We start from the raw sequence: 265,890 nt of genomic DNA on the forward strand, positions 1-265,890 counted from the left end.
GTAAACCAGCAACTTCTGGATTATGTACAATAATTTTTCTTTTTATCTGAAGTAATCTTAAACTTAGTCATCTGTGTAGTCTCTGGGTAAAACCTTTCTAAATGAAAGGTGATGAAACACAAAACAAACAAACATTAACATGCAGACAAAACCTTATAAATGGAAATGATGACTAACAGCTTTTTTCTTGTAAATATGCTGATTTCATATGTAATTACAGGAATAATCTATATTTTAGAGATATTTTATCATATGTCTTACCTATTTACATTTTAAATGTGTTTTGTTATGATATTCACTCCTTCCTAAAACTGCCTTTTACCTTTTTTTTTCCTGATAGGAAATGGGGGGAATAGCTTTAAGTTGAAGGAGGGTAGATTTAGATGAGATTTGGAAAGAAGTTCTCCCCTGTGAGGGTGCTGAGGCCCTGGCACAGGTTGCCCAGAGAAGCTGTCCCTGCCCTACCCCTGGAAGTGCTCCAGACCAGGTTGGACGGGGCTTGGAGCAACCTGGGATAGTGGAAGGTGTCCCTGCCCATGGAAGGGGGTGGAATGAGGTTTAAGGTCCCTTCCAGCCCAAACCATTCTGTGGTTCTGTGATGCTGTTCCACTGCTACTGAGTGGTGACAAACCTTCACGCTGGCAAGAAAATGCCCGATTGTCTGCCAGCACTCTGTACCTCAGCAGTGCTTTTGAAGTGGGTCCAGGTGAGGATCACCTTACTGATTTAAAAGTTATATTTCTTAAATCATTTTGAAATCGAATTTCTTTGTGTATAAATAAAAGGGCATTGCCAGCAGGACTCCTGTTTTCAACTGAGAATCCCTTCTTATAAATTATCCCAAGTCTGCATAGCAATGAGGCCATTTCTATGGAAATAAGTGAGTTGCTATTCTTCTGCTGGCTCTCCAGCAACTCATGAACTGTGTTTCACATTGTGAGAAATGCTTAGTGAATTAGATCAGAAGCACAACTGGGACACTGGTAATTTCCAACTTCCTTTGACAAATATGACTCTAAACTTGAGGGTGGTGGAAGAGCCAAGAGGTGTAAGATGGAGGAGATGCAAATGATGATAATGTCAGGGGAATTGAATGTTATTGTAGATAATGGTCTCCTCCTTCTCTGGTCATAAACACAGGGGGAAAGCAGAGACCCTTATCAAGGTGATTGAGTGAGCTCAAATGTCTTTACTTTAAGGAAGGGAGATGCCTTTTTACTTTTGGATGATGTATTAGCGAGTCTTATCAATTAAACCCAAGTATCTCCAGTACATTAGCAGGTACTTACCAAGCTAAGAAAGCTATGTGTTCTAATTTCCCTAGATAATGAAAATTTCTGAGAGACAGGCAACGTGCTGATTTATAAAGAAATACGGTTGGCTTAGATTTTATTCTAAAGCAACTTTCTTAGCAAATGCAAGTAAGTTCAGGTAGAAATAGCAAGTATTTCTGGTGTGTGGTCTCCAGTGAATAGTAATAATTGCAACAAAGTCATGGTAGAACTTTAGCTTGTATTAATCCATTTTGAGCTTCACCATCTAGTGAGTAGAGGCTACAATTTGGGTAGGGATGTCCTAGAGTAATAAGTCTGTAAACTGGTAATTTGAAACTCATTTCTAATAAAGGAGCTACTGAACTCCTAGGAGTTTGTGACACTGTACTCCCAGCTACCAGTCACTGAATAACATAACTGATTTTAGTAATTTGTCCCATCACAAACTGATGGAAAATTATAAGTTATATGAAACATTTCATATAGCAAAAAAATGCTGTTGTCGGTATATACACCCCCCCCCCTTCTATGTGTGACAGCTTTTGTTATTTTATTTTGAACGCTCAGTACTGCGTTTGGATCTTAAAATCACTATTCTTGCAGTCTTGTAAATTATGAAAAATTTCCTCATGATTAGAGGGAACACATTTGAAAAGCAAATTTGTGAGAATAAGAAGAAATAAATATAAAGAACTTTTTTTGAACCTCTGCAAGGGTGAAGGGATTTTTTTTTTGTGTGGACTGAATTACAGCACATTATAACTCAGGTTTTTGTTATAAGATCTTGCACACATTTACATATTTTTAAGTGAGTGAGGATTGGGGGAGGGGAAAAATATAAAACGAAAAATAGAAGTGGATTAATATATCTTGATTTATCTTGAGTAGTTGTAATTTGATAGTAAAAAGCTGTTTGATTGGCTACCTTTGCTGGCTACGGTTGAACAAAAATTTACCATAATATAGAAAACTTTCAGCTCTGCTCTCCTTTGTAATTAGGGACACTTGAAGATATAGAAAGGATTCAGGGTAATTTTGTTTCTTGGGTAGGAATTTAGGTTTTTGAACTGCTGGTGTGTGGAGGGTTCCTCACACTCTCTTTTCCATAAATGAATAGCATTGTTTAGGATATTACAGATTTTCCTTTGCCAGTGAAAGAGCTGCTTGAACTCTCACACCTGATATTCTAGGGAAAAACAGTAAATTGTGGGCTGGAGGGGCAAGGGAGAGGGAAAAAAAGAAGAGAGAATGGTATTCTGATCATTCCCTGGTAAAACTGATGCTATATTTATCCCACGGAGTTCCCTACCTCCAGGGAGGAGAAGGCATGCTACTTGCCTGTATACAGAGAACTGTCAGAGGTACTCATCTCGAACTTTGCTCACCTGGTTATTACTGCATCAGAATGAAATATGGGGCAGTGGCTTTCCTTCTGAACAAGAGGAAAATGAAAAAAACCAAAGGAAGGGACAGAAATAAAATACAAGTGGAGATTTTTCTTACTACGTAAGCTGTGTCTGATGTCTCCCATCTCTCCCCCAGAAAATGCAATTTGGAATGGAGTGTATAAAAGAGATGCTTTAAAGAGCCTTCACAAATTGTGCAGTGCATTTATTTATACACATTTCACCCTGACTCATTAAACATCATCATGAGGCTCCCCAGGCTACGCATAAAAAGAAGAGCAGGCATAAATCAAACTGGATGCAACACTTCCCTTCAACAACTTTCAGATTCCACCCTACCCACCCCCACCCCATAATGGACACAGAGAACATATTTTTTCCTTATCACTCACAGAAGGAATACCGTTTCTTATATTGTCATTTTTGTTACCCAATAATAATGATAATCCTCATTGCATATGTATTTTAAAACAGGATATCATTGTGGTGATATAAGTCATTATTTTTGCCATTTTTCATCAAATCTCTTGAGAATTTATCTTTCTAGCAAGTAGTTGATATTAAACTTTTCTGTCAACTTTTAAGATTAAAAGTTTCTGCTACATAATTCTTGAGTGCTTTATCCCTCTGATTTTCAGTCTATGTACGGAAAAAAATCCAACCTTTAAAGCATGGGACCCAAATGTATCTTTTTTTCCTTTCCTGTGGGGAGAGTATATAAAGAATAAATTCTCTTTGAATAGTCTATTGAAATCAGAATTGAATTCAAAGTCTTCTGAGGAGCTTTTTGCAATCTGTACCTTCAGTAATTTTAACAAATTCCCTGTAGGCAGTATTCTTTCTGCCTCATTTTAGGCTTGTCTCCTGAAACAATCTGTCTAGACTCTTTTATGTTCAATGAAGTGAGAAAGGTTTCCCTGGAGGATGAAGCACATGGAACCTAAGTGAGGGTTCTACTCTGAATTTCTCCTCAGAGAAACAAGACTTGTCCTGTCTCTTGTCAACACAAGAACATGTCATCAGCTCCCTATTGCAAATTGACGACTGAGTACCTTTTAGTCAAATTTTGTTGTCCTCTTGTGCTGAGATTGGTTGCTTTGTTTGGTTTTATTTCCTAATAGAGATGCTGATCTTTTGGGTATTCAAAATATATCGTGGAAGGGCTCTGCCTCTGCAAGCCAAGAAGTCAGGGTCCCCCACAATCTGCATAGTTTCACCAGATACGTGACAATACGCTTTCAAAGGGCTGAAAAAGCCAGGGTGGGGTGTTCCTGGCCAAAATTTGAGTAAGAAAGCAGTTTTTGGAAAGTGACAAAGTAAATAGTTTTGATATGAGAGAGAAACGTCTACCAAGGGCATGAAAGGGAACTCTTGATAGACCGATAAGCAGGATGCTGCTGCTGGGCTTCATCCAAGGCAGATTGAAGTTAATTATATCTTTTTTGTCCTTTTTTTTTTTTTCTTTCTGATGTTGCTCAGTCTCAGTGTGGAAGAAAGTGAAGATTTAGTGAGAATGACAGGCAAGGCTGAGGGGAGGTAAGGTCCCCTCTCAGATCCACTAACTGATGAGTTGAGTCAACATGAGTTAAGATTCAGCTTTATCATTTAAAAGGAATTATGTGAGCAGAGAGGAGGGGGCAGAAACGATAAGAGACACTGTTTCCCCCAAAACCATTGTAATTGTCCTTTGATGGAAGAAAGATGGTTCTTTCCTGCATAGACATCTCTCAGGACTTGTCTCAGGGCATGTTTGTTCAACAGCTTATGGATTATGCCAGAATGCTCCCAGCACACATTTTAGATGTCAGTGGAGGTAAAAATTGAATCTCACTGTTGTTCAGGTTGGTAAAAATCATCCAGAATTGTAAGTATTAATTAACATTGTTCTTCACCCAGTGGATCCTCAGCCTGAAAAGATCAGGAGGATTTTCTTTTCTTATTTCTGAAGACTACTACCAGAAGGGTTCTTTTTTAAACCATTTTGTGGTGGTACTTTGAAAATTTGTTTAATTCTACTCGATCAATACTGATCTCAGAACTGAGAGTTTTGCAATTTTCCATCTTTTTTTTTTTTTTTTTAAGGTAAAAATAAGTAAGCACTCTTTCCAAATGGAATGTTGCATTTATTTAAAGTTTTTGGGTAAAAAATGAGCCTTTTTAATATAAAAATCTGTACATTGCTACATCTAGCAATTTTGAACAAGGTCAGGATAAATTACGACTCTAGAAATTTAACTTGTTACAGCAGAATATAAAACAAAAGCAGGTGATCAAAACCTGTAGTTGTAAGGACTTTAATCTTCTTACCAGTAAAAACCATCAGCTTAGGGAATGATAAAAAGAGATTCTTCAGGTTTTATGCAATACACTTGCCTCTCCTTTAATTTTTTCTTCCTATGATAGCATGATTAAAAAAAAAAATTAAAGTATGCTGTATACGAAGTTGGAATAATGGTTAACAAACACCTATTTCAGTTGTCCTGCACCACTGAATAACTGAAAAATTTTGGAGGAGGGTTCAAAACCCAGGCTTTTTCTTTTGCTCACAACTTTCCCAGCTATTGAGACAGATTGCTTCTTTTTGCAGCTCTGCAATATACTGGCTGTCTCTTTGGTGTCTTTTTTGAAAGACTAAATGCACTCCAAAAGGAATTACTGCCAGGAGGGAGAGTGCTTCTCTCGACAGCTCCTTGAGCCTTCATCTGGGGGAAAGTTGCTGATCCTGATGTTAATTCAGCTCATAGAGGTTCAGTGAGCTACCACTGAGTTTCCAGGCTCACATGAATGTTTAGACAGTAAAGGCCACACAAATAGATTTCTTCATCTAAATTTGGTGAGTTGAAGATTGTACAGGAAAACTTCCATGAGAATTATTTGGTGATTATTTCCAGTTTGACTTGCAGCTGTTCATTGATTCAGGTCACCCTTCTTGGAGAGGCACCATCTCATTTCTCAACACTGTTCCCACACTTGAACAGGACGGAGCCTCAGTTTATAATAAATCTGTGTAATTTAAATAATAACTTTGATTGCTTTAGTAGAAGGACACTGTTTTTTAATTACACATTATATATAAATACAAAAAATATTACTTATATGGAAAAAAAAAAAGGAATAAACAGATATTATAAAGAGTCAAACCTATCAGTCTGAGGATTCAGACCAGTTTTGCTGGAGAAGGCTTTCACTGGAGAGATCTCTTACAGCATCCAGTTCTTGTCTTATGTTAGATCAGGTACCACCAGTTATAGTCATCTACTCTACCATTCACTGTGTTGGTCACTGCTGCTCTGCTTCACAAATCTGTAAGGTCTTAACCATGATGGATACACAATATACTTTATGTTCAGTTAAAACAAAAAAGCACCTCACCCCCCAACGCTTTGAAGTAAATGTAATGTTTTTAAGTATAATTTAGCATACTTTTGTATGATAAAAACAGTAGAACTAATTTCTTCATAAAAGTACTGTTTCTGGAGATCAGCATGTGTAGGAAGAATAATTAGGTAATTTTTAAAGGCTGAAGGCAGGTACTATTAATCTACTGAATTTAGGTTTAATAAACTCAGGTACAATACGTGGGTGAACTCATGCTTCTTGTGTTAAAGTGAGAAATATAAGAGTATTGCAGTTACTAGACATATTGTTTGCATTATATATGTTGTTCTCTACATGCCATAATTCTACAATTCTCTCTATTTTATTTAAGTAATAACAAATTCTCTCAAGTTCAGGATACCAAATACTTCATTTCAGCAATTTAAACTGAACAATGTATAAATCCTCACATCTATCTGTAATTTGCTTTGGCCTAGGCACTGTACAAAGTATTAACCTTCCAGTGTACTAAATTTTCTTTGAAAACCTGCAGCCCAGTCACGTAAAGAAGTTATTCAGATGGCATTAAATATTTTTTTTTCTTTGCAAGATTAGGTACTAGTTTTCTTCTGTTGTCTTGACAGTATCTTTGAAGGAAACCATTTTTGACAGAGGTTTATGTCTCATCTTCCCATCAATACTTGCATAACAAAGCCATGTATCTCTTTATAGTATTTAAAAGCCAATGAGTTTGTTTCCTCCCTCTGTGTGATCTGCTCTGTTGCAATGAAGAATAAATAATTGACATTTCCCTAATTTTTCAGTGATAAATCATGATCTATATTGACCAGTAGCCACTCAGGTGTAAGTCCAACAGTGAAGTTTTTCATTTTAGTCTGGTGCAAAGAAGGGAAAAATCTTCCAAATATTTGGTGTTTCTTTAGACACATTTGGAAATCTGCTTGGGAAGTTGGCACCTAATTTAGTTTGCTAACATTACAGGTAAAGGAAAAAATTGTGCTTGAAAGTGTAAAGAAAACAGAGGTTTAATTACTCCCTTTTTGTGGCTGTTGAAATTTAACTTATTGAAACAGCCTATCATTGCTGGAAGTAATAGTGCCTGGAAGTGATTTTCTGTTTTCTTTCCATCAGTAACTGCTGCAAAGCTGACTGGAAGTGAAAAACAGAGATTTTATTTATGTGGGTTGAAATTCCAAAGAGCTGTATTTCAAGTGTGAGGGTATTCATCTTTTCCTTCCTTAAAAATACTCTTTAAAGGTGCCACTGGGAATGGTATCTACATATGGATATTATGTGTTTTTAGAGTATTGTTTTTGAGCTGCATCCCATGGTAAGAAGTCACTAATTTTCTCAAAATTCATACCTCATAGAAGTTCTGAGAGTGAATCATGTGGGCTGGAGATCTCTTGATCCAACATCTCTCCAACAGGTTTTTTTGGCAGAGTCTGGTATAAATGCAAGTCATTAAGATTAACTATTATTTAACTTTGTTGTCCTCTACAAGTAGCTCATTCAAACAGCAGGAACAATATTATATGAATTGTCAAAAAGTTATAAATAAGCAAAGGTTTAAATTACATAAAGTTTGAAAAATAGCAGTAATCCAAGTTATTAGCCAATAATAAAAAAATAGCAAACATCAGTATAACTGAATTATCGGCTAAAATCTTACTGTGTTTATCCATGCCTATGACAAAGAAGTGAATAAGAAAGAATAAATAAATTTAAAAACCCCAGACATGCATTTCGGGAAACCAGAAATACATGTTCCAGTAGGTTTTCCTAGCACAGACCCCCAGTGCAACAAGATGGTTTTTCCCTTTAATTGAATTCCTCTTTCAATATGGTTGGTGTTTTGAACTGCTATTTAAAAGACTTGTCTCCAGGGAAACAAGATCTATGTGGGACTGAGAGACTCTGACTGACAAATTACAGTGTGGTTGCAGTCAGAAAAAGTGACTCTGGAAAAATGAGACTGTGGGCTTCCATATTTTTCCTTCTCTGGGAAGGAGTCTCTGGGACTTCCAGCTGCAACTGGCTCAGCTGACAAGTCAGGCAGTGATTTTTCCAGCTGCCAGTGTTTTGGCTCAGTGTGGGAACAGAGAACTGAGCTCTGCCGTGGTTCTTCCTCTCATTGCCATGCCAGCAGTGCTCGCTGTCAGACCTGAGGTGGTGGTGTTACCTATGGTGTGCAAGGCAAAATTCATCTGGGTTTCCCTAATTTTTAAACAGGGAAAGGATACTTGCTTGTTTGTGGGCTCTGTATAGTTCGTACCAGCCTAATTCATACTGATCCTTGGTTAGAGCAGTGCATCGTTTTCACCTTCTGGGACTATAACTTGCTGCAAGTCTCACACTTAGAAAAGGTTAAGTATGTAACATCTTTCTTTACAGATAGTTCAGCTACTTTAAATAGATTGTTCACCGTTTGACAGTGACACAGGGATATTTCTCCCATGTGTGTGCATATATATGAACTAGTTCATATATAAGCTAATTTTTTCAAGGAAAACTATTGGTAGTGTTTCAAAATCACATAAACCTCATGAGTGGGAGTGTTGCTCAATAATCAACAGCACAAAAGTCTGGTTTGTTCACGCTCTCTCATGATTACCCCTCTGGGAGAACCATATATGTATCTCAGCAAATGATTTTACCATTTTTAGTTTTACTTTTGTATTTCTAGCGGTCTTGCGGACTTTTATAAAAATAAATGTGTAGGCCACATACATTACATTTGGACTGGAATGGCTTGAGACTTTTCATGGTCAAGTAGGATCTCGTTCCCCTGCCTTGGATCAGTCAGAAGCTAATTGAAAATGGCATTGAGAGCTGGATGGGTGAGCTTCACCTTCGTGGTTGAAGAGTAGGCAGAGGAACTTGACCTTTGGTGTGGAGCACTGCTGGATATTTTTCACACTGACCTTAGCTCAATAAGTGTGCTGGGCCAGAGGATCAAGAGACTGAATTAATATTAAACTAGTCTTGATTTTCTGCAGAAACAAATGGAAGAAGTTGAGAACTTACCCTCTGTGTTGTGGGCAGCTTCGGGCATTAGCTGAGTTCTCCTCATGCACAGAGGCTGGTACCCTGAATGCCTGTGCAGTGACAGTTGTCTTCTGGAAAACATAATACCTATTTAATAGAGCACTTTTTAATGCTCAGGTTGGGTGAAACTTAATTGTACTTAACCATTCCAAGCCAGGAAGCAGAGATTTTAATCAAATTGAATGGGCTTTCTTTGTTCTATAAACCAGTGGCAACGTATTAATGAAAGCAATTCTGTGTCTCTGTTTCTTTTACTCATTTTGAAATCTATTAACATAAACCCCTTGTTTTATTTTTCAATCAACCATCATCAGAGATTTTATATTTTAAATTTCTTCACACAAGGATACCGTTATTCTAAAATGATCCTTTCTGCAGATGAGTGTTGCACTAAAATTTCCCCTGATTATTACTTTTGACATCAGTACTTTATTGAATTAGCTGTTTCCAATTTAATTATACTTGCTTCATTGTCTAGGTCACCTTTTAAACAAATTCATATCAGTATGAAATTGCTGTTATTACTGTTTTGGACTGTGATGGCTCTATGCTCATGAAGGGAATTTCTCTTTTGTTCACATTTGGAAAAGTTGTTTATAGTAATTTATTAAAATGGTTTAGACATGTATTATTTCTGCTAGTAAAAGTGGATATAAATAATGTTTGCTTGTTTAGTTTTTAGAAAAACATATGGGAAACAGTATTCTTATTAAGACCTCCTTAGTTTAATTACTGTTCATTCCAGAAAATGAAACAGTAAAGTCATAACTTTTTCTATTATTTTTATTTCTGAGACATACAATATGTGTGAGCGCTTCATAGAATCAAGCAAAGACATTGGTCTTTACTCTGAAGGGCATAAGGTGTTGAGCACTTATCCTGTTGATGCTTAAGCCTCCAAACCTTCCTGCTAGACTAGGATGAAAATATCTAGTCACAGTTGTTTTAAGGTTAGTTTTTAAACTCAAATCTGGCATAACAAACACTGGCCATAAATAACTGAACCAAATGTAGGCACACAGGTTCAATGATATATTACATAGAACTGTAATGACAAAATAAATGCTAATTTTAATAACATATTGGTAAATCAGATCCTTTATAAACATCTTTACAATCCCATTATCCTCTCCAATTAAAACATGCTTTTAAATAAGGTTGTATACAAGATGTTAGCAACTTGTATTAATGAAACTAGTGCCATTTATATTAACTAAACCAACTATTGCTACCACCAGGTGGTCTAGTAAATGTTTATTTTTTTTTTCTTTCCATTGTAGATGTCATAGCTGCAGAGCTTTGGTGCAAACAAAATACAGGTTTGTATTAACATCCATTTTTTGCTTGCATGAGTTTGCTCAAATACCACTGTTTATATGTGACTTTTTCTTTCAATACATTTCATTGTAATGTTCCTAAAGTCAGTGTTAAAATTTTAAAGGCTTGGATTTTTTTCATGGCACAAATATATATATGAACGAGTTTATACGTACACATATTTATGTGGTGATGTACATGTGAGAGGGACCAATCTGATTTTTATTTATGTCTCAACATACGTTATACACGAGGTGCAAAATTACTCTGGGGCCCGTGCACGTGCTGGGAGCCCCGTCCCGGGGAGGTTTCGCCTGGCAGCCAGTCAGGGCAGAGAAGACTTCCACAAGCCGAGTGCAAGGGAGCAGCCCTTGCCAGCGGGGCAGAGCCCCGGATGCCCGGGAAATGTACCCAGGAAACCGGGCAATGGGAGGAGCCCTAGCACAGAAACGCAGTGGACTGCGATACAACGGGGCCAGTTTCTTTGAGCTTCTTGGAGGGACCAGGGGCTCGCCTGGAGGGTCAGCTTGGCCCCCCTCCCCCGCTTTTTCCTCCCTGCGGTCGTGCTTCCCTGTCCGCGCCCGTCGTGCCCTGCCTCGCCGCTCCCGCGGGGCGGCCTGTCACCGCAGCAACGCCGGCCCCACGGAGCAGCCGCCCCGGCCCTCACAGCCCGCGGCTGCTGCAGGAGCGCGCCTGCGGCCACGGAAGCCTGTTCTTCGCCGAGGGAAGGGACACGCAGCCCGCTGGTGGTTGGAAATCGCGCCCAGCCCGCCCGGGCAGCCACACAGCCGCATCGCAGCTCGCAGCACACAAGCTCCGTCTGGCGAGCAGACGTCGGCAGCGCGCCCCGGGGTACAGCGGGGTACACCGGGCTGTCCCGGCTCTCTGTTTCTCGGTCCATCTCTCTTTTCCCCTCTTTGCTCCCATTTCTATCTCCTTTCGGTTGGAACACTTATCTTCCTTTATCAATAAACAGTTCTCAGATATAATATTGCCGCGTTTGAGCTTTATTTTCGTCCGAGAAATCTATCAAAAAGAATCCTCCCCGATTCCCCCCTTTACAGCTGGATGGCACAACATGTAATATCAATTTTGAGAGTGCTGAAGTCCAGAAAGTGCTGGCTTTCAGCTGAGCCTAATTTAGAAGCCAGAAAGATAAAGCGGTAAAAATCTATTATACAAGAGATTAAAAATGAAAGCCAAGCCAATGAAGATGGGATGTCACATTACAAGGACCTGGAGTGACAGGACAGGGGGGAATGGCTTTCCACTGCCACAGGGCAGGGTTAGATTGGATATTGGGAAGGAATTCTTCCCTGTGAGGGTGGTGAGGCCCTGGCACAGGTTGCCCAGAGAAGCTGTGGCTGCCCCATCCCTAGAAGTGTCCAAGGCCAGGTTGGACGGGGCTTGGAGCAACCTGGGATAGTGGAAGGTGTCCCTGCCCATGGCATGAGATGGTCATTATGGTCCCTTCCAACCCAGGTAATTCTATGATTTTATTATTACTGAGATGCTTCTGCATAGTTTTATCCCTCTCAAAGATGTTGTTTTAAACAGTGTTTGTGTACATTTATGAGGTATAAAATATTGTCTAGCTCATGCTATGTCATTTAGCTCTATGCAGTGGCATTTCAGAGCAGCTGCAAAATGATGACATGTTAATAACCAAAGTGAGTGGCAGAGTCTGACTGTCCTCCCATGTGACTGAACTTCAGCATTTTGAAGTCCCAACCTCTTAGGTTTCCTTTCACTTCTTCCCACATTTATCTGTGTGCAGGAGGATGTGAGCAAGGCCTGCACTGCTTTAAGAGACTCTGTCAAATGGATTTGGTGGCACCTGGAGTGTTGACTCCTGTACCAGCATTCCTAGGGATGAGTGCTTCTGTGAAAGTAGACAGAACACTTGTTCTTGGTCTCTGGACATGGATCACACAAACCCAGTCCAGGCTGGGGTTTTTGAACATGTTCATCTCCACGGGAGATGCAGAATAATCTGGCTGCACTATACTGACCTTCAGTCAAAGGGATAAGTGCTTACTCTCATTTAGATAAAGCCATATGGGGCCTGGCAGAAATTTTCATATGTACCTATGTTTGATTGCCAAGTCTACTCAAAAATCACTTGGGACTGATGGGCACATTATTGCCCACTTGATCTTTGGTATTTGCTGTATATCCAATGAGCTGGAAAAGCACTTGTTTCTTATGGAGCCATTCTCCATGCTGTCAGAGAGATGAATCTGAGATAATAGAACCAGGACCTCAGCAGTATTTCTTGTGCTCAGCTTGAAAAAGATGTTGGAAAAATGTCACAGAGTTTTGCAGGAAACTTTGACGTTTCATAAACAATAACAACAATGTCTTTGAAAATGTCTCTTCTGAATTCATGAGAAAGTTTGAAGATGGGTGGAAATTTCTTCTAAGGGAAAATAATATAAACCCAGCATTGAATTTACATTGACACAATTCATTTGACAATTCAGCCTTAATAATAGACTAGGGTATGCTGTTAGGTTATGTTATGCCAAATCATATTTTAAGGAACAAAGCCTTTACAGTCAGCAGCTGCTGAGGTTTGAGGGAACAAATTAATTTTGGAAACTGTGTGTTAATATTTGTCCAAACAGAAAGTTGTACAGATCATCTGTTTTCTGGGACATGTTAAAATGTTATATGTTATGAATTAGAAGTAAATTTCAAAATGTCAAAATCTCGTGTAGACCAAAAATTCTTGTCAAACAGCTCTGTTCAGTACATAACTTCTGACATTTTTGCAGCCAAAGAAAAGACCCTTTATCACCATCGTGAGTCCTCATGCTAACAGGACTCACATCATCAGCGTCAAGCGGGAGCTGGCCAGGTAAGAGACAGGAGAGATCCTGCACTTAAAAACTGCAATAGGGACATCTGCAGGCGCTTCAGAATCTAAAAGTCCTGTGCTGGGGTTAAGAAGTGTAAACTTCACATTTTGTGTAAATAGAGAACCTTCCAGCTGATGTGGCTTCTGCTTAATATAGTCTCTGGTCTTTATGGGAACAAAGGGACTGGTCTGCCCAGAAAGGCAGAGAATGCACCTGAAGCAGCACTGACCTCACAAGCTGAGTGTGGGGGTTGCTATGGGAAATGGTCTTGGGTCAGTGATACCGCCTGAAGCAAGCTGGAGCACACAGATCATGGGATACTTCCTTTTGGACAAGTTTATTTTCTTCCTCTAACTTTACTCTGAGAGTGCAAAAATGCTTTAGTAAAAGGCAGACAATAAAGGAAATAACACACAAGAGACAACTTGCCAGAAAGTTTGCTAAAATAATGGATATTGAGAATGAAAATAATGTAATAATGTGCTTTGGACAATCACACAAGGGTCAGCACTACTAACCTGACTTAACACTGTCACCAATGAATAAGCTGGTTTATGCTGGATTTCCTCATGTTTGTTTGGATAAATACTCCATTTTCACTGATGAAAATATTTAATAAAAACATATCCTTGACTAGATGCCCAGTGTTTCCAGTCCTAGGGAGAGATTTAATAAATGAGGCCCTGCAACTTTTATTTAGTGTCTTCAAGTGGTAAATTAACTACAAGTGGGCTTCCCTGTTGTTCAATGAAAGCAATAAAAGCTGAGGGAGGATTAAAAGCAAGACACTAATTTACATCTAAGTAAACGGGCTAAAGAGTCAAAGACCCTATCCTTGGTATATAATAATATTCATATGAAGGCAGACTTGATAGAAATTAAATTTAAATATAGAGTGTATATTTGAATATATGAACAAACTCCTTTATAAATCTGTTTGCCATGCCACTAAAACCAACATTATTTAATTGCTTTACTTTTAGAACATTCTTTGCCACTGAAAATAAATTTGAGGGGTTTAGGGCCCTTCATCTGACTACCAGATCACCAGCTGATGCAGAGAGACGCCTGTCTGCTGAAGTCAGCCCTCGCTGGCAGTTAAAGCATAGTTTTATGTGGGTTTTCTTTTCATGATTCATGCTGGACAAGAGCAAAGAGAAAGAAATTGCCTTTGCCTTTTGTTCTTGGCAGATGTGTGAGAAGGGGCTGCTTTGCAGGCGGGGATCAGCAGCTACAGTGAGAGACAAGATCCAGCCTGGCTGGGAAATGGGCAGGCAAGAGTAGGGAAAAGGTGGAGGGTAAAAGCTGTGCAAAACCACTTTCAAAGTGCTTAGGGGATGATCACAAGCTCCTTCAGGGCTATTTCTGTGTACCTTCAGTGTCTGTGGGCAGCGGTGGGACCTCTGCACAGGCCCCAGCTGTGGGGCCTCACATGGCAACTCAGCACAGAGTTTTCCCTTACTAGGAAGCAGTCTTGGGAAATCTCTCCTCTCCTCAGGCATATTGTCATAAAATCTAGAGGAGTCCCATCCCTTTGTCCAACGTGGCCACCTTGTTCTGTCTGCTGAGTTCACTGCGAGGAACATGACAGCATAAGCATCTCTTCCTGGGGAAGCTGAACTGAAAAACAATGTGACAGACATGGAGAAAGAGGAAGGTGCAGATGGGACTGAGAGGGGTGGGAGAAGATAAAAATACCAAAGTTACAGAAAGAGACACAATGCCAAGGCTTGGGAGAGTTGGACCATCTGGTCCTGTTGCAGCATCTCTCCACGATCGTCTCCTCTCTTCGCTTCTCTTTGTTAGCAAGAGGAGATAAACTAAGCGAGGTGTAACATGAAGGCTTTGGTGTAAAACAGATGATGAAGTAGCCTGCATTAAGTAAAGCTTGTTTTATTCCCTATGATTTGCACAAGCTCTCTTGGCAGTGCAGGCTGTGACAGTGTTTTGCTGCATGTAGATTTTTCACTGCAGCAGTCGCTGTTTGCAGCCCCTTCCACGTGTAGAAGGTGATGCTGATGCCTCATGGATAAACTCTGAATCCCTGGAGCAAAGCTGAGCCTGCTGATGCTTTACATGCCTGTGTCTAGTTAAAGCCGACTTGCGTGACAATAAATGACCTCCTGAGCTGTGTGATGCAGGAAAGCTGAACCAAGGGGTGCTCTCAGGGACCAGGCTAGTTCAGGGAGTAATGGAATACAAGGCCTTTCACTGCTCTGTTGCCTGTCTTGGTCCAAAATGACAGCAAGAGCTGTATTTGTATGGCCTGTGTGCTAAAAATGGTTTCTTTTCCTCTGGTCTGCAGTACAGCTGTTGCAAAATGATCGATGACTTAGGTGAGGAGAGACATTGCAGGCAACTGATACAATTGATATAAGCAAGCTCCGTTTATTAGCAATACAAAGGCACTTATATAGAGTATTGAATACAAGCTTATCAGTTCTTTAATTAGTTGAAACTTATAAAAGCGCATTCTGACCTCTACATAATTGGGTTAGATAAAAGACTACATTTGGCAAGCTTCTTATTATTTATGTTTTGTCTTAAGAGATCAAAGATCTTCCTCCCTTCTTAGGGATAGTCCATCTTATCAGCACAGCTGCACCTTCTCAAAAACTCCCTTCTGGTTCCCAGCCTGGTTTCTCACACAGGGATTTGTCTCATGTAGAATTTTTCTCACACAGGCCTTTTTACTTATACAGTTGGATTATTGATCCAATAATTCTATCAATGAGCCATGTCCCTGCTCCTCTAACCATTCTCCAACATACAGCTAACACATCGTAGCTGTGGCTGCAGGAACAGTAATGATCCTGTGTTCATGCCACATAAACCACCCTGAGTGACTTCCTTAGTTTCCACCAGATCGTGATGGACATGGTTTGGCACCTCTAGGTAGGAGTTTGCAATGCCATTGCCTCTTCTGGAGCTCCTGGGGAATAAAGAGCAACCCTAAGTCTCAGTCAATCTGGCATGTTTAATGGGCACTAAATTGACTTAGGAGAGATGGTGAGAAAAGCATTTGGGAAGCATATAATAGATCCAAAATGATTTTCATGCCTGGAACTGGAGTTTCAGTGTTTACAAGAGAACAGAAATTTTACATGAAGACAAATTTCAAGCAAAACAACCGTGGGGAGAATTTAACAATTCAGCAAAGCTGCTGCCAGGCTGGTAGGAGAGGGGAGTGCAGACATAGAGCTGAGTGCAAGTTCTGCATGCAACTAAAAGGGAAGTCTGCGTGGAAGTCATGCCATCTCTGTAAGAAGCCCTGCATTATTTAGTATTTGACATGCAGCATTATAAGTAGGACAATGGTTGAATGACAGTCACAATAGCATGTTACATTGTTCATGACAGTCAGATGTCAGCAAAATGGATTGATATCCAATAGGGATCACTATTGGATTCAAGTGAATGTAGTAAATATTCTGTTATATCTCTCTGAAGTTTCTTGCATTTTTCTGAAGTGAAGGAAATACTTCCTGAGAGAAGTAAAAATATATGTGCTAATATTAAAGATATTAAAGAATTAGCAGAGTACAGATACTGAAAAATTCCTGTCTAGGAAGCCCTGTGGGAGTCATATTCTTGTTTACAGGTTCCAACCCTTCTTGATAGGATGTGAATTTTGACACTTATGGTCAAAGTGGTATTTTCAAAAATGCTTAAGGAAAGATGCAGCTGCCACAGAGAATGCAGTTCTTTGTTAGACTGACCATAACCATGTCAAGGTACTAGGAACAAATGGAATTTCTTCAGCCTAAGTCAGCAAAGTTAACAGAAACTTCATCTATTTTATAGGGTTACTAATGTGAATTTGCCTTAATAGAACAGGAAAGAAATCTTTGGCCTCTTATTCAAGACTTCTAAAATAGCAAGGCCTGTATTACCTCGAGGATAAGAGCTATGCAGAAAACTCCTTTTCCCCATAAGAACAGTTTGCTGCTGCCATCAAATTCTGCTGCTGATAAAGACCCAGATAAGCTGCCCTTGCTTTGGTATTTAGTTCATATATGTTTAAAAATTTTGCCAAACTGTCAGTGAAGGTTTTTGTTCAGGCTTTGTGATAGTGCAGTGGCACCTTCTTAGTTTAAATCTAAGCAGAAATCTAAACAAACCCCTCCCAGTTACACAGACTCCCTGTCTTGTATGTGAAAGTTAGTTAAGTGGTATGAGAAATTTTAAGTACCTTTTAAACATATCCATTTGATCCTGTAACTTGCACATATTACGGGTGAAATAAAATCTCTGTGTGCTCTGGCACTCCAGGACTATGATTTGGTTTGTTTTCTGGTGTGACTTGATCTTACCAAGAGTTCTTTCCTTATACAGCACTGGCATTTGAATAGGTTTTTTCTGGATTGACTTTGTTCCATGTCATCTCTATTGTTATTCAAAGGTATCATTAGTTAAAACAATTATCCTACAGATACTTTCATTTGGGCACTGCTCCTGGTAAGGTCTCAGTTTGCACCAGTGTGATGTACTGTCTTGGTTTGAAAGACAGGTGTCTGCTAAGGAAGGCAGGAGCCCCCCTTGGAATGGCAGATGCAACCCGCCTTCCTTCCGAGTTATTATAATATTTGAAATCAAGGGGGCTTTTTAGGCAAAGATGTGGGAAATAGGAATAACAGTTCTTTACTATTATATATATAACCAGTCAAACAAACAACAACAACTCTGGCAGTAACAGCAAACAATCACAAACCCAGTCCCAGCCTTCTCGGCTGTCAGGTCCTTTACCCTCGGGTGCAATTCCTGTCATAGCCAGCAGGGGCGCTGGCGGCTCCCGGTGAGCAGGGCAGGTGCGATGGTTCCCCCGCGGCTGCAGGGGGCGCTCCGGAGCGAGCTCGGGGAGCACGCAGCACTGGTGCCCTGGGATCCGGGAAGGGATGGAACAAAGAAGCTTCACAAACCCCTGGGCAGCCGATCCCAGTGTCCCGCCGTACCCTCGGGAACAGCAGGCTGGAACGGCAGGGACGAGCACAAATCCCGGATGGCAGACGAGATGTATCCAAATGGGGAACCCCCTGGAGGCCTGGGCAGGCAGGGCGAGCACAGCTACAACGCAGCAAAGGCTCAAAGCAACGGTGGGGGCAGGGTGGCCCCAGCCCAGCTCCCAGTGGGGCAGGGAAGGCGGGCTTTGGGATCCCAGGGCTTTTCCAGCAGAAGGAAAAAGTAGCCGAAGAAAGCAGACTCTCTCTCTGTCCAAACTCCAGAGACCAATTGACCGCACACCCGCATGAAACAAAAGAGTAGCCAGATGCGGCCCACCTCTAGTGGTTAGGTCTTTGTTTTTCTTAAGTATCCAGCAATTTGTCCCCCTAGCAACACGTATGGGGAAAATTCCTTTAACAGAAAGAAAACTAGGAGAACTGCTGAAGCCCCAACATGTACATAAAAGGTTAGTCTTGAATACAAACTTGCAATCTTTGGAATTCAATGAGTTGATGGAAACACACCCCAAGAAAATTCTGCAATCAGTGGTGATAGCACAATCTGAATTTCACCTGCAGTTGGTTTGGTCTTGAAATCAATAGCAGAGAACTTTCTGTCCTTGCAGGCATCCATTGATGGACAAAGGATTAGGACAATAAATTATTGAAAGTATTGCCTTATATAATCTCCTTGGATATGCTCTAGGAATAAGCAACTGCAGAATACTGTAATGTTTGCTACAGCAGCACAAAAAGCAGAGCCAGAGCCATGCAAAGGAGTAAAAGTAATGAAAACTATTGGGTTTGCACGTCTTGGACAGAGCAGTAAATTTGCTTTTTCTGATGCATATTTGAGGTAATTAGCAATCAGCAGTGAGCTATGACAAGAGCTGAAAATCAGTACTCCCTGGGGAAACTGTTGGATGTATTTTGACCCATGTACAGATGCACAGACCTGAATGTTGGGGATAGAGCTTGTTCAATTTTAACTGCTGGGCACAGCTACTTACCTTGAGCTGGTGCTTTTGCTGGGGTGGTTTGCAATGCATTTCTGTTTCAGAAGCAAAGCCTTGATTACTATTGACAGACTGGGCCTTGCTAAATAAACAAGACCTTTTATTATGTTTGACAGCTGAGATATTTTTATTGCTGGTTTCTGAATTCTGTCAGTCTGGAAGATGAAAGGAAAATAAAAACTGTCTCTTGATTTTGCTTCTCTTACTGGTTTTAAGAATTTGAATATGCTGCTCTTAGTGTTATCTGTGATCCTACCTGTGTCCTGAATAGAAGAAATAGATATTTGAGGTGATTATTGTATTTTGTGATTCTTACTGTGCTTTTGTAGCAGACCAACTCACTTGGGTTGAGATATTTCTGCTTTACAGGCTGAGAGTTAGGGTTAGTCAGCCTTGAGAAGAGAAGGCTCTGGGAAGACCTTAGAGTGCCGTCCAGTGCCTGAAGAGGCTCCAAGAGAGCTGGAGAGAGACTTTGGGCAAGGGCCTGGAGTGGCAAGAGAAGGAGGAACAGTTTTAAACTGAAAGTGAGTAGATTTATATCAGGTATTAGGAAGAAATTCTCCCATGTTGGGGTGGTTTAGGCTTCCTGGAGAAGCTGTGGCTGCCCCATCCCTGGAAGTGTCCAAGACCAGGTTGGACAGGGCTTGGAGCAACCTTGGATAGTGGAAGGTGTCCCTCTCCACAGCAAGGGGTTTGGGACTAGGTGATCTTTAAGGTTCCTTCCAACCCATACCATTCTATGATCATGAAAAAAGGGGAGATTGAGAGAGTCTAAGCTGGATGTGATGTTTTAGTAATGATATCTGTATCAGATGATAGTGGTCCACAAAGCAAACTGGCTAGATACAAGATATTAAACCAGAGGAACCAATATCACCCTTTTTTGAACTCTTTTGAACTTTGAAATTTTCTTTTATCACTGTTATGAAGAAGAAATACTGTAAGTTCATGGGAGGAAACAGAACTGTTTGTATATAATGAACACAAATGTGGTTTGAGATTTATATTTTTCCCTCATAGGGACAGTGAGAGGCCTTACAGATGCATCTTTAAAAGCTCAGAAGTTGAGTTACATGCATCCTAAATAGCAGAAAATTATAGAAACAGTAGTGTTATGATTTTGTGGCTTTTCCTGAATCAGCTCCAAGCTGACACTGCAGATGCCAGAAGAGACTGATTAGTATGAATATCAACACTGTAGCTGAGATACTCAAAATAGGGAACCAAGGAATAGGGCTGGACAAAATAATGGTGAGATTAAAACAATCATTAATACTGAAATGCTCAAGTGGGATAAAAGGGGCCATGACCATTAGGGTGCAGCTTCCCATGAAGCCTAAATACCCTTTTGTAATTAAGAAGCCATTAGCAAGCTAAATGCTGGGCAGTGTTACTGTAACTCCCACATCATGTCAGTTAAAACACCATTAACATGTTTGTTGCACTTTGAGGTAAATCAGAGATAAACTGCTGAGGTCTAAAAACATACATTTATCATTTATCCTTTTACAGAATCAGTGTGTGTATGTGTGTGTGTGTGTGTGTTTATTTTCAGGTACAGTGCTCCATGGAAACACCATGTTTTTCCCTGAGTTTCCAGTTCACAGAGGTTTGGACTGAAACTGGGAGGAAAAGGTTCAGCTCTGGGTTCTACTGTAAGCTTACTGTGTGATCCTGTCTGTCATTTTTTTCCTCCAATAAGTCTGTGGTTTTTATGTGTGGAAAAGGAAAAAAAAATAGTGATTACTATATAAAGAAATTGGAGTATTAGAGGTTAAAAATGTTGTTATTCAGTTATATCTAGAGATATATATATATATGTGCATATGCATATGTTATCACCCAAATCATTGGGCTTCACACTTTGACAAAGTGTCCATCTGTTTCCTACTGCTTTCAACAAGATACTCTCATTTATTAACATAAGTGGAAATGGAAGTAATTGCACTGCTAGTTTTAGCTTAAAATGTTAATCTGATTCCAAGTTTTCCATAAAATGTTACTGGTCAAAATATTGAGGGAGTTTAAAATATGTATGTACCCACTGGATATCACAGAGCAGTTGGAACAAACATTAACAGAAGTTAAACATGGATCTAGAGATCTGAGTCCCATAGGTACAGATCAATAGCGAATTCATGAAATAGTTCAAAAGCATGCACAGGAATAGTTCTTAAATTGATCTTAAAAAGCAAATCAAGGATTTCATGTAGAAAGCAAGAGGAAAAGGGGGCTCAGACCGGGACAGCTGTATTTTGTAAAGTACTACATGTATTTTAATACAATAAATGCAATGGTTGTTCAGCATGATCGAATAGGGATTAAATGGTCCATGTTTCACATGTGTAAAAGGCTTTCAAAATGCAGCAGTATTTCTTAAGTGTAAGCCATTCTGGTGGCTTTGGATGGGAAAGGACGACAACAGTTCAGTAGTCTTGAGCTTGAGATTTATTTCTCCATTTAACTTCTTTGTTAATTAGTTCATTTCAGTAACTAGCCATTTATGTGATGGATGATTCCTTAAGCAAATGCAACAACAGGCATGCCAGCTTGGAAATAGTTTTTAAGAAGATCTGCCAATATTGTAGTTAGAGGTTTCAGGGATTAGTGATTAGCTGATTAATATGTACATCTATGTTCAAAATTATAACAGCCTGTGGTATTGAGATGTTTTGAGTTCACTGTTAGCACTTGGTTTTTCAAGCTGGAGAATTGCCTAAAAGGTACCTAACTTAGTCTGTTGTCAATAAATAGGTATAAGGCTTTATATATTACTTGAAATAATACATCAATCACAAAATAGTCAATAGTCAAGGGAAGTAGAGGAGACTGTAATTGATTCTAAGAAAATATATATAGAACAGTGCCCAGAATTACTGTAAAAAAAGGCCAAATAAATTATTTTTGCTTTTCTCTGTATGCCAAAAAGTGTTTTAAAGCCCCTGTGGCTTTAGGGAGTGAAAACCTGGACCCACCGAAGTCAATGGGAGTGTTGCTATTAAATTCAGTACAACCAGGATTTCACCTCAGATTCAGGCTCTGGGAGTTCAGCAGGCAGCAGAAATGAAGGCATTTAGCTCCTGATTTATGAAATACATCTTGCCATGTCAGATTACTGGATTATTGATGGTTTATGTTAACAAAGTCAGGATCAAATCTTTCTGCTGAAAGCCCCCTGATTGCTGTCATTTGAGCCAAACCAAATCTCTGTTCCTTACAAGGAACATGGGTGTTACAGAATGGATCAGAGCAGTTGTGAAGTGCATTGGTATGAAAAAAGGCATTACATGGCAGCACTGATAAAGTTCAAGCCTGTAACTGCTGATAGCCAGAAAAAAAGGTGAGTGCATTAGGGAAGAAAGGAGATTGTGTCCTGTTTTCTCTTGTACTCTTTTCTTCAGCATTCCTTGTTGGACATGTGGGAAGTAGTTTAGGCAAATGTGTTTGGACACTGTGTGGCACTTCCTGTCACTATAAGCTTTTGAGAACAATATTCTCCTTTCCTTCCCCTTTTATTGAAAGTATGAAGCAAAAGAGCAAATATATAAGTTTTGAGTAAGGGAGATAGACAGCCCAGTTCTCAACAGACCTGGTTTGGGGATGATGTGGAAGTTTACATGCCGGCAAGATATCAGCATGCCTGAGATATTCCAGCAGGACAAGCTGCAGAAAGTCATGGTGGTTGATCACTTATTTCTAACAGTCTTGAGTTTCTAAAACACAGCCCTGTGTCAGCCAGGTGAGGGTCAGGGCTCTTGTAGCACTTGTGCCTACACCTGCCTGTCAGACATGCAATTTGAGTCACATACCCGCAATCCCTAGCATCTGTCTAATTTAAACCATTCCCTTCCCAAACCAGTGTCCCTCCTTTTCTGACCCTTTGCTTGAAACCTGCAATTCCTCTCCAAATTAGGGGCAAGAGCAGCTAAATGTGAGGCTTGCCCTGTATTCTTCCTGTCCAAGGTTGCAGTTGCAGTGCTCTGTTATAGTCTTGGAGTGGTTTGCCTTGGAAGGGACTGTAAAGCTCATTCTGTTCCAACCCCCTGCCATGGACACCTCTCACTAGACCAGGTTGCTCAGAGCTCCAGTCAACCTTTTGTAGCTTTTTGGTATCAGCATGTGCTGCTTCCCTGGTATTTCCCAATACTGCCTTATCCTTAACTTCAGGAGCACTTACCTACTCTAGCTGTAAGACAAATTGGAGAGATGGAAGGAAGCAGGGAAGGGCTGTGTTGTGAGCACTTTGCTGGTGAAAGAAGTCTGCACATCCTCTTGGTCCACTGCCTTTCTAGTGAGTGTTAGCTGCTGTTAACCAAAGTGGTGGTTCCTGGTTGTCTGGGAACATCTTTGATTTAATTTCATGTAAGTCACGAAATACACAAATAATAAAGCTGTATGAACTCTATAAATACAAATTAGTGCTTTGAGTGAAATGTCCCACAAATAACAAAACAACCAGGGAATCGATAGAGTCCTGCTTCAGTTATGGAATGAGACATTTATTATTAAGTAATGGAAAATAACCATGCAAATAGGATTATCCCTGTTGTGATTAGGGTGAGCATGAAACCTGAGTGAATTTGGTGCTTGGAAAGGGAGTGAAGGTATGCAGAATAGTGAGTTCAGTCCCTGCTTTGCCGTGTGCCCTAAGGGTACCCTACCTGTTTTCAAATGTTGTGGGGGAAAGAAAAAAGGAACCCAGAAGGACTATCTGTGTTTGTAATGGGGAAAACCAGAATTTTGGATTTTTCAGTTTGTTAGTTTGCAACTGCCTTGCACCATAAACCCTAGAGTTAGCATTTCTGCTCTTTAAGCTAAACTATGGTAGAAGAAATACCTTCTTTTCCTCGACCTTTCTAGAATTACTGAGATGATTTTCTTTTAAGAACATGCAGAAAGAAAGGCTATAAATACAGAAATATTCTTATGAACTAAACATATGTTTTTTGTATCTAAAATAAATCAAAAATTATTTGAGCTCCTTATTGCTTCTGTTGAAAATATCAGATTATTTTGGTCCAGACAAAAACTGAACTTAAGGAATTAAATTAAATTAGCATCTCCAAAGTGCCAGATGTCCTATTCATGTATTTTCTTTAAGATATGAATCAAAATTGCAAGTGGATCAGAAAACAGTTGTTATACTAAAGTCTAACTCAATAAACAGATGCTGAAGGTTTTAAAAAATGATGTTTTTTTTCCCCCATTGTGGAGCAAAATTGAAATGAGGAAAATGTAAAGTAGTCCCAGACATTTTTATGTGCTCCTGCAGTTGCAATATTTCTGATTTTTTCAAAATAATAAGTGACAATGAAGATCTTTTCTTATAGCAAAGTAAATTTGTGAATTGCAGAGAATACCAGAAAGAACTTCTAGTGCAAGTACTGCAATACTAGTATGCTGTTTATGGCTATCTATATTTCTCTTTTTATATTCTTATGAGATTTACTATTCTCCTTTTTTTTAATCAAGACTTCTTGTTTGCTTGTGGAAAAAATGAATGCAGATTTTTCAAGTTTGAAAGATTTTTTTTTTATTTCTATCTACAGATAGCCTTATCTCTTTCTGTTGTCAGAAATACTGTCTAGAAGAAGAGTCTTGTGTTATTGTCCTATAGAGATAGAACATGGGATAGGAAATAAAGAAGATATGGAGCAAAAATTTTAAAGCTGATTTGTAAAATAAGCCTCAAGGGATTTGCAAACACTTTTTACATATTATTTGCTCAGAACTATTTGTTCTGGACTGTTTCATCACTTTACAGTCTTATCAGTGAAACCTTGGTCCTGATGTAGCTTCTTGGAACACTTACACTGTTGTCACTCCGTAAGTTTACCGAACATTTAATCTCGTGTCATTCTCAGCATGATGGACAGTATTTGACAACATCAGGGTTTTCTAGATGTAAGAAAGGGCTGACTGATTTATATGATAAAGCCACTTTGTTTGTTGTATGAATTAATAACTGTTCAAAAGCTCAGTCTGAAGCTGATATATTGAGAAATTAACAGATATACAATCTATAATCCCACTGCATTTGCACTTATTAAAGGTCTGTATGTTGTAGATAGTGCATCTGCCCCTAGAAATCAGTATGTAGTGAGGGATACCCCAGAGCTGGTGGCAGAGATTCTGAAAGTACCTGAGAGGAAAGCTGTCCTCCTAATTGCAAAGTCACTCCAGCCTCCTGGCAATATGGATTAGAAAAAATAAATCAGGAAATAAAGTACCAGTTGAAAACCAACATTCAGAAAGAAGACAAGGTATCACACAAACAAACTTTGCAAACCTACAGAGTCCTTGATCTCTAATTATTAATAAGGAGCTGTGGAGGTTAATTTACTTTCTCAGTGGTAGTTTTATGTGTTTTCCTACACACACAAGCTCTTTCCTCTTTACTCTCATTTTGATGGTCTGAACAAGAGTGACAAATCCTTTTTATTCAAGAGTTAAAAGAGAAATACTGTTAAATTTCATTAAAATCTCTGCAGAACCTTTCCTTGGCTTAAGTTCCAAGAAAGGCTTTTGTCCTTTCAGTAACCTGAAAACAACACCCACCTCACTTAGCTAATTGGGAAGACCCCCCAACAAACCAACATTATGTGGCCTGTTTTCAGAAATGGTTCCTGAATTTCGTTTGTTGTGGTGCATTAAAGAAAGGTTCACTGTCAAAATGATTGGCAGAAACTAATCATAAAAAAACCCCAATGTTTTTTCCACTGTAGCAAAATCCCATGAAGAGGAGCCTTGATCTACCTCACCTCAAATACCTCAGGTTGTAGTAGGTACATAAGCTCATGACAGCTGATCTAACAGTAGAAAGGAATTAAATATCTGTAACAACACAGACCAGGAGTTCTAGCTGTGTGAGAGGAATTTCAAAGTAGGTTCTCCTCACTTACTTTTACAAGACTTAAAGGAATATTGCTCCACAAGATTAAAATACAGTGGTGTGGGTGTGATAGTGGTGGTGGGGATCCAAACCAAACCCACAAAACCCACATAATTAAGAAACCCTAGCCAATAAATGATTGGATAATTTAAACAAAATGGCAACTACTAAGAGAAGCTAATTAATTGCAGTGGGTGTAAAGATTGTTAGTTTTAAAAAAATGTGGTGGTTTAGGTAAAATTGTTGTATTTCATTTTTATCTCTGAGCTTCCAAAAAAGGTGTCTTGCTGTGGGACACGTTAGAGGTAGATCTTGCTGTGTCAGCTGTGACCTGACATCATAAACATCAAAACCATCCCATGTAAAATCAGAACAACTGCTCTTTTGGCAGTTTCAGACCTGACACAACATGGGGTTTACTCTAATAAAAGGATATGTGGTTGTTCCTTTTTAAGGTAAAGTTAGTTCACATTCAGCTGTTTTACATGGATAAATGGGAATACAGGCACCGAAAAATGCCATGTTTAGTGTTTAAGGGTACTTTTCTTGCGCTACATAACTGTGAGAAGGAGAGAATATTCCCCATGTGTAGTCTCAGTTTTGTGCTGTTTACAGTCTATAGAACCTCATACACTGTCAGATGGCATCATTGTGCTCTCTCTCTCCATACCCAGTTGCCACATGCTTGGGAAGAGTAGAAGGAGAATTTTAACATTATGCTTTCTTAGACAGATTTTATCCCTGCCATTGGTGGAATGAAAATTCAAGACCTTTCCAGAAGTACTAAAGAGGGAGGGATACTAAGAGCAAAGTCTTTTTTTCCCTGTCTTGGAAAGAAAAAAATAAGATAAACAGTAAGTGATTATCCTCTCTGTTTGCATTTTCCCTCATTCTTGGTAAAGGTAATAAAATCATAAAAGCTTAAAAATGGAGGCCAGCTCTTTAAATTTATCCTTCTCTAGTGGCTCCTTACTTCTAATTTCCATGTTTTGAACTTGCTTAATTAAATCCTGGGCAGGTTATGTTATTACACATAGCCATCATAGATTGTTAGCTAAATGATACTGTAATTTATATATCCTGGGCTGTTTAGGGACATGTATAGGAAATTAGAACAAAATATGACTACAAGGCTTTTATTTGTATGCAAATTTCTGCTATTCTGCATGCAAACACTAGACTATATAACCAGACCAATAATAAAAAATAATTAATGTCAGAGTTATAGCAGGGAATGAGGAATGATCTTGCCTTTATAGAGTTTTATGTACATGTTGATAGAATGTGGGTCTTTATAAATCACTACTTTTGCAAGTTTGCCGTATTTATATATACACATGTATATGTATCTGGTTTTTAAATTGGGTGATCTTATTCCCCCAATAAACATAAAAATCAAAGACTTCTTTGCCATTCTTTCAACATTATGTTTTACATGCAATTTTTCATAGCCCAAACCAAAGTGAAAATGCAGATTTAAACTGTGAATTTAGTACAAATTATGAATTTTGCACATAATTTTTCCATTCTAATTCTGCCCCAGAACACACATCTTTGTACTTGTTAAAGAAGAGCTACAGTTTGAGCCCTAAATAGCCTCAAAAAGGTCCAAAGAACTTTAAAGAACATGTTCTTTAGAATTCCAAATTAAAACCTGGACTTCTGTGCACTACCCTGTGAAATGTTCCTCGCAGTTCTCTACAAAAATATCTAAAATGGAGCTACTGAGCATGCAACAATTCTAAAAAAGCTGTTGCAGCCACGTAGAAGCATGAAGAATTAGGTTAATATGGAGAGGGACATTAAAAAAGCCTTTGGTTAATGTATATTTCTGAGTATTAAAAACTTGGCTAGCTTAGTATAAAAAAGAAGCATTAGATGAAAAACGTGTTTTAAAATTGCTGTTTTAACAGAGGGTTTTAAATTGCTCTATCTTTAACAAACATCTTTCTCTTTATAGAGGTGACTTCAAAATAACAGCAGAGTGATTGGTTTGGACATCCCGAAGTCAGACAAGTTAAAAGTGCGGCAACTTTCAAACTCTTTGTAACTCAAATGCAACCAAGAGCTTTTAGGGAAAGTTATGCCTTTAGATGCAGGGAATCTGTAATGGGTGGTTAGTATTAGCCAGACTGTAGTGATATAAAAAGATTCCTGTAAAACAATTTGTCATCCCCCTTGGAAATACAGTTTAGGGGCAAAAAGAAGATTCTCATTTGTGTCTGGATTGTAGCTATGGGAACTTTATATATTCCCTTTAGAAAGACCAGGAAAGTCCTGCGTCATGTGGGCTTAGGGCAGGTGATCCACTGAACTAATAGGATTGAAATTTTCTCAATCAATCAGTAGGGTAGTTGTGGTCCCAGAAACAAACACCAGTATAAGAAATTAAAACCAATTAGATGTAATTACTTTCCTTAAAGAATCATGTATGTAGCTTGTGTTTGAGTGCTCCTGAAAAGAGGACATTTGAAATGGCATGGATGATGTTTACAGAACTGCCCAATAAAAATTTTAAATTTCCTAGGTAGAAAGTACAACTTTGGTAAATATATGTCTCTGGATCTTGCCAAGCTGTTTAAAATGGGTGATAGGTTCTTAAACACACACACATTATATATACACATATATGTGTGTATCTATGGAATATGCTCGTGGAAGTGTTTTAGCTTCTGGGTTTGGAGAGATTTGCTGCTAGTGATGGAAATTGTCCTCTTCCTCTTGATCCTCATCAATTCAAAGAACACTTTCAAGCTGTAGTTATAATTTCCAGATCTGTCTTAATATTCAGTCTAAACTGCGGCAAAAATGGGTCATTTTAATGCCATTGGGTTACGAACATGCCAAGTAAAGTGCTGTATAAGTAGAAAGGGGATATCAAAATGTGGTCTGGAGTAAAATGCTTGCAGAGACACTATTTGGTAATCTTGGAGGTCTTTTCCACCCTTATGTTTCCATGTTAATCATCCAGGGCTTTACTCACTTGTTCCAGGTGAGTGCACTATTCTATCTGTGCATATAGAACTACTTTCTTCAGTAAATCTACATGACACATAAACGGTATGAAGGTCCTGAGACTTAGTATAACAAAACACAGCAGGTAGGTATGAAAACCTTCTTGGTCATAATGCATATGGATATTTTATTGGTCTATGAATGTCTAAAAATCTTATTTTAAGCCTTCATTTTTGTTTTTAAATGTCAAAATTAAGTGATGATTAAATTGCAATATCTAATGGGTGCCTTGGTTATTTAGAAAGTTCTTTTCAAATAGATTAATTAAAATAATATAGCTATATATATATAAAATCTAGAAATTGATTTCATAGTAAAATTTCATGTCCCTTTTAAAAACAAGCAGTATATGATTTAATGCAATTATCATATCTATTTGCCTGCAAGCATTTCATTTCAAATTAATCTTTAGACCTGATAGCTTTTATTTTCCTTGTTGTTTCAGAAAACCAGAAAGATATGAACTAGTGTATTTTATTGAATTTCTTGTTATTCCATCTGGCTTTCAAGGTCCCTGAAGCACTAATGAAGGTCAAGGAGTTTTAGAGTGAAATGCAATCCCTTCACCTGGAGTACAGGACCTGCTAGTACAATAGTAACAGAAAATATCACTTTCTTTCTAGAGAATATTAGATTGTTTCATAGCTCAAGATCAGAACAAGGATGCTGAAAATAGAAATGCCTCTTGGAGTGGGTTCTGGTACTTGAGATTCTAGTGGCTGGTACCTGATGGCTAAAGCTTATTGTTATTTTACTCAGGAGAAACAAAATGATCATAGCAATAGTTAAATGCTGACAGTAAAAATAAAAATAGTTAAATGTCTTTCTGTTGTGGTCCAAGTCTAGCACAGGGAGCTTAAAAGTACCTCTGGTACAATAAAAACCAGATGTAACACGAATTCAAGATGAGTATTTATGCACGTCCTAACTTTAGACTTGCATAAGCATTCAGTGGGATTGCTTGAGTGCCTGAAGAACAGGAATATGTTTGCTTTAATGACCTGCTGGAGCAAAGAAGCATTGCCATCTCTTTTATAGGATTCATTCTCAAGATTCTGCCCAGCAGGTCAGTTGTTGCAACTGTGCAGTGCAGATTGTGGTTAGTTCTTCAGTTTCCTGCATCTAGGAAAACAAAGTTTCTGTGGAATACTCAAACGTACACAATTGTCCCTCAGATTTACAGTAATGAATATTAGTTCAATTTCTTTGCAAGAAAGCTTATAGTCATGGATGAGTTAAAGTTCTTTAAAGCAGAAGTTTTTCACTTATTTTTATTAGACAATGTCGTGAAGACACCCTCAAATTTAGAATGTTGCTCCATCAGGGTTCTTAGTTTTCATGTTTATTTACTTCACTACTTCCACTGGCTGCAGTTGTTTCACAGTGCAATAACACTTTCCTTTGGGGGGAGCATATATGTATAAGTAAAGGGGGAATAAAGAAAACTACATTTGAGTCAAAAGATAATTATTTAGAGAAAAGAAAGAATGTAATTACAAGAAGTCTCAGAGGTCTGCCTCATGTTAAGACTCAAATTCTGTAATGGCTAGAGAATAAAATACCTTATTTTGGTGCTTATCTACTCCGTGTTGTGCTTCCCCTACACAGTGCTCATCACTATTGACCTTGCATGTGTTTTATAATTGTGATGATCCTTTTAGGCGTGAAATGAAATCTCCTTCGGGGAGATGGAATGCCTTGCCCATGCTCTGAAATGCATGTTTCTCACAGTAAAGAGAAAGGACTGATAAACTTTGAAGTGTCTGAGTCCTCCTTTCTCCAACAGCGTACAGAGGCTGGGCATACTGTGCTTGCTGGCTACGAGCTCATTTCTCTGTGCTTAGCAAAACCTTAACCAAATCTTCAAATTTTGAAGTTGTACAATAGGCAGATGCTGTTATACTACTTGAGGAGGAAATTTTCAGTCTTTGTTTTAAAGGCTGTTCCTGTGGTTCCCCTAAATTACATAGAGCTACACAAGAATTAAAAGCGTATTTATATTGCACTGATACTATTCTGTCATGTTCATTTATAAGAAAATATCTAAAACCCAGGAAATAAGGGCTTTGAACAGCATCATTATAAGAAATGCTGTTCTGTTCTTCTTTCTTTGTTGCCTTTCCCTTTGTGGCATTTGCTCTGTACATCCTGGGAACACAATTGTATGATGTCAGAGCACAGATCCATTTCTCTCAGTAATACCCTGTTTCTTGCACTCTCCAGTAATGGATGCCAGGGAATGATGGAAGCTGGAGATAAGCAGTGCTGTTCTGTCAGAGGAACCTGGCCTGCAGCACGCCCTGGGCTCAGAGCTTTCCTGCACTAATGGTGGCTCTTTAAGATTTAATAGTGTTTAATGGGAGGTATATCCCTTTCTGGTGGATCCTGGTGCTCCCAGCTATAAGGATAAGCACCTTCCCAATAGTACAAGCTCCCCCTCCATGTCCTTCCTTCCTTACCTCTGCTTTCCTGTACTCCTGCTTTTTAGAAAGCATTATAGTATTTTAGGAAGTTTCCACATCTTTGGATGTTTATCTTTGGTTCTTCTTACTTTAAGTCATGAAATTACTCCCTGGCACCTCATGTTGATGAAATCTGTTGTCCCAGGGAAGAGGGCCCAGGGGGAAGGCTGTGAAAAATCAAGCCTTTATATCCCCACTGAGTGCTTATAAAAGTGAGTGGATAGGATCTCAATAGCTTTTATATACTGACCATCTGGTATGCAGCCTTTGCTTTTACCTTCTGAGCTGGAGAGCTGATGGCAAGAAATAGAGTTCTGATTTACTATATTTAATTCAGAAAAAATTATGAAGAAGTTTTCAGAGGGTAAAGCATTTACAGAAAAGCTACTGCTTCAGAAGTGTGGGTGCTTATCTATACTAATTAGATACAGAAATGGAGGTGTAAATCTGAAGGGATCAGGATTTGTTCCAATGGTGTATTGCCCATTTCCATACAACCCAGAAATTGCACTTACACATTTCCCTCAGGCAAATTTTCTACCCTCAGCACACTCATATAATGTAATAAACTGTAGATAAACTTCTGTGATACTGGGTTCAAAAGGAAAGAGGAGATATTAGGTCAGATACTGGGAAGAAATTCTTCTCTGTGAGCGTGCTGAGGCCCTGGCACAGGGTGCCCAGAGAAGCTGTGTCTGCCCTGTCCGTGGAAGTGTCCAAGGCCAGGTTGGACGGGGCTTGGAACAACCTGGGATAATGGAAGGTGACCCTGCCTATGGCAGGGGGCAGAACAAGATGATCTTTAACATGTCTTCCAACCCAAACCATTCTGTGATTCTAATGAGGTGTAATTTTAATGTCTTGTGTAAAATTAAATATCACCTTTGTTTTAGAAATGCTTATGTTTGTATGTTGCCACTTGTATCCTCAAAACTGAAAACATAGAAAAACATTTTTATAAAGATCTTTTTCACACACTAGTGAAAAACCTAAAACTCCAATCCAACTGACTTATCTGAACATAAACTTGCAGGTTTTAATCAGACCAATTTTATATTTTCATCTGCTAAAGAATTTTGAACTTGGATTACTCTATTTTTGCAGAAAGATAATATTGGTTTCCCATTACTTTATTCCCTATATTTTTATCAACACAAACACTACAGCTCCTAATGTTTTTGTGGAATTCAGTGAAATGTGCAAGTCTTCTATATACCGGAGTAAAAAACAATGCAGGGTTCATCCCTGAGCTTAGGGAAAGAAAAATGTTGCTCAGTGTATACACTTCAGTCCTGATCTTGAAAATTTTCAGAAGAATCTAGTTCAATTTATTACTGTTCTTAGTGGTTCTTTAGTAGTGATGGTCTAATTTCAGTATTGTGAAATTTTAGGATTTATTTTTCAAGCAAGCTGGAACTTGAAGCTCCCATTAGACTTATGATAATATTCCCACACTGAAATGCTTCTGTTTCGGACTGGGGGGTGAAGAGGAAGAGGAGGAAGCTGCTCAAAAGGGTTGGTCAAGAACCCCGAGTAACTAGTTAGATGTATTTATATTGATGTGTTTTGGGACTTAGTGAATAAATTTAATCCACTCTTTTTCAGATGAGAGGATGAATATCCTGCTGTCCTCAGCCAGCACACTCCGGTAGGGTTGAGTGTCGAATTTACCTAGCTGAGGTGATGAGCAGAACTTGAAGGAACTGACATTGTAAATCTTGAGGATCTGTAATTGCTAATAAAAAGGTAAACCACAATTTTGCCATAGGTAAGTTTTTTATACTTTGTCTCAAAATGTGTGGATTTTCTGGGTGTTGTTTGTTTGTGCTTTTTGTTGTTGTCTATTTTTTAAGGTTTAGTAGACGGTTAAGTAGAACTAAAAGACCAGCAAGTTGTGATTTTTATTTTTTTTTCTGTATATACTTTTCCCAAATCAGTATTTAAGTGCCAGGTGCCACATACTCCTTAAGGTGATCTTCTAGAATAGAAACTGTGTGCCATGAAGGAGTTTTAACTTTCCAGAAGCTTTTGGAGTCGTCCCTATAGTTGCCCCAAAAAATCCATCCACCTTCCTTCTCCCCAGAAGACAACTGTATTTCACTGTTTGCATTATTGGGAAACAACACAGGAAAGCTGTACACCTTATAAAGAGACAGAGAAGCTGTGCATTGAAAAAATCACCTCGCTGGATTTTACAGTAGTTCTCAAATAACTTCACACAAGCTGATCTGTAAAATAAAGAAAGAGGAAGAATTGGGTAATGCTTCCAGAGGGCAGCTTTGTTATGCTGGTGTTACCATGCCTTTGGCTGTAGTTTCACTAAAAATGGCCGTTCAGTCTGTCCTTGTCCCTAAAGGAAATTGGGCTAGTTTGAAAACAAACCAGTGGGAGGCACCAAGTCAGAATAACAATTTAATGGAAAGTAAAGGAAAGGAAAAGAAAGTAAAAGAAAACACTGACAGAGTCAAGATACAACCTGAGTCCCTGTTAGGCAGGGTGGTGGTAGCAGTCTGGTAGAAGGGGTCTGCTCTTCCTCAGAAGGTCCAGTGGTGGCTGTGTAGCTCCTGTCCTCCGGAAATCCAGTGGAAAGAGTGTCTCTGGTGTTCAGAGTCCTAGATTATATCCAGGATGGAATGCTTGGTTCCTCCCTCTGGGTGGAGCATCTCACAATAGGGTAATGAGTCACGAGGCCAGGTGTTGATTAGGCTCGTTAACAGAAGATAGTCCGGAGGGAGTTATCTCTGAGTCATGCAGCAGGACAATGATGGGCCATTAACAGAAAGATAGTCTGGGGGGAGGAGGCAAGGAAACACTGCTCCTCCTGATTTCCACAGCTCATGAGGATGGTAATAGAATATACCTCAACCCAGGACAGAAATGGCAGAGCTAAAATGGGTGGGAGGAGAGTCACCGCAGTGTGATACTGGCAGTGGAATCAGCTGCCTCTGCTAAAACACAGGACATTTGTGTATTGCTCACCAGGATTAAAGTATCATTTTTTAGTGTTAAAACTCATATCTCATTTTTTAGTGTTAAAACTCATATCTAAATTTACGCACAATAGTAAAAATAAATAATAAATAAATAATATCCTAAACTACACACAGCATTGTACAAAGCATCTCAATCCCAATAACAGCTTTAAAATGCCCCTATTAATCCCGTAATTGCAAATGGCTTCTGTTTGAATTTAGTATAAAAACTATCAAAAAGTTAGTGAAGCAAACAAGCTGGTGAAGTAGTTGGTTCATGGAGAAGGTGCAAGGTAAGGATGGATTCGCTCCAACTCTGCCCCGGAGAATCTCTGCCCAGTAAAGGAGGTTAACAGCTCCCTGTCGTACCTTGGCCCGATGGCATAGTGCTTGTGCAAAACACAGTGTGGGGGATGTGGCTTTTTGATAGTCTGAGTGTGTCTGACTCTACAGCTGTTCCTTGTGGTGATGCTCCATTGGTGTGCAGACTGTAGAGCCGCACCCAAGGGAAATTCCCTCCATCCTTCTTGTTGAATGTATGTATTTCAGGAATTCAAGACCTGTGAGACTAAAAAAAAAAGAGCAAACAGGAAAGTATCTATTTTGTGGATTAACTGGTAGAAAATACTCCTCAAAGAAAGGTGGAAGTTTTGGGAAATTTCTCTTGTTAATATGGTTTTATTCCACTGGGTGTAATGGTTTTGAGGACATCAGGTTACTCATTTTTTAGGCTTATTGGGCTTTTTTCCCCTCAAATAAAATGAAAATAGCTGATCACTGTGATCTTCAGCCTTGTCTCACAAATCATTGTTCAGGGTGTGGATTCCAGTGGTGAATTCCTGGATTTATTTGGGCAAATGCCATACTTGGCACTCTAGTCACTACTAGAGCAGGGATTTAAGCACTGGGTGCTTCTCAGGTGAGATACCTGTGATAATGTGAATATCTCTGTTGGGTATGGCAGGAAAGGTTTCATCAATAAATGGATCTCTGGCAATGTGGTGTAAACTTTACTCTCTTTGGTATACTAACAGCAAATAGCAACAGCAGCTTTTAATACCTTTTAGTAGTTTCCCAAGGAATAAATGAAATGCTTGCTTTCTGTGGTTCAATTAAGACTTGATAGAGACAGAATTTCTTCATTCCTTTATTATCTTATATGTTTGATATTAAAGCACTTTGTTTGAAAAATCTATTTTTATTCAGGCGTAGATTCAAAAAACTTTCAAACTGAAACATTATTCTCCCTTGGAGAAAATTACTCTTATTGTCATTAGTCTCTTATTGTAAGAATAATAGGGAACATTTTTAGAAAAAGAAAGCAGAGAAAATATACATTCCAGAAAGCACTTCAAAAAAGACCATTGTCTTTTCAGATCAGAGTACTTAATATTACTGTTGTGTTTGCAACACTGACCCCTGAATTTATCACTTTCTGCCTCATCCCAGAGGACCTAGCTTCATTCAGTGAGCAGGACAGATGTTTCTGAGGTTGGCATATCTTTTATTCTTGAAAACTCAGTTTGTGTATATCTACTTTCTCTAATTATGGATAGAAAGTGAAATTTAATATTTAAACAATATACAAATGTCAACATTGCTACTTCAAAAAAATATTAGGAAATAAGGAGTAAATTAATAGCTGTAGGAGGACCTCCAAGAAGGCTAGAGGTGCCAACATACACTCTCAGGGTGTCTTGAATTCTTCTCTGCAGTTTGTGCAGGTATTTCAAGTGCAGAGATATTTAAATTAGTGACATCAAGTTCTCTTTTAAGGAATCAAGTAATGCAATTAACATTATCAACAGATTGCTCTTATATACAGGAAACCATCTGTAAGAGCATTTTTGCTGCAGTGTATCATTTGGTATTTAAAATGCTATGAAATTTAAGTGTGAGACTTGCACATTATACCTATAAATGACATGTCAGTGTCCCTCTGTCTCAGCTCTGTCTCCGCACAGAAGTATGAGTGCATTTAAAAGGACCCAGAAATTCTGAATTTCCTTACCTTTTATTATTTTAAATGAAGAAAATTGTAATTGTGCTTGCAGTTCACACCTTTGCCTGTCTTCATTCTTTGAGTGGCATTGAGCGCAAAGAGGGAATATAAGCATCCTACTTTTTCATAAACATGTCAAAGGAAAGAGTAACCTAAAATGGTGTTTTGCAAACATAAAAATCTGCAATAACTACAAATAAAAATTGTATCTCTCACTAAAAATGTCAGAGAAAGATTACCCTAAAACAGCAACAGCTGATAGGTTGCCATTGGCATTTGATAGCTTAATGAAGGAAAAGGAAACAGAGTAGTTTGAACCACTGGCATCCTCCATTGTATCTTTCTTGCTGAACTTGAGGCAGTGAGCAATTTCTAGATCCTCTATTTTGACACCTTTTCATGCTGGGGTGTGTTCTAGGAGAGACAGCCTCTGTTGGAGGCTGTGGTGGTAGGCTGGGCTTTCCTTCTCTCTTGGTAAAGCTCTGCTCTGCTCACCCAAAGGGATGCTGATGGTTGGGCGTAACCCTGCCTTGTGCCTTGTAGACCCACTATGGGAGCTCCTAGGACAATAGTTGGCACTGGAAATACTTTCCTGGCTTGTCACAAGTGTAGCGAAGAGGATAAAGTAGATTTGGGCTCCTTTTAGGCATACTGGATCATTTCAAGTTTGATGGCCTTGGGAAATAGTTCACCCAAAGTATCTCTTCACTACATTTAGAACAAGATTCTTGGATACTACTGCAATGATCATTTAGAAAGGAAGCTTCTTTTTTACCTGCTAGGAGTGAGCCGGTCACTGCTTGCCTACTCTAACCCAAGAGCCACTCAAGTGCTCTGTGGGACTGTTCTTCATTTCAGTGGTCATGTTGTGCTGAAATTTAGAAAACTGTTCAAATGAAGTGTCTGCTTTCAAACACTCCCACTGCTGATTGCACCATTTGATATCACCATTACTTTTGGAACCAGAGTTCCAAGCAGGGCCGAGATGTAACCTGTGATGTAAAATTGTGTCTAAACCTGGAGTGCATCAGAGTAAATTCCCATAAAGCATGGGAATTGGGAGCCTAGGTGTGTTAGCATCCGCAGTCTTGTCTTACTGAAGAGTCTTGCCTCTCTACAAATTGCTTTAAAGTTTTTGGAATTGCTGCTGTTATACTTGAGAGGACAGGGCATTTCTTTCTTAAAAGACATTAGTTTTCTAAAAGCCTCTGCTTAGTTATAAATATTGTAATAATAAAGTATTTTTTAAGATAGAAGAAAGATAGTTGATCATTTTCCACACTTTAGCTGCTTGCTCCCCTCTCCCCTTGCTTTTCCTTGTAGTGAGGCTCATCAGCTTTCTGGCTGTATGGTAGCAGTATATAGATTTAGGGTTTATTCCATATTTTTTCTCTTTTTTGCTTTTTCTCCAGAGACACCTGGAAAGTACCTGTTAATAGCGTTGGGCTGAACTTTGCTGTCATGGTATTTGCAGTTAGACCCTTGGGGCAAGGGAATGGAGCGGAGTGAGCCACTGCCCAGGGCACGTTCTCTGCAGGAGTGTTTTACAGCTGGCTTAAGCCTTTTGGCAACAGACTAGAAAAGAATAAGTAAAGAGCAACCAGCTACTGTGGCCGTAAATTTTAAGACAAGTTGGCTTAACAGATCTGTCGTGAGTCAAGGCAGTGCAGCAGCACTGGCAGCTGAGTGCCTGTTCTGCAGGACCTGTGTGGTCTGAACAGAAATACAACTCAGAATCTGGATCTAACAAGGTCAGTGGAGCTGGGAAGTAGTGATTTAAGTAGGAGACACTCTTGTGCCTGAACACCAAAGACAGCAGCAAAGCCAAACCTCCTGGGGACAATTGGGTAGGAAAAGCACAGGAGCCAGGAAAGAGCAGTGTCATCACACCAGGGATGGCTGATCTGTTTCAGGGTCAGCTGCAGTAGTCTGGCAGTGAGACAGAAGAGATGCTGTGTGTGAGTGACGCTGTTGGGAATGCTGTGCAGGCAGCAGGGCCAGCCCAGGGACAGTGCTGATGGAGGGGATGGGGAGCGGGTTCAGGGGCACAGCAGAGGACGAGAAGAGGTGGTGGGAGCACTCCTGTGCACTGAGGGCTGAACTCTGAGCTGTCAGAGCCATTAGGTCACAGAAAACAGGGCAGGCTTTGCGGGTCTGGGGGGCTTATGTGTTTATTTCCTTGTAGTGAAATTAGGAACTGCTCTGAGGGATTTGATCCAGGTAGGCATTGCAATGGTAGCAACGTTCATGCTGATGGATCAAATGTGGGTTAGATCTGGCAAATCCACTCAGATCCAGTGCAGCTTCTGCCCTCCAGCATCGAGACACTCCTGAAAAGCACCAAAACAAGTGGCAAAACTTCTGAAGTGCTAGACAGTCTTAAGTCTCTGAAGTTTTGTAAGAAATCTTGCAAAGATCTTCTTCAGTCTCTTCTGCTTCCAGCTGTGCCCACAAATACCCTGAGCTGTCCCTCTCCAGGATATTCTACATCCCATAGCTCCAGTCCCCATCAGAGCTGAAATACAGAAGTATCTGTTTGTGTGCTATAAAAATTCAATGTATACATTCAGCAAACAACACACCCCCAGTTTTTTAAAGACTATAAAATCTGTTTAAAATAATGAAGAAAACTTCTCTTATTTTCCTTTTCCACAGATGTCCATTTAGTACAAAATTATTTTTTCAGTATATCAACTGAAACCTGACACATTTTACTCAGTTTTTTAAGAGAATACAAATATTTAACTGTTTAACGATGTGTAGCTTTTGTCTTTTAAAACATAACTTCTATTTATAACTTTTTTTAAAAGAAAATTATATGTAGAATTAGTTCTGGACCTCATTTTTTACTTTGAGGAATGTAAAATTACTCCTAATTTTACATTTTAAAATTTGCCAATAGGTTACATATTTTTGATCCAGTTAATTATTTGCTGATAATATATTTTGCATTAGGATATTAAAGCATAAATGATAAAGGAAAATATCACTGGAACATAATGCAAAATGTTGATGTAAAAAATGGTTATCAAGTTCTATCTTTAATTAAAAAGTTACTTTATTTTCTCATTTCTGGAAGGTTAAAACATTCAATGATCTTTTAACTTCTAATGTGGAAGCTCATAATTGTATTATGGAGTTTAGGAAGGTATTAGAGAGGTCAGCTGATAAAAATAAATGCAGCACATAAATTTTCTTAGGAAGGTTTATTATTCTTTTGAGTAAAAAGGCTTTTCTTTTCTGCTCAAATTTTTTAGACCCAATCCCTTTGGTTTAGGATATAGATTCAAAATCAGTTGGTTGTTTTTTTGGTTTTTTGGTTTTTTTGGCAGGTATACATTGACATTCATTTTCTTATGGTGCACTGCATTTTATTGTGATATATTTTCATCAGATAACCCCTTAAAAGTCCGAGTACAATAGTTACAGTCCTGCCTTTTACAACTTAACTGGTATTTTCAAAACTTCCATATACTGTGTTTTCCTGCAAAGCCAAATGTAAGTCTGATAATCCTCACTTATCTGCACTTCAGTGTTTTGCACAAGAACATCAGTTGATCTTTTATCTCTGCATTTTCTCATAGGAACTTCAAAAGGAAGTTGATGCAAATATGACAGCAACATGAAAATGCTGCAGAAATCTCTTGTGCTTGCTTAGTGAGATCTGAAAATTTAATGTGTCTAGGTATAGAATTTTTTTCCAGTTCTTGAGATAACATGACACAAGCTGGCACAGAGTTTGATTTTGTGTTTGTGTATACCTGGCAATTGTGGCGGTGGATTTGGTTGCTTTTTGCTTGCTGTTTGGAGGGGGTTTTTTGTTTGTTGGTTTCTTTTGGTGGCACTGCTATAATAAAAAATCTAATGGAAAGAAGTTAAAGTAATAATAATGAATATTAAATATTTTTTTGTTTTCTTGGCAAAAGTGGTTTCTGTTTCCGATGATCTGCTCCCCTGGTGGTATTTCCTCTGCTTGAAGCAGGCCCCATGTTCTGCATACACTTCACTTCCCTGGCAGGAGTGGGAATGTTTCACCAGCCCAGAGCTGCCCTTAAATCCAGAGTTGTGCAGAAAGTTGTCGAGTGTTGGGCACAGATCAGCCGTTCTCTAGTGAATTCTGGTAGTGGATCAACCCTTGGCTTGCCCAGACACAAGGGCTGCTGAGTTACCAGTGGAAAGGTTCTGGATGAGTGCCCTTGCTCCTTCAGGAGTGGGAATACAGCAGCAATAATTCTTGCAGGGCCAAGGTGGGGGGTGGTGCTGAAGGGGGTCAGCATCCCAAAGGCTGCACATTTCTGTGCATAGGCATTAAATAAGCAGTGAACAGGACAAAAAAAAAGTCTATAAAGAAAGTGATTTATCAGTTTTGAGGAGAGGTGCCCTTGTAAATACTACACTTGGTACATTGCTTGGAGTCTGTTTGTCTTCTAACTGCCTGCTTCTCTTGACTTTTCCTTGAGTTTAGCCAGCTGTTTTTCTTTCTGGCACTAATTTTGGCTGGATGTTCAGATGCCTTAGTAACTTTGCCATTTCAAATATTCGTCCCTGTACCACTTGTGCTTCATCTCATGCTGTGTAAAAAGCTTTCAGAATGGCTTCCTACAGGTGTTGAATAATTTAGCTGAAAAATGAAACTTGCTGAATGCCACAATCAGTTTTAAGTATATAGAAGAGTTGCTGATAAGAATGACCTTTTCAGAGAAGGACTTTTGAGGAAGGTTCTCTTCATCCCTACAGCTCATTAGAGATTTCATTATCCCTTTAAAATTAATAATAAACATTAAGATTATCTTCTTGCTGCAGTAATAATAAGCCTTTATAAAGATTGATAATGTTGTTAACAACAAGATTAATAAAAGAATGAGCACTTGATCATCAAATAAAGAAGTATTTAAAAATAGTTTGGACACCAGCACAACTAAAGTTGTCTTGAATTCCATTTTCTCAGGATTTGGCAACTCAGGTTAATAAAACTGTAGAATATACTGCAGGAAATTCAGCATTTCTCCTTAGGCTCTGTGTTTCAGGAGGTTTATGATACTCTATGGCAAAAGTTCACTGTGAGTTAAAGACACAGTTTCTCTGTTCTAATTATTAAAATATTAATTTTAAGGAGGAGGGGGTAAATAGTCTCTTAAAATACAGTTTATAAAGCGTGATGTAGCAATTTTATTATTATGTTTTGAAAGTTTTAGCCAAATATGACTTGAAACCAGCCTCCATTAAAAAAAAATTAAAATACTTGGGGCTACAAATGTAAGTTCACAACCTGACATAATTTCTTCTGTTACTTCAGTTTGGAAACAGGGGTGCCACCCACCTGTTTTTAATTACATATAGTATTTATTCTTCATAAATATTCCTGATACGTTGCAGGTTTTGTTTTGGGGCTTTTTTTTATGTCTCACTCATCCATATTTAGAAAGCAGACTTACAGTTTCTTCAGAGCTGTGCATGACAACAGCGCTCATTTTAAAAACATCTACTTTTAACTCACTTTGGTATAAAGCTTGCTGCTGTGTGCTTCACTTAGGGAATAAAACAGAAATTAATCTGGAGGAGAAGCTATTCATCGTGAACCTGTCAGCTTCCATAGTATCTTATGGATTTTAAAGAGGTATTTTGAGCTACATTATAAAACAAATAATACCCTTCTTCTGAAGGAGGGCAAAGAAAAAAATGTTCTTTAAATAGTGCTGTGTTGTCATGAAATATGTGCTTAGTCTCAGACAAATCCACTTACTTTTAATAACACCCATGTTTTTATAATATGCTGCCTTCATAAAATTTCTCTGCAGTTGATGAAGCTCCACTGAGGCCTGTTCTCTTGGATGGCATTGTGAGGCCAGAGCCAGTTTTACCGAATTTATCTGCCAGATTCCCACAGCATCCATGCAATGTGATGAAAGGGGCACCTGGAAAATCCTCTGCTACCTTTCTTTGTTGAAAGGTGGGTAGAGCATCATGTATCCAACTCAGCCTTTAAACTGTTGAATGGGTCATTCCCTGTCTGGGCGACAGCTTTTCTGTCAATAGAACAGGGAGGAAAAATGTCAGTGATGGTCTTCCCTGTGGATGCTTTGGATCTAGGGATGAAAATCAGAACTGGAAGTGATAGGCGTGCAGACATCCTTCTGTATGTCAGCCTCCCACAGGGGATATACAAATTCTGGCTTTTGCCAGCATCCATGGAAAGTGAATACCCTTAACTAGAAAGCTGAACATGCTCTCTTTAGTCTGGGGTAGGAGCTTGTGTGGAGACAGCTGGGACAGCGATATCTTACACTGCCACAGCCGTATGGTGGCTTTGGGGAGCACACAGCTTTACCTCTCCCCAAGCTGAGACAGCCACATGGTGGTATTGTGAGGGTATGTAGTGCCAGTGGAGGCAGATCAGCTGGTGTTTAGATTAATGTTAAATTAAAGATGGTGTGAAATCAGTCAACTGACCCTTGAGTCAGGAAAGGGAAAAGGAGAGCAGATGAGTTTGTTGCCTTGCCGGAGGGAAGGAAGTTGCTGTAACTACAGATGTAATTATTGGTATTTAAAATTTTCATTTCTACCCTATTTTTTTTTTTCTTAAAGGTTTTATTTTCATACCTTTGATTTAGGACTGAGTATGAGCAAATAGTAACACCTGGAGACAAGTGCAGGTAGGAGCAGCCTTGGCTGAGGGTGCCATTCAGGCAGCTGGATGTGGGTTAAATATTTGTCAGGCCATTTTTATGATGTCTTATCTTCATCTATCAGTATAAAGAATGGATAAATGCCCTTGCTGGCTTCATTCTCCTGGGCCACCTAATCTTATTTTACAGTGACTTGTGACAGATAGTTATGAGATGAAGAAGGGGAGGTCCTGCTTGTAGCTGTGCTCTTTTCCTGGCAGATGCTTGGAGAGCTCAGGGACAGCAGTGCCAGCTGTGCTGGGTGCTGGGAAGGGATCTTTGCTCAAGCACCATAATGCACGGGAAGATCTCATTTGTCAGAATCATTCTGGGTTATTAACTGGGTAATTAATTAATTGGTATGTGTTTTCTCCTCTCATTTGCAACCAGAGCTTCTTTCAATGAAGAACTGTGGTGTTAACCCCATGGCTCGATCAGGCTGTTTGTAACCACTGAAGTAAACTATTAACTGCAGTCAAAACAAAGTCTAAATCTCTGCTGAAGCTACACAAGGCAGTGATATTTCCATGTGCAGCGCATGAGTTACACTGCAGATCTCTGTAGGTAGTTAGGGAGGAAGATGTTAAGAAGTAAGAATGTGGTATTTCTTACAACTTTTAAAAACTTTTAGTTTAGTGCCTCTTCTATTGGCAATTGTGTGATTAACATGAACACAGTCCTGCAATTCATTTGCAAACTATAACAGTGTCCTGGGTTCAGCAGGGATAGAGTTAATTTTCTTCCTAGTAGCCAATACAGTGTGTGCTTTGGATTTAGGATGAGAACAGTGTTGATAACAAAAGGATGTTTTAGTTGTTACTGATCAGTGCTTACACTAAGTCAAGGATTTTTCAGCTTTTCACCCCACCCCACCAGTGCAGAGGCTGGGGGGTACAGGAAGCTGGGAGAGGACAGAGCTGAGGAAGCTGATCCCAACTGACCCAAGGGATATCCCAAACCATGCTGAGTCATGCTGAGCATATAAATTAGTGGGAAAGCTGTCCAGGGGCTGCTGCACAGAGACTGAGCATCAGTAAAATATATAAAATAAAATACAAAATATAAAATATAAAATAGAATATATGAATCATTTTCTTTGCACTGTAGCTGCATAAAAGGTTTATGAAATTGCCTGTGACAGTTCCTTGACAGGAAAAACCAGAGATATTACTATAGTAACATTCAAAGGTGATTGCAACAAAAATAAAATAATGCAAACTAGGGTAATATTTACTCACATGGTGAGCGATTGTTTTTGTTTGCATCACTTTTCTTTGAATTTTTTGATATTTTTGCTTTTTTTATTGCAATTATGATTATTTTTTATTAATAATAATAACTTTATGTAAGTTATCAAGCTGCTTTTAATTCGATCCACAAGTTTTCTTTATTTTGCCTTTCCAAGTCTCTTCCCAGCCCAATGGGGGAAGTGAGTGATTGGCTGTGTGGGGATTTGCTGTCTTGGATTAAACCATGACAAGTGGGAGCATTGGCCAGTGGTCAAGTGTAAAAGGATGGTTGAATCTGCACTGAAATGGATGAGAGCACCCACCCGTGGCTACCAGACATACAGACACTGCTCCTCTTGAATGTTTTCCTCTGAGCTTTGGGCAGCAAATCCTCTTGTGCCAGGGACTACTCTCGCTCGGTTGTGGAGCCCAGTGGAAGCATTAGTGGGATTAGGCCCCTGGTGAGATCTGGCTGGCTCACGGGGTTGAGCTGCCAAGTGCCAGTACAGGTTTGGGGGGCAGGTGGAACAAAGCTAGACTGGGAAAAAGAGGTGGAAAACATGGAAAAAGTCCTTAGCACTCCCAGCTCCAGGAGTACACCTGCTGCCTTTGGCTGCAGTGTCACATGTGGATACCTGTGTATGCCTTGAGAATGCTCAGGTGTGGCACTGGCCAGCAGTGCTTGTCTCCATTTGAATCTGGCTGGAAGGACAAACAATTTTCCTTCCAGTCTGGAGCCTGTTGTCACTACTGGGTGCTTATGCTGGCATTAAACCCTGCTGCTATAACATGGGATGTGGCTCAGAGGGTTTGCACATAAGGCACGTGGCTTGGGAACTAATTCCTACACTGTTGCATCCCTTTCTTGAAATCAAGATGTATCTTTCTTAAGAGAGCTCCAAAGCCTGGATGTGGCTGACCTTCCAGTGACAGCATCTGAGAAGTAAAAGGTTTCTTGGTGTTTCCTTTTGCAGAAACTTCCCCTCCAGCAGTTTCTCTCCTTTCAGCACTCTCTGTGCTGAAGTCCAGTCCCTTTCCACCCTGACCTTCCTTGTGAGCCTGAAGCTACAGCTCTGGAGAGCCCCATGTGCCCGCATGATGGGAAGTTTTTTTTCTTTCTTATCTTAAATGGTCATAAGACCAAACTTCATCTGGTATTAAAGAGATGATGTCAAATAAATTAAGACTAATATTGAAAGACAGTGGCTTTGTCCATGTGCCTGCTATTTTTATTGCTTCCTTTAGTACAACAGATGAAGCTAGTAACTAAAGAATCTATTGCTTGTATTTTAGCTCTAAGACTTTGGCTATAAAATGTCTCATAGAAATTTTACAACACAATTGAAAAAGGATACAGTTCTCTTAATAAGAATTTTAGAGACAGTTGCATCTCTAATGTATCTGTCTTTCAACTGCTGCTTAATATCACATAAATCAAGTAGCATTAAGAGAGTGACAGTAATATCATGGGAGGGACTATGTGCCCAAGTTGTTAGCATACAGTATTAGAAATAGATTAATTTGATTAAATTTTAATATAAAATAAATTGCAATTGCAATTTATTAAGATTATCTTTCTGGGCTAATACTCTTCATCTGTAGCATCCTTCATAACTGATCTTTATGCACAGCTTTATTGAATCAACAACGTGGCCAACTGGAAGAAAAGAAAGGGAAAGATTCGTGTTTGTAACTGTGTATCTCTGAATATTATTTTCATAGATTTATTTGCTCATTTTTTCTGCTTCTAATGCCCTTGACCTCCTGAATTCACAGTTTTCACAATATACGCAATCTTTGAATCATCGATGTGAGTAACAGAGCCTCACCTTGAGCTAGGAAAATGCAAATCAAGTAAAAAGGCATCAGCTGGTCCCAATCTGGCCATCCTGCACTACACATTGTCCCACACTTGGGACATGGGGGTTTGTGAAGAAGATGCTTTTTAGAAGCAGCTTTTCAACCAAAACTCCTCAAGTGTGGCAACAACAGCCCCAGTAAAAAGAACTTCCCAAGTGATTCTCATGTGAAGACTTTTAACCTAGAAATGGCAGTCAATAATTTCTAACCTGTGATCCTTTTGACTGAGGTTCCTGCTGTCTTAACAGGAATTTGGTGGAATACAAGTTTTAAGGTAGGCAAAATCCAGGAACTGTCTACTCAGCATGTGGCTAAAGCTGAAACAGAGCTGATGTGCCCTGTGGACTTCCTGCTTTTTGCCCTGACAAAAGCAGGTTCCTTCATAACTGGTAGGGCCATGTAAATGGATCCTCTGGAAATCCCCCTGCCTACACTGATCAATGCAACGGAAAATTTTACCATCTCAGCAGCACTGAGGTAAGTGGTAAAAGTGAACCAGGCACCACTTCTTTTCCTAGCTGTAATTAGAAAGACTTTGCACTGTGAGGAAGCAGAGTTTATCTGTTATGGGAATTTTCAGGCAGTTGCAACTATTTAAAAAATGTACTTTTGACTTTTAGTTATAGACTGTACAGAGGACACATTGGTAGGGATGGCTGGATTCAGAGAGTTCCAGTCAGAGCTAAATCTAATTATAAATATTGAAACTCTGTTTCAATACCAGTAAATTACTTTAGCCAGTAAAGCTAAAATCTATCAATACATGTTTCTTGAAGAACAGTTTTTGAAGGTTTGTATCGGTTAATAGCCTCTTCTTTTTATCATCATCATAGTTTTTTTTTCCAGATGCCCATTTTGTCAACTCCATCACACCCTGTTTATTTTAACTTATCATATCTCAGGTTAAATCTACCACATCAGCTGCAGAGATCACAAACTGTAGTGCCTGAAGCCAGTTTTGAATGCCACTGTAGCAGAGCTGTCACCACTGCTTATACAGACTAGGGGGACGGAAAGCTTGCTTGAGATGTGCAGCTCAGACTGTCTAAGTTGTCTTTTTGGCTTTAATCTATTTAGGTTTTCACAGTCAAAATATACAGTAGTCATGATCTCATATTTGAGTAGAAGAAACACGTGAGTGTGTTTTCAGTCCATTAAAGTAAAGGTATGCATGAAGTACAGCAGTTGAATATCAATGTGTAGATCAGACACATTTTTTGTGAACTTTAGGTAACAGTTTATGTTCAAGACAAAAAAAAAGCCCATGGCTGCTTATGTCACCCATCTACACTGAAATGTCGTATCTTAAGCATTCTCTTGAAGAGCTTAAAAAAAATACTTAATTGCAAAAGTGTAACAGCTACTAAAATTGCCTTCTTGATGTGACTGCAAAAATCCCTGTTTATTTACTACTGGATCATCTATCCATCCAAAACCAGCTTATGCCAGTAAAATTTGATGTGGATACACACTCCTCCTGTTGCTAAGTGCCTTTCAGTTGGGATGGTGGAAGGCAGCAGCTCTGTGAGTGCCAGCAACCACATCAATTTTACTTTGCTTAAATTGGAAAACAAGAAAGAAAAGATCTGAGTAACCAAACAATTCAGAGAAACCTTAATGTTGTCTTCAAATACAGTATTGGTTGATAACTGCATACTTTCCTGGTTTTCTTCAGCATTTTGGTTTGGTTTTCTTTATAGAAATGACCTCCTACAATGAAAGTTGCCCGGCATAAAAATATGAACCCTGCTTTTATTGGAGTAACACTTGTTTTGGCCTGGTGCTTAACACCTTATTTTAAAAAAGGATAAAACCCTCAAAGAACAACAACAACAAGAAGAAAAAGGATTCTCCTGGTTTACTTGCAGGAAACAGAACAGCCTGACTTGACAACATGCTATCTGACTTCCTTCCTAAAAACAGTGATCAGTGTTTTCAGTACAGCTATAAATGTTTGCTAGTGCTGCCTCAACATCTACTTTTGGCAGTTTACTTTTTACGTCTCAGTTTCATTGACTTATGCAAGAAAACAATATCACCTGACAATGTAAAATTATTTTCGGATATTAGCACCTGGTGACAGAATATAAACACAGAGTACTTGGTCCAGTGTTTATCAGAGTAAAGTTCTCCTTAGAATGGAAACCTACAGCTTTTTCTCTTGAGAGAAGAAAACGGTTCTGACATACTGAAGCAATCAGTTGAACAGCCATGTAGAAATTGTCCAGATCATTCTCCTCACCTTCTTCCCAGCTAAATGTAAGTGCTTACATTGTAGATCTCTACACATGAAGCTATCCATGATTTTGATAATTTTAAAGGAAGAAAAAGGCAGCCAAATCACTACTGGATCTGTAATTTTATGCCTAGATTCTTGGATTTAATGTGCTCTGCTTTTTTTTTTTTTTTTCATTCTTCAACTGTAAAAATATCCTCTCCTCCTCTGTCCTCTATTTCCATTATTTTATCTGCATTTTTTTTTCCTGAGGTTAACATTGTCTTCCTATTGATATTTGAAGCAAATTATTTGTCTTATTTTCACAATGTGATTTATCCTATGTCTAACAGGGAAAATAAATGATTCTTTCTTCGATGTCTGCCTTGCCAAAGTATTCGGCTGAAGAACCTTTCCCTCCCTCTTCTTCTATAAACCACCCATCTCAGTGTGACTCTGTGCTTTTGTTATCTCTGCAAGACATAATTTATGTGGCTTCATTCCACTTCTGGTGACTAATGGTTTCTATTACTAGCTGTTTCTTATTGGTCCCTTATTTCTTTCTTGGTGTAGTTATTCAGTTCTGTCTGAAACATCTTTCCCTACCATAAATGACGATCTTCTGAGAAGGTGAGGGATGGGAAAGCAGATACCTCCTTCTTCTTTACCTCTTCCACAGTCTGAATTCCCAAGTCTGGTTGCCTTTTGTTGACTAAGGTAACTAGCTAAAGACCTACTTTGCTTTCAATGTAGCATCCTAAGCCTTAGTTGTCCTGGACAGAACGTGCTGCCTCCTGTCCCAGTCCATGCTGCCACTCTATCCCTCAGCAGCTCAGGTCTGGGAGCCTCATATCTGGTTTCAGTTGCAGTGCACCAAATCCAATCAGTCGCAGTAGATCTAATTAGTTTGCACAAGACGACTGCATGATGTGGTTATATCCTTTTCCTTGGTCCCAGGCTGATTAGACCACATGTAGATTTTGTTGTCTTGGAGTTCAGGGCACTCTCTGCACCAGTTCTTAATAAACAGAAGTATTTAAGGATTAAATGCTGCTGTTTAAATTCCTGTCAGTATTTCATTTTTATTGTAAGTCTGTCTAACAAAGACACTCATTACTTCTGCAAATGGAAGCAGCCATGAATTTGTCGGAGGCATCTGTGCAGATCCATCCAGTGCAGCCTGTAACTGTAGCAGAAGCCCAGCCTTGACAGCGAGGCATGAATGCTTGGATAAGAATAGGAAGTCTGTGGGGAAGGATCAGTAAAATATTGATTTAATTAGTACTGCTAATTTCTTAAACAAGCATGCAAACTTTTTAATGAAAAAGTGTACAGCTTTTCAGACTGCTTTTGGTATAGTCTGAATAAGACCAAACTACTGGCATTCCCAGCTTTACAATTTATCTGCAGAACACATGAACTAATGGTTTGAAAGCAAACAAGGTGTTGGGTACTACAGAAAAAGAGTAGTCTGAAGACGAGCTTTGTAAAATCAAAAAATCTAAAGAATATTCACAAAGTCTATTAATTATAAGTTATGAAGTGTGTTTTCAAGAAATGATTTGCTGTATTAGGTGATGCTGTGGTTATTGACAGCCTTGATAATGCAATTAGGCAGCCAGTGAAACACTGAAACTGAACAATCAAGTGAAGTCACATTAAAAACCAGAATAAACAGCCCACATGGTTTTCACCTATGGTTCATTCTGTGGATTGTGGTAATGCTAAGCAGATATGGGTCATTATTGAAGAGCTGAAGAGAAAATAGTCCACCTTTACATTTGCAGGTCAGCTCAATTATGACTGTGAAACCAACGGGAACTCTTAAGCCCTGCTTAAGCCAAAAGGGTGACACGAAATCCTAACAGGGATAAAAGTAGGACTGTATTGGAGTTGGTTGACAGCTGTAGCTTTGTCCTCCTTAGTTTGGTAGTTTAGATTGTTCACATATTTTTGTTAAACTTAATATTTGACATTAATCAGGTTTCTTGCATTCAAAATTAATATATGATTTTTGAGGGTTGATTGTAATGTGACCCCAGAAAATTTATGTGGGAAGTTAACATAGCTCAGGAGAAATTTATTTTTAAACTTGAATGAATACTCCCTTCCCTTTCCCTCCATTCCCTATTAAAATGATTTTTGTCAATTCTTCAGCTGTATTCATGCATTTATCAGAGTATCCAAAGAATTTGTTATTATACAAGACCATGGAGACCATGTGAAAAGTACTCCATCAATTTCCCTGTTACATTACACAGATGCACTCTAGCTACTCAGGTTTTTTTTTTTTTTTTTGCTAGTGTTCTTGATTTGCCAATGTCTTTATTGGTTATTTTGTGAACAGGAAAAAGGATATTGTCATCTGAAAAATTTCACTCATTTAATTTCTTTACAGTGTACCACATTAGACAAAATGCTTTCCATCTAAAAATGACCAAACATAATTAGAAACTGAGAAAGCTTTATTTTTTTTCCAGGAAATAAAAACTTGGCATTTTTTAGTGTTATATCTTTAAAAACCATCTGCTCTATCTGCATAGCTGTGTTCTTCAGTTTAGGTACAATTGATGTGTTCTCATTCATTTTTCAAAGTTTGCAAATATCTGGCGGTCTCCTTGAAGTATCTGTCTTAGTGGAGACAGATATTTATCACCAGACATGGCACATGAGAAACCCCATGGAAGTACATTGACTGAGGCTGCTTTGCAAAGTAGCTTGCTGGCTCTTCCATCGAAAGTGCAGGAAGGAGATGTTATCAAGTTTTTCCGTGGAACAACTCATTAATAAAATATGTTTAAAATGGAATGAGCCCTTCAGTGTTTTTGTAAAGGAACAACTGTAACTATTTGGGAAAGGGGTGCAACAGTATTATTGCTTCTAAGGTATGTTGCTTGCTAAGGATGTTGACAATTCTAATTTATTTCTGTTCTCTGGAGCATATTCCTTGAGCCAGCAAGACAAGCAGGGGAAGCTCTGGTTTCCTGCAGGATGAATGATTACTTTAAAACATTTTGATTCTTTGTCACTTGTCACCCACATATCACATTCTGCAGATGTATGGGAACAAACTAGGGAAGAATTAGGCAATCTTTCATCATTTACAAGCAATGTGAGGCTACTGTTTGCTGTAAGTGCTGGCAGAGAACTGACAGCTTTGAATTGAAGCACTACCCAGGGAGACCTTAGTGCTCTCTTCACTGTTATTAAAACAGGAATATCAAATGAAGTCCTTGATTTCCTGACCTTGAGGGGCTTGGGACTTAGCCCAGCAGTGATGGGACAGCAGCTGGTGATCTCCTGGGCTGCTGCAGAAGTGATATTCCAGAGGTACAGTGCTGAGGATGGTCCTAATGTACAGACTGGAGCAGGCTGACACAGTGTGAATGTTCAGAGCATTCACCAGAGTTGTTGGGTATTGCTTGTCTTGGAGTGCAAAACTACCATTTCAACGTGAAAAATATGTAAGGAGGTGTTGTCCTTGACTGAGTTATTTAGAAGGGACTGTTGTCTTAGTGGGAGGCCAGACTTTTTCCTTGTTTTCCTTTTTCCTGTTCTGTGACTATTTTTTTCTTAGTCTTAGCTCAAAGGGAAGTTGGGAGATAAAGGCAGCTCTTAAGTATTGAAGAAGTGGGTTTTTTTCCCTTACACATTACTGTAATTTCCTTCTGCTGAAGCCAGTGGAGATTTCTTGGAGTTATTCCCATGCTGAGCACCTTTCCCGTATGTCCTATGCCATCTCTAGCTTCTAAGTAAGAAAAAAAGAAAACAATCTATATTTCTCCTCAGAATGTTTTACTGCCCATTTTCTTTCTTTTAATATTCCCACTTTAAACCTTTATTGGCTGAGCAGTATGACCTTAGTTTTTCAGTGAATTTAAACTACGTGATCCCATTAGATTTTGTGATGGTAATGTGAATTTTTATTTTACAGTGTAGATAATCTAAATGTTAAAGGTGGTGTGGGTTTTTTTAAAAGTAGGAATGTAAAATGAGTCGAACTGAAGGGTTTTCCTTAAGAAGAAGGTCTGCCTAGGTGCAAACCAGATAAATATACAACTGCAAGAGGACTGAAATCTATTATAGAGGATGTCAGAGTGGTTAAAGTAATCTTGGAAGTTATTAGCAAAATCATCATTACAAATATATTTTAATTTTAATTTGGCCTGTTTAAGTCTTGCGTTAGAAAAGGTTACACAATGCAAAAATAGCAAGACGTGTCTGTTTGTATAGTGTGATTATTGCCGTCTGCCTTTAAACTCTCCTTCTTCACCAAAACTATAAGATAAAGAAATAAGGCCATTCAGACGATCACTCAGTGTTTTGTTGTATTTTGTGAAGCACAGAGGATAGACACCCTCTTCTGTTGGTATCAGAAACTGTTGGGTGTTTCTGGTGCAGCAGACCAAGCACTGAAATTAGAGTAGAATTCTGAAAAACATTGCAAATTTTGTCCTTGTGGATAATGTGTAAACTGCTGTCCCTGTTGGTGTCAGCTAGTCTGTAACATTGGAATTGTTGCCTCCAAGAGTGCTTTTCCCTGTTTCTGTTCACATTTTCCTTTTGAATTCCTGATCATGAAAGGCCTTAGAGACATGCATGAAGTATTCAATTTTGGATACACATCTCCAAGCCATAGGAAAAAAAAGGAAATTATTGAATAAAAAAAGCAGTTGAAGATTTTTACATCAATGTATAGGAAAAAGAATGTGGGCATATGACAGGGAGAGGGGATTAATAATCTCTTGTTTCTGCAACCCTTGTGTACTTTGTTCTCTGTTAAAAATTCCTTGTTTGTTAGCAGGGAGAATACCCTCTCACAGACACAATGCCCAAAAATCTGTGGAAGTATCACACTAGATGCTGTTCTACCAGCAACTTTGGGAGGAGATGGATCATAAAGCATCCTATTTTAAAATATAAGGTACTTAGATTCTCAATGGAGTGCAATATTATAGATAAATGTGAATTTTTCCCTGGCATAAATTTTCATTTCTGAATGTGCTGGGATACTACATAGGAGAGCTTTCATATCTGGAAATGCAATGACATTTAACTCTGCAGGGGGTGGGGAAGGTGAACTAGTAAAGGGCACTTAATGTTCAGATGAATGGGGAATAAATACTTTTGTAGATTTATAGTAACTTTTCTGGGTATTTTTAGTATAAAAATTATTTGGCTGGGTTTTCATCAGGATGGTGAAATTTCATAAAGTTATTGAATAGAACATTTCACAATGAGGAATGTGGGAGTGTGTTTGCTTTGGTTCAGTCCGGGTCTCCCCTCTATGTTCCTTAAGTTTGGTGTACCCCAGTTGGTGCCCCCCCTATTTTATTAAAATCACCCTATGTGTCAGTTTTGTCTCCTCCCAGGGCTCTGTCTGTCACTCTGCCACCCCTCCCAGGCTTCTGGAAAGTTCTAGCCAGGGGGCCAGGTGATTAGTCCTGGGAAAGGAGTCCCTCCCTTCCCCTGTTACAGTTGGTTCCCTTATGTGTCCCTCGTTCTGTTTGCCGCACCCTTCCCTTCCCTGGTTGGTTGTTCTGTACCCCCCCCCATGCCCCCCCCCCATGCAATCCCCTGCACGAGATCTGCAGGTGCTCTGGGTTGGGCACCCCTGGTGGTTGAGGTCCCCCCCGTTCAGAGGACCAATAAACTTTCTGGATTTAACCCAACTCTGAGCCTGCCCCCTTTCCTCCGCTGTCTGCCTTCATCGCCGCGGTCCCTTGGAAGGACCCACGAGCCAGACCTCCGATCCCTCCGATATCAGAGGCTGGCCCCCGTTGCCTGCTGTGTCCCGAGCTGACCGGGCTGAGTGGGAACTGTTCCCAGAGGACACAAAGGCAAAGGAATTACTCTCTGTTGACCAATACATTAATGTAAAACCATCACAGGGAAGCTGCCCACTACTGGAACTACTCCCATTATCTCTGTAAAAATGGTGCATAATGTTATTCTCCCTTCATATCAGGATTCAAAAGACTGAATAAGCTATGAGAAAAGAATTCAAATATATATTTTTTGTCAGTATAGGAGAAAAGGAGGATACTCAGAAAACATTCTCAGGGAAAGTGATAAGAATGACAGCTATTATTACAAGTGCAATTGAATTTGCATCAGTATAGTTTGATGCTGCATTTTCCCCTCCCCTGACTTTGACAGAAGAAGAAGCAGGGATGTGCTCAGTACTGTACCAAAGATGCCTGGCAAAGCAACAACAGCCAGCAGTGTTACTGCTTATAAAACTGCTCCAGCCACAGTGATTTTAACTCTTAGTGGTCTATCCTGAGCATTGAACTGACTTTGTGAAGTGGAAGACACGGAAATACTTCAGTAAAATTGTTATGTTCTCAGTAACAGCACTACAGAGGGAGAGAGACTAAAGGCTTTTGGAAAAAAACCCTGGCTCCCTCAGAAGGGATGGATGCTGCAGAAGGTGCTCTGGCCTGTGGGCTGCTGCTCTGGAGCAGTGGTGGGGCTCAGATTTAGTTACATTTTCAGAACTCTGCATGGGAGGTCGTGTTGTGCTGGGGCACTGTTGTGTTTGTGCTCTCTGTCCTTGGTTTATGATGATAATATTGACTAAACTCCAGTGCTTCTCCTCTGCTTCAGCTGACACTTAGAGAACTCACTCCAAAGTGCCCTGCAGATCTTGACTAGCATCCTCAAATCTGGGAACTGAGGCTGAGAATTGAGTACTTGTCTCTTTTTTATTGCTTTGTGACTGTAAGGATATTCCAAGCCAGGATGAATGTATCCTTATGAAATGCTTCCTAAGATGTGGAAATCTCAGGTTCTTTGACGTTGTTTTTCCTTGTGTGAAACGATAGTGAAAGATGCCTGGTGGCCGCAGATGTTGGTGTAGCTCTGTTGATGGCAAACTTTCAGGGATGGGAAGAAGCCAAAATTTTATTTAACTTCTGTGGTAATGGTGCAGGAACCTTGGGTGTCTGTGTTGGCTGGACCTCCTCACCATGTGGAACCACATCCAACAGAAATTTTATTTCTCCAGTTTTACTGTTTTTGAGGAGGAAACAGTCATCTTTTGGGTACAGTTCATGCTGTATGGCTTCTACTGCTTTTTTTCCTTTACCACGTATTTGTTTGTCTCATAGTCAAAATTCGTGGACGGTTGTCCTCATACAATATGTAAATCTTCCCAAAATTTCAGAGACAATTCTCATTTTCTAACAAAGTTCTTCAAGGACATAGCTGAACTTAATCTGCTGTTGGCTTGTCATCCTTTAATCATGAAAATAAAAAACTGCTTTCACTGCTGCAAAAATTACCTGTTGTATATAGAGACATAAGCAAATACCTCAGCACAGAACAAATGCTACAATTTCGGTCATCTTTCCTACTTGCTAAAGTACAAACATTTTTAAAGTAGGTATGTGCATCTATCCCCAGACAATGAATTGACTTAACAATTTTGTTGCTGCAGTATCTCGAGTTTACAGCATGAGATAATTATGTTTGAGTCTCTAGGAAAATGGATTTATAGTAATATGGGAAAATTTGGTTATCAGGCAGAAGATTATAAGACTTTTGGTAACACAGAAGAAAGTCACTGACTGCTTGGCAATGTCTTGGAGTAGCAAACTGGGAGAAACATAAATACTGGACTAAAAGAAAAATTTTGAAAATGTTTATGAATAATATCGTTTCTGATATTTCCTGAAATATTCTTGTAAGTGAAGAAGCAGGTTCTGTAATGCATTGAGTTACTCCTGGTTTTATTTTTCCATTTCTGAGTCTATAGGCACAGGCAGGACTCTGTCAGTGGGAATAACAAGAGGGCAAGAGGTGCAAGTAATTTCACATCCTAAGATTGAGGAGGTGCATTGTCTAGCCAGTATGCTGGTGTCAAGTGAGGTTACCCTGCTGCTAGACCATTCCAGAGAGATGGCTGTCTTCTCCAATTTAGAAATCTAATAGAAGGGATTATTTCATAACCTCTGAGTAACCTTTTCCAGAGTATGTCAATGGATGCAAAGGGGTACACAGCACACGTTTTCATCACTGTAAGGGTCTATCTGTTATTTTCTGGTGTTCTCTGAATTAAAAGTTGCAGGCATTTAGATATTTCCTTTCTCCCTCTTATCTTACACACTTGATGTGTGTCATTGTCTCATATTCCTTGTTGGTAGTAACAAAGTTGCCATGGGAATATTGACTTGAAAAAATTAGCACTTGCCTTTGGTGATAGAAATATCTGGATGTTAACATTTCTGTGCTTATCTTATGCTATGAAATTTAAATGTCTACAGTAATTAATTCAATTATCAGTTTAAAAATGTGATCACTGCTATTACAGCTCAGCACTGCATTTCTCTGGCTAGGAAATGCTTCAGAGAAGTTAATTGGTTGAATGTTTTACAGTCTGATCACTTAAACTGACATTGGTTAAGTATGGCATCAGTGGAGAAAATTTTGGTATATGCATCTTCAGGTAAAACATTAAAGTTTTTCTCTGTATCATCTTAATCTGATTGTAGTTTTACCTTAGCCTGAGACTTTAAATCTACAGCAACTCCACTTTCATTATAAATTGCTTTCCCCAAAATACTCCATGTCTTTTCTTTTTACATTGTACCAGTCCTTGTTTTCTTCCTGGGTTTAATGACAAGCCTCATTTATGGAAGACAGTAATAAAATGGCAGCATCTGTCTCCTCCCAGGCTCGTGGAGCATTTGTGCTGGCAGTGCTCGAGTTGCCACAGAGCAGTCGCTTGTTTGGGCTGCTGAAGGCTGCCCAGACCACCATAGCAATCTGGACTCTTCATTTTCTGTGTCAGACTCATTAAAGGTCTAAGAGAAAAAGAGAAATTAATCACTCTGAAGATGAGAGAGCAAAAAAACCTTGGACCCTAAAAGAGCACAATGATAAACTGTGACATTGTTGCATGGAAGACTCTTGAGAAGAGGGACAGAAAAAAGGTAAATATTTAATTCTTGGGTCTGATTGAAATCAGACCTTTTGGAAAACACCATCTCTTCTGAGGAATGGGTGAAATCTAGGGAATGTTCAGGGAACAGAGGCATTTTGTTCTGTTGAACTCTTTCTTAAATCTGGACTGGTGTCTGTGATAGTTCTCTATTTTGTTTTCTGATCCCCAAACTTCACTGAAAGAAAAGATTAATGATTTGTTTAAAGCAAGCTGCCTACATTAAAAAAACCCAATTGTGGACCATATTTGCTGCTGAAGGCTAAAGAAATCTTTCAGACACCTTTGGGAGTAGTTTCCCACTTCAGTCCACAAATACAATTTCTTTCCGCTTGCATGGCTTGCTCTGAAAGCCTGGGCTACAGGATCTCAAGTGGAAAACCTCGGTGGTGCGGACTAGCATTTGGCTGTGACCAGAACTGAGGCTAAATTGCTTTAATTAAAGGCTAGTCCAGACTAAGCTGCCATTAGTATCCATTACTGCAAGATTAAAGTCCGTTTATTAGGTTGTTATTGATGGAATTAAGCTGACTGATCGGGAGCAATTCAGAGCTGAAATAACTGTCATGCAAAGAATGAAACCATTTACTGGTAATATCAGAAAACCTATGGATTGGAATACTAAGATAATTCCACTTTTAGTTAAAGTGGACAGCAAAGATCTATTGCAAAGCCAAACTTTTAATCTGATGTAGTCTTACAGCCCCTGGGGATGGACAGCTGCTCTTGTAAGGTCCGCTGTGGCCATGGGATGCTCCAGAATCTTACCAGCTCTGCTGGTGCGTTGGGGATCGTTTCTGGATCAGCTGTGGCATGCACTTTTCAAGCCACTGCCTTTGCACCAAAATCATTTCTTTGGTCATAGTGGAGGATGATGTAGAGTCCAGCGAGTTGCTGAAGCAAATGCCAAAACTTTAGAACGTAAGTGCCAGCTGGAGCCCTGAGCTGGCTCAGTGAGGGTGTGGGAGATGCTTTTCCTCCGATGGAAGATGCCATAGGACACAAAGGAGATGCCAGGAGAATGCGATCTGGGCTCGGTGCCAGCACCACCCAGGCCAGAAGAACAACTTTAATTGGCCTGTCATATGGTCTGTTCCCTGCTCCTGTTTCCCACTGTGCCATCTGAAGAGACAGAAAATTAGAAACCAGCCTATCCTTTTTTCTTTAATTGTTCTCCCATATTCTTCAGAGTGGCTGCTCCTGGTCTAACTGCAGGTGATCTATAATTAAAATGTCACATTCCACACATTTTTTAAGCCATCTGGCTATGTCTCCAGGACAGAGAAAGGTGGGGCTGGGGGTGGGGAATGAGTGGATATGTTGCCTTTAAGGGCTGTTTTCTGCCTGGGCCTAAATCGGGCCGTGTGTTACCTCTGGTGATGCAGGGATGCTGTGTGCTTACAAAGATTTCTGAAAAGCCTTTGCTGGGTCTGACTGCACTGTGCTGACTTTGGTTAGCAGGCCTTCTGGTATGCTTTAGAAAGATAAAATGCGAAAAAAAACCCCCACCCCAAGAAGTATACTTCCGTTTTACTGTTCACGGTGATTAATGTGAGTGGCTTTTCACAATCCATTTCCAATTAATTTTAGTGAAGAGAGCTCTGCTGGCCTGTATATGAACTAAACTTCATATTAAAAGATTATTGAAGGGATTGCAAGCTAAGGATTGAACGCAGGGTTTAAGCTCCAAACTAGCCATCATGTGAGTCACCAAAAACCACAGTTCTTCCTCAGTATGAGTCATCCTAATGACACACTTGGAGCCAGTGGAGCTCAGAGCCTAATCCCCTCTGCCACCAGCCTCAGCCGTGCCTGGAAGAAAACAAGGAGAGATCACAGAGTGTAACATGCTTCCAGCTCCCAGGTGATGTAGCTGGAAGGGAAATAAATGGGTATTTCAGTGCTTTCCATTTCAGGGTTGGGACTGGGTGAACAGCAGTCATGCTGCATTCCACCTCAATCGCCTAAAATCAGAGGCACATATTTTCTTTTTGGGAGAAAGAGAAGAAATATTTTGCTCCTCCTTTTTCAAGCTCCTTTGAATACCTATGGTACAACTATATCTCATTGTTAGCATGGCAAATAAAACTCTTAACTGCTTATGACTATGCAGTTATTTGCTTTCCTTGCTGTTACAGATTTATTATTATTTTCCCTTTTCCCTGAGCTATAATGTCCTCTCCAAATACAGTTGATGGTGAAGAGCAAGAAAACATTTTTTGAATTGCATTTTGATAATTATATCATAGGAAACCCCATGGATGCTGGGAAGAACAGGAGTTGACAGACAAGCCTTTGCAAGATTAACTGAGAAGCAGAAAGAGGAGGAATGCATTAATCAGCACTGTCTCCTGTAGTTTTTTCTGCTAATGGCCAAGATATGCTATAACTCTAAAATACCTGATTCATTCTTCCCCTTTTATTCTTAGGATGTGCTAAGAGCTGCAGGATGTGATGCCAAGTGCTGGCTGCTGCCTGTCCTGGAGCTGGAGTTGCTGTGGGGAGCTGTTAGGATGGTGCTGACTTTAATCCAGAAAGCAGTGGCAGAAGGGGAAAAGCAGAAAACTTTGGCTTCTGAGGGTGTGTGTGGGCACATGCGGTAGACGAAACCCTTGGGATGGAAAGAATCTGATCTGAGAAGGGTTTCTGTTGGTTGGGGTTTTTTTCTTTAACCTAAGTGTAGCTTGATTTATGATGCTCTCAGGCCCTTAGTCTCTTCTCCCTAGTGCCTTATCCCTGGCAAGTGGTGATGGACACTTCTTCCCTCCTGCATTACCCGTATCACATTTGAGAGTCTTTTATGCAGAGAGATGACTATAGGGTAAAAAAGTGGGAAAACATTGTAAGTGGTGCAAAAGTTATATTTGTCTAAGGGAAAACAAATGCTGTTGTTATTTGTTCTGAAGCAGCTGGTACCACTTTATTTTCAAGATTTATGAGAGACGGGGAGAACAGGTTGTACTTTCATGGCCCTCAGATACAGCTCAATGGGAGAGAAAGCACATTTGCGTCTGCTGGCTGTAGAGGTTTACAGATGATGTGTTGTGATCCATTCACTGACTGGAAGGAAAAACTGTCACTTTCAACACAAAATATGGTATATGTGCTTTTGATGCAAATAAAATGCAGAAGCTATTGGTTATCACTAAAGATCCCCATTTGAGTCTATAGGTGCTTTGCAGCGGGGCAGCACTTCCACATGATATTAGCCCGGCACTGCATAAACATGGATTTAAGGTATTGGGTTACTGTGGGCATCTGCGTTACTTGAAGTCTTCTTTGGGCTAAGAAAGAGTGAAAAGATAAAGGGATGCTTCTTGTATAACATAGGGTACTTGTGACAGCAGTAGAAATGAGATGTTACAGAGGTTGGGCAACAGTAAGCCTCAGATGTTGGAGAAAACTCTCTCCTGAGAATTTCTTCCCTGATAATTCTGCAGGTGAATCTCTCTTTGTAAAGCATGTACATTTGGACTACTGTAGTGAGAAGAAAGGGAATAGGAAGAGGAAATTGTTGTAACTTCTGGTGTTAGACATTGTATAGTCAAAGCAATCACTATGTAAGCCTTGCTTTGTAGATTATTACTGAATATTATTCTATTGGAAGTCAAAGAGAGAGTACCTGTATTAGCAAAGAGAGCCGTGATCAGATGGAGAAAATGAAGACAAAAAGCCAGAGAGTAACTATACTGAAATATATAATCCCACAAGTGGAAAAGCATGTTTCACTGAAATTCGCCTGCCTGCCAGTCATGTAGTAGCTTAGCAGCTCTGTGGGCCTGGGCCATCATGAGTTGAAGAGTTTAGGCTCAGCCTGCCAATCTGGCCTCTGTCTTGTTAGGATAGGCAAAAACTGCACATACTGATCCAATTCACCAGCTGATTCCAGAAACACTATACAGGGATTAATGTATACGGACCTTTATAGCAGCTTTCTGTATTCCAAACCTCTTAAACCATATTTTGGTCTTGCTCAGATTTCCCTGTTTGAGAGAAGGGCTGCAAATCTGTCAGTAATCTGTCCATGTTTCACTAGTTCCTTTTACACTGAAAGGAGGAGGAAGATTTGAGTTGAAATTTACAAGTCAGAAATTGGGGCTTGGATTGTTTCTGCAGCTCCTTTATGTGGCATTAATTCTTGTAAAAAAGCGTGTCATCTGACTCCATGTCCTATTTGTAACCTTGGATTATTCATTCTGGATGCACATGAATTTTTCAGTGAAATTACTGGAAAAAAATGAAGGCAGATATGAAAATGAATTGCCTGCAAAAATTGTATGTAAGGCTTTGGCTTTTACAGCTGCCATTTTTTAGAGTATTCACCTGGCTATGGAACAAAACCCAAAAAGCGTTTAATGCCTCCCCACACTTCTTGTTTCTCATCCTTGCCATCAGGTGGCATTTCTCTACTCTAGCACTAGATAGTACATTCTCTTCTGTAGCAATTCCATCCAGAGTGTATGAAATTGGTGCAGATACATTTGCCCCTCCAGCTATCTCTGTTCTCCCCCTAAATACCTCTTGCATGAAAGAATTGTGATGCAGACTTAGTGTGCACAAGTGCTAAACTCTTTGCAATGTGTGGACCAGCAAGGGGTGAAAACAGAGATGCTGTGAGATTGGGAAATAGGTTGGTATGTCCAAAGGAAGAGAGAAGGGAATTACATTAATAGGACATAAAGGCATTGTTTATTTCGGCATTAGTGTTGTACGACTTTTTAGGCACGTGGCAAATTGGCTTTGATTTTTAGCTTTCTTTATATGTTGTGTTACTCCAACAGCACCGTGTATTGCAAATGTTGGGAATATGTTTGCTTGTAAATACATTTATAAGTCTTATTGTAATGGCAATTATTGCAATAACGCTGAGCTGAAGTGTCGTGTTTAGATGCCCACTGGGATATTGTTCATCCATTCTCCATTAAGTCTAACTATTTACTATTAGCAAACTTTCCATACTTGAACATCAGGAGATAATCTTGGAGGGGCTTTCTTTGTTTCTAGGTACCATGAAGGAGAACAGTGCAAGTTATCACTGTGGACCACAGAATTCAGAACAGTACCTTCCTCTTTACAGTTGTTCTGCAATTCTAAGTATTGACTAGCCAGCCAGTTTAATTTTAAATGGAAAGTAGCCTTGTGATAACTAAGAAGGCTCTTCATTAAAATAAAGTACAGAGAAGTGGTAGCTAGAAACAGCTTATTCAGAGGGACCAGGACCATTTACTAATAGGCAAAAGGCAGCCCTGAGCAAGATGTGAACAATAAACTGTCAGAAAGTGGTGAAAGGAAAAGGAGTGGTGAATGTCACCCATTAAATTTCCTTTCAGATGTGTTTGTAACCTATTTGCCTTTCCTTTTCCCTTTCATTTAATTTCAATAGTGCACAAAGCAGCACTTTTCTGTCACTCAGACCTATTGTTCCAGAAGCTTTGGGGAGGGGGGTTAAGTTGATACAGCATTAACTTATGTCATTAGGCTGTACCAGCACTCCCAGCCTGGCACTATTTGCCATTAAAAACACATTTTGTCAGCAGTAACTGCTTTTCTTTAAGAATGAGGTTCCTGAGTAGATTCTCCTGCTCTTTGGCAAGGCGACCTAAGCTGTATCGTGGTCCTGATGATATTGCTGTTTGACTCATTTTGTCAGCTGAATTCAAAGATTTATTTTCTAGGCAGTGTCCCAGTTTGCATGATTCTGTTTTACTCCTACTTGTGAAAATCAATCACAGGGAACATGGCAGAGGAAATTACCAGCATGAGCAGGGAGTTCCTTGAGCAGCAACTTATCCCTGTGCCAGTCAAAAGGTTTTGCTCTTTTCCTGCCTGTGTTTGCAGGGGTCTATGTATTCTTTTGGGTATTTTATACTGTGTGGTATAAAACAAGAGCTCACCCATAAGAGCTTGACTATGCTTTTTATATGCCTCAGATTCTCTTGTCTATAAATTATTAGTATGATAATCATAATAAGATCCTTTATAAGATTATACATTGCAATCCAGCAATACATTATGAAAGTATGAATATTTCATGCATTCCCTGGAGGTGAGAGTGCTGCAATAGTTACAGATATCTATCTATCTGTCCTGTATGGATAAAATATATATGTGTGTATCTATGTTTCTCAGCAGAACAATGAAGGCTCCTCTCTTGTGGAAACATGTTGTAGTCCTGATTAACTCCAAGAGCAGGAGGCACCAACAAATGTGTTGCCGTGTGCTTGAGCAAGAGGCTTTTTGTGGGTTGTAGGATGCCAGCACAAACTGTAAGAAATTTTATGTCTTTGTGTGTGGCCTGCAGGAATATCTGAGCTGGAGGGTGATGGAATAGCAGAAGTGGTGCTTTCAAGCATGTCAAGAGCTTGAATGGAACTTATCTACATCTAAAGGCTCTGGTTAGAGAGAAGTGAGGATGCTGCACACTGTTCCAGAGCCACAAGTCAGTCCTTGTAAGGTCAGTGTTTAGCAGGGCTTGGAGGAATCCTGTAGTAATTAAGCTGAAATCTTTAGTGGAGTTTGCAGCTGCTGCATTACTGTTGGCAGAAAGCTCATTTCTGAAAATACAGCAGAGAGAGTTGTTATTGTTGTGGGCAGCAGGCACGACTGAATCCCTAAATAACTGATGCCTGTGCTTAGCTGTCTTCCTACTGCAGTGTATTTCCTAATCTTTGCTGGTTCATTTTTCTTGCCCAACAGTGACACTGCTTGCTTGCTATTTAAATACTGTTATTGGTCAATGGCTGGTACTGACTGCAACTCAAACAGAAACAAATGCTAAGGCTGCTGATTTAATTGCTTTCTGATGTACCACACTCTGTCTGTGAAGCAGGTCGCCTTGTTTGTAGACAACCTCTGGTTTAATCTTGATTTTAAAACAGTCAGCAAAGCCATCCAGCTCTCCAGTTTCTGATTCTGTTTATTACCAACAGATTTGCATTTATATATCTTGGTTTCAGCGAACTGCTTTTTGAGGTTTTAAGGCTTACTCTCCTCAGCTGCTGTAGATCGGTGCTCACTGGCTTCATTAGGGCCCCCCAGTGGCCTGTATTTAAGGATGTGAGTGTCCTTTCCAGTAGTATGGCCTCACCATTTTCATGGATCCCTAAATTGCAATGTTGTTGAAGGCAAAACCAGCAACAGCAAAACTATCCCTAGTGCAATATTCAACATGTTGTGGATCTTTAAAGGAAATGGGGAAAAGAACTGGTTTCTGTTAGACCTTACAGGATAAAATGACCCAAAAAACCAAAATCACTCATATCTGGACACTTCATCAAAACTATGGTGAAACTAAGTTGGCAGAGGGAAAGTAAAGGCTGTAGCCAAATCACTGTAATCTTTCCAGTGGAAAGATATCTTCTGTTGCTGAGTTGTATCTTATGTTTTGGGTGGTGATATAGGATACTGATGGACATCAGTAAATGCTGCATGTTGCTTACATTAGGTTTTAAATATAATTTAAAGCACTTGAGAGAATACATGGCTACCAAATGGAAGAGGACTGTTCACTGATAGGATTTGAAAGTGGATTTAAAATCCATGACAAAAATTAACGTATATGCTCTTTATGCTCTTTATGCTTTGTTTTCTACACTGGTTGTGAATGCTCTTGCAAAGCTGCGCAAGGACCTCACTATATAAGTTAGGGGTTAAATAACTTTCTTCTTATTGTTAATCTAATTTCCATTTGAACTTAAGCCCTTTCAGCTGCCCATTCCTGGGGGAATGAAATTTATTTACCATAGTTGAACTGTGGCTTGGTTTCTTTAGGTACACAGTAAGCCAATGATCTCTGGAGAATGTGCTTCTATTCTAAGAGGCTTATGAACAGAGGAAAGCATTAAATAATAACGCAGTTTCCAGATATTTATGACTGCAGTGAGATCACCTGATATTTCAGGCTTTATTTTTTTAATCTGAAATTGAATTAATTCTGGAGGTCTTTGGTGTTCTTAAAGTATTCCATGCTTTTTAAAATTATCTATTATCTTTTCTCACCTTGTAGCAAAGAGGCTTATATAGTGCTCCACCAAATAAAAGCTATTAGTAAAGTACCTAAAGTGTATGTGATTTTCTAGAACTGATAAGATTTTGGATAGTAAAGGATTTTACATAACACATACTGGAATTGTTTTTATTGTACCGACATCAGCGTAAGTTACCCTTCTTTACATATAAATCTACATCTGCCCCTCCCTGATGTTGTCACTGGTGTTTCTGATGGTCACTGGTATTTACATGTTTATATGTCAGAAGGCAGCTGAGGAGCTTTTTTGAGATGTTGTGTGCTCATTGTCAGGCTGTGGCAGCCACGGAAGAGCCAGCTAGGGCCCAAGGGCACCCTGGACATCTGAGTGGTTGCTTTTCAGCTGGGCCTTGAGGAGCAGGACAGACCTTGGCTGTGTGATGGAAACGCTTGTGCTGTCCACTGGCTGCAACCTGTGGCACTGTCCCAGCATGACTCCTCCCAGGGATGTTGCGTCTCCCACCACCCAGCAAGGGCTGGGAACACAAGCACCTCCTGCAGCCTTCCCAGTCGCTTTGTGCCACCTCAGGCAACTCTTCACCTGTGAAATGGGGAAAAGTGGTTGTATATAGATCCTGCATAGGTAATAATCTGCCTTGTCATGAGATTGCTCCCATGACATTGCACCTTGGTGTGATGCCATAGAACATCTATGTTCTTGCCTCATCAGAGCATCCTTTTGAGCTCGGAGTCTGGCAGAAGCTTTATCAGTGTGTTGCAGACAGAGAAGTGCAGGCGTTGAGGACAGGAGCTGGAGCAGCTGAAGCAGAGGGTGCTTGAGCTCAGCCAGTTGTCTTTGTGGAGTTTTTTGACCTTGTGTTTGTGATGTGATGGTGACGGGAATCCTATTCCTCATCCTATGAAGGTCTGTGCAGAGCATGTTTGCTCTGAAATGGCTGGAGGGATTGTAAAAACCAGGGGTGCCACCTTGTATGTATCAGCACGTACTGCAGAGACGTGTGGGTGAAGACAGGGTTGTCCTATTCAAGGGCCCAGAATTCCCCCTGCTGTGTAGGGCTGTGCTCCAGGGACCTCTTCCCAAGACATCAGATGTATAGGCGTGTCATGTAAACATGACTCAGACAAGCAAAAGCTGGGCTTGCTGCTCATTAAGCATCTTTATTACCGTGTGTCTTAGTAGTGATAAAATCCAAGTGCTCTGTACAGGACTGTATATCAGAACAAGGACTGTATGAAGAAAGAAATGCTTTTTAATTCTGGTCATCTTAAAAGCCAAATAAATAAGGTGATTAAAAAAATGGCTTTTACTGTCTACTCTCAGAAAAAGGGGAAGCAACATATATAATGTACCCCAAAAGAAAGGAAGACTAGATATAAAGTTATTTAGGAATAATTTTCACAAAACCTTTTCTGAAAAGGTTTTCGCAAAACCTTTCCCAGGAAAAAACAAATCACAGCTATATTCATAGCTGGATTTTATTTAGTTCCTCACTATCCCAGCATGACTATAGTTCTGGCTGCTCTTAGTAAAGTTAGGAAATGAGGTAGCTTCAATATTAATATAGTGAGCTACATTTGCAAAGGCAATCAGGAGCTTTACATGGTGTTCCGAGATACCGGAATTCAATTCACAGGATTTGCCAAAGCTCTATTTTTATTTTGTCTTCATCTGATGTTATCAAGGTTGTTCATGTTCCAAAAATGGATGATTTTAGTAATAGTTAGCAGTTGGTAATGGGAGTCAAGAAGACCGAGGCTTTTAACACATTCAGAATGTTTAATTTCCCCTCCATCTGATGATAATAACTTAATATGTAAAAAGAAAATAACACAAAATTATGTGGATTTAAAATGCCTCCCACGCACCTTATGGAATTAAAATACTGTGTGGGCTTGGAACCACGAGTATGTTCACTAAGTATGATCTCCAGAAGCATGTTATATTTGAGAAAAAAATGAAAAATTAATCATTGCTATTTTATCCAAACACTTCATTTTCCTAACATTTTGGTATGCCCATTAGGTAATCACGCCATTTATGTTTAACTAAAATTTTTCCTTAGGGTGGTATCTGTAAAATTTAAATATTTTCTTATTCATTTGGGGCATTTCTATAACTGGAACATAACATTGCAGTAAGTGTTGAAGCATGTCCAAGGAAAGGTCAGGTTTTGCTGAAATTTTTACTTATCTGAAGCTTTTTCACACCAAAATGTATTTAAGAATATAGTCAGCTGTGTATTTCTGTAAGGTGTATTTCTGGGTGATTTTGGTTGTGGCATGAGGAGCTGGTTGAAAGTCTGGCTTCTCAGGCAGACTTGGCACAGCACCAAGATGTGCAGTGCTTTGCAGAGTCACAGAACAGCCTGACGCAGGAGACATACTGGAGATAAGTGTGGGAAATCCTATCTGCTTCATCATCCCAATAGTTGTGGAGAGTGGGGAAGAATGAGCCAAACCCTTCTCAGAGATGCTTCTAGGAAGCAGTGTCATAAATATATACTATAAATGCTTCCTGTGAGCTTTTTTCTTTTTAAGCATAGGGGATGGGACTCAGAAATTGTTAAAACAAGGTAGGATGGCCACAGCTGTAGTCTGTTCAGGGGTACATATGTTAGTGTGTTTTATTAATAATTAGCCTTTTCTAATTTACCTAACAAAAATTCAAGATGGCCATGGAAAACTATTCCTTTTAATGGCACTAGTAGTGCTGTAAAATGAGAGCAGCACGTGTTATGGTATAGCATAGCCGCAGTAGCAAATAATCCTGTTCTGACTGTTGTGACAGGTATTTTAGGTTCTAAGAATTAGATTAAGTTAGAAACATGAGGAGGAGAAACTGCAAAACCTGCAGAGCAGGAAAAAGATGAAGCTGAGGGAGGGAGCCCTCATTTCCTACGGCCACTCGCCTTAAAATGCTGCCCATTACCCAGCAGAGCAAGTACTCCCAATCCGGAGAACTGCTTGTCTCTGCTCTTCCCAGAGGTCCTACAGGGATGCTGAACATGCCTGCATTGTTTGTAAATGCTTTCTTTAGTGCCCCTGCTGTAAATATATCACAATATGAAAAGTATAACATTTGTGTTAAAACGTACCCGTTTTCTTGATCAAAAGGGCAACATTGCTCACAGTGAATCCTTTGGAAATTTGAGTTTATCTGGAAATAACATTGTAGTTAGCAGAGATTAGAAATAGAATAGAATGGGGGGAGTCAGTAAATATAATTTAGGATACAAGAGTCAGTAAGGGGATGCAGAATGACATGGCAAAGATATATGTACAAAATACAAATACATACAAACAATATTTTTCACACAGTGGTGGTGGCTTGCAGTATAGAACATTTAGACTATAGCTAAGAATTAAATTTCAAAGGAATTTAGCAATCATTTTTGTGCTACATATACTTTGACAGGTTTCATTCATAAACTTCATACTAAGAGCAAGGTATTATTACAGAAGCACTAAAAAGATACAGTAACTGTGAGGAGGTTTTTGCCAGAAAACATTCCCTGAAGAAGACAGTCATGCACAGGAAACCAGAAATATGCTATTTTTAAAAGGATTTGTATATAGAAAGCATCTTCAGGAAGAAGTGATGGAATGTAATCTTCCTTAGGTATACGCCCGTTAAGATATTTTTATCATATACTGAAATCTAGTGCTAGATCATGTAAGAGGGGCTTTGCACATTCCTTTCTCATTTCTGTTAGGAAATTAAATCCTGATAAGGTTCTATATGATGCCTCTTATCACTCTGTAGAGTAGCAATTTAAAGACCAGAAACACATATGGTTTTTCATCTTTATGATCCAATTTTGACCACTGGAGTTTGTTTCCTGCTGCTGTTTTCATGAGGGCAGAAAATGCTTTGTCCAAAATCCACTTACTTCTCTGCTGGTCTTCAGGTTTGAGGAATGTTCTGCTGGTTTGAGGAATGTTCTGTTAAATCCAAAATACATGGTTGCAATATTGAGCAAAAATTGGCTTCCTTCTAATAAATTAATACAAATAGTATTTGGGTTTCTTTCGGCTTTCTCATTAGTTCCTTATGTGAAGGGTGAGTAAATTGAAGATGAGAAATGATAATAAAACATACTTTGCAAAATGAAGCATCAGTTACAGTTGAAGAATTGACTATGCTGGAATTTAAGCAATGAGAAGAGCAAATTGTGGGTGTGAGGAGTCTGTGGTAACTATAGAAAGACAGGATGGGCTTTCCAGCCATGAGGGGAGAGTGCAAGGACAGCCTGGAGTGCCAAGGTCAGCCCACACCAGAGAACCTCCATGAGTGGAAAGCCAGAAAGATGAAGGAGCAACAGCATAGAGGTAGACGTGTGCACTGCATCCTTATATTCAATCTCATTTTGCAGTGGCACTCCCTGAACATTATTTTTATTTTCAAAGTCCCTCTGTGAGACAATTTTGTTACAGCTCCTGATTTTCAGCATTTATGGTGTTATTCCAAAACTAATCCATGTTTTGCTTTCTGAAAATAACATGGAGGACATAATGGAGATGAATATCCAATCAAAAAACTTAAATTGCTTTCTTTAAGGGTTGATCTTTAAATATAATCTGCCTGCAAGATTACACTCATGGTCTTTTGGATACAAATACACTTTTATAAGAGAATTACTTGCTCTGGAAAGTAAGCAGAGGGAATTTAGAGAAGATGCACAAAAATAACTAGGAAGCTCAAGGAATCAATTTATGTTTGAGCATGAAAGTAATGACAATAAAGCTTTACCAGCAGAAGCTATAGAGACTTCAGTGTCTTGCAGTAAAGCATGAGTATTTATGAAAAAGGGAGAGGAAAGCTGAAGATTATTTTATTTCAGTGTTAGGTCAAATAATTGATGGTAATTTGCAGCTGAAAAAAGGGTAGCAGCAAAGACATTTGAAAGTGGCAAGTTTAGGTGTCATGAGGGGGCAAGGGATCGTCCTGGCAGTGGCTGAGTCTACCAGGCTCAGGCTTAATAAATACAAGGTACAAATTCCAAGATGGGCTTCAAAGCAAGTAGGGTGGAGGTATTTTTGATGGTTTAGACAATGGCTTGTTTGTTTGGTTGTTGTTTTGTTGGGTTTTTTTTCTTGTTTTCAAACTAACTCAAGATCAGCAAGTTTAAACATAATCTTATTTCTTCCAGAGTGGTGAGAATTTGAGTATAGATATTTTTTCTTTCTGCATGTTTTTTTGGTTTGGCTGTTCTTTTACAGTAAATGCATTTTCCTGTAAAGACTGCAGCACATGGGTTCCCAGGGAATAGTTCAGAGCTGTGTTTTGACTTTTAAAACATCTTCTACTTTCTTTTCCTCTTAACTTCAGGCTTTTAGAATGCATTAGGGTCACTAGTTCTAGTGGGAATGCTGATGTTAAGGTTAGTTCAAGGGTAATTTAATATATTTAGGAGGTGTCAGTATTGAAATTCTCTAAAAGAAAATATGCATTTTTTTGAGTGTAGATCAAGATAATAGATATCTTGTATTAAATTTAGGTTTGGGTGGAGAAAAGGTGAGGTGCAGTTACAGAAGTATGTCAAGTGACACTGGAATGTACATAGCAATAATGAAAGTAGAAAATTAAGCTCCTATCTAAATATATATATATATATGCATACATACATTGTATCATGATTATGGAGAGAAGGAAGTGGAAGATAGTCTTTTAAGAGAAGGTTTTTGAGGAAGGTTTATCTTTGATGACCCTTCTTCCCATGTAACTATCATGAGGAACTGTTCATTGAAAAGACCATGCGAACATAGCTGTAGAGCAGAAAAATCATGGAACTAGCTTTTTCCACTCTAATAATAAATAAACTATGTCAGACTGCTCGTTATTTTAATTAAATTAATGTGTAGTCATTAATAGTTATGATACTTCATCCCTCCCTCTTGTAGACAAGAAAGATTGTTACTTCAGGGCTCACCAATACAAGAGCAAGATACCTCCAAGGCACCTCAGAAATTGGATGAAGAAACAACTGCTCTTGTTGCTTTCAGACACAGATTTGTAGCTTACCCATGGCAGTTGTCCTGATACTGCTGTTAATAGCATGCCTTGTCTTCTGATCACACAGGTCTTACAGATACTCAAGGAAATGTATGTTTGGTAAAACTTGGGATGATTTATATAGCTTGGGGTAATGAGTAAGTTCTTACTTAATTAAATGAATTATGTAGATATTTTTTAATTGTCCAATTGCCAAACCAGATATACTGGGCTTTGGAAATCCTCCCTATTTTTAGAGCAATACTGACCTTTTTTCTTACCATGACTTTTTTCAGGCTAGTAATCTATGATGTACTCAAGCTATTTTGATATGGTTATCTTTAATTGAGCACATAACTTATTTTGAAAGTTGGATTAAATTCTTTTGATAGCATTTTAACATGCCTATTTATAATTATATTCTTTTGCTACAGCAGACAGATTGGTAAGTCATTAGTTATTAAGGAAAAGAATTGTTCCAATGAATAAACAGGGCTTTCAGACAGTAAGCTGCTAGTGTCAAGCATCACTCAGGAGGGCCAAAACAAGCACTTCAAGACTATTACTGGACTGCATGTATCTACCAGTATTTAAATTGTAATTCATAAAAACTGTGTAGTTTTAAAAGTATGGCAGTGCGTCATGTTACATAATATTAGAAATATCCTTCCCCAGCATGTGCTTAATACTGTAGTGTGCTTTGGTACTGTTACAACAAGTGCCCTGTGAAAGTGAACCAGTTAATGCCTGATGTGATTTATGGTATCTTAAGCTGGGAGGTCGTAACCATAAATATTGTAAAGGGCTTTGATTTTCAGATGATGCCAAACATTCCCATTTTGAAAAATGAATCTCACTGAAATGTGTAAGGTTGGGAAGGTAAACACAACAATTTTAATTTAGTTTCCATTCTTTTCTGTGACAATTACAGATCACATGAAAAAGGAAGCCATCATAGCATGTCATATATTGAACTCGATGAAATGTATTACAATATGAATCTCTGGAGGGTTTTTTTCTCCAGTGGGTCTCTAATTTATACTTGCTCATTCAGGAATAAATATTGCTATTTTCTGACCTGTCATCTGTCTCACCTCAACTCTCTTCAGCTTTTACATGGAGAAAATGATCTTGTTCAACTGAATGCTAACGCAGGAAACTGTGTTAAGATTAATTTTACAGTCCAGCCCTCAAAAATTTTAGAAACTGTTCTGTTCATTCTGTCATTACTGTGGCACTAGATTTCCAGTGTGGCATATGTACACATAGGGTAGGTGTGTGTGTGTACAGAGGGAGAGACAGAATGATTGAATGAATACATACATGAGTGAATACTGGTGCTGTTCTGAGTTCTGCTACCAGTTCTCCTGAACTTCCTGATCTCATTACCACCACCCAGTGGAAAAGCTTGGAGCTAATGCCAATTCCTGGTGTGAACTTCAGGACTTCTTGCCATGGAAATACCTACTGCTTCAATAAATGAGCCCAAGCTCACTGACGTGAACAAAACCATTCCTAACTGACTGTGGAATACTTTTGATCAATTTTTTGGACTCCAGATTTTTAATTCTGGAAAAAAATTGCGTGGACATTGGCAGGGAAAATAATCTGTTTGTAATAAATGACCACAAATCATCCACTATGCTAGATCTTAAAATTTACTATTTTCCTATTTATTTGTGAATTTCCTTTTACCAGGTTTTCCCTTTATGCCTCGTTTATTTTCATTAAAAGCTTTTCACTTCTTAAGCATCTTGGAAGTATTGTATTTTTTAACATAGCAAGTTTTAACTGGATAAAATTAATTTAAAAAATTTAATTGGCAAAAATGAAAACTTGGTGCTCGTTTTGTAGTCATCTCCATCTCCAGAAAAGTACCAGACACAGAATGGCTGCTTGAAATCTCTGTGGATATTGTTTATGATGTCAATGTGTTGTTTGCTTTAATGTAGTGCTAGTTATGTACCTTGCCTGCTGGATTTTAGTGAGCTTTGGCTGCTGGCTTGGTGGAACTGCACCCATTCTGTGGTCTTTCAACTTTTCATTTTTGATTTATGAAAGAGTATTTTTTTTAATTGAGTATTTTTTGTGTTGTCACAAAAACAAGAAAGATTGTTCCTTGCACTGTTGTGCTAGATTGTTAGAAAAGTGAAACTGAAATAGCAGTCAGTTGGGAGAAGTCATGGAATGGTTTGGGTTGGAAGGGACCTTAAAGACCATTTGAAAAAGACCATCTAAAAAAAAAAAAACCTACCTAAAGACTCCCCTGCACATGCAGGTACACCTTCCACTGGAGATGGAATCATTGCCTTTGAGATAAATCCAATTTTTTTCTTATGATTTTTGATAATTTAATTTCATTTATTCTGTTTGAGTTTGACTTGGATGTTTGGTTTGAATGGATATTGGGAAACTATAATTCCATGACAGACTGCTTTGGGGATTCATTTTCCAGTTGCTGGCTCCATTTGCTTTTCACATAGAGACATTTTATTTGACAGAGGATTTGCTTCTAAGTCAATGTTTAACATAGCAGAATGCATTTCATCTTCAGTGTTTGAAATGGGCAAGAGTGGTTTTTGCAGAGGGACCTTCACCTTGGCTTGGGCCATCAGGTGTTTTCTGGCCTTTGCAAAAATATCCTGCTGTTTAATACTATTACAGTACATCAGTTACTTGTTGGTGTCACCTCATATTCAGTGCATCATTTGCAATTTTATTGTAAATTTTTATTTGTCTGGTTTGGCTTTTTTGCTAGGAAGGGATTAGGGAAGAAAACAAAAAGATGCAGTGTGAACATGCTGTTAGGGAAATTCTGCAGCATAAATATTAAGAAGGGAAGATACAGAGAATGGTGTATTATATCCAGTAACAACAAAGATTTTTCCAATAGTATCCTAAAGCAGGCAGTGGTAACAGCGGTAACTGGGGAGAGCAGGGGCAGAAAAGTGTTTGCATTTCTGAACACAGGAATGTGGTGCTAGATACAGATGCTACATGGATACGTGAGAAGAAGGAGGGGGTAATTCTTGCTGGACAAGGTTTTTCCTGAAGCTGTCCTGAATAAGCAGTGCTATGAAATTATGTGCTTTGGAGGGCTGAAGGAGCAAAGCAAAGAAAACAGGGTATATTTTAATAAATCTTTGCTGTACTTTTGAGATTGAGCAGAAATACTAGTTTAAGCCTTCACAGTCCTCTTACTGTGACAAAACTTTGGGGGCTGCAGGCTACAGCCCATGATTTGACTGCATGCTGCAGGGCTTTAAGGCACTACTGCCTTTCCTTAGCTTTGTGATACCAGCACTCCACTCAGCTCAAGTGTTGGAATAGGGAGCCCACTCTGATACTCTCCACACATCATGAAGGATGTGCTGGGAACTAGGCTACCAGAGTGTCCCAGTTTCCTCTTTTTCCTGCTGTACCACCCCCACAGCTGATGAATGAATGCAGTTGTAATACAGTGTATAATGTGCATTACCCCATAATGGCCTTTAAAAGGTACACGGGATACTCCTGGTTTTCCTTCCACTTAATGCAAGGATGATGGACATCTGAAATAGGGAGAAACATCCAAGGCTAAGTGAAAAGGGGAAAAAAAAAAAAGGACCAATACAAGAACACTGAAGGTGCAGGAGATGGTAAAAAGGTGTGTCTCAGACAGAAGATTACTTAGAGGGAGATATTCTTAGGATAAAGTGAATTTTGATGAATTCAATAAGAATTGCTATGGGAGCTTAATTGAGTTTCTTGAGACTTGAATACAGATATTCCTTTCTATCCTTGATGGATATGTTTTGGGAAAGAGTGAATGATTTCTCAGGATATGTTAGTAACACATACGCTGTGCCATGCTTTAAAAACTGTTAACCAAAAGAGGATTGTTTACACTCTTGAATATTTTGTTCTGGGTTATGCCGGGACTATTTCCTGAATAATGAATATTATTAAATATTTGAATGCAGAATATTGAGTATTCTCACTGGCAGAAAAACAGTAGAATGCACATGAATTAGTTTAATTTGTTCACTGGCTTCTAGTTCAGAAGTGTTCCAGAAAGTCTCTCAAATCCATAGCCTCTTTCTTGAGTTGATATTTGCCATTTTATACCGGAACAATTCCTTGGAGATCTTTCCCAAACAGAAGAATAAGAGAATGAGTAAATAAGCAGCACTGGTTATTATTATATGGCAGAGATTTGAATAAATAGCAATATAAACATCTGAAACCCCAGATACTTACCCAGGAGAACAGGACAGAGATGGAAATATGGAAGACTGATGGTAGGTAGGAGCCATAGGGTTAGGGATTGATGAAATTAGCAATTTATTAAAAATAAAAAATTTGGTAAGGAAGCAGCATCTTGAGCCTGTGTGATCATAATAAACAGAATGAGGCAAGAAAACTTAGGTGAAGGGTTAAGTTAACAAAGTATCAGAGATCATCTAGAAAGAAAAAAAAAAGATGAACCAGAGTAAGTAGGACTAGAAAATGTATATTTTGCTTGTTAGGTGTTATTTAGTACTACTTGTCCTTTGTTTATTGAGTGCCGTGGAGGAATCAAGTAATCTTTAATTGTTTGTTGTTTTTTTCCCTCCCTTAACAGAGGAGGACAGTGATCTTCATGAGCAGAAGCTACAGCAGCTTTAATGCTGTTGGTCACTCCTGTTTGGTACAAAGCAGGTTGAGCCTTTGAAACTTGAGCTGTGACAATAGATTATTTCTCTGTTACTACAAGAAGATGTTCCCAAGTCCTTGGACTCTTAACAAGAGCATGCAAGCAGTGCCTGCACATCTCTGAAAGGCCTGAGAGCAGCTGTACAACCCTGAAAGGACCCAGGTATGGCTGTAGCAGCTGTGAGCAAACATGTCCGCAATGTCTGTGCAAGGATTTCAGAGAAAAATATTCCAATTCTTTGAGATGGTGGATGTGTGGAGTTTCACTCCCAGGCAGAAGGGTTCTCACGTATCAGTAACGCTCTATTTAGAAGGTGGAAAAAGTAGTTCTAGTCCAAGTTGGAATATAGTTATTCCCAGGAAAGAGTTGACTCATTTTATTTCTTGCATAATTTTGATGTCTTTTCATTGCTCTATCCTACCTAAACTTCTGACATTTTTGAGAGACAACCACACCTGTGATTGTGTCTGAAGTGGGAACCAGGCTTTAAGCGTGCTGTGTTGTTAAATTTATCAGGTATTTATAATATTGACTTGATTTTCACATGGCAACGAACTTGCTGGTTATTTCTAGATGTACACGTACACCCTCATAACCAGAAAAATTGTGTTACTGTGTGTGTACATTATCACACTCTTTTTTGGCTGTAACAAGAAGCAGCGAATTCTGATCTTTCACCTGTGTTTCAGCTGTCAAAACTTTCCACTTCTGCCATTTCTGTAATTCCTTCCTAAGTATTGAAAATGCTAAGAATGAGTGACAGCTGTCAAAATTTACTATTCACTGTGTACGAATTGAGGTAATGATAGAAAATGCTTATCTGAAGGAGGCACATCTCAAAAACTGGGGCTTCCTTCACCAAGGATGCAAACACCTGACACAATAATTTCTGCCAGGGAAGTGTTTGTATGTGTCCCCATCCTGAATCTTCTGGCAGCAGCTCATCTATTTTGGAGGACAAGATGATAGGACAGTGGTATTATGTTGCCAGCAGTAAATGCTGACTAAGAGACAGGTTCAGCTGTTACATCATGTTTCTGGGCTTCTTTTCTAAGGTGTTCCCTCTTTTGGCACTGGAATTTCACCCCATCAATCTTGATTTTTACAATCCAGAATGAAGGTAAAGCAGGTTGGAAGATGAGCCAGCTAAGAGTGTTTCACACCTCACATGAGAAATCTGCAAATTACAGATATCTTATGGAGGGAAAAAACCCCAACAGAACAACAAACCACACTTAAACATCTTTCTTGTGCACGTCTTACACTGTGATAAATTCTGGTCCTGGAAGCCAGCTCCGATTTGCGTGCTGCAAAAAGAAAGGAACATTTATGCTGGTGAAGGAGCAGGGTATGCTATAGCTACCTCATGCTGATGTACATAATGGTTTTTAGTCCAGTTTGCTGAGGGCTTTGTAGAACTGAGCGAGTGCATTATACGGGCGTTGAGGTTGAGGATCGCAGAGGCTGCACCAGAGCCTGCAAGAAACCATGGTTGTTGTCCATTTCTTTGCAGACGCCCAAGCCCTGCGAGGCCGGGTGGGCAGAGCCGCCTCCGCCGGCGGCCCTGGGCCGGGAGAACCGTGAGTAACCGCGGGGGAGAGGCGGGGGCCCCGGGAAGGGAGGATGCGGCCCCAGCGCTTCCCGACACCGTGACCCAGAAGTTTTGCCAGCCCTCTCCTGATCCTGCAGGTTGCCGGGCGGGATGCGGCGGGGATGGGCTGCGGCGGCCGCAGTCCAGCAAAGGGCAGAATGGAGCTTATCCCGAGCGGGGATGAGAAATGACCGATTTCCCCCAATTACGCCGTCACGGGCCAGAGCAGCCGAGAGCGGCGGGCGGGGGCGGCGACCGATGGAGGCCGGGGAGCGGGGGGCTGCTCCGGCCCGGGCAGGTGGAGGTGCCTGTGAGAGTTGGGTGTTAGAGAAATATGTAACAAAAAAGAAAAGGGCGCGGTGGAGGGCGCGGAGGCTGCTCGGAGGAGGGGGAGGGCAGGAGCGTTGGGCTGGGGGCGTCGCACCCCGGGCATCTCTCCATGCCCACCCCCCACCCCCCCAAAATCCCGGAGGAACCACACTCGTCGTCGTCCCCACCCCCGGAAAAAGGAGGGCACACCCCACCTGCGGGGCTCGCTGCGGTTGGGGTGCCGGCTCTGCCCTCTCCCCCCGCCCGTCCCCCTTTACCTGCCGCCGGCCCGTCCGCGGCGGGGGCAGCGGGGCGTGGGGCGGTGGGTGGCGGTGGAGGCGGCGTGTGACAGATGTCCTCCTCTGACAGCGCTCGGTACCAGCCCAGTGGCTCCCTGCCATTGGCTCAGTGCAGCCGACCGGCAAGGCTGCTCGCTATAATAGCACTATGCCTGCCAGCGGCAGCGGCAGCTCGCTCGGCTCCGCCGCGGCCACCCCGCCGCGCATCCTCCTCCCGCGGCCGCGCCGCGCCTGAGGGGCCGCACCCCCGGCCCCCGCCGGCCCCGGCGCCGCCAGCCCCGGCCCTCCCCGCCCAGCCCCGCCGAGCCCGGCCTGAGGAGGCGGCCCCGGCCCCATGGAGTGCTACTACATTGTCATCAGCTCCGCGCACCTCAGCAACGGGCACTTTCGCAACATCAAGGGAGTTTTCCGTGGCCCCCTCAGCAAGAACGGGAACAAAACTCTGGTAATGGCTTCTTCCCTTGCCTCCCCCTTCCTCCTTCTCCTCCTCCGGCTCACAGCGGCGGCTCTGGGCTGCGGGAGCCGGGGGCCGCCCGCCCCTCCTTTGCCGCCGCGGAGACGCGGTGCCCTCGGCTCCCTCCCGGGGCAGGCGCTGCCGTGTCCCCGCAGAGATGCTGGCGCAGCGGCTGCGGGCGGAGGGGCAGCCCAGGGACCCTTCTGGGCGGGGAGCTGCAGGGCCAGGTCTCCGAAGCCCGGGGGAGGTCGAGGAGAGGCGGCCGCCGTTCGGCTGTGCGCGTCCCCCGGCGCGGGGGCTCCCCGGTGACCGCCTGCCCTGTCCTCCCGTGCGGGGACAGCCGCAGGTCCTGCCTGGGGAGGTGCAGGAAGGGACCCGAAACTTGTCTTATGCTTGTCCGAACCATTTGGGTAGAGAGATGCATTTGTTCGAGCACAGCTTGAGAAACGATCTGCGTTTTGGTTTGTTGGCTGCCAAGTTCTTTTTAAAAGCAAAACTCAGGGTTTGACAGGACTTAGTGGGTTTAGGCAATTTGGCTCAGATGCTCCGGAAAGTGTGCACAGGCTATCCGGACTGTTTCTGAATTCATCCTCCATACTTAGATGTCTTTACATCTATTGGGTTTCCTTTGGTTTTGCTGACTTGCTTGGACTCACTTCGTGCTGTTACTGAACTTTAATGGAAGAGTGACGACGCAATAGCCTTGGCAATACATGTGCTCTCCTGCCTGCTCAGATAAAAGGGATGTAGGATAACAGCAGGCTGGGTGAGCTGCATCATGTAACATCTCAATCACGGCACAATACAGTGTGGACAGATGTCTGGAGAGGAGGATGGAGCTGAAAGAGGGGCTTAGCCACTTATCTCTCTCTCCCATCACTGCCTTATTCTGAAATCCCCTTTGGAGGAGATGGAGCAGAACTTACTCACCACATTCTTGTTCCCTCGAATGCACGACCTATATTGATGGGGAATTTACTGAAGTACTTAACATTTGCTGAAGTTGGCAAGCTTGCAATTTCTCCCTAAATAAAGAGATTAAAGCAAGTCTGAGCCAAGTCATAAAAATAGTAACTACTACGAGAGAATCTGAGGCAGATTTTTGGACTGTTTCAAACATGAAGTTCCTGCTTTCATGTTGTAAATCTTTACAATTTTATTTGCTGTGGATTCTGCATATTTTTCTGTTAGGGATTGCGTTCTTGGAATTTTTAAGAAGTATTTGTAGTATCCATGAGATGGCAATATGTGTGTAATATTTCACTGGTACAGTTGTAAACCCGAGACCTACTGCAGAATTGTTTGGTACCTTTCAAATAATGGCATGATACATCACCTTCTTCCTACTAAACAATTTCAGTAAAGATGCATTTGGCAGGACTGAGAATACTCTGATGTAACTTTTGGACTGTGTATTATCTTGCAGTTCATAATGGATTGTGCTTCAACAGCATTTTATAATTTTTTTAATTTTTTTCCCTTGGCAAAAAAAGGCAGCCCTGTATTCCCAATATTCCTGATTACTTTATTTACTGATAAAATTATTAGTGACCAAAATATTTTGGGGAAGACCAGTGCTAAATTCAAATTCAAATGAAAAAGAATTGTGTGGACTTTGAAGTGGTCATATTCTGAAAACAAAAAGTACTCTGAGAAGAAATTTAACTCAACTCTGCTCTTCAGTGAGGTAGAATAGATGTGAGGGGAGACAAGGCAGTGTTGACTGTGGGACTGCCATGAGAGCCCTTAGTTTAACAGCTTCCATGTGGGCAGTGAGCACTGGCAAAGTTTTTGCTGGGTTGAAAAGGAAGAGCTCTTGATGTTGGCCCTGTGGACAGCAAAATGAAATCCTTCCTTATGAAGAAATGGTATAGATGCAGGCATCAAGGCTTGTGTTTCTGTTTGGGCTATTTTTTAATTTATAGGAGGTAAAGATGCCATTGGGTTGCGATACAGGACATTCCTAGCTCAGACTAATAGTTCTGAGGTGCTGAAGTACATTTAACTCTGTTTCAGTGGGAAAATCAGATGTTTCATTGTTTCAGAGGATTGCTCACTTTCACTGTAAACAAGCTTTTCAGATTTAGAAGGATGAAAATATTTATTAGTGTAAGCTAGAATAAGTTTTTAGAAATTCCAATAAGAACACAGCCTTTCAGTATGCTCTTGGTGTCTTCCATCATAGAATAAGACTAGGAGAAACAACAATCTGTAAAGCTAAAAATCAGAAATTTTGAAGCTGCTCTGACTCAGACATATCTTCCTATTTTTCTGTAAAGCATTCCCTGTCTCTTCATCTGGGCTCCAAGCTTTTTAAAATCACTGCTTCCTTGTGAACCAAGGGGAACCTGAAAACAACCTCTCTTTGTACAGCGTAGAACTGCTTCTGTGCAAAACTTGAATTTGTTAAGTTTTGATTCTCCTTTAGAGTTCTGTCACCACACTCTCTCTAGAAATAAAGATGACTGTACGTGTTTCAGTAGAATTTCACAGCAAGTAAAAAAATGCTGGATTTAGTCAGATGATGAAGTTGTGGTTTCAAGATGATTTTATGTGGTGTATCTTCAAACCTGAGCTGGTTAGGTTTCAGGAGAGAAAGCTCCTTGGACCTTTTGGCTACTGTCCCATTCTGGAGTGACCTGGTATTCCCCTGAAACTCTTTGTCTTTTTTCCCTGATCTCCAGGAGAGGACACTGAGAGATTTTTTCCCTGATTGTTTGTCTCTCTGGGTGATCGTTACATGTTTGTCCTCTGCCTGCATCCTGTTTCACACAGAATTAGTCATTTAAAGTTTTATGAAGTTTTGGTTCAAAACTCCCAGGATGTAGCAGGAAGAAAGAGCTACAAGCCTTTGGTCAGCTGGTAGGGAACATGAAGCACAAAGCTTTGTCCTTCTATAAAAACCTTTTGGTGGAGAACATCAGAGAATTACTTTTGGGTAGAAAAGATAGAATGCCAGTGTTTCTATTGCCTTGGCCTTTCTAAGGCACACCTATCTGTAAAGCCTGCTGAGTGCAGGGCTTTGAGATGGGGTTATTTGGTAGGGGGAGAGAAGATGCAAAGTAGGAGAAAGGTGGGGAAGGACACAGTTCTATTCCTCAAGAGAAGGCATCAGAAAAACCTGAGCTCAGAGAGAAGTGAAAGGCCCAAGAGGGAACAAAGGAAAGGGTGGATGTAGGTAACTGAGAAAACAGGTTACTGTAAAAACTCTTTTAATTAAATAAAATAAGAAAAAATTGCTTGTGAATGAACCTTTAGTCAGGTGGTGGTGGGAAATGGAGGAATGTGTATCTGCATGGAGTTTTGGGTATCTGATAGCACAGCTTTGCCCAGTACTATTGTCAGGAAAATAAATCTGAATAATAAATTGATGGGAAATGGGCTCCTGTGGAAGAATAGCCTCCAAACTCTTATTAAAAAGTAACTTCAGAAAATGGAGCAATGTGGTTAAAAGCAATCTGTGTTTGGGCTGTTGGATAAGGCTTTATCCTCTCCCACTGCAGTTTCTATTGCCTGAAATACCCTTCAAATATGCAGTCTGCTAACAACAGCTCATCTGCCACTGGAGTGCTCCATGGCAGCTCTTTGGAAGGGTTTGTTTTTTGTTGCTGGAGTACTAAGTGAACCAACTGCTATCTGGTCTTTGTGTGGCAGATGGTTTCTGAACAAGAAACTCAAAACTTACCATGTGGGTCAGTACTATGCAAGAATGTTTCAAATTTCTAGTGCACTTTCTGCATTTTCATGCTTTTTTGTGTTTTAATTGATGAATATTGGCCTGACTGCTTGGCCATTTCATGTCAGAGTTCATACTTAGTGACTACGAAGTTTTCCCAAGGCTGTTCTTTTTAGCTGTAGCATAGCTGTAGCTGTAGTATATAAAAATTTGTTTGCTACAAACTCTTTGTTTTGCCTATGATCCTGAACTTTTAATGCACTTACTCTGTTATTTTTTTAGGCCTTATCTTATTGATGCCAAATTATAGTAGTCTGTCTTTGTAATTCATCTTCCTTGCTGTGGCTGCTGTCTTGCAGTTTATAATCTCAGAAAGTATTGAAACTTGTATGAAGAAAATAGTTCTCTGGAGAGAGAAATCAGTTATTTGAAGTTGCAACCACAGGTGATTTTTTAAATCCTTAAAATGTCTTTCAGGATGTGAACCCCAAACCATTTTAAGGGCTTTATACTAGTTAATATATACAATTTTTGGTTGGTCAGAAAGAGAACTGATCCTTTGTTTGGTCTTCTGAGTAGCTGGTATGTGGCTGGTGACCGAATATCTGCTATTTCACCTTAAGATATTGCTCTGGTGTAAATGGCTCTGTTTCTTTGAGATTTACAGTGGTGGAGGACTGGACATGTGGGGCTCCTTCACTTCTTTTAATTGGACAAATACATTCTCTGTGGTGGTAATCAGAATGATCAAGGTGCTGTCACTTGTCTGAGGAGCTCAGGGAAAAGTTTAGACCACTGTGTGGTGTAAATTGCTACTGTAATTCTAATTTCAGGTGTCTTGTTGATACAGATGGAAAGTAGGTAAGATTAGAAATGTCCTGATAAGCGAGTGGTTGGTTAAAGGAGCAAATACACCAAACACAAGAATCTGTTATTGTGGCTGACAGTGACCTCTATGTATGTACGTTTATACTTTGGTTAAAAGTATGTACACAGGGGGTTCCAGGGGTAGAATGGAAACAGTGGTCCCCAGGTCCAAGAAAGGCAGTCACAAATTATTTAAAACTGGAATCAAACTCTGAGCTCCATGCCATAAGCCTTGTGGAGAAGATGATCTCATGAACTTCAGGTCGCTACCATGTAGCACAGCTTTGTGCCTCCCAGACAGCTTGGTTATGGCTGCAGGGATATTAATTAATTAATTAATTAATTAATTTGTTTAGAACTCCTTTTAGAAGTCCTAGGGCACACTTCTACTTTTATGAACACTCCACAGAGTTCATGTACTGTCACACTAGCGCCCTCTGAAAGTGCCATCTGTTGCTCAGGCTGTCTGTTGTCTTTAGCCCTTTTACACTTTGTAGAATATCTTTGTATTCCCACATCAATTAAAGCAGATAGGTTGTGGTGGACATAAAAATGTATTTTATGAGAATTTCTGTTACAAATATCCATTCTCTACTACAGGAAGAAAGTATTAAACGAAAACATTTCCTGATGAATTACAGCTGCAGTTGTAATTCTGCATGATCAGGGTAAATGTCCATTGATTTCAACCTATCTAGTACACATATAAAATAAACAATTCTTAGCATAGGTTTATTTTAAATAATGGTAAAAAGACATCCTGCAGTTCTGTTTGCCATATTGTATGTTACCAGTAGCTGGAGGGTAACTTTTCAGTTCTATCTTATACATGCAGAATTTAATAGAACTATTGCAATACATTGTTTTTAATTTTTAATGTTGCAGAATATGTAGGGTTGACTTGCATTAGTTAAGGGAGAAAAATCACCTGTTACTTTCTTCAGTGGTTGTGTTGTTCCCTGTGGATCTGCTATTGTCTTTCTTGACCTAGGTTCGGAACTTGAAAACATTCACATATTTTCTGTGAGAGAAGCTGAACAGCCCTAACTCATTAAAATACTAAAGTGGAAAAATAAATTGCGCCCAATTTAATTTTAATAATTAATAAACATTACTTAAATCATGATTGAAAACCAGCCACTCAGAAGACAACAGAATGAATGGGTAAATCGTAACGAACAATAAAATCATAACTGTGTTCTTCTTCTAGAGTCCATTTGTTAGAACTCAGGTGACTTGGTTTATTTGAATGAGGCAGGCTGTAACAGTACAGGTTCAAAGCATTATCAGCAGGCATGTTTTGGTGAGTTAACAGGAAGCTATCATAATTTAAGTGCATTTCCAATGTAATTCAGAGAGGTCTCAAGCCTTGTGCAGCGAGATGCAGCACTCCTATGTCCATCAGACTCTGTGTGAGTACATCATCTGGTCCAGGAAATAGCAGGAGCTGGAGTCCAACGTGCAGGAGATTTAAACTGGGGCAGCTCCTGCTTCAGAGCTATTACTGAGCAGACTTTTGTACTGTAAAAGCTTATTAAATGCATGGTAAGCTTCAAACATATCGGTATTCTGTTGAATGTAATTAGACTATTACCATGGTTAAATTAGTACACTTGTTTAGTTTTTTCAGATCGAGGCCTCAAGTGTAAGTCTGAGGAGAGCCTTTGCCTTGAATATCTTCTGATACAAATATCCGTAGCAATCTCTTAGCTCTGAGATACACAACATTAATTTTAACATGTTGCTCACACTTGGAAAACAGTGTTGCTGATGTTGTTTTACCATGTTGCTAACTGGAAAACGGCAGGTTGGCTCCTGTATTTTCAAAACCACAGGTATTTTTGAAGTCTTTAAACTACTTACACCTTTCCAAGGCGCAGGTTGCAATCCTAAGTCTTGCTTTTCCTGTGGGCCCTGGAAAAATTAATGTTTCTTGACCTTCCTATCAGCAGGGAAATCTTTGAGAAAAGGACTTAACTGAGTTGTGGATCTAGAGGACACTGAGTAGTGAGTGGCCTCTTAGTTTAGCATGGTGGGGTTTTGTGCAGGACTTGACTAAGTAGCTGCAAGATCTCTGATGCCCCTAACTGGTGACAACTGCAATATTCCCTTTTTTGAATGGCATTTAGGCACATCAACAGGAACAATTATTCTCTGCAAAAATCAAAGCCATTGAATAGATGCATTTTAAAATGTAGGTAGGAATGAGCTTAAAGAATCCTACAAAATCAATCCAAAGCATTTTCTATTATTTAATATCTTAATGCAGTTAATAATTATTTATAAGACAGATTCTTTAATACTGCCTGGTGGTGGTGGAAAGTGGGTTGATTTTTTTGTTTGCTCACTTGTGATTCAATTGGAAAATTGTAAACATCTCGGGAGAGGGAATGAGCCTTCCTAATTTTGCTATATCTGGCCAGTTCTTTAAAAACAAATACTAGTCCGACCCTTTTATTTTTCCACGCATTTTTGGAGCGAGAAGAAATGCTTTTCTGCCAGAATTCTTGAGAGACTGTTACATGATGAGCTGTGACTTACTGTTGTTTAAAAAACCCCAAAGTAAATAAAACAACATTTACTCACAAGGAGGCACAATATTTGTCATGTTTAACCTTGTTTGTTCAATGGAGATAAGAAACTGTCTGAAGGCATCAGGAACCAGGAGATTTTAACTCATAGTGTAATTAATTTATTTTGTTAAAATATGTTTACAATTCCTTTCCTCTGAGGACTGGCCAAGGCAGGGGTACAGATGGGGCAGACGGTTTTGTTTCTCCCTTGGCAGAGGATGTTTGTTCTGAACCCTCTAAGTTGTGTGCAAGCATGAATTTCTGTGAGAACTATTTTTCTTTTTAATTAATTAAAGTGGGTAAATTTCCAAATATTTTTAATATGGAATTTTAAATGGTGGTAGTTATACAGATAGTGGTGTAAGAAAGGAAATGCAGACTCTTTATTCACAGCTGTAAGAGCAAATCCAGAAGTAATGCCTGGAGAGTGACCTCCATATCTCCCACCTGGCATTGCTTCCCTGATTGCACATGTTAAAGAACAGGGTTTTGTTTTAAAATTATGCAAATGGCTTGGAGGATGTTGAGAATTGTTTTGAGGAACTGAGATATTTTTTTGTTTGCTTGTGTTTAGAAGCTCATCAACATTCTTGGTTTGTACCAATGACTTAGGACTTGTCAGGATTTGTGTCTGACTGTAGTGATTTGCATTTTTTAAATGATTTTTTTATGTGTGTGAAAATGATATTTTTAGAGAGGCTTCTTTCCCCAAATAGCAAGTGATCAGGCTGCCTCCTCTGGGATCCAGCTGAACTCAAATATTCATGTTGCAAGATTTCTCACAGCCAGCATATAGCTTGATTGCCTGCACTGGCCAAATCTTGGTCAGATTGTTTTCTTTCGAACTTAGCACTACACAGCATCTGTTAGAATTTGCCTCTTTCCCTTATAGAAATGGGTTTCTGGACTAAGAAAAAGTGCTTCCTTTCCTTCTGACTGATAGCATGCTTCCACAACGAATACAAATCAGTGTAGGTGTCTCTGCCCATGGCCGTGAGGTTGGAACTAAATGATCTTTGAGGTCCATTCCAGCCCACATTGTTCCATGATTCTGTGATCTGACACCTGTGAGACTATAACTGGGGAGGGGACGGGGGGGGGGTGGAAAGGCAGTATTTTCTATGTGTAGGTGTCCATAAAGTTTGTGAATTGTTCTTTTTTCTTGATAAGCACAGCTTGATTTACATGGTAGAATAAAATTGTTTAAATAGTAGCAATTTTTAAGTATTTAATTTCTGCTGCAAGTGTTTTTGACAGGAAACCACAATACCCATTACAGAACATCAGCTACTCCTTCATCAAATGAATTTTGATAAAATGTCTGGAGTTTAAACCTTGGGGCACACTTGGATCTGTAAAGGATGTTTTGTCTGGGGGTCTGGCCAATCTGGTATGTTTTTGCATAGGGGGTCTGGCCAAGCAGTCCATGAAACAACCTGAGCCTCAATTTATAAAGCAAAAGCAAAATTCATTTTTTTTTCTTTTTTTTAAGCTAGTCATTATTTAAATGTGTAATTATTTAGGGAAATTTGCTAAAGATGTATAATTGTATAGGATGTTTTGTCTTCCTCTGTTGGAAACAGTAGACTTTATCATGAGAGAGTACAGCACAGACAAAGATGTTGTCAAACTTTGCTACCCCCCCAAATCTGCCTGTACCAGTCTTGGCACTTAGTTCTGAGCCTGTTTATCTGAGTGTTGAATACTCATTTGGGTTGGTTTCTGAATTTAAAAAAAAAAAGGGCAAAGTAAAGAAGTGGTATAAATGTATTTGTACCAGAAGTCTTGGGCTTCTTATGTACTTGCAGCACAGTACTCTGTGGCTGTAGTCTCCTATTTTGGTTTTTGGGGTTTTTTTGGAGTTTTTTGTAAGTATTCTATTTACAAAATATTATTTATTGTCAGAAAAAAGTTTTTAGGTTTTAGGTTTGCTTAAAAGTGAGACTGGAAACTTAATGTAATTGTATAAAGAACATTATGCTCTTTTACATGAACAGTAAACAACTGTTTCTACAAATAAATCAGGGTTATTAGTAGTCTCTTTTTAAAGCAAAATACCTTTTATGCTGCTAGTTTACAAAACATTCTTAAAATATAGTTAATGCTTCAGAATACTCTGAGGGTAGCAGTGGAATATACTGCCAAATTAATGGGTTTTCTGTTTTCTTTGCATTGATGTTTCTAATAGCAATGCTAATTTTTTCTGATAGTTTTATGGAAATATTTCATGAGGGAGAAAAATCAAGATAATATTTGCTTGTCCTTCTGCTGTGCAGATGAGCCGGTAAATCATCTGACACCTGTTTGTTTGGCAAATAAGTGAATTTGCATGAACTAGCACATGGAATTAAGGATTAGAAAGACATGAAAGCAGTTTTAAAGGACTTCTTCCAGAGGTTTGTGGAGTTGTAGCACTAATGGCCTGTTGTATTACTAACGCTGAGCAGAGAGAAAAGCTTCCCACCAACAGGTTGTCAGAAATACTTGAGGTTTTCTTTATGAAACACCTCGGAGTGCTCATGGGTATGAAAGTGTCATGGCAATGTAATTAGAAAAGTCCAGCGAAACCCGGTGGCTGCAGCATTTTGCTAGTAACTCCCTGTGGTGATTGAGTGTGCCCAGAGTGGACCTGCTTTATAAATAATGGAGAGTTAAAGAAGGAAAAGTGGAGCTTTCCAGTGTGCTGGTGTCTGAAAGGAAACTGCAGCGAGCTGTGTGAAGGAAACCAAAACAGCCAAGGTATTTAATACAGAGAAGGTGTGGAGCTGGCAAATGATAACACATTATTAGGGAATAATGTTGTGATAGAATTGGAGAAAACCAGGACAAAGGTTTGCCTGTCCTTGTCAACATATCCATGGGAGCAGCAGCACTATCTGCCTTGTTTGTTCAGGTTCTTGCATTGGGAAACCAGACAGACTTCGAAAATTTTTGGTCAGTCAGGCTTGTCTTGGAGGTGCATGATAGAAGCCAACAAGTTCAAGTTAAGAGATGGGAAATTGTCATCAGATACAAGGGAAAAAAATAAAATTGAGGGTGGTCAAGCACTGGAAGGAGGTGCTGGAAGGAGAGGCTGTGGCATCTCCATCCTTGGAGATGCCCAAAAGTTGACTGAGCGGCACTGATTTAATTGTCTGTGCTTTTAAGCAAAGTGTAGGACTAAATGTCCCTCCATCCTCAGTCAAGGTTACAATTTCACATTTGATCTGTACGAGAGTAGCTTTTAATTTAATTTTCTGTAGTGAGGTTCCTTGGGGAGCAGGGCATGTCACTGTTGTGCCCTGCTCCCAACCTTTTGGGGCTCCTGGGTGCTTCTGGCTTCCCTCGTACCAGATGACGTCTGGCTGGCAGGAGCAGTGCCTGCACTGACATTCTCTGGGGAGTTCCTGATCTGTCAGAGGTCTGAAACACAGGGCTTGTTTCAGCTCTGAGGAACAAATAAATCAAAAGCAACTATTAAATCTACTTAGGATTTCTTTGTAGGGATTCCCGAGCTGAGTCATGCTATTCGTAGTCAATGACCCAACTTGTAATTAAGAAAGATGATAGACTCGGAACTTGTCCAAAACTAATTCATATTTAGCTCTCACTCTCCACAAGTCGTATGCATTATCAGCAGTATTTTATTGATTACACTTTTCATATTAAAAATTGCTGGAGTATATAATCTTAATTTTGGAAAGGCTTTTAGAAGGTACTCAGGAGCACAACTGATAGAGAAATTAAATTGTTGTCATTATAACAGCTTTATGCAGAGGCAAGGAAAACTCAAGCCAAGCATTTTCTAAAGCATTATATGCTGCAGTCCTTCATTATAGATTGTTTCAAAGAGGGGAAAAATGAGAAACAAACTACCAGCCTTACTGTGTTCAGCCTACAGAGCCTTTGCACTGTGGGATGGGCAGTGTATACTTCCACAGTTTGAGTATTTCCAGGAAATTGGTCAGATATTTTGCATCTTTTCATATAGTGGGTGTGGTGTGCTTATGGGTCTTGATATATTTATATACTTAGTTCACATTATATATTTACATTTTACATGTATTTTTATGTTATCATCCAAATACAATATTATTAATATGTATTCTGCGTATTCAAACGCGTTGTTTAACACAGTGGCGTGGCACCATACTAAATTCTTATAGCTCTTGATTGTCATACAAGAAACATGATCCTGAAGGAAGGAAGTGCCAAAGTTCTTTATGAGTGGCTGAAACTCTGTTTTCTGTAAGAGGGGCTTTGTTGATTCAAAGAGTTTCCACTTATTTGACTGGGGCTGAGCAGAGGACTAACCTTGGAGAAGTTCCCATAGAGCAAATCAGTGCCTGTGAGGATTGTGGATGTTCTGCCTCCTCCCCATAAGAGGTAGCAGAAATTTTGAGCTTACCTTAAAGAGCTCTGGTCACTGCAGGTCAGGTAGGTAGTGGCTAATGCTATGTTGTAGCCATGAGATGAATGTTGGATTTATTTTCAAACCAGTCAGTAGAGTAACTAGAGCCATATATAATCACCTTAAAAAAAAAAATCTGTCAGAAGTTTTACACATAGCAAATGTGAAAGCTACAATATGGAATAAATTATCAAATGGCTCAAGTTCAGTGTCTCTTTGAAAGCTATTGGGGGGGGGCTGTAGAGGAAATTGCACTTGTATTTTACACCTGACAAATTGAATTACAGCAACAAATCTGTATAATTACAATTCAGAGACCAGGATTTCTTCTTGGAGTTGGGTAATTAGAATCAGGACTACACTTGAAGGTTCAAATTGGATTCTTAGAAAGAGTCCCTTACACGAATATGACCTGTACAGAAATCAGTGTTTTCATCTTTTCTATTTTAAGAATTTTGAATCATAATGTAAAGTGACTCATCTATTATTTCCTCATCTTTTTATCAGCAAGATGCACAAGAAATTGTTCCTTTGATTGTTTCCCTGCGAATGGGAAATCTTTAAGGTTTCTTCTCTTTTCAGTAGGCATTCATAAATCCAATTAACATTAATGAGTCTCACATGTGTGCGTCAAGAGAGAAAAAAAATGAACCTTTTGTCTCCCCAAGTATGTGTTTAACTGCAGAAAATGAAATTAAGAAAAAGCTTTTGGTGAGTCATGGGTTACAAAGTCAGTAGCTCCTGTCTCATTTTGCAGTAGCTAACACATTCCCCTGGTTCTCTCTCCCCTGTAAAGGATCCTTGTAGGAGCTGTAAATGCAGGATGAGCAGTGCTGTTGGTGAGGTGGAGAGTGCTATTATTACCTCCAGTTCTAAGATTAATTACTTTTAGGTCACGTTTTCAATGGGATGGCAGGATTGCAGTAGGGTTAATGTGACTGTGCTTCTGTCTCATGACATAACTCCATGGGAACAGAGTTAGAAAAAGTAAAATATATTAATAGCTCAGTGACCTATAAAGAAGAAATACTTAGTGCCCTTCTTCAGAGGTTCTGTTGCCTCTCTGAAGAACAGGATTGATGTTGCAAGAAGTTAGTGACATTTTGTGTTATTCAGCAACATTTCTTGTTTACTTATGGGCACTCAGAGCAGCTACGACTTTCTCAATGACACAGGAGGTCTTGATCAAGCTCAGTGCTGTTAGCAAGTGAATGGGGTCTTAGAAAATTAAATACTGCCTCTAGGAAAGCATCTGCTGCTGTTTCTGGCAAAACAGTCTGAACATAGGGTATTTTGCTTAATTTAATTCGTTGCCAATTAACACCAACATTTGATTACTGATTTGGATATTGGGGTTGGGAAAGAAGACTTCAGTTGAGGAAACATTTCCTTGAATTTGGCAGTGCTGAAGTTTGGGGTGGGGTGGGTGGTTCACAGCAGTGTGACAACCCACCAGAAGTCCCACTAAGGTCCCCCTGCAGTCTCCCACCACCCAAACCTGCTGTGTGTCCCCAGAACACCCCTTCAGTCACAGCTGACATGTGAAAAGGCTTCAAAGAACTCAGTACAGTATAAATACACTGAAACCATATGGTCTATCAGAATCATAATATCACTTCAGAGGTTTAGAAATAGTGTGTTTATTAGCTGTAATCACTTCAAAATTTTCATTGAAGTGAATAGCTGTAAGTACTCAATATAGTTGTATTTCCATATGAACTTTTCTGCAGTTTGGTTTGGAATAAAAGTGGCCATCATTCACCTCAAAAGAAGAACAGTAAAAAGCTCTTTGGGTATCCCCTGTGTCAAACAGCCATCTAGTAGGATCATGATTATGCTTTGACAGAACTATAAACTGTGACTGACTCCATATGAGATGATCTAATGTGTACATCTCTATCGGATGCTCTATCCTTTAAAATAACTGTTGCACTTTTCTGCCAGGAAGAATTTCCTGAAACTATTTTGCAACTGTGCTTCCTTTGTGTTATTTGAAATTAAGCCCATTTTGTCCTGAATAACTGCTGTCTCCCCGACGACTACATCCTTCAGATATTTGTAAGCTGTAAGGTGATCCTCTTTACCTGCGCCTTTTCCAAGCTTGGCATGCTTAGCTGTTTTCCTTTCTTCGTATATCAATTCCTCTAATTTTGATGATGGTGTGGCTTTTATTTGAACTAGCTCCAGCATTTCAACATAAATCTATCAAAATGGCTCCCAGTAGTCCATTTAAAAGGTGAAATTAGAAGAATTCCATGGATGTTGCTAGTGGTTCCTTGATATGTAGATACCTGGGGGTGGATTGTGCAGTCTGCATTTATTGTGGCATGTGCTTATTCTATACATAGTCTCACTAGCATCATTGGGACCACTCACTTCATTCTATTCTTATCACTTCCCTATTCCCTCCTCCACTCCTCAGATTCCTTGCCACAAATGCAGTGTTTGGCTGTGGGCAGAGTTTTTGGTTGTCTGGAGTCTCTACTTGTGCTATGACTTCTCTGTTGCCTCTGATGCATCCATTAGAATTTTCAACTTCTCAAGGAGGTGCTTTGATAAATTCTGGGTTAAAACACTTGTAAGATAGGCTTGTTCATATTTTGTAAGAATAATGTGATCCTTGTCAGGAGCTGACAGATTATTTCCTTCTGCACTATTAATTGCTCCAAGTTGTGTATGTGTGTGGATATATTTGTTCTTTCTCTTGTGACAGAAGAGAATTAAACATGAATTACTCCTACACAGAGACATGAGTTTTATTTCTGACCTCTTTGTCTTTTAATCTTTGTCTTCTTTTCCCCCAGTGTGTTTTTTCCTCTTGTCTGTGGAAAATCTCCCTAGCTTGGTGAGCACTTTGTGTTGTCCTGCTCGGTGCAAACCTCACCTTGGTGGTTCCATTCATTTTGTAGCGGAACTCTTTGACCGCCCAGTCCACTTTAGCTGACTCTCCTACTGTGATTTTTCTGGTTAGTGGGATGATCTGAATCCACTGAAGGTTTCTTCTTTGGGGAAAAAAAACCCAACTCAAATTTGCTACTTTTATGGCAAATATTTAGAAATACATTCGTTTTGTTGAACTTAGATTTCACTGTTGATTCTTATGCAGTTGTACAGTTTAATTTCTCAAATTTGCCACCCTGACTAGATTGTCATTCTCATCACTTACCTACTGCAACCATAATTTCTTCATAGACTGAATTTTTAAAATGATAGACATAAATTGAATGAAGTTGAGCTTCACAGCAGACAAATGCTAGTCACCCGAAATGCATTTTTACTTCTAAAAAAATATGAGAGCAGTCAAAATGTGTGGTTATTTAATCTGAAGAAGCATCTTGCTTTTGCAACATCCATTTCCCAGGGATGCTGTAGACTTCCAGGCTGCAGAAATACAAATTATTGTCAACTTTTTCATAACAGGATTAGCTCTTACATCTGCCTGTTCTCTTTCACCCTTCATAGCTGCAGGGAAGCACAGGACACAACTTGCTGCAATTTTGTGTTGGTTTGCTTTGGGGTGACCCTGCTGTTTTCTTCTTTCCCCCCTTCTCTGTGCTGGGGGTGAGGTCTCTGTGGGGTGGCACGGCCATGGTGCTTTCACTCCAGCTAAAGTGCCAACCTTGGGCATGAAAGGAAGGAAAGAAAACATCATCAAACTTTAAAAGGCAGTGCTGATGAATTGTTATGCATGCTTGCACACTTTAAAAAATGAAATAAAATCCTGGGGTACCAGGATTGCCTGCTGGGTGATCGTTTTCATGGCAGAGCTCTGTATTTGAGAATTACTTGGAAGAAAATAAACAGATTTAGTGATTTCTTTCCTTGAAGTAACCAAACACTTGTTTAAAAAAAAAAAAGTTAAACTTTCATATTTTATGTTTCTTGCTCCTTTATTTTGCTGTTCCATTTCTTTTACACCCATGATTTGGAGGACTAGGGGCTGCCTATGACTGTGTTACTTGTAATTGAAAAGTTGATTTGTTAAATGCAGTTCTGTTATGGTCCCTGTCCTGCTTTATGTCTGTCTGTCCTGGGATTCTGCTTTGCTTTTCTTTTTCATATACCTTTTTCCTATTTTTATATTTTTTCTTTCTTCCTATACCTCCCTAATTCTTTCTTTTTTTTTTTTTCTTTTTTTTTTGAGCTTTATGCCATTTTATATCCCAGATCTTTGCAAGCTACTTTTCAAAACTGGATGTCATTTTAGAAGTGGATTAACTGTCTTTGCTCAGTCTGAAAATGAGAATTCGAGCTTTGAGCTTTTGTTTTGACATTTATGTTGTTTTTGTCAGAAGTAAAGAAGCATTTTTGATTATGTTGTAAGCATAAGGTTTCTAATACAGTCTTACTTGCTTTGCTTGTTAATTTGTTAGACCTGGTACAGATTTAATGATACTGTTACAGCTGGCATTTCGTTGATTGAAAAAACATGACAATTTTTGTATCTAGGTGTTGCAAATGAGAGAATGGTAAAACTGGTTTATACCACTCTTATTTTGCTGCTTGTAATACTCCCCATTTGTTCTTATCTTCAGGATGACTTGAACAAGCAGGGTGTGATCACATGACAGTGAAGATACCTCTTCTAGAATTTTCTTGAAATAATGTGGGGTTTTTTTGTTGTGTGGGTTTTTTTTTTTTGCTGGACAAGGAGATAATGGCAAAATTGAAGTCTGTTCAATCGTCTGTTCAAGACAGTGAAACTGTCCTTCATCATGATGGTGAACACTTAACCTGATTTGAATTCACTTTCAGGTCTGTAAGATAAAGACCTGAGCTTTTGTTCTAAACACAAAGATGCAAAGAAGTTATGAAAAAGGGATTTTGAAGAAATATGTTGGGGGGGGGGGGTGAGGAAGCAGAGTAGGACTTGGCTGGTAACAGAGAGTATGGATTGCGTCAATTGGATTGCAAGAAATGCTGAGGTGGGTCCAAGGGCTGGTAGTTGGAAGAGGGCAGTGTCTATATTGGAAGAAAGATGGACTCTCCAGAGAAGTCTGTGACTCTCTGGCCATTTCTTGAACAAATCTTAAAGACTTGTGGCAGGATGTAGCTTTGCTGAAGTAAGTTGGGAATTGCTCCTTGTATTGTACTTGTGAGCTACAAAAAGTCAAAAAATGAAGGAGATACTTTAAAGTATATACCGAAAATTTAAAATTGATTAAACTTTGTGTTTCCTGGAAGGTACAGAGGAAAAACAAGATTGTGAAACTTTGGACTCTCCCTTTCAAATCTCTTTAAAGCTTTCTTGAACAGTGTCCTTCTGCATTTCCTAGCTTCTCTCCCACAGGGACAGTATTCCAGATGACAGTTACAATCCAGTGCTCTAATGAACATACATGTGTGGTATTCCATACACTGAGTGTATACACACTCAGTTTGTGCTGTCCTGTGTACGTGCATGGAAAATGGTCAGCTGTGAGGAGCCTGGCACCGTGTGTACTCCATTCATCAAGCTGATGTTCGAGTGTATAGAAAAGCTATATGGCTGGAAAGCAGCTGCCTTATTCAAAAAAGCTGCTTAGTGAGACATTTACTGAGGAGGTAACATCTTTAAAAATATTTAGTGCCACTTGAAAAAGCAACTGTATGAAATATTTAAGAAACAGCTTCTTTGAGGGGAAAATCTAGCAGGTTTTGTGCAGTAATGTTCCTATCTTCTAATGTTGCAATCACTCAACTGATAGGAAGAACATCTCTTCATTATTTAATACTTAGATCCACTTACCACCTATAAATACAGTTTGTACTGAAATATGTAAATTGTTTAAAAGTGTCAGCTATCAGAAGAGAACGGGCTTCCTTACACTATATTAAATGTTAGAATGCTAGTTGAATATGTTCAAATTGCTAGGCAGACAGGGATCATGGGCCTTTCTAGCACTTGAACACAGCACTCCCAACTCTCTTCATGTAACCAAAAAGTGGGGTTTTTGGAAAGATTCCTGCTTACATAGTGCACATTTTGCCTGCTTAAGCTGAATTAAATGCCAATTTTCACTGTTATATTTCATTTTTTTAATGAACGCAATGGATTTTCTGTTTCCTTCAATGTTGCCTACATGTAAATTGAATTAATCCCCTCGTAAATTCATACATGCACTCAATCCTCCAACTTGCAAGCTTTTGTTGTTAGTCTTGCAAACATTTCTTTATCATCAGACATGTTAAGTCTTATGTTTTGAGACCAAGACACATACCAGCCATTCCCATCTCATCCTTCCTGAAGCAAAGTGTCTGTTTCACTCATTTTCAGTGTTTGTAACAACATATTACAAGTTGTCAGTAAGTGACAGCTTTTAAAATACAGTCCTGTCTTGCTTTTCCACTAATAAAATGCGCCATAAATGAGATTTCTTGTATGGTCTGCTCTAACTGTGCAGTGGTGAGTGAGTTGCATGCTTATTTGGATGTTAGTGCTTAATATGTATTTATATGTGTCTGCCTTTGGATACTTGAGGTGTATCTGACCCATTGAAGAGCCCAAAGATTGCTCCAGTTTCTACCCACGTGGCCTTCGCTGATCCATGCCAGTGAGTTGGAGTCAGAAGAGAGATCCTATTGCCTCCTCCATTGGTTATTGAATGTTTAAGTGAGTTGTGGGGCTGTAGGAATGAACCCACTGCCTTGGCTTAGCAGTGTTAGCCTGTGTTATCTAGCATGCTTTCAGCCTGAGAAGTGATGTGCAGATCGATCCAGCTTTGCTTGATTTCCTTCTCAGCCAGGGGGATGTGAATGGCCTTGCACTGCCTCCAGTTCAGGGCAGGCATGAGGACAGCTGGTGTGTGTAACCTTCTGAGAAGTTGGGGCTGCCCATCTGAGCTGTAGGAGCTGCACTGACGTGGCTTAAATGGTGTAGAATTATTTCAAAGAAAGGTTGTAGTTTGGAAGTGAATCACCTTTCCACCTTTAGCACATGGTGTGATTTGTGTGGCAGTGCTGTCACAGGGGAACTGGATAAAATTAAGCTCCTCTCTTTGATTCTACCAAAGTGTAAATTAGGCCACCAGTAAAGGTCCAGACCAAAGGCTGCCCTTTGGATAGCTTTGGAACACATGCATTGGGTCTAGGAAATTGGAATGAATCTAATTTGAAGTCAAGTCCCTGATCTGCTTATGGTACATGTTTATTTACAGGAACTGCATCAAGCTAGAGATTAATCCTCTTGTGCAATTTCTTTATAATGTAGATGTGGCCATATGTCTACATATAATGTAGGCTGAGCTATTTCCAGAATCAGCATTTTACTCTATAAGACAGAAGTGCAATTAGATATTATGCTTATAAGAGTTATACTGTATGTTTCCTTTGCAGTGTATCAGGTGATAAATCAAGACGAAAATAAAACATCTAACATTTTTTATTATGTGCTTGCATGCAAACATTCCCTTTTGCACAGACACATACAAAGCACAGAAAATTTTATTCCCTATGTTGTTGGCAGTGTCTGTTTTAGCAAGTAAGGAGGCACAAGACAAGCAAGACTGCAGAGCAAGAGCAGCAAACCCCCAATGTGCGTGCAATGATGGGCCTGAGTGTGTTTCCTTCCTGCTGGCTCTGATCTGCTCCAGGGGGCTGAGAGGCCAGCAGCAGGTGTAATGTGCCAGGGGAGTCCTGGAGTACATCTTCCAGTTTCACTTGTGTGCTCCAGGACTTCTCCACGGTGTGAAGCAACACATGGTAAATGAGAACAGTTGGGATGTCCCGAGGCACCCGCTGTGGAAAATAAAGCACTAATGCAGACACATCTGCTCGTGTGCTCACTTCTGCCAAACAGCGTTTACTAGGAGCAGGTTTTTTCTTTCAGGTGAGAGATGAAAGTATGGGAGAGGTGATGGTATGAAAGCCTGTAATGTTTTTATTAATTTATATTTGCAGTTGGGTTTGCTTTTTCTCCAGTAGAATATTCATGTGTCCTTTGAAATTAATTGGTCTGCTCATCATTAAAACCAGTGGGGATCTCATTTAAGTAAATACCCAAGAATTAAGCTTGCAAGAAAATTTCAAGCTCTTCCAAGCATTTGAGAGCAGAATTAGTGTCATGTCTGTCTGTCTGTGTTTCCCTTGGATTGTGTCTTTCTAGCTTCATTTAGGGCTAATTGCATAAGTAGGAAGAACTACACCTTCGCTATCCATCCCCGCAGTCTCCATATCTCCTCTCAGTGATTGCATCTTTAAGTAGTTTATCCTTTCCACTTCACTTTATTGAGCTAAGTTCACAAAACAAACCTTGTGATTTTCACACTGCATATATTTAATTCCTAATCTCTTTCCATTTAGGATTGCATAAACCAGGTCAGAAAAACAAGGCACAATCTTTGGAAATGTTATTTTAAGATAGTTAAACCATTAATGCTTTTCCATCTGACACTAGGCAGAATTCATTGTAGAAGTTCAGTAATTAAGTCAAATCACATGCTGTGCTTCAGGGCCAGGAGAGGAGCTTGGCACCAACAGAGCAGAGCTGCCCTCTTGCATTTCCTTAGCAGCTGTTCCCACATCACTGCGTCAGAATAACTTTGTGCTTCTATCCAGCCTTCTCTAATCACCTACCTGATCCCAGGCATCTGCAACAGCATGGGGAAAAAATGGACCTAGCTTAAGGACTTAAAAATAAATAACTAAATAAATCCAAGGTGCCTCTGCTCTGTCTCTGGGACAGGAGCTCTGGCAGACAGCTTGGGATGTCTGAAAGGTTTGACTGCTCTCGCTCTGCCTCGTGCTGATGGGACAAGGCCAAGGTATCTCCTGACTGCAGAGCTCCTTGTGTGGCCAGAATGAGTGTTACTGCTCCCGATGTATGTTCTTGTTTTGGAGAGTCTCCTCCTCGCTTTGCCAGCCTGAGCAGCAAAGGTGTTTCATCAAAGCTGGTGACAAAATGCCTGTTGACTTTTAATGCTCGGGCTCCTTCCTTGTTGACTGTTTGTGTGGCACTTTTTTCCCTGATTATGTAAAATATGTGCAAATGCTTGCTTTAGATGATGAAATGTGTACAACATGAACTTCTGGGACATTACCGCTCACCATTGCTGCAGCAAAATGCTGAGATATGTATAAAAGACTGCAGTAATTGTTAGAATATTGATGATTTCATGGATTAAGAGACTTATATTTGTGAAATTAAGGAAGACAATGTATCTGTAGACTCCTGACTTTTTGAAAGAAAACCACTAAGTGGCCAAGCATAGTTTGCGTATAAAAGTACTTTACACATAGTTTAAAAGATAGCATTTTCCTGTGGAAGGAGGTACTGGTCACTTGTATATATTTTGAGTTACAAGGTAACAAGGTTGGTAGGGAGGCACTTACCTGTTGTTACTGATGTATAACCTGGGCTGGCAGCTCCCCCTAACAACTGGACATAACAGCCCTAAATGGGGTGACTGTTGCCTGCCTGCGCCGGCTCCTTCTGTTCAGCTGGCTTTTTGCCCACCTAGAAATTGCTCAATAAAAACTGAGTGAAATATGTGAGCCTGGAGTGATCTTTATAAAATCCCTCCCAAAGTACCTTCCTTATTGTACCTCCAACATTTCCTGTTGTTCATTGGCTCACTAATATTATCTGTGTAGTTAAAGTTAGGGAAAAAATGACAGGCTTTTCTCAGTTGTAAAGAAGCTGATCAACCTAATTTTCAAATAGATGTGTAAGATGAAAGAATAATACACAAATTCTGATATGAACTTGAAGTTTAATAGTGGCATAGCTAGAAACAGTCATTTATGAACCAATAATGTTGATTGGGGGGGGGGGGAATGTTGAGTTGTGAGAATAAGCAAGACCTGAAATTACAGCTCCTGTGACATTCTTTTAAAAGAAAAAACAAACCAAACCCAAACAACTCTTAATTTCTTTTGGCTTTAGTAAATATTGTGTGGGTTGTAAATGCACCCTTCTAGTGCAAAGCCATCTGTAATGCTGTATATTTCAGAATATTTTGGTAAAAGTGTCACCATTGTGACTATTTGCTGCCACTTGATATCAATGTGCTGAAAACCTGGGTTTGGTGGCTTTTGTTGTTTGGTTGGTTTTTTGTTTGTGTTTTTGTTTCGTTGTTTTTTTCCATTTTCTTTTTCTAGCTTTAGATTTTGATGGAGAAAGGCTCATGACTGGGCTCACTTTTTCCAGGTACCTCTGAAGAAGATTGGTTGGCTCTGACTCAAAGCAAGCATAAGGACAAGAGCAGTTCAGCACAGCTGGGTGCGGGAGTGGGAAGCCAAAGCCTGGAAATAGCCCTTGGCCATGTCCTGGCAGGCAGGAGCATGAATCTGATGACTCCCAGGCAGGGTGGGAGGGTGCTGCAGCATCTTTGTTGTATGACATTGGAGAAACCTTGAGCTGATCTCATTTTCTTTGCCAAAAAGTGGTTTATTAAAAGCACTTTTGTATTGCAGCTTCTTGTGATTCCAATAGAAAAGTCCTGTGATTGAAATGAAACAACTTTGGTCTGTATCCTGAATACATCTGTTTGATACTGTTTGAAAAAAAGTGGGGGGAGGGGGAAGAAGTGTTAGGGGAGATAATTAGAGAAAAACTAATTAAATGCATTGCTTTGTATTTTTTTATGATCTTACTTTGGAAAAAATGTATATTAAATACTTTTCATTACTGCCCTCTTCTCTCCTGCTCTGCTCTATTTCATTTCAAAGATGCAAGTATTTTATGAGAGAAGATTTAAAATTTTTTTCAATGCTTTGAGATAATTCTAAATATTCATCTTTTCTACCAGTTGACTGGACTCTAATCTTCTTGAATGCAAATTCTGATGAGGGCATTCAGATATATGAAAGGCCTGAGATGCATTTAAGCAACAGACTCCAGCTTAATTTTATTTGCCTCTCAACCTCTTATAAATTTCCAGTATTTGTTACATACTGGGAATTTCTTTGAGGGAACAGAAATTCCCAGTACCTGATCAGCATTTCTGGATACATCTCAGCAGCCTGATGCCTGGGGTTCAAGCAGCCAAATGTTTGGCAAAGGAGACAGATCCCTCTTGCTCTGTCCAGTACTTCTTAATACTTGTGTCTTTTTGGTCTCGTGGAAAAGCAACAGAGTACACATGCAGGCAGTTCAACGTGGAAAGCAAATGTGGAGAAATTTGCCATTTTCCATGATGATTTAAAATCTGCAAAGCTGTGATAAAGTCATTATTACTGTTCTTTGCATGTAATGTTTTTTGACAGGGAAACTCCTGACACACCTTTAGCCCAGATGCTCTTATCTGTAGTCCCACAGGAACACAGGTCTCAGAGTTTTTAAGGGGTTGAGAATAAAAAGGAATAATAGTAAAAAACTGAAACAACACCACCCCCCCCCAAAAGAAAAACCCCAAACAACCCAATCCCCCCAAATTCAACAGGATGTTTATCTAGGAAACACAGTGAGAAGCACAAGAGCCCATCAGCTCCTTTATTATTGTCTTGTTGGGCTGGAGAAGTGGAGAATTTGTCCTTTTCCATGAGAGTGGGATGTGAGTGGATTCTCATCTCAGGGTGAGCCCTGCTCTGCTGTGGAGAATTTCTTTTGCTTTGACCAGTTCTGCTCTTTGCAGGTTGCTCACATGGCCTTGAGTTTTTGCTTGGTTTTGGTTTTCCTTCTCTTTTATTTAATCTGTTTCTGCTTTTAATTCAAAATCTACCTGTGGACTTTAGGGCATGTAGAATTTATATAAGGTAGTTTAAAATTATAGCACTTTCTTTTTTTTCCCTTCCCCCAGATCCCTCAGTAATTATAAGAAGGATAGATTATTTTATCTACAGGTTTTCCAGGCATAGTAATTTAGTCAAGAAGGTCACCTCTTTGACGTATTCAAAAATCTGGTTTTGCAACTTTTAACATTGTATATTTCTGTGGGTATTAGCCTAGTAAGAGAAATATAGGTAAAACTGCAATGATTTTGTGCAGGTCTGCTAAGGATGGAAGAGTTTAATTGTTAACGGTTGTTAAGATAATAACTGTTTTTCATTAATATACCTTATTGACAATTTACAAATAAATCAGCCTGGAAGTAAGACCTGAGCAGGCTACATAGCAGGTTTAAAGTAAATATTCCTGGAAATGCACTGTGTGAGCACAGTCCCACTAATCCCTGACACAGAACTTTAAAACAGATGCTGATGTTTTACATTGCTGTCTTTTATTACTAAATAATGAACACATAGACACAGTGCACCTCATAAGATTTTTAGAGATCTAGAGAATCACTGATGATTCTGGCTGGATTAAATACACAGACTTTTTATCTGACTTTTTTATTTTTCATGTCTATCTGAATGCAGTTACTTCAGAGCACAGTTGGGATGAATTCTAGACTGGATGACAGACATTTTCAGTTCAGAAGATAGGTATTAGTCAATTTTGGGCAAATAAACCAAGAACAGAATTTTGCTGTCGGGTGGAGGACGGCACAGTTTTCTTGCTCTAGTTTATGCACACTTCCTTTGAGTTCGCTGCCAAGCTTAGAAACAGGTTTGGATGTAGCACAGATCTCACTCTTCATTGGAATGTGAAAGGATAGCTTTGGGCTGTAGACTTTGTATCGAATAACACACAGCCTGTCTGTGTCAGCAATAAACTACAGCTGCTATTTTCTGTCCTGCCAACAGCACAAATCCAGCATAAAATCCATTTCATCTATGTCTTCATATCTGAGCTAGCCCAGGCTTGAACTCCAGCAGTGATTTGGTAGCATGCAAATTTGGCATCCATAAACGTGGATGAATGTGTCTTGGGCATCCACTTTGGATGGCTGGGATCTGTGGTGCTATCCTTGGCTTAAGAGTGTGCAAGGCAATAAAGTAGAGGGCTGATTTCTGAGAAGCAGAGAAGGAGGGCTGGAAATACAAGCTTTGTCCTTAAAAGGCTCTGGCCTTCATGAATTGTAGCTCACCTTTGTCTGTGCTGTGGCCAACTATCCAATGTGATGAAATCATAGATGGTGGGTTTTTTTTCTGGGAGTCGGGAAAGGGTTTTGTGTTAGAGATCCATAATTACACGATTTTATGCTCATATCTTACATGCTTTCAATTTTAATAAATTTTGGAGGCTATATCAGTGAGTTCTTAAGAAGGCTGGGTACTGTCAAACTGTTGGACGAGAGGCAAGTGCAATGGGAAATAATCAGTATGAGCTACTGAGGTAAGATGGGGTGGGTGAGAATGGATTGGGGGAGTTGACGGTGTTAACTGTCATCAGCAAGTTGGGAAATTACAAGAAAACATGCAACCATTTGTGTGTTTTTTCAATCTTTGTTATTGTTTCACTGGAATAGAAGAGGGCTGGTGTATTCTTTAGGGCTCTTGTAAAGGGGAATTAAAAAGACTACAGCAGGTATTTTTACAGAGTGTAGAGATGCCAGGAAAGAGCCAGCTGTGAACTGGCTGAGGATTAAGCAGAGTTACAGCACCTCAAGGGAGACAGGAGGTAAAGGTCTGGTCATCGGTTTATCCAGAGGGATGCTTTCCCCGGAGAGGGAAGTGCACCTGGGAACACCCTGACAACTTAGCTGGCTGATACCAGTGCAGTGTACTAATGGGCTCATGCTTTAAATCCCAAGGAATTTAAATTTCACTGTACTTAATTTTTAGTTGCTGTTGATGCCATAATTTGAAGCAGCCTAAACTGGCTATTTTATAGTATAGTTTCATCTATCTGATTTAGATTATTATTTAAAGTTTAATGTATCTCTTGTAGTCTCTCACAGTATAAACCAACATTTAAGAAAGGATGCAGTTCAAGGAGAAGCTTGTAGTTCCTAGTCACTCATGGCTCAAGTATCTGTTCTTACAGCTACTAAATACTGCTTCATCCCTCTGACTGGTGAAGACATTTTGGACTTTGCCTTAGACCTATGTTCTCTTTTCCTCTCCAATGTTTATTTGTTCCTCTAAGCTTTCTACTTTTAATATTTTTTCTTCTATTGTGTAAGTCAGCTTTTCCCAAATCCTGGATTTGTGGGGATGGGCAGACATGTAAAGCTGGCTGTGTATCTGGCTTGACCAAACCAAAAAGGAAAAATTACTGAGCAGTTCAGCTGGGAAATAAAAGAAATGTATGTTTGGGCGGTTCTTTTCCAGTTCAGGGGAAATCTGACATGTAACAATATTCAGTAACCACACTATTCCCTATTGCTTCCCATATTGCTTATTTAGAGATTTAAAGGAAAACCCAGAAGAATGAAGAAATATGAGAAAAGTATGAAAGCAGGATCATTTTGTTTTTCTCTGTAATCCTGGGTCTGTTAAAACATCCACCACACTGGGGCAGCAGTCAGCAAGCATAGGTTGTCTGAGCTCCTGCTCCTGTCTCCAGCGTGGAATATTTGGCATTCTGGAGGAGACCAGCAATTGATTTTGATTGTCTGTGTGGTTTCTTTTGAGGCACATTCATCTTCTGATCTGGATTAAGTAGCAGTTGCTAACTGCCTGGGTTGGTGTGTATGAAGAGGAAAAAAGATAAAGAAATGTGTTATGAGCTGGTGCTCCTGTCAGCATCTGTGTCTCCAGTGTTCTCATACAGGTTGTGAGAAGTATTTCATGAATATGCACGTGGTAAATTAGACATGTCTACTTATCGGCCAATGGGAGCTCTATGTTTTAAGTTCTCCTATTTCCTCCTCCTTTGGATTGCTGATGTACAAAAGGTAATTTTCCCACTGTAACCTGTGGTTAGAAGGGAGTTTATTGGTATTACAGGCTAGATTCATTTTCACTCCCCCAAGGTTCATATTGAATGTAAAATCCCTCTCTTGGTGACAGCTGTGAGATTTTGTGCTATTGACTGTTTAGAGTACATGGTAGGAACCTGGAAGATGGTTAATGCACTACAGGCTCCAGAGGCTCCTTCAATTGCTTTTGCTCTTCATCAAGTCCCAAACCTCAATGAGGATGGGCCAGGGTATGAGCAAGAGAGTTTGTGTATTATTTTGTATTGGTTTTAAACGGTGTTAGCATTCTGATAGCCTAACTGAGATAGTGTTGGTTTTTTTGAGATTAATCAATTATTTTGATCTTTTTAGAACTGATTTTAATGGACTAAAGGAAATTTTGTTTCCAAAAAAAAGAACCAACAATAGAAAATCCAGCTTGTCACAGTGTAGTAGATGCCTTAATACAAGAATGGCTGCTGTAATATTTTTTAATGACTTAAAATAAATAAGTGCACGAGAAAAGCAAAAGTCTTAGGTGAAGTATTTTGCAGCATGTGCTTTGTGGCTTAATCATGCCTATCCAGGCTCTTGAGCAGGCTGCTGGGATTTACATGTGAATTGAGGGAGTTCATTATGTACCTAATGACTCTTTCAGGTTTGGGTCCTTATATTTTAAAGCAGTCATTATCTCCTGTAGATCTATAGAGTTGATTTAAACTATTGTGTGAAAAATCCCATTAAGGTGATGAGTTTGTTATAATCTGTAATAAATCCTTTTGGAAACGTCATGATTATCCCTGATGTTTTCTCAGCCGATAGATTCTATCATGCAGTGAAAGTAAATTAGTCTGATGAGGGAGGGAAAGTGAGTAAGAATCTGAAAGTCACATGTACAGTTAAACATGCTTGGAGTGTCTAAAGAAGGAATACAAGTATCTTTTGAAAGATAAAATTCCATCAAGGTTATTAATAACCAGAGGGAAAGTGACTTATTCTTCTTTTTGCTGTTTTGGAAAGGCAGCACTAGATGTGCTCCTGGTTTTAGTCCCTGTGCACATCCTCCTAATGTGGATGGCTGTGTATATCACTGACCTGAAGTGGTCACATATGGTCCAGACCCCTCACGTTGACAAGATGGACAATTGAATATCTACATATAAAAAAACCCTGATTTTTGTACATACACATTGTGTATGTGGCAAGGAGCCAGTAAAAAATCTGACCGAGGAGAACTGAAGCATCTGGCTACAACATTATTGAGAAAAATGCAGTGCAGACATGGAAAAAAATGTAGTAATTTAGATAAATTAATTAATCTCTGCATGTCTTGGTAAGAGGCCCAACTTACTTATAATAAATCTTGGAGCTTTTTCAGGGTGGAAGTTCTTTTGAACTGTCAGCTTGTATGTATGTCTGACAAAACCTATAATTATATTGGCATACTGAGTAGGTTCTGGCCTCACGATATTGAGGATGCACAGTGGTTTCACCAGACTGAGGATGGAATAATGGTTCTATTGAAGTCAATAAAATGTATATAAAGGTTGGTAGGGTTAGTATTTTATCTAAAAGTATGTAACAGAATTGGCTACTAGTAGCTGGCTCTGTATATTAAAATTAATTTAAATATTACATTATTTTTTAAGTGACTTACAAATCTTGTAATAAGTAGGGATGAGTTATCCATTCCTATTTTAGCTTCCTAAAATAATTACGGGGAGAATGTTTTCTCCAAAAAACCGAGTCCAGTGTTTGCACACATTGGCACTGATTATTATTCATCTGTGTGTACTTTACGTGCAGGTAAAATATATGTAGGCCCATATGTATGTGTATGCTTTTTAAATATGTACAGGTCTCCTGCTCAACTTTTAACCTTCAGCTTCATAGTTTAGGTTACATGTCCCTGAACTATTTGCACAAATGTTTTATAGTTACCTGCGTTGTTCTGCATGTGTCAAACCCTTAAACGCTATGTTTTATTAATGCTGCTTTAAGTAGTCCTCACTGCTTTGAAGCCAGAACTGTCAGCAAACTGCAGGTACATCCCGATGTCCAAAGTGTTTATTCTTTCCACTAAGGCACAGAGTCCTGAAATGGTTTGGGTTGGAAAGGATCATCTTGTTCCACCCACTGCCATGGGTGGGGGCACCTTCCACTAGATCAGGTTGCTCAGAGCCCGGTCCAAGGTGGCCTTCAACACTTCCAGGGATGGGGCATCCATAAAATAAAATACATATAAAATAAATAAAATGGATTTTTTTTTCCAATGAGAATAAATCAGACAGAAAAATGTCTCTGCCATGCAAAGATTATACAACATTTTAGTCTTTAATTTTCTTCTGCTTTAAGTCTTAAGCAGTGACCTCCAGACTGTGTGATGAGCAATGAACAGGGCATAGAATAGTCATTGTACTGTAAAATTTTTTTTCCTTTGAATTTTATGTATTGGAAGCAGGGCTGTATGTAGAGGGATGTGGGCTTAATGTGTGTTTTCCAGGATGGCAGTGGTTTAAAGGAGGGAGTGGGAGAGAAGAGTGAGGAAAGGCTGAAGAGGTGCATGGATGGCTTAATGTTATTTTTAAAGCTGAGTCGTGAAGGGAAAGTCTGTTGTTTCTGTAATCTGCCAATTAATTGTTTTCATTGTTTTTTTGGAGCTTTACCAGCAGTAGGTGGGAAATGCCAAATAATGAAAACATCGTCTTGAAATAATGCTATTTCTAGTGGGGCTCTGGCCAAAGTCTTCTACCCAGCTCCTGTTCCACACCCTCACCTAGTGCTCTGGAACTGGGAAGTCCTTAGAAACTTGTGTTGTGCAGAGAAGCATTCCAAAGTCCAGCTGGTTCTAAGATCGAAGCAAAGGCTGCTATTTAAACCAGTAAAAGAATATTCTTACTGAATGTCCTCCTGTTCGTTGCATTACTCTTAAGTGTCTTAGATATAGATCCAAAGCTCCAGAAAATTCCTCTGTGTAGTTCCTTCAGGTTTTTTGAGGACTTTGTCAGAGGATCTTTACTGTCTGTTTTTGAAATTTGGTGTCTATTACCACTGATGTTTTAATTTAATTTTTTTATTAGTTTTTCCTTTTGACAAGGTAGCAGTTCTGTGCCTGGGACTCTCTAGACATTTTCATAGCTTGCTTTCTCCAGCATAACTCAGCAGATACCAGCAACTTTTGATACAGCTAGTTCTTTTTAAAAAATTATTAGGTTTGTGTGTATTAGAATGTATTTTGCCAAACAAAACCTCCAGGATTTTGTGCATATTGAAGTGATGCTAACTATTGATAATTTGGGAGGGGCTGTCATTCTGCTGCATTGTTATATTGCAGCTTCTTAAAAAAAAAAAAAATTCTTAACTATGTTCACAATACTTAGTCAAGCATTTTTCCTCCTAATTTTAGGAGGTGATATCTTTCATGTACCCTCTCTCCTTCTCTCTTAGGTTCTCACTGTCTCTCTCACATAGTATTTAATTTCTGTAGCCTTCCCTTTGCAGTTCTTGGGAATCTCCTAGAGAAAGAAATTGCCAAGATTACCAGAGCAATAGGCAGCACTTTCCCAAGATTCTTTATGTTTCCCAAATTTGCTGATTATTGCAGCAGTTTCTTAAGTCATCTAACCAAAATTTCCCCGTCCTTTGAGAGGAGGAGGCAAGATATTAGGAGAAAAACTGCTCTGTCCTTGAAGATGCCTCTTTGGAGGCCTTTGAAACTTTTTTTACTTTTTTACTTTTACTCATCAGGCTTTCAATTTATCAATTAAAAACTCCCAAATTGACTTCTGAGGGTTTCAAAACTAATCTCAAAACACCCAAAATTTCTAAGCATCTTCAAGACTGCCCCATGGAAGGGCAGGTGGTTCATCATCACTGCTCTCTAGGAGATTTCTGCCACTCAATCCGTGTTTGTGTCACTGCTAATTACCAGCAACCCTCACACCCACTCAAGGCTGACTGGTGTGCTGAGGATGCTTCTTACAGCAGTGAGCTGATGGGAGCACCTCTTTAATGGGGGGTTATTTCCTTTGGTGCCATTATGTTTCATTAAAAGACTTCAGATAATCTGAAATGCAGAAATATGCTCCATTAGGTAAATGGTGCGTTTGTGACCTTTGTGTCTCTCGGTTCTCCAGTGTTGTTTATTCCAGCCACGTTAATAGGTTTGCAGGCCTTTATGCCCTGAATTGCATTTGAAAATTTTCATGTTAATAAATTTGGCTTGTGTGTGAGGACAAACTTTAGGCATTTAGGTGTTTACTTATTTCCAGGTTTAGATGACTTGTGTGATTGTTATGAGTCTGGCCCATGGCAAAATTACTGTCAATCTTTACAACTTCCAAAATGTTTGGATTCATAAGTGTGAGTTTATGGATTGTCTCTTGATATTTACCTATTAATTTTTAAGGAAGTGCTTCTTTTTTTACCATCTGTCCATAAAACATAACCGCGCAATGCGAGTTTCAGGCAGCTTGAACATGTCCCTATTTTAAGTTAAATAATAAATGTGATGGTCTATTTACTTGTGTCAATATGGATTTGGCAGGGGGACAGATGGTCCTCCAGGGACGTCTTATATTGTGTGAGGTTCTCCAGCTCACGGTTTGAGGCTCATCCTAGGCCTTGGCTGCTGATGACTCTGCCTTGTTCTATGAGTCAGTGACTGGGTGCTGTTCTTGGATCTGATCCAGCTGGGGTGGAATCCCTGGAGAATAAATACTGCTTGGGAGAGCAGAGAGTGCTCAGAGACCTATGAGATGTGACAGCATTCTGCTTAGCTGATAAATTGCAATGTAGCAGGAAGGATGCTACAATGAGTATTGATTTCTTTTGTGCATAGAACTCATTTTGCTCCAGCTTGTGAATTGCCTTCATGAGCTGACAATCCATTAAAGATCACTTTGTGTGTCTCTTCCTTCATTATTGCTTCTTTTACTGCTTTCTGCTTTACTGCCTTTAAAATACATTGTCAAGGCAAAAATAAAATAGGTACAGGAGAAACTCTAATAGGAGCAAAGCCATTTGGCTCTTGGTAAATTACTTTATTGCAAAAAATATTTTACTAGGGGACAATCTGCAAAGACAATTTCAAGGAACTAAACATACTATATTAAAATTATTTTATAGTAGGGTAACTCACCTAATGATCGCAATTTTGTGTCATGAAATGCACCTTTTTTGTAAGATTTTACTTTTTTTCTAAGACTGAAGACCTAAAATACCAGTTTTATGTGAACATAATTTAGTCTTGTCCATTCTGCATGGCCAGTTGGTGCCTCAAATTTTGAATATCTGCCAGTAATACCTTCACAGATGCAATGCCTGTTTTTTTTCATGTCCTGGAGGGTTGCTGCTTTTTATTCAGAGTAAACAGGGAAACAGTATGTTCCCCTACATAATTTTTTTGCTATTTCAAGAAGTAAACAGGGAAGCAGTATGTTCCTCTTCATTTAATTTTTTTCTGTTTCAAGGAAGTAGACAAGTTTTGTGACACAAATGCATTAATAGTAAAATCATATTTTTTTGCTCGAAAATGTGATCTTTTCCTTGATCATGTAAACACATTGATTAAGTTTTGTCATTATAGGAAGGGTTGGAATTAAGAATGTCTAGATAAGGCTATCAAATGTAGGACTAGCAAATTAAGAGGACCAGTGCATTGTGCTCCATTGTGGAAGAAAGTGTATTATTTTGTCACCAACATAATTTTTCCTTAACTTATAATAATTTCCCACTTGCATTTGTTTTATATCCTTTTTGGGCTGTTTTGTTTGGTATTGGGCAAGTCTTACCCTCGACCAGGTCTCCTGGTGTTACCAGTGGCTGAGTCTCAGGGATGGATATTGCCTCTCTGCAGAGTGATTTGTGATCTAGTGTGGAGAGCTCCACTGAGAAGCTGGACTCTGCATTTTTAGGAAACAGATGTTGCGCTTGAAAGCTGCTTTAAAAAAACAGAACTAACATGTCCTGCGGCTATTAAAATTTAGTTTAATGTAGTTAGTCACACAAGCAGGGTGGCTTTCACATTGCAGGATTTTTCTGTTTTTCCATTTTTGTCCCCCGGCTTGGACATTTGCATGAAGGTCTGATTCATCTGTCTCCTGCAGCTTCTGGCAGGTCCTGAGTTCTCCTGCCAGGAACCTTGGCCTCAGTTCCTGCCCGGAGTTCTCTGGTAAGCAGTGACCTCATTAATTGCATCTCCTGGCTCTCAGTGCAGCACTGCTCAGTGATTTCTACCCAAGAGTGACTCTGAGTACATTAGGCTGAGTTGTTTTGTGCAAGTGCTTGGCCAGACTCTTGATACTTCCTTCCTTTCCACCCATCTCTTCTTCCTTGCACTTAGAATTTTAGTGTTGGTTAAATATATGTATCTTCTCATTGCCTCTGGTTAGTGACCTGAGGAGTAATGTTCTAGTCTCTATTTATTTTAAAAGAATAATAGTAATTGAAGCCAATAAACACCATTTGGAAATTTGACTGTTGGTTTGCTTGGAAGACCATGGCAAGGGTACAGAGATAAAATGAATGTCTGCTTTCTTTAAAACACATGGTGGCATGGGGTGCACTACAAGCCTTCAGCCCCATCTCAAGAGAGGAGAAATAATGAATTAGATAAGGATTTCCAAGGTGAAATTTTCTGGATAGACTTAGATCTGCCTTTCCAGTATGTCATACAGATTAATTTGGGATTATTAGTAGATGTACAAGTGAATAAAATTGGTAACCCCTGCCCTCCCTGCACATGCCAAATCAGGAAGGTTTTAGTTTGGTAAATTAGTTCTAGTGCTAATTACAGTTCTATAATTTCCCAACTTCTTTTCCAAGCTCTTTTTTGTAGTAAACCATGCTCTCCAGCTGATAGGATTAAACATTTTAACTACTGGACTATGGAAGTGTCTCTAACTACACCAGCATGGATCCTTTGAAAACATAATATATTTTTTAAAAATATGTAGAAGAGAGCTTGGATGCTGTTTATAAACTCAGCAGCACATTTTTTGTTCTGTATTTACATTGACCTGACTTTATTGTCTGGATTTCAGTTGGTTTTGTTTTTCCTTAATCACAGCTTTTTGTTCCCTCTGTTTTTTTAAATTTTACTAATGGGAAGAGCTTTTTGTTTTGGGATATTTTAGCTTTTGGTTGGTGGTTGTTTTTGGTTGGTTGGTTTTTTCTGTTGTTGTTTTTTGGTGTGTTGTTTTTTTTTTTTTGCGGGGGGATTTGACTTTTATTGGTGTGTACTACTACAGCATTCACTTTTTTTTATTTGTTTAGGGTCAAATCCTTGGCCATGTACATGGAGCATCAAGAGACACAGAAATAAGAGGTTTGTGCCATTTCTGCATCCCATTGAGTGTCAGGGGGGCTGGAGGCACCTGCTCCGTGCTCAGGTCCTGTGTCAGCAGACACCTCATAAATCTATTCTCCTCCCTTCTGGTGGTCACTCAGGCAGTTAGACGGGGAGCTGGGATCGGAGTGGGCTGTAATTTGCTTGCAGTCCTCTCAAGACTCCTGTGCAGGATGGTTATGGAGCATCTTCTCATTCTCTCTTTCGCTGTCTGCATCTTCCCTCAGCCTGAACCCTCTGGTGTTTTCCCCTGACGTGTTGGATGTTGTGGGCCAAACTGTGGTCACTTTTTTTTTTAGCATCATCACTATGAGCTCAGAGCTGTGGAAGTCAGTTTTCACTTCTGTTCTTCTGCTGGTGCGTGTTAAATGTGGTAGTTTGTGCTGTGTAAGTGTGTGTATGTCTTTTGTAACACCTCAGCAATGACTCACTTGGTGTGACTGGGGTAAGGGATAATCTCAATGTCCCTATTGTGAGCCAAATGAAGTTAAATCCCTGATTTTGTGCTAAAGTCATACAACTGCCATGGGTACACTGGTTTCTTGGTTTAAAATATGGGATACCTTGAATTTGATACATCCAGTATGCAACTGTTTTAAATAAAAACTAAGAACTGTAAGCTCAACATGTGAGTAAAACTCTACAGTAAGTATAATGCCCCCCTTTACCCTCCCTCCCCCCCAAAAAAAAGTCTGTAGTGTGGAATGTATGTTGCAAGATGCTCAGAAAAATGTAGCAGTCCATCTTAGTTTTACGAAAATATTTGGTAATAAGAAAAGCAGTAGTTGTGTATTTCTTCACGATGAATAAGAGCTTTCTCAAGTAAAAAAGGCAAACAACCTTGTGAGGCCTTTCAGTGGGCTCTCACAAGCCATATCCAGAAGTTGATGGAGCAGTGATGGGCAGTATGGAAAAAAAAAGTCTTATTTTAATTGAAAAATTATTTTATCTTTGGTACTTACCACTTGTCCCACAGACAATCTCCCTATGCCTTTTCCATTTGTATTGATGTGCTGGGTACTAATGTTTCTATTTTTGATTGTGCAGTAGTTTTAATATTCAAAACATTAGTACACTGTCAGTTTAATTCAGCAGTACTTTGGGTTTTCTCCTAATGCCATCACTGATTGTTAGACCAGTGCCTCAGTCAGAATCAACATATTTTTGTAAAATCTGGTATGGTTTATGATTTAGAAGATTGAACTTGGTAACTCCTCAAACTCTTAGGTTAGTTCTTCTGCATTCACAGTGCATTAGTATAATAGTTTCTCTGTCAGATAATTAAAACAAACTCTTTAGAAGTGTTTTTTTCTAAAAAGTCATTCATCTTCCAATTTTTACTGTTACCAGCTGTAAGGTTACAAGGATTATGCAAAGAGAACAAATTACTAATGGAGTATTCGGTGATGTATTTTTTCCTTACAGACATTAAAGCTCCTGTAAGTCTGGGATTGGCCACTTTTGTTTTTAATATCCCTTTGCCTAAGGAAAGTCACTGCTGAAAGATAAAAAAATAGCTTTAGTACCATGCTTGGATGAAGCAGGTCTGCTTTTGATTTATATTTAGTGGAAATCTTTTTGAATGTTAGCTTGTTCTTACAATTCCTAGCAGGCACTTTTTAAGCTGGGATAGACTGTGATAGCTGAGTGTGCCAGTGAGTTGGACATGCAGAACCACCATGTGTAGTATTTTGTGGCACTTGTGAAAGGGTTTTGGAGAAAGATCACCACAGCAGTTTGTTCTGTACGAAACTAAACCCAACACAAAGCATGACTTTCTCCAGGCTTAGCTTTATACACACAGCAGATAAGAAACAATGTGAGCTTGAACTCCACACAATTCCCATCGCGAAACAAAGGTGGGAGGTCTAAAGGAAGCAGAGAAATCATATAAAATAACCTTTCCAAGGGGAAAAGTACTAATTTCCCTCTAATTTTAATGAAAAGAACACAGCAGATGTTTGCAAGGTGAGGCAGGTAATGTGTGTCATTGTGTGAACCTGGTGCTTGGCCAAGGTACGAGGATGCCAGAGGAAGGCAAATGCCTGAAGTTGTGTATGCTGGGTCCAGCCAGGACAATCTCCTTGGTCCCTGTGCTTGGAGAGTGCCCTGTGATGCAGCCTGGCAGCAGATGGTTGGGACAGGATGTTCTCTGGCACCATACAGCTGTGGCCTGACTATTTTAGGGGATATTGACACATTTCAGTAAAATTCCTGTAAATTCCCCTTGTGAAGTTTTGATCTGTTAGATCTGTTTTTGTGAGGTATGCTGTTTGAGATGCATCTAACTGGTTTGAATAAATAAAATCATTAGCATGAAATACACCCATTAATTCAATTTGAATGTGATTTAGTTTGCCTTGAATTCAGGTTTCATTACTAGTAGTAAGCTGATAGCTGTAATTGTTTTATACACCAGTAATTTAAAATACTTTGAAGTATAAGTTTCCTTTAGTGTCATGATACTGAAAAGGAATGCAAGAAATGCATAACTAAGAAAAACTTGAAATAATATGAAAACAATAAAAAGGGCAGAGGAATTTTAGGGAGAAATTATTTAAGTAACTTTCAGTAACACAGGTTTTAAATATGTAACTCTTTGAACCATGGTGTTTGGACTGATTTAACTGGATAACAGCTAAGTTAATGGCAGTTAATCTTACATGTTTGCAGTATTTATAGCAAAATACTTGCTCTTTGTTCTGAAGTTCTTCCAAGTTTTTTAGGGCTACATAGATAATTAAATCCCTTTTACCCATATGTCAGTTTAGTCTGTAAGAAGATGATTGAAAGTTGGGGATTAAGAAAATATTCAGTGTTACCTGTTCACAATTGCAATACCCTTCTCAACAGAAAAAGCACCTATAATATTTTAATGCTGATTCCATGGTAAGATGTTACTGAACTTACCAGGTCTTTTAAGCTTTATTACTCAGTCTTTGAACTAAAATATGTAGTTGGTCATTAAGGCACGTGGTTTTATTCTGATATCCTTCTGATAGCTGTTTTTAAAGTGACAAATCTGTGGGGGGACTGTGTTGTGATAGCCCAGAATGAAAGAACATGCAAATATTTGAAGAGACCCCTGGGGCTTTTGGCCACATGAGGCTGCTTTGTGCTTCAGTGAGGATGTTTGCTTTGATTTCTGTGGCTTAGCGACTTAACCTGGATGCTGGAGATTTGAATGCACCTCATTAATTGATCCTTCACCTTGAACAGGGAAGTGAAAAAAAAAAAATTTAGCTGTGAACACAATCAGTAACTATCAAACCCTCTGAGTTACTTGCATCTTCAGTTATCTGTGGTGCAAAAACCAAACAAACAAAGCAAAAAAAGATAAACATATTTATTTATTTATTTTACGTATTTTTGTTTTGTTATATATGTCCTTGGGAAAGTTAACTGTCTGGCATGCTGATTAGTGGAACAGGACCACAGTTTTTGTCTATTGGCTAAAGGAGCTAGCCCTATCCTATCTGCTGAATATACTAAATATAACAGTGCAGTGATAATATTTGCATAGTAGAGCTATGCATATTGAAAATACATTATGTATGCTGTTAAATAAATGAAAAAGAAATCATAAAGTTATATAGCTATTTTTGGTAAACCAGAAGATAGCCTTAATCTGAAGTATGACTTCTGTTAGTTTTCACTTTCTGAACATCTATAACAGAAAAACCCTTGTGATTGCACATAAATATATACTGATAAGCATGAAACATTTTTTTCCCTCTCTAATCATTTTAATTTCAAAGCTTTAAAAAATGATTTATAAATTAAGAATAAATGTGCTAAATTTATCTTAAAAAACAGGACTTGAATTGTAAGCATCTGAAAAATGATCTTTTTTGAGTGGAAATGAGCTGTGGTATAGACAGCTGTCATTGCTTTTGCTGTAAATTTATTTTCCTAGTGTTGTGGCAATAAATTTACTGTGGAGAATATACTGTCATGGAGGAGTTTCTTCTGGGCAGCCTGAGTAGAGACCTCCATTTCTGCCACCTGTTCCATACCCCTCCCACCTCCTGGCCCCCCTTTTTGTGGTAAGAGCAAAGGCAAGAGTTGCCATTCACCCTTCTCTGCAAATTCTTTATCCTCATGTGCCACTCACCTGCTCTTCTCCCTCTGGCTCTCCCTCACAGCTGAGCTACTGGGCAGCAGGGCTTCCCTCCCTTGCCCATCCCTGCTGTTCCAAGGTGAGCCCTCACCTTTCCCAAGGAGGTGGAATGGAGGGGTGGGTTGGCCCTGGGTGTCCAGGGGACCACTGTAAAACCAGTCAGAACTCCCGGGGATAAGGTTCACAAGTCATAATAAATCTGTTGGGTTTCTGTGAAGTTGTAGAGCTGATGAAAATTCATGTATCATATTGGACAAAGGTAGGTGAGCCAGTCTCACTTTCTTATCATGGACCTTGGAGAAGTTTGAAATGTCACTTTTTCCCCTTTTTCCAAATGTTTTTTTTAAAACAGCTTTGATGAGCCTGTTGAGGGTGGGAATTATGTATTTTGATATTTTCAAAATACTAATGTGTTGCAAAACAGCTGGTACAATTCTACGTAGTGAGCTATGCTTTCTTCCCAAGGTGTGTTTCCCTGCTCGGTACTACATAGCCCACTTCCAATCTGGACAAACTCATTGCCACTAATATATCCAGACCTGCATGTCCTTTGCATGTAATCCATTGGATGTATCTAATGTATAACTCAGAGGAGTTATCTGGACAGCTGGAGCTGTCTGATGGCAGCAACATTTCTCCAGAGAGAGCCACTCACAAAGAAGGACAGGGATAGACAGTTGTGGGAGACAGGAAGGTGCTTCGCCATGTTTTGTTAAATTATTTTAAAATCAAATGCTTTAGTTCTTTTAAAATCAAATGCTTTAATTATTTTTGTAGGCATTTCAGATCAATAGAAAGAAGATAAAATATCATGGTTTGGGTTATCTCATAGATCTTAGAGTGTTCATTTTCTGCCAGAAGACTTGACTGATCGAGAAGTCATCAATGGTTTTGCTATAATCCATATTCTCCTAAGGGAGAATCTGGATTTGAGTCAATTATCCCATAGGTGCATTGCACTGAGAGTTTTAGTTTGTATTTAGCCAAATGTTTTGATCTTCTCAGGCTATGGCTTTCAGTGAAGTGATTGTATTGGTAAAAGAATACAAAATTTACTTACCACAGGTGTTTGTATATCCTTGTTCAAGCAGCCCAGATAATTTACTGAAGAACAAAATCCTTGATAGAATATTTTATAGGGTTTAAAGCATCATATCAATAATGAACAGCCTCCCCAACATGTATTTAAGTTCTAATGAAACAACCCAAAAAGTATTAATTATTAAATTATAAAGCTGTGTTTTCACAGTTTTAATCTGTTTGCCTTTGGTTTTAGATAAAGACTCCCTGCTGGTTTGGGGTTGTTCTGTTCTGCTTGAGATAATAATCAAAAAATGGCTAATTCAATACAATTATCAATTCAGTTGCAGATTAGTGTAGCATTCAGCAGTAAAAATAAACTTCCCAAAACTGTACATACCCAAAGAAGTGTTTAATTCTAATACAAATTACGCTGGATGTTTTACAAATTTGCATGGCTTGTTTGCAGTCTCATGGTCAAACTGAGATAATGAGATCTAAACACAGGATTTGGGCTTAGACACAAATAACAAAGTGTCTCTAAAGGCTTTAGGCTGCCTTACTTTAACATATGCAGCTCTTAAATTTTGCAACTTCGATTCCTGATAAACGGGATTTTTAAAGTATGAAAAGAGCTTATCATGAAAGAAAGAACACTCTGTTTATTGTTCCAGGTAAAGTCTTTTGGAGGTGATTACTTTCTCATGAAAACATTGTGTTCATTACTCTTGTGGCACAGGCATCTGTCACTCAAACAGATGTCACCCCATAAACCTGAAAGTACAACTTTTTTTTCTATTCTCTGTGGATAAGTGAAGCCTTCAGGTTGATATACTCAGTGACATTTGTTTAAGTGACAGATGTTCACGTCTAGTAGTCCTCAATGGGGAGGTGACCTTGTTGTCTTAGTGGGAGTTCTGTGTCAAGTACTGTAATTATTTGTATGCAGAGAATATGCGCCTTTATGGAGGATGAAATTCCTAAGGATGTTTTTTACACTCCAGCCTGCTGTGTGTGTAATGGAGAGGCTTGAAATTAGACAGTAAGGTTTCAGCATTTGGTTCTAACCTGCCCTAAATAGAACAAGATTAACTCAATGAACTCTGTAGATGTAAAAAAACACTGAACACCAGAGTTGAAGAGAATGAGTGATATAAGAACAGGCCCAAGACTCAATTTTTTGCACTTTTTCCTTTCTCCTGAATGGTCTAAATGTTATGATCAATCCAGTGTGGAGCATTCATTTGCTGAGGAATGTAAATAGCTGCATGTACAGAGCTGCAGGCAGAAGGCTTTTGGTCTGAAGAAATGGAATCTCCAAACATTTCTGGTCAGTTTTAACTCCTAGTGCCTGGTGCTGTCCTCACCAGGCAGATGTTTAAGCATTGTTTTCACAGAGCATTGTCCAGGAGAGGTGATGGGAGCTTTTTCAGCATGCTGGATTCTGCTCGAATTAGCTTTTGGATTGGTGCATTTACTCAGGGAAAAATAACAGTTCAGATAGTCCTGTCTCCACTGCTGTTGTCTTTGGTAATCATATCACTTTCTGTGCATACATTCTGAATTTAATGTTTGTTATTTGTCATTAAGATATGCTGAGTCTCCAATATTTCCTCTTTGGACCGGCAATCTCTACCTAACCTTTCCTCTTGGGGCATGACTCATCCTCATTCAGTTTCCCCGTGATTTATTTCTGCCTCCCCTCAGCCCCTTTATTTTCTAGCTGTTTTTAAACCAGTACCCAAAAAGTTCTGTGACAAACAGTTTAGAGCATACCTGCCTACGGTCTCAAAACTGCCACCTCAGGCTTCCAACTTGATTTCATGCTTATTAATTTTTCATAGTGGAAGAGACTAAACATTCACTTCCTTTTCACCTTGTCTATGTCATTTGTTAATATGCAAATCCTAAAGAAGATCCCCACATATATTCAGGATTACTGAGGTGGGTTTTCAAGTGAAAATTCAGAGACAGTGCCTTGAACACCTTGATCTTTATATATGAACTTCTTGCAGCTGTTATTCCCAAGAGTCTCTGTGAAGTAGTACAAAAGACTAAACCTTCTGGTTTACGTTTGGCAATGACATTTGGTTTGTTGGCTTTTATTTTAAAAGTGAATTCTTAGTTCTTAGAACTCCTTAGTTCAGGAGTTTTACAGATGAGTTGGAAGTGCAGTACTGGGGTCAATATACCTCTGGCATGTTCCTTGTGTACAGCATGGATCTTTGGCTCTTCCTTCCAGGGATTACATTGTGTCAGGGAGAATCCTGGGTTTGGTAATAGGCTGGGTGAGTGACTGCAGCAAGAATTCAGTGACTGCATGATAGGTACCTAAGCATAAAAGCAAACAGAATTTTTAATTAAAAAAGGTCAACAAACGTCTCTGTAGGAATATGCTGGTATTTACTACATGAATGTGTACAAAAATGTGGTAGTCATGACTGCCGTAAGAAGATTACACTTCCAAGAGGTAAAAAATGAAAATCAATGTTTAAGCATCTGTGTTTGGGTCCTCAAATAAGCAGTGGCTTTTTTTTTTGCTTGTTTGGTTGGTGTTTTGCTTATTTATTTGTGGGGCTTTTTTCTGTGTTTTTGGTTTTTATTCTGCTGGACTTAATATTTCTGTGCTTTAATTTCTCGTCAGCAAACTGGGATTAACAGAACACTTCTGAGGAATGAAGTGAAGTTTAATATATTAGCATTAAGCACTACAGAAAGGCTATTGAGAAAACTAATAACACACTCTTCAACTCTCAATTTGCCTTGTGTGCAGTTCCAGGTTTGGTTTGCTTCCCTTTTTGCTGCAGCTCACTTGAAGTCTGGGTTACAAGTCTCAGGCTGTTTGTACATAAAGATTTTGCCTGCAAAAAGTTTTGTTGACTTAACAAGTCAGTTTTCTTAAGTTAAATTTTAGCCAGTTGTTTTTATAAACAGTTTATAGGCCCCAACATAATTTGTGGCATTGCTTTAATCATGTGGGAGTAGACTGCAAAGTCCAACTGAGCTCTTGTATATGTATTTTTCACACCGATTCTTCTATTTAGCTTATAAAAATTAATTTGGTATAGTATGTTCTCATAATGCATGTTTTCATTAAGTGCTTGTTTGTAGATTACACTGAGGAGCTTCCTAAACAGACAAATAAACCCCCAAACATCCTTTCTTTGGTAACAAGACTGTGTCTCAGAAATGTTTATTTGCTTGGGGATGCAAAGTTTCTTTTGGTATTCTTGAGGAATTTGCCCCACTCTCCAAGGATAGACCATTAAGAACAATTAAACAACTAAAAGTAAACCCAAGTATCTGTATATTTACTAGGGATGCTTATGAAGTTTTGCCATGTAAGATTCCTTACAGTTTTTTAACATTTAATTGAAAGTGAGCGAACCTTTTGTTGTGAGAACAAAAATTATTAAAGCTAGTCTGAAAATAGGCCGCTGGCACAACAGATTTTGAAGATACAGATTTTTGATTGCTCCAGTATTTTCTTAAGGTATGTTTTCACTGCAATACTTGACAAAAATAAAGCATATGGTGTAAACTCAACACTATTTTTAAACACTTTTTAGTCCAGACTTATTTTGGTGGATCCTTATCCTTTTAGTTAAGAGGCTGCATTTGTCAAGTATAATATCTTAATGAATTTTCTTCACTATGGGAAAAGTACTCAAATTAGTGACCTGCAAATTTTTATATTAGCAGGGAAATTGGCAATTTTTTCACATCCTTGCATGTTTTATGTTACTGCAGGGACCTGATCTGTGTAGAAGGCTGTGTATAAATTTCAACCCAAAGTACTTTCTCAGGGGAGGATTTTTATCTTTTGGCTGGGTATATTCTCATTGCACGAGTCATCAGCCAGGTGCTGAGTTTTCTGACTGTTGTAAATGCATCCTGTTACTTGATTTCTAGTAGGATGGAGAGAGGCAACCTCTGTCCTTCTGCACAACTTCACAGAGAAAGAAAACCTAATTGACAAGTCCTGAAAATCTCTGATATGGTTCTGCTACTCAAGTTTCTCTACTTTTCTAGACAGCCTGACCCCCTTATTTTCCATCTCTTGTTTCTTTTCCTTTAAAGAGGTACAATGTCTGCATTTCCAGAGCATTCTTTACCCTAATTTCCAATCTCTGCATTCACTGTTCCCTGTCTTGTTTTGATATAATGCTGCCTCTAACATTTTTGTGTTAGAAACATCTCTTTAGCAACTAAGGGAAGACTAGCATTGCAAGGTATCAGAAAGCCTTTACATAAACAGCCCTTTTGGACTTGATGCTGTTCCATGTTTGGTTATCCTTTTTGTGTTTCTGCACTTTTTCTGGATTTGACACTTTTAAGTAAGGGGATTCTTCTTGGTACTAATATGTCAGGTATTTGAAAGCTGTTTTTTATGACAGACAACTGTGCAGAGCCCAAAGAATTTTGAAAGCTTGTCAACTTCTGTGGATGTTAAATATCAAGATGTAAATGCTGATAAGAATGATGGTAAGACAGCTCACAGAAAGAAGATTGCATACACTGTGTTGTCTAGAGGTTTGATTCTGGTAGGCTTTTAATGATATGTATATGATTGAACATTTGGATACTTCAGTTTCTTGTACTTCACATATGGAATTCTGGTTTAGCTACAGGCTTTTTTATATGTAGGAATAAAAGTAGAAAGTACAGTGTAGATAATCCACCAAAAAGACATGTCTAAGTTTCCCTGAGTATTTTTTATCTGTCCGTGATCTGCAAAGGCCAAATCCCTGAGCTGTATGTGTCAGCCCCTGGCCAGAGCTGTGTGGCCCTGTGGGGAGGGGAAGGATATTATTGCTGGCATTTAAGTAGCAAACCTTCAAAATAACCATCCTCAGCAACAGTGCGACCAGCAGAACCAGGGCAGTGATTGTCCCCTTGTACTTGGCACTTCTGAGGCTGCATCCCAAATCCCGTGTTCAGGTCTGGGCTCCTCAATGGGAGAAAGACACTGAGGTGCTGGAGTGTGTCCAGGGAAGGGAATGGAGCTGGGAAAGGGTCTGGAGCACCAGGAGTGGCTGAGAGAGCTGGGGGGGCTCAGCATGGGGAAAAGGAGGCTCAGGGGGGACCTTCTTGCTTTCTGTAACTCCCTGACAGGAGGGTGGAGCCAGGTGGGTGCTGGTCTCTTTTCCCAGGCAAAAGTGACAGGATGAGACGAAATGGGCTCAGGCTGTGCCTGGAGAAGTTTGATTTTAGGAAAAACTTCTCCAAAAGGATTGTCAAACAGTGGAACAGGCTGCCCAAGGAAATGGCGGAGCCGCCATCCCTGGAGGGCTTTAAAAGATGCAAAGCTGTGGCACTTAGGGACATGGGTTAGTGATGGACTTGGCAGAGTGAGGTTACTGACTGGACATGATAGTCTTAGACGTCTTTTCCAACCTAAATAACTCTATGATATTTTCTGAAAATGGTTCTCTTTTCCATCAAATATTTGTATTTGGATTATTTTCAAATGGTACTTAGAATCTTTTGGGATGATGCCATTTGTTCACTCTTGCAATTTTTAATTTCTTCCCATTTTCTCTTAAAACAGCATGACTTTTCTAACCTGACTCCCCTCCCCCAGCTATGACCAGCTGTGACAAATTATTTTTCATCAGCCCTGTGGGGCTTTTGGCAGACCTTTTCTGCAGTCAGTGTGTCCGAAAGGATTGCTGCTACATCTGTCATGGGATTGCACAGCTCATGGCATACACGAGTACTTATCTCTCAGGGCATTATTTTTTCACTTTGAATGACAATACAGATCTTTGTGATGATTTTAAGATGTGTTTGAGCCTTTAACAGCATTACAAAGCAATGCCAAGGTGACTGTTTTACCGCTCACCCTGACAAAACAGACTGCAAACATTTCCCAAGTTACGTCTTCAAGCTGCTGCCAGAGCAGTGTCTCTGGTGGGTGCTGTGCTGCAGCAATGCTGTTGGTGTGGAATGATTACAAATATGGTAACATAATATAGTATAAATTGATATATAATGTAATATGGAAACTCAGGGTACAAAAACGTACCCCTCATCCCACTCTGTAGTGTGCTGCCTTCAGGATGAAGAATGATGCAGGGTCTCAAAAAGGGGTACACCCTTGACATCCCACCTTTCCTGTATGCATCCTGTCCTTCTGCTCACTGTGCTCACTCAGTCATGAGGGAGCTCCTCAAGCTTCTCCCCCAAAAAGGTCTTGCCATTTTTACTGTGACTTCACATCCCTTTTTCTGAATGCTTTTGGACCAGTTCTAGTTTGACAGCCTGTGGATACAATATTGCTGCTAGCAAGAATTTTCTTGCTTCTTTCTAAGCCCCGTGGGATACTTTTATCTCTAACAAAGAGATTAGCAGAAGGTCTGTAAACTATGAACACCTGTGACCTAGTAGAACTATGTTTATGGTACAGTAGAAAAATATTTTGACAATGGATGTTTAGGATTTCTAGCCAATACACCCAGGGGGTGGCTAATCCTTTGTCCAATTAGACTATGAAGAAAAAAAGTCTATAAAAGAGTTTGTAAAATAATTAAATAAATCAATCTTGCTGCACAGTTCCTGCCTGCTGGATCTTCTCTCCTCTCCTCCCTACAGCTGGGATAAAGTAATAAAAGCCTTTTTGGGGTAACCACCTAGTAGTGTCTAGCAAGTGCTGGATGTTGTGGATTAGATGGAACATTTACAACCCACCCTCCAGTATTTTGCGAAGTGGTGTCAGAGCCCAGTGGGTTTCTGCCACACGGGTGGGTGCCAGCTCATCTCTAAAGGGGATGATGGACACTGCATATGGAAAGGGAACACGGAGCTTTAGGGAGACAGCCCTGAGTGAGTGCACGTAGCTAAAACCTCTTCACCATCATCCTCTGTACACAGGCTCAAATTATCCTGCTTTGCTGCTAAATCCCATTCGGTTAAAAACCTCAGTGTGGGAATGGTGAAAGTAGATTAGGATAATTATTAACCATGAGTCCTCTGTCCACCTTGCTTCCTCATCTGGAAGAAATTATCCCCTGCTTAAGTTCAAGTGTGTTAATTGCTCTGCAGCATAACAAGCCCTTAATCTTCAGGCTTCTAAAGAAGTGTCCTCTTGTGTCTTCAGATTTTCATCATCTTTAGGCTGCTTTGTCTGCTTTGCGTTGCTTAAAAAAAGAATGAATTTAAACTCTTGCCAATCTTTCATATTAAAGCGTCAGAAAAAATTCATTATAGGTTTTTTTGTAGGTGACTTGTGAAATAAATATTTACTGAGGGCTGTTCCATTTTAGCGCAGTGCGGGTGCTATGTTGAAATTCAGTCTTTGGGTATGGGAATATTCCAGTTCTTTCCATAGATACTTTAATGAGGCACCAACATTTCCTCTCTAAAATACTTTTTCTGACCTGTCCAACTCCCCTTTGTTTTGCAGTGTGTGCACATAGATTTCTGTATTATTTAATATTTATATAGGTAATCTTCTAAAATTCAAGTTACCTACTGCAGGCTGTCATGCCAGATAGCACTTAGAGTATCAGAAAAAAATGCATTACGCTCCAGTAATCATTGGGATGTGTTCTTAATCTGCTAGATTAGGAGAACAGACTGTGACCATTGACTTTATGTAGCCCTTGGGCCCAACCATCTAACACAGCCAGCATGCCCAGGGGTGGGTCTGGTGTGAAATGCTGTAGTGTAAAAGCTGGTGTTGTTAGTGTCCTCCTCCAAGTGCTGCTGTGCCTTGGCAGTGTCTTCCTGGGACACCACCAGGAATTTGGCTTGTCCAGTGTGTTAACTTGCATTTGGTGCTAAAGCTGGAATTCAACACCAGTTTAGTTTAACAACATGGCATCAAATTATCTGTGCATTTGCTGCTTGTTTTGTCAAGTGTGTTAGTGTTCTTAAAAAATAAGTGCATCATGTTTTAATGTGCCTTTTTTTAGCAGTAAGTACAGAAATTACATTTAAAGAGAATATTTCTGTAAACAGAATGTCTTGGTTTGAGACAAATTTGGAGGGAAACATCCAAAATGAATGTCCCTCTGTTAGAAGGCAAATTTCAGCAGCCCCTCCCCCACCAGGCTCGGAAAGAAAATTCTTCGGAGGAAAGTGAAAAAAACCTATTCATTTAACAAGCACAGTGCATGCAGGCACGGAAAAAAAAGAATTAATAATGTTAAATAATAAAACCTCTCGTTGTGAAGAAAACCTGGGTAGTTTCAGCGTTCTTTGTAGGTGATGGCTCTGCTCTCTCTCCGGAGCTGGGGTGTGGCTTGGGCCCCCCAGGCCAGGGTGTAAGGCCAGGGGTGTGAGGGGTGTAACAAGTAAATGTTTTTTTGTGGGTGCCTGGCGCTTAGCCAGCGTCAAACTGTAACACAGACATAATTCCTGAAACTCACAGTCAATTAAATGTTCCAAGCTTATTGTTTGTAAGATGTCGAGCCAAATTTCTCGTGGTGCATTGAATTAGAGATGTCTAGTAGTGTTTATGCCTGGGAAGAGCTCAGTCTGCTGGGACATGCTCAGCCAACCTACAGACGTGTTTCCAGGCAGGGCTGTAAACACTGCAGTGTTTTACTGCTGCCTGCCAGGATGTGAGGGCCATGCTGGGGCTAGGCAGACTGTTAGTCTGCATCTCTCATATCCCTGCGTTTGACTCTATTAGAACCTGTCTTACGATTTTTTTAATGATTCAGTAGTTAAATAACAAAATATATCATTTGTGATGGGGAGGGATTAAAGGAGTTAATGGCTGTGTTTGCTTTCTGAGGCATGTGTGCCTTCCATCAAAATAAATTAGTCTCTCAGGCTTCTGAGGAGAGTATTAGACCTAACATCTTAATATATTCTAAAGCTGTGTGTCTGAGAGAAGTGAATTAAAGGATTTTAAATTTCTAATTACTTGAGATGTAATTAATTTCCTCCTTTTTCTTAAATAAAGTTAGATGAGAAAGTGTGGTTTAAAAAGGCAGAGAGAATGTGAGGAGGAATAACTGTTATCCTGTGAGAACTGCTGCAAAGCACCAAATTAATTTTATTTTGTGCATGACAGATAGTCATAGCAGGACTTTACAGATACCAAGTCGGTGCTTCATTTCTGTTTGAGAAACATTTTTTCCTTTTGCTGTGGTGAGATGTGTAACATCCTGAGGACCAGCACCTTGCACAGGATGCCTGGAAAGCTCCGTCCCAGGTGCAAGCCAGGCCTGAGCCCCCTGTGCCTGCAGGGAGGTGAAACTCTGAAGTGGAAATAATTCCTGACAGTGCAACTAACACCAGAAAGAATTATTCTGAGTTGCCCTCTCTGTAAGGTTATAGCCCGTGACATCTGACTGGGGTTTTGTGGCAGCCCTCAAGATTTATCAGCGCTACCTGATCTCCCTTTTATATCCTGCAGTAAATTTAAGGAATTCACAGCTTCTGACTTCTGTCTGCATTTCTGGACCAAATGTTAATTTTACTGAATTTCTCAGAGACGCATTTAACTACGCACAGTTGGGTGAGGAATCCACCCAACAATCACTTCTGCTTTGACCAATTAAGAGCACTCTAAAACTAACGAATATAAATTTTGTAAGAAGAGATGCTGCATTGCCTTTAGATATTCTCAGAGCACTGTCAGTATTATCTCTGGATTGCAGAGTAGCTCAGTGCTGAGTAAGGGCTGGAAACCCTTAGTTGCTGCACTCTACTGCCGCAGTAGTAATTGAAGATCTGTCTGCTAGAATTCTACCACATCTCAGTGCTTTGTTTTTGAAAAAAGGAAGGTGAATGAAACTGGATTATGGGGACTGGGCAAATTTTACAGCAGTAGCTTGACGTAAACACAAAGCCTAGTCATAAAGTCTTTTACCTTGGAACATTAAAAGAATGTGCTCAAATTAGAGTGAATTCCTTGCTTCCACATTTTTGTGCCAAGAGTATTAACTATGCCCAGGTAGCCAGAAAGTGGAGGTTGGCAGAATCAGATTTGCAGCACAGCCTTTACTATCATCCAGAAATACAAAAGCCTCTTTCTTCTCATGGCTCTGGATGCTCAGGAAAATCCATGCTGATCACAGAGGAGATCCTCTCACAAACCCAAGTCCTTTTCATCAGCATCCTCATACACGGGTAGCCACATCTGCTGGGTAGGATAGTGGTTTTCAGCTCTAAGACAAATAAACCCTGAGTATTGACAGCACCTTCCAGGCCAGTGACACCTGCAGTGACCTCAGACCTCTGCGTGTCAGGCTCAGACTTTCAGCGTGTGAGTGTTCTGCTGGAGGGTGCTCATGCAGAACCACTCCTTCCCAGCCCTTGCTCAGACACAACAGTGAGGCAGTATTGCAATCAGTCATTCTTCCGTCAGTTCTTCAGCAGTGTGTTTTATGCTTTACTGGAATTAAGGGCCAAGATGCTGAATTCTTCCTTGCTGTTTTTGTGTTCTCTTTAGTGCTCTTTTACAAATAAGAGTTTTTTCCCCTCCCTCTTGCCACTTTTATGTATATCCTGTACAAGGAATCTTCAGAGAATTAGCTGCTGATACCAATCAGCATGTGAGAGATGCATGTGAAATGGGATGCTTTTTTGGGTGTCTTTTGGTTTGATTTTTTCTGTGGCTTTCATTTTTTTAAAATCTCATGGGATGGCAAAAACCTCATCTTAACACCAGGGTAAAGTCCTTGTAAAGGTTCAGTTGCCATCCTAAAATGCAAAATGATTAAAGTTATCCACTGAAAGAAATCTAATATATTTCTGTTTTGAGTGGACAAAGTAACTTACTTTCCTTTCACTTTGTTTGCAAGAACAATTTTAAACAGTTCTCAGAACCTTTTCTGCTGTGGCTTTCCATAAGGTTTCCTCTGTCCAAAGCATTACCAGGAAAAAATGCGTTTTGAGAAAAAAAATGAAAAGTGTTGGGGAAATTAAATAGTAGTTTACAACAGAAACTTAATAATAGTTTGCAACCACCTTTTATCCTATTAGCTGGTTTTCAGTTGGCTTACCTGGTATTCAGCTGGATTCACATATACAGAGCCTATAGATCAGGAATGACAGGGTGCTTCTTGCTCCAGACTCATTCTTTGGGAAATAATTTATCCAAAAGAAAGTGTTGTGCTATATTGAAATGGAGAATTCTAGCTGGTGTTCTGTACTATAATATTTATTTTCTCCCCAGTGTGTTCAGCTCTCATTTCTTGCTAAAAACTTCGGTCCTTTCAAAAATCTTTGTTCTTACTTGTGTTTGTGCTGCTCTCCACAGCTACTGGGAAACAAGCTATTTGGAAACTTGCAAGTCACTGGAATAAAGCAAGGTTAATCTCTGGTGTTTTTCAATAGCTCCATGTCAGTGACAGTGTTTATAACCTGCTCCCAGGAAAAGAGCTAAAGCTTTAAAGAAGTGAGGATGAAAGTATAACATACCAAACTAATAAATGTTGCATAAGGGTGGGGGTTTTTTACCTCTTTGCAATGCTACGTCTGCAGTCTCAGCTCACTCCAGCAAAATGGCAAAAGGGAAAATGTGCATTTAACAACCTTCCTGCCACCACAAATCTATATTTGGAAGCATTTCCTTACACAGTATGAAGTGGTAAAATGATTGTCAGAGCTGTTTAGGTCAATATGTCCTCTGCTGGGATGAATAATGATTCCTCCTGAGAGGAATTGTGCTAGCAGGCTGAGAATCTAGCCAGAAGATCCTGGTGCTTCTGGTCATAGAAAGTATTAACTTATATTTTGGAATAAGGAGTCACTTTGTCTAAAAGAACTGGAATTGGGTAGGTTTTTCCATAGCCTGGTGCTGCAGTGCTGTGCTCTACAAAGCATCAGTTTTACAGTGTGGCTGGGAGCTGTGGCAGTGGTTTGCCTCTTACAGAGGAGAATGGAGGCACCAAGATTAAATCCCAGGGAAAAGGTGATCAGCAGCAGGAACAGCACTGCAGACACTGGGCTTGTGCTGCATTCTCCTCTGTTTTTCACCTGAGGGGGGCCTGGCATCTCCAATGTCACAGATAGGCAGTGAGGTTCCTCAGAGCAGGATCTCGATGAGCCAGAGGAGTGCTTAACTGATTCCTTATGAAGCACAGACACCTGGAGCTTTAGGGTCAGGTCCCCTCCAGGAGAAAGAGCAAAGATGATCCAAAGCCTCTCATGTCCTGCTGCATCATGTGAGCAAAGAGGGATGGGGTTTGTGACACCTGAGACGTGACTGCATACCAAAATACCTCCTGGCATGAGTCTTCTTGGTGAGAAGGGCAGAGGGGAGTTGAATTTGTTACTTCTCAAATACTTTTGGGATAATAGAGAAAAGAAGTTGTGCAAAGCTACCAGGGCTAAATAATGGTTGAATAAGTGTGCCTGGAGAGCATACTTGAAGCACCTGGGAAGCATTATCGATGGAAGCTGGGAAGTGGTTTTTAACACTTGCTTTTGGTTGGTTGTGCTTCCCATTTGGTCCCGTTCTTTGTGCAGAGTCGGCATTAGTTTCTCAGAGCAGTAATAAAGCTAAATGACACATTGTAGAAAAAACCCCTAGTTACTGCCTAGTTACTGCTACTTGAGAGCCAAATAATCCACATATTTGTAACCTGGGCCATAGCAAAAACCCAGATGTAGGCATTGGTACTTGTCACTGTGTCTCTGTCATGTTGGCCTCCTTGTACATGCAGATATATGTATTAAATGTCTCCCAGCCTGTGTGTAGTTTTTACTAGCTAGCTAGCTATAAGTTAATAAAACTCCCCCACACTAAACAGTTATTTTCTTAAATACTTGAACACTTGGTGTATGATGGACTAATTAACATGAAGAATTAGGAATCTCACTTGTGAGAAAGGTAAAATTGCTTTGTCCTTTGTGATTCAGAAATAGAAGTGAAATCATAAAACCCCAGTTCGGGGCTGTCATGTGATTTGCCAGGGTGGAGGGGCAGATGTAAGTGAAATTAAGGAGAACTGTGTAAAAGGGCTTGAAAAAGGGAGATTATGCAAAGACTGCAGAGCCTACCATGGCAGGAAGCAGAAAAATTCTGTAAAGGACTCAAGAAATGCTAAAAAAAACTCCGGGGCAGTGCAGAAATGCTGTAAGACCTTGAGTCTGTTATTTCTCAGGGAACTATTCCAAGTGATCCAGTGCAGCCAAGGAGAGGCTGCTAACCATGCACTTGACCTTGCAAACCCGAGAGAGAGCCAATTGCTAAGTGCCTGAAGTAACCAGAAGGGAAGGAGGCTTGATGGAGGGATGACTCCTCCAAGAGTCAGTGTACATCATGTCCTGAAGTGAAGGTGTTGATGATCCACGCTGATGCCTCCCTTTGAGGTAACTTCAGAGCACTCAACACTGAGCCTGTGTGGTTGAGGTGTGATGAGCTGGTTTGAGGTGCCACAGGAGGGCCTTTTCATTTTTGTCCTTTAAAACCTGCGCAAATCCTGAATTCTGGTACTCTTCAAGTAAAGCCTCAGGTGTCAGAATCTGCCCTGCAGATTCTGCATAGTCAGACACTCCATTAATTCAGTTCCTGAAGGGTGTGTTCATAGCACATTGTAGAAGGAGTTAGAGTATAACCAATACGCATGCAAAACATAGCTCTGTATTCTGAATGTTTTTGGTAGTTTTACTTTATTTTGGAAAGACACTGGCTGTGGTTGAATATATAAAATTACTGAATTGCACTGGCAGTCTTCTGATGAATTATTAGTGGGAAATGAAAAATCTACCATTGGTATTGTTTTGTGTAATTTTGTATTTTATTGGTAACCTTATTAACATTCTGAGAGTTGCTCAAAGACCTATATCCAATTTTTTTATCCTCTTTAGAAAAAGGGCAGTGAATTCCTTTGTGCTCAGTGAAGTAGGGACATCTGCAAATTATAGCTCTGGTACATAATTGCATGTTTTGAGTAGCGCACTGAATGCAAGTAGAAATACAAACTGTGTGTAGTGATAAATATATCCTCCAAGTCGTGCAAAATAAGTGGACTTTTGTTATTGCCTTCTTAATTGCAAATAGTGTAATTGAACTATTTCTTCCGTTCAAGCTTTTCAGTTCTCTTTGTAGCTTGAAGTGAAGTTTGAGGGCAGAAAAAACCCAGCATCGGGGTGATTGCATAAATGATTCAGACCTAACTTTTCTTACATCTAGTTCAGTCAAGTGCAACAGAGATTACCAAATTTATTGATCGTATGTTAAAATTAAGGCTTACCCAAATTTGGCATTCTAAGTACTTACTTCCTTCTCGTTTGAAATGCTAAACACTTCATGATGTGATAGGCAACTTTTACCAATAAGGCAAGAGTAAGTCTTTCCTTGCTGAGAGTTTCCTGTCTATAAGGATGAGCTGGTCTGGTAGCCCTTGCTTTGGACTCAGCTGTCCATGGCTTTGCTCTGTGATTGCATCCTATGGAATGAATCTCTGTCTTTACTGAGGTCAGTTGTCACAAGCACCAAAACTGACAGTCAAACAGGATGTGTGACTTGCTCTTGGGTGTCATGAAAAGATTAAGTAGAGTAATTTTTATTTATATTAATATATATATATATAGAGAGAGAGAGAGAGAGAGAAAGAGACACCGGATATTAATAAAATATGTGAATTCTGCAAAGAAAGCATTACTTAAAAGATAAAATTCTTGTGTGTTTTGATTATTGTTACTCAACTACAAGGATTTATGGAAATAAAGGAGCATTTTTCTCTTTTCCACTTTAGGTTCTGTAGAACAGCATTCAGCTTTAGTCTTTCTGCAGGACAATGCCAGACATGATTTTTAGTTTCAGATGACTGCACTTCTTTTGCCCAGAAACAGTTACTACCAAGGTGTTTCTTGCTCATCTACATCCTTCAAAACCGAAATCACAAGTATTATTGCAACACCTGCTTTTAGGGATAGCAGTGTTTCATGAGCCTGGGTATTCTCTGTTGCAATTTCTACTGTGGAACAAATTTCAGTAGAATGTTAACATAGATGTTTGTATTGATAAATTTATATCACTCCATAGTGCTAAAATACCTGTGGAAAATTCTTAAATTAGAAATAAAATGAATTGTAAGATATTTGATAGCTGAAAGTGCAGTTAAAACTATTCAGATTTTAGTGCTTCTGTAATGCTGTCTGCATATACACAGCACACCTAAGGATGCTGCATGTTGGTTTTTGCTCGGAGAACTGTGAGAATATGGGGGTGGTGCACTTGTTTGTAAGGACTTGGCAATATTAAAAAGCAAGCTTTTCTTTTTAACTCACCTATTTTGAACTCAGAACACAAGGGGTTTGAAACTTGGCTTTCCTTGAATTATTTACTATGTGGAACTGCTAGACAGTGTGCTTTAAAAGTAAGTGATAAGCCAGAACAAAAATGGCTGTGGTATCACCTTGTCGGCACATCTGCATTTCTAAAGATTAGGCAGAATTTGATAACAGGCTAAAGATCATTTCGCTCTTTGAGAATTCCTTCTCTTCATCTACATTGCATTTCTGGAGCTGGTATCCATGGCAATTCACAAGGATGATTTAGGAGCTGGGCTTGAAAAGGTCTATGAGAGTTCTTATTCTAACATACTTAACAACATTACTTTGTGAGTTCATTTATTGATGTAAACTGTTGTCAACAGTTTATCAGTATTTCAAATTTCCCTCCTCCATTGCTCACAGAATTTTTAGTGCTGTGGGTTTTGGTTCCATTTCTGTGACAAGTCTGAAATCCAAATGCATCTGGTTACACCTGAATGTTTTTACAGCTCAGAACAGAACAGGAATGGGATTTAGGTGAGCTGTACTGGCTAAAGATGGTGATTTAAGCTCTTAGTGATCTTTTAGTTATGGAGGATCAGTTTATAAATTTTGATAAATGTCAAATTTACTCATAACAATATTTAAATTCTGAGCATCTTCAAAGTCGTGTACTAAATCTTTTCTGAGAAGGGGAACGAATCACACAGGACAAATACTTCCTAATGGTATTTGAATTTCAGGTATCTGAGGAGCTAAGAGCCATCAGTGTGAGCCAAATCCAGGGATTATGATTTACTAAGCCATTATTTCCCCAAGACCATCTTTTCTTAAGAAAGGATTTATTTGTCTTTTGCATGAAACTGTTATGAGCTTCTGTGCTGTTCTACCACGTTTCTGAGACATTCCTTTTGCTCAGCTCAGTGATATTTTGGTTTGATCAATAGGTCTGTGTTGCTGTGAAGTGATATTTATTCTCTATTTGAGTTTTCATTAGGTACAGGATATATAAGTAGTTTCTCTCTTTCCATGATTGTTCTTTCAGCCATGGGTTTATTCCTTCATCTCCCCTTTCTTGAATTCCAAGCTCCCTTGGAAGCTCATCTTATGATTTAGCAGCCTGAGGGAAATAAATGTCTGGACTGAGCTTGTTAACTTCGTTACTTGATATGAAATGTACTTTAAAAAAAAAATTGTGATTATTATATTTGGTACTTCTAATGTACATTAAATATTTAAGTTAGAATTATTTTCAGCTATTGGCAGAGTTGTATTATGGTTTACACTTGATCAGCAAACTTAATACTGAAATTCTTAGACACGATAGAGGGAAGAGTATTTCAGGAATGCAGTAGGTCATAGTACTTTGACTTTTGTAATCCTTAGAAATTGAGTTGGTGCACATGGAATTTGCTCCAGATGGATTGTATACCTTAGGATATTTTTTATATATTGTGAAATAAATTTTCTTGAGGAACTTAGTTGCAAGCCCAGCAAACTCATTCAGTTTTAATTCTTCCATCAAATCTAGGTAGACAAGGATTTGCTTTCTAACCAAAGAATTCAACACTCTATCATTTTTTCTCTCACCTTTTCTGCTTACATTCTTTGTCTTCTCTGTTTTCATAGTCTGTCACAGTCTGTTGCACTCACTTAACATCCACCCATCATAGACTGTACATCACAACTGAGTTTTCCCCTCAGAAAAGCTGATGGATGATATTTTGATTATAGTTCCTTAACTGTTGGTTAAAAATAGATGGATTCTTTCTGGAATTTCCAGATATGGCACTGTTTTTTTTAAAAAAAAAACCAACAAAAAAAATGGTTTCTTTTGGAAGCTGATCAGTTCTGGAAGTGAATCTCAGGATGGCTGAGGTTGGCAGGGACTTTGTTCAATCCTCCCTTGGCCTGCTGGCTGTCATATAGCCCACGGTACTGGCAGCCACCTTGGCCATGAGGACAAGCTTGGTGACCACCAGATCCCTTTGGCAAGTCATAAGAATTTTCCCACTGCCTCTAGCTAGACCTTATGTTAGAGCACACCCGGTACTCTGCTCACTGTAGCAAACAGAAAGCAGGAACAACCCTTATATACTTGAATGGAGGAGAGCAAAGGTTTAGGAAATAAGGGTGCATCATACCAGAACCTCTGGGGAGTGACACAGCTTGCAGAGATCTTGGATTTCTCTGGAGTCAGCTGACATGAGCATTGCTTGCTCAGCTTCTAAGCAAAGATGCTTTAGGAATTGCACAGTTTAGCAAAGGTGAGAGAAGAAAGAGAGATGCAAAGAAGATTGGATTTGTGGAAATCGTTCCTGGTGTGGTTAGATGCGGTGGGCCAGTAAGTAATCTAAATGCATACTGTATGATATTTAGCATGGCTTGGTGACATTTGCCTTTTCTATTCAATTATTCAAGTGGCATTGCTTGTACGGGTTAGCAAGCCATTAACCTCCCCAATTGCTGAAAGCAAGTTGGTTTTTGTTTAAGTGTATTGAGCTATAAAATATTTTGTAGACATAATTGATTAATCTAAATATTTAGTTGGCTCTATTTTGGTATGTTTTGGTGTGTTTTGACAGTTAAGCTTTACATGTATTTTTTCAGTACTGTGCTATAAAAGAAATCTTACTTTCATGAATAAATACTTCATTGACTTCCAAGTCATGCAGATTTTCTTGGCTTCTGAAAATGAAGCATTTTTCTTTATTGCATTTTCATTGATTCTTTTAATATCTTTATAGTTGCTTATTTTTTTTCTAATACATCACATAGTACAAAGCACTTCCAACTTTAAAGGTAGCCCTGTGTTCCCTGGAAGTGCTTCCTTACGTAAATCCGTGCTAAATATTTAGGCTGAAAAAACCCGTAACTGGCCCCTTGCCTGAAAAATGATGAAAACTTTAAGGAAAACTACACAGAAAATGTAAAGATGATTTTCTTGACTATTTAAAAAATAATTTTGATATGCTTCTGTGTTTGAAGAGCACCTGTGTCAGCTGCAGCATCTCCAGTTGCTTTCAGGAAGAGCTTTTGACCTAAGTGTGCTGCATTTCTGTCCAGTAAGTCTGCACTGGGGCTCCCAGCCAGAATGGCCAAGACCCTTCACTTTGGTGACATGATGAGGTCACACCAGTCCCACAGAGCTCCCCGAGCATCTTTCTTTTCCAAGTCCTGAGTCACAGTTCAGTCACCCAGGACCCCTGAATACCACTGTAGCTTTATACTGCCGACATCTGCTGCCCCAGCAGCAATAAACCACTCAATTTATCCAAGGGCCTCTCCTCCTTAGGTCTTGCTGTCTTATGGGTAGGACTGTTGTGGAAGAATCTGCAACATGTGGGGTTCCTGAGCTTGCCTGGTACTGCAGGGTTAAAACTTCATGGATTTTTGTCTTGGTATCAGTAAAAGTCCGAATAAAAAGTTTTGGAGACTTTCTCTTCTGTAGCAAAAATTCTTTTTCACCACTAGCCAGGCTTTACATATTTGTGCAGTCAGTTTAACTCTGATTTCAGGAGGAGGCTTTATTCCTGTTAACCTATAATTTGCCTAAAATAATCCCTAATGCTATCCAAATGTGTGATTCTATTTAGGACTAATTAAAACATGATTAGAAGCTGATAGCTATGCTGAGAAAATGTGTATTTGTCACTTGTGGACTCAACAGAATCGTAAATCCATGTTTTTGCCACTTAGTATTACTATTACTCTACTGATAATTTAGATATTGTGAAACCATCCAAAACTGCTCTACTAGAATGACTTACTAAAAACATGTTATCTGATTCAATAGCTCATTACTCCAAGCAAAGCAGCTGGTGTGGCACAGAGCTAAAAAAGAAACCCAAACCAATGGAAGATTAATTTGTTGGGCAGAGTTGGTTGTTTTATTACAAGAGATCTTTGGAAGGAAGGAAGGAAAGTATAGCTTTTATTTTTGGTTAATCAGAATGGTAATAAGCTTGTTGCAGTGGTTTGTCCACTGCTTTGGTGAGTAGATGTAGAAGATCTCTGGCCTCTGAAGGAATTGGAAAGCTTACAAGGGTCTTAGAAAACAGATGTTGATTTGGGCTTTAATATGTTCAGCCTGTGCCTTCACCAGCTGTTGCAGCCCTGTTGGAGAATGAGAATAACCATAGCCCTGTCCTTAGGAACTGTTATGGTAGTGATGGAATTTCCCAGCCTGATGTTAATGTGATAAACAGGGATTTGCCTGGGACTAGAGTTGCACGTAGCCAGTGTAATCCTTGCAGAATGAATCAGAATGTGCCCAGTAAATGAGGAAGATTGTGCAGGTGCTGAAGATGATAAAGCCGTATCAAAATACTGGAAAAGATGGGATGGTTATTTGGATTATGCTGGCTGCCTTGAGGTTATTGGAGTCTGCACTAAGAGTAGCTTTGTGGATTAATTTCTCCACATCTTATAAGCATTATGAGTAACTTTGACATCTAAGTACCATAGTGCTTTAATGTGCTGGAGGTCGCACAGGTTCTGTTGTTCCACAGATTCAGACACTGAAGCTGTGATGTCTTCCAAAAGTATGTCATAGAATCACAAGTGGTTTGGATTGAAAGGGACCTTAAAACTCACCTCATTCCAATTCCCCTGCCATGGGCAGGGACACCTTCCACTATCCCAGGTTGCTCCAAACCCTGTCCAACCTGGTCTTGGACACTTCCAGGGATGGGGCAGCCACAGCTTCTCTGGGCAACCTGTGCCAGGACCTCACCATCCTCTCCGGGAAGAATTTCTTCCTAACACCTGATCTTAACCAGCTCTTTGTCAGTGTCAAGCCATTCCTCCTTGTCCTGCCACTACATGCCTGTGTCAAAAGTCCCTCTCCAGCTCTCTCATAGTTCCTTTAGGCACTGGGAGGCTGCAGTATGGTCACACTGGAGCCTTCTCTTCTCCAGCTGAACGACCTTGATTTTCTCAGCCTTTCCTTATAGCAGAGGTTCTCCATCCCTCTGAAAACCCTTGTGGCCTCCTCTGGGCTGGCTCCAACAGGTCTATGTCCTTCCTGTGCTGGGATCCCAGAGCTGGATGCAGCACTGCAGGTGGGGTCTCACCAGAGCAGAGCAGAGGGGCAGAATCACGTCCCACAACCTGCTGGTCACTCTGGATGCAGCCCAGGACATGATTATTTGGGTCACTCCCTGTGGCCTAACTAAATTTCTCTGTGGACTAGAAGACTGTGAAGGAGTAGGTGTCATTTATGGAATATAGTGGTGGCTACTGTAGAATCTACAAGTTTGTTCTGTAAACCCATGCACGTCCCTGTGAACAGCTCAGAGATTTTAGGAGGAGTCCATCCACATAACTCATGGAGAGTTAGTATGATGCCAGTGTAATAGTAGCAGTAGTGACAGAAACGTGTGCATTCACAATGGGCATTTTTAGTAAACTAAATCCATTCATCCACGGAGCCTTCTGGAAAGCACATCTGTGACCTGAGGACTGTGCTCTGTATACGCTTCACATTTATGATGTGGGTTTGTTTTGGGTTTTTTTGCTTGGCTGTTTTGTTTTGAATGTTTGTTTGTCTTCCAGAAATAACTAATTTATCCTACGTCTTCTTCTTTTGGAAGTATTTTTCCTGAAACTTTCTGTATTATTAATAATATGCTTCTGGTTTCTTTTCCCTAAATTCACTGTCTTGAAAGGCAGATATTTGTTAAAGCTAATAATTTTCTGAATGTAAATAGGAAAATAAGAAACCATTAATCTTAGCAAAACATTTACATGTGTGGGCAATACCTCTGATTAGAGTATTTTGAAGTAAGTTTTCATTATGTTGTCCCTATAAAGATAGCTGTGTACATACAATCCCTCCTGTCTTCATGTTATGGGAAGGGCCTTGACCACCAGTATTGAATGGCTGCTGCTCTTCCTTTGTAATCCTTTACAATTTTCTCATGGGCTATGTGAGCTGAACACTTAGAAGGTGCTTTTACAGAAAGGATAACCTGTTGTCATGAAAAATCTAATTTAAAACTATTAAGTAGATGTGAATGTTGTTCATGAAAATAACAATTAGACTGGAATCCTGCCAGCATCCCTCTCACAGGGTCTGAACCAGACACTTTTGATGGAAGAAACACACAGAAGCAAAAAATCATTTTATCCCGTTCTTCAAAAGTCTATTAGTGCTTTAGTGGGCTATCTCATAGTGCTTTTCTATAAGGAGAAAGAAAATTATTACTCTCTGGAGTTGTTCAACATTGTGGTTTTTGATGGGAAATAGGGGAGGTTAAAATACCATTCCTAGGCTGCACAGATATCTGTGTTTGTACACACTCATGTCCTTTCAAATTGCTTCTGTCTGCCTCTAAAAATACTGTCATGTACTGTATTTGTCTTGCAGAAATGAAATTTTCTCCAGCATCCAACATAATGAAAAATTTGATTAAATATCTTAGGATGGATTTGTCTTTCAAATTTTTGCTATCATTTTCAATTATAATGACTTGTAACATCAGGCAGAGACATCACCTTCATTGTTTGTCTCTCTTTTTCCCCTCCTTTTCACTTCCATGTCTCTCCCCTCTATTCGGCTTCCATTTCTGTTGTGGTATGATAAACATATCCATGTTCATTATTGGAGCTTTGAAATGAGCAAGTGAGTATAAATTTCCCTTTGGCTGAGATTTTGGGTTGATTAGCTTAGTCATAAAGGAAGAAGGCCAAATTGCCCTCTGCATTTCCTGGATGTCTGATGGGAGTGCAGTCATTATAGCATCATAATTACACGGCAGAAGGACATATTTTGTGCTTTCTATAGGAACCTGCATTGACAGAATGAAGGCTGTGTTCTTCTTGTCCTGTTTATGCCCACATCACTCACATTTTCTCAAAAACAACAACAACAACAAAAATAAATCACAAGGCTTCAAGACACTGCAGTGTCAAAATTCCCTCTGTAAATTCAGTCTGCTGGTTACTGCATTCCTGCCTCTCAGGTACCCATACGAGCTCCACTCCTGACTTTTTCTCAGGGCAAATTTGGCAACTTAAAATTTCAGTGCTGAGCTTTAATAAATCCGTTCTTCAGCTTTCACTGAACACTGATTGCTGCGCTTCTGCTCCCGGTGGGATTATGTCTGACTGTTTGGGAGTATCAGCTGCTGTTTTACATTTCCTTGCAGCTTATACCTTGGGCTATGCTGTTGTCTACAGATGTTAGCCCTTGGACATGTTAGATTAAAAACATCAAGTGAAAAATCTGAGGAGCTCAGGATTTAATGCTGATAATTCAGGAATCAGTAGGGTGGTGAGGTAGCTGTGTTATTGCAGCTGCAGGTTCCTGAGGCTGATAAAGTACACACACTGTTTTTTCCTTGGGACTTCATAGCTTTGCAAAACCTTGCTAATGGATTAGATTTGAAACCTGGACTGGGGGAATCCAGGATGTTAACAAGTCTCCGGATTTTGTATTTAACCCATGCTCTTGCTTGGGCTAATTTAGAGGTTCACAGAACTGTGGAACGGTTTGGATTGGAAGGGACCTCAAAGATAATCTTGTTCCACCCCCTGCCATGGGCAGGGATACCTTCCACTATCCCAGGTTGCTCCAAACCCTGTCCAACCTGGCTTTGGACACTTCCAGAGATGGGGCAGCCACAGCTTTTCTGGGCAACCTGTGCCAGGGCCTCACCACTCTCATAGGGAAGAATTTCTTCCTCACATCTAGTCTAAACCTACTCTCTTTCAGTTTGAAGCCATTCCCCCTTGTCCTGCCACTACTTGCCCTTGTAAAAAGTCCCCCTCCAGCTTTCTTGTAGGTCATCTTTAGGTTTTGGAAGACTGATGTTTAAATTTTTTTTTAAGTATTTTTCATTTCTGCATGCTAGTACATAAAGGAAACTGTAAGGCTCTTCCCACCTTCCTTTCAACATTCCAGAAAACCCTGTCATCCTCCTGAAGCTTTGAGGATTTCATCAGGCAAATTGAATGGGTGTTACTTTTCAAATATCTGCTGGTATGTATTTGCAAACCTGTGTGTCTACAGATGTACACTCTCACACTGTGACGTTGGTGTTTTTTCTCTGTAAATATGTCTGCATTCATACGTAGTGGGACGATGTGGGCATGAATGTGTGTGTGTGTTTATGTACACATGTGCATCTCTATTTCTGAAATTAAATAGAAAGTCAGGATTCCCTTCTAAAAAAATAATGTTCTTCTGAAAGTTTTATAATTTGCCAAAAGATACGGAAGCTCAGATGCTAATTGCCTCAAAAAGTTAATGATTTGCATTCGTGGACCCTCTACTTTCGGACCCTTTGAAATTATTGCAGTCTAAGGAAAATGAACGGTGTTTTTAGAAGCTTATGTGTGTAAAAAGCATTCTAAAAAGTTACATTAAGTAGATTATTATGCTTTTAAAATATGATTTGTGCTCCTTTTAGAAATTTTTATTTCATCCCTTAACTTCAAGAAGCCTTTCTTCAGACTCAGCAGTTGGTAACATTTAATTTTGTGTCATTTTATGTCTTTAGAGATGTGTTGACATTTCTGCTTTACAGAATAGCATTTTTACTTCCTGTCATCAGCCTGTGTGTTATAAAGCGCCATATTAACCTTTCTAGCACATTTAGGTGTTACACGGAAGACACTTTTTATGGAGTACTCTGCTACTCGTTAAATAAGTAGTGTATATTGTATGAAAAAATTGTCAGAACACTAAAATTCAGTCAAGACAACCATGGCTGTATGTATTAATAGTTTCAGGGTACAGCGCATAATTTAAAGAAACTTTAGTTTGCCTTCAGGGAAAACCCCAAAAACCAGTCACTGAACTGAAAAGACAGCGTTTGCTGCCCTTGACTTCTCATGGTTTTGTAAAGGTTTTGGTGCTGGGTTGAAAGAGCCAGCAAACACCTAAAGGAAGTGATGGGAGAGAAGCAAAAAGTTCACATGCAAGACTTCTCACCAAACACTTAATCATGACAGATGGCTCTGATGGGTGAGTAGTCAGCAACAGGAAGGGAATAGGTTTAACTGAGGCCAACACTTGTCCTAAAATGTCAGTAGCTGTGTGTTGGATTTGGTAACCACAGAATATTCATTTGTCATATGGCTTCACATATTTTTATAGCTATTTAAAAGTGCCAGAAAGTGTCAAAGTATATTTAATCTCTGCTTACTCCGAACATATTACATCATGTGAGTACAGACTTTGCTATGAGGAATAGTTCCAGCTTTATGGGAGCATGTGATGAAGTGATGAAAGGTACCTGGAGCTGGTGTATCTGCTTGGAGCTTTAAAGGCTGAAGCGTTTAAGTGTTGAAATCCTAGGTCAGGTCCCAAAGCAGTAGCATTGTAGCAGTTTCATGCTGCTTTCAGCTGCAGATTCTTTGAGCAGAGGTGGTAAGTTCAGATGCTGAGGCACTGGGAGCAGGCTCCACTGCTCCAGGTTTCAGAGCAGATTTGGCTGGCAGCAGGTCAGATGGAAATTGCTGATGGAAATTCAGAGGAGATTTACCCTGTTGTTGTCTTTCACTCTTTATATGAGGTCTTTTAAAGTTCCTGCATTTTTAATTTGTGGCAGCCAGTTGAGAATGCTAATGATACTATTTGATGGTGATCAGTGACTTTTTCACATGTCCTTCTAATCATAACCTTAAAATGATTCATAAACTCCAAACACTACACTGGCTTTAAGTTCACCAGGCAGTTAATGTTCTAATACATCTGGAGAATAAAAATCTGGCAATCAACCTTTTATTCCTATAATTATATGATGAAAACAAACTTAGTGACAAGGGGAAGAGAGACTAGTAGAGGGACAGTGTTTGTTAGGCCAGAAAAATAGTTAGCAGGATTTATTCTAAACTGAAAGCATAGCTGAGAAATATTTGGGAAACAATATGCAAAGTAGATGAATATGAGATAAATGTGATTTTTATAACGGGTCTTCACAAGTTTTGACAAGCTAATGGTTCTAAATCTGGTTCTTTATTCATGTGATACTGAGATAAGTTCAATCTTAAGGTGAATCCAGGCTGGATGGAGCTCTGAGAAGCCTGGTCTAGTAAAAGCCGTCCCTTCCTGTGGCAGGGGGGTTGGAACTGGATGATCTTTAAGATCCCTTCCAACCCAAACCATTCTATGATTCTATGATAATCTAATTCTTACATTGAAACTACAAGCCTACATTTTAATTTCTGCTTAAGTAAGCAGAACTAGAACTTTCTGTCCAAATTCCAGTGGTTATGGTCAGGAAGAAGCCTGACATAACGCACAGCATTTATGTTTATTGACATAAAATCCTATCCTTTGTGTCACCTCATGGTTAGAATGATCCAATAAACAAGCTGGTTTCAGTCCAAGAAAGTAACTTATTCTGAGTGTTTGTACCCCAACTATTTCTGTTTCTAATCAGTGAAGGTCACAGGCCCCTAATTCTTTCTTTGTCCTGTTCTTGATGATGTTACATAGCTCAGAGGCATTTCTCTGGTCTCGTTTTCTGTGGGATATAATGCGTCTTTTCTGAAGACACATCTACAGTCACATTCAGCAATTGAGGAGAGATTTTGCCAGGATGTCACAGGTGTAGAACAGGATGCTGGAGAAAGCAGATCACTGAGAAACTCTGCATATAAAAACTCCTCTACGGCATGGGAGAGAATGGGCTCTGGATTTTGCAATAATTTTGGTGTGACTACAGGCTGCACACTAAGCTTTATTTTCAGTTCCCAGGTGGTTCTGAAAGCAAATGTCAGAGCCTTATTAAATGAGTTAACATTATTGTTAGGCAGAAAAAGTCAAGTGGAATTTTTTGTTTGTTAGGGGTGTTTTAAAGAATACTTTTTTCGCCATGTAATTTTGCTTCCCAGTCTGGACAGGTTGGCTTCCTTGCGGAATTTTTGCCCTCATTCTGTCTCAGTCTTTGTCCTGGTTGCAAGGGGAAAATGCAGTAATAGGTGTCATGGTTTTGGTGCGATGCAGTTTAAGAGAACCTGCTCTGGAGACTGCTCTGCAGAGTCTGTTAAATGATCCAACTATCTTGTGCACACACTTCATGGTACTGTGTCTGAATCAAAATTTTGAATCTGAATCAAAATTTTGAATCAAAACTTTTGAATCAAAATTTTGTCTGAATCAAAATTTTGAAAATTTGCATCTGTTTTGTTCTGAGATTAGCTTATTTTTAGAAAATATTGAGCAGTACCAAGATAATTGTGAATGGTCTCTGGACGCTAATGATGTTGGGGTGGCTAACACTGCAATGGTACATCCCCCCCCCACATCCTGGCTGGTTTTATGGAACAGGCTCTGCTTAGCTGGATGCAACCCCCCAAATGCCGTGAATCCTCTTTCTACTGAGCATGTGGCTGACAGCAGGAAAATAGGGGGGTTTGTTTGGTTTTTAAGAAATGAGGAATGAGAATGAGAGAGCTTTGTGATCTTGTTACAATGAGTTTGTGAAAAAAGCTTAATTTTTCAAGAAACATACAAATACCAGTGGCTGCAAATAGAAATGGTGGTTGAGAAACGCCAATGTGTGAAGGCACTGTAATAAGAATACAGCCTGGGAAAAGTAATTTTGCAGCAAAATACTACTGTCTCTTTTCTATATCCATGCACTCACTGCATTAGTGAATTGCTGACCCTCAGAATTCCTGATTGAGACAAAGTCGGTGTTGGACACAGGACATTTGTCAGTGGAGAGAAAGGATGAGATATATTAATCCATATTCATGGCTATGAATATTCATGGCATTGAATTTTGTCATTTGTAAGATAGAAGTGTCTTAAATATAACTGTAGCATAGCTTTCATCGCTGAATGATGGATTTGATAGATTTGAATGACTTCTACTGGATATGGTTGACAAGTCGGGTCTTTTTTGATTAATCAGTAAATACTGAGAAATTAAAAATATGCAATTTTCCTCCTAGAACATCAAATTGTATTGATGTTTCAGATCCTAGTAAAAGCCGCTTTAAGGCAGTGAACCAGCAGTCAGATTGTTGCTTTCAAAACATCTGAGATACCTAGTGCTCCATGCTGTTGTAAATCCCTAATTTTTAGCTGAAAAAGAGTTTTATAGCTCTTTTCATCTACCTTTCCATGAGTGAAAGCTTGTATTTTTTCATTTGTGTGTATGAACACATAGCACTTAAGAACAATGAAGCCCTTTTGTTGGATGTGGAGGATAAAAATACAGTGAAAACTGGAAAATGTGATTGCATTTCAAAATGCTAAAAGCAGTGAAAATAGAAATCATCATATTCATTCAATCTGAAGTCATTCTGAATGATGGAAATCATGCCAATTCAAACACCATTGTTATTTAACTTCAGTTATAAATAGAAATATTCTGTATTTATTGAAAGAGGAAAAAAAAAATCCCATTTTTAATGAAGAATTGTAATAAACATTGTTTACATTTTATCTTGGAGTTGCGTAAAAAGGATTGTGGAGAAGTTTCTCCTCTTTATTTTTCTCTCTCCCTTTTAGATTTGTTCTTTCTTGTCTCCCTCAGCAGCTCCATGGTTTTTTGTTTCCTTGTGAATATTAGAGCCTAACTGAAACCTAACTTACTGTAAAACAAACCCAAGGTTCCTAATAATTAAATTACTTCAGATTCAATGAATTAAATACAAAATTTACCCAACTTACTGTAAAAACGTTGTGTCTTACAAAATTTGTTTGAGGAACACTTAATGTTTTTGGTTTATGAATGCTGTAAGGCAGAAGGAAGGAAGCAAATCTTGTAAAAGATGATGCAGGTGTTCTACCTTTATTTTCTTGTGTGATTTTAGCCTATAGCCTAGAGGAGTTTAATGTGTCTGGAGCCTTTTGTCTCCTGGCAGAGGTGTTGGTAGATAACAGGATGTGCTAAACAAGACCAGAACAGCTGAGGAGGAATTGAAGTGCCCAGAGTTTAGACCTGATAAAGGATGTAATAGGCCTATCGTAAAGTTAAACTTACTTTGCATTTGTCTTTAACAAGCACTGTTTCTCTGTGTTTAATTAGATAAGTTAATGACTTAGACCTCCTGGTATTTAGGGTATAGAGATAATAGTTTATAACCATTAATTTCTTAACTCCTCCCTAGTGTCAAGCAAATAATCTTTAAAGGCAGCCTGTTTATCAAATGTGGTGATAGAAACTTGGAATATAAACCTCAAAATTCGAGCCCTGTAAACTAATTTATTTATGTAACCTGGGAGGAGTGTTTTTAAGGGAGAAAGCATAAAGAATGCCATGTCATTTGGATAAGGAAGTCTAGGTAAGTGATCATGCCTTAAGGACATGGGGAATAATGTTAACAGAGTTGTTTAGGTCCTCTGGGAGAGCTGTCCTCCTTCCTTCCTGTGCTGGCAGGGCTGTCTTGCAGCAATTTGTGTCTGAATTAAATCCTTAGGCAACCCCTTTAAGTTTCTTATCTGGCTGATGAGTAGCAAACACAGGAAAACAAATCCTCTGCTGTACAGATACTTTGAATAACAGGCTGTGTTGTCTAATGTGCCGAATGGGTTTAAATACATGCTGAACTGGACTGATTTAATGCGCAAAGGTGGTCTCTGTGTCCAGCTAACCCCAGCACTTCTACATCAGCATCTTCCAGAGGAGCTGGTAACCAGTTCAGATTAGGAAGACGTCTATGTGACTAATAGCCCAGGGAAATCAACAGCTACATAGGCTGTTTGCCCTACAAACCTGTAATAATACTGATCTACTGTTTTGATGTAAACATTCCTTCATATCTGTGCTTATCATTCCAGTGAGTGTCCATCGGGGAGAGGTGTTTTTTGAAGATCCCTGCCTTCCTGACAGCCCACACATGGCAAATTTAACAGTGGGTTTGAGCTTGGTTTTGTTTGTTTTTCATACTTACCTGTGTATAGTCATTTACGTGCCTAGGATCAGGCAGCTCCATCCACAGAGTGCTTTTGCCTGGTCTGAGCATCCTCTGTATCAAGTGGAAATTGTATGAGAAATTTGTAGCTTTTAAAATGTTTAATTCACTAAGAAAATCATTAAGCACCCTAAATTCTCCACTCAGAATCAGTTAAATAAAATGATGCTATGAGTTGTCCTGTCATTTTCCACATTCAGAAATGGAATAATATATTATACTTTTATGTGCCAGAGTCTTTTACTGTAAGACATATAAGATAGTCATGAAAATATATTGAAAGACTGAAAATAGTATTTCAATCAAAGACTATGAAATTTTCATTTGCTTCTTTTTGTCAGAAACAGAATCCTCTGGTAATAGTTTAATCCTTCCCTTGGATTTTTCTCAGTGTCAGGCTAGAAATTGGTGTTGCATCTTATTTTCTCTTCCTGTAGTTTAGTACTGTGTAATAAATGTTTTTGTGTAGTTCACTTTATTCATACACAAGTCCAGTGTGTGGATTCTGTCCTTTTGTTCTGTGAGGTCTGGCACTGCTGTTCTGAGGGGCATCACTGGAGAGCATAACACTCTCCTCTTGTGCTGTTTTTTCTACTTGTCTGCTTGTTCTAAATGGGTTATTTTTTCTAAATCACTTCTTGATCACTTTCCCTAAATGTAATCTACATCCCCCTGAAGTAACTTGACACCATAGAATGTGCTGAGCTGGAAGGGAGCCACCAAGGATCATGAGAGTCCAACTCCTGGCCCTGTGCAGGACACCCCAACAATCCCACCCTGTGTCTGAAGCTTTTTCCAAACAGTTCTGGAACTCTTCTCAGGCTGGGCCTGTGACTAATTTTACCATCTTTTTAGCCCTATCTTACATCTTACTTTATATGGAGTTGAAATGGGTTTATTTTTTAAAGTAGCATGTTTGACCTGAAAAGCCTGGCTTTGGTGCCTAGAAAAATGTTGGGAAAAATGTTTTGTTTTCAAAGATTTTGGGAGATCTGTTTTTTCTTTATATTGAACTGAGTAGACCCTCAGAATAATCTTCTGTCTCTCACCTCCCAACAACAGCAAAAGAATGTATCCTCAGTGTTTTCGGGCCCCTTGAGGTACCTGCTCAGTAATACCCTTCCTGCAGTGCTGGAGTGCAAGGCCTGCACATCTCTGAGCTCAGCTGCCAAAGTAGAGCCATATGTCTTCAACTGCAAAAATTGAAGCTGAAATAAAGAATTAGATTGTCCCAGACAAGAGTGCAATCAGTGGTGAGAAACTGGGACTATAACTTTCTTAACATAGCTCTAGTGATTTATCTTGGAAGGGAGGTGGATTTAAGAGAACATGCTGACATGCAGTACTGGTGTTTTAGCATCAGGCGTGGGTTGATCCTCACTTTACAGTTTTCCAACTTCTCTGTGAGTTGGTCTGTCCCACCACATGTCTGTCTTCTTCCTCCCAAGCACTATCGTGAACCTCTTTGTGACCATCTCTTGTGAGAACGCCTCAGATGTACTAGAAGTAGTGTCATAAACTTAATGATGCTGTAAAAGTCTTTTATAGAAGGATTTCTTCAGACTGCATATTATTGACAATTCCTGCAATTTAATACATACCGTGTAGAAACTTGTTCTTAAGATGCTCAGACTGTTCAAAATCAAAAATAGACTTTAGGGAAGAAGGTATCGAGGGAGATAGGACAACCTGTCAGCAGCCTCTGGCTTAACATATCTGGTGGGAAGTTCTAATTTACCATCAAAGTGGCAGCGACTCACTTGGTATGAAGTGCCAAGGAGACAGATGGCAATGTTGAAATATTCTCTGTTGTGCCTATCATCAGGTCTAGTAAAAAGAGAACTCAGGAGCAACAACATGTTGTAGTAGAGCAAATAATACTTGCTACCGCTTTTTTATAGGGAGTGAAGTTGTTTGTTGAAAGCTACTGATGTAAAGCTGAGCTGAATTCTTTTATATGGACAGAGAAGAAATATTAGGTACAAATACAGGTTTATATTAATGTTGTACTACCTTGGAGCAGATAAATTAAAATTTTATTCCTGTAGAAAAATATTAACTTTAATGTTCAGGTTCAGTGGAAGCAAGGAGGGAAGTAAGCCCCAGCATGCTATTGGGGATAACTCTGCTTTGGGATTGAGTGCCTGCCTCTCTGTCTTTGCTTTTTGTCCCAGATTCATATCTGGCTGATGCTCTGTTTCTCCTGTTATATTGGACTTTAACGGCAGCAGGCCCTGGTTTTTCAAGGGCTCTATAAAAGGAACATGGACACGTGTTAAGTGTTAATTGGTCTATCACCCTTATCTCGGTGGGAAGATGAGGTTTTGCTTAAGAGGAAATAATCGCTTAAGTTGTTCCCTTGGAACAGGGACCTAAAAATCAGGATTGAGTACTGTGCTGTCCCTTCTGCCTCGGTCCATGTATCTGGGCATGTCCCTTTGAACCTCTCCTTCTTAGTATGTAGAATAGCGATGCAGTGGTACCAGGAATAACAGCATCAACTGCAGTCATTTTCTCACTGCTCTAATGCACTTGGATATTTGTAGGTGGCATCAAGTTCCTAAAAGCTGCTATTTGGAGAACATGGACACTCTTCTGCTTCCTCTAGATCTTTTTCTAGCTGCTCTGTAACAGCTTTCTGCTCAGAGTCTTAAAGGCTGACTTCTAATGCAGAAGGAAGCAGAAAAGTAGGAATTAACTTGTAGTTTTATGTAAGTATTGCTTATTTCTTTCTTATTGTTGCACATTCTCTTGAAAAAAGGGACTTTCAATCTTTGCAGGACCAGCTTCTCTCTGGACAGACAGGCAAAACAAGAAGAATATAAGGGGCCTGTAATTATATCATGAGCTTTAAAAGGCACAAATTTTAAATAGAGTAATCATATATATTAATGTTGGTGTTTCTGGTGGCAAGCTGATTTGTTCTCTGCATTTCTTTGTCTGGATTCCAGTCAGGGCAGTGATTTCAGCTGGACTTTTAAAATCTGAAGGAAAGGGCCATCCTATAGCCAGAGACTGGCTTCTCCTTTCTGTCTTAATTTCTTCCTGTGCAAAGATACAGAGAGCTGTTATTTAGTTTCAACTTAAGTGTTATTATATTCCAAGTATAGGTCTTAACGTATGGCACATTGTATGACATATTTTCTCTTCTTCCAAAAAAGTATTTTTGTCTGTAGTCTTGGTCTGTCACACATTTTAATAAAAAATTGATCTTGTCTTAGGTTTTGGGAGAGAGCAGGGTTTTGGGAGGGAGCAGGAAACAGTCCATGAATGTATGCTTGGCCCTTAGGAGGGATCTTTGGTTACACCTCCATCTTCAGCAGACATTATGGGTTGGTATATAAGAACTGTAGAGAATCTGACCTGTAACATACTGTGCAAATTAATTTTAATCCTTCCTTATGGCTTCTTTTAGAGTTAAGATTCACGGGTTGCCTTGTAGGCAGTAGCAGGGGAAAAGCTCCCCTTCCCTGTAAATGTGAAATGTAAAATGCTCACTGCAAATGAAATAATAGTTTATTGTGTTCCTGGCAAAACACATGCAGTCCCTGAACATTTCGATATTCTCTCCCATCCCAAACACAAAGAAATGCACTGGAGTGTATATAGGATGGGTTAGGTTGCTTGAAAGAAGGGGAAAACAAAAGTAAGAGCAACTGGCAGACTTCAATTATACTGAATAGCAAGGATTTATGATTTTTTTTTCCTTTAAAATGAGCAGATATATTAGTAATTCCTATCCCAAGGACATGTATTCTTTGTTGATGATACAAGGTAGATGTAGTGCAGCTAAACACTTTCCTATTTAGTTTAGTATGTTTTCTATAACCAGGCAAGTAGGACCGAGATGTTCTGCATTATAACAAGAACATCATTAAAATGACAGATGACCATAAAATTAAATCTTGCTTTCCCATGGGGCATTTTTGAATGTTAAGTTAAAGCATCTGTAACTGATTATTTTGTCCTTATTAAGCTCAAACTGTCCAGAACTTTTGAGTTTTTAAATGCAAGTTCATCTCTTATATTGTGTATTTGTGATGAAGTAATTGAATAAAAAGAGTCAATATATTTTTAATAACATAGACTTATCTCACTGATTGATTGTGATTAGAGTCTGGGTTGAGATCTTCCTATGCATGTATTCTTGTAATCTACAGGTCTGGCTGGAAGTCTCATGAGTTCAGTTTTCATGGAAGTATGTTACCACCTACTTTTTCATTTATAAGCCTGTCTAAGAGCAGCAGATATAGACGTACATGAGAATGTATTTGGCCATTACATGTGGGACAGGAGCAAATATTGGGAGATAAAGAGGAAGAGACTGGTCTGACACTGAACCCTTATGAATCTTCTGTAACCTTGCGAGTCTTAGATTTGCCAAGTATGTCTAAACTGTGTGAACTTAGCAGCTCCCAAGATGGTGTATTGCCTGAATTACAGAAGCATGTGTAAATGGAAATTTAGAAGGCTTGCTTTCAGATTAGTATTGTGCATGGTAACTAGTTTCCAAACAAGAGCTTATCTGGAAAGCCACGTTTTATAAATAACAATAGCTGTATTGCCTCATCATGTCTCACATTATTGGACATACAGCAGGCACCCAAATGTACCTGGTTTTGTGAAGCAAGCCACGGGCAGGCTTCATTCTAGATCCATAACTGGTGACCTCCAGATTTATGTGTTCCTTGATTTTAACTAGATTACTGACTCTTAATTTGAACCTAGGAGAGCCTGAAGCAAAGTATTAAACCCAAAATTTATTCAAAAGTCATGGGTGTTGTATGACTGCTTCTTCATAGCTGCATATATGGAAACCTGAGTTTTCACTAATGCTAAAATTTTGTAACAGACCTGCATTTAGGAAACAACTGGCTTTTTTTTCCCTCCTAACGGCCAATTGCTTACAACAACAACATAAGTCAGTAGTAATGTCCTTGATCATTTAAGTTCTCTTTACCATTCTAAATGATACTCATCTAATGTAAAAACAAACCTGAAGACGGGTTTTCCACCTGAGAGGCTGTGTTTTGTGAGAAAAATGTGATACAAGGTTTTATTTTACACTGCTACTAAATTTTAATAATACCTTTTCCTCTGTGTACTGCTATGTGTGTATAACATATGTGTCTAGGAAGAAGAAGGCAAAAGTAATGGACCTGAGGAAACTGTAGGTCCAGGGAGACATTCACTGCTCTAGTATTAACAGGTTATTAAACTATTTCAGTTGACTAGGTAGGACTTGCAGTTAAAATAGTTCAGGTTAATCATATTTTTTTCATCTGAGTTAAGTATCAAACAAATTTTCTTCAAAAGTGGCTACAGAGGCAAAAAAAGGGTGAACAAAAAACCCCAGAAAACCCCTACAGTGATAGAATAAAATAGGCAGTGCTTTCTGACCTGGCCTGCTGACCATTTGCTGCTTTATTTACTACAGCTTATGTCTTACTTAAAAAAAAAAAAAAAAAAGATCTAAAACAGATCAGCAAATAGTCCTGCGAACTCATATAAACTGTACATCCGAAGGCTACAATTTTCCTATTCTACAGCCTTCTTAAAGAGATTTTACCTGCAAAACCCACAGCTATATGCAATCAATTGATTGCTAAAAGTTATTATCCCCCTAGGATGCTTTCCTTTTCATATGCGCTAGAACATTAAATTTAAAAATTAGGCCTGCTGTGAAACTAACAACAGTCTTCAACTGAAAAATGTCAATCCACTTCAAACAATTTCAAGAAGATTCTATTTTGCCCTTCACTTACCAAAAAAAAAAAAAAAAAAAAAAATTAAGTCTGAAGGGGCTGTGTAGCACATCCTCACTGGAGGCCAAATCCTGCCTGACTGTAGGTCAGCATGGCCTTGCCTCTGTGCTGTTTTGCTGCAGTGTCTGAGAGAAGGCGGGAAGGTGACAGTGGGATGTTCACCAGCTCCTCTTGAGAAGGTGACAGGAGCTGAAGGACTTTGTGAAGAGCACTCCCCACAGAGCATCTTCCTTCCCTCATCCTGCCTGACAATTTACATCTTTGCTGAGACTGAGCTGCTGGATTTTTTCAGACCTTCTGCCAGCCAGCACAGGAACAAAAATCAGGTGCTGTGTGTGAGAAAACCCTTAGTAACTCTTACGGGTTGGGGATGTCAGCACCTGTGCTCAGTGCTCTGGAAACTTGGTGTCTCAATCTGGAAATATTCAGGCTACCTTAGAGGTACAGCTCTCCAAGAGGGTGAAAAAACAAAGACAGAAAACCTGATCAGGAATACTGCTGAGCTGAAGGATTTGTATTGGAACAGTATAATTGAAAAGGTAGTTTCATTATGGGAAATACAGTTGCTAATTAATGAGGGATATTTATGTGGGTCAGTGGAAAATTGAAAGGTGGTGCTTCAGATTTTGCTGCACCCTCTCCCAAGTTAGCAGAGGTGCAATAGATAGTAAAAGAAATCTCATGCTGAAAGTTTTTAAACTTTGTATTTTGCAAAATGATGCCTTAGGATTTTAGCTTTTACATTTTTCATATCCTGTAATTCTTTAGTGTGTAATTCTAACTCCATATGGACTGTTAACTACTGTTCTCCCCTTTTGGTCAGACAAAACAATTCCTCTCTAGGCCTGAAACTCAAGGACACCTTACTGTCTCAGGCTCCAAGATATGAGCTGGGGGGGGCGGCAAACTTGGGGTAAGTGACTTCGTTACCTGAAGCTGTAATTGGAGGATTAAGCCCCCATATGCTAATGGACCAAACTTATAAAAGTATGAAAACCCGTGACCCCGTTGTCCCTTTTGGGTGTAGCCCCTGGGAGCTCTGACTGCTCTAATGTACCTGAAGGCCCTTCAATAAATATAATCACTTTTTATTCTCTTAATTTTGTCCAGCCTCTGTTTTTAGGTAGCCCCTAAAAGCATCAAAACCTACTTTTACACAGTATTTTCTTCTCCTTGCAATGTTGTGCCAGTTCTGATTTTGTCCCCTTTCATATTCACAGTCATTTCATGAATTGCTCTCATCCGCTGCTTAGTTTCAATTGCAGTTGCCGTTTCGGTGTCCCACTGTGAGTTTCCAAATTGCTGTATCAGCTCCCAAAATACTGGACAATCACTAGTCTGATTGAAAAAGGAATTGGAGCATTATTCACCATATTATTTAGGAAAAGAGGAGCTACACAACATGTGTTGAGGCAAATCCAACTCTGTCTCCTGCAGACGCCACAGAGCTGCATTTTGTAAGACTGTAATAGGTTGTTTATGCTCATGAACTTCAATATTTTGTGCCATTCAGCATAAATCCAAAACCATTTGAGTTCAAAGGGGAACTGAGATTATTATTATTATTATTATTATAATCTATAAATCTTTGAATCAGGTTTTCCTTACATTTGGAAGTACAACTTGGTTCTGTTTGCTTCTCAGTAATACATAAAATTAGACAAAATTAACTCACAAACATGTCTAAAAAAAAGGTCATGTTACAGGCAGTGGGTTGGATTTATCTCAATTAGCTTCAGCCATCTACAAACTGAGGAAGATTTCAGCTCCATTTCACGTGCTCTCAATGGAAAATGCAGCCCTCCCATTTTAGCCATCTCCATTAAAAAGGGATCAATTCAGACCATTGGCACCTTCTAATTTTTCATTAACTGCAGAGGAAGGCTCTGAAATGTGAAGGATAAGAAACCTGTTTGGGTTTGGCTGAAAACCCTCCTGGAGAAACTTTCTAATCAGACAGCATTAACCTAGAGGAATATAAAAGTTTTCAGTAACCGTGAAGTCAAATGTGTTTGCAAAAGCAACTTTGCCAAATAGAAGACTGGTTTAGAAAATAACACACATGCATGATTCAAAGCAACAACTTGATTTTGCAGGCTGTCAGGCTCTAGCAGGAAAGGGGGAAGCTGGCTTCATTGGAAATGGTCTTCTCTACAAGGTTTGTCATCTTTCCTGGTGACTGCCACTCCTAATTTCCACATTGAACTGTATTCAATCAGACCATATAGCAAGTACATGGAAGTGTAATAGCTAAATCCTGTTAGAGTTTTTGCATGGGAGCAGTGAAGGAGGAGAGGTTTAAATACCAGCACTCTGGAAAAGAAAGATGTGAGGCAAAGTTCACTATGAATATGGAAGGAACAGCTTGATCGAAAATCATTTTTCAAAATAAATAATTGCAAAAATTAAGTATATTTGGGAATCATAACAATAATTTTCTTTTTTAGAGTGAGCCAGTAAAATTTTGCTGACAATTTGTATTTAAAAGTGATACTTTGGATTTTTTTTTTATTTGATGCTAAGCTTATGATAGATGGTGTGTGGTGTAGGGCAGTTCTGTGAATGCTAAAGCAAATGTTAACCCATTTTCATACTGGTTTTTTACTTTGAATGATCAGTCTCAGCTTGGCATTTAACTCAAATTCAGATTTTATAAATTTATTATTGATAGTAGTTGGTTCCAAAAGTCCAAATAAATGAGAAATTGTGGTTTTTCAACCAGCATTGCAATTTTTCAGCTGTATTTGTGGAAGTTTATGAAGGCTCATGTCTCTCTGGATTGAGGAAAGAATTGTGTGTGTCTTAGGAGCTCAATTATTGTCATGTATTTCTTTTTGAGTCCCAGGTGATGCACACTATATTTGTATGAGAAAAAAAGGAAAGCTCTTCAGGTTTGCTGCAGCTCATCATTTTGAGTGAGAGTTTTTTCTGATGATGCATGAAAGACATCTGTCATGTACTGTTATTCATTGCTCATGGGTAATAACAACAGTACTTTGTATATGTGTAACTGTTTTGATTTAAACTTTCTCAAGTGCATTATATAATGGATAAATACAAAAAAACTTGTCAAGACTTCTCTGACAGCACAATGTTCAGTCTCTAGCAATGGCCACATGCAGTTGCTGAAGTCTAACCTTAATCCATTGCAGTTCAGATGCTGCCCAAGCCAGCTCATGACAATTTTGAAACCTTTTTCTCTTATAGTCATTTTTCTAATCTGCTCCCCAGCATTCTTAGCATCCACAGCATCCTGTAGCAGTAAGTAGATTCAGGGTTTAATTACACCCTCGGTGAACTCCCTCTCTTTTTTTTTTTCATCCTAAACTGGTCTAGTGCTAATGTCATTACCTGTTGAGTGGTTCCTGTGTTAGAATAACGAGTAACTGCTCCCCACCATTCATCCTCTCCACATCATTGATGTTTTTAAAACAGTTGCTCCCTGATTATAATTGAAATGGCTACGGCACAGATATATGGGATTTACTGTATCTTAAAGCCTTGTTCCATTTCCTTAATATATATAATAATACACATTTCTATCCAGGAAAATCCTTAAGGCTGGCTTTTCTTTATTTCAGCTGAGTAGTTTTCATTCTACCTCTGCTGAGTAAGGTACTGTTTACATGAGTACAAGTGGCAGGTAAAGTGGAAAGGAACAAGGTATACATGTGGCTTTTATGCTTGTACAGACCTTCTCAGGAGCTGGGAATAAAGAGCTACAAATAATTTACAGTTGAAAAGGCAAAAATAAGAAGATTTGTAATAAATAATAATTTTTAGGTGATGTTCCTTTTATGTCAAAACAGCAGAATTTAAGGTATCTGCAACATGTATTGAGTCCAGAACAGAAAGAAATCCTTCAAATACATCTGTATAGCCCAGAGGCCACATAGACTGTTTGTGCAATTAAATAATGATTGGATTTCATAGCCTGTTTATTTACAGGGGATAAACAAGTGCATTTATGCAACGTCTGTAATGAAAATCTTGCCTGTTTATGAATTAGTGTTGATTGGTTGTTTTTTGGTTGGTTTTGGTTTTTTTTTTTTTCACTTGGTGTATGTAGGATCTGCCATCCAGAGTTAGGGTGATTTTCTTTCTTCTATGCTGTTTTAAAAAACAGTTTCTCAAACTGTAAAGTAAGTCTTGTGTTATGCAAAGAAATGACTATTGAAAAGCAAAGTGCACCCTTAGGTAGCATTCAAAAAAGCAATATAATAAGAAAAAGCATTTTTGCAACGCCTTGAAGGCCAAGTCTCTCTATATGTTAATAATAAATGCCCCAATTTCCCAGGCATACTATTTTTATAATATAGTTTTCCTGCCTTAGGTTTTATCTGAATAAATTATGCTCGCTATATGCTAAAATTGGAATAGTTTGGTAACAGCATGATTGGATATGTGATAATTTACAGCTTTTCTCTGAAGCATGAGAATTGGTTTATCTGTGGTTGTCTGTGGCCTAATGGGATTAGCATTGTTTTTCCAAGTGTGTGTGCTTGTAATCTTCATACAACCTGGACTTTTGTGGTGTCAAAATGTTTATCCCGGGCTTTGGAATACCTGGAGAAAGCTTGAAGGGGCTACGCTGATAACAAGAGAGAGGAGTAGTGTTCTTATGCTAATGTCCCAATAAATTTTTCCTGCTGCACACCAGAATTCATGTATTAATATCAAAATAGAATCATTCTCGGGCAGGCATTATTCTTTTTGCTTGCAGGGAAAATTTGGAATTCGCGGCATAAAGCCACCTATGGCACCATAGCACAGACCTTTTTTTTGGAAGTCACCAGGAGCAGATTTGAATTCACTTAATGCAGGTTGCCTTTGGAGCTGGTTTTGCACTCCCTTTTTCCTGGTTCTTTAATCTAGCTGAGTGTGGGTGATGCTTCCTGCCCTGCCTTAGCATACTGTGTTTAGCTGGTTTTGTATGAAAAAGCCAAAAAAGTGTTAGTTGTTGCTTTCATGGTATTTTCATAACTTCTACTGTACCATGATTTAGCATGATTTTTAAAAAAATACTAAAGTCCTGTGTGGCTCTTTCACAGTTCTTAATGAAGCTGTGGAAAATTACAAAAAAGATCAAAGTAAATCTTGTAGCAAGGAAAACAAGAAAGGTGTAAAGGACTTTCATGTTTTAAAAATGCCATGAGATGGAATCTGTCTGGCAGTATCAGAAATAATGCAGGCAGCATGAAATGGTACAATTGGTGAGAAGGACAAAATCATAGCAGGAATCGCTAATGTGATAAACAGTATTGAGTAGTGACCTGGTTTTAGCCATGTGTTTATGATATTTGTCCTCCTCATCTATCTTGCCTGGTTTGTCATATTCAAAATGGATAACTGAGCCTTTCCTGAACTTCTGTCTTCCCCAGGCTCTCAATGTACTAAGGTTGTTCTGTCTTTATCCTACCATAATGACAATCATTCACTTCAGAAAATTCACTGCAGAACTGGAAAAAGAGCAAAGGAAAGTAGCACCCAACTGATCTTTTGTCCTGTGGGTGAAGAAATATTCTTGACATGAACTGTTTCACGGAACAGTATTGTAAAATATGGGATTTGAGTTGTGATGTTGGGCCAGTCTCTGGTAGAAGTTTACTGCATAAGAGGAGTTGGTCTTTTAGGAAGGAAAATTTAGCCAAGGGAGCAGTGAAAAAAACACATTCAAAGGGAGAAAAAGCATTAATTTAGCACAAAATCAAGATCCTGGAAAACAACATTAATCAATACATCAAAGAAGATGAAAAGAAGGAATGCTTTGTCTTTGTGCAAATGTTAAGTGCCTGCAATAAATAAAAGTAATGAAGTCCCTAATTTATAATATATTTGAACAGGTTGCTAATAATCTAGCCTAATGGGAAAATTCAAATGATTGAAAGGCTGAAAACATATTTAAATAGCGCTGGGAGGGAAGAAGAGAAGTGGTGGCTTAAATATTTGGTATCTTCATGAAGCAACTCTCTGGAATGATTCACAGCTCCACTATCTAATAGGTAATGTGTAAAATGCGGATCTAACTTACGATGTGCAGAAGGCCACCAGTAGAGAGCTACAGGCCAGTTCCTCCTGTAATGTGTAGGAAGAAAAAGCACTATTATGGGAGACTTCAATTACAGTGTTACTGGAATCACACTGCCTTCTAACAGTATTGTTTTTATTTCTTTAAAAAAAAAGATATATATATATAGATAGATAGATTAGATATAGATATAGATATAGATATAGATATGATGTACATAAATGTAAATGATTAATCTCCTTCTATGAAATCAGATTTTGAGAGAATTCTATGTTAGGCCTCGTTTTCACAGACAAAGACAAAATTAGTGGTGGTTTAAGTACCAAAGGGAGTAATTAACCAAAGTACAAAAGAACTTGAGTTAGCTGAATGCTGAGCTGCTAGAATGAGTTTAGAAGATCTATGTGTGTATGTGATGTGCATAGATATGTCTGTGTGCTCAGGGCACTGAAGGGGCCAGCTTTGAGAATAATTGGGACACTGCTGTTCAAAAAGAGAACTCACTGAAAGCAAGGAATAAAAACAATAAACTAAAAACAAAAAGCCAAGGGTTAGTTGATTTTAATAAGTATGAATCAGAATCTAGAAATTGTAGACATCTATTGAGGAATGTGTGTGTGTAAACACACACATACACACATACATGTATCTATAATACACATGTATATGCATTATCTATGTCAAATATATTGTATATGTATATAAATACACCCTAAATAAATCAGTGTTGAGGTAGGATCAATGTTGTAAACTACTGTCTTTTCATTTGTACTAGACTTTTATATAGAAAAATAATATATAAATATATATAAATAAAACTAATTAATTGTAACTTTAAAGTATGATTACTTAATTAGTCATGAAAATGGAAAGTGTTTGAATGATGCCATAGGAATGAAAAACAGAAGAGTTTAAAAAGATAATTCTGGGTAAGTATTGATGTTCTCTATTTGGAAAAGGCAGCAGAAGAGCATGACAAGGTCTCATTACAATTGTAACTAAGGATTCTTAATAATGATGCTGGGCATTTTGCAGTCAATAAGTTTGAATTGAGAGTTTCTGAGAGTTATAAAAAATTTGTTTGAATAATTATCTGAGTCATTGCTGTTGATTTTTTTCTTTTTTTGTAGAGTGTTGGGGAAGTTCCAGATGATGAGAAGAAATCCAATGTTGTGCCAATAAAAGGCTAAATGGGAAGACCTAGATAATTACAAGTCTGTCAGCCTGACATTGGTCTCAGGGAAAATAATGGAATGGTTTCTGAAGGACTCAATTAATAAAGAATTAAACAAGGGAAATATAGTTATTACTAATCAGCATGGGTTTATAGAAAACAGACCATGTCAGATTAGCTTGGTGTCATTTTTATGGTATTACAAATGTGGCTGATGTAATGAAGTTCTGTAGGGCACTGACGGGTACAACGTATTGAGGAAACCTATGTGCTTATTTAGCAGTGCAGAAACAAAATGGGTAAATTCAGAGCTGTATGGTTAACAGCATAGGAATTGGTTTTTTGCTGCTTACAGTGAAGAACAATGTAACTTGAAAACAGACATGGGTCTATTTTCTGTTGAGCCAGAGCCTGTACTTTGCACACAGCTCTATCTCCTTGGAGCATGATGTATCCCACTATTCTTCTGAAAGTAATGAGCACAATCAATTACTGGTAAAAGTCATCTGGATCCGATGGCGAACTGTGAGCAGTGTGTTTGGATGCTGTCTGATAGCAAGATTGCAGGTAGACAGAAGGGTGAGAAGCATAGGTGAAGACTGAAAGGGGTGTAAGGATGGTAGGTGACAACAGAAACATCTTTTGATTCTTTTCTCATTTTATGTTTCTCTTTGGTTGACCAGCTGGGTCCTTTTGTTGATTTCTTTGGGCTGCCAGTTAATGGGTAGAGCACCCAGCACGGTCGAGTGCTACGTGGTACTTCCTAGAAATGGGAACTGTGATGAAGTAATTCTCTTATTGCAACCTCTACTGTCAGAAAAAAACTACACAAAGGCTAAAAGAGAACAATTTGTAGTTAGCATGTATGAAGACAAAATTTAACAACCGTTTTTACTGAGTTCTACTACAATTTTTGCAATCTCTTCTTATATAAATCATTGGCTTTGCTTCCCAAGAGTTGATTCATTAAAAGTGGATCAGAGTATTTTCTTTTATATTGGTTGGTTGTTAGAGCTTCCTGGAAACATTAAATTCTGTTCTTATGAGAATTCAGATCTTGAAGATAGAGCAGAGAATAGAAGGAAACCTTCCAGATTTCTATCAGCTGTGATTGATGAACAGTTGCTGAGCAAAGCTGCAAGAAATTTCCATACATTCGTCTTGCCTACAAGTTTTATGGGAAGTCCAACTGTATTCTTGGAGAACTTTCATAGGAGTGAGGTGAGGTTCTCCATTAGACAAATCACCTAAAGACCACTTTAGACAGCTCATTTCTCATTGTGATGTCAATTGGGTTTTATTAATGCTTCATGCAGAAGTGGAGAACATAGGAATTTTTGAAGTTGGGTCAGCTCTTAATGAGCTGTAAATAGGGCTTATCTAAACACACTGTAGTTGCTTGAATAATTAATTTTGAAAAATTGACTTCATGTTTCTTTTAGATTATTTTTTCTTTTTGCATTTATAATCTATTGACATGCAAATTGTTAAGTCTAAGTAAATAAACATTACATGGTAGAATTCATCCAGGGGAAATAATTTATCCTGAAGTCAATATTTTATCCTCAGACAATATTCTGTGGGCATATACATTCATAAAAATGCCATGCGTGGAAAAAGATCTGGATTATCCCTGTGGAGATTCATGATGCTTAAAACATTTTTTATAACTTCATGAATTTCTTTCAGAACAAATGAGCAAAAGAAATACAAAAAGGTGATATACTTCTATTGAAAACATGGTAATTTTCTAGTTAAGATGAACAGAAGCACATTAGATTTTAAATTTCTGCAAATTTTAACATTTAGGTACTGCAGGAATTACTGCGAAAACTCCAGTGCCAACTTTAATGTGTAGCTTGATATTATTGCTCATTTATGTAGATATATTAATTACAGTTCTAGTCCTGATTTCTCTAAAAGGCTTTTGCTAACAGGTTTTGAATCCATTTTTAAAAAGTGTGCAAGGTGAGAAAAGTCTGAAAGTAATTTTGGATGTGAAAAGGCTTTTGTGTCATTTTTTATTAACGGCAGGAGGTACAGAGGAGTCCGTTCCCTTGTGCATAAATAATGAGGGCTCCTACTCTCCCCCTGAGTTACAGCAATTAGGGCTTTTGTAAAATTGTTCAGATGCAGCAGTGAATGAACAGTCATTGAAACTGAAGGACATGACAACCAAAACTGAGAGAAGAGCTTGAAGTCATGGGTAATTCAGTATGACAGAATACCAGAATACCACTGAGGCCAAGAGCATGATTAAAGAAAAATAAGTGTCTCTGCCTTTAGATCTGCAATTACAGGAGATTAAATATGAAAATGGAAGGGAGTAAACGCCCTCCTCCCCCCATTCTTTAAATAAATTTAAAACCAAGAAATGTAGATAGGAGGAATAAGAAATTTTCTTAGAAAATGGTTATTTCTCTAGCATCTTTGATGAAATGGTTTTAATGACCTGGAAAAGATCTTCTAGTATTGGTGACAAGATATTAAATGAGAGGTATCGTTGGTCTCTCCTGATGTGTTTGTTCTTCTCTCCCTTAATTTATTTGGAAGATAAGTAGAGGATTTTCAGAAAATGTATAAAACACACAGAATTTGCAATTACAACCAAGAAAAATTTGCATTTAACTTTGCAGTTTATGTTAATAAACTTGTCAATGCCAATGTAGATTATTGACTTGTAAAGTAGCTAAAATATGTGTGCAGCTTTTAGAGTGCCACTAAAACCTCGGTCATGCAAAAAAATCTGCATCTCCAAATGAATAAAGAAAGTTTAAAAATTCCAAGTTTTATGTAACTGTAGTATGAGGTCATCTGGTACTGGTTAATCTGGTCAAACTCAGGTGCAATCCTAAATGTAATACATATTTTTCTGGATTTCATATATGGAAAATTTGGCAGCCCAATATGAAGACAATTTTACAAGACAGTGGGACCAAAATTGGGTATAGTTTTTCTGAAAATTGTTTCCAAAAATAAATAATCAGAGGTGTGGGGATGTTCATGCAAAGAAAGGCATCAGCTTTTGTCAAAACAATGTAATGTTCTAAGTTGATTTAGTGATGGTTATAATCAGCAGTAAATTATAATCATGCTAAATGATCAGGTTTAGTATGTGTAAGTGCAACATAGAGCAGAAGATATTGCAGGTGTTTGTAAAGTGAATAAAGTACTCAGATTAAAAATGCAGTGCTCAAAGTTTGAAGTGTAATTTTTTTCTCTCTCTTTTATTTTAGTATATTTTTAATAGCTGTCTGGATTTTTTTTTAAAAAAAGACAAACCTGGCATTATAATTTGGGGATCTGTTTCAGTAGAGTGTAGTGATTATGTGTGTGTGTGTCTGGAAACTGTGGGAATAAAGGATCATACTGTTTTAGAAATCAAAATACAGAATTATGCTCTTAATGGTGGAGACATGGCAGAGAGGAGTTAGAAGCATTGCTGAAGGCAATTATCTAGAGACTTGCTAAACTCACTGAACTGTTCATATTAAATATACTAATTCCCCAGGCACTAACTCAGCTCAGGGAAGTTTCCTAGGCTTTTCTATATTAATACTGTTAAGAGGAAAGGCAGGGAAGCCAGGTCCGTTTGGGAGGCTAATTGGAACAGAACGAAGAGAGTGGAAAAAATAGCTTCATTTTCTGTTTGTAGAGGATTGAAGACCTTTGTTCTTTCAACTTCTGTATGAGAGAAGGGAGAGAACTTTCCAAAAACACGAGAACCCCATTTCTGAATACAGGGTTTTGCACTGTGGTGACTGGGTGTACAATGAATGGCCAGTGGTCCTTATCCCAAGAATCCTTATCCCAAGGATCCTTTTGCTGAGCAGGGATTAGCATGCTGTCTCCTCTTCCTTTTGGACATTGGCATCCTCCCTTTTGTCGTTCTCCTGCTCCCAGTTGTTGCACTTCTGCGTTTCCTTTTTGATTGCCTATTCGTATTTGCCTGTCTTTTTTATTTCACTGTGCCCGAGCATTTGGAAACTACATGGGTATTTGCCATCTTAGTATCTCTCATTTTATTGCTGCGTGGATTGCTTTGGTTTTGGCCGGTCTGATTTTTTCCCCCCTCTACTCTCACACATCTGGAGGAAAAAAGGGCTTTCCAGAGAGTTTCTGGGAGTGTTGCTATGAGTTTTCTATCCTATAAATGGATGAAACAGGGTCTGCCAGAGCACTGTTAATTTTCTTCTGGTCCCAGCTGTGGTCTGTAGCTTTTACAGTAGAGACTCTGCAGTGCCCAGCTCAAATGCATGTGCACAAAGAAAACCACCACAGCAGTGCTGCTTTACTGAAGGACCTTTTGTCTTGTGAGAAAACTGCATTTTCAAAGACTTGATGAAGTACAAGGCTGCATTTGTTCTGTGGATAGTCTTTTCCTCCTCCAGCGTGCTGAAACACTGAAAGCATAGTTGTTGGTCTAGGCCTAACTTGTCTGCAAATTTCTCATGTAAAATAGCTCAAATATGACTATGTATAAAAATACACATTATATGTGAGCCTGTTAAAACCTTTAAGAAAAGTGACATATGAATAATGATATATTTTCTCTCTACTGTTACCTGGCATTTAGATTTATTTGGCTGATGCTACTTGCCTTTATCCATGTTGTCCTAGTGCCTAGGAGCCAAACAGGTTTGATTTGTGCTGGCACAAACAATGTATGAAGAGTAGGTGGAGTGGATCACTGCAGTCAGTAAGAGAAAGGGAACATCAGCCTTAATTCCTTACCAGTGCTAGAAACTTCGGGATTTTTTTTTTTTTCTAAAATGAAAAGGTAGCTTGTTTTACCTCAAACACAGTTTTTCTGAAGGCAGAAAATGTTATTCTCAAACTTCAGGACTTAAATCCATTTATTAATGTTGACTCTGAATCGTATTCTGGTTTAGCTAGTTTCAGTTGCATACTTTCTGCGGTCTGCAAGTAACACTAAAACCTAGCAATGAGTGTGGTTCAGTGAAATATAATGCTGGACAGCAGTTGGACATTGAAAAACTCCTTTATGTTTGTTATGAAGATATTGAGGTTTTGTTAAAAGAAAGCATCTAATGAAAACATGTTACAGGCTAGAAGGCCGGATTTGGTAAAAAAAGGGGTATTTTCTGCAAAGCATAAACACAGTGTAATTTAGGATTCATAAAATCCTTGGAATTTTACTTCAAAGTATAGTTAAGCCCTTGATGCAACTCTCACCTTAAAAGTCAGAATCCGGAATTGTCATTTAGATTCAGTATCTGTATTTAAAATTGCCTAATATGATTAGTTGCTTGGCATGGCATTATAATTGAGGTATTTAATAAACTGTGTAAGTACTATTCTTTTTATCCATACAGTTTCTTTGTGAGGCTGAGTTTTAAGGCCTGAAGTCTTAACAAATTAATCAGCTTTCCACAGCAAAGCAAACACAATTTTCTCCCTTGCATATTTTAAGTAATCCAGGCTTGGGGGAAGGGCCCAGTCTTTGGGGATGGTGGCTTCTTTTAATTCCGCCGTAATTCTAAATCCTCGAAATTAGAGGTGAGGAGCAGAACAAGAAACATTGCAATGCCCAGTGTTTTCCTCCCTCCTTTATTATCTGTGATAAGGTAGTGCAAACAAGAGGCTTTCTGCGTGCGATGCTCTGGAGTTGTGCATTGGGGTACGGTTTGGAGATTTATCACGGCACAGGTGAAAATAAATTCCTGTGAAAAGTGTGTAACCTTTGCTTCTCATTGACTGTTTTTGTATAGATAATTTCTTTAGCTCTGTTGTCCCCAGCGTCTGAAACTCAAGCTTCCGTGAATCAGAGACATTTCCCTGCGCCACACTCAGATAAGCATGGTTGTATGCATGGAAGAAATTAACTGGTGAATCTATTACTTGTAATGTTTTCTTTCCTCTGTGTGGTAATTTCTTTTACTGAGACAGAGACATTTTTGATAAGACAGTGGAAACCAGATATGCTGAATGAGTTTGTCCATAGCTGCAAGAAGATGAACTGCGTGAAACCAGCTAAGCAAGGCAAAAAATATTTCTTTTGTAACTTTTTGAAATAATACTTATATACCTGCACCCTAGAGCATTTTAAATTGCGTTGTTATTAGATTTCTTTCTGGACAAAGACCGCTCATACTGATGCCTTTTCCTGGTCTTAAAATCAAGAATCAAACATGGTTAGAAGGGGAAAAGGGGTTTTACCTTGGTATTTATTTTAAGGATCCTTACGTGCACCACGTCCAGTTTGAATGCACCTCCATGCACACTGCAAAATGCACACCCCCAAAAGATCTGGTATAACATTATAGGTTTTACTAATTAGCATATCTATCAAAGATTCCCCAATGAGAGGCTCGAATCAGCCCCCCTCCCCAAGGAACCTTCCCCTGGATGGTTCTATCTTAGTTTACAGAATGTGTTCTGGAGAGGACCTTGGGGTCTGGGGCACACTGAATCCTAGCTATGAAGCTTCTAAAATGTGTAGTCTCTTAGCTTGACAAACAAGTCCAAGAATGTAGGCAAAAAGCACTAAGAATACAGAAGTTATAAAAGGTATAAAAGGGGTATAAAAGAAAAGGCAAAAAAAATCATCATGGCTTCAATACATGCCCTGGGGATCTGATCTTGCAAGCAGGTAAATGGTGGTATCCCCATGAGCGATCTCAGTAAGATGGGTGCCTAGCAGTGTAGGGATCAGTCCCTGGGATCCTTCGCAGCTGGATGCCGATCTACACTTCAGCTACAGCCACAGTCTCTTGCTATTAAATAGAACTGTGTGAGTCTGAATAGGTTGCAATTAATTCATAGTGCTGGAGCCGGATCACCAAGACGAAATTCAGCCATCCTAATTGTTTCTGAGCTCTAATTTATACTCTGTATGCCTGTAACATTTTACTTTGATTGCAAGGCTTTGCATCTTCTTTGCACTGCCAAAAATTGCCTTTCACCATGTGCTTTGAGTGTTCCACTATATATCTCCTCTGCTTTGGTTTTGAGAATTGGAGTGAAAGGCAACTTCATCCTTCATCTGTAGCAGACTTATGATTAGATTTTAATGCAGTGGCAGGTGTCTTTTGAACATCAGCAGATCCATCAGTGTGCTCCTGGTTGAGGACAGAAATAAAGGTCTTCAGTTTTCAGTTGGAGAGTTGTGCCTTTAAATACCTCTTGTTCAGTCTGGAAAAGGGGTGACCTAATTGCAGCCTCCCATTATCTGAAGGGGCTGCGAGACACAGAGAGAGAGGGACTATTTACAAGAGCATGTAGTGGTAGGACAAGAGGGAATGGATTCAAACTGAAAGAAGGCAGGGTTAGATGGGATATTGGGAAGAAATTCTCCCCTGTGAAGGCACTGAGGCCCTGGCACAGGTTGCCCAGAGAAGCTGTGGCTGCCCCATCCCTGGAAGTGTCCAAGGCCAGGTTGGACAGGGCTTGGAGCAACCTGGGCTAGTGAAAGATGTCCCGGCCCATGGCACGGGGTTGGAAGCAAGATTGTCTTTGAGCCCCTTCCAGCCCAGGCCATTCTATGATTCTGTGATTCTACTTCTCTTATTTCTGAAATGAAAAGATTTTGTATCTTGAACTTTTTACAAGACAAACAGTAGAATCTCAGCGGTTTCTGAGATTACAGGATACATAATTGTCTCCTATTAATTTCCATTAACAAAGCACAGAAATGTCGCTCTCTTGACTGAACTGCCATTCACACTTGTCCTCCAAGCCCCAGTTCTTTCTGAAACATGCAGGCTCTTTTTTATATAAACCTGTACTTTGGTAGTACCCCTGCAGTATTATTTGTGGGGTTGGAGGAGGGTGTTCACAGTATTTGAAAGAATTGGGAAAGCAGTTAGATTAATTTAAAGTCACTATTGTTGAAGTGGATATAGATTGGATTTAGCATTTCAATGCTCTGTAGTTTTTCCCTGTGGCAATTAAACAGTAGGTGAAAAATCAATGTCAAGTGTTCTGCTGAATTACTTACACAAACAGAAAATGGTATTTGAGCTGATAACTTTAGCCTGGATCTGGTTGAGTAGGAAACAGTTAAAAATTGCCATTGAGCCAAAAAATGGGAATCTGAAGTGTGGATACCTGACCCGAATGCTCTGAAACACGGAGGGAATAGGTGGAAAGGGTATTGTTCCATGCAACTGGGATGAGCACCTGCCTTCTGCCTGAGGAACAGGGAGTGGGCCTGAGAGAGAAGTTTGTGTCTGTCAGTCAAGTCTTTGCAGAGCAGCATCTCTGAGCAGTCCAAGCATTGCATAACTCATATTTTAAACACAGAGTAATGTGCTTTTACAAGTAAATACTACTGCAAAATTTTTTAATTAATTTAGCTGCCAAGATTTGCAGTTCTGAGTTAAAAACATGGATGTGAGTTTATACTTGAGATTTTGGCAGTTAGAAATATGCTGTTGGAGGTGGTTATTATTGCATTCATAAGCCAAGATAAATATTATATAAAACAAAAGACAGAAGATCTTGGGAAGGATCACCTGCAAATTTTTGCTGTATATGGGCATTAATATATTTATTGCAAAATGGAAGTGGATATTGTATTCAAGCAAAATTTTAACATGACATATTAAGCATTTCCCCAGGTAAGACCAGGCATTTACTAGTCAGAGGCTTTACCAGTCTCGGGAAAAATTCATCTATGCTCAGCTGGCTGTTGAAAGAAAATAACCCAGTTGCAAGGGGAATCAGGACATGGTTCTACAATTCTTATTTTGAGACAAGTGTTGTCTTCTAGATTTTTTTTGTGTTGTTAGGTCAAGCAGAATTGTTGTGGGTTGCCAGAAATACTTTAACAGACTTCCAAAGTGAAAATTAAATACATGGGTGGACTAAGCTGTCTATAAATAGAAAATCTAATGTATTCAGTGCTCTAAAATATTTTGTCTGGCTGGCAGCTACTGCTCCAGAAATGTGTGGGTGTTCTGTAGGTCCTTCACGTTACAGACACTCAAGAGAATCAAAATACTGCCTCATCTCAGGCTTGCTAAGGCAACTGAATCCCATTATGTGTTAAAAAAATAGTAAGGTTTTCCTCAAGGCAGAGAACCATCTAAGTGTTTTCATTAGCTGTTCATTACACACAATTTAAAGGCAATAATTAATGCCTGACCATAAGTATTACTCCTGATTACTTCTGATACAGCAATAAAATGCCAATAAGGGTGTTTGAAAATTTAAAACGTGTATGATAAAGACTGTTTAAACTGGAGGTCTGTTTCATCATATGCAACTAGCAAATGCTACTTTTTGTAGACTGCTGTTTTCCCAATGTACTTTGAATGAATATGAGTTTTACTGATTTCTCAGAGTATATGCTGCATATAAAGCAGCCTTGGTTAATCATCATTAGAACATGAAAATGGCATTAAAGTACTTTCTAAGTACTTCTTATAACTTTTCTGCATCTTCCAGAAAACTTGTGGCGTTAGCAGAGATGTAATTATTTCAAGATCAGATGCAGAAAAACAGGGGTAAATATTCTGTAGTTAAAGACCTTAAAATGTTTTTCATAAGGTGCTTCTTGTACATTACTGAGAATTGCTCAGATACATTTTTAAGTTCTTTAAGGATGATGAAATCAGGGTGATGGAAAAATGCTTTCTCTATGTATCATTTGTATTCCTTCTGAATTTGCTACATTATTTATGATGTAGTCTTGAAATTATGGTGATCTTATATGTGAGGAAGTCTGACATTGTAAATTCAATGAAGATTTACCTGCCTTGAAAAATAGATGAGTAAATGAGTATTCTTAGTCATAAATGTATTATATATAATCATAGAAAACCAGACATTTCATGAAATGGTGCTCACTGATTCTGAAGTACTCCCTTTGACTTGACTTGAGCAAAAAAAATTACATGTGTCTCACCTTGACAATGTAGAGTGTGGGCTTTAAGAACTCTTAAAACCTTGTACAGAGGCAGGAATACGTCAAAGATGGATATGTAGTGTTTTTATAGTGATTCTCTGGTTTTCATGTGCATTCTTAAAATGGGGAATTTATTATACCCATTCTCATCTAAAAGGCAGCAGTGAAACACTTTGTGAACTTTGCTGCAGGTGGTGGAAATGTGCTAAACACCAACTCTCTGTATACTGCATTTCCAATTAAAGTTATTTTCAGTACACATACAGAACTTGGAGAGCCAGTGTCAAAACACAAGGATGGATCAAAATGCCTTAAACCTGGGAAAAGTGCTGTATAAAATATCCAAAGGAAAAATAATACATCAAATGTGTCTCTGAGGGCTGTGGCAATACACAGCGTCTGACATGAGATCGGTATTTCTCCCAAGTATCCTAGACAGCTAAGCACCATTTCACATCTCTCCTGTCACATTACCTTTTTCCTGACTAAGAAACAGGTCACATTGCGTGTGAGTGATTCCAGTTTCTCTCTCTGGGCTGCTGAACGCTGACACTTTCACACTGTAAAGCACTCAAGAATATTTTGCTTCATGGTCTTGTGAGGGCAAAGGGATATGGTAATTCTTTCTGCGCTGTGGGTCTTGGCTGTTGTCAATGGAAGCAAACTCTGATGCTCTGCAAGTGCTTTTTGAAATGCTTATTGGTATTATAGTGCTGAAATATTATAATACTGATGGTATGAACATGTATTAATGTTCATATTTTCACAAAGGTTATAACTGCCTTTGATTTGAATGCCTTTGGTAATGTTAGTTAATTCCTTTTGATGAAGGTAGTACCAGGAGCCTTTGTAGAAGAGTCAACTTTTGGTACCTACCAGGGAGCCTGTATTTAGTACATTTTCAATGTTTATAATGGGAGGAAAAAAGAAGCGGGGGGGGGGGGGGGGGGGCAGTTAAAAGTAAGAAGCACTAACAAGAAATTATTCCTAATCATATTGCTATTCCTGAGGCATAACAGAAGAATTCTGGAACAATCAAATTGCAGGATGCAAACCTCGGGTGTCAGCTTGTCACTATGTTACATTTAAAGTGGTTATTAAAATCATTATGCTATCAACCTGTGAAGTTTGGGCACACCAAATATAGCAACCTGCTTAATTGCTCAGTATTTTGCAGTGAGTGAAAGAAAGGCAGAAAGGAAGGTAGGAGTGGAGAGAATGGTGTGTTTTCAAGGTACCCTAAAAGGCCACTTTTCCTGTGGAGTAAATTATGCATTTGTTGTTCAATAAGACTTTAGTCTTTGAATATAAAATATTTTATTAGAAATGCAGCTGCCTGCCTGTCTACATAGCTTAGAAATGGTTTTATTGAGATCTTCCAACAATGCAGCACAACACATATTGACATGACTTGGTAGCTCTAATCATGTTATCAACACTGCTCTTCTCTTGGGAAATGAGATTAAAATGAACTGATATTGCCAAAACCAGTGTCCAGATTACATATGGTCAGGTGACAAAGTCTAATTTCCCATGGGAGTAAAGCTGGAGAAACTCAGCTGAACTTACTTCAGGTTTACATTTGTATAAGGAGCAACTGGATTCTTGATTATCATACTAGAGACTTGGCTGTGAAAGGCTGAAGTGTGATTCTAGGATAAAACAGTAAATGACAACATTGCTGCAGTAACTACATAAAGTTGGCAATGAAAATGTAAATTTGGGGATGGAAAAAAAAGATAAAAACCCCAAATTTTCAGCCAATTAGTTTTGAAGAGCACATTGACTCCAAATTGTTGTCTCCATAAAAGTGAAAAATGAGGCAAGTAATTTCTCCAAATACCATAAAGTGTATTTACTTTATTTCTTTTTATTGTTTGTCTCCATTTCTTTAAAACTGGGATTTTTTTTTTCCGTTGTCCTGCACCAGGCATAACATAAGGCTGATGATGGAGAACCTACCAAGGCTCAGTTGAGATGTGGTAACTTCACCACACAGCAGCTGATGGCACTGCATTCAATGAACCTGCAGAAACACTGAATTTTCAAGGTGCCATTCAGATTCAGTTTTGGTTAAGAACTGGAGGGCAGTCAGTCTTTCTTGCTTACATGTTATGTTTCTAGATTTAAAAAGTTGCAGAAAATTTAGCTGCAAACACTGAAATAATTTATTGAGCATATTTCTGCAGTCTGTGAATGTAATCCATCGCAAATTCTCCTATGCACAAAAAATTGAGGAAAGAAAATATAAACTTGATCTCCTTTTTCTCAAATCTAATTTAAGGAGCATTGAGAAATGTGACTGGAGGTTAGCGTTCGCAATTTTTTTTTAGATCTGACTGGCAATTCTTGCCATGTCACAATATGATTCGTTAAGAGAAGTGCGTACTCTTTGGTAAAACATACAAGTTGAAGAACATGTGCATCATATCCTCTTCTGAGGATAATTTCTTGAAGAGAATGTAGTTTTCCTCTGTTGGAAGTGTTTGCATGTGCTTCCTCCTTCCATCTTGTCATGGAAGTTGCTGGCAGTGGTGCTGTGGATACATCTGCAGATGTGAAGTGTTTGTTTGAAGAATGGAAGCTGATATTGCATTAATTAGTACAGCTATTACCGATGTCATTAGAGTTACACGTGCACTGGGAAATTCAGGCACGCTGTCTGGTAGGGAAGTATGTGGTATCACTGCTATTGTTCCATGTCTCCCTTCTTGCCAGTAGGTTGGTCTGGGACGAGAATACAATTAGGGATCCTATAGAGTATGAAATATCTACTTCCTTCTTTCTGTCCCTTGTTTTTTGTTTGGTTATTTTTAGAAATTGAGATATAATTCTTTTCACTAAAGGCATTATTTTTTCCTGTAAGACTTTCTAGTAGAGTTGTAATTATTAGTTGTACATTTCTTACAAGGAAATTTGATGTACTAACACATAGAGGAGTTTTGCTCTCCTATGAATTAATTATTTAATTTTGGGTTGTCTCTATTTAGAACTAGTTAGCACATATGTATAGAAGTTATTAATATGCTCACTCATCCAAAATAATTTTTCTGGATACTCTCCCTACTGTGATATGCCACCATAATTAATTCAAGCACATGTTCAGAAGACTCATGTTCTTATTTGAAGCTAATAAGATACTTGTAACATAAACATAAACTTTTTTCCCCTGGAAATTCTGTCCTTTGTTGGCATCTCACTCTTGAAGGCAAACTGTCCTTTTCTATGTGTTTGTTCAGTCCTGATCCCAGTGGATGGACCTTACTGGCATTCCGTTGTTACAACAATATAGATGTAATATATTGTCATTACGGAAGTGACTGAAGTAGCAGACTTTTCTTATAAAATGTCAAAGTCAGCCCACAATGAATTTTAGCATTTTCCATATGACATCCATTTAAGAAAGCTGATTTGCAGCTTCTGTGAGTAGCTGTCAGAGATAAAACTTTCCCTTTATCTCTCAGCTGATACGAAGCTCCAGTCTAATACAAAAATCATTTGAAGATTATAATTATACAGAAGCAAATAACTGAAAAAATTGCCCTTCTTCTTTTGAAGGAAGGAAAAAAAAAAATCCAGGTTTTGAAAAACTGGTCTAGTGGAAGAGGTGTCTGTGCCCAGGATTGGAATGAGATGATCTTTAAGGTCCCTTCCAACCCAAACCATTTTCTCATTCTAACATGTGCCATGTTTATGTTGTTTTAATTAGTTTCAAGCTTCATTTATATTAGTTGTTCAGATTGTACCTATAAAATCACATAAACTGTTAAAGCCAGCAGGGTTACCTTTTTGTTTCTGTGAAATAAAGGCAGAGTAGAAGGGCATGGCTGAACTGAGTGGGGGTGGAAGTTGCTTGGGAAACAATAGGCAGTGCTGCAGAGGCAATAAAAGATAGGGCTTTGTTGGTATGGCATGTTTGATTATATGAATTTATAAATTTATTGAGAAAAAGTTCAAATTCACTTTCAAGTCAATGGTTCAGAAAAGAGTGGCCAGTGTGTTGGTGGGTGGGTGCCTGAGGGCTCTCTATCTCTGGGTTCCTCAGTGCCTTCTGAAGGCTCTTTTGTAGGAATCCAATTATATGTTGAGGCCTGTTTACCTGCAGTGCCATTCTGATTCTCACCCAAATGTATTTGAATGTAGCATCTCCTGCACTATTCTTTGCCTTTACTCCTTGTGGTGGTGCTTCTTAAAGGTGCTGGGAAAGGGAGAAAGAAAAGGGACAACAAATTATCTGTTTCCTTTTGCCATTTATTTTATCTTCTCAAGTTCGGCTTTATCAGCTGTAATTTGATAGTCATGAAGCATCTAAAAACCAGTTTGCTTTGGAGTAATAAATGTTCTTATAGTAAAATATTCCTTTAGATTGAGCTTTCAAGGTGCTCGCTCAGCCTCTCTTGAGCTTTGGTTACAAATACAAATACTGAGTAAGTGTCCAAGGTGAGCAGTAGTTTCTGAAGAGCAAGTGTGGCTGTCTGAGGCAAATAGCCCAATTATGTGCATCAGTCTCCTCCAATGCACTTGACCCTGACACATTTTGGAGCAGGCAGGTCCTCCTTATTTCATCACTGCCATAGTTAAAGACAGTGGCCTGTTGTCTTGTTTCTTGCTCAGGTCAAACATGTCGATGGAGTGGGACATCAGCATGGTCAGATCTAAACTGCTTGCTGCACCCATTTCTAGCTGTATTGTAGTTTATTATCAAATCTGGTTTCCTTGCAGGTGTAAAAGACACGTGGTGTCGGGGGAGCAGAGAGGAAAAAAAATGGTGAGGAGTTAAGTTTTCAGCCAGTTGATTACTGATCTGAACTTCCAGACCAGGGAGAGCTGTGTAGGCATGGATTGAAAAAACTCTGCCATTTATTGACTGAATTCACTGGTTTAGAATAGAGTTAATTTAAGCAGTTTTGTGTAAGAAATGTTGATGCAGTAATACAGACATTCAGTACTTCTATGGAAACACAAAATGTCTTTTCAGAAATATTTCAGAAAAATATCAGCATTTCAAGACAGTCACATCTTTTAAAATAGACTGTTGAGCAGGTTCCATGAGCTCCTGTGGGCGCTCTCCACACAGAAATCTGCTGAACAATATCAATTGTTCCTTTTGTCTGACTATAGCCTGGTGCTATATTTGTATATAATGTTAAAGCTCCCAAAACTGCAGCTTTTGTCCCAAATACGTAATATCACATTTTAAACAATAAAAGGGGCTGCATATTGAGTCTTAAGGTTGCCTTCAGAAAGTTAAACTCTCATAAGTCTTAGCTTGCTTACAGTTTTTGTGATCATCAAGTTGCAGGAGGGTATTATTGACCAAAAGGCTGTTCGTGTGTTAGGGCTGGGCAGTCTTGCAGAAATTAAATGTTTTGTTCCAGATACTTCCTTCATATTTAGACAAAGAAATGAGCAAGAAATTGTACTTGAAAATGGGGATATCATCTCTAGTTCCCTGAAACTGAGCTTTCACATCTTCACTAACTAACTTTAAGGTCTCAGCTTTCCCTGAGAGATCTGGTTGTAACAGGTTAGATTATATAATTCAGAAAAAATTTGCTTCCTAACATAAAAGCTATGCAAACTCCTAAACAGAATTTCATACATACAGAGCTGAGAAGAAAATGCAAACATTTTAAGTTTGGTAATTCAACACATCCTGTTGATGGAGAGTTTAGAGGGATTTTTTTTACTTTGATGTATTACTGATTTTATCAGTCTCAATCAAATCTGTGAATTATATGCTAAAGAAAGTTAGTATCTGTAGTTCATCTGCACTTTTCTTTCCCTAACTCAGTCTGTTCTCTTCTCTTGAGAAGGTTTTCTCTGCCATTCGAAAGGGACTGAATCTGTGCTCCTGCCAAACAACTGGAATAGGAGGCAGCTGAGAGAACAGCCCTTAGTTCTCCCCTGTTACCTGGATATAAATGGCAAGGAAAAATCAGCTTCAATGGGCTTTAGAAACATGTGTGAAATGAGGGAAGAAAGATTTCCAGGAGACCTCCTTCATTAGTTTGGTTTGTGTTTCAGAAAAGCTGCCTGAGAGCCCACCCCTGTACAGGCCCTGGGAAGGCAGCTCGTTTTTGTGCTTTAATTAGTGGAAAGGTAAATGCTGTTTTCCAGGTAGGTTTTGGCAACTACTCAGCCTTTCATTCACACTTGTTTTCTGTTGTCATTCTCAAAGAGAGCTGCAGCATGCTCAGGGCTCTTTTAGAATCTTGACAGAAAAAGTAACTCAAGATGTCTCAAGCATGGCAATCCTCCAAGTCTCCTACCCTGTTGTAGGAAAAGGCTTTTTCCAACCTCTAACTTAAATAGCTGAATCAAATGGCAGGGATCTGTTGGGAGCCATTGCTTCAGCATGAATACAGGAGGCTAGATTACTGTTATACCAATTGCCCTTGAATATGTGCAGGTTCAAACCATTTTCTTACAGTTTGTATTTACACATTTTAAATTAGGAAATCTGTTCATCCTGAATATATCACTTATAATCAACTGTTGCTAATAAATGTAATTCAATATTATAAACCTGGAGTAAGTAGAATCTGAAGTGCAGTCTTTAAAATGATGCTAAGCTACATCTGTTGAAAAGAAATCTGTAAAATTGCTTTTCCATGATGAATGCAGGCATGGATGATTTCTTTTTAAAATAAAGATAAAATTAAAGTTGTTATTTGTATTCCATCTGCTGTTTTCATACTAAAGCCCATGGAAAGACCACACAGTAATCAACTGGTGTCAGCTATTGCATAAGTGTAGCTTTTGCAGTACATCGTTAGTTTGATTCAGGTCAGGTGGGCTGAAATGAAACCATCTGAAGCAAGTCTCATTTTGTGTGGCATTTAACAAGTATGAGATGATAATTGCTGTCACTGAAGCATGACTGCTTTTGTAATGAATACTTTCTGCTAGCGGTCAGAGTACGTAGCTCTGTGTGTAATGCAACATGCTTTAATCTTAAAATAATTAGTAAATTTGCAATTGAATTTATTGTTCAATGAAGTTGTATTTCACAGAGGTTCTGGCCTCTACAGTCAAATGATCAATGTTTGCTTTTAATTATATAGCACTGGAGAGATCCTGTACACCTTTTCCTGTGATGGCGTTGTGCTTCCAAATAGTTATGTGGATAATCAAATCTGGAGAGCACAGGTTTAAATTGGTTAGTGAAGTTAAGTGCTAGCCCAGCACATCACGTGTTCTCCCCCATGCTGTTCAATCAAATCCATGTTATCTGATTTTACAGTGGCTTTAACATGGCCCTCTTGTATTTCGGTGGTATTGTTTGACTTCTTCGCCTTTCCATTGATCTTGCCCACGGATGATACTGGTGTCACCTTTCTGCTCGTGTGAAGTCAATACCTTCAGCAGTAGATTAAGAGCTATGGCTGGAAAAAATAAGTACAACAGCATGGCTTTGCCTTCTGGTGTTCCTGTGCCAACAGCAGAACTGGTGGGATGCTCGATAATGGGCTGCAGGAAAGTTGTCAGGTCTCTTATGACATTAATAAATGCCAACATGTATGCCATGATCCTCTGTTCAAAAATTCTTCCCCCCAAACTCAACATAGTGTTGAAACTAAAAACAAAGCTAAACTAAAATGCAAAACTAGAAGTACAAATGTGTATCTACATATATAAAATCTTGTATATGTGTGTCACTTTTGGAGAAGGAGCAAGACTTGAAAGTCTGAAATTTTGTCATCATTATATAACCAGAGATTCTTTTTGAAACATCATTTGAATGTTCCAGAGATAGGAACCCAAACCAAAACATAATAATAAATCATAATAAATATTATTGTAATCAGAATAATAAAAAACCTGCAACAGAACCTTCTCAATATAAGAAAATCTTTGAAGTGAGGAAGGAACTGCCATGTTTTGTGCGACAGAAGTGTTATGTCTTTTTTCAAGAACATTCCTGCTTGTCCTTCTGACGTGATCAGCTGCCTGAAGTAAAGACTGAAACAACTAATATTAGTGCCAGAGAGCTCTGAGATTATGCAAGCAGACATTTAAATATTAAGGATTTGCATTTTTACCTGCATACTGTTGAAGGTTTTGTCTACTACTTCTCTTTGTGACTCTATTACTTCTAAATGCTATTTAAAAATGCTTTATTTCACAATTATTAGTATGAAATAAAGAATACTATGATTAGAATGAGGTAGGCAGGGGAAAAATATTTGTTGGTGGAAAAAGTAAAAGCTTCATCCTAGTAAATGTCTTACCAATTTGAGAGAAAATGGTGTAGGAAAGCTTTTTAAAAGGTCAGTGAATTTCTATGAAATCATTCTATTCTCATTGCCTTTAAAATTAAGTGTGCAAGGTGAACATTAAAAACTGTATGTTCAGTGGCTGAATTGCCATTTGAAGCAGAAGTCAAACACTTGGGCCCCAGAAAGAGAAAGCAGAGGAAATTTTGGCTTCTTCCTACCACTTTTTCAGGAGCTGTTTTTCAGAGCAGTAATTTCATATACACCTCCCTTGGCAAGGTATTTCCAAAAAGGAAGCAGTCTCTATGTCGAGAATGTATATATACCAGCAACATAATCTTTAAAGGTGAACCTCCTATAATTAGTACTTGATAGATCCTAAAGGAAGCCAGCCAGGAAAAATACATAACTCATCAGTGTCCTTCTGTGGCACAGGGCTTTGCCTGCTTTACACCAGGTAGGAATCCCACCTTCCTTTCCTGACAGAAAGGCATTGGTCACCCAGTGGCCTGGGGGTCACCTGGAAGTGGTTGGTTGGCTGGAGCTGGTTTTGGGGAGCATCCCTGGTTGTGGGATGAGATGCTGGGCTTGCTGTTCATTTCAGCCGCTCCTGTAGGTTTGTATTTTCATGCAGAGAGATGCTGGCTTGAGTTGGCCAAAGAAAGATTTTCTTTTAATAAAGAAAAAAATCAATACTTCAGCAGCTTTCTTGAAAACATTGAACAGAATTATTTTAAAAATACAAAGTGATGACTACCAGCACAGCTTCTCTGTTTGCATCAGTTGCTCACTTGTGATTACTGAGCTGGAAAGCTCAATTTTAAGGTGGTGGGGACACAGTTGTGAAAAAATGTTTGAAAAACCTCACAAATTCAGGATGCAGAAAAAATTATTATAATCAACAGCTGTGTCTCATATTCTCAAGGAAAGACTCCAAATAAAAGCAGGATACTGCTGAGCATTGATTCTTTTCTATGTGTTTTCAGCCTTCTTTTTGAGAACACAAATTGTCATTCACTGTCTGCTAAAATCTGTATTTTTCTACTATTATTGTTAAGCTGTTTTATAAAAGACAGGATTGCTAACAGCTGCAGCACCTATTAAATTTTCATATCAACATTAAAGGGATGACTAATTTTTTTTTTATTTTAACCTGGTTTAGATTAGAATGACCTTTTCTTTTCTTTGTATTAAACTCTCTTCCTTGAAAAATTATTGTTTTTCTCCAGGTTGCATGTATTGATTATTAGTGCTGGTATTGATTCATGATAGAAATACAGTAGGTAAGAAAACCATTTTTAAAGCTTGATCTAAAACCTTCTGGCATTTTTATTTCACTGTCTTTCGATAATCACCCTTTCAAGCCTGTAAATATAGGAGGAACTGTACTTTCTAAAGAGCTGTGAGAAAATCAAATGGGCCCAACTGGTACTAGTCTGGTTTTCAAACTTTGGCTAACCCACTTCAAAAATATTGTTGCTGATACAGGAGTGCAGTCAGTCATTTTGTTGTGGCTTTGGACAGTCTCTATATTAAAATGCAACTTTGATCACAACAGTATCTGCACAAACCCCAGCCAAGAACCAGCTTTGTTCAGATTTTTGTTGCTAAAATTACAATTTCTCTTCAGGAAAGTAATTCTTTCTTTTTTTATTTCCTTTTTCCTATTTTTTTTTAATGTTACATAAGAAAGAGTCAAGCAGCCAAATATTAGAAAGATTAGAAAGAAGCAATTTGGCTTAGAAAGAGCTATATAGATTGTGGAGGGTGACAGAAGCTGTCAGTATTGATTTTCTGCCACTTTCCTGTCTGACCTTTTGGATTGCAGTGGGTGCTCTTAAGAGGATTTAGCTTGTACCAAATTAAAGATATCACAGAACAATTGCTGACTCATATTATGGAAGCTGGCTGAGCTCTGCTGCCATCAGCGCAGGGCCATGGTCATTACTTGATTTAATGTGCTCTTGTAGATCAAGTTGTTTATGAAAACAAGGTTGATGATGATAAATGAAGTTGCCGTCTACTTTTTTTTCACACACATGTATGTGTGTATTTAAACATATAATTCTAAACTTCTGCTTGTGAAATTTGTCATGCAAAGTGATCACAATATACCCCAAAAACTTTAATAAAAAGGATAAAACAATGCTTTAAATATATGTCTATAAAAGCTTCTTTTGCATTGTTGAGGGTGAACTTGGAACAAAAACCCTAAGTGCTTTTGTCTTCATTTAACACATCCTGGCAGCAGCTCGACATAGAACTTCAATGTGAGCATCCTCTGCTAAGTACCCTTCCACCCTGTTTGGAGGAAATAAATGGTTTGTCTGGAGTAGTTCAAATTCTTTAATCTCATTTAATCTTCATAAAGTATTTTACCATATGATGGAATTCAGTTTGTGGAAATAGTTTCTTTTTCACTGGATGCCCAGAACACGTATAATAAATATGGAAAAATAATAAAAAGGTGAATTCCTTGTAATTGTTAGCACAGTTTTAAGAAGCAACATGTTAGTATGCATTTTTTTGCTTGATAAACCTGTGCTAGATTAATATATTTTAAAATGGCACAGGAGTATTGATCTGGAAAAGCTCTCTGTGCACTCTGAGTGTTGGTGCAGTCGCTGCCATGCCCTGTGTGTGTGCATGTTAATGCACATGTATACATGAAATGTCAACCCCATGTCAGTCTAAACTAGCAGAGAAGCAAAGAACTCAAGAGTTTATGTATATTTCAATAATGTGGGGTCTAATGGAAAAGAAAAGCAGGCTACACTGTGAGGATACTACTCATTAATATTCTAGGATCCACACTTGAATCTCAAGCCCAGAGGAAGTCAGCCTGTGCTGCACTTGCTTGGCTGTGCTCTGCTTTGCTGAAGAAGTCTAAGATCCAAAGACCTTTAAGCTTTTGGAATACATATAGTTTTGTCCACTCACTGCTACTTAGCATTGCTTTTTTGAGTAGGCTGTGCTAAGCTCTGTATCCAGACTGTCAGATTGTTTCTTTTATAAACAGCCATATTGTGTTGATATAAAACTTTGTTGGTTTACTACTAACTGTTGCTAAGCTGTAGTCCTGTTCATGTGACTCCTGTGTTAGCCTTATTGCAGATACTCTTGCTGTGTAACAAAAACTATTATCAGGTTCAGAAATGCTAATTTTGCATACATTCCAGTCATGAGTCCTGCTGGGAAGCCCGTTGCTCATCCACGAGTTTCCATGGTGTGGGGTGTTCGTCTGCTGTTTGTTTCTTCTAACCAACTGGAGTTCATTTCAACTAAAAAGAGACAACTTTTGGCTGGGGAGGTGTGGCTTAGGGACAAGAAAAAACTGAATAATGCAAGGATATGAAGTATTTGTGTGCAAGAAATTGTTTTCTGTTACCAAATGCCTTGAGCTCACCACTAATGCTGGCATCTCCTCAGTATACATTTGTTTCTAATGTGTTGAGCCATTCTTTCTCCCTTCCAGTCATTTTTTCTGGTTCTGTCAGAGGATCCTTGAGGCTCGAGGTCATGCTGCTGTAACTGCTGAGCAGTTCACACCATTTAGCAACTTCTTTGTGGAGAGTGAAAAATAAAGATTTTTGGATCTGTAGTTTTATGGAAACCTAAAAGTTCAGGGTTTTTTTCAGAGCACATGATATTAGGAGGCTTTGATTTTAGTTTTGATCATTGCATTTATTTCTCTTGGACCTTATGCTTTTGTTATTGGCTTTGTTTTCCCCTGTAAAAAGGTTGGTCACTATTGGCCATCTCTTTCAGTTGTTCCGTCTCATACAACCTCCCTCCTGTTTGCTCTGGCATGGTGGTGATGGAGCTTAACTGGATGTATGAATTGATTCAGATTTTAAGTAAACTTTTTTTTCCCCCTTGCAGAAGTATTTTTAACTTAGATCAGGTTGCTGGTTTATTTAGATAAATGTGTGCTCCTGCAAACAAGTGTGGAGGAGTAGCCAGGCACAGAGAAGAGGCCTCACTATTGAGGAGGAGGTGGTACCTGTAAAGTACCACTTCAACTTCTGGGGACTCTAAAGCTGTCTTGTATACTCTGTTCAGAGTCCCTAAAGCAAAAGGCACCCATAGGCACTTCTCTAATAGAAACTGTCAGTAAGGTACATGGAATATTTGGAGTTTCAAACCGGACCTGATAGATTTTGCAATGTCCCTGTTTCTGGGAAAAGCTGACATGAGTGGATTAGCTCTGCTCACAGAGGGTTTGTGGTGTAGCGTCTCCTTCTCCGATAGCTGGCCTGAGCCCTGCAGTGTGTGACAGATTGGCAGAAATAGTCCCTCAGACTTCACTCAGATCTCAGGCTCTAGTCCAGTCCTGAGCTTTTGTCAGTCTATATTGAAAATGTATTTAAAACCCAATTTCGCTCGCTGACAGCATGACAAGATGTCATTCCCTGCATTTTTGCTAAACTTCAGGGACTTCTGACAGTGTTCAGTGCAGAAAAACAGGACAGGAAATGGAACAGTGTGACTAAGGGTGAGTCTAAATGTATCACTTATGCTAAGGTGTGAGCTTAAGTGTGATATTTCTGAGGAAGCTTTGACTATTTTGTGGATGCGGCTCATTTTCCCTGCCTCTCTCAGAATGTAGTTAATGATCATGGGCAGTGCTGGATGAGGGAGTTTATGATCACAGGCACTGCTTCATCTCCATGCGTTCGTCTCACAGCGAGAGGTGCCATGCAAGCAGTGCTGCTGGCATCAGAGCCATTCCAAGCACAGCCACAGTCCTGGTGCTTTTTTAGGGGTCTCCTTGGAAATGTCATTGGTGGTAGTGGCCAGTCACTTCTAGGTATTTTCCATCAGCTTGTGTATGGATACTGGATATCAGGCACTTCAGTTTGGCTATCTTCATGGCAGGATTGGCTGTTACTGAATGCTTGCCTGGGTAGATAGACAGCAAATAGATCAATAAAAATGCTTTCTCATGCCTTTTCTGTTTCTCACACTGTCAATTTCAGAAGTGTTTGCCTAACCATGTATCTTGACACATGGCTGTACCATAGTCCTTTGTTTACTCCTAATTTTCTAAGACAAAAGTGAAAAGTATCAAGTCAACCAAAATTTTTTCTTCTCCCCTGTGGCCAGAGGTGGAATGAACTTCTGGCTTTTAGGCATGTATGAACCTTAGGTTGTATTTTCTCTTAAGCTTTCATTGTCTTTCCCTTTTACTGAAATTATTGACTATCAGCTATCCAGCCTTATGGCCTAAAATCTTCAAAACTAAAGTATTAGCATTCACATAATTATTGTCATGAGTTGCATCTATTCAAATAACTTCTTATACAGGTGAGGGTCACAGCAATGATAAATGCTTCATTTGCCATTTGTTCCTCATACAAAGAGTAAGACAAACTAATTAAAAGTCATCGGGAATAGATATTTGCCATGGGTTGCTGGCTACTGTATTTAGCATATAGGCAGATGCTTCAGCAGCAGCTGCACTTACTCCAATATCCTTTATTTTCTTTCTTTTTTTTTTTTTAAACTGAGGTCATTCAGGAATTTGCAATATTTTTTATTATGTTTTCAGAGAGAAGGAAGAGCAGGCTCATCTCATCTCAAAGATGCTGTTCTGGGTTTAAGACTGCTACAAGGTCACTCCTAATTTAGCTAGCATAGATCTGCCAGGGTAAATCAGGATCCCTACAGGCTCTTCTCATTGTTTGGCAGCTTAAAAAACAATCTAAGAAATGAAAGAACAGGATCTTCAAAATCTCTTTGTGTATTTGCAAAGCACTGTTCTTACAGTCTCATTTCTCTTTGCCTTGGTAATGTTGCTGCCTTTTCACTTACACCAAGCGTCCTCATCATGCTCAAATACTGATTGTGAATAGGATTTTGAATCAACTCAAGAGTAGAATAAATCTTTAGAAGGATTTTTTTCAAGAACTGTTCTCTATGGCAAATTTAAACTTAATCCCATTTCCCATTAGGGCAAACTTTTTCACTGGGCTTCTGAGTAAAAAGATTTATTTGCATTATTTAACGATGCCAAAAGGAGTGAAGCTTTTTTTTTTCCTTTTTTTTTTTTTTCTTTCAGATGAAGTGTTCTTCTGACTGTGATAACACTGAGGATTAATTTTAGGTAAATAAATATTTACTACATCATATTGCATTATAATGCAAACCTTAAGATCATACATATTCATAATTAGACAACTGAAGGAGCTCAGGAGAGTAATTCCTAGTGGGTTTTGAGGTTTGATGCTGTGGTTGAGGGGCTTTTTTAACTGGAAGTTCCAACCCTGTAGCACGTGTTCTGTTTAATAACCAGATGTCTGTGTAGGACATGGTTCTTTCCAGTGGGATAAACCCATACAGATCATCAGCTAGCTGTTGGAGTAGATTGTCCTGGTTTCCAGCTGGAATTGTTTCCTGTCCACATCCAGGACGTGTTGGGCAGACGCGCAAAGCTGCCCAGGAGTGTTTCAGACCTGGCCTGGCTCTGAGGTCTCTGTCTCAGTGGCTGGGCAGGTAAGTGCTCGTGGCACATAACTTCAGAGCACATAATGTGGGGCCAGTCGTGATGGATCCCCAAAGCTATAAAAAGACAGTAAATTTGCATGAAAAGACTTAATGGTCTGGAAAGCCATAGTAAGATGGAACCACTAAATAAAAGGGTCTGTAAAGAAAAACCACTGAGCCTACTGTGGGGATTTCCAGGAGCGCTGAATTCAGTGGGGCACCACATGCTCCTCAGTAGCTCCCAGCTAACACACTGGCTCTGAAAACATCATTGATTGAATTTAAAATATGACTTGAAACTTCCTCAATACAACAAATGTAATGCTTGCAGTTTTGAGACGTGGTTTTATATTTAAACAACTATATATCAGATTTTTTAAAAGTAGAACAGATTGCAGTTTTAACCAGTCACAGAGAAGTTGTGTTCTTCAAGAGAATAAAATGAGATAAAAACATCTTTATTTCAATTAATGTATTATATTAATTTTGTCTTTCTTTTTAAAAAAACAATCTTAAAACAATATAAGCAAAAGCAGAAAGGAGAAAGTACAAGAGAAACTGTTTTGAAAGCTTAGTAAGAAAAAAATTCTACAGACGATCATGCTAAAAATCTCACGGAAAAGAAAATTATTATAGTCAAGCATGACAAGCCAGAGCTAGCAAAGCTGAACGCAATAATCACCAAGAACTCTCATCCTGAACATATAAGTATGTAAAATTTCATATGTAAGTTATACCCTAGATCAATCACATGCTCCAAATTAAATATATTTAATACAGGGTCCAATTTTCTGTTTCCCTGATGCCCTGGCCAGCTTTACTGGCAATTTTTCCTGGACCAAAAACTAACTTCACCAACTCATTAAACTTGAAGAGCTCTAGAGCAACTTTTTAATACAAATTAATAGCAGCCAGTCAGTTGGCAGTCAGTTAACCTGTAGTAAAATAAACAACTTGCCCTCACTCTGTCCTTTGCCCTTCCTCAGGTCCTGAAACACTTATGAAAAACGTGGTCATAACCCTTGGATTGAGGGCTGCCAGGCACGAACACTGACATCTGTTCCAGCACTCAGTTTTTGTGCTCCAGAGGGCTTTCTGTCCATCTCCAGGGCTGCAAGTTCTGCAGGGTTCAAAGGCACTCCATTTAGTTCAGTGTGTCAGTGGAAGAATCAAATAGAGGAACTTGATTTTCCCAAAGAGTCTAATATGACACTCACCTGTCAATAGAATTATATTAAGTAGCTATGAAAATCTTGAGACATCTATGTGCCTCCTATAAGGAAATTAAAAGCCAAATGTTTTAAACCTCTGGATGTTTTAAAATCAAGATTCTGCTCTAATTAAAGTAAGTGACTGGACTATTTAATGTAGAGGAGTAAAGGAGATTAATACCAGGCTACTTCTTCCCTTGCTTATCAGTGATGAACATTCAGTGAAGAAGATACTTTCTAGAGCTAAACCGCCTTTCCTTTCTACAAGAAAGCCTCCTTCAGTTCCACTCTGTCAAAAGATTAGTGGTAGAGATGTGGTTGATAAATTTTTCTTCACTATGACTAGACCTGTGTTTTTCCATAAGCGCTGATGAAGATTGCCTTCTTAAAACAACCTCCCAAGCAAAAATGTGTGGCCAGCACTCTCGCCTTGTAAGTGTCTGCTCTGCCTGAAAGTAGGTTTTATAAAGCACTAGAATAAATAAATAATTCTACAGGCCTGTGCCCAACAGTTAGTTTTAATGGCAGAAAAAACCAATCAAGTGATTTTATGAGTCCCAGTTAAAAGTAATTATGCAGTATAAGTGCTTTAAGTAAGTAAATGAGACAGACAAATCTGATAACAAATTGCTGCCACGTCGTAAGCTTCCTTTGCAGTTAATTCAGTCTCACTATTGCAGGACACTGTTCTGCATTGCTTTGCTCTCCACCGAGTCCAGCTTTGGCCCTGTTCTCATCTGTCTCACTCTATTTAGTGCAGGGGGTGTGGGATTCAGCTGCTTGCATTAGTAGGTGTATGGCTAGCAAATGTGGTGTTGCAAAATTAGGATGACTTTAGGAAGCAAACAGTACTAATGGGAATAAATTTTGCTATTTCATTCTAATTTCACTATGTTATTTATCCTAATGCTAGGGTGTTTACCCAAACACGAAGTACTGTCTGTGTGTTTATTGGGAAGCTGAGAAACCAGTTTTATAATAATTTTCACGTCTTCAATAGCATTTTCAAGTATGCATTTTCAGCAGAATACTGATTAGCTGTCTTGTATGTAATAAGTGTTTTGGTTGGAACTGGGTGTCTGCAGGTAATCTTGAAGAGAAAATAAAGGTAGTGTGGGTTTTTTCAGCCTCCAATGTTCAATTAATATAGGATACCACTCCTTCCTTGGGCCCATCCTCATCCAGTGCAGTGAAACAGTGAGGTCACTGCTGGAAACACATTTGCCCAAACGGAGAATGTCAGAAGGGATCAAGGAAATAGTATGTGGTGTTTGTGGCCTTGTGAGCTGTAGTTTGCTATGACCTCTCACAGCTAATCGGAAACTTTCAGGCAAGGTAATCAAAAAGACCTGACAATTTTCTTGGTAATTATTTTCCCAGTCCGTCATCAGTCTCCTTACTATAAAACTGAAACTCCCTCTGCACTGCTTGGAAATGAATTTGTTAGGATCAATGAGTAATTTGATCTATGTATCTAGTCACCTTTTTCCTTTGGTCTCCCCATCTTGATAAGGACAGGAACCTTATAAATAATTAGATTTGTTACTAGACTTTATTAATATTATTAATGTATTCTATTTTTTATTTATTCCTTCAAGTACTTCAGTGGATGATGTATAGCCTGCTTACATGAGGAAAAAAACTGCTATACAAAGATATTTTTAAAAATTCTATATACCAAGTAATACCAAGATTGATAGCACAGGAGATGTTAGTAAGTTGTACATTATTTCACAAAATCTGCTTCTTTGTGCTGTCTTTATAATACCAAGTAAATATACCAGAAATTAAGGAATCCGTTGTTAATTGTGCCCATGGATGTCACAGTTAATTGACTACAGGGAAGTGTGCTTTTAAGCTGTAGCTGATTTTTTTTTTTTTTTTGGTAATGACATATTTTTAGGATTTTTTTTCATATAAATATAGCTAATGCAGAGTTTTGCCAAATCAAGAGTATTAATTTGATTTTTTTGGAAATGTTTAAAATACAATTTTGCTTTTTTGTTTTAGTTATTGCAACAGGAAAAAATGCTTTGAATATTTTTTGTGAAACAAGGTTACACTGGAACATCTGTCAGGTCTAATGGGCTCTAATCCAGAGGATCAGACCAGAGCAGCCTAATCCTCTCTGGGATGACTATACCAGTAAATTATCCTGAAGAAGGGGTTTATTTCTGTAATACGTTTTGCTTTGCAGTGACTGCAGGCCTGACCCTTTTAAGTCTACAGTAAATGCAGAATAGCTTACTGCAATAAAAGGAGCTCACATTTATTGTAAAGTAAGAATATTCACACTAGTAATCACCATGGAATAGATAATGTATTATAATTTCACATTCTTACTTTTTTTTTGGCTAGCTGACCTTTCAGCAGATAGTAGAAGTATGAGCCTGAAGTACACTCCATAAAAATATCCCCTAGGCTGAGGCATCCAGTGAACTCTCCAAAGTTACCTGTGAAAAGAGTTCAGCACTCATGTACCTTTCCTTCTTTCTCTCTCTCTCCTGTAATGGGAGCACAAAGTCCAGTCTGGCTTGTGACAGGCCCTCTGTGAATAAAGCCTGCTCTTAATCCAATTTATGAGATGTTTGCAGTAGCATTTGCACAGGCTTAAGGCTTTGGAGGATGGAGAAGATGGATTTGGAGAAATAAAGCCAGCTGATAGATGGGATCACTTAGAGATCTTTCATATAAATTATGAAAATAGCTACAGTGAATTATAGCTGTAGGCTTTCAGATAATAAGCCTTTCAGGAAAAAAATAATGAAACTAAGTTACACTCAGTTCTGAGTTTCATTACCAGGCTGAATCCTAATTCAAAGTTCTTTTAAAACTTCCAGGATGGTTTGCAAATCTTGATGAAAATGAAACTAAGCTTGATCATATTTAACCAGTTTAAGTGAGTTTTTGGCTGCTACTTTACTCCGGGGATACTCCTCTCCAGTGAGTTTCCAGGTTATTTCTGTCTGCAATCTATTGCCCGCTGCTCTCAAGGTCCAGGGACTGTCATTTTTTACTTTCAGTTTTTGGGCAGTTATCCCTCATCAAAATGGACAGGGCTAGGGAAAGCCTCCTCTGCCAAGGCAGCACTCCTTGCAAAATCGATAGTAACAGCCTAGCAGGCAGAGAACCAGCAGCCTCTGTTCTCCTGTTTCCAGTCTGTTCATCCTTGAAATCAGACTTTCCTCACTCCCAGTGCCAACCAGCAGCAGGAACAGTTGACTCAGTCCCAGCCCAGCCCAGGGCCACAGAGAATCTCGTGAACATCCTCCATTAAGGGTGTTCTTAAGGGGTTTTTTGTGTCTGTGCATGTGAAATACAATAAGCTGAAGCCTTGAGGTTTGTCTTGAGCCTCTGCTGCCCCTGGAGGAATGGGAAATTTTTAAATTTGAATGAAGTTTAGTAGCTGGATAGAAACATCTGCCAGCAGAATATTATACAGCAGCAAAGGATATGGGTGATAAAGAAGTTGCATAGAAGTGTTGGTTTAGTGCTGTATCATGATTTTAAAAAAACATTCAAAAAGGGAGAGGGTAGAAAACAGAGACTTTGAATGGATTTGTGCATGGCACTGTGGTGTAGCTTGTTCTCAGATCTTCTTTTGGAGGCTATGGAAAGAATAAGCAGAGGTGATGAGTGGCCTAGGTGTAAGGAATGCTTGAACAAACCAGAACTATGTCATGCAGGGAGCAATACCTGAAGGAAGGTACATATACTTATCAATGACCCAGTCCAAGGGAATAAAAGGGAAATGTTTATGACCTTTTCCAATATGCAACAACTGAAACCAGCAGCATGCAGGTGCAAAGCAAAGGGGACGGGGCTTAGTTAAGAGTCAGTTTCCTAAGTTGTACAGATCAAAATCTTGCCCAGGTTTAAAAGGCTGAACTGTACCAATACAGCCATTCATATATTCCCAAGGTCAAATACTTCTGGCTCTTGTCATTTAAAAGTCCCTTCTCCATGCATGACTGAGCTCCATTATTCTATTCCATCCCATCCACTTGCATTTAATTTAGATGTGTTACCATTCTTTACTTACCTTTGAAATTTTGATGTACTATTGTAATGTAAATTTAACCCTCTCCCCAAAAAAAACCCAGCTGAAGGAGTTTAGTGATAGAAACCCCAAGATTCTGAAGAGATTTTATTACTTTGAAGTAAAGTTTTTCACGGGCTTCCAGTGCCCCTGCCTCATTAATATGCATTGGCATGCCAAATGTAATTGCTTTCAGGTTAGGTTTTGCTGTGAAAAAAGTATATTGTTTCAAAAATGGTGCTTTATGTCAAGGACACCACCAGTGAAGTTACAGAACTTTATTCAAGGTATTACACAACATTAGTAAGTCTTGCAAAAGTTTGCTTGAGGGTTAATCAACAGCATGGTGTAATATCTTTATGAAAAAATATTATTCAATTCACTGTTCTTGTCTTAGGATCCATCACATTGACTTTCATATATATATATATATATATATATATATATGTATATATATATATATATAAAATATATATATATATATATGATGTTTTGTACTATTTCAGAGTTCTGATAATTCCCCCAAATCCCAAATTCAGATTTTTCTTTTTTGTGTTTTAATAAAGCCAAATTAGGTGTCATCGCTTTGTAGACTACAAGAATTACTTTTAAAGTGTTTCAAGGGAGTGTATTTCCTTAGGGTCTCCATGCTATTTCCACTGCTTTCCATACACAGCATCCTGGTAACACTTGAAGTGGTTTAAAACCTGGAGTTTTTACTAGTTGGTACCAAGAGCTAAGTGCAGAGTTTCCAGGCGAAATTTCCATGGTGCATAAATGTATTTCCAAGTGTAAAGTAGTGTTATTTCTTGAAATAAAATGCTAACTCACTTTGGGTTTAAATGGAACAGATTTTATGAAACATAATTGTAGGGAGGTGTTAGGAATGTGTGAATTTGTCATGTGTCAGCCAATATTCAAAACAGCACACTGAAGTGACTTGTGCAATTCTATTAATGGACAGAATTTTGGTGAGGGAGTACTTCAGTTTGGGTATGAATCAACAGTGTTTGCTAGCAGTCCAATCATGCTGAATTATAGTTAAAGTACTACTTTAAATAATAAGTACTTTCTGGATATAATTTTAATTTTATGACTACTATTCCTCTCTCTTTTAAATAAACACCATTGTTATGAAAATATTCTAATCTGATAAACATAAATTTTCTATTTTGAAGTCCCCAAAATATATTGGAAGTATATGAGTTGTTAGCTGTGAAAACTGCAAGCAAATACAGACTTTTTCCCCAAATTAACTCAGTTTTGATTACAATATCATCTTTTATCTTAATCTACCTGAACCAAAGAACTCACAGTGAAGAAACTTTGAGAAACAAATCTGAGGGGTTTATTTTGTTAAACAATATTTGACATGTTTGGGATGTTGTCCTGAGATTCTATCCCGGACAGATTTGTCAAAAGCAGGAACCATTGCACTGAGGTTATACATGTTCAGTGTTTAACTGGTATTACACTAATCTGGCATGACAGACCATTTCTATGCTGTTTCACAACAGGCCATGTTACCATCAATGTGTTTAGGGAATTAATAAATCTTGTATGTAATTTTTTCATAAATGATAAGCAGAGTTGGATGTGATGCTTTGGCTAATGTATGGTAAACAGAGATTTGTCCTAATATGGGATGACAAACACAAAGTGATGAAGTTAGTAATTACATCTCAGCTGTGAAAGTGATCCTCGTATTTCACGTGTACAGGCATTCAAGAAGGACCTAGTATTTCTTTAATTTTCTTTTTTTTTTTTTTTTTAGTAAGCAGACTTTCTTGCAAAAGCCTTATAGCTAAACTATTTGTATCCTCCTGCTTATTGTGCTTGGCTATACTACCAAGGAGTGAGGCTTGGATCAAAATTAACTCAAAAATAGCCTTCAGCATGATAAATATTTGTATTTAAATAGAACCCAGGGAAATCCTTCTAGCCTCTGACAGAGCCCCAAAGGGGAGCTGGCAACTGTATAGCAAACTGAAGTGTGCAAATCTTCAGGCTCACAGCAGATCCAGTAAATATGTGCAGTGTAACACAGCAAATATGGGAAGGCTTTTAGTTACTGAGGTGTGTAAATGTTTACAAATATGATTAACTGCAGAGTACAAAATCCATTCGCAGCATCAAAGGCAAAACTAAAATTACTTTTTCCCACCCCCCTCCAGGATTATGCTGAAAAGAAAAACACGATAGCAAAAGCTCTGGAAGATCTTAAAGCCAACTTCTACTGTGAACTCTGTGACAAGCAGTACTATAAACACCAGGAGTTTGACAATCACATTAATTCTTATGATCATGCTCACAAACAGGTAAGAGAAATCTGCTCACTACTTCAACTATTCAGATAGAATAATGAAATAAGATGACCTTTAGGGTGGGCTTGGAAATCACAGTTGAGTTGTCCTCAATTTCAGATTCTGAAAAGCAAAATAAACTGTCTTCTTGGAAACAAATCTTATTGTGGAGATTTTACAGTCAAAAATTCTGAGGTGGGAAGAAAGAGACATTTGAACAGTTTAGTTGAGAAGAGGAACAGGGAATGATGAATGATAATTAATAATATGATAAAAATTGTAAATGTATAATTTCCTTCTTACCAGTTTAATTTTTCACGTAAATGCTGTGGTATACCTCAGATGTGACATGCAACATTTGTTGCAACAGATGTGTGTAAGAAACTTGGCATGCTTTTTGGTAAACTTTCGTTTTGTGCAGATACAGTTCTGAAACAGCCTATGACTACTTAAATTAGTGCAGGTACAGTTCTGAAATGAGCTACAATTTTATTTAAATGCAAAAAAAAAAGTGTTTTAATGAAAGGTTTCAATGTGTTAACTTTAAAGCATCAGTATTTATGTTTTTATCACCACATTGTATCACTTTGCCTCCAAGTTGTGAGTCTTACTTTGGTGACATAAAAGCAGTGCTTCCACAGAATGAGAGAGTCAAGGCATCCCAGGGCAGTATCCTGATCTGCAGAGGGGTTACATCTATATAATTCAGAGGGAAAGACAATGCATCCTGACTTCCCGAAGAGATATGTAATGATAGTGTAAAGATAAGTAATAACTGTACAGAAAATTCCTACTTAGGCCACTTAGCTGGTAATTATTCTGTACCTTTTTTTTTTTTAATCTGGTGAAATCATATGGTTGTGTATCTGGATTGATTGCTTTTCATTCGAATTGAATCCCCCTTCTTCCTGTAATTCTGCTCAGGGTGAACATAGATAAGCTATTACATCTTTTATATCTGTATTATATAGAATAATGATTTGCTTTTCTTTTCTTTAGCACTAGTCCCTGAAACATTCTTTCTCTCTCTCTCGCACTGGTATTTTTATTTAGCCCGTAATTTACACTGTCAGCGTGAGTGTTAGATTTGGTTTGGACTGTGAAGCTGTGGACCTCGGCAGCAACAGCAATCTGTGAGAAGCTGGAGAGAAAGATACATAGATAAGGAACTAGCAGGTAGCTTCATTGCATTCTGTAGCTGCTTATTATGAGTTTTAGTTAAAGTACAGCTGGAACTTGATTCTTCAGATGTTATGTTCGCACAGCAGCACGCCATTGATGGATGGCGGGAGAAAAGAACTGATGGGCAGAGCCTTCCCTACTTGACCTCACTTAGGATTTATATTTATTAATTTGTAAGTGCTGTGAAGCACTTTGAAATAATGAGAACCTGAAGGCTGCAGTCCTTGTTCTTCTATTCAGTATTGATGAAAAATTGATTTTGCTGAGGTCAGGTGTGAGACTGAACAGGAACTTTTCCCACTGTTTCACATGCTAATTCTTGTTTTCTCATGGCTTTGGACAGGAGAGGGTGGGCACTGCACCAGCCTCTGATGGAGCATGGCAGATCCTGCCTCTCCGTCTCTTCTGCAGGGGGCCTGTCTGTCTGTGTTTGCATGTGGCTCTGTGGATGTGTTTGGTGAAAGACAGGAAGCCATCCTCTTCCTCTGTTGGACCTTCACAAGTCTAATCTCCCTGCTAGGAAATCAGAAAAAAAAATAAAGTTTTCAAATAGAAAAAAAATGCATGGATGCTTGTTTGGCCAAAGTAAAAATTTCACTGTTATTACTGGCAAATACAACTATTGATTCCTGAGATAAAATGTTGAGTTTAATTCTTCTGGAATATATTTTTGTCGTGGCTTCTATTGGTGTTATGAAGAAAAACCCTTCCTCTTCCCATATTTGGGTGTAAAAGGTGGCAGGCAGCATATGCTGCAGCACAGGCTCACTCTGATTTGCTCTGTTTTCAAGAACCTCATACCAAATGCGCTTTTTTTGGGTAGTTTTAATAAGCTTGCTGGAGACATATGCAGGTGCTACTGCTGAATGCTCTGGTTTTGTCCTGGGACTTCCTACCTCAATGGCAGAAGTTTTCCAGCAGTTCAGTAGAGGGGGGAGGCACTTGTAATCTCTCTTTGGGTTTTGCTTCATATTTTTTCTTTTTTTCCTTCTATCACACCTTTCTACAATAATGGACAGGTAAGGGGAAGTACTTAGTACAAAGAGTTTCCCAATACCCAAGGACAGTTGTAAGCATGTGCAGCCAGTTTGGTTTCAGTGATCCCAGCACCTGAGAGCGATCTCTGGATGATCAAATGGATGAAAGCTCTGACTAAAGCTGAGTTCGTCCCAGCTTTTCTGAAAAGCCATATTTAATCCTAATTGTGCAGTCTGTTATCACACCATCTAAGCCATGGGAGGGTTTGGCAGAGAAAATGTTCCTATCAGCTCCTGTACCTCAATTCTATTGTAAAAGATTTTCTTTCCATCCATTCAAATGTTGCTAGCAAAGAAAATTTACAGGATTTAAACCAGAAGATTTATTATGTGTGTTTCCTCCATTGGCTGGGAGGCCCTGTGCTGCCAGGTGTTGGTTGTGTTTTGATTTGTTGTGTCTTAACAGCTTCTGAACACCCACTTTGAGATAGTATGACCACCTTCTGAGCAGTCCAGAGAGAAAGAGCAGGACTAGGGTAAACCACATTTTATTTCCTAGGACCTGAAGGAGTTCAGTGTCTCAAGAGTCCCACTGCTTCTGTTAGTGTTTTCCTGTTCTTAGATTTTACAATATTGTTTGGAGAGCATATCTATAGCCTTTATGAAATACTCCAGGAAAAGTAACTTGCAAGCAGTCAGTAGTAACAGAGAAAAATGGACTCTCTGCTTTGCTTCAAAAGTTTAGACAAAGAAAAAAAATACCAAACAAAATAAAATGCTGGTGTCTTTAAAAGCAGCAATGTCTTGAGCTCACTACAGAGAGATGAATAACTAAGGCAGAACTGGTATTATTTACTATAGTAATGAGAGAATTGCTATTTGATAATGATGGCCTAAACCCACAGAATGTGGGATCTGAGACCCATGCCAGGGCTTTAAAAAACATCTGTATGACTCTATGCAGCGTTTCCTCCATCTCTGGAAGGAGCTCTGTGAAGTGCTGAAAACCCCTGCCTGAGCTCCTTGAGACACTGTGCGTTTGATAAATGTGGCTGAGCACTAAGTCTGAGGCTCTGAGTGACCTTTGTGTCGTAGCTGCTTGGGCTTGGTGAGTTGTGCTGTCCTGGTGAAGAAATCTGGACCACACAGTGCGGTCCCCTGCACCAGTCATTCCTCCAGAGACTTTTGTCACTACAGGGACAAAGAGGGTTTGAAGGTCTCCATCCCAGAACTTCTGATTATTCACCTAATACCATGGCAGCACACTTGAGCTTGGTGTTCTTTCCCCTCCCAGGAGGACTCTTCCAAATACCAAACAACAACAATAACAGCGAAAGCTGTGATGAAAAATAAATAGCCCTAATGTATTTGCATTTACAGATGAAAATACAATCAATTAAGTGAATTTTTCCCCACAGAATCTGAGGTCATTTCTCAGACTGTTTCCTCTGGATGAAAATGATCTCTGTGCTCTACAAATATATTTAAAATTGTACGCAGGGAGTAATGCACAAATTATGCAGAAAGACTAAATTAGTAGTTGTCCCCTTTCCTGATTCCAGACACAGATTTCTCCTGTCTACATTTTTCTCCTCTCCTTGTATGTTTTTCTTTGCATTTTTTGACATCAGTGCCAAATAAGCCCGAGATACTCTCTATTCACATTAGAGAATACCAATCTCTAGTCAGTCAAAAATCCAAACTTAAGTAAGTTTCATGTGTTTGAATAAATATTTCATGGCATATGGGTGGAGAACAAGAAATTTGTAAGTGGGAAGGTGTGATTAGGCATAACAATAATATAACCCCCAACCTTTCACAAAATCTGTACCTCCTATGAGTTATGAGGCATGTAAGGTACAAATTAAAAAGAGCAATATAGCACATTTGGGATGCCAGTATTCCCAGCAAAGATAACTGGATGTTAGCAGTTGTTTGAGTTTGCAGTTTAAAAACAAAGCAATGAATCCTTGTAGTCATCATTACATCTCTTTTTAAAAGCTCTCATTGCAGTGTTACTCCCTCTGAAAAAGAAAAACCCCATCTCTTCTGCTTGGTTGGCACCTGCAGAGGGTGCACTGCAGTGCATCTGCAGCTTCTGGCACAGCCAAGAGTTGGTGTGTGTTTGCAGGGTATGGCACAAGTACAGGGAGAGTTATAAAGTGAAAGAAATGAACTCTTTACTGAGACCCAGCAGTATTTTTTGCTGTATTTTTTCAGACCGGCTTTTTGCTATGGGAATGGGACTGAGCCAGAGGCAGCATGTTGTATACAATCTTTGAAATGTAGAACTAATGATTCTCAAAAAAACCCTGTTGTCTTCTCAAGCAGTATGTCCAGAGCTTTGGTGTAGTACCGGATAAAAACTGAAGAGTTCAAGAATTTTCTGAAGATTTACTTCATGAACAACAACAAAAAAAAGTGATGCATTGTGTGTCAGATTTCGGGCATGTTCACTAATAAAAGATTTCATAAATAACTCTGCTGCTCTTGAATCAGGAAAGTGCCTGTATAGTTGGTTGCCTTGGAGCCAAGCCCATGGTGCCTCATATGACTGAGGGGTGGCTGCATTTCTGCAAGGACAGTGAGGAAGGGCAGCAGGATGCAGGTGCAATGCCAGCTGCTCCACCCTCCTGGGGAGAGTGTGGCCCTGGCACATGCCATTGGATGGAGCTTCTGGGACACAGGGATGCACTTGCAGTGTCATTTTTTTTCATTCCTTGCAAGTGAAAATAATTATTTGCAATATGTTTCAGTATTTCTCTTTGTATTTTTTTCTTTTCTTTAGGCTAAGTGACTTATTATTTTTAATATAACCTAGTCAGGATTCTTGCAGCTGAATTTTCTGGAAGGAAGAAATTTTATATTCCTTCTCTTACTTTATCATGTTTCTCATGTTAGAGAGCCACATCTCAGTGTGTCCTTGTGGGCAGGCAGTCTTAACTACGCAAGCATAGATGAGATTTAAACATTTGTGTTTGAATCAATCTTGTGCAGTCCTTTTGTACTGCTATTGCTTTCCCAGAATGTAACTTGGCATGTCCTCCTATATTTCTTTTTTTCCCTCAGGAAAACATACTCATCTTTGTAGCCTTTTTAAATATTAAGGAAACACAAACAAATGTTCAGCTGTGCATTCATATACATATATGTTTTTGTAATGCACATACAACCATGAAATGAGCCCCTCCTCTCCCAAATACACACTGCTCTATCACTGTATTTCAGGTTGGTTTGGTTTTTTCCCATTAAGATTGCATTATTTAACGATCTTTTGTGGTTGGATTGCTGGTTCTTTGGTTTTTTTTTTTTTTTGTTTGTTTGTTTTTTTGTTTTTTTTTAGTGAAAAGCTTCCTTTTAAGTTTTAAGCACTTGTGCCAACATTAACGTTAATAAGGGTCATCACCAGGTCTATTAATTATATCTCAGCACTGCTGGGAGCACTGGAGCTGAGCCTTGTGATAGACTTGATGTTTCCTTTTTTAACTCCTTTAAATAATAAAAACAAACAAAAAGCCTTTTGCTGTTACTGCGAAGAGAAAGGCAGAAATGCCGACATGACAGGAGCCCACAGGACCCCGAAGGAGGGAGGCAGACTGAGGATCTCACTCCTGGGGATGTGTCCAGAGCACAGTGCCAAGGGGACCCTGTTTTGGGAGGGCGGGCTGCCGAGCTGGGGGTCACCCTTGCCACCACGTGTGCAGGGCTTGGGGTCAGATTTGGTGTGGACAGAGTGAAGTGCCTGGAGAAAATCAGCAAGAACTGGAAGACTTCAGGAAAAGAGGAGGTGCAGTCCCATTGTGTTGGGGCACAAAACCACTGGGAAAGTGTTTTGCTGGTCTGTTAGAAATGTGTCTGCAGTGGAAGGCTGAGTGGGAGTCTTTATTCCACTTTTCTCAATGTATTCTAAAATTAAATAGATAAGTTCTATTCTTTATGAATATTTCAGTACATTTAGGGAGAAACTTCACACACTGTTTGCCGGATGAAAGAAAAAAAATTTATTTGTTTTCCTTCCAGTTTTTTATTTTACCTATAAAATTTAATCCCAGCAATTGGCTTCTTGATGGGTATCAGTGTAACAGAGCACTCTTTAGCTCAAAACTTGTACTGATGGGTTAGATGAGGTTATTTTTGAGTAAAGTATTAATCCTGCAAAATCCAATTTTGTTGCCAATGAGTGTTCTGTTTTCTCATTGCCAAAAAAAAAAGACATATCACTATGTCCCTGCCTTAGTAATTACAAGAGAAAAGATACTGTGTGACTTTTTCTGTTTTCATGTTTGGGAAATTCAATTCTGTAATTATGTTTGATTAACTAATTGACTTATTTTTTTTCTGAAGAAGTGTTTTTAGAGCAAACACAATTACAATAGAGGAGTAGATACCCCATCTGTCCCACTAATAGCCTGCAAACAGAATATTAACCCCATGTACTGACACTACTGATTCCATGAGGCGTCTCTTCTTTACTGCAGGAGGAGCCTTACCCAGCTGCAACCCTTCCTCAGATAAGAAACTTAGTATTTAACATCAGTTCTTTATTTTTTTCTGGTTTTGAATTATTGCAGCCTTCTCATTTCTGTCCTTTTCAATATCCAGATCAGCCTGATAACCCGATAAATCACTAACATTAAATTTCCATGAAAAAAAAAGACAGTTTTTTTCAACTACACATTGCTTATTTATTACTATTTTCCAAATCTAGATTGAGCAAGTTACTTCAGTGAGGGGAAAAAAATCACAGCACCAATGCAAAGAGGGAAGGAGAGAGGGAGGGATGGAGAGAGGGAGGAGTAAGGGACAGGAAGAAACATTGTTTGCTCCATACATCCCCCATATTCCTTTCCCTGTCATGCATTTATACTGCTGTGTGGTTCATCCTTTTACTTAAAACTCTATTCATATATTTCAGTTCAACTTGGTCTTTTTAAATCAGTTAATGGAAATTTCTGCATGCAAGTTAGCAGAACTTGGGGCTAATTTTAAACTTTGTTTTACCATATCAGGATCTATCAGGTTTCTGCTGTTTGGCCAACATTCTTGCAAAAGAAATTAATTTTTCTGTTCATCAGTAAGATAAGAATGGACACAATAATTAGGACGTGAAGACAGGAAAAAATGCAGTTTTTTAGTCCATGATTCCTGAGGCATCATGCATATTGTAATGCATCTTTTGACATGCATTGTTTTGATGGGGAGAAATGATTAAAATTTTCTACAAACATGGAGATCAGATGATGGTTTACCTATCACTCACTTTGTTGTATCCAGCAATAGACTAGCTAAGCAATAACCTACAAGAAAAATACTACTTTTTATTTTCCTTTATGCTTTAACTGAGTCAGTCTTCCATAGTTAATTTAAACTTCATTATGGCTGCAAAATTCAAACCAATCAGCAGAATACCTTTTCTACAGTTTTCAGAAATGAAATTTTAGATGCAGTTCCACTGCTGTCCTGAAAGTAATCAAGCAGATTATAGATTAACTGTAAGTAATTAATATTATGAAAAGCATTTTGTTACTCCATGGTTTTGAGCTGTCAGTGATCAAAAAGAAAGTGAAGGAAAAACTAATACATTCCTAGTAGTATATTAAATTCTGACTCCTCAAGGTGAATAATTTCTTACAAGATGATCTAATTTTCTAAAACAATTAAGTGGTGTATGTGAGTGGCTAGTACTCAATGCCTGACCCTGCAAAAGCCACCTTGTAGTTTCCTATTTGCTACCAAAAAAAAGAGTTTCAGGATATTTTTTTGCCCTCTAGAAGCTCTGATAGTGTACTCCTTCATGCCCTGCACTTTGTGCATGCTGGTTTCCATTTGAGAGTTCATTCTTCTTTGGGAAGAACTGAGCAACCTTTTCAGTACAGACCACAGTCATTCTTAGGGTAATTATTGCAGTCTTTGCTGATCCTTGCAAAATCAACCCTCCATTCAGTTTAAAAAAAGATTGTTCTTTTTTTAGTGGTAGCTCTGACCTGTTGATGAAACTTAGTTCTGCAATCAGTGCTGCCTTTTATGAGGAGATGTGACAAGGCAAACAAACTACATGGAAGTGAGAGTGTTTTCCCACAAGCCGTGGCCCTGCTCATCCTGCAGCTGGGGCAGGACAGCAGGACCTCTTGGGGCCAGGGGTGAACTCTTCGTGGTCCACTGCAGGAAAGGCTGCATGCCTTGGGCAGGCACGAGCACTGGGGTTTTATTAGGCACAGTAATGCTGCTCTAGAAACAGTAATTGCTTTTGTTCTGGATATTTTAATTGCAGCTTACACAGAAATGTCTTCGAGTTCCTAAACCACTCTAGGATTGTTCAGTGGAGGCTAAAATATGAACTCAGGTTCTTCTTCTCTTTTTCCCCATGCAGTCAGTGCAGTCTTGGCTGCAGAGCCTCTGCTGGCTGGCTTTTGTTTCAGTTTGGACTTTTAATTAGTGCTACAACTACAGCTCTGCAGGAAGGTTCTGAGTGGCTACTGTATTTAAGCTTTTCCCACCCTCACACTGCAAAAGAATGAAATAAGAAAGGCCTAGATAAGGTGAGCATTTGAAGAGACAGATGAGGTGGGCAAGAATGTGTCTGTTCTGTCCTCTGTTGGCAGACCAGCAGTAGCCTTAGTTTGAGAACATTTCAAGAGTCAGTGAAAAGGAAAGTTAGAAATGTGCCCCTGCCTTGTCCTGTTTGTATTTTGGATTGGCTGAGGCTTTTCCTTCATCTCAAGGATACCATACACTTATTCCAGTCATACCTCCTGGTTCTCACTGTGTTTTCACCCACTCTTGTTCTTGACAAATGTAGAAGCTGCACGGGACGAGAAGCCCGGATCCCAGCGGGGGGAGAGAGAAAGACAGTCCAAACCAATGTGGTTGATAAACGAACTCCGTTTATTAGCAGTCCAAAGGCACTTATATAGTATACCAGCTTGTTAGCTCCTAAGTGGCTTAAAGCTTATCAAGACACATTTCTATTTCTACATAATTGGACTTACATTGGCAAGTCTCCACAGTCTTGTTATGATCAAAAGAATTTTGTGCTCATCCCCCTTGTTCACTCCCGGATAGCACAGCTGCGAGTTTTTCACTCCCTATCTGTTTTCTCAGGCTGTTTGTTTCCTTCACACAGGGACTTTCCCATGGAAAGTTTTTCTCACACACAAGCCTAAAAACTTCCAGGCCTAGTGCTTGCACAGTTCTTTTATTGATCCCAATAGTTCTATTTCCCAACAGATAAACATCCTTGTGACAAACCTGAATGATTATGTAAAGGACTTCTCAGTTTCTTCCAAGTCCCCATGTGTGGCAGAGGAGTAGTGGTTCAGCATCACACGATTGAAAGTGTGGATGTCTTTTGTTTGAATGATTTTTTAAAATATTTCTTTTTAAAGGCATTCAATCGCAGAAGACCATATAAATACAAGCACTGTACAAGACTGCCTTCCTCCTGCAGAAATCCTTCTCTTTCCTTGAGAAATCCTTCTCCTTCCAACAGCATATTGTATCTTTTGTTAAATTAGAACTGGCAAGAGACCCATGGTATATACTGTAAGATAAATTATAAATTATATTAATTCAAGTTCATTCATGATTCATGTAACTACTTTTAAATGCCTGGCTTCTCTTAGTATTAGCACTTACTGCTGTTGTCTTGGTGTGCACTCTTGATACACATAATGATAACAATGGAGGACACAAGTAAGCCCTGAACCTGCACCTCACCTTCCTTTTTCCAGCACGAAAATTCAACAAAATTGAAAAAAATTACTTCATAAAAAAACCTCAAGCTTTTTTAATGCTGATTTTTAAAACTTTATTTTAAACTATTTTTTTTTTTAATTTTTTTTATAGCTGTTAATGCTTGCTTGCACTGGCATCTGTATGCCACATCTGGTACAGGATCTCATTATGTTACATGATTTATAACTACAGAGAGACATATCTGCTTCTTACAAATTGCTTGTAATGAGAGCTGGAAACAAAGCAAGAGACTGCCAGCGATGGGATGGCAGAGAAGGGTTACAGCAGTACCGGGGGTTAGGGATCATTATTGCAGGCTTTCTTAACACTCACAAGAGGGACAAATTAGAAAAAAATAAAGTAAGTGAATGAAGCATTAAAATGCTGCTTATCAAAGTCACCCTTAGCTGTTTTCAGTGTCTTTGCTAAGCAAGCCTTATGTTATCAGGAGTGGTTCTCTTTCTTCTGTTTTGTGAGACAGAGCCTGCTGCCACCTCTCCTTCTCTCTCATCTCTCTTTACAGTCCCACTTCTCAGCCCCAGCAGGAGACTTTTCTTCTATACCATTTCAAGACTCATTTCTTGCTTAATGAATCCTTCTTTTTCCCTTTGTTTGGATGAGAGTACAACACATGCTGCTGATGCAGTTTACTTCATTTTCTTCCCTTCTTTCTGCCCACAGTTTTGCATTTCTAAGGAATACCCAATTAGTACACTTTCCTTTGCATCGGCCTAATGTAAAGGGTTGGTTAATAACTATGGATTGTATAATGAGAAATACATTAAACACATCATCTAAGATAAATTTTATAGTCTAGCAGTGAGCTTTATGTGCTCGCTGAATAAGAACACGTTTGAGTCCTGTCTCACATCTGCTTTGCCTGCAAGGCTGGCACCTCGTCACTGAGCACTTGGTGTTTGCATGGCACAGTGGGAGCTCTAGTCTGAGTTACTGCTTTGTGACCAACACGTTCAAGTGGCCAGACCCCAAATAACTGAGTTCAGCTCAGATCTCAAAGAGCAAAAAAAGGTTTCTGAGGGGAGGTGAAATCACAGGGGGATTAACAGCTAAAAGAAGTACTCTACAGGGAATATTTACAATGAGATTTTTTGTGCTCAGGTGATTAGAAGTAGGTCAGACCAGAAGCAGATGTCCTTCCATCCCATGCCAAACTTCCTGCAAGGCATATGTTATACCTGAGGGTATTTTAGGATCCTTTCTCTTTTTTCCCAAACTAAAAAAAATCAGAGCGAGGAGCAGTGAATGTCCAAGCAAAGCTTTCATTACAGCTGAGCAATAGGATTTGTAATGGTGGGAGCTGGGCAGCTTTAAAATGGCTTAAGATGATGATGTGGGGGTTTATTTTACTTAAATAATGCTAGATAATATCTAAAATGATAGCTAGTCTTTTTCAAACGACGCTGTGGGTGGCAGATTTTCTTCCCAAGCACTATTCGAGTATCTTGCATTGGCCCTGCACACCTGCCTGGCTGTGAACAAAAGGAAGCCAGAGTAGCTAATGACTCATCGGTCTGGCTCCACTAACAGGAAGATCAACAATGCAAAAATAGTGTTGTATCATTTTTCTTAAGCAATAGAGGTAAGACAAGACTGTGTATTAAAAAAGCGCTGGATCTGGAAGCTTCTCGTTGCCTCAGCATAAGACAAGTGTAAAAATCCATGTTTATGTCCCAGTTGGAGAACAGCTTCACTGGCTGCTCATTGAGTGCTGGGGATCCCCTGCTTCCCAGGAGCTTCTGTGCCTTCCCAGATGGATATGCACAGAGACGATGGGCTCCTTTGCAAATGCCACCAGCTGCCATCTGACCTGGAGATACTTGAACTGTTATTTATTGTTAAGAAGGCAACTGAGAATAACAAGATTCAAGCAGTGTCCCTCTTTTCTTGGTCCGCTGCAGAGGGTGATCAATTTTGCAGGTGAAACAAACCCACTTCTTGTTCTGATTTTTAAATTTTTTATATGTTTTTTAGTTTTTTAAATGGAAGTAAAGAAAAGCAATTTCCGAGCTCAGTTGACTCCTGGGGTGAGCCTCACACAAGTGAGTGAATGGCTGTGCATGCTGTGCCAGGTGTGGATTTGATGGGAGTTGGAGCAAGGGGAACAGGGGCAGCCGGTCAGGCCAGGGAGGGAGCGCTGCCCTGCCTGCCCTTGCGTTTGTGGAGGGAGAGCTCACCTTCCCATGGGATGAGGCTGCAGGCCTGCAACAGCCGCCCTGGGTAGGTGCCTGTCACTCCCTGGGCCGGGATTTTGTGTAGCTGGAGCATGTAAGGAAGTGGGATGGCGTGCCCTCCTGAGCTCTTCATGCTCTCATGTGTGCAGTTCAGGAAAATAATAAATAAATAAACCCCACTCATAATAAAAATCTTAAAATATTACTCACTTCTGGGAGCACTGATGATTTCTGTGGAGTAAACTGCCTGGTGTACTGCTAAGGAAAATATTTTCTTGCACATTTGTAACTGCTGTCATTGACAGTAAAATTGCTTGAAATATAAAATAATGGTAGTGTGTTGCCTACCATGACAGGAACTGTAAGAGGTTTTGACCTTTAGTAGGCTTTAATGGGTGCTCTACAGAGGAACCAACACTTCCATTTATTAGCTTGTAATTGTCCAAAATAAATCCTGCTTTCTCCCCATCTAGTAGATTGAAGCCTAGGGTATGTTAATTGTGCTGCCTCTTCTCCAGGCCTGACACCTTGACAGCTCTTGTCAGCTTTTAAAAGGTATTCCCCTATGAAAACTATACTAGTAATTCTCTGATAATGGCCTTGCCACTCATCTCTTCTATGTTTTTTAATTCTGACATCAAAGTTTGCACTTAACGCTGACCCCCTGACAGGGAGAGCATTTTCTAATGACGAGCAGTAGGTCAGTGCTCCCTGTTTTGGAGGAATGCAAGAAAAATTAAATCCAGCACTTTGGTTAGCAAGTGTACACCTGGGATTCTTGCTTTACTAAGGCTCAGGTATTTGCTCTTCATTAAAGAAATGAGGTTGTACAGTAAACTGATTTATTAGCTGTACTACCCAGTGCTCTAATCTCATCAAATCCTACACTGTGCAGGACTAGAGCATCTCATAATTTCTAAAAAAAGGCCACTAATTAACATTTATGTGCTCCAGGACATGGTGGGGCTGAGACTAGTGGCACATTTTCCTTGGAGTTAGCACTGGAGCAATATAATTGTGCTGCTGCAGTTGCTGCCCAAGAGATATAAACCCAAGACCTTGACCACCATGGTAATTGCAGTTCCCAGGCTGCTTACTGAGGAGCGAGGTTCATAGCTCCAGCTGTGCACTGGCCAAAATCCAGACAGGTACTTAGATTACCTTACATTAATCCCCCCTGCAGCTTCAGCTGGTGACAGCGGCTTTTTCTCTTCCCATCCTCTCTGTTTGGTGTAATTGGTGTGCACTGTCAGAGAGCTGCCACTGTCTGAGCCCAGAGCAGTTGTGTTCCATTGATGGTACAGTGTACTCCTCAACTTCCAGTGCCTGGAAAAGAATAAAACCCCCCACTGTAACACTGTAGAATTGATTGTTATTGGAATTACAGGTTTTGGGTAAGGAAAAATACTACTGTCTGTATTTGAGTCCTTGAGCCACCAGAAATCACTGGTTTCTACTTTTGGGTTACATATCAGCAGATGAACAGCATTAATCAGATCACACTGAAGAGAACAAAAGTTAAGGGTAATGCTTTTCTTTCCACTTGCTAAAAGTGCAGCAGCAGAGTATTATTTGGGACAGTCTGATGTGTTTTGATGTAGGGTTTTGTTGTTTTCTTCTGATGACTTCTCTAACATGCTCCAGAATCGAAATTGTTTTCCCTGTGACCTGGAAAATGGTGAAGTTACAATAATGTGGGCATCACACAGTAACTGGGAGAGGCCAATAAACTGTTACTCTTCAGTATCTTGACTATGTTAAGATGGTGTAATTAATGCTTTCATTATGTTCAGGATCCTCAAGAGTGAAAGGCAAAACTATGAGAATCAGTAGTAATTAGAGTTTACTTTTCATATTCCCGTTGAGCTGAGCCTGCAAAACCATGCTGCCAGCTCTGGCTTCCCAAATTGCCAGGAGCAGAAACAACAGTTCTTAGAAAATATGACTGTCACCCCAGGTTCTCCCATTACCTTTAGGATTAAGAATGAGAACATGAAAGACTTTTCCATCATAAACCAAATTCAGAGGGCCATTACGACAGATCAGAAATAGCTGAGGAGCTGCACAAAAAGGGATGGATCAACTATTTTAAATGTGAATGGATATAAAAAGTAACAGGACTGAGTCTTTCCTGAATGTTACATCCTATTGGCCATTTGCTGCTGAAAGGTAGAGTTATTGGCTCTTCTGTAATGTGTCACTGGCTGGAGAATTCTTCCAGGATGGAGGTGGGAGAGGTGCTGGCAATAAGCAGGAATCTGGACACAGATTGCAGATGTGCTGTGCACAGGGCACCAGCTGGTGTCTTGAGGGTCAGCAGGAATTTCAAAGAGGATGATTTATTGTTAGTGATACTGCCCCAGGCAGAAGCGAGAGTTCCCAGCATCGAAGTGATGCATCCTCCTTGTAGGCAAATGAGATTTGTTCCACAACATCTGTTAAGAAAGCAAGTCACAGCTCTGCGAATGCATCTGCTTGTAAGGGTGTGAGGCTGCTACCTGTGATTGGATCAGACTCATGATTGCCTGGTGGAAAGCACTAGCTCTGGTTTCAGGAGTGAGAGCTACTGGGGACTTTCACTACTTAAATGTGCATGAGTTTGATGAATAGACTCACCTCGTGCTTTTGCCAGGTGCAGCTGAGTGTATGTGATGTCTCAGGGAAGGCTCTGAATTTCTGGTAGGGAGCCAAAGATCCAAATTTAGGTTTTCAGGGAATTTGTTCTTGCACTTCACCATCTTTACTGATTGAATGAAAGCCTGAAGATTTAACACTGCAAAGTACTGATATTTTAATGCAAGAGGTACTTTAAATGATGCAAAATGACTTAAGCAGTCCTTATATTTTGTGTGGATATAAAAGATGGTTTTTCTTCACAAAGGAATTTTTCACCCAGTGTCTGATTACCCTTCTTAAATTTTAGAGGGCAAAAAAAGTGCTGAGACCTTAGTGTAAAATGTAGGTTCAGGGCATAGCTCCATTCAATTTATACAGTAAATGATGTGATGTGAGTAGGGGGGTGGAAAGAGCATCGCGTCTGTCCCGATCACGTCCTTGTTGGAGCAGCTCTGGGGGGTGCCGTGCAAATGCACTCGGACACACTGTGACACACTATAGCTGGTGGATACTCACAGCCACTCACACACACACAGAGCCTGGCAGCTCCTACAGCGTTGCCGGGTACAAAGAGGCAGGAGGGGTCCTTTGTATGAAGTTCCAAGGGGTTATTGAGGTCCCTGCCCAAAGGGATCCAGGAACAAAGAACACAGAACACTGAGGGGTCCAGGGTTTTATCTGGGGCGGCACCAGGGGCGGGTAGAACATCGGGGACCTATCATCTCGGGGCCAGGGGGTGGAGAGGACGTGGGGTGACAGGACAGTGACCAGTGGGAAGGGCGAGGGGTGGAACAAGGGAACCAGGAGCCAGTGGGGTATCAAGGAAAGGAGAACTATCTAGAACATGGCTTAAAAGGGGTCAAAGGGGGTGGTCTTGGACCTCTGAGCCTGCCCACCAGCAGACCTTCACTGTTTCGGGGCTCTGTGGCTCCTCAGTCACTCCTGCGGTGGACTCAACCACTGCAACAAGTAAAGTACTATACATTAATAAGATTTCATGAGAAGACACTATAGAGCTTTAACCAACTTATTAAAACTAAGTAGTTATTACTTTAGTTCTACCTTCAGTGATCTTGTAGCAAGTTATTTCCTTTAATACAAATTTGGGCAGTGGGATCAAGAATGAGCTTTAGTTGTCTGCCAGCAGCTCACCTGGGGACCTGCTTCCTGAAAATCTGGGAAGCTCCTACCCAAGTCCAGGTACAGGTTTTGCTGCACAAACCAGTCTCTGGTGCTGCCTTTGCAGAATGGGAAATGGCCCTGAAAGAAGTCCTGTGTTTGTCTGCCACTTCATCTGAAGAAATACTTTGAGTGATGAAACTGAACTGCTCTCCTGCCTTGTGCTGGGAGTGATCTATGACTTCGCTGATGTCTGTGCCTCTGTTGAGACAGGACAATATAAAATGGACCATGGGGATTGCAGCCCATTTTAAGCAGTCTCAAATTGGAAATGAGATGCAGCATCAGTACTGTGTGAGGTTTTTCATGGCAGCTGCTTCCCACTGACTCTATTTTCAGTCAGAGTTTGAAGCACAGGCTGTTTTGTTTGGCAACTTGGGCAGTACAGTAAATCTGAGTGAGGGACAGAAATGGTGAATGGGTCTCCTGCTTTTCTTTGTTTGAAGCCTGTTTGTTCATGCCTTCCTTGAATTACCGATTTTCTCACCCTACCCCGTACTTTGCATGCAGGTGTTGAGGTTTTGTTCACTCTGGTAAGGATGGTCAGTCTTGCAGTTTAAATTCTGCTGAATTGTGCTTTTTACTGTAACTGGAAGACATTTTAATGTGTGTGTATTTGTGCTAGAGGTAAGTCTATAAGTTTTGTTCAGGAGCTGTCTAAGCTTTGGAACTTGATGAATTTCCTAAGCCTTTTTGAGTCTCTCTGTGACTATGTAGTTGCATCCTGCACATGCAGGCAAGAAACAGTTTTGGGGGATGACATTTTGATGAATGGATTCAAGACTTTCATAAAGGATGAGTCACTTTGATGGCATTGAGAGAGAATTCCAACAATAAATTCAAAATTTGTGGAGAGAGAAAAGGGCTGCTTTTGTAAATCTTTCCTAAGCATAATCTATGGCAATTTTGCAAAAAAAAGGGAGAGGATGTGGAAGGGAAAAACAAGTGTCTCCCAGGGAGTTTTTTTCCTATCCCAGCCCAGAGGCACTGCAGCATTTTGGTAAGAAATTTTGAAGCAGGAATGTTGGAACCTTAAGGCAGAAGTAACAATTTGAGCCCAGCCTACTTTAAGGGATATTGTGAAGACTGAGAGCAGGTATCTGAAACATCTATGTTTCCGTGGGAGATAACTGTGGAGAAAACAGCCAAGCTTTTGGTAGGATAGAAGGCAATGTCATGATTTGCCTCTGTATTTCCATAGCTATTCCTAGGAAAAAAAGTACATAAAAGAAATTTAAACACAAATTTGTAGAAAGGTTTTCCTCTGTTCTTTGTAAAAAATGCCCGCAAGACTTTCTAGAAAGAAAAAGATTTGTGTAGTTGACAAAAATAAAAAGACAACTACTTTGGTGTATCAACCAGGAAAATAGGGTGATCACTCACAGGGTTCTCCTGCCAAATTAAAGACCAACCAAGGCACCTGTTTCAATTCAATAGTGTAAATCTTGTGCAAAAGCAGAGACTCTGGTCTGTAAATACTTATTAATTGTGGAGTGCTGTAACAGTGCTTGTGTGGTGCTTGAGGATGGTAAGAGGTTTGTTTGCCGGGCTGGGAGTTCTGAGAATAAGATTATTTTTTTCTTTCCTTGTCTTTGTAGGAAGAGCAGGCAAAGGTTTCACAGCTCTCATCGATGGTTCTTAGTTGCTAAGCACTTTGTTTCTTTGAGTTTGATGTAGGGAAAGAGAGGGAGGCACTTTTTAAACTTTTGTAAACATACAATTACGTTGACCTTGAGATGATAAAGCTTCTGCTCTTATTTTCCATCTTCTGTGTCAATGCTTTATCCAGAAATACCTTCACATGGAGTATAGACATTTTAAATCTGTCTTCTGTTGAGATATACAGAAGGTCCACCAATTAATTGCCCCTGTTATTTATGTGCCAGATAGATGGCTTTTTATGGGCAATTTTTTCTTTTTTTCAGCAGACCTTGAGCTTATGACAGTTCAGATTTCAGAGTTCAGTGCTGCAGGTAGTGGTCTGTGCTGTCTTCCTTGTGCAAGGCTCACCTGTAAATCGGAACCTGTTTCACAAGAGTGGATGTATTTCTATCCTTGCTGTCGTTATTGTAAAGAAAAGGTACAAAAGAATCATGTCAGTTTTCCTTATGTATTGCTTTCGGCCTTTAAGAATGTGGACTGAGATTTGGGTACATTTCCATTCATTAATGAGCTTTACATTATTAGTTAATTATTGTTTTTCTTAATTTCCTGGTGATTCTTAATCAAGGGCAAATTATCTCCTGATAGGTTCATATCTGACTGAGGTAAAGAAATGTTGCAATGAATTCCTCCTGGGTTCTATTAAAAGAGAAAGCTGGACCTGCTGTACCCATAATCAGCTCCGTTATGTGTTCCTCAAGGCTGGGGTACCCTGCCAAACGCCTTCTGCACTTATGGGGGTGAAAGAAACACACCCACCGTGCAAAGCCGGGAATTTGTTAGTTTAGTTGAACAAAGTCTAACAGCCTACTGAGAGAATTATTATCAGGCCAATTATGATCATACAGGCACTTACAGTCCAGATTATCTAATTATAAGAACTCATTCTTGATAATGATACAAATATAATAAGCTTTCTCGTGCCTGATCCTTTTCTGGTGTTAATGGTCCTCCTGAAGAAGAAAAGCGAGTTGTTGTTAGCAATATGAGTCATGTGGGGGAGTATGATGCTGGTATCCTCTTTGCCAGGAAGAAGGTGAAGTTAATGTTGATGGTTTCTTCCTCCTCTTCCAGATCTTATTTGGGGACATATTTATGTATTTACTAGCACAAATCCACTTAGTTGCTCTTTATCCAGCACTTCATGATAATGTAGTCAAATTTGATATATATAATAATTTATATATAATAATTTTTACATATGTTGGAGGCTTTTTGACAGAATCCCAGAATGAGTCAGGTTGGAAGGGACCACAGTGGGTCATCTGGTCCAACCTCCCTGCTCAACCCAGCCCATATGGCACAGGTCTGGAATATGTACAGTGAGGGAGATTCCACAGCCTCTCTGGGCAATCTGCTCAGTGCTTGGTTGCTGCACAGGAAAGAATTTCTTCCTCGTATTCAAGTGGAAATCTCTGCACATCAGTTTCTGCCTACTCCTCTTGTCCTGCTGCTGGGCACCACAGAGCAGAGCCTGGCCCATGCTCTCACACATCCCTGCAGACACTGACGGACATGGATGAAGTTCCTCCTTGTCTCCTCTCATTGCTGAACAGCCTCAGCCCCCTCAGCCTTTCCTCAAGAGAGATGTTCCAGTCCCTTAATCATCTTTGTCACCCTCCGCTGGACCTGCTCCAGGAGCTCCATTGTCTGAGGATCTCAGAACTGGACAGAGCACTCCACATGTGGCCTCACAAGGGCTTCATTTTCCTCTTATCCCTCAATGCACTTTTATCCATATTTTGAAGTTGCATTCCTCTAGCAAGCAGTAATGTAGCATTAGTGAGTTGTTTATAGCTCTGGGACCCTGCTGCCATTCCATTCCTTCCACCTTCAAGGCCCCTGCTGTGAACTTGTGCTTGTCCTTTTGGGAGGCTCTGTCACAGTCTGTTACAGTCCTTGTTTCCCACAGCAACCTCCAAGCTGTGGTTTACTGATAATTAAAGGAACACTTTATTAGCATAGCATGGTGATACACACATCCCTGCTCTGCAGTTCCTAACATTTCACTCTGCAGAAGCAGTGAGGCAGTAGAAGATACACATAAATACAGACTTGCTGGCCCAGCATCTTTTTTTCTTCACGATAACATCAGTGGTGTTTTTCCATGATCACTTTGCAAAAGACTTCATCTGCATCATTGAAACTGAAAACATGTATCAAATCACAGTATTAATTGATCATACCTTGCAAGATGCAGCCTTTATATTTAAGATTTTTTTCTGTAATCTGGTGTTTTTCTCCAAGGACTCTGTGTGTATAGTATTACAGGTTGGCTTAAGGATAACTGAGATTTTGTCTGTACCACTTTGCTGTGGCTGTGTCAAAATTTGCATAGGCTCACTCTTGTCTCAGTTTTCATTGGTCAAATTTATGTTCTTTGAGGAAGCTTGTCATGGTCCTGGGATAATTCTGGCAAGGACCAGATCCTGCTGATAAGAAGCAATTTGTGAGCAGAGGCTTCGAATGGCTCAGTGATCCAATATAGAACTGATATGAGAAACGGATTGTGATTTAGCTCTGACATAAAGAACTAAAATAAAGAGCTCACTTTGAGGGAATTCATGTATCTCCTTCAGCCCATCAGTTATTAGTGTATCCTTCAAGGGTTATGGGAAATAACCTTTAGAGGACCTAACTGTAAATATTAATTCCTCAGTTTTGGCCATTGTGCACATTGTAGAGATTAGAAAGATTTAAGAATTGGTAGGTTCATTTCAGTCTCTGTGGCAGACTTTCCTAAAATGTCAGTGACTGAAGAGGCTGAAACTAGAAAACATAGACTAAAAATGTCTCCTATCAATTTTTAATTTGCTTGTAGAAAGGGTATTTTGTCCTCCTGCAGTCAGGACGGGGTAAGAATCAGAATAGCAGGAGGATCCTACGGAGAACTTCAGTGCTGGAGAGAGAGTGACCACAGTGGAAAGCTGATAAATGTCAATGGACACTGGTAGGCGTTGGAGGGCACCAGAGTGAAGAGTTGTGGATGGAGTCTCAAAGAACTCAGAGGTGCCAAGTACATTATTCATGCAGAAAACAGCAAAGTGATCTCCAAAAGGAGCAAAAAGCAGCTTTAACAGCTGAGCCATCCAATCTTGTGTGTTGATGGGAGTATCCATTTTGTCACCTAATCACCTCCCACTGCAGAGCCATTCTAAAGGGAAATCCAATTTTCCCTCTCCAAAGGGGTGTAGAGGTGACCTTCTCTCTGAGAGGACTTCTTGGTGACGAAGTGGTTGCTCCTGTGAAATGGTTTATGAAATATGAATGCTGATCAGACAGGGATTTTTTCCATTAGCTTTGAGCTCTCTGTATAGAAGAAATGTTTTGGAGTTGTCAGTATTTATGCATAGAAAATTGTAACTGGCCAGAAAATAAAGCACAAATCAACATTTCTCATTCAGTGACTGGTGCCCACCTGAAAATACTGGGAAGCAGTGTCTCCTTGAATTAATATTTTGGTTGCAGCAAAGTCAAATTGGAAAATACTGGATACTCAATGCTCAGAAAGATTATTCTGGATGCATAGACTTCGCTACTGGAGTGAAAGGAATAGTGGTGGATAATGCTGTGGGACCAGGGAATGGCACCTGATGTCTGAAATGATCCATGCTGGTTTGCCCCTCCAGAGCTGGGAGCTGTGGCTGATGAGGGCACCCCACACTTACAGCCACCTGGGTCTTCCCAGAGGGATGGAGATGAATGCTTTTCTCTAACAGTGCTGGAATTACCATGTCTTGTCAGGATTTACAACGTTGCATGTGGTTTTGGTGGTTTTTTTAATTAGAATCCTAAATGGTGCAGGAGGGGGTGTGAAGGTGAAGTGACCCTTAAAGAAGTGATGTATACCAATCTTGTCTTTAATCTTTGTGACCAAGGAAGCTTTCTTAAGTGTTGTTGAAAATTTTCATGGTGAATTTGAAACCTCTTCTCCCCCTGAACTCAGCAGAAGTTTCCCTATTGACTTCAAGAGAAGTATAATCAGGCCTAGAATTATTAAAATAAATACCTTTAAACTAGAGACTCTGTAACCACTTTCCAGATGTAGAAGTCTGTGTCAGCTTCATGTTCTTTTCATTATCTGGTAAAATTATTTTGATAGGTGAGATGCTAATTCTGTGTTTCTATGTTGTTTCCTTTGTGTGTCCTTAATATTTATGGAATATTCAGCTGATTTTTGCTGAAGATAACAAAAAATACCCCGCAGCTTGCAATAAGCCCAGGCTGTTATGTTAGTAGCTATCACAGTGAAATATTCAGTGTGCAACGCTCAGCAATTCTGCAGGCTTAAAACAATGTTTTTGCACAATGGCAACACTGCAGCCATTAAGTCAACTTTAGAAAACATAGTTATCTTAAAACAAAAGCAAAAGAAGTGTTAATTTATGCTTCATAACCTGTTATTTGTCAAAGTCCTGGAGTCTTGTTCAGCTGTAAGCCACAGTGCTATCTGCACTCTACAGCAGGGGATACTGGAGAGAAGCAGAAATGCACAAGCACCAGAAGGGTGTCAAATCAAGTGAGTCTTCTTGTGCTGGGAAGAGCATTAATCACCCCATAATGAAGTACGTGTTTGTTTCTGACAGATAATTTGAGAAAGAAAAGAATAAGAGCTAAGAAATTTCTTTTTCCTTCTATTGCTCCCGTGTACATCTTTTGCAGTTACATAATCAAGAGTAATTAGTGAGATATTCATCAAGGATAACTAGCTTGCATGTATCTTACAGATGCAAGTGTGCAAAATATTTGATGTTCTGATTTTCCTCATGATTCTGAAAAAATAACATTTTCATTAGGTTTTGCTTTTCATTTTAAGCTCAAGAGTAATTTATTTTTTCCCCATAAACTTAGGTGGAAAAATATAACTTGAGACACTCTACAAGATGCTTCAACACAAGTATGCCATCTCAAAAACTAATTATGTTTCATGAAAAATCAATTTCAGTCTTTATATTACAAAATTAGAAAAGACCAGTATGAATTTTCAGTTGTATAACATAATACATATATTTTATATATATTGGTAGGTTCTAAATGTAAAAGTTGTCTCAACAGTTCTCTTTTAGCAGACTACACAACAAACTGTACTACTGTGTATTGTACAAGTGTGCTCATGAGCCAGTTAGAGTTATTTGAGAAAATTTGCATCACATCAATTCATTTAAAGTTAGTGAAAAGTTTTCTGAATCATGAAGAATCTCATCTTCTCCTCACCTGCCTCCCATCAGTCCCATGATGGGTGGGTAAAGCAATACAAACCTTCCTTTCCTCTTAATTCATCTCCACTTTCTTCCCAGTCTGGGTTGATGCTCATGACAGTGCTCGGAAAAGAGCAGTTTCACATCTACTGAATCAACCTTTTCAGGAATATTATGGGCTCCAAGGACTTGCTATTTTTAAATCCTGCATATAACTATGCGTGTGTTAGATTTCTTCTAATATTAAAAAGACCATCAGGAGGGAATGGCTGCAATCTGTGGTAGAAGCAGGAGGGGAAAAGGATTATTCACAGCCTGTATGTTACTTGTCATCTGGAGGGCTTAATATCTCATCATTTACTATGTGGTTCTGTTGCGAAGTTGTGGAGCTCTAGGTATTTAAGAAAATGTTTAAATTTTGCAGCTCAAGGTGAGATGCAAACAGCCACAGGCAGAGGCAGGCAGAAGTAGCTCATAACTTGAAACAAACTGAAAGTTTTTGCTAAGCCAGCAATAGATTCACGTTATTTATTAAAGGCCTCTTAAAAGTGAAGTGAGTGGCCATTGTGGTTCGTATGCTGATAATGTGAGGAGGTAACTCCTGCACAAGACAGAAATCCTACAAACCGTGTTTGGAAGGAGTTGCTGGTTTCTCGCTCACTGAGACAAGATCAGGTAAATGGGTCTTGTTGCATTCAATTCTTGAATTTCTGCAGGGCTGGAGATGCCCCAGCTCCTCCTGGTGACACGTCCTGGTGCCACACCACCCTGGCAGGAAGCTTTCCCTGGCTCTCATCAGTGACTCCCCATGGAGTGGTTGTGGGCTGCTGTTAAAAATACCCCCTGTTCCTCTTCTCTTTCAGGAACCTATCATAGCAATTAATTCCACAGTGGCAGGATGAAAAAGAAGAAAAAGAATCTATTAATTTCTTTCTTAGCTTACTTCTTTGCGAGGTTGAACTACTAATTTCATTGAGAAATGGCAACATTTCTCCTTTCTATGGAAATAACTTGCCTTGTGTAACTTCTGCTGGGAAGGCCTGTAGCACTAACAGGGTAAATTCTTTGGGTATTATAGTATCTTTTTCTTGGAGCTTTAATTTTTTCCTCTAATCTTTACAAGAGGAGAATTTTTTTTTTTTTAGTAATAATAATAATATGAAAGATATTGCCATGAAAAGTATGTGGAATTGCAGAGCACAAGAGAAGAGATGCTGCCCTGTTGTGCTGGGTGAAGGAGTTTCCAGCTGCAGAACAGTAAAATATATAAATGCTCTCAAAAACCACTGAAGACAGAAGGAAAATATGTGCATTTTACATCTTAGTAAGCAATGTTTTCTGCTTTAAATGGCATATTTCATTCCCCATTTGAGCATTTACAGGTGTTACATGAGCTGTGATCTAGTCAGTTATTATTTATAATTGATTAAGCTTGATCCTCTTTGTGAAAGAGTCTAATCTGGTTCAGTGTGACGAGTGTTTATCTGATGAGTTCTTGTCACTCTGTTGGTTGCCCTGTAATTCACATAAAGCAGCAATATCCCATCTCAGTTAACAGGGAGTTATCGACAGCAGTTCTGCAGCATTCAGAGACAGGGGAATATGCACAGCTTCTAGAATCATCATTGGGAGCTAAGAAACACTTATATTAATACTCATTACATATCATAAAGATTTTTTTTTTAAAATGTCTTTATTGAAAATATGTTTTGTATCATGTACAAATTTAGAGGGAAGAGATGTTTAATTTATTTTAAATAAATCCAAATGCCAGTTTTGTCCCGCTTCCACCACAGTGCTGAACTATCAACCCATGTTGCCCATGTTTAGGTAATTAGGAAATTTTTGAAAAGCGGAAGGAGCTGCAGTGGACTTCCAGCTCTGTTCAGGGTGTAAATGGAGTTATAGAAAGGACAGGACCTAGGGAAGCTCCTGCTGGACTTGGGATGCACATGCAGGACTGAATATCCTGTGTCTTCATGATCCCAGCCTGTTACTGGCTGGGCAGGTGGAGAGGGAGTGGGCTTGGCCTTTTATTTGGATGAGTTATTTTTAAAAGCTAAACCCACATAAATTAATGATTTAGTGACTACTGGGAATACAGTCATTTTTCCTAATAAAATAAAAAAGACAATAAAGCATCAAAATTTGATGTCATGGCTGTTAAATTCTGAAATTTTATACTTCCATTGATCAGAAAATGAATTTATCGCCTATGTATTTTCAGCATTGTAAAAGTCCACATAATTTAATTGTTAATCTAAGGTCAAAAGCGAATTAGCATAATAACATCTGAACTGCACTGCCCTAAAATCCCCTGATAGACATCTCTCTGACTCCTGCTATTATAAAAACTGTTCCCATTGGTTCTTGACCCTATTAAAGTTATTCCTAGATAAGCTTTTGTCTTGGTTTGAAAGACAGGTGTCTGCTAAGGAAGGCAGAAACCTCCCTTGGAATGGCAGATGCAACCCCCTTCCCTCCGAGTTATTATAATTTTGAAATCAAGGGGCTTTTAGGCAAATATGTGGAAAATAGGAATAACAGTTCTTTACTAATATTTATCTATATGTGTATAACCAGTCAAACAAACAACAATGACGATGGCAGTAACAGCAAACAATCACAAACCCAGTCCCAGCCTTCTCGGCTGTCAGGCCCTTTCCCCTCGGGTGCAGTTCTGCTCGCAGCCAGCAGGGGTGGTGGTGGCTCCCGGTGAGCAGGGCAGGTGCGATGGTTCCCCTGCGGCTGCAGGGGGCGCTCCGGAGCGAGCTCGGGGAGCACGCGGCACTGGTGCCCTGGGATCCTGGGAAGGGATGGAACAAAGAAGCTTCATAAACCCCTGAGCAGCTGATCCCGGTGTCCAGCCGGACCCTCGGGAACAGCAGGCTGGAATGGCAGGCTGGAGCGGCAGGGACGAGCACAAATCCCAGATGGCAGACGAGGTGTATCCAAACGGAGAACCCCCCGGCGGTCGGAGCAGGCAGGGCGAGCAGGGCTACAACGTAGCGAAGACTTGAAGCAGCAGCGGGGCAAGGCGGACATGGCTCAGCCTCAGCGGGGCAGGGAAGGTGGGCCGGGGATCCTGGGGTCTTTCTCCGCAGAAGGAAAAAAACAGCCGAAGAAAAAACAGCTTCCCTCTCCGGCGTTTGGGCACCGAACTGCCCACACACCCAGGTGAAACCAAAGAGTAGCCAGGTGCACCCCACCCGCAATGGGTAGCTCTTTGTTTTCCTTAAGTACCCAGTGATTTGTCCTCCTAGCAACAGTATGGGGGGAAAATTCCTTTAACATAGAAAAACTAGGAGAACTCATAAAACCCCAACATTATCCACCCTGAATTTTTTCCCATACTAGCATGTTACATGAAATTTAACCCTTTGAACCATATAAATACATGCATCACCCAAATTATATACATATATACATGCTGATACTGATACAAGTACAGAGCCATGGGTAGTTTACCCTAGAACAAGGTCTCCTTGAGGTATGCATCGGGTCTCTCCATCCCTTTGCATCACCCACCAGGTGCAACCTGGTCCCTGAGCAAAAACAACCCCACGGATGGGTTTGTCTTTGCTCAAGGCAGACTTAACCCAAACAGTTTTTCCAAGCATACCTCTCATGTGCACCACTGGAACCTTATCCCCGTCTGTTGTTTTTAGGGGTTAGGATTGGGCAGGGCCTGCTCGGCTGGTGGAGCCTCGGGGGTTAACTAACCAGGTGGCTCTTGCTAAATGCACCTCCCAGTTTTTGAAAGTCCCCCCACCCAGTGCCTTCAAGGTGGTTTTAAGCAGTCCATTACACCGCTCAACCTTCCCAGCTGCTGGTGCATGGTAAGGGATGTGGTACACCCACTCAATGCCATGTTCTCTAGCCCAGGTGTTTATAAGGCTGTTCTTGAAGTGAGTCCCATTGTCAGACTCTATTCTCTCAGGGGTACCATGCCTCCAAAGGACTTGCTTTTCAAGGCCCAGGATGGTGTTATGGGCAGTAGCATGAGGCACAGGGTAGGTCTCTAGCCATCCTGTGGTGGCTTCTACCATTGTGAGCACATAGCGCTTGCCTTGGTGGGTTTGAGGCAGTGTGATGTAATCAATCTGCCAGGCCTCCCCATACTTGTATTTGGACCACCGCCCACCATACCACAGAGGCTTCACCCACTTGGCCTGCTTGATCGCAGCGCATGTCTCACAGTCATGGATCACCTGGGAGATACTGTCCATGGTTAGATCCACCCCTCGGTCTCGTGCCCACTTATAGGTGGCATCTCTGCCCATCATGGGCCCATCAAGCTAGGAACAGCTCTCCTTTATGTTGCCAATCCAAGTGTATCTGGGACACCTCTATTTTCGCAGCCTGATCTACCTGTTTGTTGTTACGATGTTGTTCGTTAGCCCGGCTCTTTGGGACGTGAGCATCTACGTGACGGACCTTCACGGATAGCTTCTCTACCCGAGTGGCAATGCCTTTCCACTCCTCAGCAGCCCAGATTGGTTTTCCTCTGTGTTGCCAGTTTGCCTTCTTCCACCTTTCCAGCCAACCCCACAGAGCATCCATAAATCAGTGTAGAGGTAGAGCTTTGGCCAGTTCTCTCTTTCAGCTATGTCCAGAGCTAATTGAACAGCTTTGAGTTCAGAAAATTGGCTCAATGCACCTTCTCCTTCAGTAGCCTGTGCAACTTGTCATGTGGGGCTCCATACAGCGGCTTTCCATTTCCGGCTAGTGCCTACAATTTGGCAGGAACCATCAGTGAAGAGGGCATATTGTCTTTCACTCTCTGGTAGCTTGTTACATGGTGGGGCTTCTTCGGCACGCGTCACCTGCTCCTCTTCTTCTTCAGAAGATAACCCAAAAGTCTCACCTTCCAGCCAGTTCATAATTATTTCCAAGATCCCAGGACGACTTGGGTTTCCAATTCGGGCACGCTGTGTGATGAGGGTGATCCATTTGCTCCAAGTAGTGTCGGTGGCGTGATGCATGGAGGGAACCCTTCCTTTGAACATCCACCCCAGCACCGGTAGTCGGGGTGCCAGGAGGAGTTGTGCCTCTGTGCCAATTACTTCTGAGGCAGCTTGGACTCCTTCATAAGCTGCCAAGATTTCTTTCTCTGTGGGAGTGTAGTTGGCTTCAGACCCTCTGTAGCTTCGGCTCCAGAATCCCAGTGGTTGGCCCCGAGTCTCACCAGGCACCTTCTGCCAGAGGCTCCAGGACAGACCATTGTTCCTGGCTGCAGAGTAGAGCACGTTCTTCACCTCTGGTCCTGTCCTGACTGGGCCAAGGGCTATGGCATGAGCAATTTCCTGCCTGATCTGGGCAAAGGCTTGCTGCTGTTCAGGGCCCGAGTGGAAATCGTTCTTCTTTCGGGTAACCAGGTAAAGGGGGCTCACGATCTGGCTGTACTCGGGAATGTGCATCCTCCAGAAACCTATGGCACCTAGGAAAGCTTGTGTTTCCTTCTTGCTGGTCGGTGGAGACATTGCTGTGATCTTATTGATGACCTCAGTGGGAATCTGATGTCATCCATCTTGCCACTTTACTCCCAGGAACTGGATCTCTCGGGCAGGTCCCTTGACTTTGCTCCTCTTGATGGCAAAGATGGCTTCAAGAAGAATTTGGATGATTTTCTCTCCTTTCTCAAATACCTCCTATGCCATGTTCCCCCATACAATGATGTCATCAATGTACTGCAGATGTTCTGGGGCCTCACCCTTTTCCAGTGCAGTCTGGATCAGTCCATGGCAGATGGTGGGACTGTGCTTCCACCCCTGGGGCAGTCGGTTCCAGGTGTACTGCACGCCCCTCCAGGTGAAGGCAAACTGAGGCCTGAACTTGGCTGCCAGAGGAATGGAGAAAAATGCATTGGCAATGTCAATAGTGGCGTACCACTTTGCTGCTTTGGACTCCAGCTCATACTGGAGCTCCAACATGTCCGTCACAGCAGCACTCAATGGTGGAGTCACTTCATTCAAGCCACGATAGTCCACAGTCAATCTCCATTCCCCGTCAGACTTGCACACAGGCCAGATGGGGCTGTTGAAGGGTGAGTGGGTCTTGCTGACCACCCCTTGGCTCCCCAGCTCACGGATCATCTTGTGGATGGGGATCACAGCATCTCGATTTGTCTGACACTGCCAGCGGTGCACTGTCGAGGTGGCAATTGGCACTCGTTGCTCTTCCACTTTCAGGAGCCCGACTGCAGAAGGATTCTCTGATAGTCCAGGCAGGGTGTTCAATTGCCTAATACCCTCTGCCTCCACAGCAGCAATCCCAAATGCCCACCTGAGTCCTTTTGGGTCTTTGTAATAGCTGTTCTGGAGGAAGTCTATGTCCAGAATACACGGGACCTCTGGGCCGGTCACGATTGGATGCTTTTGCCACTCCTTCCCGGTCAGGCTCACCTCAGCTTCCAAAAGGGTTAAGTGCTGTGATCCCCCGGTCACCCCAGCCATGGATACAGGTTCTGCCCCCATGTCCCGATGGCATTAAAGTACACTGTGCCCCAGCATCAACCAATGCATCATATTTTTGTGGCTCTGATGTGCCAGGCCATCGAATCCACACCGTCCAGAAAACCCGGTTCTCCTGTGTCTCTCCCTGGCTAGAGGTAGGGCCCCTCTAGCCCTGGTTATCATTCTTTCCCTGGGCATACATGCTTGAGGTCCCTTCAAGGGGATCCGACATATCATCCTCCCTTTTGTAATACCTGGCAGCTCGGTCATGGGAGGCTGAGGCTACTTTCACCTTAGCGGAACCCCCTTGGTTAGTGCCTCCCTCCTTGAGTTCACTCACCCGCGCTGCCAGGACAGAAGTGGGTTTCCCATCCCACCTTCTCATGTCTTCCCCATGCTCACACAGGAAAAACCACAGCTCAGCTCGTGGGGTGTACCCTCTCTCTCTAGCAGGGGGACGACGGGCTCTGACCTGGGGGCCTGTGACTTGCACTGGTGCCACACTGATCTTCCTCATCTCTTCCCTCATCTCCTTCATCTCCTCTTTGAGGTCCTGGACCACAGCAGAGACATGAGCTTTCAGCATACCATTGACCATACTGTCATAATTCCTGAGCTTGTTGGCAACAGAGCCCACTGTTTCTCGGTTATTGTCAGCATCAATCGTTGCAATGAAGGTGGTGTATTGCGATGGCCCTAGCTTTGCCAGGTTCCACATCATCTGTCCTGTGCACCTGACCTTATCAGGGTCATTACCGTGCTGTCCATCCCTCCCAAAGAGTACCTCTAATACTGCCACCTCTCTTAGCTGTTGGATCCCTTCCTCAAGTGTCTTCCACTGCATTCTGTGATGGTATTCTTGCATTCTTTCTTTGTGAATGAACCTTTCTCTCACACTCATTAAGAGCCACTCCCAGAGAGAAAGGGGCCCTGGGTCCCTCCCAAATATCTGGTCCACACCTGGGTCCTGGGTCAATGATCCCAGATACCTTGCCTCACCACTATCCAGTTGCACACCTGTGCCCATAAGGTCCCAAACCCGAAGCAGCCAGGTTGTATAAGACCCATGCCTCCTTCGCACAATGTCATTTCGCATACCACGGAGACTGTCGTACGACAGGGATTCAGTGATGATTTCCGGCTCTGGCTCTCCTGCTGGTTGTGAGGGCCCTGGTTCCCCATCATCATTAACTGATCGTACTGATTTGGTCTTATACTTCCTCCTTTGCACAGGGGCGACTGCTGCTGGGTGTGGTTGTCCTTGTGGTTCAGCTGAAACCTGGATGGTTGTAACATCTGTGGGTTCCACTGCTGCACCATCGGACTCACCCTCTTTGGTGCAGGGAGAGGGTTTTTTGCTAGCTGAGGACGTGTATTCCCTTAGCACTAGGCATATCTCCTGGCGCACATGGCCCATCTCCTGGCACATCTCCTGCATCCCCTTCACCAGAACCCCCACCCAGTTCGGGTAGTCCATTTCTGAGGTGGGCTGTTGGGCGGTATCAGGCTGTGGGGCAGGGTCTCTAGTGTCTGGGGCTGTGTCAGGCTCTGGGGCTGAATCAGGCTCTGGGGTAGGATCTCTAGTGTCTGGGGCTGTGTCCGGCTCTGGGGCTGGATCAAGCTCTGGGGTAGGATCTCTAGTCTCTGGGGCTGGTGTCTGGGTAGTTATCCAAGCCAATCTCAACTAATCCCTGAGTGCTAAATAGAGTAGGCCTACCAGCACCAGTTGGTTAGTATTCAGAGGGAATCTAAACCCTTTGAAAATTGCTGGAGTGGGCCCAAAGAACTGGTTGAGGGGTTGGGAGAAAACTTTGTCTGGTGTCATTTCCTCACAGAAGGTACCATTGTTAACATAACCCCAAAAACATGCACTTAGTGTGTGATAGCCCTTTATCCATGTACCCACATTCCAGAGGAAGTTAAAACCCATGAATTCCTCACCTTCTCGACCCATAGCGCAAACTGGATAACAGCAATGATAGCCTTAGTCAGAGGACCCATGTTTAGGTAAGGAGCTGCAAAGGGGAAGAATAAAGCCACAGCCACATGCCACCCGAACCAGAGTAAACTAGACCACATAGTGCTGCCTAGCAAGGTTCCTATATCCAGCACACAAAATTAAGTTATCCAGGAACTGTTATTCCCTTTTCACCTCTCTCTCTTAATGCCCTCAGGCCGCATGGTTGGGTGCCAAGATGTGTCTTGGTTTGAAAGACAGGTGTCTGCTAAGGAAGGCAGAAACCTCCCTTGGAATGGCAGATGCAACCCCCTTCCCTCCGAGTTATTATAATTTTGAAATCAAGGGGCTTTTAGGCAAATATGTGGAAAATAGGAATAACAGTTCTTTACTATTATTTATCTATATGTGTATAACCAGTCAAACAAACAACAATAACTGTGGCAGTAACAGCAAACAATCACAAACCCAGTCCCAGCCTTCTCGGCTGTCAGGCCCTTTCCCCTCGGGTGCAGTTCCGCTCACAGCCGGCAGGGGCGCTGGCAGCTCCCGGTGAGCAGGGCAGGTGCGATGGTTCCCCCGCGGCTGCAGGGGGCGCTCCGGAGCGAGCTCGGGGAGCACGCGGCTGCTTTGGTGCCCTGGGATCCCGGGGAAGGGATGGAACAAAGAAGCTTCACAAACCCCTGAGCAGCTGATCCCGGTGTCCAGCCGGACCCTCGGGAACAGCAGGCTGGAACGGCAGGCTGGAGCGGCAGGGACGAGCACAAATCCCAGATGGCAGACGAGGTGTATCCAAACGGAGAACCCCCGGAGGTCGGAGCAGGCAGGGAGAGCAGGGCTACAACGTAGCAAAGACTTGAAGCAGCGGCGGGGCAGGGCAGCCACAGCCCAGCCTCCAGCGGGGCAGGGAAGGTGGGCCGGGGATCCTGGGGTCTTTCTCCGCAGAAGGAAAAAAACAGCCGAAGAAAAAACAGCTTCCCTCTCCGGCGTTTGGGCACCGAACTGCCCACACACCCAGGTGAAACCAAAGAGTAGCCAGGTGCACCCCACCCGCAATGGGTAGCTCTTTGTTTTCCTTAAGTACCCAGCAATTGTCCTCCTAGCAACAGTATGAGGGGAAAATTCCTTTAACATAAAAAAACTAGGAGAACTCATAAAACCCCAACAGCTTTGCAAGTCTAGTTTATGAGAGCCTGCTTGAATAAGCAGTCCTTAGATGATGCCTTTGTGCTGGTGGGATGACTGTTTTTCCTGTGAGATATTAACACCACAGAGAGAGCCTGTATCAATCCTGATGCTTGTTATGATTTCCCCTTTGGTTTCATAAACTTTGTTAAAGTCTCACTACTTTTCAGAGTCAGTTCTGACAACGTTAAGTTGGACGTTCAAAGGTATAAAATTATTTCAGGCTGGGTTTTTCCACCCCTCATTTTATCACCTTAGTGTCATAGTATTCATGTACATTGTGTTTCTCCATTCATCCTTTACGTGCTTTTGCTGTCCTGGGTATGTTTATTAATTAAGGCCTTCTTCTGTGTATTGCAACAAGTGTTTAACTCTTGAGTTTAAAAAAAAAAAGCCAACACCCACTTTTCAGGGTAGCAAAGGGCTTGTAATAATGATGTAAGAAGTACATGTAATGTCCTAATGTGTCCTTAGTTTTGAGAGGATTTGATCCAGAGGGGGATTTCAGGCATCTGTCTCTGGCAGCAGAACCTTGTGGGCTTGTGGTTTCTCTATTATAAAATGCAGAGAAGAATTAGGAAACTCAGAATTAGGAAACTCAGATTTAGAAAACCTTTTGAAAAGCAGCATGCTGAACTGAACTGTCTAGTGTGGTAAATGAGGAAGACAAGGGTGAAGAGGCCAGAAATGGGGTCCTTTTGGAAATCCACTTAGGATGTACCGGGTGTGCACTAAGACTCCTGGCTGAATTTTTTAGAAATAGGTGGAATATTTCTGCTTCAGGCCCCGTGTCACAGTTAGATTTATTAAAATAATCCTGCTTCTGCCCCAGGGAAAGCAGCCCAGTTGCAGGATCCCATTACAAGGCTGGAGAATCAGGGTCAGGCTTCTCATCCCTTCAGGCTGGGCACAGTCATTTGCAAACCGATGGTGCCCATACTCTGCACCTCCAACGTGGCAATACAGTGTATCAGGGTAATGATGAAGGCATTTAGATCTCTTGGAGAAATGTCATTTAATTATTCATTGTGAACTGTTGGTTGAACTCTGCTGGCTGGGTCACACACGTTTTGAGCTTCTTCGTAAGCAGAGGAAAATACAGGAGGGAATCCAATACAGTATCCCTACCTGCTAATTATTTGCTTACCAATCCATGGATAAAAACAAACATAAGAGGCATTAAACTAGCTACTGAAGTTAGCATTAGCAAACAGCTCTGCCACATGAAAAGGCAGAAAGATGATAAGAAGAAGATGTTTTTTAGGAACAAGTCACACTTGTTTTTCTATTGCTGCTATTTACTTTGTACAACTTTAGGGGGGGTCCTTCTGATGCTAAGAATGCATGGACTAATGGTATGATTGGGTAATATCTCATTTTCATTTGCATAACTCAAGTGAAACCAACAATTTGCAACTAAGGGCAGCATAAATGTAGTGCCAGCAATCCCAAGCATGACTAAGTGCAGTAAGGGAATGTCGGTGATGATATTTCATCACATGGCAAAAAAACCAAAGTAGAAAATAACTGCAGTATCAGAAAAAGAAAAACTGGAGGGGACAGTCACTCATTTAGGTGATCTTTGATTTAAAGGAAATAGCATTTGTTTGAAACAGCAGGTGCATATCTTGTGGTTTACAACTAGGAGGAATTCCATTTAGACATGCATTTGCACAATAAAGACCTCAGGAGTTGCCAAGGTATAATCTTTGCAGATTGTTAAAGCACTCCATGAAAAAGACTGAGATACCAGTTGTGAGAAGAAAAAACCCGTTGTGTAAGTTATTTATTTTCTGCTACGACCAGTTCTGTGTACAGGAAAGAGAGGGTGTCAGGAGGTGTCAGAGGACCTACCAGGAGGTCTGACAGAAGGGGAGCTCTGCGACCAGGAGCTCTCCTGTAGAGAAGAGCAGGCAACGGCTGTGTGCAAAAAACTTGCGCCACACCTACTTGTATGGCTATCCAAGGAGAACAATTTAATTACCTAAAAATTGAGAACAAGTGTGGAGTTCTTTTAACTTGCAGCAGTAAGACTAAAGGGTTCAAATTCTGATCAGACTCAAAGCACTAATTATAATCATCCCAGTAATTGCAGAAAAGTACTGCAGCTGGGAGGTGATTATGGTTTTGTATACACCTCAGCTGCTCCTTTTTAACCACGTGAGACAGCATCCTATTATCTTCCTTTTGTTCCCTTACTTATCACTTACTTCTTTCCTTAGCACTGGAGGGGAAAAAAAATCCTGAAAAAATATTGCAAAATGCAATGAAATCTTCTCTTTAAGGGCCAAGGGCTGGAGGTGGGGAGGGGAAAGAGCAAACTTCATCCCTTCTCTTGTGTTTTGAGCACTCAGAAGTTGCCTATGAAATTAAATACTTCAGGGTTCATGAGTGGCAGGTAGGAAGCAGGGTCAGTATCATGCTATCTTTAGGAAAACAGGAGTGCACAGGGGTAAGATTTGTTCAACAAAGATGCTTCACATTTCAAGCATTCTTTTCTGGGAAAAAAAGATATCATACCTCTAGTTTTGAGTGTGCTTATAGCCTTATACTGTATTAGCACAATAAAGCAAATTTTTATAAGTAGAAAATGTTGATATTTAGAAAATATAAATGGTGGAAGAAGTGATTACATTTCAGATTATTTTTATCTATCAAGGATATCCAGGCATTTGAAAAAGAATGCAAAACTTGAAAATAGAGCGTGGTACTCACTCATTTTTCTGCAAGTTTTTTTTCTCTGCATGTTTCTCTGTATTTATTTCTTGGCATTGAATGGACTGCCCAAGTAGTGTTACCATCACCCAAAATGGCAAAGACTAATTCAGCGTGTGACCTGAATCTTAGAATATCTCAAGCTGGGTCGGACTCATAAGGATCATGAGTCCAACTGCCTGCCCCTTGCAGAACCACCTAAAACTAAGCCATGTGTCACCAAGAGCCAGATGGTCCCTCAGCTGTTGGCAGGTTTGGTGCTGTGGCCACTTCCCTGTGGAGCCTGAGTGACTGACCACCCTCTCAGGGAAGAAGGGGGTGACAATATGTGTGGGGTATTTTTCTGTGAATAGGGGAAAGGAAAATTCACAAAAGAGGTGAAATAAAAGAATTGAGAAGGAGCAGTAGGACTTTGCTGACAATGTTTTGCAAACTCCGTTCTCTGTATCTATTATGTGTGCCTCCAGTGGTAACAAAAGCTCTGAATACCCCTCAAACAAATTGAAGTTAGAATTTTGCTTTCACAAATCACTGTGGCCCCTCTTCATGGCCAGTCATTAGCCGTGGACACTAAAAGGGGGTGGCAAATTACTGGGTTCTTCCCAGAATTGTGAGATTATGGTTTTGTAAGATGATGTCATCAGACTGTGAGCCATAATCAGGGACACACTGAGGACCATGGGGGTTTGGGACTGGAATACATTTTGCTGACATGAAGAACTAGGGAGGTCCCTGCATATTGTCCCTCTGTGATATACAGAAAATATTCCCTTTTTATTTGGAGACTCAGAGCTGAGCACTTTCATTTCCTTCCAAAGAAGTAGTCTGGGGATAAAATCAAATGCGATCTTGGATTGCACCTCAGTATCTGCTTAACTGCTGTGTCAGACACCAGTGAGAGCAGGAAACACAGGCTCCTTCAAAGGGACAATCTCCCCATTTCAAAATACAGGATTTCTCTGTCCGTTACATCCCCTGGAGATCCCTGCTGGGTCAGGCCCTTTTAACTTCTCTAATAATGGCTGGGGTGGCAGGACAGGAGCTCTCAGGAGCTTTGCAGGTGTTGGCATGCTGATAACATGGCAGGGCAGGTCCAGAGGGACCTTGATAAGCTGGAGAGGAGAACTGACAGGGACCTTCCGCAGAGCAGCAGTGACAAATGCCATGCCCAGCATCTCGGGCAGAAAAATTCCAGATTTAATATAATATGGGTGGTCAGAAGGCTTTTGAGAGGCTTTGCAGAAAAATACCTGGAGTGGTCTCATTTTTTATTGATATCTCAAAAAGCAATTATGCTGTGGGGAATGTTTTGGGGAGGAGTCACGACCAAAATTCTGGGTGAACTTTGCATCATCCTACTGAGCTAGTCTACATCATCACAAAAGCTACAGTAAAATTTGCTAGGTTGTCTATAGCCTGGCTAACCTATCTTTAGCATCTCTAGGTATTTTGGTTATTCCCTTGAAATCCTTAAATTTGTTGAATGGTTAGGTTCAGAATAGTTTGTGCCGTGAGCACTTAGCAGCAAGCAACTGTCATGATAATGTTTCTCATCCCAGGGGTTTTTATGTGCATTATGTGGCTGTTTCTTGCAGAGACTGAAGGAACTGAAACAGAGGGAGTTTGCTCGAAATGTAGCATCTAAGTCACGGAAAGATGAAAGAAAACAGGAGAAAGCCCTTCAGCGTTTACACCAGCTAGCTGAGCTAAGGAGAGAGAGAACGTGGTAAGTCCATAGCTGCTCAAACAGAAAAAATAAGCCCTCCACTGTTAGCTGGTGCTGTGGGATGCAGAAGACCCTTGGCTGTAGCCACACACACGTTTCTAGGACATTTTGGAAGCATTCTGTGCACAGTATTTGATTCACACTGTGTGCAGGAATGAATGTTAAAACATTGCTTTTTCAGCTGAGCTAAAATGACACATTTTTTTAGTTTAAAAAAAGATGTGTTTCATATATATTTCATAAAACCAGGCACTTTGGTTGAAAGCTGAGTGAACTAGGTCATGCATTTGCAGGCTGACACTACTTCATTGATGAGGTGAGGAACACAGTCTGTCTCTCTAGGATGTAACAGATCTCTGCGATTTAGTTTTCAAAATGCTCGCCTGGGAAAACATCCAGAAACCTAGCTTTAAATCTCAATAGCTGGATTTTTTTTTATTAAAAGGTAAGTGCTCCTTTTCCCCTGCTCAGCAGAGTGTTCACCTCCCTCTGCAAAAGTGACTCCTTGCTACTCGTACATTTTAGTATTGTATCTAGGCAAGCTGTTGAAATTAATATTGAGCTTGCTAGTTGTGACTGAATTATCAAAATATGACACAGTTCTGACACTGATAAGCCACTGAAAATATATGTACTTGTCACAGTGTAATCTCTGAAGAAAAAAAGAGAGAAAAAATGTAGATGCTCAAGTGCAAATGTTTTCTCTTTTTTCAGCCTTCGCCTCCCCAGATGAACTAACAGAGAAGTCCAACCAAGCTGCAGCTCTTGTTCAGAAATAGTCTCTTTGTCCCTAGTTTGGGTGGTGGGCAGCATGCTGAAGCAAAGTCTGAATGATCAGGTGCATGGGACATGAATGTTGCAGGGTCTGTTTGATGGGAGCAACAAGACAGCTAATTTTTTAATCTTTTTATAACTCATGTGGAGACTCTCTTCTCCATGAGTGTTTTAACTGTCCATATTTTATACTTGAGTATATTAGATATCATTCCCCCTAAACATGCTCCAAAATCTGAATTTTGCATATTTCATGAGAAAGAGGAAAGAGGAACTTACTGTTTCCCTTTTTCCATGCTAGTGAAGCACAGATTTTGCAAGCTTTTGTTGTTTCTGGATTGTTTGGGGTTTTTTAAAATATCCTTCTGCTAGTTCGTGAAGGAAAATTTTGATCTGAGCTTAATTTATCTATTTCATAATTGCCATTTACTACCACTTTGCATCCTTAGAGGTGTGATATAGACAGACACACAGGATTTTTTTAAACTGGCACTTTGTAGGCTTGTTTTGTTGAAGTCACCATTTTATTCTGTGGAAGAAAGGATTTGTGTGGGGGTTTAATATGTATTTCAAAATTGTAAAGAACTGGGCAAGGCAGGAATTCTCATGAGGAATTCCTTTCTCATAAAACCTCTACCTTAATTTCTAGATCTGATAGGGTAAAGTCATTATTTTTGGCGCTTCTTGGGTTCCTAAATGACCCTTGCAAGTTCTACCAATGGCTCATCAGCGAGTATTGCTCTGCACTGTAGCACAGAGTGATTTGACTAAAACAAGCAAACGAATGGTTTTAACATAGGCCCATTACTCCTAGTGCTGAGCAGTTTCTCTGGCTCCTGGAAAATTGGCAGCTTAAACACTTTTTGCTCTTCTCCTTGCTTCCTACTAAGTCAAATAGAACAGATGGGAAGAGGACATGAAACGAAGAACAGAAGTAGACAGTGATAAATTTTTTCTCAAGAGGGATGAATCACTTACTTTACTTCTGTCAGCTGAAATGCTCTCCCCAGTTTTATTTTTCCATGAAAGAAATTGCTGAGATGGCGATGGTTTGGTTTGTGCACACAAATAGGATGGGGGCTGCTGGGCAATTGCCTGTGGGCAGAGCAGCAGTCACTGGAATGATGACTAAGAGGGAAGTGCTTTATGAAGCACTCTGTTTTAATATATTTTGTAACATGAAGGAATGTAAAACTGCTATCTGTAGTAATAGTGTTGTAACCGTGGTGGTCTGCTGGGTGGAGAAGCAAGATTTCTGTGGAGACAGTCTCTTCTTTGGCCAGCCAGCCTGTCTACAGAAACTTAACTACTTTATAGGAATGTTAGTCCTTCAGCTGATGACTTCACATGAACGAGCCGGGGGCATAATATTTACTCTTTTTGTTTTAGTACTGGATAACTGATCTTTATCATAAAAGATGGCATTTTTTCATAGTCTAAATGCACATATCCACAGAGTCTTCCTCTTTCCTTAAAAACTCCCTTAAGTACCAATGTAATTACCAATTCTAATTACCCATGTACCAATTTCTGTCAGCAATCCTCTGAAAGGTATTGACTCAAAGTTTTATTTTCCTTCCTAGTGCACCTGGAAGTGGCCCTATGTTCAAATCCACTACAGTGACTGTGCGAGATGATTGCAATGATACCCCCAAAAGTGCCGCCATAGATTCTACCAAAAGCCAGCATTTCAGCTGTCCATTAATGCACGATGCCCAGAATTGCAAAGACATTGCTTCTGTTGTTTCTTCTTCTCCTGGAGATGCAGGTAGTCCTCAATCCAACACTAATAAATGCGGAGATCTGGTTCAAGGAGCTCAAGGACACAGAGTTGGGTTCTCCTTTGCTTTTCCTAAGAAAGCAGCAGTCAAACTGGAGTCTTCAGCTGCCGTTTTCTATGAGTTTAATGATGAAACCTCCATGGAGCATGGATTTAGCAGAAGGAGTAGGTTTGTTCCAGAAACATGTAACCTTCAGTCTCCTTCAGCAGCCGAAATAGTTGTATGCCCTGAGGAGAAACACAACTGTTTTCACCCACTGGTGGAAAAATGCACAGACACAGCAGAAGCTCCTGAATCTCAGGAGTCAAAAGAGCCATCCAGTGAGGAAAGCGGGGTGCTGGAGAGTCCTGCTGTAACTCCTGCCATGTCCCACTCAAAGCAGCTGGTGTCCTCGGACACGGATGGCCACAGTGTGGATGTAAGTGCGGCCGACTTGGGGGACCAAACACTGCCCCTGGCTGCAGACAGTGCTCAGGTCCTGCCCCTGGATGGCAGTGGGCATGAGCTGCAGGCTAGCAGAGCTCCTGTGCAGGAACTTGTGGAGGATTGCTCTTCTCTGCAGGATGTTGCGGAGGAAAGCTATAACAATGGGAACAGTGATCCATCTGCAAATGAAACTGAAATAAAAAACCTGGGGGCAGATGCAGTAGTTCCAGCACCATCTGAAGAAGGTAGTGGAGCCCCAAAAAGCAAACCAGACACGTACAAGAGACCCTGTCAACCCTTCGTTCCTGTTCTTAGCAAATACGGATCAAATGTTCTTCAGTGGCCATCAGAAATGTTAATTTACACAAGTACAGACCCATCAATTTCATATAGCTGTAATCCTTTATATTTTGATTTTAAGTCATCAAGAGCAAGTGACAGCCAAGAAAAGCCCAAGCATCAATCAAACATACCTCATTTGCACCATAAAACTGAATCTCACCATGTCTTAGTCTCGGATTTTACAAATAAACCTACTTCAGAGTGTGGTGGTTATGAAGTAGAAGTGAAGAAAAATGTGTGCAACTATACAATACCCCTATTAAGTGATGTTTCCCTCTTCAGAAATTGTGACCTTGCAAAAAATCAAAACAAAGTGTCCTTGGATGAGTCGTTCACGATTAGAAAAATAGAAAAGTATCACATATCTCAAAACCCCTTACAACAAAACACTGTGATAGATGAGAAATACAACAAAGTCTGGATCAAAGAAGGCCATGAAAAATGGCTTCACAAAGGCAGAAAAAGTAAAAGGAGAAGAAAATTATGTCATTGTCATTATCATCACTGTGGGGACACAACAGTAGCAGAAATGGAAATGTCTCCAGTAACCGAAAAAAAAGTTACTTACAGAGATGAAAATAAATATCAGCACCTCCAAAATAATGCAGAGAAGTGCAGACATGATGCAGGGAATATCTGGTTAACTGCAAGTGAGGTACCGCAGTTACATCGAAAATTTGGCATTGAAAATGGTCCTAAGAGAGTCATGTCTGCATCAGATCACATACACTGGGACAGAGGCTGGTGTGACTTTTGGAGTGCAAAAAATAGTGGCCAACACCATGGTTGTAAAGGACCACACAGAAAGAGTGAAGCAAGCTCCCGAAGGCAGGCAAAGCAGCTGACTCCGAGTTCCAGGAGGCACAGCCTAAGGCACTCTAAAACGTGCTGTAGCTGGAAAGTCAGGAGGTCAAGCTATAACCCAGAGCATAAATGTTTAGGACAATGCAGTGAGGAGAAGGGGCTGAGCCAAAATCAGCCCATAAAGAGAGGTTACAGTGTTCTGACAGAAGAACCTGAGAAACCCCACCGCAAGCGGAGGCAGCACACCTACTCTTCTTCCTCGGATGAAAGTTCATGTGGACAGACATTATCAGCAGAGGAATATCTAAGGCAAGTACATGCTTTAGGTACATATCACAAGGCAAAAGGGAAACACAGGAGAAGGAAAACTAGAATCCATCATGTTTTCCTTGACAGGAATGCAAAAAGTGAGACCTCTGAACCTTCCAAAGAAAATTCTGCAAATTCTACGTTACATATTTTGGGGGACCTATTGACTCAAGACAATCTAGAGGAAACTAATGCACATCCCAAAGATGATGATGCAAAAGATAGGGATGAAACAATGGAGCTGGAGGAAAGCAAGGCACCTCTAGAAACTGCTGGCCCACAGGTGCTGGAAGATGATAAACTGATGGTGTGCGCAGCGATGGAGAGCGCACCGGCCATGCTTCCTGATGTCATCACAAGTTCTGCTGCTTCTGCTCCTGACCACACTGCTCCAGCAGCTGCTGCCAAACAGGATCTTCCCCAAGAGGCAAAGAAAAGAGAAAATGTCAACAGTCGTGAAAATCAAGCTCGTTACAAAGTTCCCGTCCCCAACAGACACTTGGAACATGCTCCTCCTAAATCCTATCTTTGCCATTATGAATTGGCCGAGTCTCTACCGCATGAGAAAATGGCTGAGGTAGCCAGTGAATGGGTGCAGTGTAATCCTGGCATATTTAGCAGCCCCCCGCCCTTGCCATTCAAAGAAGCACATGTAAACAGTCACACCTTTCTAACTACCGAGCAGTTAATAGCCCCCTTCCCCCTGCCCGATCAGACGCTGATATTCCCTCCTGATAACCACGAGAAGTTCAAAGAGCTCCCGTCGGAGGCGTATCAGCAGATCGTGCCGCAGAACGTGCTGTCCAGCAAAGTGAAGTTCGCATTCGCCCCACCGGCGATGCAGCCCCCGGGCTCGCCGCTTCCGCCCTTGCCGCTGCAGCCGCCGCTGTGCTCTACCTCGGTGACCACCATCCACCACACCATCCTGCAGCAGCACGCTGCCGCCGGCGCGCTCAAGGTTCTCCAGCCCCACCAGCAGTTCCTCTCGCAGGTCCCGGCTCTTTCCAGAGCGCCTTTACCTCATCTCCCGGTAGGACCGCGGCTCTGCCCGGGCGGCCACGCAGCCTTTGTCGCCCCGCCGCACCTGCCGCTGCTGCCGCCCTCGGTCCTGCACCCCGCCCCGCTGGCCTTTCCCCCGCTGCCGCACACCGTCTTCCCGTCCCTGCTGGCCCCGCACCCGGCTGTCATCCCCCTGCAGCCGCTCTTTTAGGACAGGAGTGGGGGAAGGAGCGTTCAGCTAAACCGTCCTGCTGTTTCTACAGTTCCCTCAAGCTTTGCAAAGTGGTTCTGTGAACTAAACTGGTTAAAATTTCTCATTCCGTGGGAAGCATTTACTGTACGTATAATGATGCAACAAACATTCATGGCAAGTTCAGACCTATACTATTACTAAAGCACTGAATAGTCTGATACTAATTACAAACTATATATATATGTGAAAATCATGTCTTAGAATATGTATAATGTATATAAAATATATTTATAGTTCTATAACTTATGTTGTATTCACTTTTTGTTTTTTTATCTTTGTGTATTTGCACCTATTTAATGTTTAGACAAAGCTGATGCACTATGTTTTGTACTATGTTCTCTGAAACTGTAAATCTAGTGACAAATATCTCTTGCAATAAATTTTTGTTAACTACTTAAGTATATCAAAAATCTTTCATTATAAGCCTCATGGATGTTGTTCTTCCATGTTGTTCTGCAGCTGAATAGCATCCTCTGCCCCTGCTATGTTAGGATAACCAGGTTTCCTACATGCCAGTGATTTATTAGGGAGGCTTAGAGGCCAATACCTTGTGACAGTGCAGCTGTCTCACCAAGCCAGAGAGAAAGGGTAATAGATGTGTTTGTGTTAGCGGCTTGATGTCACCGTGACAAATTTTGCCTACTTGTACTATGTGCACAAACTGCTGACTGGTGGAGCTGATCCCGTTTATACTAAACCACAGAAAGACAATGTAACAAATATAATGCTGGTGATGGAGGGGGAAGAAAGGATAATACTGACAGCAGTTTGGCTTCGAGGGAATATTGCTTGTAGCAGAAGGGTAGAGCCTTGGTTCCCCTGAGCAGTTTCTCTGATGGTCCACAGATATGTTGGAGGGAGCTCCTTGCTGCTGGGCAGCGTGTGAAGGCAGCAAGAACACAGGAGGATGAAGGGGAGGTCAGGAAATCCACCAGGATTTGATACGAATTCTTACTTCTTCAACCCACTACTTCCTCCAGCATTTCGCTAAAGAAGTAGAATAACAACAGAATAGAGATTAATTAATAATATGCTGCCATTGTTTCTAAGTGTATTTCAGAGACTTCTCCCTACCTCTGCAGCCTTTTTATTGCTGTCAAGGTTCTTTGTCAAGCTTTAGTGAGGTGAAATCTCATTTGCTTTAGTATAAGGTGTATCAGACCCATGCCTGTGATAGTCCAGAATAAAAGCAGAAGTCATTCTGAGATAGAACCATCCCTTTGGGTTAAAATGAAGTGTTATGTGAGTGAAGCCATGGATTTGCAGCATGAAGGTTAGTGCTAGAAGTAGGCCCTCCATAATAAAAGGTAGGTGATAGCTCTCAAAATTAATTACTTCTTTTCACCTTTTTATATACTATAATAAAATCATATAAAGTTGAACTGAAAGAATAGTGAATTTTAAGTATTATTAATATACATTGCATATTAATAGCTACAGGCATTAACCATTTGCAAAGTAATGCTATATCCTACAACAAATATATCTGGATCTTATTTTCTGCATTGATAGCATTAGAACTTAACCTGTATCAATATTGCAAGTTTTAGTATAATATTACATTAAAACTATGGCAAGCAACATCTTGCCACTCTGATTATAGAGTCACCTGCTCAAGGGATGTGAGCTTTCCATGTTGTGCAGTTGCAAAGGGCTAAACTATGTTAATAAGCAAAAAGCTGATGAGAAAGAGCAGGTGAGCAGCCAGGTTCTGGAGAGTGCCTGGATCCCCTGCCTGAGGCTGCAGCAGGGCGTGGGATGTTGCTGAGCACCCACCCCTGTAATGCCAGAATGCCAGAAGGAAGGTATATTTTCTCTAGTTCTAACTTCAGGTGGATGCCCACTTCTATTTATGTGGTACCTAAAAAATACAGGAATAAGCGACTTTATACTCCTTTATTTCAAGAGTATGCCTGTGTAAGGTGTTTGTCTCCACTACATCCTGTTGCCGCGCACAGGAATCTCCATTGGAAGCGGGAGGGTTGTCCTGGGTGACTTGGGTCCTTTGGGTGACATGTACTGGCTTCTGCACTTCTGCCCTCCTCGGTGGGAGGCAGCACAGACAGTGCCCTGGGTTGCACTGTCCCATCAAAGACAAAATCCATCTCATCATAGAGCAGTACATTAAGAAAAAAAGAAAAAGAGTCCACATAGGACAAATATGGTTGCACATTCTGGCAGGAGATTAAAAATCCCCAATTTAAAATTTTCAGTTGCAATGTTCATTGGAAACTCCCGTCTATGAACTTGGAAGTCCACATTTTTTCACCAAAATGTTCCAGCAGCTTTGAATTCTACTTTTTCCTTACAATTTAAATTATTTTTTCTATATTAAGTTGTTAAACAGTTTTAAGACATTGCACAATTCTTTATTATCTACTGTAATTACTGTTCAATAGTGTATAAACTATAAAGTAAAATAAAAGACTAATAACCATAAAATGTAATAATTTTCTAATATGGTATTGCCTTTAATGCTAGAACTGTTTGTATATGTGACTTCATATGTAAAAGCAAAAGCAGTATAAAAATAAATCACAAGTTAAGTTTCAAATTGAACACACTAAATTAAATTACCTACTGAAATATTCTTTTGAGTTTCTGTTTTATTATTAAATACATAACTTCTAGTAAGTTATATAAGGGTAGTTCTGCTTTTGTATGTTTTATCTGGTATTTTAGATTAAATGTATATTTTTATTCCATAAATTGGTAGTGTAATTTATAAACAAAAACTATTGAAAGTGCTAAATAATTGAATTTTTATAATTCTAAATAAATTCTACCCAATTCCTTAATTCTAAGTAATTTCCTTCTGAATTTAAAAATTTGCACAAATCTAGTGTGTCTATGCTCCTGGCCACTTTGCCAAATTTAGAATTTATTGGGGTTTCTTCCTAGTGCAAGCAGTAAAAGCATTGCTCCCAAAGGGCAAGAATTAGACCTTCAGATCTAACCCTAAGTGAGGTTAGAGATTTTGTGAAGTGATTTTCCAGACCAGCTCTGCAGAGAAGTACCTGAAAAGTTACGCTATTCCATTGAGATGAGAAGAATATCTTTATTTTGGTCCTTAGGAAGTTGCAGCCTGTCCAGACTGACCTTCTTGGGGATGTTCCATTTCTCAGGTAATGTGAGCTATAAAATAGTGGTCCAGAGGAGCTCTTGGGCATTGAGAAACGTAACTGTCTCACATTGTGAAGGACAGTTTGGAGTAACTGGGCTTTTGTCTTGTGTCTCTTGTGTCTGTAAGTACACAGCAGTTTTAAAATGCTACCAATACATGCAAAGAATCAGATTGTTCATTCGGTTTCGTTCACAAGCTAGAAGCTACTCATGCTGTTTATTGCTAAGGAGAAATCACCAGATTTCAGGTTCTGCAGGAGTAAGCAATGAGTTGTGGCTCATGGAGAAAGTGCCGGTCACAGACACTGGTAAAAGAAACACTTTGTGTGGAGGATTATTGAGTGAGAATGTTTTTACCTTTCAGTTTAATCAAACAACAATGAAATGGTTATGAAGCAATGTCTTCTTTACCTGCAATGTTAACTTTTCATTAGCTGGTCAACTTTTGGCACTTGTAAAAGAGTCCTTTGGGTACGATATTGAAATGAAGCTTTAAAAGGCTATTGGAACATCCACTTCTCTTTATTCTTGTACATGATGATGTGCTGCTAATACAACAGATCAAATGGCTATAATTTTTCTGACAAGTTTATTTTGTGTAACTCTGCTTTTCCTTCAAAATACATGTTTTCTGTTATGATAATATTTACTTGATATGCTGCAGTTAAAATACAGCTTTAAATATATTTGTTCAGATACTTCCTTGGTGTAGATTAATGTACTGCTTCTGGCTTTGGTTTGTAACCACCGAAAATCGCAATGCCAAGGGTTTTGTTAACTCCCCCAGATTAAGGCAATACATTATGACCACGTGAATGTATTTTGAAGACAGTTCCTTGTTTATAAGGTGGTAAATTTTAATCTGATGCGTATTTTGCTGCGGCGCTCAGAGTCTACATGTTCTGAACTCCATACATTCATTTTCTGCTCTCCAATTACTGTATGTTGCTGAAAGGCTTGTGTATGTGTAGCAGTGCACACATTTATGCAATATGCCTACCAGTTGTAAAATATTACAGTGCTATATTAACTCTATTGAAAGTAAAGACATTTTTACTGTATAAAGATCATTAGATATATTTAAATTAACATGACTGACTATCTAAATGTGTATATTATTTCATAGATCACTTTGATATAGTATTTGCAGCAGGCGTGGTTTTGTACATTACGTCCTCCCTTCTCCTCTTCAGAAACATTCTAAAGTTTTCTCTTTTTCTCTGTGACTAAGATTATCAGAGTTTATTGGAATTTGCCTATTTATGAAATGAACCAGGCTATTTTATTACTTTCATCTGCAATAATTAGTGTACCAACTTTATGAATTCTAAGACATCTTATTTTTGCTTCAAGCTTCTGTTTTATTTTATGGGTATTATAAAAGGTTGGGAGAATTTCTACCCTGAGTCTAAATTTTGACCTCTTAGTGAATTTCTGAAACCAATGGACTCTAAGGAAGCTTTGCCATTAGTGTTACTGAGGATTTATTTTGACCTGTAGCATTAGGCCTCTTTATTTATTAAAACTGCCTAATACTTGCTGCTTTCAGTTGAATAATAATTTCATAAGGTATGATGAAGAGCACAATCCAGTAAAGGAAAATGAATCAATTTTTAATCAGTCTTCTACCTCCTTTGTTGTCAAGTTTTTTATATAATTAATGACCATAAAGTTAAATCTTTAAAATTTCTGTTATGGATCATCAGTGTTTTGAAGCACATACATGCACCTTCTAGTCTAATACCAAAGAGAAAAACTGTTCATTGGAATATTGGATTTTCTACCTGTTCAGGCTCACTTAGAAATTTTAGTAAGTGGGACTACATTAATACAATATGCAGGTAAAATAATGTATCAGGAGTCTTTGTTTTTGCTGGGATAAGATCAAAATGTGCAAATCCATGTAGAGAAAAACATAAATAAGCTTCAAATGTGAACCCATGATGAATACAGTATTGTTTATGAGAATTAAAGATGATTACTCTTAAATCAGAAGTGGTGTTTGTTTGCTATGAATAAGACTTTAAAAGGGATTTTTTTTTCTTCAAAAGAAGCAGCAAACAGGAAAATACTTTTGAAAATACTTGGTTTTAGATCATCTGCGTAGGACCTGTGTACCTTTCTCATGGGTGAGAAGGAGCAAGTATTGGACATTCAAAATCCTACATGTCATAAGGAAAAATCTTACACTTCCAGTGCACTCTTACCTCGATTTAATCCAGTGAAACCTGCAGGAAGAATTAGGAGATTCATTTAAATGAATATATTTGGACTACTGTGAATACAAAGAAAGTGAAGCCCAGCTCAGGTCTAAATTTTTTCTTGCAATGTGATTCAGATTTAACAGCCTACGTAATTTGACCCCCAACCTTCTTGCATGTCACAGATTCTTGTATAAATGGCTTTTATGTCACTGGAGTGCTGGCAAGAATGACAGTGAAATCCAATCTCTCCTCTTGTGTCAATAATGCCTGCTGAAGCAATCACTGTAGGAGATGCTGAAAGGAGGAAAACTGAATTGGACAGTGCCTAAATCATACTTTTTACTTGTGGAATTGTAAGTGGAAATGGGAGCTTACTTGCATTTTACTGTTTATACATCTCCAGCTGTGCATGTGTGTGTGTACACATGTACCAGGTTACTGGTTTAGGATTCTTTTTTTCTAGGTGTAGTTAAGTAGTGGTAAGAACATCTTGTTTGAAATGTACATAGCAGAAGGAAAGAAATTGTTGAAAGGAGGAATAATGACACAGAATAATAAGGAGAAAAAGTGGTTGTAATATAATGAGCCCATCTTTTCCTCTCGAGGGTGGAGGGAAGTTGCATAAAGTTATTTTACCTGCTTTTTATTTGGTGGCTCTGTTTTGTATCTTTTTACCACCGAAATTAACAGTGCTGTTTGCCTCAGCTGGTCTGTCAATCCATCAGTGTCAAAGAAAAAAAGTCAGGTTTGCAGGAGAAAATCTGCATACAATTTGCTCTTAATACAGTCCCTTTTCTCCCTGGAGAAATTATTCATAGAATGAACCTTCAGTGTGCAAAATAAGCCCGTTGCTCTCCCTGCCACTGCCTACTGCTGCATGTTTGCTCACCTTTTGTTAACTTGTCATTCTCCAGGAGCAGAAGAAATTAGAAGGAAGCTGCATTCTTCCACTTCCACCAGCTGAAGAAGACTCAGGTCTCCAACTGGGTTTCCTCAGCTCTGTTGGATGTTGGTGCAGTAGCCTGCCCATGACAGAGGTCAGTCAGGCCTCTGTTCTTGAAGCCATAAGAGGAAAAACAGTCTGGGATGTGGGGTATTTTGTGGCTTATTTTCCACAAAGTGATGTGGGCCATTGAATATGTTATTGGTTAATAAAAAAGGCAGAACGCTATTAAGGTTGTAAAAAGCAGATTAAATAAAAGCTAAGTGTTGGGGTGAGAATACAGAATGTCAATCACAAAAGGTTTCAGGAGGGAATTGTCAAAGGTAAGAAATTGATAATGAAGAAAAAGAACAGTAGTAATAATATTTTACATACGATGTAACATACCCTTACATAGACAACATCTGTGCAAAAAAAAGCAGTCTTGAGTCACCAGTCAAGTACTGGGAGCTGAATTTTGGGCAGCAGGTTGTTGAGGGAAGCAGAGTTTATGGAACATAGGACAGTATGCACAAGGGGAGAAGGAATTGCTACTCTGAAGAATGTCTTGAAGGACAATAGAAAGTGGTCTTAGGGGAAAGCATACAGATACTTTTGAAGGGAAAAGAAAGGTAGGGGTGAGGGGGATTGGACCTGCCAATGTTCATGGAGCTGGATGGTGACACAAAAAGGTACAAATGAGGCAGGGTGGCAGGGGAGGCACTGCTGCAAGAGTTTTTAAAGACAGTTTTCATAAACTCTACTCAAGCCTGCAGAAATTAGTGATAATTAATCTCTAGAACCCTCCTGCCTCCTTTTATTCAATTATCCTTGGGGGGTACTTCTGCTTTTAACCCCAGGACGGCAAGTGCTGGGGTTTCCTGACACAGCATTGTTCAGCATTAGTATGCGCCGTGGGATGTACAAGTCCTGCAGTAGCTCAGGGACTAATTACCTGGAAAGGTTGAAGGCGCAAACACCTATTAAGAGTGTTTTTTTACAGAGAGCAAAGTTGCAGGGAAACATGAATAGAGGCCAGTGCAGCTGCATGTGTGAGAGGTTTTGCTTGAGCTTTAAGTGTTTCAGGCTCTGTGTGCTGCTGTGTCGCAGTGTGATATGAGGTATCAAAGCTGCTTCTCCCCATCGTTTTTCATTATCACGCAGGGTTATGAGACTTAGCAGGGCTGAGAGATGCGATTCGACACATCACGAGCAGATGCGTCAGCAGGAGCAGCTAAATGTGACACAATTTTCTTCAAATGCTGCAGTTACCAAAACACTCCTCTTTGTAAGATGTTTTTAAATAAAACTACACGCCTTTTGATTGCAGCAGTGCTGAGACCCCTTTCCAGGGAGCGTAGATGTTTGAGGAGCTGTCAGCTGGTTTACAACATCACCTTGCAGTGGGGAGGAACAGTGCAGGGCTAAGCAGATATTGCCAGCTGGAGAATTTTGTTCTGAAGCACTTTTATAATGCTAGAAACAGGAAAGCAAAGCCCTAGTGGTCATCAGGGATTCCCTGTCTGTGACCATTCAGCAGAGAGTTGTCTGAAATTCAGTGGCCTTGTAGAGGGAGAAAGCTCCATAGAATAACTGGCAAGCTTTTTTTTTTCAGCTTTTAAATCCATAATGCATGTATATACATGTTGTTAATAATTCATAATAATGGAGAGCTCTTGCCCAAGAGCACATTCCCCTATCACAGAAAATAAATTGTTTAATGATGTCTAGGATAGAAATCAGAGGCTGGCTCTAAATCCAGCTATTACAGAACAGTACTAGACATGCAGTGCACACTTCCATAAACAAATAAATTCATTACAGTTTAATAACAGTGGAAACAAAAAATGTAAGGTAATTTAAATAATGTGCAAAATAGAGCCATATTTTATCCTAAAGCCATAATGCCAAGTACTCACATTCTCAGGAATTCTTGATAGCCTTCAGGGCTGGCCTTAGTGCAGGTAAGCAGTAAGGTGGAATTTTAATGTTAGCATCATGACCTAAATTTATAGGGAGGCAAAATGCAGTTTTGTGGTGGTAGTTGTCCAAGCCTGGGTGTTAGATGGAAAAGAGTCTGGGAATGCTCAGTTTGGTGCTGGGTTACTCAGTAGGTTTGGGTGGTATGATGCAGAGTAGTGGCTTCTGGGACTTGAGAGCAGAGGACAGGATCTGCAGAGCCTCGCTGCCATTAAGGAAAAGCAGGATTTGGAGATGCCAGTGGTGCATTGCAGGGGTGTGAAGAAAAGTGAGGTGGGGAAACGAGACCTTACAGGCTCAAACTTCAGTAGTCTTGCAGAGAAATTTTACAAACTGTCTGCACCCTTTGATTGTTGGCTAATTTAAGCACCTTATTTTCATGTGTGTTAAAATAAAATAAAAGATGGAATTTATTTTTTGCTTAGAAATGTGTAATAACAGAAGACTCAGTAGTGACTGACTTTGTTTTTCTAATTTCAGCATCGAAATATTCCTTATGATGGTGAGAGCTCACTCTGCTGGGTAGTGCCTTGTCCTGCTGCGGTTCTCCCTGGGAATGCTCCTCTGGAGTGAATTGCTCCTGGCCATCAGAAACAAACATACCAGGTGACCCAAAATGCTCATGTTTTATGTGTGTTCCATTTTCCCTGCAGTTTCATGGATCTACAATGCATGAGGACCATTTCAGTTAGGTGTTGTGTCAGACTGGGTATTTGTCGTGGTGATTCTGTTATAAATATTTGTGTTCACTCTGTGATAGTTCAGCTTCAAATAATTTTTTGCTTGTCCTATTAAATGGTTGCTCTGTTTCACAGAAGTGTCACATGCATCTCACTCTGGAGCTGAATTAAATGTTCCCCTAAGTGATGCGTAACTCTCTTATGCTCTGGTAACAACGACATCATCCTGAGTGAGGGGCCCTTTCGTGATCAATGTTCTATTAAAATAGTAATAAGTTGGTACTGGTTTAACTTGAATTCTGCATATCCTCAACTGCAACATCTGTATCTGGTTGAGCTGCTCTGAACATGTATTTGTAGCCTGAACTCGTCTCTCTCAGTAAGTTTTTGATTTTTTGAAGGTTTAGCTCAGAAATCTCAAGCCAAAGTCTGGATTTTGAGTTCAGGATATTCAACTAGGCTTAGATTTGACAGGTTTTGGGGTCTGATTGGAACATCTGGAGCCATTAAGTGATTCTGGATGCTCTTTCTGAGACTGCTAAGAACAATTCGGAATGTTCTCTTTCCAAAAACCTACACTGATCATCAGCCTCACAGATTCAGCCACTTCCTTGGAGATTTAATCTCCCAAGCATACCATATCTGTGGACTAATAACCGTAAATGGGATTTCATCCAATTATTTTCTTAGACGATCTTACCATACCTAATGAGTGTACTCACCATACCACCCTGGGGTAACTGAATTTGGTAATTTTAAAAATGTAAGCTGTATTATTTTTCTTTTAAAGTCTGTGCAATAATTTCCACATTCATTCTCCTTTCGCAAGCAGAAGAGAATTTGAGAACTGGCTTTTTCTTGATGTTTGTCAAAGGGAACTAATTTTATATTCAATGATCCATTTTTTCTTTCAAGCCATCCAGAAATTTTAATATACTTGCTCTGTTATACAATAAGAAAATGACTATTTATCCCAGTGGATATTTTTTCAGGAAAAAAAAAACCAACCCCTTTGCTTCTTTGAGAGTTTAGACATGAATTCTAGTTTCCTCTCAACTCTCCATCTTGTGATACTCCTTGTCAGATTAATGTGTTTTAAAGCTGTCGGTTGGTACCTGAGCTGTCAAAGAGGAAGATTAAAAACACACCTTTCTTCTGGGGGATTTGTTTTGCATTGCAAAATGCAGAGGAAGAGAAAGAAAACCTTTCCTGCTTACTGCTGGCATATATCTGAGGCTTGCTGTGTGTGCCATTCAGGTTATGTTTTGGGGTTAGGAAGGAATTTTTGTTACTGTCAGCCCTGGATATTCACGCTAGAACACATTCAAGATCCTGAAATGGTTATTATTTTGTGAGGAGCAGAATGTACACAAATGAAGGGTCATGGGTTTGATTTTTATCTCAGGCCCCAACAGGGCATGTGACTCAGGACAGAAATAATTTCTCTCTGCTTCCTTCAGGAGACTGGAACTATTGCATTTACCTTCTAATGTAGTAGACACACTTATTTTCTTATACAGTCAATCAGTAGATGAAATATGTTTTATTAACTTTTAAGTTTCATGAAGTTTTCAGCTAGGAAAAGGTTTTTAATACTAGCAAAGTCACTCTGCATTTATCGTTTCAGAAAAAATTACTGTGCAAATCTGCAATGTATTTTTTACACAAATTGAAATAATTTCTGAAAGAAATACTGTTACAGTGGGGATTCTGTAATATGATGTATCAAACAAGGAGGCCCGTGGAAAAGAAATATATATGGACCGATTCTTGCTAGATGTTTCAGAGATGTTTATTTCCCCAGCCGCATGGCCGAGCTCTGCCCAGGAACTGCCGCAATCACGGGACCCGAGGGTCCTTCCCCGCACAGTGAAACACAAACCAACCAATGGGGAACGAGGCTGACCAGGGGCAGGGAAACCCCGTGCCTCCCCTCAGGGCCTCTCTCCCAGGGCTACATGGCAGGGGGAGGAGACCCCAACATTTCACCCATTCATTTTTAACAAAAAGAGATTTAAAACTTGACATTGAAAACAACTGGATAAACATAACAAGAACAGTTTCAAAACAAAACAAGCCACACTCCTGAGTTTTTAAATGTCCAAACAGGTTCTCTGGAACATCTTAAGGCTGACAGAAGTGAGACAGGACTCTCCAGGCATGCTTTGTGGGGAAACTGAGGCAGGCGAGGGTTTAATTTCTTCCCTCCCCCTTTTTATCCCCCCCCTCAGCATCAGAGAGGAGTTGTAGGGAAAGGGAATTGTATAGGGAAGCCATGGGGTGAAAAAACGGATTAGGAATAAACTGGGGATGGGATAAATTTAGGAAAGGGTTCATATTGGGTATAGGGTAAAAGGGGAAATTAGGCTGTGGGTAGGGAAGCTGCTGGGATGGATATTGTTTATAATTTTGTGCATAACGGCTGCCTTTGACTGGAATACCTCCAGGCCCAGTAACATTTGCTGCTTGTAAACCCTTCTTTCCTTGCACTGTATCAAATTGAACAGCTTCCCCATCTCCTACACTTTGCAGGTAATTTTAGGGTTATTCCTTTTAATGGTAGTTCTATGGATGAATAAATCTTCCCCTGTATCATCTCGTGTTATATAAATCCATAGTTGTTTTTTACATTGTACCATTTCACAGTTCCTGTGATTTTTGTTGCTACAACTTCTGTCACATGCTTGCATGTTTGTCGTGACTGCTTGTCCTGCGTGGCAGCTGCCTTGCCGACTCCAATGTCTCGGCCGGGCCCCCGCGTTGAGGCTGCTCCGTGCCCTCCAAGCGGCGCTGCTCCGGCGCGTGTCTGGGCTCTGCACGGCCCTGCGTTGTTATCACTGCCAGCCCCGCGCCTTGTGAGCGGTTCTGCTCCGCCAACTCCACGCTGCTTTGAGAGCAGTCTCATTTCGGCTTGGCGCTGCACGGCTTCTCATGTCTCTATGGAAACCGCCGCTTCTCACTCTACGGGGCTCTCCAAACCGTGTGCTCAGAGCGGGCTTCCATGCTGACCCCTGGTTCCTGGCTGCTCGTGCGGGCCGCCTCTCTGCTGCACACGGCCCACGACACCCGCGGCGCCTGCGGCGTCACTCCCGCACTCGTGGTCACATGGCAGGAGACCCCGAGACAGGGATGGGGTCCGTGATAAGGCGCGCGCTCCCAAGGGGGATGGTCACATCCAGTGCAGGCACCTCCACCGGCACGGCTGCAGTCACGCGCTCCTGGGATGGCCGCTGTGCGGTCTCGGCCACAGGATTACAGTCATCCTCTGCTTTAGGGGTAATGGGACCATACAAATGCTCCTGAAGAGCTTCTGATTACAATGGATCCATGGAGAGGTTCTATCACTAATGCATGTTTTGTTTGATCCCTTATCTCATCCCAGATCTCGTGCCAAAACCACCCGTGAATAGTTCCAGTAATTCCAGGAGGATTAATATCAAAAAGTAAGTCTCGAGAAGTATAAAAGAAATTTTTGAAAAGCCAGTTAAAAAAATGTTCTAGATCTCCCGGAACAAATACTTTCTTGTTTTGTTGTTCAAGGATTCCTTTAACTTCTAGATACATTTCTTTCTGTGGTTCAGAGAGCCACATTTTCCACGATTCTTCCATAGTCCAGAGAGAATATCCAAACCAAGGTGAGAAGGGAGAGATCTAGAGTGGTTTTTACTCACGAATTTTTTGTGAGTAAATTTTCTGTGAGAATTGCTGGTGTCTTGCCAGCAATTCCCCACCATTTGTTAAAGTGCAGATACTGTAACACGCGTATCAAACAAGGCGGCCCGTGGAAAAGAAATATATATGGACCAATACTTGATAGATGTTTCAGAGATGTTTATTTCTCCAGCCGCATGGCCAGAGCTCTGCCGATGAACTCCTCAATCATGGGACCCAAGGGTCCTTCCCCTCGCAGGGGAACACAAACCAACCAGTGGCGAATGAGGCTGACCCAGGGGCAGGGAAACCCCGTGTCTCCCCCCCAGGGCCCCTCTCCCAGGGCTACATGGCAGGGGGGAAGGGACCCCGACAAAATACAGAGAATAACCCTTGAGTTCAAGCAACAGGGAGGCGTTCTGCAGCAGCTCCCTTTGGTCCCGGGTTCTAATGAGACCATAAACACTGGCCAAGGCCCATTAACACCACAGAGGTTTGGAGTGGTGGTGTTCACCAGTGCCACTAAGCCAGCTTTAAATCAATTTTTCAGAACCTGGGTCCTATTCTCCTCTCAGTCTGAGTAATAAAAGAATTCAAGGAAGATGATGCACATGAGAAAGTGCTCCTCATTTCACAGGACTTGAGGGATAATCCAGGACTATATATTTCCCTAGTGTTTCAGTTAGTGTTTAAATGATTCAGCCGTCATTTTGGCTATGCACTTATTATAGACAGTGCTTTATTTTGATCTAATATGTGTTCTGAAGACTTTTAAGACCATTTTTTACAGTTTCTTAAAGTAAGAGCCTGTTCCACTCTCAGTAACCGTAAATAACTCTCTTTTCTGAATGCGGATATATCACCATATCTTGCAGACAGGTCAGTTTTTTCTACATGGAGCAAAAAAACCTGATGTGGGAAAACAACTTGGAAAAAACAGTGAAATCAAACAACAGCAGATCCCCATGCACATATGATAGGTACGTATATTTTAATGAAAAATCAAACACGTAAAATCCAGGTCTTAATTTACCTCTGTGCTTGTTTTGTTGCAATTACAAAATATGGCATGTTTGCCATTTACACCAAATATTAATTAGCAAGACAATTAAAAAAAAAAAAACCAAAACAAGAGAAACCCTTAAAGTTACTGGCAGAATTCATAAGCAGAGTAGTTTCTTTCATTGGGATATAATGAAAAACACTGCCTTTTTGTATAAAGTTTTGGCTGCTTGAAGTCAGTAATCCACAGCTCATTTTCACTGTGTGCTTTTGTAGGTGCTGTGTCAGAAAGGACAGGCTGACAACACATTTTCAGAGGTACTGTGTTGGATTTTGCTGCTAAACAGGCAATATTTTGGATCTTATGAATGTTTGGATCTTATAAAGAATCATTTTCTCAATTTTGGTATGTCACACAACTTTTTCAAGTTGTTTCATCTAGTGCAGAATAAGATAGTAATTGACTTAATTGCAGACTTTTGAAGAAATATTTCTTGTTACAGTGAGCATGATGACCAGTGTGTGTACAGTAGGTCATTTCTGTGTACAGATTTCTTCCAGACTGAAAAATGACAACCAAAAGTGTAAATGCATTTGTAGCAGGTCACATTGAAAAAATGTGAAAGTATGTTCAATTATGCAATATATGATTTCCCTTTATCCTTCTGTCCCAGCTGGGTGTTGTGTGATGGGATGGAGTATGCCTGGTCACCATAGGAATGCAACATGCAAGGAAACTTCTAAATAGAAAGCAGTTAATTTAACTAAACATCTTTTGATGTCACAGCCTAATTACTTTCATGTGCAACATTTAAAAGGCAGATATTTGAAAATAAGCTTTACCCAGAAAACATACAAAACCCTGAGAAAACACCTGGAAGAAAGGCAGTGTATTTCCAGCTGTGTGTAAATGTGCAGCTCAGAGGGGATAAGTGTTTTTATCTCTTTGGTACAACCTGCTCTTACAAGATAGATACAACTTCTTGTCAGCGTGTACATGCTACATCAGATGAGACTTGAACACGCTTTTCATGCCCATTGCCTTCTACTCTTCATCAGTTCTGCTCTGTCATGATGAATGTGTTCCCTTGCAGCAACCTTAATTGTTTTTTGAGGGTTAGAAGAATGATCATAATCGCAGCTGTTGTGAACTTCATTCTGATCTGCAAAGAGACTGTGCTATATGCAAACATTTTCATTTTGAATGCTTAAATCAGTGATTTTCAATTACAAATAGAGAACCCAGTAGCTGGAAATGTTCCTCACCAGAGGGTAGATCCTACCCCTATTAGTCACTCACACTGCCTATTTTTCAGACATTCACAGTTGAAATTTTGAGCTCTGGAAATAAAGGATGTGGGATCTACAAAAAAAAAACCCACTCCAAGTGTGGATGATCTCCAACTAATCAATGAGTACTGATAAAAAAAAGCAGGTTAGGTGGCCACTTTCTCTTGGGTGCCTTGCCATAAAATAGCATTTGGATGGAGTGGATAGTCTCATTTCTGTCCTCCTTTCTCCTTCCCCTCTGTTCAAGATTTTTGTACTAAGGGGTTTATTTCTACAATAATGTGCTGCTAAAGCCTTTGTCATTTGAACTGTTGAGGTTTATTTCCGTTCTTTCTCCCTCAACTTACAACAGTGTGCAATTCTTTTGTGCCTACATCCTGGCAATGCCATGAGGGAGCCTCCAGGGAAGCAGCTCCTGATCATGCCAGTGTATGAGGAGAAATCCCATCCCTTTAAAGAACACGTAGCCAGGAGCATAACTTCATTTAAACAACTTCACTTAAGTTCAGCTTCTCATTGTGAAATTCAGAGTACAGAGACAATACCAGCGGTAGAATAAAGGTGAAAACTCCAAGTTGAAATAATGCCCAGAAATTGCATTCACTCAGTGCCAAAGATCTGTGCATGGCTGAAGTCTAACAAAGCTCTTCACTGAGCCAGTTTAGGTAAGTACATTTTACATATGAGTAAAGAATGTTTTGTGTAATTTTTCTTATGTTTCCTCCTAGATATTTGGAGTTACAGTGTAAATATTCTGTCTTATCTAAGTAGCTGTTTACTTTAAATTGTCTCATGAATTTAATGAAGCTGGTTTTGAATTTTGGTGCTGTACACTGTCAATACAGCCCAGGATGGGTGTCTGTAGTAAATGCCTTATAGTCTGTATGTCAAATTACTGATACTTCCATCTAGATATCTGGTCACCTATATGACAGGGCTTTATCTACTCTTTGAATTTTTTGGTGATAATGGAATGTTAAAGAAGATAAAATATGTGTGTGGGTTTGTATTTAGATACACATTTTCACATCACTTTCAGTGAATCACCATTTAAAAAAAAAAAAACAAATTACAAAAACTTACAGCTAAAATCAGCACAACGGCCTCAAAAAAAAAAAAAAAAATTAAATACTGTAAAGCAAATTGCACACCTGTGCCTGACTTGTTTCCTAATACAACAGCATCCAGAGTAGTATAATGTTGCATTTTCCAATTATGAAGAATAACAGAACTAACCAGGATAACTGATATCAGGCACCTATGTTTATGTCCCACCTTATTCTACATTATTTGACTAGAGAGTATTGCTGTTAACTTTTTACAGAAAACCCTTTTGTTGGTTGAAAAGACAGACCATAAAATATGTGGTGATGTGAATTGTAATGTACTGTAGCTAATACTGGTTCAGTATAAACTGTTTAAGTTTGTCATTGATAAAATAGTTCTGGTGGATTTGGGAATGTCTTAGAAGCAGTGGTAAATATTTCACACATTATATATTTATGTATATATTTTTAATATACATACATAATAATTAAGAATAATATGGATATCAATGAATCAACTCAAACATTCCAAAACCTGTGAGAAAAGCCACACTGCCCTGATGTTGCTTTTACCTTTGGTATGATGTGAAGCCATTTCTCAATAACGTAAAGAAACATTGCTCAACAGCGCAGGGTGGTATAATTTAAAGCCTTAATTAAACATGCATGAGGGAAGATTAAATCCATTTTTGAAATGTTATGTCATTTTAAATATATATTTTATTTAGTAGAGTTGCTATTAATTTTAATCTTAGCGATAAAAATATATTGATAGAATTTAAATGAAAATTTCTGTTGAAGCTTAAAGCTCTATGTAGAAGTGAGAGGGTTTTTTGAGGGTGTTTGGTTTTGGTTTGCCGTGGGGTTTTTTTGGTAAGGGGTGTGGGGGGTGTTTTTTTTATTCATGTGTTAATGAGAAAAGTTAGTCAGAGTGGTGGTAGAACATCCATCCTTAGAGGTTTTCAGGATTCAGGTGGACAGAGCCATGGCTGACCTGCCAGGTTGCATGGAAGACCATTAAATCCTGGTGATTTCATTAAAGGCACACTGCTAAAAATCAACCCAAACAGAAGTGGGATTACAAGGGACAGCTGAATCTCATGTGTGGAGCAGGGATAAATCAGCATCTCCCTGCCACTGCCAACTCACAAAAAATGAAAAATTAAAATCCAGGTTTGGTGAATGGCATTCAAATCTCAGATTGTTTTCTAAATTAAGAAAGGTTTTATCCAACTCTGTATTTTCCTTCACTTTTTATCGCTGGTACAAAAATAATTTATGAAATTCTGAAGCAGGGGAATGACAGGTGGCTGTACCTAAAGACACATGACAAGGCTTAAAATGTGAGAATTTTCATTCTTGTGTAGTTACCAGTAACTTAATCCCATTTTCCCTGGGTGCACCCTTGGGGTAGACCTCATTTTTGTTTATGCTTTGCTTATAAGTTTAAATTCATTTTTGACAAATGATGTTTTCTAATCTCTCTGGATTTCATCAAGGGTTGATTTTTTAAAAAAACTCCACAATTATGCTATATATTTATTCACTACATCAAGTGAAACCTTTGCACTCATAGATGCTTTGGGAATTATTAGTTTTATTTATTATTTTACAGTTAAATTATATTCTATCAAATAGAATGGGTCAAAGGTTTTCAAAACTCTTTTGTTCATCCAAGTAATTTAAGATGCAGTTCAGTTACAGTGGCAGAACTGTTCTCACTTTGGTTCAACATCCCAAGTTTCAGGTTGTTCTCATGGTCCCATTAGATCATCCTATTGATTTGCCAGGCATTGATTTACTGGCTGCTCTGCCATAAGAACACAGTTTTTTTGTAGCCTTAAAATATACTCCAAAGTACTGCTCACAGATTAAATTTGAGGAGTAGGCTCCATGGCTTTCAGTCAGATTTCTCTTTGGAAATATTTCTATGTAGAAATAAAATAAAATTTATTTAATGTTAGTTGCATTTCACTGATGAACAGTTTAGGCAAAGAAATTGGAATTAACAGATTCGTCTTAGCCATCTTAGCCCAGTAATGAATTCTTTTTTTTTAATTTTAGTTTGCACATGCATCAGTTTTCTAGAAGAGGTAATTGTATTCAGGCTTTTCATTTTAGTGCAAAACCAACAGGCTTAGACTTTTGCCTGAACTTGCAAATATTACTGTGCAGCACAAATGTCTAAGACAGGGATTGCTGAGCGGGCAGTTTGCAGTGGATTCTCTGCAGACCCCTGCAGCAACGGGCCCCACAGTTCTTTATCAGGGAAATGAGCAGGTTACTGGAAAATCCATTAACTCTGTCTCCCCTCTGTTTCCTAGAGCCGTTTTCCCTTGGTTCCTCTCCTAGAAAAGTGACAGAATATCTGTGGACATGGGACAGCTTCTCCAGGCCTCCACTCTCCCCAGTGACCCTTCACTGGAAAGTGTCCAAAACCAGGGTGTGGATGTGGCACCTGGGGACACGGTTTCATGGTGAGCATGGCAGTGCTGGGATGATGGTTGGACTTGATCATCCTAGAGGTCTTTTCCAGCCTCAGTGATTTTATGATTCAGGGAAAGGTATTAAAAAAAGTATTTCCTCCTTGCATGTTGATCTGCCTTACGGAAAGAAACTTGGAAACCTTCAGCATGTTATTTTGATGTGTCTGTTATGCACTAAATATATTCTCTCTGGCCATAGCAGACTTAAGAAAAATTATCCAAGTTGAAGGAGATTGGGAGATGGACAGGTGAAGGGTTTGTGTTCAGCCACAGCCTGAAGCAAAATGGACGTTAGAGAGGCTGCTGAGGCAGGATGCAGGGAAAGACAGAAAATATATCTGTCCGTTTTGATATAGAGAAGATGGTGGATTTGGGGAACTCTTGTCTCATTTCCACATCTGACTGTTGGAGTAGAAAAATGAGACTTGGTTGTGTTCACAGAGTACTGGGTTTTTTCTTTAACATCAAGAAAGGTATGACAAAGCACCCAGGAAGCTTAGGGAAAAGAAACCTCTCCTCTAAAGAAACACACTTCTCAGAGCTGCAAAGTGAGCCAATATTGAAAGTTCCCAATGGCTGAAATCAAGACAAGTGCCAAAAGTAAATATAAGTACAGAAAGAGAGGGAAATATCAGAATCACTGAGCTCTCAAGACACGAGGCCAACACAGAAGAATAAAACCTCTCTACTGGTAATAGCCAGTATATAAACTATCAATTCCCTATATTAAGAATTTTGCTACTGCAATGCTGAGCCTTTTCTCACTTTTTCCAGAAGCACTGATCATCTGGCATATAGAATACCATTATTCACCATACGTGTTCTTGGGCTATCATGTCTTCCATGCTGTGTTTATTGTACCAACCTTCCTGCTGCGTTATTGTCATGTCAACTTTAATTACTCTGCTTTTAAATGCTTAGTGCAGGAAAATGAATTTGCAGTGGATTAGTGTTTAGGAGTATCCACATTTGTAGTACATTCTCTGATTGGTGCATAACATGCCTTTGATTCAAAAATTTAAAGTGTCAGATTTAGGGTATTTATGTCTAGAAATGAGTATTTTTATGATCTAATCACTAAAGACAGCTATGCTTTTATAAATAGAACTTTATATGTGGGAAGGCTCATATTAATGCAAAGACAACATTTTGTTCTTAATATCAACTGTTAAATTTCATAACAGTAAATTTATAAGCTTACTTAAAGGGACAATCCCTTATAATGAGTTTGGTGAAGAACCACATACCCACCCCTACTGCAAGAAGGTGCACATGATAAGCCATGCTTTTACTTAAGGCGAGCCATAAATAAGAATAGCTCTGGATTGCTGCTTTTGTTTGAGCAGTCCCCAAGACTCATACAATATAAACTGTAAGTTGTCTTTGGTACAGAATTTTCTAGTTTTGCTGGGGAACCACACAACGGGGCTTCTGGAATCTTAAGTGTTTCTTAACAACTTGCGAAGAGGAAGCTCTGCTGTGATTACTTATAATTCAAATATGATCTGCCCATGGCTTTGGCCAAATTCCTCCATTAAGTATAGAAGCAACTGTACCTTGCAGCTCCCCACTGTCTCATTGAGCTATTAGCTCTATCTTCCTACTACATTTCACGCCTGGAAGTGCACTTTTAAAAATAACCCCTAGTTCCAATGCCATTCCTCAATAAAAGTTTCTTTCATCCTTTTGGGTTCCTGCCTCAGGAAGGATGGAGAACCCAGTGCCATGCATGGGGAAAAATCTGGGAGCGCAACCAACAGCAGCAGCAAGAATGAGAGCCAAACACTGCGATTCTTCCTTCTTCCTGCCATAGGAACCTAAAAAGCCCCCTGGAGAGCCTTGGAATTAGGGCTTTCCTGAATAACACATACCTGTGGGTTATTTACCTCGTGTTTCATATTGCTTCAGTAAGTACAAGGTAGTCACTTGTGTTTGTTCCTTTTTAAAACAAAACTGGAGTTCTTTGGGTTCTCAACATGGAACACAGTAATTATTTTTTATTTTCTTTAAAGAAAAAAAAAACTAGTTAAAAGTTTTGTAAGGTGGTGTCACATAGTTGAAATGGAAAGTATTCCCAGGTATCTTTATGGCCAAGTTCTCACATTTGCTACAGTGAGCTGAAGCACCACTACTTATGTTTTAAGCAACCCTGAAAAAATTTTGACTTCACTTGGAGTCCTATAAATGCGTATTTATTTGTCTTCTGAAGTCACCCCTGTTTTGTGTTCCACTGCCAGTAAGAAGCTTAACTTGAAGATAATTCAATACAGCACTGTGTCTTAGAGCTCCAGCGACAGGCGTGAAATTGTTTTATCTTTTTTGTTGGCGGTGCGCGGTGCTCGCTGGGCTGGCGCGCAGACCATCTGCTGCTGAGGTAACTCTCGGGATACTTGTCAAATTGATTGCACTCAGCAATGGCAGAGACACAGGAAAAATAGAGTTTCTAATTACGTTTTACCAGGGATCTTGTTTAACTCTAGGAAGTGGTAATTCAGAAATAAATGACTTTGGTGGACATCTTAGAATCTTTAATTAACAAATTACTCTATTAACACACACATTGTTTTCCAGGTGAGTGAGATCATTTGCCCCTGGGGCTTTTTTTCCATATGCCTTCTGTTCCTCCAGCGAAATATGTAACAAATTGAAGTATTCATTTTGATTACATAAAGCACATGGGTATACAATTATATGAAAAGAAAGATGACATTTGTTGCCTGCCTTCCCTAAGGCCCCTACAGGCTTTGCCCTTCACTGAAAAAATAAGGCATAAAGTCATTAGAGTGCATGCTTTTTTTTTTGCACATTATATTTTTGGAAGGGTATGTTATTAAAGCAAAAGCCTAGAAAAAATGGGATAATGATTCTTTACAAAATACCACTAATAATAAGTTTTTCTCCCAGAAGTTTTACATTCTTTCATGTGTCAATTGTGTGACCATTTTGGAGCTTTTAGGAATGCTTTTACTTAATGTTACCAAATTTATATAATAAATGTATGTTAAAATATAATACAATATATTAAATATTCATGTAAATATAATCAGTTTACTGCTTAATTTTATTAAAATTTTTGCTCATTATTTTATGCTTTACTAAGCAATTAATCTGCATTTGAATCCCTTTATATATTTTACAGGGACACTTTCTGTACTGTGAAACAGTTTCTCAGCATATACTTGGATGGAAGAACTAGTTCATAGTGGTCTCAATATTTCTTGAAGCATTAAATGAAACATTGGGAGAGAAAGTTAGCTTGCATAACTAAAATGACAACATCTACAAATTATATAAAATTACTAGGGATTTTTAAAAATATTTTTTTGTGGTGAAACATGCAGAGGAATTTATTTGGAAAGAGTTCAGAAAATGAATTTCAGGTAGGTCAGGAGTATATGAAATAGTTGCGAAGAAGAGTTTCCTTTGTTTTGTCCTTCATGGGACTTGGATCTAATCTCTGTTGAGGTTATGTTCTTTTATTCCGTATCTTCTGTCTTGGGGAATTTCTTCCTTCTTTCCTTCACCTAGCTGATTAAGACAAGGTCTCCTGAATTTATCTAGACCTGGCCTCTCTCCCACTGCATTTTTCAGATATGTTTTCTGGATATCTTGCAGAAATTCAGCCCGGAGAACTTGAATGTGACCCAAGCTCTCGTTCCTCATCTCTGCCATCCACACGTGGGGATGATGGGTTGTGTCTGGATTCACGATAACAAGTGATTCCCTCTGTAGATTGTTTTACTGTTGCTGATTAAAAATGACTACATAAGCCACTGTTTAGAATAGGACAATGAAAACGTCTTGCTAGTCCAGATGTAGAATTTTTAGTAGGCACTTTCCTATCAATGCCTATTGGAAAGCATGCAGGGTATCTTTCCAGTCTCAGCAAGAAACCTGATATCACTAGAGAAAACTAAGCTAGAAGATGCTGTGACCAAGAAAACATCATGAAAACACAAACAGGAAATTGGACTTATTTTTCAGAACCTAAGTTTTCCATCATGTTTCTGGTAAAAGAACATTCCATGCTTTTTTACTGTTCTAAGCAATAGAAGGAACATGCATTTGTGTGCCTGTTTGTGAGTTTTGTGTTTATATTCAGCTACAGAAAATCTGTTTCTAGCATCAACAGTGTGTTACACATATTTCACATTGAGCTGCTTTGTATTGCAACACCTGCCTCCCCGGTATTTTGCTCTGGGAGGGCTATGATGAGTGCTATCTTCCATATTATTGAAGGATAACATCAGCATTTGCTGGCATGTCACTGTGGCAAACAATGACTTGTAGCTCCCTTGAAAATTCACACGTGTTTTATTGCTGCTTGAGAAAATAACACACATTTCCACTGCAGTTCTAGTCATTTTCCTGATTGCTAAAGGATTTCCCCTCTATTACCTCTGCATTTTCTGTGTTGCCAGGTGTGAAATGAACAGAATCATAAAGTCAGGCTGTTTTGGAGAATAAAAACAACAGCACGGTCTGTGCTGCTGAAACGGCAGCATACTGAAAGTGGAAAAATGCTAGTAGCTATTGGCAATCCAACATACGTGACAGATAGTAGAGTGCGAAAGACATACTTGCCAATTTTTGCAATTAAAGGCAGTTCAAATATATATTACTGCCTCAGGAAAATATTTCATCTTGTCCTTAAATTTCAGTATGTGCTGAAGTCATTCTGAAAGCAATAGGAATGCTACACCTTGCTTAAAAGTAAATAATATTGATATTTAAGTGTTTCTTAAATATGGCTGGGCTGCCAGGAACTTACATGTTTGCTAGTTGCAATAGGAGTTTCAGCAGTTACAAGATGATACGTTTGATCCAGTTCCTGGTAAAACCACTCAGACCTTGTTTAATATTCCCATTGAATTGAATAGCAGTTGAACGAGATGAGATGTGGTTGTGGAAGCGAGGTCTAAAACTGTCTTGATCAGAGCTGTTTTGGAGATAGGATGGGGTATCTGAGATTGGGAGGGTAAAAATCACCTAATTACAGAGTGAAGAAAAAAGAGAGCTGAACGGGGAGCCAGAGGAATCACTTGGATATGCAAAAGTTCCTTATATATTGAATAATTTGCAGCACAAGAAGAGCAGCTGGGACAATTCATGCCAAGGCCAGTGAAGATACAGAAGTCTGGGTGAGGGATACAAACATTTCAGCTGAATGTATGACTAATGCAGGTCAGTAGCAGCAGAGCAGGAGAGGCACTAATACACCCAAATGGCCCTGACAAACCTCACCTGGGACCCCCATCCATCCCTGCCAGGGAGGCCGTGTGAGTTCAGCCCAGGATGCTCCTGCTGCGTCCTGGAAGTAATATCATGAGACAGATTCCTCTTTCTTGAGGTGCTGGTTTCATAGACAGCTTAGGTGAGAAAGTGGTGAGTAATGTGCTTTGGCTGGCTCTGTGTGTTCTCGCTGCCTGATCTATGAATGGGATAACACTTCGTTCAGACAAGGTGCAAACACTTTAAATATAATATATTACAGACAGCTAGAGTAGAAGAAGAGATTTCATTAAGATTTCTTTTTGAAATACAAGGTGTTAACAAAATAATGCACTTGTTCTATTAAAAATGTTGCTGAGAAAAATCACTTGTGAAAACCTTAGCTAAAGACAAATTAGAGTAGAAAGCCTAACAGCAACAACAGAAAAAAAGCATAAGAGCTGAAGCTCTGAATGTTGTTGGGAGTACTTGGGATGCAGCTGCAGAGGAGCTGCAGGTTGAGCTCTGTGTGGGACCCCAAGGCAAGAGGCTGAGAACTTCTCACCCTGTGCTCAAGAAAGGGCACAGGCTGGTGTGGTCCAGCGAAGTGAGGGACACCCAAGGACGCAGCAGGAGCCAAGGGCTTGGGGGGAAAAGTAAGACTCGTGCTTGCCTGGACTGTGAGAGGATAAAAGCCCAGTGGGCCCTTTGTTTTGGGTCCCTCCTCAGAGGCCTTAGCTTGGGCTGTTATTTTTTTATTTGGTTATTGCACCAAGATTTAATTATTTTAAGGATTGGGATGTCTGTGACTCTGCTAAAGGAAGCCTGGTCTGGCTGTGAGTGGGGTGTGCAGGGAGTTGAGCAGGGCCCCCATTGGGTCACTGGGGTCACACTGTGAAGGGGCTCTGGTGCCAACAGTGAAGGTCTCTGGTGCTGGGAGTGTGACTGCCAGAGTGCCTTCTGAGTGGTCAGACTGGGAGGCTTCCTTTACAAAGTTTTAGATTTATAATCCTTGATCTGTGTTTACTCAACCAGACCCTGTGGGCCATTGCCAGAGCGGACAGACAGGGACAGGGTGAGCCTTTGCCATGGCTCAGCATGGTCATCCTTATTGTCTGGGTCATAGAATATGGACAGATTGACAAAAAGGGGAAAGAGAGGGAGAAAGAAATGGGGAGAGTTTGTTGTTTATTCCAGTCAAAGTATTAGAAAGAGATTAGCTGGTCTAGAGGGTAATAATTAAAGTTTTGTGTATTGCTCTTTACACAAACACGAGAATTCCCTGGATTCACAACCTCTTTAGTAAGTGGCAAGCTACAGGAAACACCTTTTTCTCATTTAGTCTTCTTTCCTATCTTAGGAGAGAGAATAAGGAGCTGATGAGCAGCAGCTGGGGTACCTTTGTCTAGACAGGACTGTTTGTTTTTTATGGGAGAACCTGTTTTTCAGGGTCTGTGTGTGTACAGTTCCTAATGCAACAGAAACTTCTTTTTGATGTAGAAGCAATACAAAGAAATAACATTTTATTATAACCCATTATGATTTATAGCCTCTGAGGGGGAAAAAATGAATGCAGAAGCATATTGGTAAGGAAGGTCAGATAAGGAGGAAGCTGCAGGAAAAAGTTATCAGTTATCCCTTATTGTCTTTTGAGGAGAGTCGCTAAGTATTTGTAACCTTCTGCCTTAGAAGGAAAGCAAAGTGATCTGTTTCTGCTTACGAGGTCTGGAATAGACATCTATTTAACATGTTGGGCCATTAAGAGGATAAGTAGAGCATAAACGTCTATGCAGGCAAATGGAAGACAGGCTAAGGAATTTCTAGTGAGATTTTGGTTGGTTGGTGTTTGTTTTTCTTTGTACCTTTGCATTTGAATTGGTTTTAACAGAACACCTTTAATTCTTCCACTGTAAATGTACTGGAGATCACACAAGGGTGATGAAGTTTTGGGTGCTTTATAGTCCTGTTGGTAGGTGCAAAAGAGAGTTTTGGATCTTTTCGCTGTCATGGGTTTCTTGTTTCCTGGTGTCATCCTCAGTTGTGATTTATCCTTTAATAGGTAATTCTGAGGCAGTGAATGAGTTTAACATCGAGTTTGATACCCTGTGTTGTCCTGATAGCTTTATGTTTGAGCACAGACAGCCTTCTGGCAACCATAAACACAGATTCCCATCTTTGTTACCATTTCCATTTAGGTGCTGTGCTCTTGGCATGTGAGCACCAGCAGATGCCATCAAGTCTAAAGTGGCATTTGGCACCTGTGTGCCAGTGTCCTTAAGAGGAGGGACTTTCTGTAGAAGAGCCACAGCTCGCAAACTGCCCATCTAAACTCATTTTGCTTGGCACTGAGCAAACTGGCTCTATCCTGGGCGAGCAGGCACCATGCCATCACAGCAGATGGGGCTGAGGGAAGGGAGCACTCAGGAAGCCTTGTCCAACCATGGAGTGCACGTGTCTGAGGGCAGAGTTTCCAGCCAGCAGCCTCGGAATGGCTCCCTGTCCTCAGCTCCCAGCTCCAGTTTGAACGGCTTGGTGATAGATTTTAAGATGTCAGTCCTAGTTTCAAAATGTGCTGTAGTTACATTGCACTTGACAAAATTATTTCAGCCTGGATGGTGCAGTTATGCAGGAGGGCTTGAAAATTGTAACCAACAGACTCACAGTATTATGATCTTAGTATTTGTGTGATGCCATAACCAATGTGCTCTGTTTAAAATTTTGTAGCATATTCTCCACAGTAAGTTACCAAAAAAAGTTAGAAACTGTCTCACATAGGTGGTAAAAAATCACAAGCTAAATGCAAGAGTTGTTATGATGCCTTTTGCTGGTCTTAAAATCAAGAGTCAAACATGGTTAGAAGGGAAAAAGGGGTTTTACCTTTGTATTTATTTTAAGGATCTTTAGGTGCACATGTCCAGGTGGAATGCATTGAAATGCACCCCACAATGCACCCCACAATGCACACCCCACAAAAGATCTGGTATAACATTATAGGTTTTACTAATTAGCATATCTATCAAAGATTCCCCAATGAGAGGCTCAAGTGAGCCCCCCTTCCCAAGGAACCCTCTCCTGGATGGTTCTATCTTAGTTTACAGAATGCATTCTGGAGAGAACCTTGGGGTCTGGGGCACGCTGATCCCTAACTACGAAGCTTCTAAAATGTTTAGTCTCTCAGCTTGACAAACAAGTCCAAGGATGTAGGCAAAAAGCACTAAGAATACAGAAGTTGTAAAAGGGTATAAAAGGGGTATAAAAGAAAAGGCAAAAAATCATCATGGCATCAGTTATAACCATTTCAAAATAGGTGCAGATATATGCACCCAAGGTTTTTTGTGGCACTGGTAGAAAAGGCAATATTCAAAATTAAAACAATATTGCAATCCATAATTATCTGTTTGTTTCTTACACCAGTCACAGCAATGGTATGATTTTCAGGCAGAACAGAAGTAAAGGATTTTGTGGAGCTGTTTGCCATGCCTGTGACCCAGCAGGGCTCCTGAATGCCCCCATTTATCACCTGATAAAAGCCCTGAACTCACATTCTGAGTCATATGTTGTCTATTTAAAAGTGATAAATACTTGTGAAATAAAAAGCCACTATTGATTCCAGGGTCTGCACAGATGTGGGTATGTAAGCAATGAGGCACCCATTCAACAATAAGACCTGTGAGTGAAAGACAAAAATTCCTCTCAACTTCGTTGGGTAAATACTGCTTTACAAAAAACGTGATCATCCTAGAGGTATTGCATATTTTGGGTAGAGCCATTTTGGCTTCTTGAACTGCTGTAAGAATAAGCTTAGTGTTAAAACTTAGGCTGGAGTGACAGAAACATCAAACTAAAATCAAATGAAAACAAACAAGGTATAGACTGGCTCTAGATATTCCTTGATATGTCTATAGTTGTGACAAAGGGCAGTTGTTATTCTCATCAAAACAGGAGTTTAATGACATTAATACCACTGTGGTGGCATAATTTGTTTTTGTGATGTTTTGTCACTTCAAGAAAGGTCATCTTTCATACCCTCACTCAAGTACCGTAGCAAGTAGGATAACTTTTTTTTTTTTCAAGTTTTATTTTACAAAGTTTTCTTGAAAGATAGAAATACTTGCGGCCTGACTGATACGGTTTTTTGATCTGTTTTGTTTGGCGTTTTGTTTCTTTTAATCGGCTCCCAAATGCGAATGTCATTTGGGATGATGCAAAGAGCTTAAATAAGAATTTTTCCTCTCTCAGCAGGAGAGAGGAGACTTTATATCCATAAAGTTACATAAGACAGAAATAAGTGCCCTGAAAATAATAAAATTACTTACTAAAATGAAGTATAAATATATAGGCTTAGGAGGAGGTTTTGTAATTACTGTAACATACTGTTGACTTGTGCCTGTTATCAGTCTTTGCCGATAACTCCGGGGAGCAATTTAAGGTGTCCCATTGCTGGCAGTGGTGTGGGCTCTTCCTGTGTGTGTCCCTAGCACTGGCCCTGCAGCCTCTGCCACTTCCATGTACTAGAAAAGCACAGCTGTGCAGGTCTCACACTACAGGTAGTTTTCAGGAAAAAATATCAAATGCAAATAGTAATTATATTTTGGGACCAGTGGGGCCCTGAGGAGACCTTGGCTCTTGTTTGGTTGGTGTCACTTGGCTTAAATCAGCAGTTTCATTTTGCAGTGTAGGCAAGTCTCTGGGGCTGATTGCATTGCAGGTACATAGGGCCTGGAATGAGGTTTTCAAAAATCGCCATATGATCTGTTCAGGCAGCAGAGATCAACATCCTAATGCCCTCAGACACTTGGGTTATTTTTTTTCTCTTCAGGGCAAAAGGATTTTAAATATTATCCCAAACCTCTGGCTACCTGTCAGAAAATACTTTCCTTGGGAAATACAGAACAAAACCAAACTTTAACAAAGCTGCTGAATTTACTTTCAGCTGTGGGATTCACTGCAATACTCCTTACACAGGTCTTGCGTCTCGTGTAGTACAGAGCCATCGATAACAACAGCAAGGCATTAACTGGGGATCTGTTCTCCTCTAATACTGGAAAGAAAGGGGAAAGCTGAGACCAGTTAGGGCAAAGAATACAATCCCAGCTAAAAAAAACCTCTCCCATTTTAATAATACTTTGATTTAAATGCATTGCAATGTAGCAGTATTTCTTGTAGTAGGGAGAGCACCAACTTCTTCTTGTAGGGAGAGCACCAACACATTGCACAAGCCTTGACTGAATGGTAATTAATGCCCATTCATAGAAATATATTGATAATATGTTTAGCTTTCATAGTGAGAGCTAGCGTATTATTTTAGGATGGGGTTTTTTTTGGCCTTCGGAGCGGTGCTGCATATTGAGGTTTTATTTCCTTCAGCTATTCCATTACCAGAATGAAATGCCACCAGTTAATAGGATGGCAGAGTAAATGTCACAAGCTGAAGGGACCACAGGAATGTGTATTTGCCACATGTAGAAGCCGTACTTTACTGCAGTGCAATGTGGAATTTATGAACATTGCTATAATATTCTAGATATGCCTCTCTGGTAATATCTGACATATATCAGTGCTAAAAGTCAGGATACTGCAAAATCAGCTCCCTCTTGCTCTCTGTACCTTTCCTAGATGGTCTAGAGCTATACAGTCCCAGTAATGCACTGTCAACTAAAGCAGGTAAAACCAGCCCCTGCATATTATTTATTGGCCTGCGAATGCAGATTGCAAACACACTTTATTACCTGCTAATTTACCTCCCACTGGCTGAAGGATGGCCAAAGTCTACTATTTGTTTTATAGGAATTCATTATGCCATTAACCTTTCACTCCTGTAGGCCAGGAGCAAGAATTTCCTCAGTTAAATCACTGCTGTAATAATGCTCTACAAATGAAAACAATGATTTATTGCACCCCACAAAGTCTAATAAACATAAATTATAGCCTAATGGTCTGTGTGTTGCAGATGATTGTGTGTACAACTAGTTACTCTTTCCAAGGACTGTTCTGGTTTCCTCTGAAACACGTTAAGTAAGAATTGTGCCCATTTTGGTGTCTGAGGTAACATTTTCACATCTTGCATTGTAGTAACAGGGATATCATTGAAGGTGATGTGGTTTCTGTATTTAGTTATTTTTTGTAAGGAGGAAGAAGAAAAAGAAAGGGTAAGGCAACAGCAGTTTTCCCCTCCTCTATCAGCAATTACTGCTCTTCTGTGTGGATGGCAATGAAGGCATGACACGTAGTCCAAGGCTGATCCAAAGAGAATTTTTATATCCCCCCTTCTCCCAGTCAAAGCAAAACTTTCTGCAAATTTTCTAGGGTTTCAATTAATGTTTTGTGACAGGGTACCTCTGCAGTGAGTGCAGCATGACACTCTATCACTTCTGTATTTTCTGCACCTTTCTGATAACCAAAAAATCTCTCCTACCTTTTTCAAGCATTGCCAATTAAAAAAAAAAAATCCCTTGCAGTATGTGACATTCACCTTGATACCAGTGACATTCAGAGAGCCTGCTGATTTTTAAGCCAGTGATTAAGAACTGTCTGAAATAGTTTCACACACGGTTTGTAAATCCTCCGTTAGAGCTTTTCCATCAGTGCCGCTGTGAAGTATTTCTCCTTGGCTTTGCAGATGTTTTAATGAATTCCTTTGCAGGAACTCTCTGTCTTGAAAATGAAATAATCTCTTTCTTCTTGTAAATATTTATTTTGTACAAATACAAGAGCTGCTAGTCAATGACTATAATGTAGCACAGTTTTGCACTAGATAGAGGTCAACCTAGAACATGACCAAGATAAACTAAAAATCCAGAACTTTCCCTGCCTCAGGAAGTTCAGTAGTCCCTTGTATTTGAGTGTGAAATACAAAGGTGTAAATGTCCTGATCAGAATGGCAACATCTATTTACACTATTTCAAATGATCATATAAAGCAGCAATCAACGGGGTAGTCTCTGTCCTGTTTGTTAAGTGCTGTATGTCTGAAAGAATTGTGGAAAATAAGGACATTTATTCTGTTCATTTCCAGAATAGAATTAGTACAGCTGATTTGCCTCCTTATGACAGTTTGTATCTACTGGGGGCAGGGAGAAGAACCAGTGTTGAACTGCTCTGAATCTTCAGTCTCAGTTACTGCCATCATGCTCTTAGTGACATTATGCTCCTTTGATTTTTTTTAGCTATGGAGTTGGATTTCATAATAAGAAGAAAGTGAAAACTGCAAGGAGTTCATGGAGTCACAACTACAAGCAGCAGCAATCCCAGTGTGGCCTGACCTGTAGGGAGGCTGTTGACTGGAAGGTAGGCAGCATCTCATAAAGACTATTCCATTTGGCTGAGTTGCCGCTTGCTAAATGAAAACTTTTCTTGAAAGTGTATTTTGCAAGGTCTGCTCAGTTCCCACTCGAAACTGTTTGCAGTAGCACACAACTGCAGGCAAGCTGCAGTCCTGTTAATCTTGTGGATGGAGGTATAGGATAGTAGTGTCATTAAGCTCTTCCATAGGCATTCGACTCTTCAATCTGTACGGCTCGTTCTAAATCCCAGCTAACAGTGCATGTGTTGGTTTGTAGTTTGGGTCAGAATTTGGCTTAAAAATTTTGCTGAGTACCTCTAAATGAAAATAATTACCCATTTATATTCCTTCCCATAGGGCTGAATGGTATGTTCAGAAGTAACATCCAAAGAGCCCAGAGGATGAGTCCCTTGAGCAGCTGCAGAGCTATGCCCAGAGGTTTCCTCAGACTAAGTGCACTTCTAGATCATTTAGTAGGGAATAATCCAGTTTAATCATATGCTTGAGGGGGAGGAAATTACTTCAATTAGAGTCTCTTCATTATTAGTCTGATCAACTTATGTTCATCGTGTAGCTTAACATCATTTATTTAAGTGGGACTCCGCCATTTTGATCCACGTATTAATAAAATCAGTGTCCACTTCTTTCTCTGAAAAAATAGAGATGGTCAGTGGCACATCTGCAGTAGTTCACATCAGATCCTGAGTCAGGGTCACAGCTGAGTTGTTGAAAGACCTCTTTGTTCTTTTGGATGGCTGATTTTCAGAGAAAAATTTTTGCACTCACACTTTTTCTTCTTTCTCCTGCCCTACTCACCCAATACTTCTGGATAACTTCTGTATTTATTGGCCTGTTTCAGGCAAACTTGGCAGCTCTGCTTGAGCTGGGGTCTCATAGCTGTGAAGTGACGATGGTTTTCATTAAAATCACTGTTTTGGCACGTGCCGTAGTGTGCCTTTTGCTGAAGGTGGAAACATTCTTTGTTCTG

General features: G+C 39.7%; 1 protein-coding gene across 2 annotated transcripts; it reads left to right on the forward strand.

Annotated features, from left to right (window-relative positions):
- The first annotated feature begins 78,641 nt into the window (after nucleotides 1-78,641).
- Nucleotides 78,642-234,168, forward strand: ZNF804A (zinc finger protein 804A). 2 transcript variants are annotated; one of them, XM_069021468.1, is made up of 4 exons: nucleotides 78,642-78,755; nucleotides 191,432-191,575; nucleotides 228,208-228,338; nucleotides 230,696-234,168. In XM_069021468.1, exons 1-4 carry the CDS (start codon nucleotides 78,645-78,647, stop codon nucleotides 233,982-233,984), a joined length of 3,675 nt encoding a protein of 1,224 aa, XP_068877569.1. In that variant the 5' UTR covers nucleotides 78,642-78,644; the 3' UTR covers nucleotides 233,985-234,168. The 2 variants fall into 2 exon arrangements, with proteins under 2 accessions (XP_068877569.1, XP_068877568.1); XM_069021467.1 differs by lacking the exons at nucleotides 78,642-78,755; nucleotides 191,432-191,575; nucleotides 228,208-228,338 and adding an exon at nucleotides 229,098-229,176.
- The last annotated feature ends 31,722 nt before the right edge of the window (nucleotides 234,169-265,890 follow it).

The sequence above is a fragment of the Aphelocoma coerulescens genome, chromosome 7 (genome assembly GCF_041296385.1).
Source record: "Aphelocoma coerulescens isolate FSJ_1873_10779 chromosome 7, UR_Acoe_1.0, whole genome shotgun sequence".
NCBI lineage: Eukaryota > Metazoa > Chordata > Aves > Passeriformes > Corvidae > Aphelocoma > Aphelocoma coerulescens.

Bases quoted from the DNA above. Each gene is read 5' to 3' on its own strand.
- ZNF804A (XM_069021468.1), top strand. From the start codon at position 78,645: ATGGAGTGCTACTACATTGTCATCAGCTCCGCGCACCTCAGCAACGGG. The intron at 78,756-191,431 runs GTAATGGCTTCT...ACCCCCCTCCAG, and splicing joins AGAACGGGAACAAAACTCTG to GATTATGCTGAAAAGAAAAA. The intron at 191,576-228,207 runs GTAAGAGAAATC...TGTTTCTTGCAG, and splicing joins ATGATCATGCTCACAAACAG to AGACTGAAGGAACTGAAACA.